The 288358-nt window shown below is 41.1% G+C and overlaps 2 protein-coding genes across 11 annotated transcripts; one reads left to right on the top strand and one right to left on the bottom strand.

Moving 5' to 3' along the window:
• The first annotated feature begins 38559 nt into the window (after positions 1-38559).
• Positions 38560-78440, top strand: PJA2 (praja ring finger ubiquitin ligase 2). Of its 8 annotated transcripts, none has more exons than XM_083576810.1 (10): positions 38561-38715; positions 51804-51920; positions 54216-54416; positions 56181-57210; positions 61353-61538; positions 66053-66238; positions 68035-68146; positions 76056-76170; positions 76402-76523; positions 77756-78440. In XM_083576810.1, the coding sequence occupies exons 2-10, from the start codon at positions 51875-51877 to the stop codon at positions 77882-77884; spliced, it is 2127 nt and encodes a 708-aa protein (XP_083432936.1). In that variant the 5' UTR covers positions 38561-38715; positions 51804-51874; the 3' UTR covers positions 77885-78440. The 8 variants fall into 8 exon arrangements, with proteins under 8 accessions (XP_083432942.1, XP_083432936.1, XP_083432938.1 ...); XM_083576812.1 differs by having other exon boundaries at positions 38570-38607; XM_083576811.1 differs by lacking the exon at positions 38561-38715 and adding an exon at positions 43151-43262.
• A 55600-nt stretch (positions 78441-134040) lies between these two features.
• FER (FER tyrosine kinase) lies at positions 134041-288128 on the bottom strand. Of its 3 annotated transcripts, none has more exons than XM_083576786.1 (20): positions 287449-288128; positions 277902-277997; positions 276588-276854; positions 274369-274542; positions 273832-273931; positions 265511-265694; positions 262651-262788; positions 259352-259471; positions 258027-258149; positions 256862-257051; positions 229185-229289; positions 222673-222876; positions 217795-217917; positions 201328-201384; positions 195145-195260; positions 192615-192709; positions 172679-172802; positions 153012-153166; positions 145206-145328; positions 134041-141683 (listed from the first exon to the last, which is right to left on the bottom strand). In XM_083576786.1, exons 3-20 carry the CDS (start codon positions 276792-276794, stop codon positions 141538-141540), a joined length of 2484 nt encoding a protein of 827 aa, XP_083432912.1. In that variant the 5' UTR covers positions 276795-276854; positions 277902-277997; positions 287449-288128; the 3' UTR covers positions 134041-141537. The 3 variants fall into 3 exon arrangements, with proteins under 3 accessions (XP_083432912.1, XP_083432913.1, XP_083432914.1); XM_083576787.1 differs by having other exon boundaries at positions 229197-229289; positions 287449-287623; XM_083576788.1 differs by lacking the exons at positions 134041-141683; positions 145206-145328; positions 153012-153166; positions 172679-172802 and adding an exon at positions 180735-180812 and having other exon boundaries at positions 287449-287592.
• Positions 288129-288358: the final 230 nt, after the last annotated feature.

Raw genomic sequence — 288358 nt, 5'->3', positions numbered from 1 at the left:
TGCACCTACTACTGACTAATGAATGATAGGCTAAGAATTCCCTGTTAAACCCTTTTAAAAAAGAGGTCTTTCCAAGCAGGTGAATGCATCTCCTTTTTCTTCTCCCAGGCCACATTTTATCAATATTCTTGGTCATATTGTACCAGTATGAAATATTAAACTCTCTGAAGTAAGGCGAGCTAATGGGATATTGTCCAAGACAGTCATGCCTGCATCTAAATAAATTAGTTGTATATGTTTTTTTCAGTTTTCTCTCAGACCAAGCAAGCTGATAAAATAGTATTATGATTATTACTATCCTTTCTTCATCTCTGTAACTCAGTCAATAAGAGCATGAGACTCTTAATCTCCGGGTCATGGGTTTGAGCTTCACATGTCAGGGATGGGCTGGATGGGAAGTCGGGGGGGGCACCAACTGGAAAACCCCCGAGGGAAGCATCAGAGGAGGAAGGATCAGAGTCAGGGCAGGGGGACACGGAAGGCAGGTCAGAGGATGAAGTGGGGAAAGAGTGATTGGATCCTGAACAAGCAACAGGCTTGAGTGAGAGAGAGGAACCAGAGGCAGAAAGCACTGCAGACACGGGGCAGACAGCTGACATGGAATAAACCAGGCATGTCCAAAGTCTGTTTCAGGGGCCTAATCCGGCCCGCCGGTCGATATAATCCGGCTCCTGTGGCAGTATATGTCCTGGGATAAAATCCTTAAAAAAGCTCAATAACTTTGGTCAGCCCTCATGCATGTTCACTTCATCAAATCTGGCCCTCTTTGAAAAAAGTTTGGGCACCCCTGGAATAAACCATCCAAGTTCCATGAAAATAGATTTTAAAAAATTCTATGTTTGCCTGGCAGTTGCAGATGTTTGGGAAGACAATGGCATTCTAACAGCACAACCTAAATCTACTAACAGCACAGCCCACAACATGGGTTTACTCAGAAAGTGAATCCCATTGAGTTCAATGGAGCTTACTCCTGAGTAAGTGGGCATAGGGCATGCCAAGGGCATGTTTTGGATATGGCATAATGTGCAGGTTGGCAGTGTGCTGGTAAGATTGATTTTTAGATCCAGCCCTGCAGTACAGCAGCTTGTGTAGAAATAGTATGTATACACGTTCTGATTAGTTGAAAGTCACACTGGTCAGACTTCAAGCCACCTGCTGTTGCAAGAGAATTAACGGTTCTTGACATGAACATATCAAGTGTCAATCTCCATTAGTATGTAATGGACTCCTTCACTGGAAAGAGCTAAGGAAATAATTTGTGTTGAATAAGATGAAGCAGCAGCAGCAGTAGCATTAATAGTACAAACAGACCAAATCACAAAAGAGCTAAGAATAGCACACACATTAATTAAGAGCACAGCCCTAACCCATGAGAGAAGGAATGGAAACAAATAGAAATGAACATCAATTTACTCTTGAAACATGCATTTTTTTAAAAAAATACTCTGATTGTCATGAGTAACATTTCATGTTTCCTAAGTTTGATAATTGCATAACAGTATTTGAAAGGGAGTTGCTGAATGTTCTGTGATAGAGACAGGTGTACAGTGGTACCTTGGGTTACAAACTTAATTTGTTCTGGAGGTCCGTTCTTAACCTGAAACTGTTCAAAACCTGAGGTACCACTTTAGCTAATGGGGGCTCCCGCTGCTGCTGCGTGATTTCTTTTCTCATCCTGAGGTAAAGTTCTCAACCCGAGGTACTATTTCCAGGTTAGCGGAGTCTGTAACCCAAAATGTTTGTAACCTGAGGTGTTTGTAACCCGAGGTATCACTGTAGTTCAAAAGACAGCGAACTGTTGGAGAAATCAAACAAAAAAAGCCACATACATGTTTACATTATTATGTTCCCGTTGTGCGAAGGGGAGGAAACATGAAACACCCCATATTCCCAATCTACCATTGTTTCATTTGCCTCAGAGTACTAGTTAGTCTGTCCGTAAGTAGCACAGAAAAAAAAGGAATGGATGGATTGCATCAAAGGCTCATGCACATAATGATACATAAAATAAATTGTCGTGACTCAACCTACTGATTAAATGCAGTTAACAAGCAAAAAAGTGAATCACATTTTTAATTCTTCTGATCGCATCTAGGAAACGAGGCAGAGCCAGGGATTAACAGGCTAACAAAAAAGAACCTGCCCATATTATGCAAATGTCATCCTAAACAGATGATACTGTTACAAACAATGCAAAACGGATCTGTAACTTGTTTAAATTAGATTATATTTCACACCAAAAAACGAGGCAATAAAAATGAGCACTTGTGTTTTCCCAGCTGCTGCTGCTGCTACCAGCAATGCTGTCAAGGAGGGAAGGGAAGGAAATCAGATGGATTTAATTAGCTATTAATTGAGATTGCTACACTTAATATAAGACATTAAAACAAAGAGTTTGCAGCATGGGCTTAGAACCTTAGAAGAATGGGGGAGGGACTGTGCTTGTGCCATCTGGATTTCCCATTCCCTCCTTCTCCCACCTAAAAAAAAGCTGCACCTAAGGGTCAGGAGTATAGGGGTGCGGGTGGTGCTGTGGTCTAAACCACAGAGCCTAGGACTTGCCGATCAGAAGGTCGGCGGTTCAAATCCCCGCGACAGGGTGAGCTCCCATTGCTCGGTCCCTGCTCCTGCCAACCTAGCAGTTCGAAAGCACATCAAAAGTGCAAGTAGATAAATAGGTACCGCTCCAGCGGGAAGGTAAACGGCGTTTCCGTGCGCTGCTCTGGTTTGCCAGAAGCGGCTTAGTCATGCTGGCCACATGACCTGGAAGCTGTACGCCGGCTCCCTCGGCCAATAAAGCGAGATGAGCACCGTAATCCCAGAGTCGTCCGCGAATGTTGTGCACGGGGAAAACTCTTTCTGCTAGAGCAAGACAGCTTTGGATCCCTGCCATTGTTGCGGCAAACTTCACATTGGAGTAGAAAACGAACAACCAACTGTATTAGGGTCACAGGCAGAATCAAAGATGTTAAAAGATGTTAAAAGAATACATATAAATGTACTGAGGAACCATCTGCTTTCTACTCTGTTTTGAATGTGGAAGGAATATAGCTACCTTACCAGTAAAATAAATAGTCCTCAATTCGTCAGAAAGGGACCAACATTTCTTCTAGGCAGAGTTCTTTCAGGAACAGAGGGTGAAATGGATGGCATTGCAATTAAATGTTCAACAGCATTGCACAAAGTATGTTGAGAAGCCACTTGATCACTTTTTGTGTGTGTGTGTGTGTAATTGTATTCTACCAACTTATATGTTTAAAAATCCCCCTTTAATTAAAAAAAATCAAAAAGTAAAATCCTTGTTTGAAATTGAAATACATATACATTTTGAAATATACATGCATGTGCTTGAAACACATATGAATTTCCTTTTACTTGCCATTAGCAGATAGCTGTCAACGTTTCCCTTTTTTTAAGGGAAATTCCCTTATTCCGAATAGGATTCCTCGCAAGAAAAGGGAAAAGTTGTCAGCTATGCATTAGTAGCAGTTGTCTGTACCCCCCCTCCAGTATTAGAGTTGCCATATGTCCGGAATTTCCCGGCCATCAGAAAGTGTCCGGGTGGAAATAGCTTAAATGTCTGGGAAAATCTGGACATATGGCAGTCCGTGTTGGAACAGTAGATTTTGGCAAATTTCCTTTAAAACAGCTCAAAAAAATAGTTGTTGGGTGCGTCAACAACTTTGCAAAAAACAACAAGAACCCTCTAGATTTTCACTTTTTGAAATATGGCAACACTATGCAGTATGCCCCGTGTTCCTAGCTCTGCTGTTTCCCTGGAGCAGTGCAGAAACATATGAACAGATCACCCTGCAAATGGCAACTTGCCATGTGGCTAGAGCCTCCATGCAGCAAGCTTTTAAACATCCATCACAGATGTAGAAATTGAGACTTCATCAAATGCAGAAGGGAAGAGAAGCCTCTTATTAAAAAGTGCAATACAAAGATTGTGTGAACGTATGGATCCACCAATTTAAAGCTCGCCAGTTCAAACCGTCTCTCGCCTGGTCAGTGGATTTTTCTATTTAGAACATCATATTGATATTTAGCTGTCAATAACATAAATGTTGATAAGCACAAGAATGTGCTGGCTGTATCAGAGTTTCAATTCCAAGAAAGAACGAAACGTTTTAATGACAGTGACAGTAAATCAGTGACAAGCAAAGGAAACACAGGCTGCTATACAACACTAACTTAAGTGTAAGCTGCAGCTTTTTATGTTTGTTTTGCTTTTTTAATGAAAGATTTATTTTGTGTTGAACTCTACTGGAATCTTGTACATATGCCAATAAAGGTTTGAGAATGAGAAAATCAGAAAGCAGAGGCTGTGTACAAACCATACATGGTTTCCCCAAAGGAATCCTGGGATCAGAAATTTACCCCTCACAAAGCTATGATTCCTGGCACTCTTAAGAAGACACCAAAGATGTTGAGCTTTTTTTAGACAAACCCCAAAGTTGCTAACCTTTCCTCCCCGCAAAAAACGCCAAAGTCGATTGACTTGCCTAAGGTCCAGGACAAAGCACTGCCATTTGAAAATACCCTGCGGACGTCAATTCACAGACATATGGCAGCCTTATCTTAAGAAACTGGAGTTTCCAGCAGAGTAGGGTGAGGCTGCCAAAATCTTATGAGATTTTGAGTGCACAAGAGATCTTTCAGTGCCCCTGCTTTGTGGGCACAACTCAGGTAATGAAGTTTAGGGTGGTATGTCAAAACAGGGCGCAACGCGCCTAGTTCCCAGAGTTCTTTCCGGGAAGTAATGTGCTTTAAATGTATGGCGTGTACACAGCCCAAATGGCAAAAGTCATAACGTCATTCTCTCAAAAGGAGAAAGCAGGTGGTGAGGTTTTTTTTCTTCCCCTGTTTATTTTTTCCATCTTAAGCTGATTCTTCAAAAGAAAAAAAAGCACCATAGAACAAAGGCAGAACAGCATGCGCTTTGAGAACAAAGTGTTTCAGGACCCCCTCCCCAAAATATGGTGAAAACAGGAGAAAAATCGACATTTTTAGTGGATATTCAGGTGGTTGCCTAAAATTAACTTCTCTTTTTAAAAATGTAAACACAAATCAGTCTTTAACAGCCAGATGGTTAATGAAGGCAAGCTAGGCAACTTCTATAATTCACAATAATGCTTATGGTAATGAGCCTGCATTATAAACTAAACTGCCAAGTGATACATAGCACCTACTTCATATAACAAAGCCCTTGGAGTGGTTGATACTAAAAAGAGAAATGTTTCATCTCTGTGAAGAAATATTGGAAGTATAATTAACAACCCTCGTTAAGCACTCACTTGAATAGAACACTCAATGTTTGTTCTAAACAAACGCTTTCAGCTGAAAATCTTTGTAACGCACTGTGGAAGAGCCAGGCTAGAAGCAAGAGAAAAGTAAAAAGTAGCCACTAGAGGAAATGAGTTAGTTTATCCTGGTTTTCAATCAGGACACCATTTCCTTTTTCCATTTATTTTGCTGTTAGCAGAGAAACTGGGGTACCATGGGGGAAGCTGCAGACAATGTTAAACTTCTGACTTTTCCTCACATGCCACTTAGAGTTGTTGTTCGATTCAATGTTTTGAAGAGTGAATCTGTAGCTGACTGTCTACACCTTTGGTCCCATGTCACTGTTTTTGGAGAGTCGGTATGTAGCCTAATATTAGTCCAGATATAAGTTGGAAAATGTCCATTTCTCTTTTTTAATCAATCATACAGAAAGCAATGGTCACATCCAGACATCACAAAGGACAATATTTTGCGGTAACAATAATGTACTGTGACATACAAGCATGTACAGTCAAACATCTGAACTCAAACGGCTCTGTTGCTGAACGTTTCAGTTCCTGAACGCCGAAAACCCAGAAGTAAGCGTTCCAGTTTTCAAACATTCCTTGGAATTCGAACGTCTGAGGCGGCTTCCGCTTGAGTGTCAGAAGTTCTTGCAACCAATAGCAAGCTGTGCCTTGGTTGTCGAACATTTTGGAAGTCAAATGGTCGTCCGAAATGGATTACATTTGAGTTCTGAGGTGTGACTCTACTTTCCCCTATTCTCCATCCCTCCTTCATATAAAGAAAGTTTTAGTTAACAGGCTTACTGGTGTTACAAGCTGCCTGCTTTAGATGTCATGTATATTTCTTCAGTTCAGAAGCGGGCAATAATCTCTTTCTCTTGCTCACTCCTCCACTCATTCATACGAGACAACTCCTAGGAACCATGGAGGCTTCAGCCTCCCCATAAAATATTTGAGGGGGGCTGCCCCCCAAAAATCAGTGGGCATTGCTATTCAAATAGTGTGCATGCAGCATGCCATGTGATCAATTATGCAGGGCAGGGCTTACCTGCCCCCCCTAATTTATTCAAGATGGTGCCCCTGCACCCATTCCATGCTTTACAACTGCTAATACGTTCTTGATAGGTTACAGAACAAGGAAAACAGTTTGAAACACTGATAAAAACTTTATATGTTCTGAACACGTGCAGTTTTAAACTTGCTTAAATCACAGCTCCATCACATAAACTGGAGTTTTCCTCTGCTGCAGTTGTGCTAAATAAATTTGCTTGGGTAGAAGCACCATTTTGTCATTGATTTAGAGTGTTTCCCTGCTTGCTATATGCTCCTTTGCCTCATATTTCAGGAGAGACTTGGGGTGGGGTTGGGGGTACTGGTTGCTGCAGGGGAAGAAGAGGAACCGGAAACTGTCGTTCATCAAAATTACTTATGTTATGAGCCAAGCCATGGTTTGCTGCACTATCTGAACATGACAATAATCGTTGTCAAAAGCTCTGCACCACAAGTGTGCTCATTATGCTGCTGTAGGAGGCTTGCAACATATTCCAAACATAATAATAGAGACTCCCCCGTTATGGCTGTTTCCTGAAGGTGTAAATAACTAACATGATGCTTTCTTTCTCGGTCGCAGTCCAGCTACCTTAAGTAAAACCCATTACCACAACATCTATAAGTGCAATGGTTTCCCATGGTTTAAGGCTACGTCTCTTAATTCTCTTCTGCTTTGCACATTATCTTTATTAAGCAGCCGAAGAACCTGCTGTTATAAATGTCTTTCAAAAGCCTTACTTTTGTTTCAGTCTCTGGCTCAGATTCTCCGCACTCCCGGTCATACTGGACTTGGCTCATTGTTTGGTGCCGTGTGGCTTCCATTACCCAGTTTGCCGTTCTTTTGTTTCAAGTCTATGGTTTCTCCCGCTCTTCCAATCATGCTGTTAAATGGCTTTGTTGTCTTGCAGCATTTCTGTCTGGCTTGTTTCATTCTGGAGTTGGTTTGGATACTCTGTGTATGAGGCTATTAAAATAGACACAAAAATATTTGGAACTATCTTTTGAAATGGGAACAATTTAAATTGGCTGAATCTAACTGAATGAAAAGGGATGCGGGTGGCGCTGTGGTCTAAACCACTGAGCCTAGGGCTTGCCAACTGGAAGGTCAGCGGTTCGAATCCCCATGATGGGGTGAGCTCTCGTTGCTCAGTCCCAGCTCCTGCCAACCTAGCAGTTCGAAAGCATGTCAAAGTGCAAGTAGATAAATAGGTACCGCTACAGCGGGCAGGTAAACGGCGTTTCCGTGTGCAGCTCTGGTTTCGCCAGAAGCGGCTTAGTTATGCTGGCCACATGACCTGGAAAAACTGTCTGCAGACAAACGTCGGCTCCCTCAGCCAGTAAAGTGAGATGAGCGCCGCAACCCCAGAGTCCTTTGTGACTGGACTTAACTGTCAGGGGTCCTTTACCTTTACCTAACTGAATGAAAACAGGTTTCAGTTGTGGGGGGGGTATGCTTTCCCATTAAACACCCCAGATGAAGATTTTCTTGTACAATAAAAGCACAATTGGTAATTTGTTCTGTTGAGTAATCCAAACACATTTCTCTCTCTTTATATCACAAATTATTAAGCCACCTTCAATTCTTGAATTTGTGTTAAAATATGTGCTATTTTATTGGTGAATGTGGTGTGTATATACCTCCCCAACAATCCTTAATAAGAATAATGTTTTAAAGATGATGGATCAAACTGTATCCCCACTGAGTCACAGAAAGCTTAAGAATTAAATCAGCATTTCAACACAGATTATAATCAACTAAAATCCTTTCCAACTGTGATATGGTAAATATTTATCAATCATAATTTGCTGAAAATTATGAAAGTTAAGAAAGTATCCCTATTTAGTTTCAAACATATTTGTTCTAGAATAACTATTCTGACTTCCTAAAGTGGGTTAATCTGGTAAACTTGGCTAAATCCCATCTCTTCCATAAAGGTTCTATGGGCATATTTGGCAACTTTCTGCAGTGAGCTCTTACTCTTAGCCATTGTACACATGCTCAAAACAAACTCCAAATCAACCAACACCTTATCATTAAGTAACCCAGTAGTAATATCAAAGAACCAAAAGGCAAATCATATCCAATAAAATTTCTCATAATGCTGACTCCTATTTTGCACACTGCAACAGTGGTAATGGTTTGCATTAATAAGTCCACACTTTCAACAGTATATATTATTGATATGTAGCAGCAGTCCGTGAGCCAACCAAGAGGAGAATGGCTGGTTGACCTAATGCTAAATTGTTTGGCTTACAGGTAGTCAATGTGGTGCCATCCAGATCTTGTGGACTACAACTCCCATCTTCCTTGTCCATTGGTCATGATGGCTGGGGCTGATGGGAAATGTAGTCCACAATTACCTGGAGGGAACCATATTGATACACACGCACACCATCAGGAACGTCTGTCTAAAACTTGTTAAAGTGAAGGAGAGTTACTCTATATTCTTTCACAATTCCAATGAAACGGGGCAAGAAAAAATCCTCAGGGAGTTAAGCCTAATATTCCAGTGACAGTGAAGCATATTGCCCCCCCCCCCAAAGAAGGGCTTATATCCCACAATGAGCTATTAAAACAAAGAACTTTTAAAAATAGCATGCATGGGAATTATGACTAGATTAACACTATTTGAGGTGGTTATTAGTATGAATATTCTGACCCTTTGAGTAAAGGTAAAGGGACCCCTGACCATGAGGTCCAGTTGTGACCGACTCTGGGGTTGCGGCACTCATCTCGCTTTATTGGCCGAGGGAGCTGGCGTACAGCTTCCGGGTCATGGGGCCAGCATGACTAAGCCGCTTCTGGCGAACCAGAGCAGCGCACGGAAACGCCGCTTACCTTCCCGCCAGAGCGGTACCTATTTATCTAGTTGCACTTTGACGTGCTTTCGAACTGCTAGGTTGGCAGGAGCAGGGACCGAGCAATGGGAGCTCACCCTGTCACAGGGATTTGAACCACCAACCTTCTGATCAGCAAGCCCTAGGCTCTGTGGTTTAACCCACAGCGCCACCCGCGTCCCTGACCCTTTGAATATTTCTTAATAATGTTCAACATATGACAGCAACTAAGCAGGATGAAGTCCTCATCGAATAAAACTCCTATTTCCTCAAAGGGTGTTCAGGTATTTGTTCAGCTGAGCAATCATTTATTTCCTCAACTATTTGCCAAAGACAGTAGCCAGGGGAATCTATTTGGCGCAAAGCAAATAGCATGAATATTCAAGAGTGTGTTGCAGTATTACAAGAAACTCCTCAAAGTGTACTGTCAAAGTATTTCTGCTGAACACACACATGTCCCCAAACGTCTTAGCGCAAGCTTTGACAGGTAAAATCCAATCACTTACTATACCGCTGTCTGGCAGGAGAAATTCTGCACTACACAGTGACCTGTCAAACGTGATTTTACATCCATGCAAATTTGGAGTGTTTCTTAAGGGTCACTGCACTGAAATCAATGGCATAAAGAACAGAGACTCAACACTTGCAAACATCAGCTTACAGCCAGTTTGAAATGCAATCCAGTGGAAGGTCAGGTGCATGTCAAACAGTTTCCCCGTTGCAAGATTCAGACTCAGAGATTTTTGCCACTTCCCTGAGCAACCTGCTTCTCTGCAACCCAAACATGGTCCCCAGCCATGTGGAGAGAGACTATGCATGTGTAACTTATTCATTCATTCATTCATTCATTCATACAGACATACAGACATACATACAAACACTTCGTTCATTATAGGACACTAAACACATGGAGGTAGGGATAGCTGGTGCAATACTGCTTCTCTTTCACATAAAGTCTGCTTCTGCTTCTATGCACTATATTTCTTGCAATGTGTGAATTGCCTGCTTATGTTCCATCCCCCGCCTCTCTTTGCCGTCTTTGTAAAACCTGAACAAGTGCGAATGAATCTGTGTGAGTTTTCCTAGAGCTGTCATCAACGAAGCAGCAATCCCACTTGTAATTCCTCTATCTCCACAGCTGCATCATACTATATCTGCATAATATTTTTTTTTACCCTTTTCATTTCAGCCCAGTGCAGTGCTTGCTTCCACTGGGAATTTGTAACCGAATATGTAATTTAAGCACATCTATATACAACATTTTTATTCAACTTATTGTTTGGATTCATTGTAACATCTACGTTCAATAATGTTCTTTACTCGCTCCATTGTGGAATGCAGCACTGAGTTTATGAGCTTTCATTTATTGCTTATATCAAAGAGAGATTAAAGAAGAAGAAAAAACCCCTAAAGCCTCAAATCTCCCTCCGACTGTTTTAATATTGCAATCAACCTGTCTCTTCATCCATTCTGACTCTTTATACACACTTACCCCGAAGTAAATCGCACTGAAATCAGTGGGGCTTACTCCCAAGTAAGGAGGACTAAACATGTCAGGATCGCATCGCCTTTCTTTTTAATGTATCCCATCCAAACAAGACTACAGCTGAAAAGGGAACTAAAACAATGGGAGGAAGGGATTTTAATCATTTTTACTCCGTAATAAATCACCATGTATAAATATAAAATGTTTTAAGCTCTTTGCGGCTGAGCACTTTGCTAGATAATTAAACACTTTCTCTTTGAAAACATGCAATTTTTCTGTCTGTCACAATAACAGTTACTGCGATGTGCTAAGGAGGACTGTTTACCAGTCAGGTTGGCTTGCAGAAAGGGATAACCACAGTCACTTCAGAAAAGATTGGCTTCCACCAGGAAATAGGCACTCCTCACAAATCAATACCTCATTGCCTACTACCTGCGTTGTGTATTCCTAATCTGACGGATCTTGTTTAGAGGAAGATGGAGAATGACAGACCAATCCTAACACCTAGATCCGCTGGCTACAGTGGGCTGAGACTTCAGGGAAATGCTTCGCTATCGGCAAACAAGAGCTGCACTGGCAAAGGGTCTTCTGCACCCACCTGCAGAAAGGTCCCTGGCACACCCTCCAAGTAACAACATTCTCACCTGCTTCTGATTAGCATTCCTTTTCTTTATTTTTACACTTCTGTGTAAAGCGCAGAATAGACTGAGATTGGCCTACTGTATCCTAGTTTGGATGGGACGTGGGTGGTGCTGTGGTCTAAACTACTGAGCAGGGCCATCTTTTAAGCATATCCGGCGCCATGGTTCACAGATCCCTCTGGCAGCGCCCCCCCCCTTTCCCAGAGTTGTCGACCTTTCCCCAAGCCTCTGCGGGGATTGCTCTCCTCCTACGGAGGCTTGGGAGGCAAGCTGCATGCCCGCCAGCCATACGGTTGATGGGGCGCTGCTGGCGGGCGTGCAGGGAAAGGGGAGGCCGCCAGCAAAGCCGCGCAGCTCCCCCACTCACTGGGGCGCCCCTGAGAGGCCAGCGCCCTGGCGCAACACGCCATTAAGCCCAATAGGAAAGACTGCTCTGCCACTGAGTGTAGGGCTTTCCAATCGGAAGGTCGTCAGTTCAAATCCCCGTGGCGGGGTGAGCTCCTGTTGTTTGGTCCCTGCTCCTGCCAACCTAGCAATCTGAAAGCACACAGTGCAAGTAGATAAATAGGTACTGCTCTGGCGGGAAGGTAAACGGCGTTTCCATGCACTGGTCCGGTTTCGCCAGAAGCGGCTTAGTCCTGCTGGCCACGTGACCCGGAAAAACTGTCTGCCGACAAACGTCGGCTCCCTCGGCCAGTAAAGCGAGATGAGCGCCGCAACCCCAGAATTGTTTGCAAGTGTACTTAACTGTCAGGGGTCCTTTACCTTCTTTTATCCTAGTTTGGAATGATACCGTCTGAATTGATTGTTTCTCTGACATGACTTAGCAGCATGGTCAACCATTTGGCTTGGACACTGAACAAGGAAAAAAGGAGATCAAGAGTATTTTATAGATCTAATAAGTCAGACCAGTCAGAACACAAAGCTACAACAATAACTTTTCCCGGGGGCAGCAATATACACCAGAAACTCTTTGGAGAATTAAAGTGAACGGGGGGTGGGGGGAGGATAAATTCAAAGTAAACAAATGAAAGTATATATCATAGCTTCCACCTACTAGACATTCTATTTGGAAAAAGAGCTGGCTTCATTTCTACCAAAAAAATATCGTTTCTTGTGCATTCTTAACTGATTATATTTCCAGTAATCTTAATTACTGGCCTAGCTGGGATAAAATGGGTTTTAAACACAGTACAGAAGGAGTGGCAGCTGACATGCATTGCAGTTATGGATCTCGAACAGATGACTGCAATTCAATCCAAACTTGCTGGGGAGAAAACCTATAACAACTGAGGAAAGTCGGACGGCTCAGGAATGAAGTTGTCAATTGCTTCTGGGGTCTCTTGTTGAATACTGTCAAGCTATGTGACACATTAAATATTACTACAATTATATATATTTTGCTGTGTGTTCAAGTCTACCCTGAAATACGCAATTCATTTATTTCCATTTATGGAATTTTGGAATTGTACTGCATGCTTTATACTCTTTATAATAAGATGAATAGTGCTGATTTTTGTAACACATTCAATCCACTCAGAAACAAACTAGAAGCAGGCAATAGTGCTCCTCACATCTACTCAGTCACATAGCTCTGCAATAATCCTTCATTAAACAGTCACATTTTTACACTAATGATGCTGCAATTTAATAAAGGCTGGCTCCTAACAAATCCTGCCAAATTTTCTAGAGGATCTGAGGTGTGAGGGGCTCAACTACGACGTTGCTGACATGCTACAAAGCTTCAAAATAAGCTTGCAATTTCCAAATCCAATTTGCTCTAGTTACGCTGTTGCTGGTTTTGGAAGAGATCACCATAGTAAAAATCTGGTCACATCTCTGTGGAAGGCCTTTTTATCATTTTACCCAATCCATCTTTCCTCAACAAGTCTTTTCTGAACATATGTATGACTTTGAATCCATAGGCATTTATTCAGAAAAGAATAACAAAGATATTCTTTTAAGTTGCAGGAGGTAGGTAGGTTGTATACTAAGACCCTTCTAAGCCCTGGATCCAGCAATTGTTAAGATATAAGCCAGGCGAGGTGATAGCCTAGGTAACGGGCCATTCAGGAGGAAAAGGAAGTGTCTTGGCCCCAGAGGGCAAATGAGTGAGCCTCCTTCCCTCACCTGGCCAGTACCGTATTTTTCCGTGTATAAGACAATACTTTTTTTCTTAGAAATAATAGGCAAAAATAGAGGGCGTCTTATACATGAATAGCAGAGGGGGGACAGGCGATTGGTGGCGGCAGCCAGCTGGAGATAGGCAGTGGCAACTGGGTGTGTGATTGGTTGCTGCGGCAAGGCCTGCTGATGATCGGCTGTGGCTGTGGCAATTGGACATTGATTTACGACAGTGTGTAATTTGGTGTAGAGCGATTGGCGGCGGTGACTCCCCCCCAAAAAAGCGCAATAACTCTGGGCAATCTCCCCCCCCAAAAAAAGCTCAATAACTTTAGGTAATATCCCCCCCCACCAAATCTTTTTGTTGCGTTCCCAAAAAAATAGGGGTTGTCTTATACATGGGGGTGTATTATACACGAAAAAAATACGGTAATTAGGAAGAAAAAGACCCAAGTGGAGAGTTGGGCGATATGAGCTAGAAGTGAGAAGTGGAAAGCAGCAAGCTGGGAAGCCAGCAGGGGTGCCGACTTGCTCCCCACCTTGAGGGGGCCCGGTGTCACGTTACCTGTCCCATCCCTGCCCGGTGTGTCAGCGATTTTGCGTCAGCGGGGACTGGGGAGCCTGGAGGGTGCTCTCCACATTCTGCACCTCCTGTTCCTTCCCAGCATGCCCGCACTCGCCCTGCTGGGTGGGGGATGGTAGCCTCCTCTCTACTGGGGGGGCTCTGTCCCCTGCCCAAAAATATTGAGGGGGCTGAAGCCCCTTCCGCTCCTGTAGTTGGTGCCCCTAGAATCCAGAGAAAGAGAGAGGTTTGGTTTCTGTTTAAATCCAAGACTACAGCATTGGGGAAGCAAGGGACTGTGGGGTGTTAATTATTATTATTATTATTATTATTATTATTTATTATTATTTATACCCCGCCCATCTGGCTGGGCTTCCCCAGCCACTCTGGGCAGCTTCCAACAAAACACTAAAATACAATAACCTATTAAACATTAAAAGCTTCCCTAAACAGGGCTGCCTTCAGATGTCTTCTAAAAGTCTGGTAGTTATTTTTCTCTTTGACATCTGGTGGAAGGGCGTTCCACAGGGCGGGTGCCACTACCGAGAAGGCCCTCTGCCTGGTTCCCTGTAATTTGGCTTCTCGTAGCGAGGGAACTGCCAGAAGGCCCTCGGCGCTGGACCTCAGTGTCCGGGCAGAACGATGGAGGTGGAGACGCTCCTTCAGGTATACTGGACCGAGGCCGTTTAGGACTTTAAAGGTCAGCACCAACACTTCGAATTGTGCTTGGAAATGCTGTGAACCCCTCCATTGCAGGCTCAGGTTGTATGTAAGTGTAAATCAGAGGTTCCCAAAATTAGTTGGCATAATTTGACTAAAACTGGAGGGGGGGAAGTCTGCAAAAGAGGCCTATGGGTGTCCTTAAGAGCCCCCCACTTTTGTTGTCATTATACAGGGAGTGTTCATCTTGTCACAGTTCAGTGCTATTTCTTCTGCATTTATGACCCTTGGCTGGCCCAGAGCGAACTAACTGTGCTTAGAGCTTTTTGGTAATTCAGGGAGTTGTATCAGTTGCAGCAGAACACTGAACGTCTAATCTCTTTATCTCCAGCCACTCAAAGTATTGCCATATTGCAGTCATTTTTATGGTCTTTACCATTGTCACTGACTCGCTGTAATACCTAATCACTTCCCATATTCATTTGGGCTTAAATGATAGCCCTTTTTTTTCCAGTGTAGCTTTTTGACATGATTAGTCATAATTGGTATCATTTTTGTCAAGCATCTCTACAGTAGATGGGATAAACTGTCACGTTGGCTGCAATGATTGCTAGATAAAGGAAGAAAAACATTTTAAACCCCTCTCTCCCATGCTTTAACTATTCTTATGGGGGACATTTCAGCTATTATTATATGAAGTGGAGGTTTCTGTTATTATGTGACAACATTTCTCCAAACTGAAAATATAACTCTGCATTTCATACTACAAAACAGGTTGATTGGGGGAAATTATATGTATTTTCCTAAGAACTTATTGCTGCAGAAGGAACCCAAAACCATTTAGGCAAATACTTTTAATCACAGGTTCTTGAAAAACTAGATTTTAACATGGGAATTACCGTAGTTACTGTGGGAAGCACTTGGCATTTCTCATGTGGAAACTGAACTAAATTTTCAAAGTGAAAATCAGTCTTCTTTTTAAAGTGAGGAGGGTACGCAGATATAGTTAGAGTTGCCAAGTGATTAGGGTTTCACTAGCCCATATAGAATCTCATCTTCCATGCCAGTTGACAGAACGGGATTAGTGAAAACTGTAAAGTTGTGGGTGAACATATCAGACGACACAGCAATTCTTCAAACAGCTCTTGTTTATTCAGAGGCCAGAACTGAACTGAACTGAAGGGCTCAGTCAGCCTGCTTATATAGAGCTCCAGTACAACGTTACTGTAGCAACTTCCTAAAACTATCCAATCACTGAACGTCACTTTCGATCCTTCATTTGCATACAAACTATCCAATCACTGAATGTCACTTTCGATCCTTCATTTGCATAACTATCTACAGTATCCCCCTGCTGGCCCAGGGTGAGAACTTCAGTACATAACAAAAACCAGGGTAAAATAATGGGTAAAAATGTACCCCATTTGCACATGAGCAAATAGCTTTGCTGTGGCAAAGGGTTTTGCACGAGCCCATCATGGCATTGCACTGCCATAGGCCTTGAAAATCAGACCCTGCAAATTAGGGGCTAGAACATGGAAGTTCAGGAAGGTGCTCTGGAGTCTGGACTACAAGCTGACTGAACCTGATTGGTTGGATGCTGGTCCCAGGGGCCACCTGGCTAGCAAAGTGATGGCGCCTCGTGGCATTTTGGTGGGTCAGGGAACTGAGCCTGCTGAAGCATTTAGGTTCAATGTCTAGGGCAGGGATGTGGAACCTGTGGCCTTCCAGATGTTCTCAGACTACTTCTCCCTCATCCCTGAACATCAGTTGGGTCTATTGACTGAATTTCCACATCTTTGCATTTGGGCAAAATAAACCCAGTCATTCTGAACACTTAAAGGAACGAGGCACCTAAATGCAAAATTATTATTATGGTTGTGTCTGTTTTACAGCTGGTTGGATGAGGCACACAAATCCCAACCACAAGAAAAGAGGGCATTTCAGAAGTTTGAGTGCTATAGATGTACACTAGCTGGAACTCATCAAGTCTGCCGTCCATAAGCCCTAAGCTAGAAAGCTGACAGGAAGATGTTTTCAATGGTTTGGAAAGGAAATACGTTGGTATTTGGTTTCTAGGCAACGGACTTGTAGGCCTCTGTCTCCCTACTTAAAGGACCGCAGTGTCACTTCGTTTTTATACCACTTCTGTCAAAGTACTTCCTGCTTGCATACATAATAACTACACACAGAAATGCCTATAATTCAAAACAACGCCAAATAAAACAAAAATCTTTGCATGGCACTTTTAAGAAACCCATTAAAACTTTGCCTCTTTTCTGAGAAAGTTGTTTACACTCCCCCTCCTGTCAGCTGTCTGGCTTATAGCCTTCTCATCATGTTAGCTTCTTGACCTTTCCGCCATATGTCTGCTGACCTTCTGGACTGTTCCCTTTATGGGATTCAGCCATATGCCCAGATCCCATGCTCAGAGCACCACTTCCAATAATGGATTAGAGCAGAGGCCTCAGAGATAAGAGCTGACATTGCTTTCCATTGTTGCTGTAACCTTTGCTAACTCAGCAGCGCAGACACTCTCTCCTGGTCCCCCAGTTGCTGTTTCCTGCTGTTCAACGCCTCTTTCAGGAATGACCTACTTGATAGACATAGCACTCTCCAAACATCCGCAAAAGCCATTTTAAATCTAATGTTCGCTGCTAACATTAGATGTAAAGGGTGATGTACTACTGGCCATTAATCTGTATGTGTAATCTGCTTTTCATAGTGACATAATGTAAGGTTTGTTTCATATCCTATTTGCCTTCCTGGCGAGACAGAAGCACCCCCATAGGAATGCTGGGGACAAATTCTTGCGTGTCAGACACAAGCTCTTGTTTTCACATACAGAATGGCTCTACCAGGGAGTTTGGTGTGCAAATAAAATGAATTGTGTTCCCTGCCCTTCTCCTTGAATTTCACACTGTTTAGTCTTAAACCTGACTGTATATTTAACAGACGGGATTTGGGCTTTCTGAATCTTCATTCAAATAAACACGATACGTGGACAGCGATATCACAAAACCAAACAAAACCCTAACCAATAGCTCTTCATGTTCTGTAGCTGCCGCCTGTTTCTTCTGAATGGTACACTTTTCTTTTCTTTTCTTTTCTTTTCTTTTCTTTTCTTTTCTTTTCTTTGGAAACATGCTGTAAAAAGTGATTTTATGAAACGGTGGTTTCATCGCTAATGTTGGCATTGTACCAGAATCAAGTGGTCCCTTGATGCGGTTGCAAATCAACAAAGGACCACATGTAAGGGACGGCACCATTAATCCATCATTTTTCCTTTGGCGAAGAACCTGGAATTTCCTATAATGTGCAAAATTATGCATATAGAATTTCTGGAATATAAAGGTATACAAATGTTTAGGCCTCCTGCACCATTCCTTATCTGCTTCCTAAGCAAGCTGGTTTGCCTTCAAAGAGGTATTTAATCATGGTTATTGCTTCCGTTGATTCTTTGTTCATCCGTTATTCATAAGGGTAGAACTGCAAGTATTTTTCCTTTCTTCGGGGAAGGGGGAGATTTTAAAAAATCCCAGCAACTTGAACCGTGCCTTAAGTTTCAAGCACAATTTTTCCTGGCAATTCCCAGAGCGAAAGGACTTCTGAAATTGTGAGCCTCCTCCCTTCCCCACCCACACAACAGATGGCTTATTACACCCTGCTCTGTGAGCTTACAATGTCTCCACAATGTCTCAACTGTCAGTTCTTCTTGTAGCGCTACTGGCAGAATGTGTTCTACGTGATGGCTGCTCCTTCTGTAATTTTTTGATATTAGGTGTTGTCTTGTTGTTTTTAAATACAACAACAACAACAACCCACCACCGAGCCCAAGTGTCACGGTTTTGTATATTTGCCCACATTTTCAATCAAAGTTAAAATTGTGCACTGTGGGAATCTTGCATCGATCTCACTTCCACGTTCTTTTCCCTAAAGGACATTCTATTGATTTCTCATTTTCTGTTCTTCCATCAAGGGCATAAACATAGCCAGAGCCATATCCACATGGAAGTTTCTTCTGCTTCATTGCTTCTTTAGCAGATTGTGACTCTCTTTCTCACTATGTCCCTAAATGGGACAATATAGAGGTGCAGGTAGGTACTTTTAGATTTTGGACCTTGTGGTTGCATAGGTCCCCTTCAGAACATGGAGACCCATCGTATTTTGCTGTGTGGGCCCTGGACTTGTGCCTCAAAGTCTTGCCCTGACAGCCCCACTCACACTCCAGATCAGATTTACATGCTCACTCAGTATGTAGTTAGAGTGCAAATTTTGTTTCTAGAATGGTGAGGCTCACGGAAAGACAAAGTAGGTCTATGTTAAACAGCATTGTTGAAATGTCAATGTGGTGAGTGAGGCTTCTGAAGGTTGATACATCATTGAAAGCTATTAAATTCATCAATGTAATGAATGTGCACTTATTTTAAGAAGTGCAAGAACACAGAAGGAGCAATCACAGCTAGCTAACTGGCCATAGATTTGTGACTGATCGGCAATAACGTTCAGAGTAGCAAAAACACTTGCAGTAAGTGTACATCCTGCCATTGTTCTGATCGCTCCCCAGTTAAAGAAAGAAAGCTCTTTACCGTAAGCAGGGCAGGATACTCCTGGCTCTCGCTTGTGAAAGATTACCAACAAAAGGAAGGAAGATTAAACACAACCTTTATTCCTAAAGGGCAGTTGCAAAATTCACACACACAGACACACACAAAACTTTGACTCTCTGCTTCCTCCATGTTCATTGAACAAGTGATGGAGAAACAAGATGAATGATGCTTTTCCCCCACCTCCACCCCCCGCTGGCAGTTGCATATTCAGCGTTAGTGAGAAAGGGCCCAAGTGCACAGACAGCTTTACACAAATAGGACTCCTCTCTGCTTTTGGAAACCCCAGTTGAACAGGATTCCCAAAAGTATAGAGGAGCTGTATGTGCATTTAGCTGGCATGACCAGAGCCCCTTTCTCATCAATACAAAAAAATGAAGTCACTGGGATAATAGCCAATGGACATGTTGGCATGGGGGGGGCGGGGTATTGCCAGTAACTCTATCTTGCTCCAATCACTGCTTAATTGGTTTGTGTACTTTTTGATGTTTCATTTATTCTTCACGATTACTTTTGTAATGTTTGTAATTGTGTATTTTTTTCATGTTGCAAACCACCTTGAACATGGTTTTATCAGTGGAAAGGCAGCAAACAAATAAAATTATGTATGTATTTATGCAAGGGTGCCAACCTGAATAAAATATAGGGGGGGCCAGGTAAGCCCTACCCCGCATAATCAATCACAAGATGTGGCACACACGCACCATTTGAATGGCAATGCGCATCAACTTTTTTTTGGGGGGGCGACCCCTCAAATATTTTAGGGTGGCTGAAGGGGGTCCCTGGCCCCTAGGCAGGGATGGAGGAAGGGGGTGCGGTGGGGGCAGGCCACCCCAGGTGTCACCACTCAGGAGGGTGACAAAATGCCAGGCGGCACTTACCGCAGGGCCTGCAGCACACCTGAGCCACACGTCTTTCCTGGGAGTGATGCAGTGGCTTGGGTGCCTGCAAGCTCCACACTGCCCCAAATGGTCCACCCGCCGCCTCCCCTCAGCTATAGGGTGGCTGAGTGGGAGGAGACAGGCAGACTCCTCGGAGGCCCCACAGTGTCTTGTCCTGGCTTGCCTGTCCCGCAGGCGGCTGGCCCTGCCCCTGGGCGCAGGGTGTGCACGCCGCTCCAAGCGCCCAATTGGTTTGCTCCGTCACTGCCCCTAGGAGTCGACTCTTATGTATTTAGGTATGTTCAGTGAATGTGTGAGCAAGTTTGTATGAACACTACCACACACAAATGCATATGCTTCAGGAACAGCACTAAATTCCTAATGGACCTTAATTGATGGTTGCAAGTGTGGCTGGCTTATTGCTATGGTGTGGCCTAAAGGGTCACCTGAGAGGTGATCTGGGACTTAGCAAAAGAGATTAGTGTTATCTGATGGCTGCAAATCCCTTCCAAAGTCTTTGGGGAGACTACCCTTCTGCTAGTGGGAGAGCCAATGAAACAATTTGTAGGAGTTGGACATGTAAATACAGAGAGCAGGGATGTTTAGTAGCATAACAGACTGGAACATAATAGACTGCAGGTATTCTTTTGCAACCTGATCCAGGACTAGTCGTTGTGTTGCCTGCTTTAGGAATCTCTTTGCTTTTCAGTGGATTCTCTTTGTATATTTGTAAATAAACAACAACTACGACGTGACCATAGGCTTCCACAGTCTCTCTCATTCACGCCCCCTCAAAATCCTGTACTTCTACGCACTTGGAAGAGTGGAAATATCATGGGGAGATCGTTACATTTCAGTGTAAATATCTGGTGAAGCTAGACACATTTAGCTTTGAAGTGTAAGCTCCATAGCTGCATAATTTCTACTCTAAAATAATTATTTACATGTTTATTCCTGTGGCGGCTTCAGTGGCAAATCTTTCATTCACTGCCTCTTTTTCATCTCATTTCTTTTTGCCTGCGACGATAAATAGACAGATATCGAAACTGATTCTCTTTGTACATTGCCATAGAAAGATGGCAATGTGTGCATTTGCATCATATTATTTCTGATGAGGGTTTTCTTTTCTTTTTTTTGACAAATTTACTGCCGAGCCAAATTTTAAAAGCGTTTGATTTTTGATGTGAAAGTTGCTGTTTCAGGGTGGGACTGTAAATTATTGCTGAAAAACAAGCCCATTCCTTGCAAAAAAAAAAGAAAACCACAACAGCAGATCCTAGTTAGGATGCTGAGCCTTGTCTTGTTTGACACTATGGTTGCCAGAACATACCACCATAGGAGCTGCCAGCACTGTAGGGAAAAACCTGCTGTGTAGACAGGTTCCTTTGTCTCCATTGCTGCTGCTGCTACCAGAGAAGCTGCTTTTATTCTGTGGCTTCCAGCATGGCTTCTGGTAATGATGTACATTATAATGATGTAATGATACATTGTGCACTGTTAATGGAAGACATGGAGCACTTGTGCCCAGTTCTGACACCCCTGTCCCAAGGGAAGCTTACAAAAATGGGGTGCCTCTTTTGGACTGGACAAGAGGGGTTTGAGATGTGCTTCCACACTTTTTGTGTCGAGCGCTACTTGAAGTGTAGGTGGGTTCCCACGAGGCAAGATACAGTGATAACAGCAAGAACCTTTATTGAGCTAACAGAACTGAACAACAGGGGCAAAGCAACTGCTTATATACATTTCTGAAGGCCTGGGCCACTCCCACTTCCAACGTGATTGGCTGTCTAAACTTCCAAGCTGCGAATCATGACTCAGAGTTTAAGGGCCAATGACAGAGGCCCAAATCCTGAAATGTTCTGTGATTGGATATTGTGTATCAAATCAGAACAAAGGGGCTCAGAATCCTTACGCCAGACTCAAGCGTAGGCAAACACAGACCACTGAATACTGGTGGACAAACTAAGGGATTCTGATGAAATCTGATAAGATCAATATGCGAGCAGTCTTGAGGTGTCTAGATCTCATCACTTTGGGGAGCTTTTATTTTCTTGCATGCTTATCTTTAAATGATGGAATTTCCAGAGCAGAGATGAGTTGACAGGGCAAACACTCCTTCATAATTTTAGTGGGGCACAGAGTGAATTGAAGCCCATTGGAAATTAGCTGATTCATAATTGCTAGCTCAAGGAGTAATTGCCATCTCAAAATAACTACCATGAAATGGCAGATCACTATATTCAGCATTCTTCTAATACACTGTAACCCTCCTGATTTCCTTCTTGGCCTCTTGTCTAAATGACGAGATGGTTCTCAGTACAGTAGTTGCTTCTTGTTCTGTTTGGGAGAAGATAGTCACATTGGGTATGGTCGTAACAACAGCAGTTATTGTGGTTTTAAGTTATTGGGTCTTCAGCAGTGCTGTGAAACAAAGCACTCTATTTCCAGACTTTTAACGGCTCAGTCAATTGAGTTCTGGCACTGGATATGCTTGCAAAATAGTCAAAGTCCTACTTGCCTTGCTCTTTTTAGCTCTGCAGGGTGCCTCCAGATAGAGCAATAGCTATCAGTTGTTTATGAAAAGTACATGAGCAAATTTCTGCTTCGGATTTATGTCAAGCTGGGTGGTGCTTACCGTAACTTCTCTTTGAGCCACTCTGAACTGACCTTCTAGTGCACTAGCTTTGATCTTTCTCCCCGTGGACAAGACATTTTGCTGCCTGAGGCAAAGGGCAAGTTGGTGCCTTCTCTCCCACATGCTGAGTGGATTGGCAGTTGGCTCTTTCTTCAATATGGACAGCAGAATAGCACCTGAGGGCAGCAGATTGGTTCAGAGGCTGCTGGCCAAGTCTAGCACACATAGCTCTGATCTCCAACAGAGAAAAATGGTTTGGGAGCTCATGGGGAGCAGCTACAGGGGCTGCTGCTCCCCAGCCTTGGCCACCTGAGGCAATTGCCTCAGCTAAAACTCCCAGAGTTCCCTGGGAAGAGGGACTGTGACTGACTGACTGACTGACTGACTGACCGACCGATAAACCACCCTGGGAACTGTAGTTCTGTGAGTGGAATAGGGGTCTTCTAACAATTCTCAGCACCCTTAACGAACTACAATTCCCAAGATTCCTTGGATGACTGTTAAAGTGGTACAAGAGTGTTTTAAATGTGTGGTACAGGTGTGTCCTGAGTGTTTTGTACTTATTTTGTTATTATTATTATTTACACATGCAAACACACACATATAAAATGCTTGCTTAACTTTATATCATTCACTGCCTTGAGAGAAGCTGAGATATAAATTTATTAGTCAGAGATAGATATGTACATATATAGCTAGATATAGTGTTTATAAGCCACGATTCTCCTACAGACCGGAAGATTCAAAATGCACAGCCCTCATTTTTAGCTTCCTTTTTGAATGATTGTTTCATGGCTGTATTCCCTATTTAAGCTATGTTTATTCAAAACTCTTTGGTTCCCGTGTCTGCTGGGTAATTTGGCTTGTAGCAGGGCTAGCTTATAATTACTAGCTTGCGATTTGGCTGGTAATGATATTAGCATTCTGGTTTACTCTGCTTAACGATGACAAGGACCCAACTTTGCGATGATTGTCTGCAGGAATCTGCCAGAAGTCCACATTTGTTCAAATTTCCCACTGCTTTTGCATTTAGTAGATAGGGTGGATTTCAACAGTCGGCTGCTGATGGGCAATTTTGATGCCACATTTTGCTCATATCCAGCATTCGTGAACATGTTGCTGCTATGGAAACATCTCCGTGCTGTTAAATGTTCAAGTTATTAAAACTTATTTTGGAGAAAATTACTCATTCCTAAGGTTGCTATGCCACACACACAAAAAATATTTGCAGGAGGTTTACAGCAAAATGATTTCCCATTCTGCGTAGAAAGGTAGCATACAAGTTAGAAAGTTATATATATAACTATATATATAACCAGCAAGTTTGGAAAACTCAGCAGTGGCCAGAGGATTGGAGAAGATCAGTCTACATCCCAATAACCAGCAAGTTTGGAAAACTCAGCAGTGGCCAGAGGATTGGAGAAGATCAGTCTACATCCCAATCCCAAAGAAGGGCAGTGCCAAATAATGCTCCAACTACCGCACAATTGCACTCATTTCACATGCTAGCAAGGTTATGCTTGGCCACTGGTCCCATCACCTCCTGGCAAATAGAAGGGGAAGAAATGGAGGCAGTGAGAGATTTTACTTTCTTGGGCTCCATGATCACTGCAGATGGTGACAGCAGTCACGAAATTAAAAGACGCCTGCTCCTTGGGAGAAAGGCGATGACAAACCTAGACAGCATCCTAAAAAGCAGAGACATCACCTTGCCAACAAAAGTCCGTATAGTTAAAGCCATGGTTTTCCCAGTAGTGATGTATGGAAGTGAGAGCTGGACCATAAAGAAGGCTGATCGCCAAAGAATTGATGCTTTTGAATTATGGTGCTGGAGGAGACTCTTGAGAGTCCCATGGACTGCAAGAAGATCAAACGTATCCATTCTTAAGGAAATCAGCCCTGAGTGCTCACTGGAAGGACAGATCGTGAAGCTGAGGCTCCAATACTTTGGCCACGTCATGAGAAGAGAAGACTCCCTGGAAAAGACCCTGACGTTGGGAAAGATGGAGGCCACAAGGAGAAGGGGACGACAGAGGACGAGATGGTTGGACAGTGTTCTCGAAGCTACAAACATGAGTCTGACCAAACTGCGGGAGGCAGTGGAAGACAGGAGTGCCTGGCATGCTTTGGTTCATGGGGTCACGAAGAGTTGGACACAACTAAATGACTAAACAACATATATATATATATATATATATATATATATATATATATATGCAAACATTTACTTTAGAAAACATCCAAATGCATGATCATTAGCTCTTTTCAGCATTTATTTTTAGAGGAATAAAATGTTAGGCAAATCCAAAGTGCCTTGATATAATGCGCCTCATATACCTCTAGATTCTAGAGTCTAGAACCATGGTTCCCAACGTGGGGCACACGCCCCACAGGGGGGCAATTTGATTTGTAAGGGGGGCAGTTTGAGAATGAGTTATTAACAGTGGGGTTTTTTTTGCATTTATTGTGGTTCTAGGGGGCTCATATACAGTACACAAATATATATTGTGGCATACACATTTTAAAAATTAAAATCAGAATGTACACGGCGGCCAGCTGGTGACAGTGAAGAGGTTATCTAAACAGAAATTACACTGGGCATATTCAGGGGGGAGTAGCGTTCAGTCAACAGTTGTGGAATTTCCCCCTGAATGCGACAGCTCCGTAGCTGCTCAGTTGGAGCGGTTGCCATTTTTCGGTTCTCTGTTATATGTTTTGAAACTTTATTTGCTATTTTTTCACATCACTTCATCATCATCATCATCATCATCATCATATTATTATTATTTACAATTTCTTAGTGATTTCTTCCTCAGTACTTCAACTCTCCTTTCATTCTTTTATTTTTCTCTTTCATGGGTGCCATGTTCTTTGGAAGCTTGCTTAGACCAAGTTAATGGCCTTTTAGGCTTCCTCCAAGTGAATAGGAGTTCACTTTTTTGAAAAAATAAGAATAATATGTCACGGGGGCAGGGATCAGGATTTTAGAGATGCTTAGGTGGGGCATGGCCAAAAAAAAAGGTTGGGAACCACTCCTCTAGAGTAATAATCATTCCAGCCATGGAATTGGTAGCAAAGTTGCCAATTAATACCTGGTGCCATGATGTGATTTAGGTTGAATGCAATGATCAGCCCTTTTCTTACGCTTTCTCTCTGCCTATTCAATGAGGATTGAGATTCTGCCCCCAGCATCTACATGTGCACTCTCTCTGAGCCTGATTTCCATATATGGGGTGGAACGTAAGAGAGGGTCCGCCTTGTCACAACTATGGACCCCCATAGTTCGCAGGGCCCATTTTAACATTCCTCCCAATCTGCAGAAAGCAGAAAGGTCGTCAAGTGATGCACGGTTCAAGGATGGGCTGGGACAGAATGAGATGAGTGCTAATAGCCCTGATCCTGAAATAGGCATGTTACACTAAGGTGCTATTTAGAAGGCAGGAGAGTTGGTACCTTTGCACAATCCTATCTACACTGCAAAGCAGATGAGAGACTCATCTGGATCCAAACGTGCACATCAGATCCACATTCAATCAACGTGCAAAATAAGCAAGGATCAGGGCAAGTGTATTTAATACACTTTAAGGCACAATTTAATACAATTTATTTAATAAATACCATTCTGGAGGCCCAGTTTGATCCTGAACCACGATATTCTAGAGGCTGTTCAAAATTTAAGAAGCCATTATATCTCTAATGGTCAAGAAAGCCAGGATGACTGTAATTATTCCAAAATGAATGTTCAGTTTCAGGGTTTTAATTTTGCAGCACATACTCACCCTGAATAGATGGATTTATTTTCCCTGCCAAAGCGAAGCAAGAATGCCAAATAATCTGTTGCTTAATCAATACAAGCTATGTGGCCTGTTGCAGGACTATTATGCATTCCGATATATGAATATGTTGACATCTAATTCAGCACAGAACTTTGCACTTCCTTAATGATAATGATAGGTTCTTTTTGCTGCTGACAGCATGCAAGATGCTGTCTAACACAAACTCAGCTGCAGCGATTTTAACATTTCCCCTTCAGAAAAGCTTGCTGCTGATTTATTCCAAGGACTATGGTTGAACCACAGCACTGTACTGCTGTATGAAGTACACTGGAGGGCCATATCTGAATCAAACATTGTAAGCATAGTCAAGAGTCATAGCCACTCCCACAGAAACTGTAGTTTGTTTAGAATGCTACGATTTGTTAGGAGACCCCTAGTCCCCTCACAGAGCTGCAATTCACATAGTAGTTTAACAATTGAGGATCTTCCAGACCTCTCTGCCTAACCCTTGAGATTCTTCCAAAGCCACACCCCTTCCTGTTCCTTCTTTGCACCTCCCTCAAGTGTTTTGCCTGGCTGCACTGTCCCATTGTTCTAGGCGCATTTTGCGACAGGGAATTTCATTAGCGCAAGCAGCTTCTGAGCTCTAGGTGCAGTACCGAGCCTAAGATTTCAGATTAAAAGTGCAGAGTAGAAGGAAAGGAGGACCTTTTTTGCCTCCCCACTTCCAGCTACTCTCTGAAGACTGGAGAAGAGACCCTCTTAAGAGTATTAGCGGGGTGGGCAGGGGAAGGAACTAGACCATGTGAAAAATGAACATAATATTTTAGCTGCAGTTCATTCATTTTCAGCCCTGTATTCTTGTTATTAAAAAAAGTGTGCCTAAACATTTCGTCGTTGCGCCCATAACCTAGGTTGAAGGTGCCATTTAGCTCCTAGCTAAATATCTCAGTTTCTAACACTGCCTGGCTGTAATACATCCTTGAACTCTAATCATGGGTCTTCCTTGCTTGGATGGACAGAGAGGGTTTTGTAGGGTGTGCAGGAACCTACTACAGTGGTACCTCGGGTTACAGACACTTCAGGTTACAGACTCCGCTAACCCAGAAATAGCACCTCGGGTTAAGAACTTTGCTTCAGGATGAGAACAGAAATCACGCGGTGGCAGCGCAGTGGCAGTGGGAGGCCTCATTAGCTAAAGCGGTACCTCAGGTTAAGAACAGTTTCAGGTTAAGAACGGACCTACAGAACGAATTAAGTTCTTAACCTGAGGTACCACTGTACTTTGCAAAGGTAAAATTCATATTAATTGTCCTGCCCACCTTTGCCTCTAACCACTTAGTAGGATAGCAGGTGTGGCAGGCAACTGGGATGGGTACCTGAGGCGTGCCCCGGGGTGGTGTGGGGATGCAGGGGTGCCCCAAGGGTGCACATGCCCCAGGGGGACAGGGCATGGAGGGTGAACGGAGCCCTTGCCGAGCCCATTCTGCCGCCACCCAGCATACACTGATTTCATCAATAAAGCTTTTGGGATCCCCCAAACCAAGAGTCCAAGTCTTTTGTTTGAGAGTGGGAGCCAGAACATTAATTTATATGTATTTTCTAGATTATAAAGGTTCTACATAATTAAGGCTCTGATTTCCCACAATGCTCTGGAGCAGTGGTTTGCAATTAGCTAAGTACTGCGGACCACCAATTTTTCAAAAGCCAATCCATGGACCCCCTAGTTTTGAAACTTTTGATCTCTCTATGGTACCTTTTGTCATGTGAATGGTGCCAAGGACTTCCTGGTTGGATTACGTGGGTCCCCTGACCACTAATTGGGAACCACTGCTCTAGAGTAACACTAGATGCATTGTGGGAAAATAAACGGGCACCTTCCCAGGTCCAGCCAACTAGAGCTCAGTGAAACCTGGTGGGTCTTGCTGATGTCTGCCTCTGCCAGATAAGCCTTCTGGGGCAGGAGGGGGGGTAAAGAGGGATCCACCAGATGTTTTTTCCCCTGAGGATCCCCTTAATCCTGGAGCCACCCCTGAGTGTACAGTAAATACTGTTGTCCTACTGCTGTGAACACAGGGCCCTTTCAAAGGCAGCACACTCCCATACATAATGCAAAGGAAAATGAGATGTCTTATTACTTTCTTCTCAGCTTTGGGACAAAATAAATAGGAACAGCAGTCCCTTAATAATCTCCACTCAGGTAGCTCTGCAAGCCTTACAGCAGTACTTTAATGAACCCATTTGCACCTGTCCTTTCAAACAACAGAGCGTTATTATTTCAGCAATAAGGAAGGACCGAGGATGCTGACTTTGAAAAGGGCAGTCTCACCAGCTACTGCTGACCAGGGTGACAGATTTAGTCGCATACTCTGCATGAAGAATATTCTGCATTTTACCCTTCAAGCATCTGAGAGGAAAATGCTACCAGAACTTACAGCAATTTGACACCAAGTGGAAAGGTGACAGAGGCACAACCAGTAGAAGTTTTAGCAGTAGGACTGCCAATGGGATCACATCCAAAATCAAAGTCAAACTGGGCAAGAACCTTTAAAATTTTAATCAGGGAAGGGCTGCAGCACAGGTGGATCACACGATGGAGTTCCCAGGATCAATCCCTAGATCAGGGTTTCTGAAACTTGGGTCTCCCGCTGTTTTTGGACTACAATTCCCATCATCCCTGACCACTGGCCCTGCTAGTTAGGGATGGTGGGAGTTGTAGTCCAAAAAAACAGCGGGAGACCCAAGTTTTGGAAACTCTGTCCTAGATCCCTGAGCTGGGGCTCAAATAGCCTCCTGCCTGGATCCTTGAAGAGCTGCTACCAGTCACGGTAGTCCAGAAGTGGGGAAACTGGGCTCTCCAACTCCCATCATCCCTGACCATGGGCCAAGTCCAAACACATCTGGAGGGCCATAAGTTCCCTGCCCAGCTGTAGATAACGCCAAGGTAAATGAACCAGCGTTTCAACTCTGTACAGTGGTACCTCGGATTAAGTACTTAATTTGTTCTGGATGTCTGTTCTTAACCTGAAACTGTTCTTAACCTGAAGCACCACTTTAGCTAATGGGGCCTCCTGCTGCCGCCGCGCCACCAGAGCATGATTTCTGTTCTCATCCTGAAGCAAAGTTCTTAACCTGAAGCACTATTTCTGGGTTAGCAGAGTCTGTAACCTGAAGCATATGTAACCTGAAGCGTATGTAACCCGAGGTTCCACTGTATAAGGCTGTTTCCGATGATCTGAAGAATTGCCAGATGTCTGTGAAAGTTAATTAGACTTTGTTGCAACAAGATTCATTTTCCTCCTTTGCTTCAAAAATAGAAGTGTCGAAACTTGGAAAAACAAAGGTCATTTGCTTTCTGCTTTTCAAGCTCCCTATAGCAGGCGAGCTGAAGCATATTCCATAAGTAACACTTGCTACACTAGTGTGAAACACACCTCCCCCCCCCCAGCATTTATCAGTCTGCAATCCCGTTCATTTACTTGTGTGTGTAATATGTCTGCCGGACTGTATTGCTATTGCAAAAAGAAGAAATAAAGTACATTATTAACTCTCCCATTAAAATTGATAGGTCTCACATGTTAAAAATTCTGGCAGGATTGTTTAGGATAGAGCTAGCCAACAGGGGTACCAACCTGAATATAGTATTGGGGGGACAGGTAAGGGCAGCCCCACATAACTGATCACAAGACAGTGCACACACAACTTTTGAATGGCAATGTGCATTAACTGGGGGGAGGGGGGACTACAACTCCCATCAACTAGCCAGTTTGACTGGGGATGATGGGAGGTGTGGTTCAAAATATCAGGAAGTAACTACATTGGCAACCCCTTGTTTAGGATACAGTGGTGCCCCGCAAGACGAATGCCCTGCAAGACGGAAAACCCGCTAGACGAACGGGTTTTCCGTTTTGGAGGTGCTTCGCAAAACGAATTTCCTATGGGCTTGCTTCGCAAGACGGAAATGTCTTGCGAGTTCCTGCGGGGTTTTTTTCCTCCCCCCCCCTTTTTCCCAAGCCGCTAAGCCGCTTAACAGCTGATCCGCTAAGCCGCTAAGCCGCTTAACAGCCTATCCGCTAAGCCGCTAAGCCGCTTATCAGCTGATCCGCTAAGCCGCTAATAGCGCTAAGCCGCTAAGCCGCTAATGGGCTTGCTTCGCAAGACGAAAAAACCACAAGACGAAGAGACTCGGGGAACGGATTAATTTCGTCTTGCGAGGCACCACTGTATTGGCAAGCATTGTTACCAACAGTACCATTGTGCTGTCATCATAAATCAGTCCACGATAGTTAATTAGTGAGGCAGCCATAGCTGTCAACTTTTCCCTTTTCTTGCGAGGAATCCTATTCGGAATAAGGGAATTTCCCTTAAAAAAAGGAAAACATTGACAGCTATGCAGCATAGAGCGTTGCTGCTATGCTGGTAATGGACTGGACGAGAGCCAATAAACTGAAGCTCAAGCCAGCGAAGACTGAAGCACTGTTAGTAGGTGGTTCCCTAGACCAAATGGCTGGGAAGTTGCCTAGGGTTGCCATATTTCAAAAAGTGAAAATCCGGATGCAAAAGTTAGAGCATATTACACTGATCCTGGCCCAACTGCAGTATATGCCAATTAGTTTCCGAGCCCAATTCCAAGTGCTGATTTTGACCTATAAAGTCTTAAACAACTCAGGACCGTGATACATCAAGGACCACCTTTCCCCATATGAACTGACCAGGGCCCTGTGATCATAAGCTGAAGCCCTTCTTTGTGTGCCCCCTCTATGAGAGGGTCAAAGAAGCAACACAAGAAGGGCCTTTTCTGCAGTGGCTCCCCAGTTGTGGAATGCTCTCCCCACGGTAGCTCGACTAGCATTTTCATTACATATCTTTAGGCGGAAGGCAAAAACTTTCCTCTTCAACCAGGCCTTTGGCCAATTAAACAACCACATTTAATGTGGTGAAGGCATGGCATGAGCAGAACATGAAACATCTTACCTATGTGGTACCCTTAAGGCATGATAACCGATGCAACTTGTGACACCTAATGTTTGGTAGCAACTTCTTATAATGGAATGCCAGTTTGTGCCATCAAATGTGTCTCACACAGCCATATGTAGGATGGGATTGTATCTGTATCAGCAATATAATTCACTACCCTTCACCCTATCAGAGGTACGCAGATCTAGAGGAACACGGTGATCAATGCCAGCATAAGATAGGTGAAATCTTCGTTCTTCTTTTGAAATGAGCTTTTCAAATTTCATTTATTTTAGTTACCAGAACTTCCATGTAGCACAACAGTGATACAGCTTTCAACCACAGCATTTTCCTCAAATAGCTGTTTTTCAAGGAAAACAAAATGGCAGCCACCAGGTATGGCCACTGATGTCTCTTCTAAGTCATGAAATGAGGAGGAGAGGAAAGTACTTGCAGACATGATTCCATTTAGAAATGTCCTGTGGTGAAGTGAGAAAGACCGCAAAAGCCTTTTGTGCCTTAATGAAAACACCTCTGCTTGAAAATATAATACACTCTTAAGAATTTTATTTCAAGATCTAGTTTAGTAGAGTATAGGAACTCACAAATTATTGAAGGTGATTCAGAGGGGGTTTTTTGTTTTGTTTGGTGTTTTATTATTATTATTATTTGCTTATCATGAAGGCAGGCTGCAATTTATTTTCTGCTTGTAAAAGCATTTGAAATTCAGCCCTACTGCTTGCAAAGAATCTAGGGCACCCGAAAAGCCAGAGGGATTAGGACGTTACAAATAAACGGGAAAAATAAAACCCGGAAGCTGAAGATGAGAAATGATATATTCAATCCATTTAAACTTATGTAAGAATTAAGAAACATTTTTTATATTTTAAAAAACTGGAATTAATAAAGAACTGGAGTTCCCTATGCATGTGAAACAATGTCAATCAATATTAACAGCTGTCAGGTTCTGCTCCTTCAACCTTAGGCTACATCATGCACAACAGAAACTTGTTTTTCAGTCGTATGGACCCTGCCCCTTACATTGTCTCTGTCAAAAGCATATCTACTGATATGTGTTGGCATTGTGGTGAGGCAGGAACAGCACCGTAACTCATGACCTGGTCTCACCCTGCGGTGGCTGTGGCCCCGTTTGGGGCAGAAGTCCTTACCTGTATTAACTTGGTCCTAGAAGTATCTCCAAAATTTTCACATGTCCCTGCTGTACTTCATTATATCCTGGAATTTATTGGAGAAACGCCAGATCTGGACCTAGAGTGGCCAAGTAGCTGATCGTGCAGCACTGGAAGGAAAGAACAGTTCCACCAGATGACCATTGACTGAAACATCTCTTTTTTCTTGTTGCATATGAAAGAGCTGCTTGTTCAGCGGCGCACACACAAAAATAAATACTGTTGAGATCTAGGACACCCATCTGGAACTGTTTGTGTGATGTATCCACTATGTGGAGTCTGCCATAGCCTGTTTCCTCCCTCCTCTTCCCTTTCCTAAGTCTTCCTCCTTCTAATTTCTCCTCCTCCTCCTCCTCTTCTTTTCTTACGCCTGGCTTTGATTACATATGCCCAGTGCTTTTTTCCTTTAAAAATGTTTAGGGGTACTCTCATTTTCCTACTCATATTGAAATGAGTTCAATGCCCTTCAATGTTCATTGCCCTTCAATGAGGCCAAACTGAGATTCACAGAATGTTTAGGGGTATGCGTACCCCTGCGTTCCGACAGGGAAAAAAAGCACTGCATATACCTGAGTTTCTTAATAGCATTATGAATTGCTGTTTTTTAAACCTGTATTGTTCATGTTTATCACTTTTATTGTTACAAAAAATTATCCCCCCCCCCAGCAATAAACCATGCATTACAAAACATACACACTGGAATTAGCACACCAGAGTCTGATGCATATCTTGTTGTTTAGTCGTTTCTGACTCTTCGTGACCCCATGGACCAGAGCACGCCAGGCACTCCTGTCTTCCACTGCCTCCTGCACTTTGATCAAACTCATGTTGGTAGCTTCAAGAACACTGTCCAACCATCTCGTCCTCTGTCGTCCCCTTCTCCTTGTGCCCTCAATCTTTCCCAGCATCAGGGTCTTTTCCAGGGAGTCTTCTCTTCTCATGAGGTAGCCAAAGTATTGGAGCCTCAGCTTCACGATCTGTCCTTCCAGTGAGCACTCAGTGCTGATTTCCTTCAGAATGGAGAGGTTTGATCTTCTTGCAGTCCATGGGACTCTCAAGGTCTCCTCCAGCACCATAATTCAAAAGCACCAATTCTTCGGCGATCAGCCTTCTTTATGGTCCAGCTCTCAAACTATATGGACCTTACATGTGTGCATTTTCCTTACTTTTCTGTAGAATGCTGTGTGCATCTAGCCTTTGGGGCTCCATAATGGTAAATATAGGGGCACATCAAGAGTGTATGTGTGCTTGATCCATGTTTACATGCAGGTCTGCTACTCTGCGCCAGTATATTGCCATGTGAGCATTGCTGAATATCTTCAATCTGTTTTACTCAGTTTGGTTTTGCTACTTATGTCATCTGCCCCTGCTTCGTGCAATATTTTATATGGCAAGCAATTTTTCTTCCTTCTCTCCATATGCTAAGTTGTGTCTGGGTTGCAGTGTGGATCAAGTATGATCTGACCTGGGACTTAGTTTTTTTGAAAGCATCCTTAGCCCTTCAGAGTAAGGAGTCAGATATTGGCTTGATATTAAACAAACAAACCCAGGAACATCATTAGGCTATGGGACCAATAAGGCATTTTCCACCACTGTGTCTCATTTTCACAATTACTTGGAGAGAAACTGGGAAAATTCTATCCTAACACTAAGTTTTCCTGACCTTATTATTTCATGCTCCATAAAACAAGATGGTCAATAAGACCACTGGCATTGCAGATAACTTCACAGTGAGCTGGCGCCTTGCAAACTCTTCTTAGTAAATTGATATTTGGGGGAGAACAGCAATTAATTTGAAAGAAAAGGCAGAAGCATTTGACAGTGAATGTTTTTCTCTATCTGTTCTCAACAGTACATATTTTGGGAGTAGGTTCTTTCAATAGAACAACATGCACCCGGATGTGTTTCTGTATATCTTGACATGTTCTTAATGCAAATCTGTCTTCATTTCTGTCATGCTGCTGGTCTCTTTTTATTTTGTAGAGTCTTCATTTGACAGCATATCTGTGGAAAAGCCTTGAGAAATCAATATAAGCTACTTGCCTGAGAATGAAATCTATTATATTCACTGCTTTGCCACTGTGGCTCTAATAATAACACTAACAATACGTTTTTACTCAAACATCAGAATAAGCAAAAGCTTTCTCTTGGTGACCAGGCAAGTCAATTTCACTCAATATATTGCCAGGAGCTATAAGTGCATGCATAATCGTCTTGTAAAAAAATTCAACACTCTCAATTTGTCAGGGGGGAGGTGCATTCTGACTAGGCCAGATTTAGTCCGCTGCCCCTTTTGGCATAGTTTTTCCCCATATGCTGTTGAGGAGGTTCCAAAAAAGATAAGAAAAATTGGGTCCTCCCTTAAAGAGGGCACATATTGCGGTGAGACCTGGAAACCAACACCCTGTGTTGTGGGTGGGTTTGATTGATCAGCCACAACACCCGATTGGAGGTCCCTCAATGCTGGATTTAATCGGGCCAATGGGGCAGAGTCCAAAGGGATCAAGGGACCTATTTATACCCATGCATGTAACCCAGAGCTTCCTCTTTCGGCGCGTGCATTTGGAACACCCGCCCACCTCTCCCTATTTTTAGGGCTTGTGCACTTGACCTTGCTATGCCGCCGTGTGTCGTCTGTCGTTGGTACAGGGGCACGGCAGGAATTTTCTCACTTGGCGGATTGGCTGTTGCCATTTGGGTTTCGCCTGGCACGTAGCAAATCGTCACAACTTGTAAGGTTGCGGATAGGCTCTGGTTCATGTGATAGGGATGGGAGAACGCTCTTGCCATCCCTATGTGAAGGGTATTTCGTTAAAGGAATCCAGGGACTCAATGGTTTGGTCAACCCCTGAGAGGGGTTTGTGCCCGTGCTTTGGTTTTTGAATGGTTCTGGGAGTCAAACCAACTCCCAGAATGCATTCTGTTTGAAAACCAAGGTACCACTGTATACAATACACCTGTATAGGGGACTTCTGAAAAGTCTTTATCTCCCTAGCTGGCATACCAGAGGCATAGAATCATGTCCTAAACCTAAAGCATCTTAAACGCTACGAGAGGGGGAAGAAATAATGTACTGCCATGAGAAATGGATGCTGTGTTACAAGGAAACATTCCAGCGAGGAAAATACAAAGAGGCACTCTATAGGGTTGTATCGCATTTTCTTTTATTTGTGTATTATATAAGCAATATTAGCTTGAAAGCTGTTTACGTGAATTCTGACAGAAAGGATGAAACTATATATGATATTTTCGGCAAATTTGCCATCTCTTCTGTGACTACCTTTTAAAAAGTATTGCTTACAATACTTTATTGTGCTAATATATTGTTCCTTGGGGAAAAAAGGCAGGTGAAAAAGGGCCCCGTGAAAGCCATAGCTAATGCAGCACTGTCTGCAAGGGCCTAGTTCTTGTTTGAAATGGCAAACCTGTGTCAAAATTGTACACTTCAAACCACAGGTGGGAACTCCCATGGCTGAACCAAACACTTCCCATCAAAAAGAAGATATAGAGGCAAGCATATTACAGGTAAAACTAGGCTGGAATATTTCCCTGAAATCCACTTCTCTTTTTTAAAAAAAAAAAAAAATATTTATTACTTTTAAACCTTACAAAAAAGAGAAAAGAAAAGAAAAAAAGAAAAAGTAAAAGAAAGAAAAAACAATACAGTACAATATATAAACAATACACAACACAACATTAACACATTAAACAAAACGAGAGCAAAAACAATTCAAAAAACACACATCATACCATCTCAATACCCTCTCTTTCATTCCCTTGTTTCATCGACCTCCTCTCACCTCCCTTTTTGTATTCCATTTCTATTAATTATTTCAGCAAATCCTTTCCATCTTTCTCTATTTTCTGTCATATGGTTATCTTAACATATTTTAACCTTATTTTCCATTAATACTATAGTACTTATTTATGCTTAATTCATTATAACATTTCTACTAAAGCCATATAATTCCATTCCATCATTTTTCTAACACTCATTAATTTTACATTATTTCTATATATAGACTTTAAACTTTTCCCAATATTCTTCCACCGTCTCTTCTCCCTGGTCTCGGATTCTGCCAGTCTTTTCCGTCAATTCCATATAGTCCATCAACCTGATGATCTTCTGTCCGAGGCTCTTAACTCTTTTCCAAGTCCCTTCTGCAAGTCTTCTTCATATTTATACATGCACTTTACTTTGTCTTCTCCTGATCTTGTTCTTATTTTCCTTCCTTTGATGCTGAAGAGTAGATCTCGGGGAAATTCCCACCTAGCAATGTTTTATTCTTCTCAGTGCGGAGGGATTTTTATTTTATTTTTTGGTATGAAACGGCATATATCTATTTTCACACCAAAAATTCTCTAGGTGGTTTACAAGCTAAAATAGAATGACAGTGGTTTTTTGTTTTGTTTTTTAAAAAGAGCGAATGCAGATGCTATTTTTGTCAGTTAAAAGATTTTTAGCTTATTGTGTTGCTGTCTGTTTGCATTGTTAGCCACCTTGATTATTTTTTAACAGAAAGATGGGTTATAAATACCTTAAATAAATGAACAGGCTATGATTCAATGAATCTCAGCTATTCCCAATATGATTATTTCCCAGTCTTCTTGGCACAGAATCCCTGGGTCACTGATATTCCTTTTACCTGTAGGCCTGGTCTCTTTATGCCAATTCCTATTCCTTCCCAAGTGCTTTCCCCATCCATGTTCAGTTCATTCCATTTCCTCTTGCTGCTTCCCTGCAAGTGAGCTCCCACTGGCCTATCCTTTCCCCATCTATCTCCCCACAATTGTCCAGCCTGATAAAGCCTTTGGAGTTTCATAGAATCATAGAACTGTAGAGCTGGAAGGGAATCCTAAGGGTTGTGTAGTCCCACCCCCTGAAATGCGGGAATCCTGTCCACAGCCATCAAAAGTTCTTACTCTAATGCAGTGATGGCCAAACTTGGCCCTCCAGCTGTTTTGGGACTACAATTCCCATCATCCCTGACCACTGGTCCTGTTAAGAAAGGATGATGGGAGTTGTAGTCCCATCGCTGCTAATGTGTCAAGAGTAGGGGGACCATGTGCCCTACTTTACAGAGGACGGTCCTCTGCTTTAATGTGCCCTTTTATTTTTTTGGCAATGCATAAGTGGCCACCCTAGTCACAAGTTCATACCCCCGACTCTATTCCTACATACCCTCCAACATTTCTCTGATGAAAATAGGGACGTCCTAAATAATAATAATAATAATAATAATAATAATAATAATAATAATAATAATTTATTATTTATAACCCACCTATCTGACTGGGTTGTCACTCTGGGTGACTTCCAACATATATAAAAACATTAAACATTTTAAAAAAACTTCCCTATACAGGCCTGCCTTCAGATGTCTCAGGGGTCAGATAACTCCATACCCTCCAACATTTCTCTGATAAAATAGGGACGTCCTACCATAACGTCCAACATTTCTCTGATGAAAATAAGGATGTCCTAAGGAAAAGTGGGACATTCTAGGATTAAATTAGAAACCAGGATGGTTTCTGTAAATAGGAGGAAATAGGGGCACTTGGAGGATCTGGTCCTATATTAGTTTTGGAAGTAAGTTGCTAAGCACACTGAGTCTGTCGCTCAGTTCTATGGTCTAGGTAAGATGGCTATTGCTGAGCTTTTACTTAGCTGGAATCTTGTGCTCAGGAAGAGCCACACACTGAAAACATCACAAGCACAACCAGCACAGTAACAACCATTCTCACAAAGCCCATAGTAACTGCACAGTTAGTCTACCAATCACACTATTGCTCACAGACAGGTCCCTTAGCAATGATACAATAACAACACTAGGCAATAGCCAGCGATGTCACAATTGCTGAAGAGGATGGGTGACTTGTACGTGCTTAAGAGAGCATGTTTATTCAGAAGTAAGTGTGCTTTGGATTGCAGCCTTAAACCACACCTCCTTTCTCTCTCACACAATGATCAGGCAGAGGCTCAGGTATGCCAAGCCCAGCCTCCATATGGCTTTACAGGTAAGCGGCAATTTGACTTGGGACCTTAAGCTGATAAGCAGCCAGTACAACTGCAGCAGATGAATGGAAGTGAGATATTCCCTAATTCTGGTTTCCAGACAACAGCCAGACCGGGGTATTCTACAGTATCTGAATACTGTCCTGTGTAAATATTTTTTTATTCTGCCAGTTACGCAAGTGTTAAAAGTCACTAGAGCTATGCATGCAAAGGTGGCAGGAAGATGGTATGGCATGCGAAATATCTGAGATACAATTCCGGGCATATGTAGGGGGGAAAGGCAAATACAGTGGTACCTCAGGTTAAGTACTTAATTCGTTCTGGAGGTCCGTTCTTAACCTGAAACTGTTCTTAACCTGAAGCACCCCTTTAGCTAATGGGGTCACCCACTGCTGCCGTGCCGCCGGAGCACAATTTCTGTTCTCATCCTGAAGCAAAGTTCTTAACCCAAGGTACTATTTCTGGGTTAGCGGAGTCTGTAACCTGAAGCATATGTAACCTGAAGCGTATGTAACCCGAGGTACCATTGTAGTGATATGAAAGACCTCTGTCAGAAAGCTGCTGCTACTTAAGAGTAGAGAAAGCGCATCATTGGAAGATTTCCATGCAGTTCTTATTGCAGGGATTGTGGTCCAAAGTCTGGTCTCTTGCCCTAGCTGCAAAACTTACACAAAGACATAAAATAAAATCAATCAATCAATCCACCGTATAAAATTAACTGCAGCATAGTATTTTATTTACCTGCAAGGGAAGAGACAAAAATTAGTTTAGGAACATAAATATACAATAACACACAGGTGAGACATTGAGAGCCCTGATATTAAGATCACACATTATTTAAATAGATGGGGGGGGCAGGTAGAGAGAAATCTACCTGGAGCCAAAATGGCCATGAAGAAAATGCGACAAATGAAAATGTATATTGGGAAGAAATTAACTTCTTGGGTAACCTAGTCCAAAGATATAAAAAGGTATTGTTGTTGTTGTTTAGTCGTTTAGTCGTGTCTGACTCTTCTTGACCCCATGGACCAGAGCATGCCAGGCACTTCTGTCCTCCACTGCCTCCCGCAGTTTGGTCAGACTCATGTTTGTAGCTTCAAAGACACTATCCAACCATCTCATCCTTTGTCGTCCCCTTCTCCTTATACCCTCCATCTTTCCCAACATCAGGGTCTTTTCCAGGGAGTCTTCTCTTCTCATGAGGTGGCCAAAGTATTGGAGCCTCAGCTTCATGATCTGTCCTTCCAGTGAGCACTCAGGGCTGATTTCCTTAAGAATGGATAGGTTTGATCTTCTTGCAGTCCATGGGACTCTCAAGAGTCTCCTCCAGCACCATAATTCAAAAGCATCAATTCTTCGGCGATCAGCCTTCTTTATGGTCCAGCTCTCACTTCCATACATCACTACTGGGAAAACCATAGCTTTTACTATACGGACCTTTGTTGGCAAGGTGATGTCTCTCCTTTTTAAGATGCTGTCTAGGTTTGTCATTGCTTTCCTCCCAAGAAGCAGACGTCTCTTAATTTCGTGGCTGCTGTCACCATCTGCAGTGATCATGGAGCCCAAGAAAGTAAAATCTCTCACTGCCTCCATTTCTTCCCCTTCTATTTGCCAGGAGGTGATGGGACCAGTGGCCATGATCTTCGTTTTTTTGATGTTGAGCTTCAGACCATATTTTGCGCTCTCCTCTTTCACCCTCAATAAAAGGTTCTTTAATTCCCCCTCACTTTCTGCCATCAAGGTTGTGTCATCTGCATATCTGAGGTTGTTGATATTTCTTCCAGCAATCTTAATTCCGGCTAGGGATTCATCCAGCCCAGCCTTTCGCATGATGAATTCTGCATATAAGTTAAATAAACAGGGAGACAAAATACAGCCTTATCGTACTGCTTTCCCAATTTTGAACCAATCCGTTGTTCCATATCCAGTTCTAACTGTAGCTTCTTGTCCCACATAGAGATTTCTCAGGAGACAGATGAGGTGATCAGGCACTCCCATTTCTTTAAGAACTTGCCATAGTTTGCTGTGGTCGACACAGTCAAAGGCTTTTGCATAGTCAATGAAGCAGAAGTAGATGTCTTTCTGGAACTCTCTAGCTTTCTCCATAATCCAGCGCATGTTTGCAATTTGGTCTCTGGTTCCTCTGCCTCTTCGAAATCCCTAAAATATTAAGTCCAGTCACAGACGACTCTGGAGTTGCAGCGCTCATCAGGCTCTGTAGGCTGAGGGAGCCAGAGGTTGTCTGCAGACAATTTTTCTGGGTCATGTGGCCAGCATGACTAAGCTGCTTCTGGCGCAACAGAACACTGACACCAGAGCAGCCCACGGAAATGCTGTTTACCCTCCCACCGGAGTGGTACCTGTTTATCTACTTGCACTTTTTGGCGTGCTTTCGAACTGCTAGGTTGGCAGGAGCTGGGACCGAGCAACGGGAACTCCCCCCGTCGCAGGAATTTGAACCACCGACCTTCTGATCGGCAAGCCCAAGAGGCTCAGTGGTTTAGACCACAGCGCCACCCGCATCCAATAGTCCAAAGATACTAAGGGCCTTTAGCAATTAAAACCAGCACTTTGAACTTGCCTTGGAAATGGATCCTGGGCACTAACATTATATTGTTGCACACCACCCTAATCACCACAGCAGTGAGGGTCTCAGGTGCTCTAAACCCAGGGTTTGTGTTTCCTTTTGGACCAATGAGGCACAGTGGAGTCTGTGGTATCTTTATGATATATGGTTTATTTACACATGTATACAAACTGTGCTTGCTGTGGAGGGAGTTCCAAACATCACATCCCAAACGGCACCAGCTTCTTCCAAAGGCAGCAGCATCCCTCCCTTGGCAGCCTTCCTCCAAGGATCACATTTCTTACCTGTTCTAACCTTGCTAATCTAAGCCCTGGCCTTCTGTAACACAAAGGGAGGCCCCACTCACCTGCTTCCTCACACCTGGTGATTGATGCCTAGTTGTGCTAATACCCCCAGGCTCTCACCTTGAAGGAAATTAGGTTGACTCCATTACCTTTGAACCCATGTTAATTTCACAGGATTAAGGATGACTGGCACACTGTCCAGCACACAGGGTCTGACTTAATTAGCCTTCACCTGTGCTAATTAAAGGATTAACTGGGGTTATCACACAGTGTAAATACACCTGAGTCTGGCTATTAACTCCAGGTAAATTAGCTTTGACACCCCTAAACCTTAAGTTAAATTCTAGCACCGATAAATCAATAACAATAAGATGAAAGCATCCGGTCCCAATTTAAGATTTTGAAGACCTCTTTTTAGATCAACTGCCACTTCTAGATACGTTTCGAAGGCAGCCTCATGCACGATGCCTTGCAATAGTCTTACATATGGGGACACCAGAGCATGGATACCTTTGTCCAGACTATCGCATCAAAGAATGGTCCTGGCTGGATAATTACCTGGCTGAATGGTACCAACTGGATAATTTCTCGTAATTTTATGCTGTGAGATCTTTGGGTGGTATGCAAATTAATTAATTAATAATAGATTAAATAATAGATTAAATTAATTGATAGGTTAAATATAATAATAATATATTTCAAGGCACATTCTAAGCATGTATCGACAATGCTGGGGGTATAAGTATCCCATCCAGCCCATTACTCTGCCCAGTAATGTTGGTATATATGTTGGAAGCTGTCCAGAGTGCCTGTTGCAACCCAGTCAGATGGGCGGGGTACAAATAATAAAATCATTATTATCATTATTGCTGTTACTAGGGAGTCCGGTAGTGCCTCTATCCTTTCGATAGCCTTGTTGCACGGGCCAATCTAGCACTTTGTGCATCGCTAGGCTTGTCTGGTGTATCGGATTGCTGGACAGTGGATAAGTTCAGGCTGTTACTTCTAATCTGAAGAGAGAGAGAAAATGCCCATTTTATGTTAGCAGGGCCACTCTTCTTCTGTGACTTGCATTTCTTTCACCTAGGGCTCAGGATGGACAGCTGATAACTTTATGTGTATGTGAATTATTATCCCTCGAACATCTGCAATAAAATCAGACCACATACATTAGCAAGGTACTTTCCTGACCAAATCAGTGGCTGATTTCCAGTTTCCCAGCAATTGTGGGAACTCAAGGGTAGGGATATGCATTGCGTGTTACTTGTGCGCTGCTTAAGAAAAGCCCCGCTGCCAGGAGCTTATATACCCTCATAGCTCCGCAAGGACAACTTTACTGCGGGCTCCAGGCGGGATTATTACTACAGCTCCGTAGCGGAGCCCCTGCCTGGGAACCTCCTCGGCCGAAACGCGCGCGAGGGAGCTCCTGACAGACGCCCGCAAAACTCCGGCCCTCAGAGGGAACGAGGGAGAGCGGTGGGCGGGCCCTTCCCAAACCTCCTCCTTCATTTCCCCTCACCGATTGGCTTCCTCCCGAGAGGTGGGAGGCGGGATTGGCCGGCGCGGGCGAGGCTTGCCGGGCGGGATTGGCCGGGCCGGCTTTCCGTCCCGAGGTGGTGCGTCTCGACTGCCGCCGCCGCCGCCGCCGCCCTGTCGCCCTTTGGCTTAAGGGGAGGCGGTGAGTTCTCGCGTCCGGATTCTAGAGGGCCGGCGGCCGGGTGGGCTCCGGGGCGCGCCACTGCGGGCCTTGGCGGGAGGAAGAGGCAGGCGGGCGGGCGGAAGCCTGGCTGGTTCCCCGCCCCCTCGCGGTTCTCCTCAGAGCGGAGGCCTGGGGTGGGGGAGGGGAAGGGAAGGAGGCCGAGCCGGCCGCCCCTCCCCCCTCCCTCTCCGCCCGGGGTTTGGTTCTCCCCGTGACCCGGCTGAGGAGACGGTGCTCTCCAGGGGGAACCGCCGTAGCTGGGTACTCCGTGGGGTGGGCGTGGGCCTGACAGGGCTCCGACGGGGCTTCGGAGGTTGCGCGGTGCCCAGTTCTTGGGGGGGGGGGAAGCTTTGTGATGCGCAGAGTTACGTGTTTGTGTGTATATACATAGCGAATGGGTACGTATACAGTGAAATGTGAGCATGCTTCTTAGCGCGGGGGGGGGGCGTGATGGGCGCACGCGCGTAGGTCGCGCGAGAGTGGTGCAGCGAGGGGGCTGAGGGTTGGCTCTCTTTTTGACAGGCCTGCATTTGTTTCGGCCCGTGAGAGGTTTGCCACGGGCGTGTGATGCAAAGCTTCTTTCCTCCACCCACGTTCCTCCTCCCCACGTGGGTTTGATTTGATATAATGGGGCAGAGAGAGAGACGACTCGCACCGAGATTTGAGCTGGGAACCAGATGAATTCTTCGGCTCTCCATCGGAGGCCCGGAGATATAAAATGCGGGTTTTTAATTTGCCATCTTCTGCACGTGTTTTCGTATTGTATGCACACCTGGGGCTTGTTGCTGTTTAGTTGTGTCCGACTCTTCGTGACCCCATGGACCAGATCACGCCAGGCACTCCTGTCTTCCACTGCTTCCCGCAGTTTGGTCAAACTCATGCTGGTAGCTTCAAGAACACTGTCCAACCATCTCGTCCTCCGTCGCCCCCTTCTCCTTGTGCCCTCCATCTTTCCCAACATCAGGGTCTTTTCCAGGGAGTCTTCTCTTCTCATGAGGTGGCCAAAGTGTTGCAGCCTCAGTTTCAGGATCTGTCCTTCCAGTGAGCACTCCATTCCTTAAGAATGGAGAGGTTTGATCTTCTTGCAGTCCATGGGACTCTCAAGAGTCTCCTCCAGCACCACAATTCAAAAGCATCAATTCTTCGGAGATCAGCCTTCTTTATGGTCCAGCTCTCACTTCCACACCTGGGGCTTATGTAAAAACAAAAGAGAGAGAGAGTCCCCCCCCCCCCCCGCCAAGAGTTGTCTCCAGAAGTATTACCTAAGAGGGCCAGTGCATTTTGACATAGGATTCTGATTTGGAGGCAACGAAGAAGCAAACAAGATGGAATGGTCTTTATGCCTCTGCCCTATATAAATCGTGTGAGAGAGGGGGAGTTTGCAAGCATATACTGATTATATAAAAAGGAGTAGGGGAGCAACCTCATCTGCCCCTAAAGCACTTTGCTGCTTTAAGCAGTTTTCCAACACCAGAAGTGAGCTGGCCAGAAACAAGCAAACAAAAACTATTAAAAGCAACAGAATGCTGGGGGGGGGGTCAGTAAAATAGCATGCTTGAGCAGATAGCATGTACTGTAATATTGTTTTAGCTGATGGTTGATACAACTGGTTCAATTGCTCCTAAAGAAGTTGTATAGACATTTGTCTTGCATTTTGTTTGGTCTTCTGGGTCCCCTAGAAGAGTCCTACAACTCAAAATAGTGAGCGTCTAGTACACCTTTGAGATTTCATTCTTTCATTCCCATGTTGTTTCCTCCTTCAGTCTGTCTGCCTGTACTTACCATACTGAGTTTGCATGCTAAATATTATTTATCTGTTTTATATTCTTTCCTACTTCCAAGGAACTTGGACAGTTGGGTGCACATAGAATTACTCCAGTTTTAAATTCTCTTTATTAAAACATACAGGGTTTAAGCAAATAAACCCACCTTTTTATTTTGTTTTTGCAGTATTGATCAAGCTGGAAATAAAGGCATCACATTTGAAAAAGTAGTCTTAACATAAATGCTGTTGTGGTATATTGGGCCTCAGTATGTTTCCTGAAGAAAGGGTTAAAACGTATGACTGGTTGCTCACAGAATCCAAGTTTGGAAAGGCTCAAAAGCCTGTTCAGTTTAGCCCCTGCTCCAAGGGCAGACACTTTCTCCTCTTTGTTCTCATCAGGCTACATAATCCAGTATGTTCCAAAGAGAAAAGTTTTTCTCATGTAAAATGTCACATCTGCTTGGCAAAAAGATATGTGTCATTGAAAGAGAGACACTGAGGCTATTTAGATCTTTATATTTCTATCTCAGATAATTAGTTTTATGCCCCTTTCCTCTGTTAAATAAAAAGAGGGGGGGAATGCAAGCTTAAACCTACTTTTCAATATGTTACACATTGATTTAATACAAAAAAGGAGCAGGAAAACTTCTAAATGCAGTGCTTTCAACTCTTAAGAAATTAAATGTACACTGGATAATTTAACGGTTTGATTTGGTTTGCAATTTGGTAATGCACTGGTGGAGAAACTTTAATCTTAAGGTCTACATTTCCATTTTTTTTTTAAATTGACTCCTTTTCATCATCAGTGTGGTCCCAAAGCATTGCCTGATGGGCAGCCTTCAAGGGGTCACTTGACAAATGCATAGAGCAGGGTTGGTTAGAGACATGGGTGGGGGAGGAGGAAGAATCCTGAAGGTTGGATAGAGAGGTTTTTCAGGTCACATTTGGGCTATGGAGTGCATGTTCCCTATTCCTGATTTAGCAGATGCTGCTCAGCTTAGAATACTCCAATGGTAAAAGATTGCAGTCCAGTTGATTGGTAGTAAGATTAGTTGATTTCAGAAAATAAAAGTTCAAAAAATGTGCTTGATAAGACTTTCCAATTAAGAAATTTTGATCTGGTTCCTCATGTGAAAATTGTGAACATACTACTTTGTGTCACACTTAATGCAGTTATAATAAACAATGAATCCTATTCTTTTCTGACTTGGGTATTTTTGGAAGATGATATCCATATCTGAGATAACATGCATGACAAGCTACTTTAATCTATTGGAGATGGGCACAAAGCATGACCTGGAAATCTTTAATCCTAGCTTCAAATTTATCTCTTTTTGCATTGTATGAACTGCTGAAAAACAGATGTGTAAGTGACTTGTGCCTCCATTGTAACAGTTAAAGGAGAATTCAAGTGGAGGCCATGTGTGAACTCAAGGTTCTTACAGAGTTAGTGCATTTGGCTTTCATGAGTATTCTTTGAAAGCTATGGTGAAAGTATGACTCACTTGTGCTGGCCTTGATAATTTGTTTATAACCAAGGCCTGATGCAGATGTAAAACCAGGATCACAGTTTAGAGCAGGGATAGCTAACGTGCGTGGTTAAGGGATAGCATGGTTAAGGATGTATGGGAGCAACATCTGGAGGGTCACAGGTTAGCCACCACGTTTAGAAACCCCTGGTTTAATTTCCTCCTCCCCTTTTTGGAGATAACTATTATATCTGCACCCATGTTAACACATTGTGTGGTTAGTGTCAAATCAAAGTTTGCCTCCAGGTATGCATGTTTTCATACCCTGATTAAATTTAACTGAGGCATTAACAAAAGTGGAAATGGAATAATTTCCATAGGAGAGGAGACAAGGGAAAGCAGCCTGGCTTAGATATGTGGAACATGTTGCTTGTTCCAGGCTTTACAAGACAACCTAAATCAATAAAACATGTTGTATTGTAAGGATAAGAAAACTAACCATGCAAGACCTTTGAACATACTTTAGGTGCTTCTGTTCCTATCATTTTTGTTGTAATCCTAAACTGTGATACATCAAGTATACACTTTAGAGATAATTACTTAAGTTATATCACTGCGCACAACACCACTATTTTTTATTTAGCTGCAAAGTGCCGCTGGCATGAATTTAAAATGTTTATTGTCTGTTTGAAGATGATTCCTTTAATATTACATAAAAAATTGAAGTGTTGTAGTTCTAAATCCCAAACTCCTGGAATCTGAATATCTCAGTAGTGCCACTAGTCCAAAAATTGTTGGAGTATTTTGTAAAGTGTATGCTTTCTGCAGCATTTCACTTTTCACCTGGCAACTGTGAATTATGAAATGGCTCCATATTTATTCTGCATGTTTAGTTAGTTTAAAATGAAGTAAAATAGGAACTGAATCACAAGTTTGTTGTGAGACTTTCTAAGCCAGTCATAATCATAAATTTTGGACTGCTGTGCATGGATAGCTTATTCTGTTATTTCTGCAAATAAGTTATAGAGATAGTTGTGGAGAAGCTGAGGTAGATGATTTCAGAAGAATAAGGGGAAACTGACTTTGGGGGTGAAATTGCTCTAATAAAAAACATGTTCATGTGCTATTCTGTGTTTTATTATTTTTTTAAAACTTGCAGTTCATGGTGACTTGTTCAATAATAGTCTCCACATCTTCTGCTACACCTTCCCAAATGCCATTAACCTACAGGCTAACTCAGGAAGGTCTTGCCATATTTTTGAAAGATGCTTGGAATTTGGCAAATTCTAGGAAAAGATTTCCATAGTTACCACTGAGAATACTTCTATATTATTGATGCCTGAACATAGCATGCACATTATATTGTTGAGGTCATTCTTTGTCAGACTAAGATCACTCAGTATAAGGTTCTGTGGATAAATATTAGCACCTTCCATTGTGCTCGGGGTCAGTAGTGCCATCTGTGTAGTACTTGTGTAATACAGTATGCGGGGGGGCCAGTAGGAACATAAGACCGTCTAACATTTGCACTAGCTGAAGCTTTGATCAGTGCCCTAGGATATGTAGTGCAGTAGTGTACGCTAAGGCATGAATGAAGACTGCCAGATCTGTGTATGACCCCCCAAAAAGTCAGTAGCCACTGATAGGAAAAAATGGTTTTGGCCGCTGCCAGCGCTTTGAGAGTGATAGAGCCATTGAGTCTGCCATTTCCAACATCCTGCAGTTTTCCTAGGGGACTAGAAAGAAAGGTGTGCCAGAGGAAGGGAAGGAAGGAGGAAGATGGCTGCCACAAGCAGAAACTGTCTCAGCAGCAGTGCAAAACTAGAGGAAGTCAAGGATATGGTTAATTGAGGATTGAAGCAGTAGATGAAGAAGGACCTACCTGCCTATTTTTTTAAAAAGAGAAGGTGACAAGCTCGGAGGAAAAAATGGAAAAAGGAATTACTACTAAATTGTTAAAGCAAAAATGGGCTATTCCAGTCTTCTGAGATCTACTTTTACAAAAACTACAATCCTTTTCCTAATAGGAACATAGTTTGCTTCTAGGAAGGCAGACCTTTGGTCCATCTAGCTCAATGCTATCTATGCTATTTGGCAGCAACTCTCCAGATTCAAAGAGGAGTCCTTTCCAAACTTTCTGATAAGTTTTCTGATTCAAAATTTTCCAGAAAACCCACATTACTGATCATGAGACTCCAAATGTTCATTAAATATTGGTCTGTGTTCCAGTATCCAGTGGACCACAGACAACCTGTCTTTGTAATAGATGAAGAACAAGTTATACCGGCTCAACTGCATTCCTGCTCAATAGGCTCTGAGAAACAGAGAACCTTGTAGAAAGACTTTTGTTAAGGGTTGGAAGGGACGTTGGACTTGAGATTTGTGGGAAATATTTTCATCACAGTGTTTTCCACTTGGCATTAGAGAAGGATTGTATGACAGATACCTCAGAGAAAGCACTTTCATTGCAGGGATAACCTCCCAAAGCATTATAGGGCAGCTGATATTTTGTGTTGTCAGAATCTCTACTGCAGACTCCCATTGGAATAGGAAACTGCAGGAACAGATAATCTCTTTCAGTCTGATGTATTTTCTTTGATAGTTGAATACAGATTCTACAGTTAGTTTACATGCACCACCAAAGGGGTTCAGCAGTAATGAATATCTGAGCACCCAAAGGTTTAAATGTTCGTGGCCAAAAGCATGTTAATGATATTCTGTCTGCCTTAGATCACAAGTCCTGGTGGCCTGTTATTTCAGTTTTGTTTGAATTTGGCTTCACTAAAGGTCCAAAAATCTATTGCTAGTGGCATTCATATATATATAGATTTCCAGAGACTGTTGATGAAAGCCCGTAGTATATCCTCCATAGGGATAATGGGCTTTGAAAAGGCTGCTGGCACAGAAGGCAAAGTAACTCTTGACATGGTGCTCTGCCGTGCACTGTGTTGGGATTCAGTGTCATTGATTGAAGGTTGGGGGTTGCTACAGATACTCATCTCCAAAACCCCTCACATCTCAACTGGCTGTTAAAATGGTTGACTAAGAAGTTGACCAGAATTCTTTGTGTCATTCTTTAGTGGCTCTGCTGCATTCAGTCTCTTATTATGAACAGAGGTACCACATGAATACCAGTACTAAAGACCTTAGCCATAAGGAAAGTATGAGCACAGTGTACCATCAGCATAGGATGGCATCAAGCCCCGTGCCTTCCTATGATCTCTGTCAGTAGCCTCTTAGATGTATTGGAAAGCTGATTAGCTACCCTTTCTCCTGTTCCAGAACCTCCTTGCCCAGAATGCATCTGAAGCAATGTCACCAACATGTCATGATCAGCAATATTGAAAGCCATTGAAAGATCCAAGAGGATCACTTGGGTGTGATTTTCTTTCCCCATTTCAAGGCAGATAAAGCAACCAAGATCGCAAGTGCTATCTCTTTGTGATATCTGCTATGAATGCCAAATAGATAGTGGTTAAAAATGCTTGCATCTAGATGTGCCCAAAATGGAAGGACGGTTATTACAGTATTTTTTTTACAGAAGAAGAAGATGGAAATCAACAACAGCTAGTTTAGAGCCTTGGTACTCAAAACTGGTGGTCCACTGGTGCTGGTCCACAAGTCATTGGCTGCTGGTCCGCAGCAATTCTACCACAGCCTAGGTTGGGTGGGATGCTTTCGGGACCATATATGCTTTGGGCGCTGGCCCAGTTGGGTGGGGGGAGAATTGCTGGTCCACCACATCAGTTTGAGAAACACTGGTCTAGTGGATCTAGAGTACTGCAGATAGGAGGGCAACTTGTACACTGCATTCCATGAATGAAGCAATAACAAAGTGCAGAGTCTGCTGACTGCTGAGCATTCACTAGAAATTCTGCATCTAGTGTGTCAGTGATTGCTTCCAATCATAGAATTGTAGAGTTGGAAGGGACCCCAAGGGTCATCTAGTTCAACCCCCTGCAGTGCAGGAATCTCAACATGCAGTCCTCTATCCAGTTGAAGCCGTAACAGGCCCTATCTGGAATGCTGACTCCATTAACACTAGCAACTTCCAAGGGAACTGAATCCTAAGCAATTTTGTATGCAAAGCAGCTGGTGTATCATTGGCAAGAAAATGAGCAGTTCCTCAATTTTCAGGCAAAGAGAGCCTGAATTTGTCAGAACAATTTCCATGTAGAATAGACAGATTGTCCACACAGAAGACCATTTCCTTAGCAAACTATGCTATAGCAGTGACAAAGATCATTTAAAAGGCAGTGGCCAAACTGTAATAACAGCAATCTCATTTCCATTCCCTGGAGGATGTATTTCTGAGCCAGGAAAATATATTAAATGTAGTATATGACCTACTATTTATCAGCTAAGCATTTTGGATAGATCCCAGATTGTTAAAGATAGGAAATCCTGAACCTGTTATCCTGGTCTTTGATGCACATATGCCAAATTATTCAGAGTAAGAACTCTACAACCATTTTGACCAGGAAATAATGTATGTAGGATGGTTAGATGACAGCAGAATCTCCATTCTAACTCAGACCATCAAAATAAGGAATTCGTTCTGCTTTGGCTAGATTGCATGATTTTATTGTGTTATAGGCAAATACATCTTTATAGATCACAGCTGCTTCAATCTGTATGTCCTGAAAAGTTATCTCTAGGAAAGCAAAGTGTCTGCCGTGTTTTTGTCCTCGTAAATACTTGCTGCCCAGCAAGCAGTAGTTTTTCATGACCTAAACTAGGGCTTTACTGTTTTGTTTTTAATTCTATTTTATTGCTCAATATTGCTTGAATAATAATGTGAGTACCTGAATTGTTTGAGTCATTCCTTGATGATGAACTGCATATAATCCAAAGCAGAATAGGAAGATGCATTAGAGGAAGCATTTTGAAACAGGCTTGTTTCATTGGCACCATAAAGTTTCTCTCTAGCATTTATAAGTTATACTCTGCCTTGTAAAAGGACCTTGCACACTAAAATTGTTTTTGCAACAGAAGTTACTGCATTCTTTAAAAGTGATGTAGTTAATGAGAATTAATACTTTTATAAATATAAAAGATTGCTTGTAGGGACATCAAAACAGACTTTGAAAAAGTGTTTTTGTAAGATAATGTTCTTGAATTACCTTCTTTAGATCTCTTGGGAAATCTATAGCTGTAAATGAAATAAATGTGCATACCTAATGATAGAATACATACAGCTTTTTTGTACTGAACATAACTATTATAGACAAACTTGGCCTTTGTTTAAAAGATACCAATTAAAATCATGTGATTGGTATCACACAGGTTTCATGGACAAATAAAATGATAGATCTGATGGACTGAGGAGATGGCGGGAAGAAAACTACTGGGAGAATATGGATCATATTGAAGTCTTTTCTAACAAGACCCTGCTGAATTGCAGTAGGTATTACAATTGTTGGAAGTAGATATCTACTAGAATAGGTCTGGATGAGCAGAGAAAATGAAGTTTTAATTTGTTAGACATTTTTAAAAATGAGTTTCCATAAACAAAGACGAGTTTCAGTGTCAAAAACAGTTACTTTGTGGGCTTGCACACTCCTCCGCATCGTGTTTTGTAGGTAACTACAGCTTGCCACACGAGATCTGAATCAGGAAAGCCATTATTATTGCCAACGAAAGTTTGCCTACAAACCAGAATTCACAAACCCACTTCAGACTGTTGTTTCTTATACTAGTTTGAAGGCAAACTTCCATTGCTCATCTGAATAAACGATTAGAACTCATTTCTCCAACTCTAATTAAAGATTTATATTAATAGAATTACTTCCAATCAGGGTGCATGACTTGGAAGTAGTTCATGTAGTATCTCTGTTTCCTTCCTTGCCTGCTTGATGTTGGTTATTCTTGTTTGCTTTTAAAGCAACTATTCTAAAATTATTACTGTTATTTTTACTTTATCTTAGAAGGCGACAGATGGATACAGATTGCAAGGAATAACTTTACTGCAGCATAGTCTAGTGAATGCAGATAAAAAAGGAAAAGAACTATTATTTTATACAGACATACTGAGAGAAGTAGCAGAAGATCCATAAGCATTAAGGCAGGACCTTATTTAAGCTTTTTATAAACAAAACTATACAGCACTTAATTGCATTTTTGGAGCTTAACAAATTATAAATATTAAGATACAAGGCAAATGTACCATAGGCACAGTGAATAGACTTTTCATTTTCTTCAGTACATCTTTATCTTGTGATGTTCATTGGTATAAAGTATATAGAGGGCCACTAGCTTAAATGAGTTAAAGATTCAAATTCATGAGGCACAGGTATGTCAGCAGCTATTAGCTTATTGAAATCTCTGTGCCCGGGGCAGTGTACCTCTGAGTATTAGTTACTGAAAGAGAAATAGAATGGCTATCACCATCAGTTTCCAGAAACAGTTCAGCCTCTGTTGGATGCACAATGTTGGGCTCTTTGGTCTTTGATCTGATTGCGCAAGGCAGTTTGCGTGTCCATTCTTCGTGTGATCCACGCTTTAAAATCTGCTTGACTGCCATTGCCTCCTATCTGAACTTCAATAAAGAACAGACAGAACATCAGAATCTGCCAGCACTGCAACAGACGTTAATTTGTTTCTATTATAACGTGAGTTTCCCAATTATAATGTGAGTTCATGTAATCCATCTTGTAATTTTGCACTCTCCTGCCATCAGGTTGAACAAGCAGTGTTTGTGCATGCTGCTTGCCCTAGTTCCATTATTTCTTCTTGTGGAACCCTCACCTGCCTCACTCATCCTCTTTTGCTTCTCTTGTATAAAAATCAGAGATTGCAGTGCTTTGTAGTTTCAGTGCCTATAAGGTAGTAATAAACCAGAAGTGGAGCAGACTAGATCATAGTTGTGACTGTAAGGAGAAGGGATAGAGTCAATTATTTGGAATCACCTTTTGAGCCCTAATTTTGTCCTCTACAACAGAAAAATGCAAGCACATTGTATTCAGCAACTGAATGCCCCCATATTTAATGATAATATGAAGGATTATATATTTAAATAGAATTTAAGCATAAAATACAACAAGGGATGTAGTGAGCAACCTGTGTATTAAAGGTGGCCATTCAGAAGTAGCTGTATGTGGTTAGCCCAGTTAAAGTAAAGAAAGGCTCTGGAAATTTGAATAGTCCCTTACATGTTGGCACCTATTTGTAGGTTTCTTCCAACAACTTGAGAAACTCTGAGGTACTGTTTGAATCCCAGTGAGAGAAGCAGCGGCATAAAACAGGCTGTGAAACTGAAGACAAAACTAAAAGGGAGATATAAGGAACAGTTGTGGAATGGGTTGAATTGTTTGTGTGATATTTCCTAATGTTAAAAAATGCTAGAGAAATGTGATTTATTAGGGGATGCTGCTAAAAGTTTAAGAGAGTCAAGTGCATCGATTCAGCTGGGCTAACATGCCAGCTATTTTCTAAATTGGAAGCTATTAGACAAAAAAGCATGCTAGTTTGTTTTTTGTGCTTATGCCGCTGTCCTATTTTTAGGTTTTATGCAATATTTTGAAGAGTAACATGATAATTGACATACAGGACATACCTGTATTGCTAGCAGCATGAGACCTAAACTCTAGTTTTGCATGTAGCATTTGTTTATACCATGATTAAAAAATGAGTTTTTTATTAAAAAATATTTTCTAATGTGTTTAGAATTGCTTCCCTCCTCCCCTCTTTCTCTTGCAGAAATGGGTCAGGAAGCTGGAAAGCCCACATGGCCAAAACCAGCAGGAGGGTATCAGACTATTACAGGCAGAAGATACGGAAGAAGGCATGCCTATGTCAATTTTAGACCATCTCTGACGAACCAAGAGAGAAATTCGAGCCAACACGATGGAGAATGTGAAGGATTAGAACTAGATGATGTTCAAAAAGAAAATTATTTGTGTGCGTGTCAAATAATTACAACCTGAAAATATTTTTCTTCTTTAGTGAAAGCCTTTGAATAATAACAAGCTGTTGGTACAAGTCAGCTGAACAGAAGGCTAGGCAATAGTGAAATTGGCAATAAATATTGATACAACTTTTTTCTTACATCTACAAGTGTATTTGAAGCTCATCAGAACAATAGGAAATTATTAAACTGCGGCCAAAACCTTAGCCATGGCCCCAAATTTGCATAATTCTCTATTGAAGGAAATACTAAAAGTGGTTTGTATGACAGTGGTTCATAGATAAATCATTATTGGAATTTTAGTTTTATTATGTATGCAAACAATAGAATGCACAGAAATGGGCATGTTTCAGGTGTTCATTGTCCATGGATATAGGCAATTATATACCATACTTTGTAGTGTAGTGTTGGGTAGTATGTAAGTGGCCTTCTGTTCATTTCTCTCTCCAGCTTTGCTTTATTTGTTGCATCCAGTTAGTTTCTGCACAATCATCTTCTAGCTTCATTACCTTAATGTTGTTGGTTGTTGCTGTTTTGAAGAATCCCCCCCCCCCCAATCTTAGCAGTATTTTAACTATTCTAAAAATGTAAGAACAACTCAAATCCAATTTTCTCAAAGTAAGAGCCATAGGAACAGGGGAAGCTGGCTAGTACTGAATGAGACTATTGATCCATCTAGCTAGTATTCTCAGTGATGACTGGCAGCGACTCTTCACAATTGCAGCCAGGGAGTCTTTACCAGCCCTACCTGGAGATGCCGGGGATTGAACCTGGAACAATCTGCATGCAAGGCAGATGCTCATCAACTACCCTACTATATTGAAACCCATCAATTACAGTACTGTATTTTTTGCCAGTGTCGTAGGAGATGCCAAATCATCAGTTAACACATTTACATCTAACCTCTTAGCCAAATGTTCATGCTGCTGCTTACAACATATTAAATATAAATCACAATAAAACCATTTAAATGAAAATAAAATAATAACTTTGGCAACATAAAGTGAAACAGCATCCTATTAAAGCTAGCAGAATATGTGCCCTTCCATGTTTTCAGATTCTTTCATCAAAATCACAGAAATACTGATGGAGAGACAGAGGAAGGACATTCCAGAACCTAATTAAATTGTTCCATGAAGCACTTGGCTTTGACTTGGGGGATTGTATCATCAGGAATGGCATTGACAGACACAATAAATATACGCTTGTTTAATCTTTGTAATAGCTATTGATAGAAAATACTGCATTCCTCTTCTTAAGATGTTGTAGAACAAGAATTTCCTTTAACTGGCCATGTTAGGAGGTTTGATACAGTTTCTAGTGCAGGGATATTCTTTAAAATTTCTGTAATTTAATACTGTGTGTTGACTCGGAAGTAATACATAGTAATTCTGCAGCCTGGTCAAGTATTTTGTGTTGTCCCCTAAGTTCTTAATATGTGGCATATCAGCAGCTATAAAAAATGTCAGGGTATGGTTAACAGAACTGCAAGATGCTGGCTTTCTTATTCTGATACGCGATACAGCATGATTTTTGAGCATTACCTTAAATATATTTTAATTCTAGCAATGAACATCCATGAAATCATCATAATATGTCTCTCATACATATTACGACTTGCTTTTTTAACATTCTAATGAAGAACAGCCACAGTTGAGCATCATCAACAAATGCCATTTTTATTATGTATGTTGATAAAAAAACTTTGATTGGTCTTATCATTCCAACATATGCTTTCTTTACATTTTTATATAAAGGTTCCAGTCCACTTGCCCAAGTATGTTCTCCTTTGGCAGATGTACCATTGTTAGCGAAGGTTGCTTCAGAAAATGCTGTTGGTCAAGCTGAACTGAACCAAGCAGTCAACACAGATGCTTCTTCATTTTCTCCAGCATGTTACAATTGGGGAGACGGACAAACTGGGAGTAACAATATGAATTCTGATCCTTGTGGAGAGCACAATAACCTTAATGGTCAGAATGGAATTGCTTTTGTAAACATTGACTCTTATGAGCCAGATAGCAGTGATGGAGAGGAAGAGAATGACCAAAATGATCTTTCATTAGCTAAAGAAGAAGCGGGAATATTTCAAGAGACACTGGATAGTATGCTTTCTGAATTGGAGAAAGGAGTGGACTCCTTTAGTGATCTGCAGTCACATCTGTCTAATTTCAATCATAATGCTTCAAGCAAAAGTTTTGAAGACATAAGACCAGTGCCTTTCAAGAGACATTCTAGCCTAGAATTGGATACTGCTCACCAAAATAAGACACTTGTAAAAACATCTAGGGAAGACGAGCGTCTAGTAAAAAATAACCTTAGTGTTACTTCTGATATGGAGCAGCAAAAAAATACGGCTGATCCTACAATTAGGACACAAATAGGAATTTGTAACGAACTGAGTACTGTGAAGACAGACCAAGAGAATTCATCAGAACTGGTCGTAAGACCCAAAGTTAGAAAACAAAATCCTGTAAGCCAGTTGGATAGGAAGCAGTCTTTTTCAAATGAAGAGGAAGAAAAGACCAGCAGTAGAAGGTGGAGTGAGAATGTGGATGTCCAGCACTGTAACACAGAATGTGTCCTGAAACACAGCAAAGAGAAAAGCAATTCTAGTATGTTTTTTGATCCAAGAGACTATGGAGGAGCTCAAAAGAAAATAAAAAGTGAACTAAGGAAGCAAAATATAACACTTCAAGAAAAAAGCAAAGTGGACGATAGTGCTTTCTGGGATGAATTTGAAGACTCTGGTAGAAATCTATCAAGCTCCAACAAAGATGAAGACAGGTAAGAGTTTCTGCAAAGTTTAATTCAATTTTTCTACATGTCTGAATACCTGTACAATGAAAATCACTATGGTTAGGACAATATTAAATGGTCTCGTAGGACCGACCCCATGTAAGGTGCAGTAAGGTGATATCTGCCAAATGGTACCAGCTCCCCATATTCCTTACGATGTAATTAATGGTCTCAATTTCCCCCATTCTGATCTTTGCCAAAGAGAGTGGGCCCCAAGACAGAAAATTCCAGACTATACCATCTGATGTTTATACTTTTCACTATGTACTTTATGACATAATTATTGGTGCCAAAAAGTGGTGAGTTTTTTCTTTTGTTTGTTTTTTGGTGGAGCTGCCAGCCCTAAGAGCCTTAGCAGTTACTCATAAGACCAGCAGTTTTGGAAATAACTTAATTTTTGTAAGATTTCTTGATAGCCAGACTTTTTTATATCTTATGACATAAGTATTTTGACCTAGACTTTTGGACTATTAGCATCATCTGCTAAAAGCAAAGCTGCATTTTTCTTTTTCTTTAGTGGTATATTCACTGCCGTTAATGCTGTCTTAATATTTCAGAAGCACTTTACAACTTTTTAAGTCATTACCTCCACATGACAGAAAGAGAATGAAGTCATAAAAGAAGCCACACAAACAAATTTAGGAATGAAGGTGAAGTGGAAGTAAAATCTTTATCGCTAGCAGCCTCTTCAAATGCACCACAAACTTTGAACACATCTATATCTTGTCCCGAGTTTGCCCAGCAGTGTGCAGATATAGTGTTAATGCACCTACTGGAATTGAGCAGATTCATTATTCTATATATGCTTCATGGGTATAAAAATTGGGGTTAGGCCACAGGAATATGCCGCTTCAAGCATCTTTAATGCTTTTGGAAATTGTTCTATCAAGTAGAGTAGGGCAAGATGTTTTCAGCATGGGTGGGGTGAGATGTCGGACTCTACACCTTCTCATTGTACTCATCCTTGTGTGCACAAACTCCCACCTCTTATTAATAAAAGTATATACTGCCAATTCAAACAATACAACATGGCACTGTACAGCAGCACATACAACAAAACACCATAAAAACAGTTGAGAATGATTAAAATGACTGGCTCTTCCATAAATTTAAGCAGGTGCATAGGTTTGTCTACATAAAAAGGTCTTTAAGAGATGCCTGGAAATAAAAGCGAGGGTGTCTGCTGAATCGAGGTTGTTTGCTCAATCTGCTGGAAGAGTGTTCCACATCACAGGATTGGTGGCATTAATGCCCACTTTCTAGTGGAGGCCATGCCTCCCCCTAAAAAGATGCAGCCCCAAAGATACACACCCCAAATCTAGCTTTGGAAGGTGAGGGGGCTAATTAATTTCAGGTCTTCTTGCCACTGAAACTAGCTTCAAAAGGAAAGTTCAGAGAGCCATTGCATCAATGCATTTCTCCAGGCCTTCTCCCCAACCTCCTCAGCTGCCTGGCTACCTTCATTTGGTTGTTGTACACGGTATAGTAATTTTAGATAGTTAAGTAGATTTTTAATTTCCCATAGTTGAAACTAATAAGCTCTCTGCACCTTCAAATAAAGAAAACAACTGTTTCAGAGCTGTATCTGTAGGATATCCTTTGCATTATCCTTTCTTTGAATGTTTTAATGAATGGAAGTACTTTAAATTTTTTAGCATATTTAAGGCATTTTCCATGGAACTTGGACCTGAATGAAAAGTAGCTATGAAATTTCCATGTGCTGAGATCTCCTCTATATAAACGCACCTCTTCATTAAAAGTGCAAATGTGTTTCTGCCATGTTAAATCTACTTTGTGATACAAAGTTAATTTGTTCAAACGCCCAAGTAAAAGAAGAAATAATAGATGTATCCATAATGATTCTCTAATTTGGCTGCATTCCAGCTTCACTTTTAATCATTCCCTCAGTGCTAACTGGGTATTGTTGCGCAGTGTAATTAGGAAGACTTGGATTTTAAATGTAATTAAAATGTGCTGGAATTTTACAATGGTGGCCTGTTTCTAAATTGCTCAACAACTGGGAAAAGAAAAGGAATAATTGGAAGGGTGATACAGAAGGGTGCGTTTTGAAAAACTGTTAAAGCAATAAACTATTTAGGGGCTACTATGCACACTTTTGGGTCTGTATCCTAAAATAAGAGGTGCCCAAACCATTTCGGTATTTTTGAGAATGAAAATTATGTTCAGCATCTACTAGTTCATTCCATCAAGGCACCAACTCCCTAGTTGTTCATTCTTCTGGGTATTTTGTTTTAATTGAACTAATCTCATGTCATGAGCATGTGCTCCTTTGCAAGTAGGAATAAAGAACAGATGGAAGTATTTCATCATATTTAACTTCTGCGCTGTTGGAGCAACTGAATGCCATACAATCTTGGAAAGCCTATTGAAATGCAGCATATTACTTCTTAGTTTAAATTATTTTCAACAAAGCCATGAACATATGGCAGAGGAAAAATCACATTTGCACATTGTCCCATAACTTGGTCAGAAAAATACAGCGTAATTGTCTTAAGATACCTTTTCGTTCTGGGTCTTAAATATGTCTACAGCCAATTAGGTTAGAACTGCTTAATTTCTTAGAATTTTTAAATGTGGAAATCAGGTCTGGTTAAGAAAAATGCAAAGTAGTATATGAAGTGTTTTGTGGGAAATGCTAGAAACATTTTACAGCTATTAAAATACATTTCTATGCTGGGAATAAGTAATGGGAAGCTCAGTAGCCCCTACTTCGATTGTTGCAACATTCTAACCAGCTATTTTGGTTAATTGCTTTTAGATAGAAGCTTCATCTAAACTTATTTATTTATTTTATTTAACTGAGAAGCAGACCAAGCTGACAGCTTCGGGTAGTATTTGTAGTCTAAAATATTACACATGGAGCTTTATTGCCACAATACTTGTACAATACTTGTACAAATGTGTCATGGCTTTGGATGAAACTGTATATAGTACTGTTCATTGAATCCACCCTTTCTGACATAGATTTTGTTCGTTTGATTTCATTTTGTTTGAAAATCATGGATCAGACTTGTTATTTGGCAAATGTTTCCCACTCCCAGTTATTGAAAATTGACCAGGAGCTAAAATATTAAACATCTCAAGTGTATATTTCTCAAAGGTAATTTATTGTTATTTACTTATAATAGGTTAAAAAACTGTAATAAAATACAGCACAAACAAGCAATTAACCAAAACCAACAATATCAAAGCAGTTAAATCATGCAACAGCAAGATTTACAATTACACACTGAAAGCATGCCAGGGCAGAAATGCCTTCAGTTTCTTGTTCTATTTTTTTGAAATATGCATTTTATTGGCTTTAATAACAACAACAAACAATTATGAAGTACAATGATGCAATTATACAGGCAAGTTACAGTTTAGATTGCTCTTGAACTACTTTGCTACTACTTTGCTATGGTATGTAAAGTGTTCTGAAAGAGCTATTTCCCATTTTCTGTTTAAACCAGCTCCAAATAGCGAGACTAACCCCCAGTTTCCAATTAGCAGAGATCTCTTTAGATGTCCATGATTTAGAGGCTTGAAAACACTTGGATTTGGAAAGGAAAATTTTGTTGACCAGGCTCAGTAAAAGAATTGGCAGCTCTTAGTTTGTCCTCCAAAAGGAAGATAAGCATTTTTATTTTTATTTTGTTTTTGGCAATGTATTGTGTACTGACATAATGCATAGAGAAACAGTACTGTGGTACCTCGGGTTAAGAACTTAATTCGTTCCGGACATCCGTTCTTAACCTGAAACTGTTCTTAACCTGAGGTACCACTTTAGCTAATGGGCCCTCCCACTGCCGCTGTGCGATTTCTGTTCTCATCCTGAAGCAAAGTTCTTAACCTGAGGTACTGTTTCTGGGTTAGCAAAGTCTGTAACCTGAAGCGTCTGTAACCCGAGGTACCACTGTAAATACAATGGGCACACAATCCATCCAAACTTTAAGCACGATCAAATCTCACTGATTTCAATGGGAGAGTTAAGCTTGTGCTTAAATTTCTCTCGTTATAGTTTTTGCGACAGAAATATACTTAGCTTGGCTAGATCACAGTCAGCATGTTAACTTCTACATAAAAATCGACCAGCATTGTAAATGCAAATGGAATGTCTTATATTTCAGCTCTGAATGCAGTGATGGTGAATGGTCTGCATCTCTGCCCTCCTATTTTGCTGTGACAGTGAAAGATCAGTCCTCCAGCGATGAGAGCTGGGAGACTCTCCCAGGAAAAGAGGAGCAGGAACCTGAATTGCAGAGTGACAGCAGTGGTGTGGAAGAGGAACATAATGAGTTTGGTTTCCAAGCAGGGTATGTTGTCTTATAGAATGAAGTGTACTACTCAGTAAGAATTATTGATGTATTATGTACACTTTACTGTGATAGTTGCTGTTAAAAGAAAACTAATGAATATGTACTGTTCCATATGTGATCATTGGCTGAAATAATTCCAGCAGGAAGTATATAATTAGCTTTTGGGAGCCCCATTTTGGATAGGTTTCTGTATGTAACATCAGGTAAGGTTTTCCAAGTAGATGTTGACTTCAATCTCCTCTTCCCTGATTCTGCCCCCCCCCCCCGCAAAAAAAGTTGTGGAGTCTTCATTAGCTCTGCTATACTCTGCATTTTCAACAGCTTTAGGGGTCACTGATATCCTATTTTGTGATCGGTAAGGTTTAGCTGAGATAGAGAAGCAGAACCAATAAGCCTACAGCCTTTCAGGATATTGAATAAGTGATATACAGTGTGCAGGCAACAACCAATTTATGTGCATTTGATGTGTGTTCGTACACAGCACTGAATCCGGAAGTGACCTGAAAATATCACCAAAATGTCTCTAAAAGGGCAGAACGGGGTCGGGGCGGAACGCTTTACGCAGGCCCCGCCGATGTGCCTGGGCATCTAGAGCATAACTCCCGTGCAAAGCAAGGATTGCCTATATCTATAGCTTCAATACGCTATGACTCTCCCTTACCATGAAAAGAAGCATCTGCTTACTCCGGCGTAGTTTATTTTTGTAGACATGCCAAGTGTGCCCAGTCCAATCTTCCATGATTTTGTCAAGCTGAAGTGTTACGGGTAATGCAGACTCCAGATAGTGACATCTCCTGGGGGTTGGTGGGGTGTGATTGTAAAGCAGCAAATTCAGCTTTGGTTTAGTTCTATTCAAGTGCATGGATGGTGACTTGAACGCTGCAGTTTGTTACTAATGTAATCATTATATGGAATGTGCCGAGTTTACTGGACACCAGTTGAAGGGTATGTGATGGTGCACAATGATGTCACTGTTACAGAGTGTTCTCTTTGTGTGCTAAATCCTTTTTATGCATTTACAGATACTGTTCTTGCTCTGTGCCTCAGTAACTTACAAGTACAGGGCCTACTCCAGGATGCAGTCAGCTTTATATATCACTGTTGAAGTGGCTGTTCTCTCCGTTTTACTTGCTTTATAATTTATGAACTGTCAAAAATGTCAAGGTAACAACAAGTAACTCGGAATTTTTGTAAGCAAGAGAGCACTTAGAAAATGATCACATAAGAGAGAAACCAGCTGTTTCTGTTTTGGTGCAGAGAGGACCATTCCAACATACATTTCCTCTATCTGCATTCTGAAGTGTTACAGTCTCAATAAAGCTGTACCACATAGCTTTTTGTCTCGCATATTTATTTATTTTTATCACCTAGCTGCAAGGTGAGCTGGTAAGATTAGAGCAATAAGGGCTGCAGGCAATAAGAGTAGTTATAGTGCTAATAAATAACATTGGTATATCCACCGATACATCCACAGCTAAAACATTAATGTGGCCTCATTCTGCTCTTAATTTAGTATGGTATCACTAAAATCTCTGTGTTATCTTACCTTATTAAACTTGTTTATTCTCAAGAAAGCCAGTAATGATGGATGTAAGATAAATTTATCTAATTCAGTAGTTTCATTGTGAAAGCACAGTTTAAAGGGCCGTTCAGGAATTTAAATCTTTTTAGGACAACCATGAATCATACTAAAACTAGCTTTTGCCCTACGTTTCTGCATTTTTCACTGAGGAAATTAAAAGGGAGTCTCAAACAAAAAGTCTGATATCAAATTGTAAGAAAAATTATATATGGTGAAATGGGTTTTTTCCATTGTTGTTACTTTGCTGGGTTACAGTTTGGCCATAGCAGAAAGGTTATGTTAAGAGAAGCGTCATTGATTATGTAATTTTTGCAGGTGCAGGTGCTGCATTACATATTCAATACCAACATTGGGAGAAAGGTGTAAATTTGTTATATAAAATACTTGAAAACCTCAAAGTGGGCTTTTGTTGCTGCAATAAAACTGCTTAGACCAACTCCCTCCAGTTCTTCAGTTCTGCTAGACAGAACATATATTAAATACTTTGGTTGATAATTTCCTTTCTGGTTAGATTCAAGAGCATGTAGAATTCTTGCTCTGATAAAATTGTCACGTTTTCTTAGAGCTGTGCCAGTTTGTCATGCTTGTGTACAACCAGTTGCACAGAGCTTGAGAATTCATTAGCAGGGATTCTAATGACCTTTCCGCTTAAGTCAGTCACTTTTGGGGAACTGGACTAGAGCAGTAGGAATGTCTTGTTGCAAATAAGTAGTGAAGAATCGTGTGATTCATTCTAAAACATTGGGTTGAGGTTTTTTGGTTTTTTTGTAAATGGAAAGAAAAATATAGTTAAGACCATAATTTTGTCCACCTACACAATAAAGCAAGTGAAAAGGAAATTGTTTTACTTGCATGCTAATGACCTTTTTCATGTCACATGACTACAATATAACAAATCGTGACTCTTACAGAGTGATTTAGATAAGAGGTATGTGTGTTCTTGAATACATAGTGCTGACAGTTTTTAAATAGCAGCTAACTTTAAATTATTCCCTCTCCCTATTTTCACACACAGAAATATGAAGGTCTTGTAAATCATTTGATATTGTTGACCTTTATATAAAGACAGCAGACTGTGATCAGTAAGCAAGATAAATTTCAGTTGCAGCTAATTTAGCCAGAATTAGTCTCATGTAGGTTTATAAACTCTGCTTTATTTAGCCTTTTTTATCGTCAAGAAGAGAATTGCTCAAGCTTCACATTTCAAGCTAAGAGAAACACACACACAGCTTGGGTTGTTTTGTTTTGTGTTAAGTCAGATGGGGAAGCAAAGGGTTATATCTAATTGTATTTCTTTGCTGACAGAAGACTTTTTGATTCAGTGGAGACTTCTGTGTGTTAAAAGGTGAGAGGAAAGTGATTTTCACAAACTCCTGCTTTCTCCTACAGTCCCTTGAGTGTGTGCACGTTGCTGCAGAGGGAAGGAAGAATATGTGAAAATGCTCTCCCCTCTCTTTTCGCTAATGGAAGCCTGTGCTGAATCAAAGAGTTTTTCATCAGTGAAGGGACACTATTAGATGCAGGGTTGTATAAGCCCACAATGTGTCATTGTCTTTTCACACAGAAGGATCAAGAGCAGGAACTCTACAAAGAGCAGGTAATAGTTCTACTAAGGCCCTCCACAGTCACTCAGTACAAGTAGTAGAGTTGTGTAGCCACTTGTGTAGTGCTGATTGAGTCTGCCTCCTCATTCTAACACACGGTGCCAGATTCTCAGGAGTTTGAGGCTCATTCCTTGTGCAGTGGGTCAGTAGAAAAGGTGAAAAAAGATGTACCCGTTTAGTGTCCCTAATCATAAGTGCATTACTTTGTGCAGGTTTGCTCCTTTTGTACTATATAATTTGCTTTTTACTATAATAATGTTCTTAGTGGATGTTTCAACTTCCACAATTCATAGAAGCATAGATTTGTAGAAGGGACCCTGAGGATCATCTAGTCCATCCCCCTGCAATGCAGGGCTATGCGCTGTCCCATACGGGAATTGAACCTGAAACCCTGGCATTATCAGCACCATGCTCTAACCAGCTGAACTATCCAGCCTCAATTCCAAAAGGGATATTTTCTGACTACTATCAATATTTATGAAAAATAAATTTAATATAGCTAGAAATTACAGCTCTGATTAAGAAATTCCTCTGCTCTTGTTATTAGCCAGCTGCTTTAACTTTTCCTACTCACTTCTCTGACTATCTGCCTTCCAAATGATCCAATTGCAGCCTACCTTCATGATTTGCATTTTGTGAAGATGGCAAGATCGCTAATTTTCAGTTACAATAAAACCTTTGTCTTGTATTCTGTTTATAAAATGGGGGAAACAGTATCAGTCAATAATTATGCAAGGATGAACGTTCAATAAACACAGTGAAGGTTTTTTTTAAAAAATATTCATTTAGTAAATTTATATTCTGCCCTTCCTCCCATGGGAGCCCTGGACAGCAACCACCAAAGTAATAAAACAATTAAAAATGAAGTAAAAACATTTAAAAGTATTTTTTTAATAAAAAAAACTTCTAAAAACATGTTAAATTGTCATCGTTGTGCTATAGCAGTAGGAGAATACAAAATTCAACTATAGATTCATGAATGGACTTGACAAAGAGAGTAGTAGGGTGATATCTTCCCTGCACAATGTGCTAGGACTTTGGCTCACATCACCAGAGCAGTTTATGCAGACATTAGATCTTTATTATTCATATGTATATACTTACTCCCTCTCAATTTTTAGAATAGAAATAATGGTATTTTAGCTATTGCTGTTGAATCATTACTTAATAGGATGTGCTGCTTTCTATGGAAAACGGCTGCCAGGTTTTGTTTGCTAGCAGCTGGACATAATATGAGCATTCACCAATGAAGAGCACCCTATGTACACTTGCTTACATGTAGTTTTACTTTCATTTTGTATAGCTTTTCTCATTTTTGTATAAAGGGAACAGACTACCCTAGAGGACGGCGAAATTCCTTGGTTGCAGTATCATGAAGAAATTGAAAGCAGCAGCGATGAGGAAAATGACCAAGTGAGCCATTTTGTGCATCCTGGCTTTTTCATGTTGGATGGAAACAACAATCTGGAAGATGATTCCAGTATGAGTGAAGATCTAGACGTGGAATGGAGGTATTTTACTATGTGCTGATGCTTATTTGAGACATTCGCCACTCACATGTTGCCTGCATTAAAATCAACTGAGAAATGGCATAGTAAGCGTTCCGTGCTGCTGTAACAGGTTAACTTAACTACTGAAATGTATTATGAACATTGGGTCTCAGCATCTGGTGGGTCTCTGAATCAAATTCAACATAGAGAGAGGTTCTGCTAGCTCCCCAATTGCTATCTAGCACTGCGATTTCCCTCCTTCCTCTGTGCAAATTAAAATGTGTGGGGTTGAGGGAGGGAGTTTGGAGAGTTGCATGATGAAGGGAGGGGAGGGTCAGTGGCGTAGCGTGGGTTGTCAGCACCCGGGGCAAGGCAAGTAATTTGCGCCCCCTAACCCGTGGATTTGCGCCCCCTAACCCGTGGATTTGCGCCCCCTAACCCATGGATTTGCCCTAACCCCAGATGTTGCGCCCGGTGCGGCCCGCCCCCCCTGCACCCCCCACGCTACGCCACTGGGGAGGGTTAATCCAAACTTAATTCTACTGTGTTTTATGCTCATTTAGTATGGGATGTAAAACTGGTCTGAGACCGTAATAAAATTTAGATATACAGTGGTGCCTCGCAAGATGAAATTAATCCGTTCCGCGAGTCTCTTCGTCTTGCGGTTTTTTCGTCTTGCAAAGCACGGCTATTAGCGGCTTAGCGGCTATTAACGGCTTAGCGGCTATTAATGGCTTAGCGGCTTAGCAGCTTTAAGAAAAAGGAAACAAACTCGCAAGAACTCGCAAGACGTTTCGTCTTGCGAAGCAAGCCCATAGGGAAAATCGTCTAGCGAAGCGACGCAAAAACCGAAAAACCCTTTCGTCTTGCGCGTTTTTCGTTTTGCGAGGCATTCGTCTTGCGGGGCACCACTGTATATAATGAGGCAAGTCATGCTTATACACTGTATGTCCATGTCAAAAAGGAAGGCCTGTTAGCATGTTGGGCAATTGCTAAGGATTGACCTCGCATGCCACCTGTTTCCTTGGCATACATGGGGGACTTACTGGCAAGGCCAATTGTGAAAAGGGGGAATATTTGGTCTGCCACTCACTAACGGATTACCATAGTAAAAATCCTGTAGCTGCAGATATTTTTGTTTCAGGTAGGTAGTCATGTTGGTCTGATGCAGTCGGGGGGGGGGGATTAAAAGTTGTCCAGTAGCACCTTAGAGACCAACTCTGAAGTGTGCATGCTTATGCACACAAAAGCTTATACCCAGAACAAACTTAGTTGGTCTCTAAGGTGCTACTGGACAATTTTTAATTTTTTTAAAAAAGATATTTTTGTATTTACTTTCTGCATGACTGCTCAGCTCTAGTTCCCACCTAAGTGTTCATTAGCACAACTTAAAAGAAAAATCCAAGAAAAACCTCTTAAAGCTCAGCCCTGGAGACTGCATTTTCACTTATTCCTCCCAGAGGAACTATAGTCACCCTAAAAGAGCCAACACTTTTGGACTCAAAGAAAAGAAATTTCGGCTATTAAGGTACCGTATTGAAAGTACTGCTAATCAGGTTGATTTTGTGTTGCATGCATCTTCTGAGATCACCAGGCCAAGCCTGTTGAATGGTTGTATATCTTGGCGGTGGCAGCAGCAGCAGCAGGTTTCTTTGTGTGGCTCGTTTTTTAGACTGAGAACTTACTATCTGAAGTTCTGGAACATGAGAAGCACATGTATGCAGCCCCTTGTAACAGCCTAATTTTTTGAGGGGCGGGGGGGGGGGGAATATGGTATCTAATTGCAATTGAGAACATAAATCCTGCTTTTCCCCTAGGCTGCTTGATGAATTTGGTGATGGCTTGGGTGTTGCTCAAGCCATTTCGTATGTGGATCCCCAGTTCCTTACATATATGGCCCTGGAAGAACGACTGGCACAGGCCATGGAGGTAATTCAATACTTTTCTAAGTTTTCATTTTAGCTCAGCTACATTTGTATTAGCGCGAACATCCACTGTGGATTAGGCTTTTTCATATTTATCGCATCTGTGAGGAAGCCCACAAGAAGCACCTGAGTGCAGTAGCACTGTCCCCACAGTGACTCCAAGCAATTGGTATTCCTAGGCACAGTGGCGGCCGAACATAGTTTTTTGAACATTGGAGGGGCCCAGCCCCTACCCCCCAAAAATGGGGGGGGGGCAAAAAGGCTCAGCCCTCAGGAGGTGGGCTGCAAATGGTGTAAGGAATTGAGGAAAGGGAGTATAAAGATAACTGCATAAGCTTTATTCTGCCCTTCGATTTTGCTCTGATTAAAACAGGATTTTGCTGTTCAACGTGTGCTATATGAGCATTGAGCGTACTGCATTGTCTTAAATGCAATGTTAAAACATTGGCAATATTTCTATTTATAATGTATATGTTGCTGGATGGATGTCTCAGTTATTTCACTTTTGTTCATTCATCCTTGTAGCATGGGAATGTGTTTATATACTCCCCCTGGTTTAAGTCAAGGGACTCAGCTAGGTTGGTAAAGAAAAAGCGTTTTATATGTGTTGTATATGCGATATAACACTTTGGCACCAGATGGTGCCGTGGAGTCCTGTCTTTCCCTACTGGATTTCCCTGTATGAGTTTACGATGTGTTTAACTGAATCACTTCTTTGACGTGTCTAGATCCAGCCAAGGTTTTTTTTTTTAAAAAAAAAATATATATTGTATAGCATCTTACACATGGCTGCCATTAGTCTCCCATTTAAGGGACTGGCCACCTCCCCCAGGTTCAGCAGTACTGTGACATCTGATCCAAACCACTCATTGGTTTCTGCTTTAAGTCAAGTTTTTGTTTGTTTGTATGTTTTTAAAGCCAAGCTGGTCCAAGCTGTTTGTTATTGCTACTTTGGAAAGAGGTGTAGTTCTTCTATAGAGCATAGAGAAGGGCAAGGGCTCTCCCTGATTTAGGAGCTGGAAAGGAAGGTGAAAGATTTCCATGCAGTTGCATTGTGCTTTGCAAGCATTCGGGACACCTCTGGAGGTCAGCATCATGTCACAAGGTCCCTGCCTCACCTGTTGTAGGGGAAGGGGAAGGGTTGGTGGCCTTGGGGTGGAGTGTAGATAAAGTAGTGTGGCTCATCCTTTAATATTACCAAAGTATTATCAGAGTATACAGAGATAGCCCTTGGTATCAAATTTTTGGCACCTGCTCTTCAGTATAACAGTTTCTCTAGTTTGTTCTGTATTTAAGTTCAGTATTATGTAGGAGATCAGTTTCAGGCTTTCGGATGTGGGTAAATTCAGCTATTTCCTAAGTTAGTTTTTGAAATAACTACATATTATTGGGATAAGTACCGAAACAGGCCATATGATCACAAGTAATTTAGATCCAAGTTTAGAGATCATGGAGGTCATTGAACACTTGGAATCTTAACGTAATGAGAAATATGATAAACCTCTGCTTTTTAGTGAACAAGGAAGGTTGAAAAGTCCTCCTCCCAAAACTAAACCCAGTTCTATTTATTTGGGCTAACAATATTTCAGCCACCTGTTGTAACAATTGTGAACCTGATAGTTTCTTGGATCTTTTCCATTATAGCCAGGGAAAGTATTTTGGATATGTTTGAACTAGAGAATTCTGTCACAACCCCTTGAACAGCATAGGGAGCATATAATACATACAATTGTAATGCATATAATACTAATCTGTAATATAGTCACATGTTTCCTGGATTTCCTGCAATTAGGTCTGCATGCTCTGCTATTAATGCCACTTTATTGACATTTTTGTCAGTTGCCTTTTGGATTCTCTCAGTAAAATTAAATTAGGAATTGCCTGAGTTGTATGTTGTTGCGTTATTAAAATAGCAGTGTTTAGTGGTCTAAATGAATAATGCAGATTGAGGTTTTCAAAAATGTAGATTCAGAATTTGGACATGTGGTCAACTACTGGAGAAATGAAATGGTAGAGGGCAGAGCAAAGAGCATCAAGGTTGCATATGGACCAGTCCTGAGCTTTTTGGCTCAGGTCTGCTGAATATTCAAATAAATAAATCATTGTGCCTGTCACTGCTGAAATTATCCTGTACATCCTTCCCCCCCCTGCTTTTTCCCCCTTTTCTTCTCCTGCCCCAAGATGCTAGATAGTTCTGTGCTTTCCCTGTTGAGTTCATGAATAAACGGAAAACACATTTTTCTGGCTAATGTCTGAAGTGGGGGGGAAAGCACTTTGACATCTGAATGCATAATTGGAAAAGCTGTCGAGATGTAGGTTTTCCATTTAGTAAAATGGGATGAACTTCAGTCAGTTATATATAATACTGGCTAGGAGAAAACTAATTTCTTGGAGTTAAGACCTTCAGTTTCTACCAACTTTTTGAAGCATAACTTACGTTGAGGGATGAGAGACAGCCACACCCGTAGATTACAGAAAATATTTATTTATGGATTTGAACTTTGTCTCTAATACTAACCACTGTACCACACCAGCTTTCCTAAACATCAGGGCACCAGTAAGCTCAGGGAAGCATGACAAGTCCCTTGTTGGTGTTGCTACCAGCATGCTACCTGGGACAGGCTTATTGGTAGCATTGGTAGCAAGAACTTGGCAGCAGTTGTGGTGGACCCTGGCAGTTGCCCTAAGGTATCACATGCTGGTACTCATTTCCTTAGACATTTTTGATACTTTCTTTCGTAGAATAATGGCAAACTTTTTTTTGTTTACACATACAATCTTTATTACATGTTGAGGGACCGCAGAAATCAACAATAGTTTTAAATAAATATACTTAATATTCTTTAAAAAGACGATAGTGATATTTTAATATGTAATTGTTATTACAGTATCATAAATGAAAGTTGCGTTCCCAACTTCAGTTGAATAAATTATACATTTCAAAGTACATGTCAGCAACTTTTTACACAGAAAAAAAGAGAGTTTGCGTGCCTATGTATGTGTGTGAGTAGTATATGCATGTGTTCTGTCTTGCTTTGGTCTCACAGGATTTCATTGTGTATAAAAATAAGTTGTGTCATTCCTTATTAATAAATGAGTTCTCCATTTTATTTGATTTAAAAACAAGCCATTTGTCCTTTTACCAAAGACTTCTGTGTATTTCTTTCAATGTCTTATTTCATATCCTATAAAAAGAGAAAAGTTTGTGATTCTAACAACTCTTTTTAGAAGATAGTTCAGTTTCTTGAACTTTGTTCTAAGAGGGAAATTCAGAACTGACTTTGAGCATTGTGTTATCAACATTTAGGTGGATTCCTTTAAAACTCTGTACTCTTGAGTAGCTTGGAGAAGTTGTTTTCCAGTGGCAAAAATATACTAGTCAACACTACTCTGTTTCAGTTGAATGTTTTATTCCTTTGTCAATATATTTATTTCAACACCTTTAAACAAAGATTCCTTTTCTATGTGCTGCATTTAAATAACATGCTTAGTATTTCTTTATCAGAGAAGAGCTGTGTAAGAATTTAACATTATAGCTAAAATAACTGCACCAGAAACAGCCATTAGTTTACATAGGAACTGAAATTTTTTGCAATTTCACTCCTTAGCTACTTTAGTTTGGGGTACACGTTTTTTAAAAATGCTTTACTCCTCTTCATCACTAAACTACCGTATTTTTCGCTCCATAAGGCGCATCTAGTTTTTAGAGGGGGGATTCAAGAAAAAAAATATTATTTAAAGGGAGTGCTGAGCAGAGCTTGTATGCATCCCAGGCTCTGCTCAGCGCTCCCTTTCACAAGCTGTGTGGAGTGTGTGTGTGGCTCTTGGGGGCTTTTTCCCGAGGAGGGAGAAGGGCAGCCCATCACTGACGGGGAAAAGCCAGGGATAGCCGCGTGAAGCCTCCGCAGGGCAGCGGGATGAAGGCTCCCTGCTGCCCTGCGGAGGCTTTGCGCCCCTAAGGCAGAAGCTAAAACAGCTAGAGGGAGCGCTGCGCAGCACTCTCTCTAGCTGTTCTGGCTTCTGGGGTAGCCCGCGAAGCCTCCGCAGGGCAGCGGGGAGCCTTCATCCCGCTGCCCTGCGGAGGCTTCGCGCGGCTACCCCAGAGCTGCTCAGGAGCTTGTCGGGGCTGGCGGAGGAAGCCCGAGTTTCCCCCTCCAGCCCCAAAGAGAAGCGGACAGGCTGCACACAGCCTGTCCGCTTCTCCCAGAGCTTGCTGGAGGGGAAAGCCCGGGCTTCCCCCGTCAGCCCCGACAAGCTCTGGGAGTATTCCCCACCTCCCGCCAAAGCCCACAGATGCCGCGCACCCTTTAAGGAGCGCGCAGCTCCTGCAGGGTTTTCTACAAGGAGGGAGAAGGGACTGACGCTGCCAGTCAGTCCCTTCTCCCTCCTCGGGGAAAAGCCCCCAAGAGCGGCACGCTCTTTAAAGGATGCGCGGCTCCTGCGGGCTTTTTATCCAAGGTGCGGGGTGGGGGAATGTGAATCTATTCAAATAACAAGCATGTTCATATAAATGACTTACCAGTGTCCACAGGTACTTGTAATTTCTGATTGCCTCCATTCCATCTATGTAGATGATGTACTTAATATGGCAGAGCGCCAGCATTTTTATTTTCTATTTTCTTCTGATTCAGTGAGTCATTGCCTTCCTGTAAGATTCAGTGACCTTTCCAAGAACATTACAGTGCACAAGAGCCTTTGCATGTAAGATTTGGAGTCGCAGGTAGTCTAATTTCCTGGAAAAGGCACAATGTAAAATGTTGATGCCATACCATAATTGGTACTTGTCATTTTGTGGCAGTTTTGGCTGTGGATTTATTTATTTACTTATATTTATTTAGCTTCTTTGAATACTTTTGAATACTTCTGGTATTGGGTGTATTCTACCCTCATCAACAGAACTTTTATCTAAGTTAAATATAGTTCTGGTGCCCTGCTGATGTGTTTTATGTTGAAAGTGTGTGATGCATGTCCTATACCAGGAGATCACAAACTTCATTCAGATAGTCTGTGGCAAATATATGAATTTGTGGTTGAAGATGGGAGACGTCACATCCATCACACTGAATATTTGTATTGATTTGAATTGTGCATTTATTCATTCATTTCATTTCATTTCATTTTATTGCATTATGATTTGAATTCTGTGGAATTACGGTTGCTACAATGGACAGGAAAATGATTTAAGTGGTCTGTCAAGAACTTCAGCAATTTTCAAGTGGTCCATAGGGGAAAAAGTAGGGAACCACTGACTTAAACTAAATACTGAAATTGTGTTGCAAAGCAGTTATAAAGAGAAAAGTAAGCAAATGTTTATTATAACTTAACATTGAATTGTTTTATTCCTTCTTTAAGATGGCAGCCTTACTGCAAAGATTATTTCCTTCATTCTTTAACTCTTTTAGATGTTTAGAAGATTAATCTTCCAAATCATTGAAGTAACTTTGTCATCATGCTTATGTAGTTAAACTTAATCTTTTAGATTTGTTTGTGTGTTATGTTTCCCATCATTCTAGGTTTGTTAATAAGTGTGGCATCTCCAAGCAGCTGGATCTGCATTTTTTACTGTTTGCAATACATTATTCTCATTATGAATAATCTTTCTGTGTTGGCTTGCTAGTGGAAAGGCTGGGGGAGAACATCCCCTGTAGGTCAAGGTGGAAGGTCACAACATCTCATTACATGTTTTGCGCCTTCTTTGAAAACAGTGGAATTTTGTGCAGGGAAGTTGGAGTTAGGAAAGATAAACATGAAATCAGAGGAAATATAACAGACAGGCTCTTCTCTAAGGTTAAATTAGAATAGTTCATAATTTTCTCATATTTTGACAACCTTTTCAATTTTGAAAATTCAGAACTCTGCTACAAGCAGAGGCAGCTGCTAATAATAATAATTAATAGTAAGAAAAGTAGGTAGAGAATGATGTTACTGAGAAATATTTGTATTGCCTGGTGGATTAATGGTATGAAGTTCTATCAGATATTTGCACAACTACAAGCAGAATAGTAGTTTTGCTACAACAGCAGAATTTGTCTCAATTACTTGTTATCTTCTAGGACACAATTGTCAGCTGCCCTAGGTTTCAGAAACACTTGTGATTCACGACACTTGTGCACCAAACTCGGTGATACCCATTCAATAATGCAAAAGGGGGGGGGGAGAGATCAATAACAGCCATAGAAACACCCAAAAGCAAAAAGGCAGATGCACAAATGAATGTGGTTGCAAATGTGTTTTGCGGAAAATTTTCATCAAGAGAAGTGTTTAAAGCTTCTTAAAACCTGTATCAAGCAGTTTTTAGTACAGCTTACCTTAAGTGGCCAACAGGTTTATGAAAGCACAACATAGGTCCATTGCTGCAGTTGTTACTCTTCCTGAGAACAAATGACCAAACCATGTTTGGCACAAATCTGAATATTAGAGTTGTATGCTTAACATAATACTAGTGGTGTTGGCTCCAAAAGCTTGTTTGGTTAGCCTTTAACTCACTAAGAAGCTGTGGGCAACTCACTATCCTCTCAGCCCCATATCTACAATATAAAGAGCTTGGCCTACCCTACATAGCTGTTGTGGGGCGTGCAGAAGACATGTATGTGGAACATTTTGAGCACTCAAAATGCACAATATAAATTCAAAGTACTATTTGTTTTGATTTCCTGAGTAAGTGAACATATTTTCTCTCAGACTTTCTAACAGTTTCCCTTTTAAAATATATTAAGTTAAAACAACAGCAAGTAGTCTAATGGAATAAATATTAATGTATTAAAAGAATACATAGATTTAGATATTCCTATGATGTATTTTTTATTGAAGAACTGCAAAGTTCTTTGTAAATGATGAATAATAATGCCATTCTGGTATTTTTCTGGGGAAGTAATGTAAATTTATGGACCTTTTCACTAAGCGCTGTGATGCAGTGTTGAAGGTGAAATTTGGCATCTGTTCACCAAAACTTCCATGCATAATCAATCAGAACTTAATTGGAAATATGGATGTAGTCTAAGCAGTTAGACCCCAGAGCAAAAATGTACTGCATTCTTGTGGTTACGGAAAGGGGTTTTGGTTATCTTGGCCACATACCCAATGAAGTTTACATACGAAATCTTGTTTTAATAATAATAGCCCTTGTGTGGGTGAGTTTCTCAATTTTTAGACAATATCTTGATGTAATATTGAACAAAGGCATCTTCAAAGTATATGGCGCCACAGGCAAGTTCCTAATTCTGCAGCCCAATCGAACCACCTGATCACCTATCTGCAGCTCATTCTGTATGTACAAACCAGCACATGGCATCTGGTTTCCATTTTCCTAAGAGATTATACTGCATGTAACCGCTGCTTCCCCCCTGAGCACCATGGACAGTCAGTTTTGGGGAGAAGGACAGCATAGCAAAGTTGTGGCAAAGGAAGCTGTAGCTGCCTAGGGCAAGGCACAAAGAGGGAAGTGTATGTTTTATAAGCATGACTTAATAACCTGCTCCATAGCAGCATTAAACTATGCAAACCACTGTTGTAACTGAAAATTGAACTGGTAACAACTGTGATTGGTTGAAATGAGAGACTAATCCATGATAGCGCCATGCTGTTACTAAGGCAATCAAACTTGGACCGCTCTCCCCTGCTGAAGTAAAAGATGACAGATGGTTCATCCACTTTAGTAATATAGATTCATGTTCATTAAGGAGTAAATTTTATTCTTTAATTAATTCTCAGAGATTAATATTTACAACCAGATCTCTCATACGTATTATATCAATTTAGCATTTCTGAGGGGAAATGTAGAAGCATGCCAATTTGTACCCATCCTTTTCTACAGTTGTTGAGCTTCATGCAGCCCTTTTAAATGGATTTTTTTAAAGGAATAAATTATATCTGTCTTATGCATAACAGAAATGGCTTCTTATGCATCTTTTTAGACCGCTCTGGCACATTTAGAGTCCCTCGCAATTGATGTTGAGCAGGCCCATCCACCAGCTAGTAAGGAGAGCATAGACTGTCTGCCACAGATTATTATAACAGAAGATCACAATGGTAAGCATAAATGAGACAACTCCAGTCAAATTGTGATTAAAATAATGGCGGCCTGTGGGTTTTTTCTTTTGCAAGCTTTAGCATGGCAGTATCTGACCCGCAATTAGAACTAGAGGCCAGTTTCAAAAGCTTTATGCTTAGAAGGCTTATATTTCTAATTGTGCCACCTTAATCTTTGAGATCTCCTAGGTTTTGAAAGTGCAGGGCTGATATGTACTTTGTTTCCCTAAGCTGTAGGTCAGGAGCAGTGCTGTGCTATCTGCTGCAGCGAGTATATCAAAGAAGAAATTGTAACAGAACTTCCATGTCATCACTTCTTTCATAAGCCCTGCATAACACTTTGGTTGCAAAAGGTGTGTATTTGCTTTGAAATGTAACAAATTCCTTTAAAATTCGCAATTTCTGTGAAACATTGACTACACTCGGTGGACATGGCTTTTTTCCTACTTGCTTTCAGTTGTACTTTGTGAAGATGCCAAACAAACATACAGTCATAATAATGCTCTTTTTTGAAATTAGATTTAAATGTATAACTACAAGTGCATTGTTTTATCCAGTCTATTTACATGAATATGTTCAGTGCCATGTTAATTATTTTTTAAATGCTTCATTGACTAGAGATCCAATTGTTCTTGTGTTTAAAGGCAGAAAAGCTCTGCTGGTGGTGATTGTCATACTTCAACTTAGTATTGAAAGAATATAAAGATTAGTTCAATTCGATACTAGGCATTTGTTTTCAGTAGCTGAACTGAACCTAAGTAACAGTCCTTCCACACGCAAGTTCACTCCTGGTTAGCTTTCTTTCAGCAGCCTAATTAAGGTGGGAAAGTAGGGTGCGGGTGTGGGTGTGTTTGCTATTGTTAAACAGTTGGGAATCAGCAGTCCTTGCTGGTCTACAGCAAGTTACTCAGAGACCTACGAGTAGATCCCAGACTATCACCCCCAAAGTTTTTGGAATATTTGCAAATTTCACAGCTTTACTACAAAGTTTGATTACAGTGAAACACAAGTTAGCAATATTGTTTTAGTAATGTTTTAGGCCTTTTATATTGGAAAATTTGACTACATTCTATTTGTGGTTTGACCCTAACAAATTCCTGAGATTTCAACATTTGCTGGGGCAACAAGTGTTAACTTAACCTGCCCTCATCAAGACACTAGTCCAGGGGGAGGGGAGGGTAGTGAGTGCAAAATTAGGCAAAATTCATTTCAGAAAGCTAAATTCAATTTCACATAGTAGTGAACTTTAAACAAAAAAATCTAATCTAGTGATAAGAACCTTCTTAAAATATTGAACACAAGTAATACCACATTTCATCATTTTGTGTTCGATGTTTCACTACCTCTACTAAAGGCAGTCTCCCAATTTGCTTATTCCAGAGAAATCTCTCTGAAATTGGCATGACACCTAAGAAGCAGGTACGCAAAGACTGTGGTCTTAGGTTAGTAAACAGGCTGCTTCACTCACTCATGGTTCACACCCGCAAATCTACGTTTATTTGAGGTGTTGCATTTTGGCATTCTTGCGTACCTGGAATTCTTGTAGCTGCCTTGCAACTGATCGATGGCCTTTTGTTTCATCTAGTCCGGAACGTGTCCTGTATGCCGCCATGTGCTTGCGCCTGTGCTTCCAGAGACATCTATTCCCACAGTTACCTTCCTGCCTGATCATGATTCTACTCCTTCAGTCCACAGTACATCAGGAACACAATAAAACGAACATCTGAAAAGAGAGTTTGAACCATCAAATTTTACTGTAAATTCCTCCTGTTTAATTACAATGTGAAATTGGTTTATATGTAAGTATATATATATAAATATAAATATATATTAAAAACACTTTAAAGTATACTAGTTTAGAAAGAGAATGTATGACCTTTCTAAATGGTTTAGAAACCATTTAGAGCTAGAATTATCAGACTAAAAGGAGTAAAAGCTTGCACTAGTTTTCCTCAGTAAAACATGTCGCTGTTAACTAATGTCTAATGCTTATATTAAATTTGTCTTAAGGAATGATCATTATTAATGTGGCACTTGTGTTCAAGGTAATGCAACTGCAGTGCAGTTGGAGCTTACAGATGTTATGCATATAACCTGTTTTACATTATATTATAATTGAGGCTTGGGTTGTTTCTTTTTGTTGAAAAATAGTGCCACTTGATTACTTTGTACATAGCTCTTTCATATTTGCATCAAATGTGAAGACGTTCTGTGATCACAGCAGTAGTATACTTTGGTTTCACTGGAAATAAAAAAGGATAATAACTCAACTTCCCTGTGATTTCATAATAGCTTGTGAGCGTTTCTCTAACCAGTACCCAGAACTGATAGTTGGGCAGCTTTATGGAGTTCATAATCCGACACAATTTGACATGCCTGTGGTAGAAACTGAGGGCACATCATCCAGACTATAGAAAACCTGTGGGAGGTGGGTGCAATCAGCTGTTGGAATTTAGACAGGCAAATTTTAATGGGCAGGTTGCGAGGTTATAAAGGGGTCATACTGCCTGCAAAGCTACTGAAATACAATGGAAAGAACTCGGATCCTTGTCAGTAGGACACCTAAGGTTACCTTACAGTACAATGCATTGGTCTTCAAAAAATTCTGCTGACTTCATTATTAATATTTTTATTATTTTAAAATTGTGTATGCACTAGGGTGAGCTGCTGGGTTACACACTATCCACTCACTAACTGTTCTCTTTATACATTGTACAATACATCCAAAACCCATGATATTGATGGCTGGGGAAATTATGCAAGTCTCCAACACTGAAGTGTTTGCAGATGTATTATTTTACTGTAAAAGACTGTGAAACAGATGCATCCCGCGGTTCTTCTACCCAGCTCTTATTTAATTTACCATGATATGAAAAAAAATTTGCGCTTATACATGAATGATCTGTTAACAGCTACATTTTTTTTTAACAGTTGTCAGAGTATATTCTTCACTTGTCCTGTAAGAATAGATTCTGCAGCAGTGCTTTAGCACTGTAAGAAATAGCAGTGATGGGGGGAGGGAATAATTCCACACTTCACCCACAAAGAATGTCAGCTCACAGTTTCTAGAACAGAAGGGAAATAACAGCTGGACTCTGTTTGGAAAGGGTGTAGGACTAATTATTTAAGCTCCCATAGTATCCTTGCACTGTTGCTCTCTTCCTCTCCCCCACACCACACCGCTGAAGCTGTATGCAACCTAGACAGTTTGTCAGGTTTAAAGAACAGGAAATTATGTTCTCAAGTCACCTAGCAATAGACATGCTTTCATTCCTCCCTTCTACAAAACTAGGTAAAAATGCCTGGGCTGAGACTTTGGCAAGAAGAAACATCATTATCACTCTGGTACATGAGGGAAATGCCCATTTTCCCCAGGGTGGATTGTCCCCCACCCCAATGATCTAAATCAATCTGCCTTGGCAAACAGAGCATTCCTCTCCGTTACCATCATTATAAAGAATGCTTTTGCTGCCCAAAAGTCCAATTTAAATAACATCTTAAATCAAATTTTTCATGCTGAAATACATGTTTCCTGAAAAAGATGCATACTTTAAGAAACCAGAGGCCTTCTTCCTTGGAATATTAGGTTTTGAACTGCCCAAGAAAGATGTAAAGGTATTTTTGTATGCAACAACTGCTGCTCGAATTTTAATAGCCAAAAAGTGGAAAACACAAGAATTACCAACTGTGGAAGAATGGCAGCTAGCTGATCTCACTGGGAGAATCCGTGACCAGAAAGAAGAGGAATACCAAGAAGATTGGAAGAAATTTAAAGACTATTTGAATAAATATTGTAATATTAAAGATTAGAAGTTACTTGAAAGTACTAAATAGGCCTAGGTTTAAGTTAGGATTTAAATAAATAAATGAGATATAGAATGTTAAGAAATTCGATTATAATCGGAAGATTGTTTTCTGAATAATGATATTGGAAAACTGCTACATTTAGTTACAAGGAAATGCAGATGGAAGAGATTAGAGGAAGTCAAGCAATATGTTTATGAGGTTGGAAGTTTAATTAATTAATTAATTTTAATTGTCTATGTGTTTGTGGTTATATATTTTGTTACTATTCGTTATATTTGTTTTATTTCTTTTTTCTCTTTTATTTTTGTTTTATAGTATGTGTTGTATTTGTATGAAACATAATAAATATTATTTGGGGGGGGGAGAGATGCATACTTTAATTGAAACTCTTTTGTACAACCTTGGAGCATGATCCAGAACTTTTGGCCATGCATCTCACAAAGGCTTCTGCACTGCAAAACTATATAGAGACGTGAGACTTTTTTCTGTGTAGCACTCTCAACCCGTGCAAGGATACACAAGAATGGGCCTTCTCTGTTAGTGGCTCTCCCCAGAGAGGTTTGACTGGCACCTTCATCATACATTTTTAGGCACCAGGCGAAAACGTTCCTCTTCAGCCAGGTCTTTGGCTAATTAATACTCTATAGCCTTTTAAATGTGTCTGTGGGGAGTTGGGTTTATTGTTTTGCTGTTTTGTTTTAATTATTTACTTGTTTTTATCCTATACTTTATTCTGTGAACCGCCCTGAGATCTTATGATGAAGGGTGGTATATAAATCTAATTATTATTATTATTATTATTATTATTATTATTAATAATAATAATAATAATACAGCAGAATATCACTGCAATCCTGGGCACATCTATTTGAAAGCAAGCCTCGTTGGAAAGCAAGGCAGCTAGTAAATGTCTACCTTGTTAAGTATATGAACCGCCCTGAGAGCTCTGGGTATAGGGCGGTATATAAATTCAATAAATAATAATAATAAATAATAAGTCATAACTATTGTTAAATGCAAAGCTAACAATAGAGAGCATAAAATAGGGGCGCAAGCTAAGATACTTTTTCTTTCATCCTGGTGAGATAAAGATGGCATTTCCTGGATTCTGTTCCCCAAGATGAATTTCTAGTCATACCATGCAATAGGTTCTAGGCCTGATTCCCAGCTACAAGCTAAATCAGAGCAAGTTTTTTGCCCAATCTAGGCCCATAGAGTGAACTTAAAACGCTTATTTCAAATATAACCCTTGCATGCCTCTTTACATTTCGGAAGGCAAGGAGATTTGAGTTAGACTTGAGGCCTGTTTCAGTGCAACTGTTTTCATTGCATCTTGTTAGCCACCTCTTCAAGATTAGTCCTGTGGGCAGGAATCCAAGATCCAGGGGTTCTTGTCAAACAATCTGTATGAATGACATATCCCATTACAATGATGTCGTGTATATATTTCAGTGAAATCTCCCAAGTGTTATGTCTCGGAGGCAAAATGTGGTCAGAAATGATCCAGTTAATCCATAAAGTGCTTTTAAATATCCATTTAGTTTTGGGCATGTGAAGAAATGAGTAAAAAAGCTAAACGAACAATGAGGTGTCTTGTTAATGGGACAAGTTTGCAAGAGCCTCTTCAGATCTTATGTACGGGGACAATTTGGTGGTGGTTTCTATGTCACTAGATACACAGCTGGCATATAAAAAGAACCATGCTGGTCCAAAAGCCACAGTAGGGCAATACCTTTATTAGGATGAACTGCAAGGCCACAAAGTAAAGGTAAAGGGACCCCTGACCATTAGGTCCAGTCGTGACCGACTTTGGGGTTGCAGCGCTCATCTCGCTTTATTGGCCGAGGGAGCTTCCGGGTCATGTGGCCAGCATGACTTAAGCCGCTTCTGGCGAACCAGAGCAGCGCACGGAAATGCCGTTTACCTTCCTGCCAGAGCAGTACCTGTTTATCTACTTGCACTGTGATGTGCTTTCAAACTGCTAGGTTGGCAGGAGCAGGGACCGAGCAAGGGGAGCTCACCCCGTCGCAGGGGATTTGAACCGCCGACCTTCTGATCGGCAAGTCCTAGGCTCTGTGGTTTAACCCACAGCGCCACCCACGTCCCGAATGCCACAAAGTACAAGTTGTAAATTAACTGTCAAAGGTCTTGTAGCAACCTATATTTGCTGAATGCTTTTGCAGGATACAATCTCAGATCTTTTAAGCTTTTTAATATATATATATATATATATATATATATATATATATATATATATATATATGATCTTATTCATCTTACTGCAAATATTCAATATTCAGTTATAACAACTGAATAGAACTTTAAAAGCAGCATTGCACTCAATGGTAAGCAAAAGTGAAAATACATAATCCTCTCCACATAAACCGAGGGCCTAATATTGTCCTCTGAATACCTGTAGGGGGCTTCCAATAACTAGACTTTTCTGCACATTGGAATTGGATTTCATGCAGACAGAACTTTAAGCAGGCAATCTGTTTCTCTCTCGCTAGCTGACCACAGTGTTACAAGAGAACCTTATCCCCCCCACCCACAGAGCAGTTTTCAAGTTGCTCTGCCAAGTTTTCCGTATGTTGTCTTCAATCCTATAACCTGGGGAGTAAACTTCACTGGGCTCAATGGGGCTTCTGAATAGATCGCACTGTTAGAAACTTTCCACCAGTTGTTTGTATAAACTGGAAATAAAAAAGAACAGAGCTGGAGATGGTTATTTCCCCACCATCTGTTACTGGCCTCATCTCTTGGCTCCCCACCCCCCTCTCAGCAGCTGGCACAAAGGAAAAACTGTCGAAAGGCAATGACTTCTTAACCCAAATTTGTAGTCTTTGTTGGCACGGTTTTCAAACTCATGTATCCTAATTAAAAGGTAGGCTGGTGAGCTTCAATTCTCAAATTCTTTTGGGTTATGAATCCTGCTGTTGAGGCCTCGTATTTGTTTTTTCCTCATCAGCACATCCAGTGGGCATGATGGCTGCTACATTTAAACATTCAAAGCACTGTCCCAACATAGGAAGAGCAGAGTGTGAATGTCACACTTCATCTGACCTCTTGTACGTGAACCTTCAAGAAAATGCAACAATCTCATATTGGCACCCCCACATACAGGACATAATGCTTAAAACACTCTCTTACCCTAAACCAGCATTGCCACACTACTTTTACGCATGCCAGGCAGCAGCTGTGCTGGCGTAAAAGCATTGCATGTGTATGGACTTGCAGTGCTTCTTTCAAAAGGGGGTGAAGTTACAGCAGCCCTTCTTAAATTTCCCTATAGTAAAGGGGGAGGGGATGAAGCAGACCCAAGCTGAATCGAACATCCTACAAAGTGCCTTGGGTCAAAATGGTCTGTTTTCCAAAACACCAGATTGGGGTCCCAATCAAATCTTGTGCTACGTGATCCTACTGAGGACTCATCATCATCCACACGGGGCTCATAAAAACTTTAAAATAGGCTCTCAGTTTAGGACTGTGGAAAAAACAAGATAACAGTTCAAAAATTGCCACAGTGCCAGTCTTTCATAGCAGAGCAGATGTCAAGAAATTTTATACGTACCTTTAAAATAGAGTAACAGGCTGTAGACCACCCGCTTTGCATGCAGAAGGTCATCTTCTACGGACATCTTCAGGTAGTGCTGGAAAAGTCCCCTCTCTGAAAACATGGAGAGACATGGACAGTCAGTGCAGGCCAAACTGAGCTAGGTGGGCCAACAGCCAGACTCAGAATAACACAGCCTCCTATGTTCCTGTCGCCTACCATTTTCTTTCTTAGGGGTACCATTTCAGGGGAGGAGGAGGAGCAAAATCAATGGGCTTGCTAAAAATCATTCTCTTCGATATATTTTTTTTTAAAATGCCCCTTTTTGGGGTGTGTATGTGCTTTTTCATACCTCATAATAACCAAATTGCCCTCCTCATTCTCCACCTCCCTTCACCCATGACATTTCTAGCTGGCAGTTCCATAACGTAATTCCCATATCTTTTCCATTATAACGTCAATAGGTAGATAAACATGTTGTATCAGTCTCCATCAATTTGCCCCTTTTACTTCAAACTGGCGGCTGACTCCATCAGAGTGAAGATTTTTCTGAGGCCATCGTGTTCCTGTGAGGGGAGAGACTCCATTAGGCAAGGCCTCCTTCCACTAGCCTTGCCCCACCCTCTAGTCTCTGCTTCTCAATTTGTATTGTATTATTTTATATACTGTGGTTTGCCGTTGTTTTATTGATTATTGTTTAGAAATTATTTATTGTAACTGTTGGGTGCATTTCTGTTTAACTTTTATGTTATCATTTAATACTATTCTAATGATTGTTGAATGTTACTTTTTGATGTAGGTTGCCTATTTTAAAGTTATGTTTTCTTATCACATTTTTGTATTGCATTAGATTGTTATAAGATGTACATTTTTTGTTTCTTCAGCTTGTAAACTGCCTCGAGTACTGTAAGATGGAAAGACGGTATACAAATTAAAAATGATGATGATGATGCAGGTGCTCAGTGTGCAACCCTTGGCCAAGGTGTTTTTTGGGGGGGGAGAGGAGCAGGGAGGAGCTGACTCACCTCCTCAAAAATGCCCCCCAAAAACCCTGCAGCGGGCAGCCTAAGCAGTAAACCCTACAGCAATCCAGAGTGGAGTTCTTAACGCGGTTAGATAGCACCTACAGCTCCTGCAGCCCAGCTGGTGCCAACTGGATTGCTCTGTTTCCCTTTGGACCACATCAGAGAAGCCAAGAGAGTCTTGTCTGGTCAGTCCAAGACCTCCAGACACGCTGCCCTGGCTTGCACTCCAGAGAGGTGCTGCTAACACAAGCAGTTTGACTGCACCTGCAGAAGCGCACTCCATTGTCTCTTGAGACAGATGTATGCCAGCAGCCAGCCATTGATTTACACATATCACAATAGTTATTTGAAATCTTTCCCCTTTTTTGCACTAAGAGGAAGATTTCACTTTCAATTTTCGGAGGCCTCCACTTGCAGAATTCTTCAGGGAGAAAACTGGATTGCCCCATAAAACATGCCCACCCACTCCTGCCTACTCTCCTCCGACTCTTGAAATTAGTTGAGATGAAAAGCTCACTGGTGGGCATTGGGGCATGGCTCCCAGGGCTGCCTCTCCATCCCTTCCCCTCTTCCTTTTTTTTTTTAATGATATTTATTGAGAATTTAGAGATTACAGAAAAAGAAGAACAAAAAACAAACAGCAAAAAAGTTACATTACAATATCTTAAAAAAGAAAAAATAGATAGAAAAAAGAAAAAAAGAAAAAAGAAAAATACAGCAATAAAAAATAAAACACACATCCAATATTCCATCCCTTTGTCTTTCATTTACTTGTTTCATCGACCTCCTCACACCTCCCTTTTTGTATTCTAATTTAATTATTTGTTTCAGCAAATTCTTTCCATCTTTCTCAATTTTTATTGGATAGTTTATCTTAACAGTCTAACCTATCAATTAACTCAGCAAATCCTTTTCATCTTTCAGAATATTCTGTCATTCAATTTACCTTAATTTATTTTAACCTTATCTTTCGATAAAATACCTTAAATCCTAGAACTTAATACTTATTTATACATATCTCCTAATATCATTTCTACTAAAGCCAAATAATTTCATTCCACCATTTTTCCTAATTCCCAAAATAGATTTTACCCTAATTCCCAAAATAAATTTTTAAAACTTTCTTCCAATCTTCATCCAACGTCCCTTCTTCCTGGTCTCGGGTTATGTCAGGCCTTACTGTCCTTTCCATCTAGTCCATCAACCTGGTAGTCTTGTGTCCGAGGCTCTTAAGTCTTTTCCATGTCCCTTCTGCAGTTCTTCTTCTTGTTTATACCAGCACTTTGCCTTGTCTTTTGTTGGTCTCTTTCTTAATTTCTTTCCTTTCTCATTGAGGAGTAGGTCTCGGGGGAACTCCAACCCCAAAATATCTCCCTCTCCCCTCATCAGATCAGCCCATTCCCCACAGTCCCATTCCCCACAGTCAACCAGGTAGTCCAAAATATATTTAAATGCATGTTTCAAAGTCCCTCCAAAATTAAGGACCCCCACAACTCCAGGACCCCCCCCCCTGCCCACTCCAGGTTCAATCCTCAAAAACAGCGGCTTGTGCTCCTGCAGGGCCTCGGTTCTATCCATTTGTGTTGCTTGAGGTTCAACAGCAACCTCCTCCATTGTCTTCTGCATTTGCACTTGCTCTGTCAAAACAGGTTCCTGGGTTGGGTCCTGAGTGGTTTCTATATAAGTATTCACTGTTTGTCCAAAATTTTGAACTGCAACAGTCATCAGATTCACCTTCTCATGCATCTGCTCCAGCAAGGCGTTTGTCTTGCAAAAAGCAAGCACCAAAACTTCTTCTATATCCATTTTTGTTCAAGGTCAGAGTCTGGTCTCACGATCCTAAACTCCACAGCTGTGAAATCCCCAGACCGACTCCAGCAACAATTTAACAAGCTCCCTCTAGAGGGAACAATTTCCATTTGTATCCATCTTTTGAAGGCAAGTCCAGCAAAAGAAAGTTACTTTCATTTTTCAAATTTTGTTTCTTTTAAGTGCAAAAGGTAACTCTGGAATCAATTTGTTTCTCTTCTTTAACTATCTGTCAAAAAACATTCCATTCACAGTTGATGGGTTTCCCCAAGGGTTTCTGTCTCTGACACCCCGTTCCCAGGTTTGAGACGGTGGAAATTTATCTTTCTTTACCCTCTCTCCGCAGGCTTAAACAATCAAAATTCCCCCTCTTTTCCCCTGCTTCCAAGAGGGGTTTTGATGGTTAAAAATGAGGGAAATTTAGGTCTTTATATACAACTCTCCAGACTTTGGCTTGCACAATTTTTTGCTTCAGTCTATATACAAAAAGCGGAAGGCGGACTTCCTGTTTAGACCTTCCCGCTTCAATGCCAAATTAAAGTGTTTCTTAATCCAATTTTCCGTTCTACTCATGGGTACTTGTTTAGAGTCCAATTGTCCACAGGAAAAAGTCGGCGCTCTCCGGCAACGGCTCTGCGGCTTCACTCCGTAAGAATAGCGATCGATTCAAGACACCGCGGTGCTCACCCCACGTCGCTTCGGATCCCTGAAAAAGGGGTTTCCCTGTGAGTAGGGGAGGCGCTCCTGGTGTCAGCCGAATCCCACGTTCCCAGGCTTCCTCCGCCTGGGATTTTTAAGGGGTCTCCGCCTTCGCCGCGGCGGCTAGACCCGATTTTCACGGAGGGGGTTCCTCTGAGTCAGAGGAATTCCGCCATTGCCGATGACGCTGACCCGGAAGTCTCCATCCCTTCCCCTCTTCCAGTGAGCCAAAGTGACACAGCTGCCAGGAAGCTAGCCAGAGCACTTGGGTGAGCAGCTTCTGGGTTCACACCTCCAATTCAAGGACATGTGTCAGTCCAAGCAGAAGCGTTTCAGGAGAGGGCAGGAAGGGTGAGTGTCCCTGGGGAGGGCAAGACCTAGGAACAATCCTGAGGGACAGAGATAATTGCATTTGGGCTTCCAATTCTGCACCTCGGCTGTAGAACTTTGTACTGCAAAATGATACAGTGATGTAAGAGGAAATTGGCTGCGCAGATGCAAAGAAGAAGAGGAGGAGTTTGGACTTGATATCCCACCTTTCACTCCCCTTAAGGAGTCTCAAAGTGGCTAACAATCTCCTTTCCCTTCCTCCCCCACAACAAACACTGTGAGGTGAGTGAGGCTGAGAGACTTCAGAGAAGTGTGACTGGCCCAAGGTCACCCAGCAGCTGCATGTGGAGGAGCGGGGAAGCGAACCCGGTTCCCCAGATTACAAGACTACTGCTCTTAACCACTACACCACGCTCGCTCAAGTGTCCGTTTGGGAAGGCTTTTCGCTCTGATTCCTGAATACAGTATAGCTCTTGGGACCTCTGAATATTATTTGAATCCCTAGCTGAAAATTATGCTTTAACTTGATTTTGTTCTTTCCATTTGCTTAAGGTTACATGTTTAGCACCAAGTGCTTTATTAAAAGAAAATAGATGGAGTTCATAGTGTCTTATACAGTGACAACCATGATTAATAATGCCTGAAAGTTGGTAACTGCTTGATGGTTCTGAAATTGGAAAACCTGCTGAGGTTTTTTGTGTTTTTTAAATACCCCAGTGCTCGAGCATTTTGTCTTGTAAATTGAAGAACAGTAGTCAACTGTGACCTGTTAATGTAGAGATGATCTCTGTAAAAGTGAAGATAAGCTTCACTGCACAGGAGTAGAATGTTTCTACTAATATATTCAAAATTCAGGATGTGCCGTTACCGTTCTCAAGACCTGCATGACTGGATGGAGCAAAACTTGAAAATTAAAGTGCAATGTATGTTGCAAGCAGTTCCTTCAATGCACAAAGCCATACCCCAGGTCTTCCCATTTGGGCCCCAACATAACCCCTGATCTCAAGGAGTTCCAGCCCCTCCATTCTACATGCGCCACCATGTCCCTCAACCGTTTTCTCCAAAATGGAGACATAAGCAAAAAGCTCTTGAGCCTCTTCTTCTCCAGTGCAAACATTAAGCGATTCTTTAGGAGAGCTGCACCAGAGAGCTACAACCTCTTCTTATGGGCTAGATCACAGATGGAGAGAACTGTTGACAGGATGTGGTATTAGGATGTGAAATATGTAGAACCAGGCAGTCAATTCATGTGTTAGCCATATCCATCCTCCTTTCCAGAGGGGTAGGTAACAGTGGACAGTGACTGGCCAGGAGATCTGACAGGCAGCACAAGGGCTTGAGAAATTATCCCACCACTGCTACCCCAAAGTTGATGGCCTTCCAGCCACCTTCATTCTGCCAGGATCTTTAAACTTGATGGCTTGGGGAAAGGCAGACAAAATTATATCCATTAAACTTCAGGGGGACAGCCTCTTTGTCCGCTCATTGGCCGCTCTGAGTGCTTGCTTCTGGAGCATCTCCTCCCAACAGATTGAGGAAGAGGACATGTGGAATGGATGTCCCTCTCAGAAAAAGAACAGGACCTCTGAGGTGTACATGCAGAACCTTTATTCTTTTCTCTTTTCTTTTTCCTGTTGAGGACCAAATTCCCTTGGAGGTTATCTGTCTGTGGTCACACGCTGGCAGTGAGCCAGCCAAAGCCAGCAGTGGACTGTCTAACCGTTTTTCTCATCTTGACACCACCTTCTCTCCTGTCCATCACCCTGGTTGGGGAAGGGGCAGATTTCTCAGGGAGGGTTTTCATCCAACTTCCTCCTTCCATTGCCCAATTGGTTTCAGCTCCTTCCCCTACCCAGTTTTTTACCCTTCTCCCCACCCCCCTGCACCCCAGGGGTCAGCCAAGGATGCAGCCCTTAGACCACAGCACCCCCTCACCCCCACCCCGGAGTAAAAAAAATTTTTTCTAGAATTTCAATGTCAAGCTGACTTTGTTTTTCCAGCTTCCTTTGCCTCTTCTACCATGTGTCTGTTAATCAGTTAAAAGCAAGACAATTAATTAATTGGACAGCTTTACTTGATTAGCACCCTTATTTAAAACATCCATTCATTTTTAAAAAATGGTAGTTTCAGTACCTGGAATTAAATAGTCCTTGCAGCCAGGACCATTCAGCACTAGTTAGATGTAATTTGTAGTACCATGCACAGCGCAAATCAAAAGGAATGTTGTCAAGGGGGAAATGTTTGAGCGATAAGAGACTAGGAGCACAAGTCAACACTGTGATGCTGTAGCACAAAAAAATCCAATGCCATTTTAGGATGCTTTTAATGGCAGGAAGTCCATTACGAGCAGTATCGAGGCTAAAATTAAGGCAGTCTAAATGGCAGTAATCAAGAAAATGCAAAATTAGTCAATTCTTGCCCTTAGTTGCCAGTTTGTTAACCAGTGCTTGATTTATGGAGGAAGGGGGAGACAGCTTTTAAATACCCAACCCCTGACTCTCCCATCAATAAACTACTACTATTTATTATTATTATTATTATTATTATTATTATTATTATTATTATTATTCAGACCACCCTTTATCTGAAGATTGCAGGATGGTACACAGTAATATAATATAAAATCATGCAATAGATCCACAGTGTCATAAAAAACCCTAATGTTGAAATAAACTAACTGTGAGCATCTCAAAGACTCAAAATATGTTCAGCCCTTGTGCCTCAGTTTCCCTAACTATAACAACAACAAGAACAACCACCACCTTAAACAGCATGCCAGTACCAAGGGGGGCAATTGTATCTCCAGCAGGAGAGAATTCCACAATTATAAACCAAATCATGTCCCCAAGTAGCCTTCATAAAGCAGTCATCAAAGATGTAAAACACTAGGCCAAGTCTGTAATTTTAATTACGGTGTTAACCACAGCACTGTGTCATGCGAATTGTTTCTATGAAGTTGAAAGTCTCTGCACCCCTGAGAGACCTGCTGGTGGATGCGGATAGTCTGAGTCTTTGTAGACACCATACATTCAAAGCACACACATACCACCAGGTAAGTTATATATGTGGGCACTGTGTTACTGCTAGTGTTATCCTTAAGTGTGAGACCACTTGACTGGTACCTTTTCTGATATGTACTTGGTACAAGGTGTCTATTGGTTGATGCTTGTTGGAGGGATAGTTGTGGTCTATATGTAAATTGAGATTTTTTTTCCCCTAGGAAGTGATTACCCCACTTAAATAACACATTCTGTGAAGTTAGGGAGCAAAGACCTGAAGGTTTTACAGCCTTCCAAAGAGGTAAAAGACAGTTCTATGACACACTAGCTAAGTTGCTATGTGCAGCTCAGCCCTTAGTATTTCCTTATATAGGATAAGATTTGCATACAGAGTAACTGGAAAGCTTTTGCTATTATTATTTTTTAACATCTCCCTTAAGCGCATGAGTCTTTTGATCTATGCGAGCCTGAGTAGTTCTTTCATAGTCCAGAGTAGTTATGCCACTAATAAAGAAAGGACATAAGAAATGTGTGAAATGTACATATGCTGATGTGCATGTATGGATGCATGTTTAGAACTCAATACTATAATATAAACAAAAATACAATGCAACTCACAATACTGTAGAAAACTGTGACGAAGTGAGCTGTGCACCTGCTCAGTCAACTGCCCAGATGCTAACTACTGATGCTCCAATTCAGGGTACCTGTTCTCTCTTCCTACAGCTCTTTTACCTGTAAACCACACTTGCACCAGACAGCCTTTTGAACAGAGCAGTGGTGGCCAAACTTGGCCCTCCAGCTATTTTTGGACTACAACTCCCATCATCCCTAGCTAACAGGACCAGTGGCCAGGGGTGATGGGAATTGTAGTCCCAAAACAGCTGGAGGGCCAAGTTTGGCCACCACTGGAATAGAGGATTCCTCCAAACAAAGGACTGCCCAGTGACATCCTTTCAAGCAGAGGACTGACATCTGTAAATAGGACAAATGGCCACCCTAGCCGTTAAAAAATGGTTGAAACAACTGAAATTATTATTCATGGTACACACTGGTGGTTAGTTTCGCTATTCCTGTCTTTAAGAATATCACTCTTTCAAACTGTGTGTTAAATTATTTGCAGTTTGAACATTTTAGTGTTGTTTGCTTTAAAATACTGGATTATGAACTGACTTCAGTGGTGTCCTGCTGTTCATTGAAGGCTCTCTGATCCAGTGGAGGCTTCTGTGACTGTAAGAGCATAATAAGAGCCCTGCTGTTAAAATTCAGAGCTCTCCACAGCTGTATTTAATGTCAAAATAAAAAGACTGGGAGATCCCAGATCTTCTGAATAACTGCCCACCAGTCTTGGACAGAGAACGAGGCATGTCCATGTTTAGTGTCCTCCCCAAATGCAGTGTTGACATTCAGGAGATTAAAAAATATGTATCTGAAGAATACCAAAAGCTCTTGGCACAAAGCAAAGCAAAAACTAAAAATAAAAATCTTTTGAATGGCTGAAAATCAATGCAAAATAGTATCCATTTATGACAAGGATATCCTGCACACATTTCTGTCAAACTATCATTCTGCCTCAAGATCGTTACTTCATTTATGCCATCTATATTCAAGAGTGGTGACAACTCTCATTAAGGAAAAAGTACCTCCTGACCTTAATTCCGAAAGAAAGCTTGCAAATGTTCCAGCTTGACAGCTGACAAATGTTCATTATCAGAAAACTTAATTAATAACCATAACTTCGAAACAATAATTTACCTTATTCTGTTCCGTGGCGGAATTAGGTGACGTTTACACTAAGACTGAGCCGAGAAGGGGAGATGGTATGAAGTTCTATATGAATGTTGTTATTTTAAATTGGCTTTTCAGCTCAAAGATCAGTCTGCTCCCAATCTGCTGCCATTCAGATGCTGCCAGAGTACAACCAGCAATATCTCTGAACAGGAATTGGGGGGAATTCAAGAACATCTGGAGGGCCCCGGGTTCTAGAAGTCTGCCATGTATTATATTAGGTAAAAAGGTAAAGGACCCCTGGACGGTTAAGTCCAGTCAAAGGCGACTATGGGATGTGGCGCTCATCTCGCTTCAGGCCAAGGGAGCCGGCATTTGTCCACAGACAGCTTTCTGGGTCATGTGGCCAGGATGACTAAACCGCTTCTGGTGCAACAGAACACCGTGACAGAAACCAGAGTGCATGGAAATGCCGTTTACCTTCCCGCCGGAGCGGTACCTATTTATCTACTCGCACTGGCGTGCTTTTGAACTGCTAGGTTGGCAGGAGCAGGGACCGAGCTACGGGAGCGCACCCCGTCACGGGGATTCGAACCACCAAGCTTCTGATCGGCAAGCCCAAGAGGCTCGGTGGTTTAGACCACAGTGCCACCTGCGTCCCCCCCTCCCCAATTATATTATTGTAAGACAGGAAGTTTGAACAGGCAGTACTATTGGAAACTGCCTTAATAGCCTTGTCAAAATAGGCAAGTGTCTCATTTACTAGGGAAACTACAGATTTGCAGCCTGAACTGACTGGAGACTCCTCTAGAAGGTAGAAGCCATTTTGGCAGAAGGACATTCCTTCCACCATCACTGCCACCACTCCAACAGGAAAGAGAGAGAGAATAATAAAGGTACCGCATGTACACCTCAGAGGTCCTGCTCTTTTTCTGAGAGGGAAACCTTTCCCACATGCCCTTCTGTGAGGAGATCCAGACCCCTGCAAATACATACTGTATGCACTACACCAGGCATAGGCAAACTCTGGCCCTCCAGATGCTTGGGACTACAATTCCCATCATCCCTAGCAAACAGGACCAGTGGACCAGTGGTCAGGGATGATGGGAATTGTAGTCCCAAACATCTGGAGGGCCAGAGTTTGCCTATGCCTGCACTACACAATAGGCTTAACAGATTAAGGGCCCTAAAAACTATCAAAAGAGCCCTAAAAGGCTGATATCGAACAATAACTTTTGCTGGTCATGGTAGACCAACACCAGCTGAGAGCCCATCTCTTCTTCAGGCATTTGGTGGTAAACAAGGTTCAGATACTGATTAAAAAAAACACAAATCAAACATTCATTCATTCATTCATTCATTTTCTGCCACAGCATTTATATGCTATTTGATTGTAATAAAATATCTAAGTGATTTACATAAGAAATAAAAATAAAAACATAGGAGTTTTCCTATTTTCATAGGGAGAAAATCAATTTGAAATGGCTTTGCATTCCTTGATTCATATTTTATTTGAATGTGATCTGCCCTGAGATCATTTGTGAGGAAGGACATTGCATAAATCTTACACAGTGGTACCTCAGGTTAAGTACTTAATTCATTCTGGAGGTCTGTTCTTAACCTGAAGCACCACTTTAGCTAATGGGGCCTCCTGCTGCTGTTGCGCCGCCGCTGCACAATTTCTGTTCTTATCCTGAAGCAAAGTTCTTAACCCAAGGTAATATTTCTGGGTTAGTGGAGTCTGTAACCTGAAGTGTATGTAACCCAAGGTACCACTGTAATTTTTTTTTTAAACAATATTCTGAAGGCATTAATGTTAAAGATTTTACTTCATAAATCTGGCAGTTTCGGCCATTCCTTACTCAGCAAATGGGGTTGTGTGATTGTGTGAACGAATATGAATATATTATATTCCATGCAAGCATATTCTGAGTTTAGCATTTTCCAAAAGTAGTGGCTGATGTATACACTGGCACATTATGCCAAACATATTTATCTCCATGCACTGTTACCACTACGGAGTTTAAATATAGTACAAAAGGCTGGCAAGCTCACTAAAAAATGGTGCAGTGGCAACTAGCCAATGTTTGAAAAACTAAATAGAATGAGTTGGTGTTCATTCAAGCAAAACATCCATTGATTGCAATGAAGTGAAGATTATAAGAAATATTTTTCTAAAAGGGTATTGTTCCATGCTCCTCATATTAGCATAATTTAATTTTAAAAACTCAGCCATTTAATAACTGCTTTACAATTGTATTTAGCATTACCCCATTTACTCTCTTCCTTCTAGTGGCAATCATTTATACTCAAAATGTACTGTTGTCAAGAGCTTGATCAATAAACTAACTTCTTGTTGATTCACCAGCCATTTCTCACCCCGTTTTCTAATTCTAATTCAATTTTTCTAATTCAATTCTAATGATCCCTTAGAATAGACAGCGGTTAGCTGCTGCTCAGCTTTAGACACACCTGAATATATTTCTGAGCCCCTGTGTGCAGCCATGGAAAACAAGCTACTCTAGAAAATCAACAGGGGAGATCTGAGTCTGTGTGTTTTATTGGATCTTTGAACGGCCTTTGATACTGTTAAGAACCTAAGAAGAGACCTGCTAAATGAGACCAAAGGCCCATCTCATCTGGCTTTCTGTTCTCTGATATAGAAAAAAATGGGGGTGGTTCGCTTTTGCTGCCCAACTCCCCAAGGGACTGAGGCCCCCAAGTCCATGATCGGTCATGGATGGATGGATGGAGGGCAGGATGAAGTGAAAGCAAAGCAGATCTTTATTTTTCTGTTGCAACAGAGTTTCCTCCCCTCCTAGCAAAAAGGCAAGAGAGATCCAAAACCAAGAAGAAACATCTCTTTTAAGGGTTTGCATTTTGGCGTGGAGAAGGAGGACATCCCCTCTGCAACCAGTCGGAAATTACATCGCACATAAGGTGGGGTTACTGTGGCTCAGGCAGGCCAAAGTGTGATGTTCCCGAGGATTCAGTAAGTTTTACATAGTTCCAGACACAGTTTACAGAAAACATTAGCATCTGATAAGACAATTAGGATGCTAGCAGACATCCTTCAATGCAGAGCATCTGGGCAAACAATGACAATACAAAGGAGGTTCATAGACATAGGAAAGGAATCGCTTCAGGAACTTCTCCTGATGTTCTGAGGCAAGGGGATTATGGAAGCAGAGGAAATATTTAGAGTCTTTTGGAGAGCCAAGATGGCTTTTGGATTGCTCTCCTGTACTATTTTAGACATGTGGTTTATATACTGATGTGTATGTGTTTACCTTGTGCAATTATCAACATTTATTCTATACTGGAGACCTTAGAACTCCTATAACATAGTGAAAATACAAATAGGACATGAGCAGGACAGCACTCTCTCTGCTTGCACATCCCAGAAACTGGTATTCAGAGCCAAACCACTCCCATACTGGGGATAGGACACAGTCATCATGACTAGCAGCTATTGCTAGATTTATCCTCCATGAATTTGCCTCACTCCCTTTTAAAGACAAGTGCTCAATCATCACCTCCTGTGAGATCCAGATCATCGTGCTCCTGCTGCTGCCCGGGGAGTTGGCCAAACATGCCATCTCCAAGGGCACTAAAGCCATCATCAAGTACACCAGCTCCAAGAGAGTTGGGCACCATTCTTCGGATGCCTGGGAAAGTTCTTGTGGCCCCTTCCGACTCCACGGTTCTATGAAGTTAGTGACCATCAATACACCTTGTTGTTCCCTGTTTATGTGTTACCATCCACCAGGCAGGTGGCGCTGTGCTCTAAACCACTGAGCCTCTTGGGCTTGCCAATCAGAAGGTTGGCGGTTTGAATCCCCATGACGGAGTGAGCTTCCATTTTTCTGACCCAGTTCCTGCTAACCTAGGAGTTTGAAAGCACACCAGTGCAAGTAGATAAATAGGTACTGCTGTGGCAGGAAGGTAAACGGTGTTTCCATGTGCTCTGTGTCCCATTGCACCAGAAGCGGTTTAGTCATGCTGGCCACATGACCCGGAAAGCTGTCTGTGGAGAAACACTGGCTGCCTTGGCTTGAAAGCAAGATGAGCGCCACAACCACATAGTCGCCTTTGACTGGACTTAACCATCCAGGAGTCCGTTACCCTTGCCTTTACCTTACCACCCATCACCACACTCTGAAACTTTCTTGCAAGGTACAAGAGTGCTTGCCAAATCCTGCCATCAGTCGTCACCAATAAACTCCTCAGTATCTTTCCTTTAGCATGCCAGAGGGCTCAATGCCGCTCCTCTCTTTTAAATGTTGACGAGACCAGTTTAAAAACCTTGGGGATTTGGAGATGAATGCCATCCGTAGGCTGGGTGCATCCAATTGTTCACACACCAGACCCTTGTCTGGTGGATCTATTATCGCACCTCCACCAGTGTCTGCTTGAGAATTGCATGGGGGCGGGTGGGCAAGGCAATGTCAGGTAAAGACAGAGCAGACTGCATAATTATAGCAGAAATAATAACAGGCAGCAGGGCTGCCTGAAGCAGCAACGAGATGCCACAGAATTACAGAATGATATGAAAGAGAAGGAAGAAGTGGGTAGGGTCTGAAGAGTGTGCGTTCGTCTACTTGATAAGAAAGGCTTCTTACCAGATTTCTCACAGCAGGGCCCAACTGCGAGATCTTGGCTCCACGGCTGCCAAATCCATCGACCCATTCGCCATCTTTCCATACCTGCTGGGTGAGAAGTCACCAAAAGTAGAAATCACTATGAGAAAACCTGGCTAGGAATGTGGAGTTGTGTCTCCACCTATGTTCAATCCGTATGTTTGTAAAAAAAAAACCCACAACTATTACAAGCTCCTGAAGATGGTCTGATCCTCAGGCTAACACCTCAAAAGGAAATTGCCTGAGTTAATTAGCTTTTACACTTGGCTCAATTAAAGGATTAGAAAGGTCTAGCACACAGCTTAAATACACACGGTGTTTGGCCTAATATACATGAGTCTAACACATATCTTATAACAAACAGGTCTGACATCCTGTTTTAACATATAAGTTCTAATTAAATCCAAGTGAACCCAGGCATTTAGCAACGACAGAACTGTAAGATTATGTATCCAGTTAATACTATCTCCCTCCTTTTTATAGGCCCATGAGCTCCAACAGTACCGCTTTGTAATTTTGCGATCGTAGTATTGAAAACATTCGTTGTCACAATTGATTTTGGAACAGCTATTGTTGTTACATAGCCAGCAGAGCTGTTTTCATCTTCACTTTATATTATGATCTTTGCCAAAGTATCTCCTAACTTTTAGCCACCCTCATGCCAGGTGACATGAGAGTTAAGTCAAAACATGACTTCATCTATCTGAATAATTCTATAATGATAGTTCAAAGAACATCAGAATCTCAGAACAACGGGCTCGGATCTGCTGCATTTTGATACGTGCCATCGACATTACGGCATCTGCTCACATTGCTGCCTGTTAATGTACAATGTGCAGCCATGCATGTAGGTAACGTATAAGAGAACAGAGAAATGACAACATTAAGACGGCAAGGCAGGAGAAACAGATGGTGCATTCACTTAAACATGTTCCCTTGTCAAGCTTGCTAGAACAAATGCTGTTGATATGCTTTAATTTGTTAAAACTAGTTTGATGCAACTGTACGGAAAGCATCCAAAAATGGAGGAGGAGGAATATAGAAGTGACAGCAGGGCTGGTTCAGCATCACCCAGGAAACTCACCAAGGAAGATCCTCTCACCAATCTACTATAATATACAGGGCAGATTCATATGAACTGGATCTTCACAGATCAGCATTTCTGAGTCCCTTCCAATAATATATTATGGAGTGAACCAAAAGGTTGTGACACGTCAAAACAACTGCACAATAGGAATGCTACAAGATAGGTGTGACGGAGCAGACTGTGGTCTGACATTTTCGGTGCTCATGAAAAGTTGTTGACCATAGAACTAAAACATAACAGGAGCATTTCAATAAATGAAGTTAAGAACACTTTGTACTCATGAGTATGTCCGGCTGGAAGGTGGATTTACAGTTGCATTTAAACATAAAAACTGGTATTATCTTCAACGTGCCCAAGTAATTTAAAAATGAGTATCTGGACTCTTCTGTTGGGCTGCAGGATACAGCCTATTATAAATGTTGAAGCTATAATAAGCAAGACAACACAAATGTTCAAAACACAGGGGTTGCATGAAAAGGCAGCACTAATTTCTGTACTAATTAGCTAAAGTCGTCAGGTCCAAAGACCTTCCTTAGCAAATTTGAGCTTGACCCAGCTTGCACTCATGTTAATTGCTTTCTCAGGTGTTCTGTAGATGATCTATATTGTTGTGCACACCATAATTTCCAAGCAGCAAGAGACTCCAGGGATTCCAGCACTTATCCAGGGTTTGGGCTCCTTGGAATAAAGGTCAATGGAGACTGTGGTGTCATTAATTATTATTATTACTATTACTATTATTATATCCCACTCATCTGGCTGGGTTCCCCAGCCATTAGGATATATATATATATATACAATCTGAGGAACGATGGAAAGGCTCACAGAATTAACACTCCAACAGAATTTGCCTCTCCCTTAGTTTTTTTTTGGGGGGGCATCCTCAAAGCTACAGCCTTGTATTCAAGAGCAAGACAGGTCTGTCTGTGTCTTTTCAGCTCCCAGCATAAGCTAAACTAATGCAGAGACCAGTTCTGGCTCATGTTCTCCTAAATTCACACCTGGCAATGGCCCTCCATGCCAGTAATGTGATGAACCACCACCATTCTGCAATCTGGGACCAGGGTCCTGATTCAGATCAACTCCAATGTGAGAAGAATGGAACAACATGATGACTACTCCCCCAAACCTCCCACAGCATCTTTCTATTTCTGTTTTTGCCCTCCTGAGCTGGAGATGCCCTGGACACAGTGGAACTGCTGCTACGACCAGAGTCAAATCTCAGAGCTGGAGGATTCCCATCCGCAAGGTATTTTTGGCCTTCCTGTAATTCTGTTTGAAATGGCTGCCATGTCATCTCACCAGCCTAAACTTCTGCACGAACAACTTGATGAAGCCTTGGAGACTCTGGGGGCATCTCTCTGGGCTATGGGCCTTTCCCCACAGGCCATACCCACCTGTCAATCATCTGGAGACACTAAGCAATGTCAGTTGATGGACAGGATTTCAACCCTTCACCAAGGCCATTCCTTCTGGGGAATATGCTGGCAAAGCAAATCTCCGAAAAGAGCATGATTGAACCCTTCGTTCAACAGCAGCTGAACTGAGACTTCAGTCTTGTTTGGTGCTGATTCACGAGTATGTTTGCACATTCCCTGGCCCACGGGATGGGGGAAGATATAGCTCTAACCCGCTGGTCCAAAAATGTTCTCCACCACTGTGTTATTGGCTCTGGAGGAAAAATGATTATCTGGTGCAACACATTTAGTTAAAGGCATGATCTATGGACTAGAAGGTCCTGGTGCTGTTCTCAGTTCAGTTGTAAAAATTGTTGGGTGGTCTTAAGCAGCCTCTCAGCCCTTAGGCTCCATGCGTAATGAGATGGGCACACACGCATCTTCATGACAGGCCTGGCATCTGCTTACCTGGTTGCTTCTTCCCCCGCTCTCCTCTAAATCATCCCAGTAAGTGGGATCAGTATCTTCTGTTCAACGCGAAACCAGCCCCAGATAGAGCTTCCAAGGGAAGCTGGAATTAGTCACCATTTGGCAAGCAGCAGCACGCTTGCCTCCGATGACATGTCTGACAACTCTGTGAAACTGAACCTTGAATAAATTCCCTGGCCTGCCTCAGCTTCGAGCCAGTCCACACTTCTCTTTGTAATGGATGTGTCAGGAGGCAGCGCAAAACACAACTGTATGTTTGGGCAAAGTAACGAAAACACCCAGAGCGTGCCAAGCATCAGGCATATGCAACATAATGGCACTACAGCACTTGCCCGATGAGACTCTTTCCCACAATCTGCTGTGAGCTGGTGCTGCAGAGCAAGGGCAAAGCCAAGCTCTCTGAGAAACCAGCAAAAGCCGCCAGCCAAACTGGGCAAAGCAGCAGGCAGGCATCCGGCACTGAGGTTCAGAAGACAGTCGAGGGGAGAGTGCAGTGGCTACAGGCCACCGCAGCACAGTAATCCGTGAATGTTAGTTCAAACCCAAATGATCAGAGAAATATGGGAGGCTGCCTTTTGCATGAAATAAAGCTTCAGATGGGAACATTGGCTCACCTGGCCTACCCCAAAGGGCCTTTCAACTTCAACCACCTAACAGCTGCTTCCTAAAATTGGGGGAGCATGAAAAGCAAATTGAGATGAGATGAGGATTGGCGAGGCCAAAGTCTTTCTGGGTAGACACAAGGCCCATCTGTCACCTAAACACTCACCGGGTGACACGGAGTGAGGCAGTTGTAGCACTGCTTGTTTAAAACCCACAATAGCATTCATTATTCTGCCAGTCTTCACAACCACATCAACTCTTTGCATTAACCAACGGGGAATTCTGTCCGTCCTCCCATAGAATTTGGCACAAGAATAATTTGCTCACTTGCCATGCAGTTTGAAATGCGAGCATCCTTTCTATCATGTGGATAGTCTCCCCCTCCCCTGTGATGACTGTAGGATTGTAAGAATTGGATTGTGGCAAGAAAGTTAGGATTTCAACGGTGAAATGTCACAACCTGATCTGAAGCATGCCAACTCAGAAATAAGTATCACTTGTTCCATGGAGCTTACTCCCTAGGAAACAGGCATGGCACTGGAGTTGTGCGGTGTAACCCTTTCTATGGTTGCATACCACCCCAATCTCCAAGTGATGTGAAGTTCCAGAGGTTCCAGGCACTGAGACGCAGTAGAGACTGTGGTGTCTTTTGGATATATGGTTTATTTACACGTGTATACAACCTGAGACTGTGATGGAGACTATGATGGAGAGGTTCACAGCATCAACACCCCAAAATGGTCTTGTTTCTCCCTTAGCCACAACCTTGGATTCAAACAGAAATCAAACATCGCTCTCAAACGTTGCACTGACTCTCTATCTGGCTTGCTACTTTGCTTCTAGGTCACACCACAGAACCTCAGCTCTAAACTCTGTCTTCATCCTTCTAACTAACTGCAAGCTGGGGTAAACTGCATTTGCCCCATTTGCCATCTCAGGGAACCAGGCAGAGGGCCTTCTCGGTAGTGGCGCCCTCCCTGTGGAACGCCCTCCCACCAGATGTCAAAGAGAACAACAACTACCAGACTTTTAGAAGACATCTGAAGGCAGCCCTGTTTAGGGAAGCTTTTAATGTTTGATGTATTACGGTATCTTAATATTTTTTTGGAAGCCGCCCAGAGTGGCTGGGGAAGCCCAGCCAGATGGGTGGGGTATAAATAAATTGTTGTTGTTGTTGTTGTTGTTGTTGTTGTTGTTGTTGTTGTTGTTGTTGTTATTTATACTTCCTTTGTTTCCCATAATGGTTCATCACCCAGGCAATCTTGCCTGGTTTCTATTGCCTGGTTTCTATTTTAACACTTGCTGGATCCAGGAGTTAGAAACATCTCGCATATAGCCTACTTCCTCCCTCCCAACTCATGGTAGTATATTTGTTTGGCGGGGGGGAATCCCATGATGTTCAATAGCACTTATTCCATGGTCAGTGTGCATGGGATTGGAGCCAGTCCTATTACACTTTCCTGGGAGTAAGCACCACTAAACACATTATTGTGCTTATTATTGAGCATACATGTGGAACTTCCTTATGAGTAAGCATGCACAGGATTGGGCTGTGAGGCAGTCTACCTGTTTCAGATTAAGTCTCACTGGGTTTACTGAGGCTCATTTCTGACTTACATCTTGCCTCAGGTTATTAAGCCTTTCTAAAGTAGGGCACTAATGAAACAAAATGGCCAATGTTCTGTCTGATAATATTGTCAGGAAAGGAACTCCCTGCAGCAGATGGCATTAAGAAAATATTCATCCTTATATACACATTATGCAAGGGAATACATTCAGAAGTTTCCAAACTTTGGAACAGAAGGAGAAATGAGGAAATATTTTATAGAGAACATTTGCTTTAATGGCATCTAAATTCTGTGGGACATCATGACAAACCACTCTTAACTTGGAACTGGCTTAGAGGCGCTGTTAACATTGTTCCAATTGATTTCCATTATGTCTGCAACTCTTTCTCTGATTGCAGAGCAGCTGCAATAGGTCTTGCCTTTGCCTTAAAAAAGCAAGCATTACCCTTCAAAATGGACATCTCCACTGGCATATAAATTTTGGCAGATGCGGCTGTGCAGCAGCCCCTATCTTTTCCTGTTGTAGAAGGGCATCGGCATTTCGAAAATATAAACTTTTGTTGCTCTGCCTATAATTTTTACTTATCGTACTTTTGGGGCTAGTTCCAAGTTGTTTGCAATGAATCTTACAATAGAAAGATGGAGTTATTGGGCAAGCTGACTGCACCCTCCCCCCCCCTTTCTTGGTTAATTAGAAATGATAAGCACGGCTGCAGCCATTTTTCCAAGTGGGGACAAACAAACACACACCCCTAGCATCAGAGAACAGGCCTACCACTTCTGGTAGATTTGTAGATTGAGCAACAGTGATTTGTGGGTAGACCTAGACCCTGAGAAATTAGTATTCCAGGTCTACCTCTCCATTGCAGGTTCACCTGCTTTTTCTTTATTGTATGGATAGGGAACCTGATGCCTTTCAGATGTTGCTGTAGTACAACTCCCATCTTCTATGGCCATTGGCCATGCTTGGTGAGGCTAATAGGAGTTGAAGTTCAACAGTATTTGGAGAGCCACAGATTCCCCGTCCCTGATCTACAGATAGACCTGGCATCCAGATGATATATTTACACTGAGTCCCTCAATTGCTTAATTCATTGTGCTACTTCTACAATCAGCTTCACGGCAAGCCCCCCCCCCACCTCCTTCACTGCATTTCCCTTTAAAAACACACACACATCCAGCATAAATAACACCGCAACCCCAGAGTTGGTCACGACTGGACCTAATGGTCAGGGGTCTCTTTCCCTTTACACTTCTGTGTTGGTCCACACTGCTATCACTTCCTTCTCTCCCCAGCAAAATGGATATAAGAACAATGGATTACTTTGCAGGGCTGCAAAACCCTGCACATTCTGCCTACAAGGGCTTCTTTTATTTCTGTTTTCCATGAAACTTGGAATCCTGGCAATATGTCTCATGGTGAGGTGATAATGCCCCTCTTCCCTCTTTGCATATGCTAATGAAACAGAACTACAATAAATTCATAATGTAATGACCTATTCCGCCTTACAAGTTCTCCAAGGTTGATGGGACTAACACAGATGAACAGTGGGAATGGAACCAAGGAAGAAATCAGGGCCATCAACAAAAGCTAGATAACAACAGGTTGTCATGTGCCTTCATAAGGCATATCTCTTAATGGTGAAACATTGAAATGCAAGGTTCCCTCTTGGACATGCCATAGATTTACACACCAAGCCACAATGTACTCTCCATGTTTTGGAGTAGCTGCTGGCAAATATACAACAAACATTGTCCCATTTGTTTGGGCCCAAAGTCCACCCTGATGAGGAGGAGTATCCCATTCTCGACTTCATATCTATATCATACATAAGATACTTTCACACATTAAGGTAACAATCCATCTGAGGAAATTTCCCATTCCTCGCCTCTAATCAAATGAGCAGTAGCTGAGCAAGAGCACATTAAGACTTGTGTGCAAATCCTATCTTCAGCATTATTAGTGGACTGTGTGACTTCATGTGACATCCCATATCTAAATAGCACATTTGAAAAAAGGAATATAATATTGTTGCATGCCATCCCAACCTCTGAGCAGTATGAGATTCCAGTACAGCAGAGACTGTGGTGTCTTTATGATGTATGGCTTATTTATGCATATATACAACCTGAGGCTACAATGGAAGGGATCACAGCATTAACACCCCAAGAGGGTCTTTCTTCACCCATAGCCACAACCTTGGATGCAAGCAGAAATCAGGCATGTCTCTCCCCCACAAGTTCAAGCCTGATTCTTCCTCTCGCTTCTACCTTTACGCATATACAACTCAACTCTGGCCTTTGTCTTTTCTAACTAGCTACCAGTGAGTTGAGAAAGGAGATGCCACCCATTTCCTGTCTGGCACAGAGCCACTTCCTTTGTTACCTCCCCGACCCATTATTTAGAAGGGTTATGATCAGGAAGCTTGTCTGGCTAGTCCAACAGTTTGAATCCTTCCTTAGATTTTAACACTTGATGGAATTAGAAAGGGTTTCGGCATACAGCCTACTTGCCCCAACTCATAACAGTCATTAACCAGCAAGAAAGGTTTTCTTCTGATTTCAGTTCGGTCTAGAGGCAGCCTCATTCTCCAAGGCACTCCAAATCAAGGCGTTCTGGTAGGAAAGAGTCTGTTCTGAATGGTGGCATATATACAGATGGGCATTTGCCTCCCTGGTGGTGATTGGTAGGTAAAGCTTAAGAGAGTGTTCAAACAGGAGGTTAATTATCTGGCTAGGATTGATGCACTTATCACCTGCCCATCCCACTGTCTGAACATTAGAAAGGAGTAAAAGAGTGTGAAAATATTTGATAGCAGGGAAATGTCAAAAGGGGAATATATATATATATATATATGTAATCTCCCCCATCATATAAGCGACAATACAATTTCTTCCTGATCTGAGGCAATTTGGGAGCACTTGTGTGCCATTTTAGAAAAGATGATTGGATACGACTACAGCCCACTCATTCTCACACTGTGTGAGAGAGATATAGGCATAAATAATGTACCCATCCTTCTCAAAGTATGAAATCTAATTGTCTCTCTCTCAGCAAGCACACACTTGCACTTTTATTTTCATTATCTCTTATATTGAGTATCGCATCACCTGCCTATACCCAGAACGTTACATTTATCCTGGTAAGGTTTTTGTATCGTATGTCATAAAACTAAATAACGTTGCCAAAAGAACTTGTTCAGGTTTTTTTTTAATAAAAAAAGAAATAAATAAATACAAAAAAACAAACATTGCTTTTCACTGCTTGAGTGCACTGTAATTCCTGTTGGGTGTCTGATGTTTTTCCACTGCTTATTATTAAACATGCAGTCAGACTAATACATTGCTTTTACATTTTTAATAAGCATTCATATGGGCTGTTGGATTAAATTCACCAAGTTGAAACAGTGATTATTCAAACCTGCAAAGAGAGGAGCATATGGCATACTCTCGTGGGGCTCAGCCACTTCAGGCTGCAGGTAGAGCACAGTACTCAAGAGGTACTTCTTCTCCATTTTCGAACCAGCTTTCCAATTTAGGAGATTGTCACACAGGAAGAACTTGGCTTCTGGCCTAATTTTGCCCTGCATTCGGACTTACTTGGCAGATTTGTCTCTTTCAGGTCAAGAGAGAGAGAGAGAGAAAATGCACACTGTCCTTATCTCTACACATTTGGCAGACAACTCCATCAGCAAAGGAGGGAAACCATTAAGGTGAATCTTGTTTCATTAAGGCTAGAAATGATGGGGGGAGACGACGACAAAACCCACTGGTATTTTGCTGGGGTTTTCCAGACATACTGTTGTGTTAAGGTGGAGAAGCTTCCAGATTTCCACTGAGTTACGTTTGTGCGTTTTGGATATGAAAGGACAGAGCAACAAGCATGTGTCCAGCAAACACAGGTGTCTGCTTTTAGGAGAGGAGAATTAAGCATTGTAAAATGAAGCTGGAAAGTACAAATGAGAGGGTCTGGGTAATGTATAAATGATGGCAGTGGTATTTTGCTTTCTGCTTCCTCTCACTTCGAAACTGAACAACAAAAGCAGCAGCAGTTAATACAGGTCTATTTGGATCTAATGCATGAGCCTGGGCATAGATTGGCAGGACCAGAAACTATTTAAATGCACACACAGTTCTGGCACCAGATATCAGATGAGCTATATTGAAAACAACAGAAAAACCGTAAGGATGTTTTTAAGAAACCAGATTAATTTGGGTTGCACTGTTTATCTCAAGGGCTGGGGAAGCTGTGGCTTGCCAGATGTTTCTAGAATATAACTCCCATCAACCATGACCACTACCCACCATGAGACACAGTTTTTATTGTTTTCCCAAACCCTGTTCTATCCAAACAGCACGTTTGAATAGCTTGATGCCTTTCTTCTGTGGAGCATGGAATACATTCCTTCTATTGGAAGCAATGACTGAAATCTACAATCTCATCCCATGTATGTGGATGTGCAGATTTTTCAACTTTGTGTAGAAGTCAACAGAGGAAGCCAAACTCCAGCTAGCCAGTGGTGGGGCATGATGGAGTGGCAGGCCCACCAACACATCTGGACCCCAAGAGACAGGAGTGGGGCTGGCTTGGTTTCCAGGAGATTCGGGGCCAGCTCAGACCCACCCCCAGAACATCCCAACTGAGAAGTTCTGGGTGGAGAAAGATTCTCCCACCGCAGGACAGGCAGCTGGGTGTTGGGACTGTGCCATTAGTTGCAAGATTCTCCCCCACCAGTCCACTCCAGACACACAACCACACAATTATTTCAAACACAACAAATCTGTCAACCAGAAGAATGTGCATAGTACGTCGTGTATATCGTGATCCGTTTCCGGATTGGATGTTTTTCTTCTTAACACCATGCAATTATTCCAAGCGCAGGCAAGTTATTTGCTTGTTATTTGCAGCTGAAGCTGTTCTCTCCCTCCCCCACCTCAGTTCTCTGAATAAAAGTGGCAATAGCTACTCTCGAGAGCAATCCGATTAAATGTTCACTTAATGTAGTTGGTTCTTGGTAAAGCACCTCTTGGAAAACAGCCTGCATTTTGTGCTGTAGTACAATGTACATCGTTTAGACAGTTTGCCACTCGGTGTGTACAATACAGACATGTGCCTTGCTGAGTTCTGAAAGATTAAGGTTAGCAACTGCAGGGAAATAGCTTCGCAGGGCAGGAGCAATTTGATACTGAATGCTAGTGCGGAAGGATGGCTATAGTGGAAGAATGCATGGAGTTTAGCAATTTATTGGTGAGAGATATGACTTACTTCCACCTGGGTATTAAGGCAACGGTGATAGTATAACTGCCATCATCACCACCCCAAAAACCTCTGGTAAAACATTACAAGAGTGGGCTAGCATCAGGATGGAACAGCAGATGGGACCTCAGTCCCTTATTTACATCCCCCCCTTCAGTTTTCACAACTTAGGATCATAGAATCTCAGAGTTGGAAGGGAAGTTGGAAGTCCAATTTCTTGCAATGCAGGAATCTCAGCTAAAGCATCCATGACAGATGGTTCTCCAATCTCTACTTAGAAACCTCCCATGACGCAGAGCCCACAACCTCCTAAGGGCGTATGTTTCACTGATGAACTGCTCTTACTTGGAAATCCCACACAGGTCTGATAGTTTTGCATTCTTATCAGAGCCATATCACAAACTTTTTTTGTTTGTCTTAAATGGCACCCTCGGTTTCACCAAGGTAATTTGCTAAAGAGAGGGAAACAAGGCTGCTAGAGAGTTATGCACCTCAAATTCCTTGGGCAAAAATGCATTGAAGGTGTATCCACAACAGACTTATCACCTCACTGCTGGCCATAGTATTGTTGATATAACAACAGTCAGGACTGTATACACATCCAAACAACACCCCTATCTTCATACAGTTTGTATTGGTGATATTTGTTCATATATCTCAGAACTTTTATTTATAGGTCTGGCTTAGCCGTCGTTGAATACCCTTGAGCAAGGTACTATCAGCAAAAAATTGAATCAACAAGAGACACCTCAGAGTTGATGGGAGGTTGAATGAGGGAAAGAGAATTAACTCAGGCTGCAGAAATTTGAAATAACAATAATCCTACCTTTTTATGGGCATTTCCCCGTAATCGCTGATAACACAGTATTTTAAATTTGTCATTTCACTTGCCAAGGAAGAAGATTACAGAAATGAAATGCGCCATTCCTCCCCACCCCCATTGATTATGGGTTCAGGCAGTGGCATTGCTAAGTAATTAGCGGACACAAGCCATGGGCCCACAATACAAATTTGCATAACATTTCCATATGCAAATATTGATTTATAGATACAAATTTAGGCTTCTGAACAAATGTGGGTGGCTCCATGCCCAGCAGTTCGGCGGAGGCAGTAAGCAAAGTTTGCCTTTAAAAAAAAAGAAAAGAAAAGGGAAGGGGCAAGTGATTTAGGTACTAGACTCAGAGATGTAACATTGAAGGCTGGTCTGTTAGGGCAACTGGACCATTAACCTCAGTCTACCTTCCTACTTGCAAACAGTTTAGGGGGTGGCACTGCCCGTTGCCTTCCTCATCTATAAACCCACTACTGCCCTCAGCAGGAAGGAGGAAGGGGACACAGCAAGAATTTTTTGGCTCTGCCTGTCAGTGGCTCTGGCTTCACCCCCTACTGGACCCCTGTCTCCTGCCCTCCCAGTCCCAATGGGTACCTGTCACCACTAGGTCAGACCCCCTGGGCCACTCCTTAACAACTAACTTTAGTAGTTCAGGTTCAAAGCGATCTTTTATCCTCTTTTTCTCCCCAGGTTGCCATTAAACAAAAAATAAAATAAAAAAACCCCTATCCTCCTTTCCTCATCTTTCTGTTCATTTTACTAACAGCACGCGTGAAGTATGGAATATCTGCAGCTTTGGTTCCTCATAAATGAAGCATTACCATTCCCCCCCCCCTTCCACCCAAAGGCTAAATTCCCTTTAACCTCACTGTGCCATTTCGTGTTATTTTCACAAGCACTGAAAAAGGCAAAACTGATTCCAACGTTCCGTTCAGTTGTCAGATCTTACATTCTAAGGCTATATTTCACTTTATGCAGGAGGAGGGGGAAGGTTACCACAAAAAAGGGTTATAACGAACATTGATACGTTTTGTGTTTCATCTATAAATCACTACCCTGTCCTCTTTAACTTACCTTGCTCTTCTCAGTTTCTCTTTGCCTGAAATTGGCTTCCGATTCTAAATGTATTAATACTGGCAGAGGTTTAAGCAAATTATTTTTGGTATCACCATGTATTTCTGAACCAATGTGACTTAAAAAAAAATGTTTGCAGCTCCTCTATGACTTCTCAGACCCAACAAACTTTGCAATCTGTACTCAACTCCACAGTGACACATCTTGCTATAATTTGTTCCTATAGGCACCTAGGAGGAAACAATAAAACTACCTCTGGCAAGCCATTTTGATCAAGTGCAGTGAAATATGATCTAAAACTATTGTAGGCTTAAAAAAACACCATTGTGGTTGATGCAGAATTTGATCAAAGATATGTGTCAACACATTGCAAGGAACCAAGTTTGTGATTAAAGGGCAGCTAATTGGCTCCATATTTGTTAAAGATAGCAAGCCAGCCACTGACTGACTTGACAAAAACAGAGAGTCAATGCTTTGATTAGCCAAGACCTCTCTGCATCAATATTCTAATTGCCGCTTTCAAATACTAATTTTCACCTTGGGTGTTTTATAAGGTTTCACATCATGCTTTAGAAAATGATAGGAGGAGGAAATAAATGGATAGCAACTTCCCCCCTTTGTCAGTGAAATCGAAGAGGTGTGGCGTTTTCCTGACGGAGGTCTTGTGTGTCACATAAGGATTATGAATAACAAAAATATTTGGAACATGTTTTAAATGCCAGCCTGCAACAATGCCGAAAGATTAGGCTGGTATTTGGGTTGAGGGGAGAAATAACTTTTTCAGCAAAGGATATGTGAAAAACTAATAAATAATTGGGGGAGGGAGGAGAGGAGTTGTCTTGACTTATAGGACCCGACATTTTAAGCGCCATTAAGAAGTATTTCACTTGCGCATTCCAATATGGGCAAAAACCTGTTTGTCTGGATCATGGGTAGGCAAACTAAGGCCCGGGGATGTTGGAAATGTAAAGAAACTGAAGGTACATTTTTTCATCTTTGGTGGACCTGCCCGAAGATTAAGGCATTCTGGGAAATGATCTATAATGAACTTAAAAAGGTATTTAAATATACTTTCCCCAAGAAACCAGAGGCCTTTCTCTTGGGTATTGTCGGCCAAGGGGTGTTAAAGACGGATATAACTTTCTTTATGTATGCTACAACAGCAGCTAGAATACTCATTGCGAAGTACTGGAAGACGCAAGAACTACCCACACTGGAAGAATGGCAGATGAAGGTGATAGACTATATGGGCTTGGCAGAAATGACGAGCAGAATCCGAAACCAGGGAAGAGAAGCAGCGCAAGAAGAATGGAAAAAATTCAAGGACTATTTAAAGAAATATCACAAAGTTAATGAAAGTTAGAATGATGTTGGACTGGAAAGTAAATGGTTACTATTAGCAATGGTTAAGACAAGGAAAATAAGGAAGAATAGTCTAAATTTAAATTAAAATAAGGGAAGATTTGCTGAACAATCGATAAGAATTTGGAATACAGAAAGGGGAAGCATGAGGAAGTCGGGGAAGATAGGATATGAAATTAGGATATGAAATGATACATGTTTTTTGTTTTGTTTTTGTTTTTGTATGTTTATGTTTGTTGTATTGTGTTTATATGGAAAAATAAAAATATTTAAAAAAAAAAAAAAAAAAACTAAGGCCCGGGGGCCAGATCTAAGGCCCGGGTCCTATAAATCCTGTACGCAGACGGCCCAGGAATCAGCTTGTTTTTACATGAGTAGAATGTGTCCTTTTATTTAAAATGCATCTCTGGGTTATTTGTGGGGCATAGGAATTCATCCATATATATTTTTCAAAATACAGTCTGGCCCTCCACAAGGTCTGAGAGACAGTGGACCGGCCCCCTGCTGAAAAAGTTTGTTGACCCCTGGTCTGGATGCTAGTTGGTCCCATCCTGAATTGTAAGCAGCTTGATTCTGCAATGTGTTCAATGGAGGGTGGCAAAGACATTGAGGGAACTAAAGTTCAAGCACTATGAGGAAAGGTTGAAGAAGTCAGGTATTTGGTCTGAAATTAGTGGGTTATCATAAATTATTACAGTTCAGGTATCTTTAGCCTGGGGTTATAGGATCACCCTCTTCAGCTATGTGAAGGGCTGTCACATAGATGATGGGCCATCAGCAGTTCTGGAGTGGAGGTTCCAAAAATCCCAAATGTCCACTTAAATGTCCCTATGAACCTGGAGAGGTAGAACCAATTGCCCTTTTTCTCATGATAGACATAAGACTTTCACTAAATGCTTTCTGTGGAAATTCCAAGGATGAACAAATTTGTTTGATGACTAATCCATATTCGTATTTTATCTTTTGTATGTTTAAAGGCATTTAATGTTGTTGTTTTTTTACCCCTTTCATATCAGAACATATTAATCTCTTCCAGGGTGGCTAAATATTGTGCTGCTGCGTGTAAAACTCACCAGGAATTAATTTTAGCAAATTTATTATTTCATGTTGTATGTCTGGCATTTTAGAGTATGGTAGAGTTCTAAGTATTTCTGTTGCTATTGTTTTATGCTGTTTTGGAATTATGTTATATATATTTGTGCAACATTTTTTTTCCAGAATATTGGCCATTGGCCATAATGAAGAGACTGATAGATTATAGATGATGGAGCAAATTAGTTTTGGGTTGCTCCAGAGAGCAGGACCCGAACCTATGGATTCAAATGAAAAACAAAGAATTTAGAGCAAATGCTAGGAAGACCTAACAAGCTGTTTGACTGTGGAACAGAGGTGGACTCTCCTTTGTTTGACATTTTAAGCAGAGGCTGAACCTATCAGGAATGCTGTAATAATTGGTTTCCTGCATCAGCGGTAGATGACCTTTGATGCTCTTTCCAACTCTGTGATTTGATAGCATCTTTTTCTGTGAGAAGACATACCTGGGATGATGAAACTGGTGCCAAGGGGGAGCTTGATCACTACCGTATTTTTCGCTCTATAAGACGCACCAGACCATAAGATGCACCTAGTTTCTGGAGGAGGAAAACAAGAAAAAAAATTATTCTGAATCCCAGAAGCCAGAACAGCAAGAGGGATCGCTGCGCAGCGAAAGCAATGATCCCTCTTGCTGTTCTGGCTTCTGGGATAGCTGTGCAGCATGCATTTGCTCCATAAGACGCACACACATTTTCCTTTACTTTTTAGGAGGGAAAAAGTGTGTCTTATAGAGCGAAAAATACGGTACTTGGTGACTCCAAGCAGACTGGGACCCCTCTACATTTTATCACCTTTTCCAAAAGCGAATGTGAGAGATCCCAGTGCAGCTGAGCTGGGCACTGCCCAGCTGTTCCTGAAATCTTAGCCTAACGCTCAAGCAGGAGGCGATTTGCTTCTCCAGTGTCCCAATCAGCATCACATCTGCGATCAGTTCATTGATTGAAGATAAAGTGCACCAGAAACCGAGATGCTGTTAGTCATTTCAGATTGCCTTGGGATGATTGAGGGCGTCTTTGCTGCCGAATATCTCCTGTTTTGCAGGCCAGCAGGATGATTCTTCATTTCAGCAGATCATTGCTTCTGATTAATGGCAAAATTGTCCACATTCTTAGGGTAAAGCTGACAAAGGCAATTTGGAAAAGGCAGCAAGGAAACAAGCAATTGAGCCATTCGATGCGGCAAGTTCCCGAACTGCCGTCACAAAGCAGCTGGGCTAAAAGAAGGAGCCCAAGTTCAATTTAACATTTGAGACATATGTCAGCGTGTGTGATGTAAATGCAGGAAGAAAGGCTCTCTTACCATTCTGCAACAGTCAAGGATCAATGTCAAACAGGAGCTGAGAACATTCATCAGGAGTCCAAGAAACCAGCAGCTCTTCATTAGGAAGAATAGAGTACAGCAGTAACTCCTATAAATGGTTGCAACTGTAACACTTGCTAATGGGAAGTGGAGGAAAGGGGGAACACTGAATGCAACCCTGTCCCATTGTGAAAAACACAGAAACGCATTTAGAGGGGACCCACTGGCCATTTACAGCACTGCATGCAAGATTTCAAATTTCTTGAGGATTCCATGGAAAGAAAGAGGAAATTAAAATAGGTTTTATTAAACCGAGACTGGTGGTGGCCTGGCTGAATCTCAGGCAGACTCAGAGGCCAAACAAGCTTTGCTCAGCTCAGCTGCTTTACACAACAAGAAACTGACCAGATACTGGGGGCAGCAGCAGAAACCTACCTCTCCATTTAGCCTAGTGGCATAGTTACCCATTAAAATACAACCTGGCAATATTATGTGGAGATCCAAAATATTGGGCTTTGTGTTCAGAGCCAATGGTTCTGACATGATAATATCACTGACTACCAATATTTAAGACCCAAAAAAACCCACCCCAGGCATTTTTCTCCATTGCACCCCACTTGTGAACTTCCCAAGGCAGCCAGGGAGTGAATGTTGCATGGAAACAATGGGCAAGATCACGTTTGGTTCAATCAAGTGAAGCCTTATCTGAAAGCTACTGAGCCATTTTTTGAAAAATCTCTGGGTCCGAAATACCTGAAGCTGCTCTGTGTTTGTTTTTCACAAGCTGTAAAGATCATCTCCTAAGACTATGTCAACCTTACCAATAAGGCCCATAATTTCCCCACAAACAAGCTTGATGCGATGGTACCATTTTTGTAGCACCCTATGTACAACAGGCTACAAAGCATGTTTGAACGAAACCTAATGGGGAAATGCATAGATTTTTTCCATCCTCACCTGTATTTCTTGACCTGGCTCAAAGAGGCTCCTATATGACCTGACCTCCTCATCATTTGGTAAACCACTTCATGTCTGAAATGTCTACACTGAGAAGTATTATGTCTGAGCTGACATAAGATAATAGGAACACCTTGAGTGCAGAGATCAATTTGTGATGACTCAGTTACAGATTTGAAAAGCAATGAACCTACATGTGTGAACAGGTCCATCAATGGATGGCGTTCTCTTTCACTTAGTAGCAAAGGGAGGGCCACAGCTCAGTGGTAGAGCACAAACATGGCATTAAAAAGGTTCCAGGTTCAATTTCTGGCATTTCCAGGTTAAAGGATGAGGTATCAGGTGATGGGAAAGAACTACAGCTAAGAGTTTCAGTCCAACAACATCTGGATGCCATCGCATTAGCCACTCTTGATATAGCGTATGAATATATGTGTCACCTGTGAGATACACACACACACACACACACACACACACACACACACACGAGACAAACATAGCACAAGGATGGCTAGCAGTAAAACTGAGAGGTTTGAGTACAAGAATTCAGAAAAAGCATGATACTCTTAGTGATGAAATAGAAAGAGATTGAAAATGACTGATTAAAAATTGAATAGAAATTTCCAGCACAACTCATTTTGCAGTTTAAGCAACATATGCAAATTTTAATGCCTGAAGCAATTAATTATTAAAAAACACACCCAGACAATTAAATCTGACTTGCTTCTTCATTAAGATTTGAAAAGATGTGAAAGATGGACAGGAATTTTTTAATTTCTTGATGAGTTACAGGAATTTACACAGAAAATTTTTTACTGTCAGTTTGTTCCCCATTTCCTAATCGGTCCACTCCAAATATCACTAGAGGTGTCTATCAGATCAGTGTGAAGTCATGGTTTGCTCTCTAGCAAACTGAACTGTACTTGTAATCCCTACCAAGATTGATTACAAGTTAATTTGTCATTTCTGTGCATGTTCAGCATCACTAAACATAAATTTTGCTGCCATCTCTGTGCCAATCAAATGCTGATTGTTATAACCCTTCACTCCTTAAAGGAACTGTGAAGAACTGGCATTTGTTTTGAATTGTTTTTAATGTTCTATTCCATATTGCTGTTACCTGCCCTGAGATTTCCTAGTGAAGGTTGGGTGATAAATATAATGGGTGGTATTCAACGAATAACGTTGGTGATAACGTGCTTCACTTTTTGTATGCAATTTCTCCTAACATACATATTTATGCAATGCAATGTCCCCAAACAGAATGCATTTTGTATGCTATTTTTAGGAATATGTGTATTTTGTGGCACACTTTACCTGAGCATATGCATTACCTTAGCATTTTTGTGCATGTTACTTGGGTGGAAAACTGCACTGTAAAATGGGAGAAGTGCAGATTTCAAAAAGTGACTGTGTCTTCAGTCCCATCTTGTTTCAGAAAGTGTGAATTAAGTAAATTTGCCTGTAAAATGTGAACTGAATAAAATCCCCCACATCCCTACCTTTGGAAGCCTATTTTGCAGACCTCCACACTCCGTATGTGGATGTTGAGAGTAGGCCAAGGAAGCTGTGTGGCATCAGGGGTGGAGCGGCTGGAACAGCGACCCCCAATTCATTGTGAGTACAAGGGGACCTTGTACTTTATATGGCAGGGACATGTAATGGGTAGCTGTTTGTGTAGAAGCAATTCCAGCGCTACCTTTGCTTCCAAACTACTGCTGAGGATTTCCCACCCCAACTTTTAGGGTTTCTGTTGGTCCTTCCCATCCCTTTACTTCCTTAGTCAACAGGTCACACAGCAAGGTCTGTAGGGAAATGTAGTTTACAGACTCTTCAGTCTCATTACAACAGTCAAAACATAAATTTTTAGAGAGAGCAAAAATAATAAAAGATGAGTGATGAAAGCTTAAAGAAACAACAGTAGCAGCCCTTCAGCATTCACAGTATGGAGGTGTCTGTTGGTCACTTACTATTTGGATGTAAATGGACACCAACTGTTTGAAAACACGCTTCAACTCTCCAGCCCCTAAAAACACCCCTGGCACATACAATTTGTCAAGGATCTCTCTCTTAATTATAGCCCTGCGAAAGTCTGGGCTGGCTTATTAATAAGAAAAATTACATTACCTTACTCTTGCCCTTTGACTGAATACTGAGTGCAAGGATTGTGTTGCATTGTGAAATAATCTTCACTAATGCATAATTAATACACAATGATTTAATTTGACAGCTTTGACTCCACTCCCTCTCCACCGATGAGCCAAAATTTACATTTTTATTAGAAAAGCACGGATTCCATTCTGGAAAAGGCAGTTGGAAATTTTCCATTGATATTTGTTTGCTTGTTTGAGAGCCCATTCCACCAGAGAGGCTAGCTTCCAATTCTTTCTGAAAGGAAGAGGGACTGCTTGTCTGGAGGGTGAGAATGTGAAGGACTTTTGCAGTCTTTCAGAACTTTTCTGATTCATGAGGGTATTACATGAAGAAAGGGAATCAAGAGTACAGTTGACTAATACCATCCATAGCTTTCTACAAGCAACCAAGATTACTTGTGACAGTCAAAGTAGCAACAAGTCAGGGATTTCCTGCATGTGTTCCCCCCACCCACCCAAATAGCGTAGAACACCCTTTTTCACAAAAGAAGATAACCCAATTGACACAGAAAAAGTGGTTGCTTTGCTTGTACTATAACAGTATGACTGACAAGCAGAAATTACGGTCATATTTGCAGAATTGAAAGAATTCCAAAATTTATTTTAAGAAAACTCAGGTGTCTGAACCTCATCATTATAGTATAAATACTAAGAGTTTAATGAAAGCTTAGATATCAGATGAAGATTTTACAGAGCTTTGAGAGGTCAAGGAAGAAAGACTCTTCATTCCACTTGCTCCAATTTTCTATATATTTTTTCCTTTCAGCCAACAATATCACCCTAATAATAATTCCAAAGCTCATATTTTACAAATTAAAACATTGGTTTTTAATTTTATTTGAAACAGAGTGTTCTGAAGCTTTCAATGCAGACACAGTGTCCAGATTCACACGGAACACTAACCCAAAACATGACTTGGTGCACTCATGCAAGCAACTAAGGGGGTTCCCAGACCAAGGTTGCAGTCACTGCATGCCTTCCCTGGTTCTACTGCTGCCATGCTACCTGGGGCTAAGGCATAAATCTTTGTATGGGGAACCTGCACACGTGCTCCTTTGCACTTTCCCCCTGGCGGGCCCAGGATCACTCAGAGAGCTTTAGACACTGATGCAGCTCCATATAAAACATCTAAACTTGAGATGTGACTCCATTTGCTATAATATGCTTCCATACTGGTGTTTTACCGGTTTTAGGTTACTACTACTACTACAACAACAACTTTTTTATTATTAATACCCCACCATCTGACTGGGTTTCCCTAGCCACTCAGGGCAGCTCCTAACAGAATATTAACAACATGATAAAACATCAAACATTAAAAACATTCCTAAACAGGGCTGCCTTCAGATGTCTTCTAAAAGTCAGATAGTTGTTTATTTCCTTGACATCTGGTTGGAGGGCGTTCCACAGGGTGGGCACCACTACTGAGAAGGCTCACTGCCTGGTTCCCTGTAACCTCACTTCTCACAGTGAGGGAACCCGCAGAAGGCCCTCGGTGCTGGACCTCAGTGTCTGGGAAGAACAATGGGGGTGGAGGCACTCCTTCAGGTATACTGGGCCGAGGCCGTTGAGGGCTTTAAAGGTCAGCACCAACACTTTGATTTGTGTTGCATTTTTTTTTGTTTTAATTCTACTGTTTTCTATATTGTACACTCCTTAGCTGCTTTTAAAAATATTGTGCGGTTTGTAAAGGCTTTAAAAGAAATAAACTGGTTTGCCAAAGAATTAATGAGGAGCACTGATCGGCTTCATCAGGACAAGGGGATAAGAACCACTGGTTCACAAGCATTCCTCTTCTCTACTCTGAAAAGCAGCCATTGTCCCTGAAATAAGCTAAAATGGGGCTGGCTTCTACTTCTAGCAGCTTTTAGTCTGTGGAATAATCCACATCCTTTCTACAAATAATTTAGCTTTCCCCAAGGAAAGCCTGATAGTTTCTGATCCCTCTCCCCCATAGCAATGCTTCACACACACACAAATAACAAATTTATATCCACAACAAAACCATTGCTTCTCGATTTAATTTTAAGAGCAGGTCACAGCAACTCCTGGTTATTTTTCTATTTCCCCTTTTTGCAGTGCATCATCAGTTTTCAAGCACAGCAAAGGAATACGACTTGCAAATGTGCTACTATAAAACACAAATTGGCCTTCCCTGGAAAATAATCTCACAGCCATAAAGGAAAGCTACAATAATTGTCTGATCACCGCGTACCGAATGTCACAGCTATATAAACAACACGATGCTCTTTTCAAACCTAGATTATGTAGCATTCCTTCAGAGGAAAACATGGCAAGATCTGTCTTGTGGCCAGTGAGACTGCAATCATACATCTTGGGTGGCAGCGGGGAGGGGGGATATTAGGGGGCTTAAAGGGGAGAAAAAGAATACAGAATCCTGGCAAAACAAAAAAGAAGAACAAAGCTGTTGCAACGGAGCCAATGTAATCTATTTTAAGAACAAACCCTGCCTGTCTAAATCAAACTTGTCTGGGAAAATCCAAAGGCACCTTGGGGTTTTCTGATACATTCTAATGGGAAAGCTAGATGTTAATAAATTGTTAAGTATTTACAAAACAGAATATAACAGCTGGTGGGAATTGTAGTCTAAGGAGGGCACCAGGTTGGCAAAGGCTGGTGGTCAAGCAAATGAAAATCCAGTCAGACCAGATTGTACTTTTCTTCTTCAAACACTTTCCCCAAAAAGATAAACTTTCCCACAAAAAAAATCTGGGTTAAAGCTTCCCTCCTCATTACCTACTGAAATTAGAGCTGCACCAAACAGTTGCCTCTTCACTTCTGAGGTAAAATGCGCACTACGGGGGAACAGAAATGTGTCCCCTAAACCCCTCTGTTGTATGAATACCTACTTCCTGCCCACTGCCACGATTTCAGTATTTATTTCAGCAAATTGCAGTATTTCCACTGCACGTATATCTTACCTGAGTCTTCTGCTGAGAGGGTCGGGGGCAGGGGGAACTGAAGTGAGCGTCAAAGACAGAAATCCCTTCTTTAGCTTGGTCTTACTTCATGCACTGAATTTATTTATATATTCAATTTTATTTTTAAAGGTATTTAAAGTGCAGCCACGGGCTTCTCCAAGCAGCTGGGCTTTTGCTTTGGCCTCACAGAAGGCCTGATAGAGCAATTTAAGGAGCCACACCTGTGGCCTGTAATACTAATGACCTGGTAGGGCTACTGCAATCTTCTTTCTCTCAGCACAGCCTTGGTACCTACAACAAAACAGCAAACTACACAGCTGGGTAATGTTATATATCTCTGAGCCCCACCAACATGTGTGTGGGGGAAACAGTGGATAACAACAAAGGGGTTTTTTCAAACTACTGATTCTAAGCCCTAACCTTCAACAGAGACCTAATACCTCCAGACAACACTGTGGGGTTGTTGTTGTAAATCACTGGCATTCAGGTCAACACTTCCATGAGCTAAACCAAGATGTCAGCTCTGAGACCTCCATCAACTTGCCTCACAGTCCACAGGTACTGCCACCGCCACCGTTGCTGCTCCCCCCAGAGGAAGTCCAGTCAGGCTCTCTGGCCCCCGCTTCCCTCTGCCCAGTCTCCCTCTGAGGAAGGGCCAAAGGGGGTCTGTCCACACAGCGAGGCATCTCAGCCAAGAGGGTGCCTGCACCACCACCCCTTTCCTGCAGCTGCTAAAAATTGTGCTCAAACCAGCTTTTACAAAAGCCATACAGTGGTAACTTGGGTTACAGACGCTTCAGGTTACAGACTCCACTAACCCAGAAATATTACCTCAGGTTAAGAACTTTGCTTCAGGATGAGAACAGAAATCGTGCTCCAGCGGCACAGCGGCAGCAGGAGGCCCCATTAGCTAAAGTGGTGCTTCAGGTTAAGAACAGTTTCAGGTTAAGAATGGACCTCCGGAACGAATTAAGTACTTAACCCGAGGTATCACTGTATTTTGGTTGACTGTGATGCGCGAACCAGACTAGTCGCTGGGTTGTGTTGTGTGCGACAAGGCCAAGCAGCGATCTCCCACATAGGAGCCAACTCTTAGAGGCTGAGGGTTTTTGACTCCCCTAAAATATTTGAGGGGGCACAGATATCAATCATTCAAACGGTGTGCATGCACAGCATCATGTGATCGATTATGTGGGTTGGGATTTACCTGTCCACCCCCCTCAATATTTTATTAAAGTTGGCACCCCTGATCTCCCAGGTCTTATTCTGACCCTCTTAATTACTCCCCCACTCTGGTTCCAGGGCCAATTCTCTTGTTACGTCTTCAGACACAAGAGACTAAAGCGTTTTAGCAGACGTGAAAAATATTTTTGAAGGTAAATGTTGGTTTTGTTAATTGGCCAAGGACATCTTCCTGCAGGAGTCAAACAATATTGGATGATGGTAATTAACACTCTCGATGTCGTCCAATTACTGTTGACACTTCCTCTGTTATTAGGCTTGTTAGAGACATTGAAAAGCATAGTCAACCTGGAAGACTTCACACACAGATGCTCTTTTGCTGTTTCCAGGACCGCTGTTTTTGCTGAACACAGTGCCTAAGGTTAATAAAAATTAGTGCCTAAATAAGATGTGGATTCTTATATAGTGCCTGAGTAAAATATGGAATTAATTACATTAATTACTTATCAGTGTACCACTAAGCCATCTGCAACATATGGATGCCGCTTATTTGCTGTACGATGCACTGTCCTTATGCGCCAATATATGCTCCTGCTGACATTTCCATAAATTACTATTTTGATATCATATGGCTCCTAGTTTGATGATGACAATGGTTCAGTGAGCCTGGCTGTTAACCAGAAGGTTGGTGGTTCAAGCCCACCCAGGGATGGCTGTGAGCAGGATTCCTGCACTGCAGAGGGTTGGACTAGATGACCCTTAGGCACCTTTCCAACTCTGCAATTCTAACAATGTTCAAATGACTTTTATGGAATTGTGCTACTGTCTGGAATTCTCCATTTTTGCAAGCAATTTTCTCTGACAGAATGCATTTTGTATGTTATTTTCATATATATCTGTGCACACACACACACAGAGAGACACAGATTTGGAGAAGTGCGAATTTTGAAGGATGGCTGTATAGTCTTGGAAAGCGCAGATTAGGTAATTGTTATGTACTGGGCTTGGATCATAGAACAACAGGCAGGTAGGATCCTGGAAGGCAGCAACCTGATTGCTCTGCAGGAGCTGCCCAATCCTGCTCCAGGAGGAAGTGAATCAGCAACCTGATTGGCCTGCAAGAGCAGCCCAATCAGGCTCCAGGAGGGGAGTTGAATCAGCCAATCACATGGGACCCATTGTGTAAATAATGTACATATACCCAGAGGTTTTTTGGGGGAAAGACACTCACTCACTGTTTGCCATGAGCTGAAATAAAGAGCATGAAATCAGCACTCAACTCTGAGTATATTTCAGTAATAATAATAATAATAATAATAATAATAATATAACAATAATAATAATAATACAGTGGTACCTCGGGTTATAGACGCTTCAGGTTACAGACTCCGCTAACCCAGAAATAGTACCTCGGGTTAAGAACTTTGCTTTAGGATGAGAACAGAAACTGTGTGGCGGTGGCGTGGCGGCAGCGGGAGGCCCCATTAACTAAAGTGGTGCTTCAGGTTAAGAACAGTTTCAGGTTAAGAACGGATCTCCAGAACGAATTAAGTTCTTAACCCGAGGTACCACTGTATTTGTATCCCACCTATCTGACTAGGTTGCCCCAGCCACTCTGGGGTGGAAAAGAGGTTTACACATGCAAATAAATTAAATGCCAATAATGAGCCCAGGGCACACTCTCCCCTGCAAAAACGAACAAATAGTCCACTTGGTACTGCTAAAATCACTAAATAGCTTTTTTTTTGGGGGGGGGGAGACACGTGAAATGGACCGGCAGCTGAAGTAGCTTCAAAAGACAAGTCAGCCTGGTATTTGTTTCTCTCAATGTCAGCATCACCTACCTCTCCAGGCAGGGCGTCAAAAAATGCAAAAGCTCTGGATTCTTGCAGCCCATCTTTGCCTCAGTAGCTTAAAGAAGAGAAATACAGGGCACTGCGTCTGGAGCCGTAGTATGCTCCTCAGCCTGCAAGACCAACCCCTTCCTTTATTTGCCTGAGGACAGCAGAGCAGTTTCGGTGCGCAGCTTGGAAACACAAATACCTTCTGCTGTTTAGGAGCTATATATGGGGAGGCCTATGCTAACGTCAGTTTCAAGTCCCTTGGCCACGGGAAATCTATTGTGAAGCCATTATATTTTGTGCTGCAAGACTCTGAGTGTTGAATTGTTGCTGTCAGCCCTGTAGTTTGCAAGGATCTGTTGCCTTGAGGCAAATGCTGTCACTGTGCACCCCAACCCCCCAGCATGCCTACTCATCGACTAGCTCCAGCTACTTCCCGCTGGGGAGCGCGACCCTTTCAGAAGCATCTCTGCTGCTGTTGTTACGACTCTCATGTGCAAAGCAGCCACACAGAGATGCCTTTGGTTGTGTCTGTCATTTTAAGAGATGGGGCCGATTTCCTGCACAGCTTTAAACGGCTCATGTCTTGCTCCTATTACCTTCTTGGGGTATGCAAGGCACAAGAGGTTCCCGAGAAGCAAGCAAGCAAGCAGCTGATATTCAAATACCTGGAGGGGATGAGATGATGGCAACAGGAGGTTGAATGCTGGTGTACCAGGGCGGTCGCAGTTTTGGAATCTGAATGAGTAGTTAACCCAAACCTGTTTTGTTTCTGTTTTTAAAGCCTTACATAAATGGTTTTGTGGGACTTTTCTCCCTCCACCGCTGGCTAAAGTTCACAGAGCAATAAAATGCCAAGGGTTTGGAATCCAGTGAAGACTGCACCGCCCTACCAATATATATACAGTGGTACCTCGGGTTACATACGCTTCAGGTTACATACGCTTCAGTTACAGACTCCGCTAACCCAGAAATAGTGCTTCAGGTTAAGAACTTTGCTTCAGGATGAGAACAGAAATCGTGCTCCGGCGGCGTGGCAGCAGCAGGAGGCCCCATTAGCTGAAGTGGTGCTTCAGGTTAAGAACAGTTTCAGGTTAAGAACGGACCTCCAGAACAAATTAAGTACTTAACCTGAGGTACCACTCTGTATGTGTGTGTGTGTGTGTGTGTGTGTGTGTGTGTGTGTGTATATATATATATATATATATATATATATATATGGGGGGGGGAAATACCACAGGACACTGGTCTTTAACTGATAGGTTGGGACCCCCTGGTGAGTCAGGGCCTGATTCAAGGTGGGTCACAACAGAAGCACCAAACACCATGCAAATAAATGGCAAGATATTAGGAAATGGGTCCCCAAATGCATGTTTGGGTTAATAGCAGGTCCTGAGTCTGAAAAGGTTGAAGCCTACTGCGACAGGACATGTGTTATCCCCATCTGTTAACACTTGGATGGTCAAAAAGCACCCCAATGGCAGAAATCAATAGATTTCTGGGGATATATTCCCACCCCAGGCCCCTTTTGATTTTGGGCACCTAAATCTGCACTGCTAGATAAGTGCAGGCAGATAGCGATCCAATTTTAACATTTAAAAACTCCAGATATACGAAGAACATGATACATTGACGGAGTCCAAATTTTACCAGCCCTTACAGTGTGTTGAGTCCCACTGCCCGGAAGTTAACTCCCCCAGGAGAATGCCAAGGATCGCAGGCTTAGCAAAGAAACAGAGGCTGGATCTACACTGACCTGTTTCACGTTATTAGATATATTGTTCTAATATGTCACAGGGCATGCTGGTGAATTAAAAGCGTTTCATACCTTGTTTTCTTCGTAAAAAGCTGTTTCCTTACTGGTTGCTCTGCAGCTCCCTCTGGTGTCACATATTAATAATGCATTATTAATGCTAAAAGCAGAACATAATGTGTCCATCCTTAAACCTTCCTTAATGTTATAAACCATGAGTGTAGATCCGCCCAGAGACAAGACTAAAACATTTGTATTACTTATCAGCTGGATACCTAGTAGGCATTACCCTGAAATGCATGTAGAGTTAGGAGGAGCTAGACTGCACACTGGACCTAAGATCAGTGTGCTATGGGGATGCTATTGTGTTCTGCCTCTTGAAGAGATGACACAACACACTTTGTTTAGCTTCACCATTTGCCTAACGGCTTGTGGTTACTAGGAGCGGAAAACACATTCTGTTTGGGTGTGGGCGGAAGTAAATGGATTGGCAGTTTGAATGTAGCCAGTAGAATAGAAAAGTCTGGTGCCTGTGGACTGTTGTTGTTTCAGGCTAATTGGTAATAATAATAATAATAATAATAATAATAATAATAATAATAATAATACTGTAATGGTAAATAATTTATTATTTGTACCTTGCCCATCTGACTAGGTTGCTCCAGCCACTCTGGGCAGCTTCCAACGTATACAAAACATAATAAAACATTACACATTAAAAGGCTTTCCTACATAGGCCTGCCTTCAGATGTCTTCTAAAGGCATGTAGTTACTAATCTCCTCGACATCTGATGGAAGGGTGTTCCACAGGGCGGGCGCGACAACTGAGAAGGCCCTCTGCCTGGTTCTCTGTAACTTTGCTTCTCGTAGTCAGAGAACCACCAGAAGGCCCTCTGAGCTGGATCTCTGTCTCCAGGCTGAACGATGGTGGTGGAAACGCTTCTTCAGGTATACTGGGCTGAGGCCATTTAGGTCTTTAAAGGTAGGTGCCTGCCAACACTTTGAATTGTGCTCGGAAACATTGGGAGTCAATGTAGATCTTGCAGGTCCGGTGTTATATGGTACCATTGGCCGCTTCCAGGAAGCAACGAAGTTCAGCTTTCAAAGGGATGCCCTAGCTCTGAAATGGGGAACCTCAGACCTGAGAGTTGGATGTGGGTCTCCAGGCCTAGCTGTAGCTCCTCTCCTGAAGCCACACTTCTCACCGCCCCTGCTTTGTGTCCTCTTTAAGTGTTTAGGTCTGGCTGGAACATGTCCTTGAAGTTGGATAATGTCTCTTGCTTGCATGGATGGATGGAGGACGAAGAGGGTTGCCTTAGTCTATGTACAAACTAGCCTATGGCACAACAACAGAACCCATTGTTGTTGCTTCTTCTTGGTTCTGCCTGTTACTGGGATGTCCCCTCGGGCTGAAATGCCACCCCCCCCCAATCTAAGCTGTAGCTTTGGGAAAACATCTGCTACCCTTAACGCTAGCACAGTTGTCCAGAACATTTTTCACATCCTCTTTGCTCAGCTTGCATCCAGATTATCACAGTTGCCCTGTAAGTTTCCAGCACATTCCTTTTATGTGAAAAGCAGCCCTGTTGTTGGGGGCGGGTGGGGAGGGGAGAGAAGGATGCTCTGGAACGTCCTACTGCTCAAGAAGCGGGGGAGTGTGAAAGGCTGTCAAAAAAGAGGATAAAATTGGTTGGTCTTGGCAACCCATAGCGGACGAACCAAGCCATTTTGCTCGTCTGGAGCTCTGCGCCTTGCATTCATTTGGAAGCTAAACAAAATTCGGCTGTGCTAGACAAGGCATGGCTTGGTTTGTCACCGAGCCTCAGCTTTGCTTGGCTCTGTTAATGCAAAGACATTGCTTTTAATACAGGGAAGGCTGTAGATTTCCCCCTTACAGGCTTCGTACAAGCAGTGGGGTGCGAGGATTAACTGATCTCACAATTAGAGCAGCACCAACGGCAGCCCTTGTAATCTCCGCTTGACTGAATGTCACACATAAATAATGTATGCGCATTTCCCTGCTCGTGTGTCATTTGCAGCCCAAGAGTAAGGAAAAAAAGGCATTCAGGACATTTCTTTCAACGGTTTTCTTTTTTATCCTTTCAATCAGGACAATGCGGCAGCATTCCAGCAGGCTTAACAATAACCAGGGGCATCTATATTTGGACCTTTGGCTTAATTCAGGCAGGGAGCGAGAGGGTGAGAACAAATTAGCACTTCAGAGTCTCCGCCAGCTTGGGTTTTATGAGATCGACTTACCTTCAGGGATTTCACGTAATATCCTTATGACTGTCGGAATAATAAGCTGACGGACGTGGCTGACTTCTCTGTATCATTCTGCACAGCGATGCCAGTTCAGGAGACCCAATAATTGGCTCCCTTCTTATATGGGACGCTTGTCAGAATGCATTTGTTGTTCCAGGAATCTAATCTAAATAGCTTTATGAAGAGTGAATTCGCCTGGATCCGAGGGACAGGAGCATAGACACAAGTTCAATGGAACTTATTTTCTCTCCTGGAAAGGCTGCCAAATCTATTTCTTCTAAACCAAAAGTGGAAATGAAACACCTTGACTAGTACAAATTACAATTCAAACTGATTGTTCAAGACTATCAAAAGGAATCTTCTATCTCGAATTCCAGCTTTCGCAGCCCCATGAGAAAATGAAACTATGAGTGACAGCCACTTTAGAGAGGGCCAAGTACTTCTAATGGCATTACTTTCCCATAGAATTTTATGTTCTCAGGCATGATCACTGATAAAAAAACAACCAACCCTACTTCCAGGAACTGTGTACATAGACTTGCCTTAAGCAGAATAAAGTCAGTATAATTCTTCTGCACCCCCCCTTTTTTTAAAGCAGAAAGGCATCATAAGTGACCCAAAGAATGTAAGAAGAGCCCCTCTGGATCAGATCAAAGGCCAACATGCTGTTCCCCACAGTGGCCAATCGGACATCATAGGAAGTCCACAAGCAGGACATGAAGGCAACAGCCCTCTCCTGCTCATGACCCCCAGCAGCTGATATTTGCATGCATGCTGTCTTGGATCCTGGATGGAGTACACGGCCAACATCACACTTCAGGTCAAAGGAGACCTTGGACAAAGTTACCTGCCCTAAATAGAGGTTGCTTGGGGACTTCCTAATATTGATGTTGCCTTCTGCCTTCTAGTTCATAAACTGGCTGTATAAGATAAGCATTTTTTACTTGAGAGCAAAGTTGGTTGCTCATCACTTGAACGATTCTATCATGAAAACCTAAAGATCAGAACTCACAACAGACAAGAGTGCTGGATATCCTTTTCAAATATACCCCAAAACATTTATTTCCCTTGGAAGGTATGTGATGGCTTTGCTTAAGCTTGCAATTATTTGAAATATGAATTAATCATTGGCATGTCTTATTAACCTCAGTTAACACCAGCTTCTCCATCAACCTACGCTTGCTCAGGTGACCTTTATTTAAAAACCAGCTTATTATTCCAGAACTCTCTCATTTCTAGAACATGATGGACGTGCCTTCCTATCAACATTGCCATATTGGTGAATCTTTTTCTTGTTGATATTTTGATCTGGCACATCTGATCGAGCCTGGCAAAGTTATATCCAAAATGGAATAGCCTTGGCACATATGATGGAATTAGACTAGCTGACAAGGAAGAAACCTACAAAATAAGTGGAGAAAAACCCTTTGTCGGAAGCCCAATGAGATGGACAACCACTTTGGGCAATCACATAATTCCCACCCACTCCTCTAACATCTCCCACCTTAAAAAGGAATGCTTAGAGCAGTGAAGGATAAAAAAATTAGGGGTGTCTAATTTCTCTGAAGGGGTGGTCTTAATTTACTTACCTGGCTGCAAGTCAGTAGTCTTTCTTTACTGTGTAGAAATAAGTTTGTGGGGGGTAGGCAAACTATGCAGATAAGACCAGATCAGAGTATCTCTATGGCTTAATGCAGTGGACAAGGCTTCTTAAGTCCTTACAGTATTAAGGCAAAAAGCCTGCACAACACATGTCCCATCTTTCTAGCCCTGTAACGTCTCACAACTTTTATTGCTTTTGCCATGTCCTTTGGTGACGAAGTTGTGCCACACTAGGAAGCATTAAGTGAGCTCCTCCAAAGTTTGCTTGAGGTTATCTCTTGGAGAGAGATTATGGACCCTGCTGATTCTATATGGGATCCTTTCCACAATCTTGGCAGAAATACCATTTTCCTAACTTGACTTTCCAAAGAGCTGTGCCCTAAAGGTAATAAGACAGAACATCGTGTTATGCTCTTTCACTTTAATACACTGCAGGGGAAACATAATTTCAGTTCTGTGGTGCCTGTCATATTTCTGTAGATTTAGTAAATGGCATTGCTCTGATAACTCTACAGACACTCAAGAATATAAACCATACATCTGGTAATCTGTAAAGTCAAGGTTTCTGATCTACTTTTTCCTTGTCAGTTTATCACAAGGATGGGGGAGGTTGTTTAATTTTTTAAAGCTTTCTTGAGCTGATGTAGTAATTTGTCACACACGAAGTGTCGCGATTAACATCAAGGTGACAGACCATTTATTTTAAATACTCTTTGAACCCCAAATTCAATAGAAGGAAAAACAACATTGTTTTTCTCTTCAAAACACAACAAGCCTGACCTTTACTGTGTTTTGACATGCACTTTAATTCCTGACAGTTAAATTTAAGGAGAAGGAAACTACTGCTTTCACACAAGTGACTGATCAGTAATTCATAAAATTTCGCAAAGGAAGCACACAAAAGGGTTAAATAGCTGTGTTGACTTTTTTTCATCCTTGTAAACACCAAGAATGGTGCAAGTTTGAAGAAGAAAAGGTCACTTTTGTCATTTTACCGCCACCCCTCTCTGTGTGAAGGGAAACCAGGTTTTGCTTTCATGTGACTCAGAGAAACAGCTCAAATTGTGTTGCCAATGAACACCCAACATAAGCTCCATCCTAAGAAGACAAAGTTGGCCAGATGTCTCCTAGGGCCTAAACTTGCTGTTAAAAAAAAAAAAAAGACTTTGTGTGTTTGTCTGAAAAGCAAATAGAAGCTTCTGGGGTATTTGAGAGATCATGGCCACACCATAACTTTTAAAGGACATGACTCCCTCTGAATAATCCTGGGACCTGTAGTTTACTCCTCACAGAGCTACAATTGCCAGCACCATTAACAAACAGATTCCCAGGATTTATTGGGGAGACTCGTGCGCTTTAAATACTTGGATTACAGGAGGTGGGGAGGCGCACTTCCTCTCTTGTTGCAGTCTGGAGAGTCAAACCTTCCCTATACCTGTGTTAGTTACATCTGGTATGGTCCTTTCCCCTGGTAAAAAGGTAAAGGACCCCTGACAGTTAAGTCCAGTCGCAGACGACTCTGGGGTTGCGGTGCTCATCTTACTTTACTGGCCGAGGGAGCCGATGTTTGTCCGCAGACAGTTTTTCCAGTCATGTGGCCAGCATGACTAAGCCGCTTCTGGCGAAACCAGAGCAGTGCATGGAAACGCTGTTTACCTTCCTGCTGGAGTGGTACCTATTTATCTACTAGCACTTTGACGTGCTTTCAAACTGCTAGGTTGGCAGGAGGTGGGACCGAATAACGGGAGCTCACCCCGTCGTGGGGATTCAAACCGCCAATCTTCCAATCGGGAAGCCCGTCTCAGTGGTTTACACCACAGTGCCACCCGTGTCCGAAGGGTGAACTGCTACAATGCCAGTATGATTTCTTACAGAGAGCATGTTTTGCTTATATTTTTGTTTTAGATTTAACTTCTCAATAATAAGTGCAGGCACAATTTACTCATTTCTCCTGCACCACCTTACTCCATTTTATGGGGAAATCCCTATAAAGGTTAATAAATTCAGATTCTCATTCAGATTCAGAACTCATTCAGATTCTGGAAGGGGGACAAGAAGTGTATGACCATAATTGTAGGATCTATAGAAACAGCTTGGCCTCCGTTGATACAGACTGAGGGGGTTTAAAACACCCCATACCAATTACTTACCCAACCTGGCTTTAATAATGGATTTCTTCAAATAACTCCTAAGCTTCACACAGATTGCTTTTCTAACCAAGGGTCTTTGCAATGACCGGGTTCATAGATAACGTTTTCAGTTAATTAGCCAGAAGACACAAGGCTGTTTCCTATTGGGGTAATTTATCACTATCACTCGACATTTCCTAGGAGGCCAATTCACAAACACTGATGTAGTCCTCTTGGCTTAATAGGACGACCTTACAACAGGGCAGGTGATTTATAACTGGTCTTCCTTGGCTCTTTAAACACAGCCTGTGGATGAAATATCAACGCAAGGGCTTCCTCTCCAATTTCCATGCAAATATCTGATTTCGTTGCTAGCTGCATGGAGGTTCCATTTTGGCTGCATCGTGGATGTCTCTTCCAATTGTTACTTGTCCATGAAGAACGGTATGGAAGGGTGAGCAGCAGGCATGTCCATCAAGCATGGAGGCTGCAAAGGGCAGGAAGTAACTCTTCAATTAAATGCTTTTGGGCATGCTTTATAAGTTGATCCACCTGAGGTATCCCTGTATTTTATTTTATTTTATTTTCTCGTTCTTACCACTGGAGGAGCAATAGGCTTCTTTGACGAGATCGGGTGAAGAAGAAGAAGAAGAAGAGTTTGGATTTGATATCCCGCTTTATCACTACCCGAAGGAGTCTCAAAGCGGCTAACATTCTCCTTTCCCTTCCTCCCCCACAACAAACACTCTGTGAGGTGAGTGAGGCTGAGAGACTTCAGAGAAGTGTGACTGGCCCAAGGTCACCCAGCAGCTGCATGTGGAGGAGCAGGGAAGCGAACACGGTTCACCAGATTACGAGTCCACCGCTCTTAACCACTACACCAACTCCCACATTCTCCCTACCAGCATTGATTTTACAGGGCTTGTGAACGGCATGCTTAGATGACTTGATCTGGAGTCTAATTGGTTGCAACAGGGTGTCAGTGATGACACAAGCTAAATCTGTGTAGCAGATCGCTGCCTCATCCACGTTTCCCTTTGATAAATCTTTAGCATGGAATGACAGCTCTATGACTCTCCAAATTTCTGTGTTATCTGAACCGCACTTCTATCTGATTCAGTCCACATGTCGGACACAGTGTTTATTACAATAAGGTTACCAGGTTTTTTTCAATGAATCCGGGGACACTTTTCAACTTCAATGGATTTTGTTTGGGGGCTGATTTGTAAATCCGGGGACTGTCCCCGGGAAATGGGGACACCTGGTAACCTTATATTACAAGCTCTCCATATCTTCAAGGTTTGGGTGTCTGCTTAGGACACCAGAGGGAAGTTTTAAAATGCAGCCACTGCACCAAATAATCATAACACATTCCGCATGGGGATTTTAAATTTCCCCAAGTTATGAACTACTGTCATTTTCACTACTTCCATCTTCTTTTCCTTCTGCTGCCACCACAGCTAATTAGCAGGGACTTCTTGGCAGGCTCTACTTCTCCTGACCTTTAGAGGTTGCAGGGTTTGAAAGAGAGAAGTTGTCCCCAGTTTTTCACAATTTTGCCCATTATTATCCAACAGCAAAGTCAAAACAGTCTGCTTAAAAGCCTTGTTTCAAAAAATTCTTCCTATTAGAGATTTTCTCAGCTGGCTGAACCGCTAGACTGCTCTAGCTCCAACTCAACATCCGTTCAAGACTCAACTCCGTCAACTTAAGGGTCAGGGAAGTGGACCAGAAAAGGACAGGGGTGACCCAGGGCCTGGGATGGCTCATAGGCAGCACTTTGGAGAGAGCCAGCAACTATGAATGAAGGGCATCTAGGAGATAAAGTCAGAAGTGAGGGAAAGGGTCAGCAATGCAAGACAGACTGGAGCTCAGATAAACCTTAGACACTGAAGCTTTGTTAAAACATGGTATTAAAAACAGAGTAAAATGACATACACTTTCAAAAATAAGGTGGGTCCCAAAAATATACATCTCAAGTGTGAAAAGCCAGGGTGAAGAGCTGCACCTTCAGCATTTTCCAAAAGATGTATAATGAAGGTGCCAGATCTAATTCTGTAGGAAGGGAATTCCACAGATAAATCCCTCTCCTGGGCCGTTACAAGCTTCTGAGGGTGGAAGAACAACCAAGAGGGCTCCTTCTGCTGATCTTAGCACATGAGAGGGTCTAAAAGAAGAAGGTGGTCTTTCAGGTGTTTTGTGTTTTGGGGTATGCTCAGTGGTGCTCACTTCTCACTTCACTTGAGATCCTCATTTAAATTAAGCAAAAGGAATTATAAGCACTTTCCTCATTTTATGAGCTTCCCATATTCGGTATGAAATAAAAGAACAGCATTTAGATTGAACTTCAGAGTGCCCAAAGTGCTTCTCTCACCTTTATACCAACCTTGGCAGCCAAGTAAATTACTCTAAATGAAACAGAAGGATAAAGGATGAAGCTAAGAGATAAAAAGTTGGCCACACCTTAGGGGGTTCATTGCTGAGGTTAAAATCTGAATTGGAGCCATCCTTGAAGTCTTTTTCATCTTTAATATAGGGAAAGTCCTTTATTCGTCTTTTCTGATCTCAGCCATATTTGAAAAGTAGCAAAAATCCATTAACATCCCTCCCAGGCATAGCCTCTTACTAAGAATTTCCTTTCCATCTTCCAACCAAAACTTCAAAACTTCATGGCTTACATCTCAAACTCTTTAGCCATTTCACTCCACCAACACCATGCAACCAAATCATTAAGGTTTATTTACACAATGTAAGGGCCGATCAGCAAGAAGCAGGTGAGGGAAGCAAAACATGCAGGGGTTAAAAGCTACAGTCCCCAGCTCAAAAATTTCACATCTACCACTAGCCTAGACACATAATAAAATCCACCTTAATTATTGCTTCAAACACCTATGTTGGATGAAGATCAAAGGATTTTAAAAGCCTCATTAGCCTAATAGAAACATTATGTACTTCACGTTTCAGAGATTGTGATGTGCAACCAAGTACCTGGGAACCAAAAAAGGGATTTCCACCCATCATCCATCACCCACAGAAGAAGCTGGAGTTGAAAAGTTGTCTCCTAATATTGTTCTTCATTGTTTCATCCATCTCTAGCGTTTTACCCTCGAAACTATATATATTTTTTAAATCAACAAACTTCCAGCCCTGAAAATCCCTTGGGATTTTATATAATTGGCTAAACTGACAGCAAGCATTAGAGTCAGAATAAGACTTCAAGCAGAAAGAAAGCAATGTGGGCCAAGACAGTCTCAAATATTTAAAAGACGCTGGGGAGCTATGGAATGTCGAATTTCGGAGACCTCTGTCACAAGAAAACAAAAACCCTTCTTCCGAGCAGGGCTTTTAACCAGGATTCAAGTTTACAAAACAAGAGCTGAGCCAAACCTGAGACCTTATAGAATATAAAACATTTCCCAGTGTTGAATAAGTAAATATTTTAGCATAGAAAATGCAAGACTGACCTTCCTTCGTGGACGAACATTTGCAAAGGTACTGCAGCATAGTGTCCTCAATCTGTTTTTGATGAAACACGTGGAAACACTTTTTAAAATAAAAAAGTAAGAGTTTTCTCCGTAACGTTGCTTCTCTTTTTATCCTTACCATGGCATGTTATAACTAAAGTCAGTGTGTGGTTTAAAAATGAAGAGATGAGCTGTCGCTGGATATGATGGTATTGTTGTGGCTGGAATTTAATCCCGACTGGCATAGCATCTACCTGCTATGTTGCTATACAGGTCAGTGTGCTGAGGTTCTGTCTGACTCCTTCCCTGACCCTTTTGCCATTGAGATTCCAGAAAGGCGTGACTACGGTACTGACCTATAAGAAAACCCTATAGTCTCTCAGGTGAGCCCAAGAATTTTAGGGGGAAAGAACAAGGTCTGCAATCTGCTGGCTACTCATCCCCAGGTTTATTGTACTGGAGGTTTCAAATTTGATCACACAATTGATTTATAAAAGCAATATAATACCATTCATTTTATTCTCAGCCTCTTTCCTAATACAGTCGTACCTTGGAAGTCGAACGGAATCCGTTCCGGAAGTCCATTCAACTTCCAAAACATTTGGAAATCAAGGCGTGGCTTCCAATTGGCCACAACCCGCGGAACCCACGTCAGATGTTCGGGTTCCAAAAGAACGTTTGCAAACGGGAACACTTGGTTCGGGAGCCAAAATGTTCAACTCGCAAGGCGTTCAACTTCCGAGGTGCGACTGTACTCTCCAACGTAAGATTTGTTCTCTCATAATTCCTCCCCCCTCCCCAACAGCAAATTCTGAAAACTGGGTGACTAGCATTTATTAGTGTTTGTATAATGTATAATTTATCTAAATGAGGAAGAAAAAGAGTAAAATTAACCCCTGAGCATCAAACAAAATTTGAGACACATCCAATACAAATATTGTACATTTATTGAAAGAATACAGTAAAAAAAAAAGGTCTTGCTGACCTGTTAGTGGTAATTGGTCCAAAGAGAAAGAGGCCATTCAAAACTATTTGCAGATTTTCTAAGAACACAGAAGATCCCTTTTTTTATATAAACAAAACAGGCTGGGAAAGTGAAATAAGGTTAACTTCAGTTCAAGTAGGAATATAAAAAAGGCAAATAAATAAAAGATAAAATGTAGATCTGTTAAAATTACAAAGAACAGGTAACTAATAAGTATACATAAGCTATCATTTTGACTCTTGTTAAAAGCCAGGAAAGCTTCCCTTTCCTCCCTTTTTTTAAAGCACCTGTACTTTTTGGGAAGATGCAACCCTTTCCAGTGTTATGTATTATCAATGTGTTTCACAAATATATTATTTTTAGACAACAAAAGAGCATAAAAGGTGCTTTACCTGATATTAAACCTGCTGGTGCATATATTGGCACTAACTAAAAAAAAAAAAAAAAAGGCGAGAAAAAGACTCAAAGCCACACCAAAATACATATATGTAAAAAGCTGTAAACAATTGCAGCGTCTACTCAATATATCTAAAATTCTTCTACTCTGGTTTGACAATGAGCCCCTATGACCTTACTCAACTTCATGGGAACAGCTAAAAAATTAGTAAACCTAGTTCTGTGGCTGTCAAATCAACCATGGGGGTGGGGTGGGGTGGAATTCTCCTTGCCTAGTCATGTGACCTTGCAATTGCTTTAGCATCAAAGAGAGAAAGGACTCCGTTCTAATAAGCACAGGCATGAGTCACCAATCTTTGTGAAAGAAAGTTATGGTGAAAGAAGGTCTGCTGCAGATGGCACGGAGTTAAACCAGTAAAATGTTCCTGGTATTCCCCTAAGACCAGCCGTGGGATAACATACAGCAGGATTTGACTGTACATAAAAAATTTTATTATCCTGCTTGTCTATACAGCTAGAAGCCTGTTTTTTCCTTTCTTTTCTGCCTTGTACTTCTATGAATACTCCCCTCCCCCCAAAAAGAATAATTTCATGTGCTATTCCTTGACACATTTGAGATCACCTACTCTGATATGTTTCTTCTGGCTCTTACATTTCTCACTTTGAAGATGTACCTTCCTTCTGTAAACTAATCACAGCATTGGCCTCCTTTTCTTGCTTTAGAAAGTTGTTTTTCTTACACACAGCTCCCCTTGGTTTGGATTGTTAATGGCATTGCTAGAGGGCTTCTCCGTCTTCCCTTGATGTACTCGGTGCCCTATTTCTGCAGAACGAGGAAGTCTGTATTTTGCAATCAGAGCTAAAATAACACCAAAAGATACAAACCTGCCAGTAATTACAGGAGTTCGGCCGGTCCCCACTTCCTAGTGAATAAACTTATCACATGGTTTAGCTGTCTTGCACATTTTATCCACCCTTTTTGTCAAATTGTATTTTATGCAGGTTCTGCAGAACACACATAGTTGATTGTATGATGCAAGGCCCCAAAGTTCTATTTAAAGAAACAGTTACCTTAGCTGGACAATTCCTGTGCATAAGGGAATCTTTTGTAAACCTAAGATTAACTGTTGAGGGCATAGAAGGGTAGCTAAACATCATATTTTCATCAAGTTATGCAGTTTGCTTCCAATATTATTTTGTGTGCAGATTCTATATTTATTTATGCATTTCCCATAAACAATCCAGAATATTTAGGTTAAGGGTCTTTAATATATGTATCCAGATTATGTATTTGGAAATACAGGCCAGGATTAAAAAACAAACAGACCTACAAGACCAGTTCCATTCGCTTAATGGATCTTGTGCTTATGAAACTGCAGCCTCCCCTGCTGTACAAACAAACTACTTGTCAAAATGAAAGTTTTGACAGCAAATTGCAATACAACCTGGGGCTCTAACTGAACAACGAAGTAGCCTGGCTCAGTGTCCACAAGCCCCTTGGGCTGTGCCTCCAAGCTGATCTTCAAATCCTGAGATTTAGGTAGCTAGTGTCAAACCAAAACATTACATTTCCTAGAGACCATATATAAAAGGCTTGAAAAAACTTTGCTCACTCCTTTGGCGTAACCTTTTCTACTTTCACATCATGTGGCCTGACCTACCTCAAGTGACTATCTGCAGAAATCAACCCCAAAATTCCTACAGGAATAAGCTATATTTTGAATGAAGATGCAAGGGGTGATGGGAGAGGATTCCATAGCATTCTGGACCCTGCACCAAGGTTAATGGTTTGGAGTTAATAATGATCACTATTGAAGGAGGTTTCGCACATAAGATTTTAATGAAAAAGTTTAGGGCCTCTTTACACATTTTAAAGATGGAATGGGTAGCATCCAAAGGCTCCCTTCTTTTAGAGAAAAACGCCTTCCATTGGAAGAAGGGAAACTTTGGGTGCAATCCAGCGTGTGTATGATGGCAGTAGGCTTACAAACCCATGAAAGCTTAAGCTGGGACTGGCTGTACCTTTCTTCCAAGCGCACATATGCAACATAAGAAGAGGCCTGTTATTGTCACAAAAAAATGGGGGAAGAAGGAATGGCTTCAGAAAGACTGCTGCCTGAAGCAAGTACATCTTGCATGCCAGCAAGACCCTAATTTTCTGCATCTAACACAGCAAATACTTTTGATCCAAGATGAACATTTTGGAACAAGCACCCTAAAAAGTGAACATGTTGTTTATTCTTATCGTATCAATTGCTGCATGATGAGTTTAAAAAATGTAAGGTCTTTTAAAGCCATCTAGATCTCCTTTGCTTTTGCTTTCTTTCTTGTTGATAACTTTCTTCTGAACACAAGAAAAGTTCTTTTGCTTACAAATTCTGCCTAACATGTTGCCGGCTGTAAAGGGAAGGAGGGATGTAACTTTTAGCTATGTACACTCTGACCTTCTGCACATTTTTCAGTGTTTCAAGATCTAACGTTTTAACATCTGAGGAGAGAAAAGAGCCACGTCTGGGCAAGAGTTCAACCAGTTTCTGCCTTAGGTTTCAAGAAAACAGGCGCTGGTGGACGTGCATGCAGATAGCTGAGCTCAGAAGAAAAGTAACACAAGGCCACAAAGAAAAACCCAAACTTATCAGAACAAATATTTTCTAAAACTAAGAAGTGGCAAACTTTAAAAGTATGGTTTTGTGCTTCAGGGTTTATTGGCCTTCTTGTGCTCAAAAAGGATCTCTTGTCCATTTAATTATTCAGAGTGAAGTCGGATTTAGGTATCTCTCTTTGTTCATTTGACTGACAAAAGGAATATAATTATTGTGGTTAGTAGAGAATCTGATTTTGTTATTCAAGGGCCAGATTGCTGTATGACAAAACCCCAAAGTCCTGTTTTCTCATTCAAGTTAAGAAAACAAACTAGTAAGAACTAAAGCTATATGCTACATTAATAGTATGCTTAGAATAGGGTGTTTAGGGACTGGCCATAGTTCTCTAAAATAATAACATAATTTAAAAAACCTCCCTCGATTTGGATCGGGACCATGGCACAGGGGAAAGGAAGAGTTAATCCTGCTGTTGCTCACACTATTTTCCTTTTGAAAGTACATCCTACCCCACTCAGTTTCTGTAGGGGTGAGAGAAGAATGAACTCCTCTCCCAGAGTCCTAATCCAGATCAGGGTCCCCAATAAGTGCTTTTTGTAAAGAAAGGGGCATGGGAAGTCAAAACACCTTACATTGCACCTATTCAGATGATTAAAAAAACACCTATTGGCCATGAGGAAGAGCCATCACAAGCGATATGAAAGAAAGCTATGTCTCTGATGAAAGCCCTTGCATACCTCCATGTTTTCATCCAGCTAAAAGGGGTGGGGTTAAAAGTTCTTCTTGGTAATTTTTTGAAAGCAAAATGAACTACAAAAAAATGTTAGCCAGCAGCTTAAATATATAAAAACAGCAATGATAACAGTCTCTGCTTTTTATTACTTTCTTTCTGTAACTTACTGCCAACATAATGCCAACCGAGGTCACCAGCCAATATGGTCAGTTGATAACCCAGAAGATAAAAACAGAAACACAATAAAACAACTGAAGTGTTTTTTCTTCTTCCTTACAGCTGTTTTCTAACCAAACAAGCCAGTGGCTTATTGCATAAACAGTGCTGTTTGGCAACATTGTTCTAGTATGTGCTTCAATATTTATAAAAGCAAAGAGTTGGCATTTGCTGCATCTATAAATAACTTCATACATCAAATGAAAGGCTTCAAATATTTGGGGACTATGGTACATTGGAAAATTACTGTAAGAGTGAGGACAGTTAAAGGTTCCCTCACATTGTGTTTTTGAATAGAGATCTTTGTCATATTGCACATTTCAGTAAATGTAAGAAGCCTTTGATTCTCCTAATAGCAATTTATTTGTTTGTTCAAGATTCTAGTTCCATTCAGAATTTGCACTATAAACTCCTTTTTAAAAATCATATTTATTGAAAATGAAAAGTGACTGTAGCAAAGAGGCTCAAATTGCCAAGTTCCAAATTGCACTTTGTGCTGTATCTTTTTAAAGGTTTATTTGTTTATTTGTGAAATGCTAACGTGGAAGCAAACTTGCTTCCTAGATAAACACAATTACAGCACTTACAAAGGCCATTAATGTACACTGCTACGGAACGATATAAATGACAATTTTTATTTCATATTGCATATTCCCAAGAAAGAGGGTTGGGGTGTGTGTGTGTGTGTGTGTGTGTGTGTGTGTGTGTGATTCTAATCTTGTTATAAGAGACTAGTTATATAAATCCTGTAACAAACAACAATTTTATAATAATGCAAAGTTTTTACTTCATTAAGAAAGCAGCTTCAAATGCAGTTTCCCCAGCTTTAATAAACTTCACTGAGCAGGGGTGCATTAGACAGCCTCGTTCTTTTGACCAAATCCTTGCAACTAATAGTTTATGTCTGCATGCATCTGGAATGAATTTAACTTCCTAACATACATAATTCCAACAGGCATTGGCAGGTGACTTTTTCTAAGAGAGTGATTCACAAGATGGTGTGAAGAAAACTGCCAGTACACTACACTTAATTTTTTTTTTATCAGTCAACCAACAATATCCCATAAGTTAGTGATCTTCAGTTGACCCCTGATTTTAGGACAGCCAGAACAAATTCTAAATGCTACTGGTATCCCATGTTTGGAAAATGGTTTTCAATTTGAGCAGCAGTCTGACATGAATTGCAAATCTGCTTACATAAATGAAATATAAATAGTGTTTATCCTTTACATCTGTACAAGAACAGGACAGAAAGTCCTGCTAATTGAATTAAGACAAAGAGCTGTCCTTTTCATTGCTGAAAGACAAGAGTACATTCAGAAGACTTTAAAGAAATGGTATAGTCTCTCGTATATAAAAATATTAACACTTAAGACAAAAATTAAGAACACAGTGAATAAAAGAAGGTACATTCTTGCCCTTACGTGAATGCATAGATGAAGACCTAAAGCTAGGCGATTGGTGGTATTTTCTCCCATGTGGTGATAGCATTCAGACCTTGTGCATTTTAGATAACAATGCCAATGAATTAAGGCACACTGTTGTGGATCCCTTTAGGGTCACCATAATTAACTAATACAGTATTTCCTATTTGTGTTGAACAAAGATCAGCACATGCCCACTGCTAAATAAAGAAACTGCCAGACTAAGCTATGCAACACTATATTTTCTTCCCACCCCCTCTCCTTGTCCATTAGATTCTGAACTCATTGACCAGTCCTGGTGTAGTAAGGTGTAATAAGGCAAGAATCACCTGGAAACCCCTGTGCTAGACTGCTAACAAGTCCATCTACAATGGACTCCACTGTTTAATCCAACAATTAATGTTATCATCATGTTAATGACATCAACTTTTCTAGACTACAAATATACTTTACCTTGCCCAACATCACCACTCTGTACTATCACAAAAAAAAACCACACACAGAAGAGCAAATGTGTTCTGGCCAGCAGGGTCAGCCAAACAGGTAACATATAAAGCAGTCAAAGACTTCACCTACATCTTGGTCCTACTGTACAAAAGAATGCCGTTTTGAGGCTCAAAACGCTTTTTAATTTCCTCATCTCCATTCCCCTGGGCTGGAAACAATCAATGTGCCAACACACTGTGGCCATCATTTTGCTGCCTCTTCAGCACAAGTTGAAACTCCTGCAACAAGACTCATCAACTGAAGATCCAAGAGGTCAGGATCATACCATCAACTTACACAATAGCCCGGAAAGGGTCTAATTGTAGGAGACCTTGGAAATAATATGTTGATGCTCACTTGTCATTTTGGAGTTTGCAATTTGTCAACTGAATAAACCCAGCAGAATCTGAGCATAATTAGGGAAATGCCGTTCCACAACTTAATGTTTCAACTTTGTAGTTTGTTCAGTGTGCCAGATACTATATACAGAAGATAACATTTCCTTGTTAGTTTCCCCACCATTAGGATCCCACCCCCTGCTCCCTGCTACTGAAAAATACATTCCCCCTTTGGAAAGTGTACATGAAATACATTTCTTCCTTTTTTCTTTGCTTCAGCTGCATATTGAACAGGAACATCAATTCACAAATCTCCCAAAGATCAATTGAGTAAGTCACTTCCCCATCCAATTTCAGTGTTACTGGTTACCTTCATTATATGCCACTCTCCTTCTCAAACATGTTTCTTGCAGACAGCACTTCTGAATGCACACATTCAAGAACAACTATGCACTGCTGCAGCTCATCCTTCTTAAAAACAGATCATCTACAGTGTTTTCCTGATAGATGCATCATACATAAAGCTCACATCTGGATTTATTCTGTGCTCCAACCCCCCCCCCCATAACAGCCAGACCATATAGATTTGCGCTTTGTGAATTGTGCCTACTTTTTCTTGGTTTAAAAAATTGGAGGGGTATAGGGAATATTTACTGTCATGAAATATCTGCTCGAAATATATGCATGCAGTTCCATTCTGTAATCAAACTGTTCTTTTAGAGTAAGAATACACATAAATCCAAGGCTGTGTTAGCTGGTATTTTTGTTTGTTTTCAGAGCATTATATTGTATATTCTTTTAAACGGAGGTAACAAAAATGTGCCTGCCTTTGTGCATAAACCACCGGGCATGCACTGTGTGGACTTGGAATCAAAGCAGAGGTAAAGCCAGAAAAAAAGATTAGGGAGTTATCTCGCTAATAGAAAGCAGCCAGAGTTCTTTTAAAAAAACACAAAACCTATACACATACTATATGTTGTCTATTTACATATAACCTAAATGACAGCATCACTGTGATCAGATATAAAGCATTTGGCAGAGCGCTCTCTCTCTCTCTCTCTTTAACATAGATATCTTTGACATTTTCAGCCTGGCACACTTGAATACAAACCGTTTTTTTTTGTTTTTAAAAAAGAATTCTAGAAGAATATTGAAAGAAATGTATAAAAGTGTAGTGTTCATGACATAAAATATTACTTTTCTGGGAAAAGAGAAAAGAGTCCTCTAGTTTTGAGTCCTGTTAACTTCTCATGAGGCCACTTTCTTTTTCAAAGCAGAGAGCTCTTTGTGAATTTCGCTGAATTTCGGTCTCATTTCAGGATTGTAATCCCAACACCGTTGCATTATTTTATAGATTTCCTCCGGGCACTTCTGAGGTGCTGACATTCGATAGCCTACCATATTAAGAAAGACATGGGAAAAAGATGACTATTGAGAAGCGAAAGAGGGGGAAAACCCCCCACAATTAAAAATTCAGTGACCAACCAAACCTCCTCAGAGTTGATTCACGAAGAATATTTGGGTGCTGGATTTGAATACATTTAAAGACTTTTCACACCACGCCAGTCTGCAAGACTGGAATATGAATGGCACAAAAACCTGATTGAGAAAAATGTTCCATTGTCTGGGCATGTAGATCATTTTGTTGCACCAAATATTGGCTCCATGTTCTTAAATCCATCTGGCAAGACCCACAAAATGGAGGATTAATACAATCAATAGATGGTTTTGTGGCACCTTAAAGACGAAGGGTTGTATTTAATGTTCTGGTTAGCAGTGCTTTGTGCAAGCAAAGTGACTTTCACTTCGGCAGCAGGATTCCCCTTGCCCCCTATTCATCCCTCAGTCTATTCTAGGTTTCTCTCCAACTTTCTGAAGCATTTTGGAGAGGGTGAAAGTCCTGTTTTGCAAGCGGAAGTCATTCTTCTCACACATTTATTTAGTTGAATACTGCCCTAATGGTGTGCACTGTCATTTCTGAAAACTGGCTCATAAAATTGCCAGGGGTGATGTGGACCCCTCAGACTTTGCTTCTGCTCGGGGGCAGTTTGCAATTTATATAACCAAACAATCTTATAGTTGGCACATTCCCATTAAATATGAGTTTATTTGGCAACATTCATGATTATTTGATATGTTTGGTACAAATATGAACCTTGCATTCCACTATGAAATATATTTTATGCCACTATGCATTCCACTATGAAATATATTTTTAAGCTTTCTATTACAGTGGTACCTTGGTTCTCAAACTTAATCCATTCCGGAAGTCTGTTCCAAAACCAAAGCATTCCAAAACCAAGGCACGCTTTCCCACAGATAGTAATGCAAAATGGATTAATCTGTTCCAGACTTTTAAAAACAACCCCTAAAACAGCAATTTAGCATGAATTTTACTATCTAACGCAACCATCGATCCATAAAATGAAAGCAATAAACAGTATACTGCAGTCACACAATCAATCAATCAATCAATCAATCAGTAGTTGAACTAGGTTCCACACAGTCACAAATACGAAACAAAAAGAGCCGCAAAAACAAAAAGGCAAAATAAATAGCAAAATCAGACAGACCTCAGCGCCACACTCAAAATGGAAATGTGGCACTCAAAACGGAAGCGTAACACTCAAAACAGAGCATTTTCAGCTTCCAAAAAAGGTTCAAAACACTTAACTTCCAGGTTTGCAGTGTTTGGGTTCCAAGTTGTTTGAGTACAAAGGCATTTGAGAACCAAGGTATCACTGTATTAATATGATTCTTATTTTATTATCTTGTAAGTTTATTCTTCCTTCTCTCATGGCTACCATTATTATTAGCTTGATGTCTTGTTTGTTTTTGTTTACTGTAAAATGAGTTTTCTTTAGAAATTCCACCCTAACAAATTTATTATGGCATAAGCTTTTGTGGACTACAGTACACTTCATCAGTGGTATAAAATATTATCCTCAGTTACAGGTATGCATACACAGGACTTTTTTTGGCGGGGAGGTGGTTAGCGTTAGTGGGGGTAGAGGGTAGAGGGAATGAAATGCAGAAAAGTACAATGATAATTACGCAATTAACTGTGGACATTTTTTACTTTTAATTTAGTGGTTTCATGTTAAGCCTCCCTTTGAAGTTCCTTTGAACTGGTATGGCCACTTTAAGGTCACCTACAGAGTGTTCTGGGAGGCTAAAATGTTCACCCCCCTGGTTGTTGTGTTTTAATATTGCCATTTCTGACATCCATTTTGTCTTTTGTGTATTGACTGCTCTGCTTATTAGTCTTTAAGGTGCCACAAAAATGTTTTCTGCTTTTCCTGTAACAGACTAACCTGGCTACCCCTCTGGATTAAAATTAATGTTTACCTTAGCGTTAATTGCTATTCTGAGTCCTTTTGATACAGGTTTTAGCTTCTGATATCATTATCTTTACATTGTGACTGTCTGCCTTTCCTTTGGGGATTTATTCTGAAGTTTTACTGATTTCATCTGAACAACTCCCAGGAAAGTATGCATAGGACTGCAGCCTTAATCATACCTTCACCTTTCCTGATGTTTCCTTATGCTTCCTGCTCTTTCTTTCTTCTAGCTTCAACCATTTCTAATCAGGTTTCTCTCTCCTACCCAATCTCATTCTGAATTTGACTCTTCTTGCACACAGCAAATTGTTTTCTTTCCTCAATCAGCTTACAGCACCTTTCCCCTGCTGCTCAAACATGAAAAATCTTCCTAGGAGGCAGAGTCTCTGGTCACTCTAAACTAACTATGACTGGCAAGCCTGGAAGGAACAGGCTGCATGTTCTATTATCTCAAAGATAGGAAACTTGCTTCAAAAATCTATGGCTATATTGTTGATTTTTGCAATGTGGATCTTAAGGAAAGGATTAGTAACGTGTTGGTGAGTTCCACCACAAAAGGACAGTTCTTTTAATGAGGCCCAAGAAGTAGCAACTTGATGGAGGTAAGGAAGGTGGAACTAGAATTCCCAATGCCTGAGGAACAAGACTCATGCTGGCAAGTGTCCCTCTGCCAAACTAAGCTAGATCCATTTATCCCTTTCATATCAGGTCCTATAGACCTTTAATGCTAAAGGAGATTTAAATCAGTTATAACTAACTTTATTACACAGAGCATTCTGTTCAGGTAGTCTGTGTGTCTTGGGCCAAATCCATACATGCTATTACCATCACGGAAGCCACTTCTATCATGATGAAATCCTAGGTCACAGGAGAATGGAACTGAATTCTGGACCCAAATGAACAGAGCCAACTAAATGGGTCCTTCCCACCTTTTCAGGTGAACAATTCACATTCAGCTAAATGTATGTGTGAATAAGATGTTAAGTTAAGCCACATATCATTCTACGCTATTCCCACTTTGTATTTTAACTACTTTGCCCTTATTTTTCTGACCTGACCTACACAATATTTGAATGACATTGGCCCAGTTGGAGGCTGCACTTGATCAACATCACTAAGGGTCCTTTGCCTTCAATTTTATTTAAAGGTATTAAGGAAAAGGACCATAGTCTTGTGGCAACTGAAAATCCAATAAATTTATTGCAACATAGCTTTCTTGAGCCAGAGGCTAGCTCCTCATACGTTTCCCATATTGAAACCAGGTCCTGGATAGTTCTCATGGCATAAAGTTTTTAATAATCAGACTTTTAATTATTAGTCACTGGCCACCCATTTCTACAAAACAGAAATTAAAGACCAAAATAATCAGCTAACACAAAACCTTCTGTAATGTTTCAATAATGTTATTTCTCATGATGATCTATCCCTATTTGGAAACTTCGTAGTTAGATTGGAATTTCTTCACACCAGAGACCTTTGCCCTGAGTCTGATACATCCAAGGCGCACAAAGCATTAGAAAGAATTCTTAGTCTTCAACGGAATTAATCATAAATGGTGTGACATGCAGCAGTTACCTTTCTCCACTTGTTCCCGTGCTTGCTGATTAGTCATTCCTGGGTATGGACAGACACCTAAACTGAAGGTCTCCCAGAGGAAAATTCCATAACTCCACACATCACTTTCAGAAGTGTATCGCCCTACCAGAAAAATAAAAATAAAAATAGAGAGAGGATAGGCAATAAGCAGATGGTACAGTAATTCTGCCAATACATGAAATGCTTATGTTTGAAGCTGTGGTAAATTTACAGTGGTCCACAGTTGTGCCAAAATAAAAGACAAGGAAATAGATGACACTAGGGAGCCTGGTCAGTTCCTTTGCATCTATTTTGCAATCTCATGACTGGGCACATCCTTGCAAATTATGCTATGTGTATGTGTGTTCTCTACTTGGGGAATCAGATCTTACATTAAAACATCTCTTTGTTGCCAGGCATAGGCAAACTCCTGAGGTTTTGGGACTACAACTCCCATCGTCCCTAGCTAACAGGACCAGTGGTCAGGGATGATGGGAGTTGTAGTCCCAAAACATCTGGAGGGCCGAGTTTGCCTATGCCTGCTTTGTTGGTTTTCGTTGATGTATACAATTTTTTTTTTTAAAAAAACCCTCTCCTGAAACCAGCGATTGTATTTTATCAAAGTAGGGATGGAATACTGCCCTGCAACATTCTCATGATGAATTATCCAACACTTGGATAGTCTTATTTAGATTTTCCTTTCAGAGTAAGTGTATTTGTGTATCTGAGACATGGTCTTTCCTTGAGCGTCAGGCTCAAGGTTTCAGAAATACCACGAAAGCTAGCAGGTGCACATGGCCCTGGCATGTTCCTTTCATGGAGAAAAAACCTTGGGCTTGTCCACCCCTTACACAGAATATTTAGTGTGACACAAGTTCTCTGTATACAACTGTGAATGCACAGAACCTACTTGTGACAGTAGGTACCCAGTGCTGCTATCAAGGACCTTTTCTGGGGTCAGTTTCACCTTACGCAATAAGTTGATGAGCACAAGATGCTGCCAGCAATGCATTTGACCATTTGTCCCCTTAACTCCTGTCCCTCTTGGCTTATCAAATCTAGCAAAAGTGGGGGGGGGTCACTGTTTGGGTCCAGAGTGTGGTTAACACTTTGCTGCAAGAGGGGATGGGTGGGCCCTGCTGCATTGAAAGAGGCAGTGGTACAACTAGCTCCTAAAGAAACTGTTCTCTGGACCCACCTGGATTGCAACAGCTATCAGCCTGTCGCCAATACCCACTTTTTGCGGAAGGTGGTGTCCACAAAATTTAGAAGCTAGAGGACTTAATGTATTGCCATTAATAGCAACTGATCATGCATACACAAGACTATGAAGCACAGCATATTTTTCTCTCTTATTCCATTTTTTTTTTTTAAAAAGAGTTATGTAAAATATATTTCCAGAACTAGTTTTGTTGGCATTTTGAATAATCTCCGGAGAGGTATATATCCTCAGCACTGCAGAGCAAAGCAGCCAATGTGGTACACACCAGATATTAATTAATTAATTAATTAATTAACTCCTTAATGCCAATATAGGCTTCCAAGGAATTTACAAGTTTAAAAACTAATTACACAGGCATTAAAATATAAGCACCCATAATTAAAACACACAGTTAAAGTACACACTAAAGCAATCCCATTAAAACATTAAAGTTTAAACCGTAAGTAAAATATGCAGTAAAATGATTCCATTAAAACAACACGATAATTAAGAAAGGGGATCTAGGTTCAGAGATCAGTGAACTGCCAGTTTAAACAGATGTATCGTCAAAAGCCAGCACAAAGGTCTTTTCATACTTCAGCAAGGGGTACCTTCTGTAGTGAAAAAGCAAACATCATTCCTCAAGCTTTTAATTATTAGGCTACGCCAAGACTAACCAGGTTTCATTTGTTGAGCTTGATGCCCTTACTCCAAGCATCCCTGATCATTGACTGTGCTGACTGGGGCTTATGGAAAATTGTAGCTATGTTACCCCTGGCACCAGAGAATAACGTTATGTATTATTTTTTTACATTTCTATGCCGCCCTTCACCCGAACATCCCAGGGCAGTTTACAATATGAAAACACAGGAATACATACCACAGTAACAAACAAAAACAACGGCCCCCTCCACCAGCAGTTTAAAAGGCCATAGCTTGCTTAATTAGCCATAGGCTTGGGAGAAGAGGAATATTTTTGCATAGCTCCTAAAGATATTTAACAAAGGCGCCAGGCGAGCCTTTCTGGGGAGAGCATTCTGCAAGTGTGGAGCCACCACAGAAAAAGGACCATTTTTGTGTTGCCGCTGTCTCATGGAGGAGGCACATGAAGAAGGGGAAGGGGAGGTTATTGGTTTGGTTTGTTCTTGTTATGTATTTTGTGTTTTTATCTTGTATTTTTATGCTGTGAACCGCCCTAAGATCTTCAGATGAAGGGAGGTATAAAAATTTAATAAATAAAAAAAAGACAAAAAGATGATTGCAGGTCCAGGTAAGTTTATGTGGGAAGAGGCGGTCCCTGAGGAATTGTGATCCTGAGCTGTTTAAGGCAACAGAGCCTCTTGTGGCTCAAGGTCAGGTGGGAAGACCTGCCCCTAAGGCAATGACAAGTGAAGGGATCATCATCCATGTGCTCCACATTGAAATCAGTTGATTGATTGAACTCAATCAGTTTGTACATCACTATACCAAAATCAAATCAGATACAAGGTGCTACCCATAGTTATCTCCATAAATCCTGTACTGCGGTTAAATGATACGCAGTAAATTATTTAGGGCCAGCATTCTGAGATGATTTTGGGGTTTTCACCATCTCTATAGTGCACCAAAGAGCCCCTTATACTTCCATAGCAGACATTATGGCGTCACCTGTATCTTTGAGTCATCTGCCTACATATGCTATGGGTGCTTCAGAGGAATTTATTTGATTGCCACCATCATATCTCTGCAGAACAGGATGGGACTGTATTGATTAGAGCCCTGGTTTTAAGTTCAAAGTCTAGAGATGAAGCATCTGGCTTCTTTGGAAAACACTATAAGATACCAGCTGTGAAAAGGTCAAAATTCCTGTACACCTATTTTGATTCCCTACAGAACCCTCCATGAGGGAGTTTGCCCATAGCTGTCAACTTTCAGATTTGAAAATAAGGGATCAGCAGCCTCGAAAATAAGGGATCAGCAGCCTCACCTGTCCCAGGGACAGTCTACAGGATATCTAACAATCCAGGATAGCAGCGGGAAGCAGCGGGAAATGGCGCTGGAATAAGGGAATTTCCCGCAAAAAAAGGGAAAGTTGACAGCTATGAGTTTGCCTTCTAAGTCAGCCAGCTTGTCCTCTTCTTCCACAGCAGAGGTACTTTTGAAACCAGTCACATAAGCAGTGGAAGAGTGGCAGGTGCAGGGAACAACCAAGAGGCTACTTATGTGACTACCAATGTAACCAGTGCCAGATTTACGTATGAGCTAAACAAGCTATAGTTTAGGGCCCCACGCTCTTGCCCCCCCCATTTCACTATTAATATACTTCTTCTTAATTGTATTTCAGTTCAACAATTACTTTGATAAAGTACATGTTTTGTTATGTGCAAATGGCTTTAGATACCTATTAGGTCCATAAATTACCATATAGCATATTTTGAACAAAAAAACCAAAAAAAAGCGACAATTTGTTGTTGACAACAGACAGATGGACATATAAAGGGCCCCATTACCTTCAGTAGCTTAGTGCCTCATCAAACCTAAATCCGGCCCTGTATGTAACATGAGTAGTAGATGTAAGATTTTTCCACCAGGAGCACTTCAATCTTACCCATGGCTGCTCCAAGGGCAATGTACTTGTGCTGTTCATGGAACCAACTACACTTTGTTGTGTGATGTTTGGTTTGGCCCTTGGGGGGGGGGCGTGTCTGAAAAAGCAAGTTCACATGTCCTTAAAGATTCTTGATGCTGGGAACCTCATCTTCTCTTTCACAAATTGCAGGTACCTCACAGGTTGAATTATGGTCGCAACTAGGAATGTTCATCAGGTTTTGTACTCTTTCCAAATGAGGAATGAGGAGGGGGAGTGGTTTTTCAGAATTTACAAGGCATAACTGGACCCGATTTCCTGCTGAAAAATGTTGGAGGGTATGCAATCTTTTCTGCTTTAGAGTTTTAAAATCTCCCTCGTCACCCCTGCCTCTAAGTACTGAAGTTTTTTCCACTGGCGCACTATTTCCAGCTGCTAAATATTTAATATTTTAAAGACGAGGTATGTTGCTCATTACCAGCCTAAATGAAATACATATAAATGTTACTGACAGCTGGGGTTATGCTAACTGTTCTGACCTCAGAAAGTTCTGTTTGCATTTAAAACTAAATATCATTTCACGCTGTTTTAAATTAGGCTACCAGGTTGATAAAGAGCAATTATGGACATTCGCTGTGCTGCTGGTAGTGTGATTGTTCTTGTAAGTCTGCATATATTCTCCTTTTAGAGCTTGCCATCTACTAATTTAACACCTTCCATTAAAAACATTTGGGGACACTAGTTATAAGTAATACATTTCTTAGGTAAGTGTTAGTTATCTGGACTCAATTACCTTTCTCAGCAAGGCCCCCAAAGCATGGCAATAATATACTTGTGTGCTATGCATTAGTGACATAGAAAATTGATAAAGCTATGCTAGAACCATGAGAATATACAGTGGTACCTCGGGTTAAGTACTTAATTCGTTCTGGAGGTCTGTTCTTAACCTGAAACTGTTCTTAACCTAAAACACCACTTTAGCTAATGGGGCCTCCTGCTGCTGCCACGGCGCCGGAGCACGATTTCTGTTCTCATCCTGAAGCAAAGTTCTTAACCCGAGGTACTATTTCTGGGTTAGCGGAGTCTGTAACCTGAAGTGTACATAACCTGAAGCGTCTGTAACCCGAGGTACCACTGTAATGAACAAAGTTATACAAATGTTCCGAGAAAACTAAGAATCACAAAAGCACTGTAGTTTGGACCAGGGATATAATATTGTTTAGAACATCTCAAAAACAGCTCTAAGTATTTGGGTCCATGGCTTCAGCTTTGAAATCCCTCAAAATGCAACATCATGTAAATGCTGATCCCTACATTTAATACTTTGAACTGCTTCCCATAGTACAGTTTTACTCCAAGTATTGCTCCTGCATGTCAGTCATGTGAGTAAAAACGTAACACTGGAAATGTGTTACACATAGTTATAACTTGCAAAGAAATATGTATTTAAATCATTCCCTAATTAGATTTCATGAAAGCACACTTGAAAGCGCACACTTGTAAAAACTGTAAAGGTATTTAATGTAGAAAAATGGATCTGAGTTCCCTGAACTCTTAACCATAGTTAAGAAATTAGGATTGTCTCATTGACTTATACACACTTTGAACACTTATGAATTCTCTTCCTTCCTTCCCCATTCAGAATTAACCAGCTTCAAATCCTCGTTTCAAAGTCTGGTTTAAGGTTCGCCATGGTTTAACACTAACTTCAGTGCAAATACAACTAGGGATAGCATACAAAACTGAATAGGAGAACTCCTAATATTGCCCCCTGCCCTGACTCATCATGAAACTACACACTTCCAAAGCACAATCTATTTCAGATCGAAGTAAGGGATGTGCGTGTATCCCTAGACATAACTCAATACCATGGTTAACACTGAAATGCAAATTTCTAACAGTACAGAATATTTTGTCTGTGTGTGGATACACACACAGTAAAATTCAAATGTCTCTTTTGGTTTATGAGCGTGGATAAGAAAATGCATATTTCTTGTTGATAGAGACTCTTTGCCCTTGACAACTGTCTGACAGGTTCAATGGGCACAGCTTTCTATGGTACAGAGAGACACCAACATTTAACTTTGTTGTTTCTTAAAATCTAAACTCTCTCTCCAAAAAGAAATTTGAGTTCTCCTACAAGTTTAATGGAAAGCAACTAAATGGTACAAACTTGTTCCTATGCAGAGGAACACCCTAAAATAAACCATTATTTGCTAACTATTAATCAGTTCTTTATTACCCCATTCACAATACTAAAACACACATGCTGTTTCTTCTTTTCCTACTTATTAAGAGTGCCCTATTCCTCCATTCTCACTAAGAGCACGTTGGCTTATTCTATTTTTGTGACCAACTGATCTCGTTATAGGCAATTTTCCTCTTTATAAATAGTGCCTTTATTTATTTTGAAAAAAAAACCAACAGCAGGAAGGTCCATAAGAGTGCTGCGTAAGTAACTCTAAAAGGTTTTTGTGGGGGGCTTCAGTTCCTTTCAGTTTCTTTCTTCCCCTATGACAATTCATGAGCTGCTAACACAAGTAGTAAGGTAAAGGTAAAGGGACCCCTGACCATTAGGTCCAGTCGTGACCGACTCTGGGGTTGCGGCGCTCGTCTCGCTTTATTAGCCGACGGAGCCGGCGTACAGCTTCCAGGTCATGTGTCCAGCATGACTAAGCCGCTTCTGGTGAACCAGAAATGCCGTTTACCTTCCCGCCGGAGCGTTACCTATTTATCTACTTGCACTTTTGATGTGCTTTCGAACTGCTAGGTTGGCAGGAGCAGGGACCGAGCAACAGGAGCTCACCCCGTCACAGGGATTCGAACCGCCGACCTTCTGATCGGCAAGCCCAAGGCTCTGTGGTTTAACCCACAGCGCCACCTGTGTAGTAGGTTCAAGAATAAAAGTCTGAAAAATCCATTGCTAATTTCCTACTCATTTCTATTTACTTTTATTCTATGTATGCTCTCATTTAGTTAAAGTTTATCTAATCAGGATAAATTACAAGGAAATCTACTACAAAGCTCTAGCCACAAAGCCATAGTGTTATGGCTATACTTGCATTTAATCAGTTTATTTAAAAGATAAATGTACCCTATTTTTCAGGTGATAATCTCCTAGAGCTGCTAATGTTAAAATGTTGATTTATTTATTTTTTAAATCCAATAGTATCACATAAAAACAGAACAGGAACAATCAAAGATAAAAACTATACATGGTATCTACATCAAAGATTTGGGCACACCTACCAAACATCTAGGGTCCAAACAAATATAAAGCACATCAGAGCCAGTGTCTGCTGAGACAGCCTGGGGATAGCATTTTATAGTCCGGGTATAACAACTGAAAAGGCCCTATTGTGCTCCTAAACTGCCTCACCTCCAAAGATAAACTACAGAAGGCCCTCGGAGGCAGATTATAGTAGCCAAGGAGGCTTGTGTGGAAGCAGCTCGTATGGAAGTTTAAAATATGGTAATTATTAGAGATGTTTAATTATTTTGATGAAGCGTTCCCTTAAGGGAAAGAGGTGATATCTAATTGCAGTGGAGTAGCGGTGTGTGTGCATGCGCGCTAGGGGGCATAGTCCGGGGGCAATTTTTTGAGGGGGTGCAACCAGGCAACCCCACGATAGGCTCCCTCCTTGAGGGAAGCAGTGCCCGGGCCCAGCCTTTGGGAATGGGGTAGCAGGGGCTCCTTCTCCTTAGGACCGCCCTTGGGTTGGCCAAGAGGGAGGGGAGGGTACAGTCGCCAGCTGGCTGCAGCTCCACTCGTAAACCAGGTCTGACCCAGACACTTCACCGCCCCTCTCCTCTGCTGGGCTCTGGTGCTTGAGTGCACCCCCAGGTGTGCCCTGCCCCCCAGTGTGGTCCCCGCCCTAGGCAGCGACAAGAGACGCGGTTTAATTGCGGTGTCCTAGTTTTTGAGAGAAAGGGAAATCTTAAAATATCTTCTTGCAAATATTTGTACATCTCCTTTATATTTTCAGACATCACACAGCATATTTTTGGACCAAAACTGTTAGCAACAGTATTTGCTTACCATAGTTTAAAGCCTCTGGAGCAGTCCATTTGATGGGAATCTGTTTTAATCCTGAAGATGAATATACTCCATCATCTTCTTGACGAGACATTCCAAAGTCGCTAATTTTCAGGACATTGTTTTCGCCTACAAGGCAGTTCCTTGCAGCAAGGTCCCTGTGTGGAAAAAGAAGCAGCTTTCATAAATACAATACAAAACAATAATGTACTTTTATATTCAAAACCCAAATCTGCTGGAGCAAGAATGTTTCCTCCCATCCATTCTGTTCTGGGGGGAAACTTCATCCACCACTGGGAATGTAAGATCACAAAGCATAATGGCTCCTGGAAAATAAAATATTTTTACTGAAATAGTAAAATAAGTGCATGCAAGGCAACAGAGCACTGTGACCATGCTGCCCTGGAGGGTTATTATTTCCAGCAGAGTGCAGACCAGTAAATGAGATTTGATGTGGGGAGATAGCATAGCTTGAAGTCACAGTCTTGTTCTCAGAACTGCGAAGGGTAGAGAAGAGGCAGGGGAATCATATATGATTTAGGCTCACACATGCTCCCCATCATACCAACTGATTGCCAATGAGAAACAAACTCCAAAGCCCAACCCATCCCCCCTGCAATAGTCCCAATGTGATTTAAAGATGGTGTCCTTAGCCTCTCCTTAAGACTTTATGAGTTTTGGTAAAGCATAGCCTTACCCGCCCCCCGCCCAAAAGGCTAGAGCCATGGAAAGAACAAAAATTAACCATTTATTAGCAAATAGCTCACAAAGTATTTTAAATGAATTTGTTTCAACAAATAATACTTGTCAGTTCAAGTCCATTCAATACCAAGTTGAGTCTATATAAATTGATGGATTTCCTTCTCAGTCACTTTACCCCCACAACAATTCTTAGGTGGTACCTTAGGCTGAGAGATAGTGACTGGGTTCAAGGTAATCCAATGAGCTTCACAGCTGCGTGGAGAATTGAACCCAGACTTGCTGGTTTAACAGCAGGATGGAAACACAGGGAGACTATAACCCATATCTCCAAGTAAAACAAACAGACATGAAAAGTCGCCTTGGCTCAATTCAATGGGCTTGCCTACTTGCAAGAGCAAGAAATCAATCGTTTCAATAACAAGCACAATACTGACACCAATTCTGCACCTTGCTAGTCACACATGAATTGCATTTCACCTTCTTCCAGGAGCTGAAAGGACTTGCTTCTTCTTCCATTATAATAACAAACAGTGCTATTTTTCGAGAAAAAGAGGTGCTGGAACTCACCATGAATGCCTCTCTTGTTCTCTTATAGTGGTAATGGCATCTACCTGAGAGGTGCCGGAACTGAGTTCCAGTGAGTTCTGGCTGGAAAAAAGCCCTGATCACAACCCTGCTCTTTAGTGATAGAACATTGGCACAAAGTTACGCAGCGAGCTTCATGGCTGACTAGGGGTATAAAAATTTAAAAAAAATTACTTTGATATCTGTTTTCCTAGCTTATAAGATCTCTCTATGAGCCAATTAGAGTGACAGATAAGAGGAAACTCTATATTCTGATGTATATTATAGTTGTATTTTTAGTGGCAGCATATAATATATACGTGCGTGAAATTTCTCTGTAAATTTATTACTATAGTCTGCCATCACCCTTAGGTCATCTCTATAAGCAGCATAGACATTTACCAAGGTCTGTTTTATTTTACTTTTTCCTTGTGTGAGCATACTTAACTCTTCACATGTTCATGCAAATAACTGATAGCTGAATGTGTGACAGAGAAGAAAGAGAAAACAAACAGAATGTTGTGGCACTTAGCAGCACCATTATTTAGTTAATTATTTCTAAAACGTGTATTCTGTCTTTTGGTGGCCAACTGGCATTCCCAGGGAGCCTTACAAAAGAGTAAGAAGAAACATATTGCAAAATAAATAATACCTCACAGGATAAAAACCCAATCTAGTGAAAACTCGCAACAGCTTAAAAGAATTAAAAACTTGCTCCTTGGATTTGTGGCCAGGTCTGCAGTCGAAGTATTTTCACATCAGAGCCTCACAAGCTCAAATCCTTTATCATTTCAAGGCTGCTCTCACAGTTTCAAATGCCTTTGAGTACTGTGCTAGTGAAAAGTGAACTAAAATTTAAAAATGAAGGCAAAAAGGCTCAGTATAAAGCCATCCTGCAATAGCGAGACTCTTTTCGGCCCACTCTTAAAGGTATTATAAAAGAGCTTATATTTCCATTTGTTTATGAGCACAGCTGTCCAAAGGAAAAATAACATTAAACTATTTTGAACACAGGCATTTAATGTAGAGAATTACAGTTGTAGCATTAGTAGTCATTCCTGAGAAAAGGATTTATGAAGAGTTTGTCATTTGCTTTTAGCACAGACAGATAATTTGCTAGCAGGCAGGTTGCTATGCATAAGTAATGAATTGTGTCTTTGAGGATTATTAAGATTTCTTTAAGGATTATTAAGATTATAAATTATACAGGCTTTTAAATGGAATGTTATTTATATGCAAGCTGGGTACAAGCCACAGACCTATTTCTGTTGTGCTTTCTTGGGTGTAAAACTGATGTTGTTCTACTGAAAGGCAATAAGAGTCATACTGGTTTAAGTATTGGCACGAAATTACCATCAGGGCAACAGATATGCACATTTTGAATAAATGAATTATTGAATATTAGAATGAAATATCGTGGTTACTACGGATTTGCAAATCACTCACTCAAAGGAAGACTTCTTGACAAACCCAACAACCAGAAAAAGCAGACACAAGAATGTGAAAATTGCAGTCTCTGTGCAAAATCACCATGCATGCATGACAATATCCATACTGAGTGACTGCCCCTCTCAAATGACTGTATAACGTGTATACAAGTTCCACTTCAAGGAGGGATGATGGGCAGTAGAGAATCTATACCATCCAAGGCAAGTTCTCAAAGCACTGTCAGTGGCATTAACCTATTTGGGCAAAAGTAGGACATGCCGGATAGGGATGCGGGTGGCACTGTGGGTTAAACCACAGAGCCTAGGACTTGCCGATCAGAAGGTCGGTGGTTCGAATCCCCGCGACGGGGTGAGCTCCCATTGCTCAGTCCCTGCTCCTGCCAACCTAGCAGTTCAAAAGCATGTCAAAGTGCAAGTAGAAAAATAGGTACCGCTCCGGCGGGAAGGTAAACAGCGTTTCCATGCGCTGCTCTGGTTCGCCAGAAGCGGCTCAGTCATGCTGGCCACATGACCCGGAAGCTGTACGCCAGCTACCTTGGCCAATAAAGCGAGATGAGCTCCGCAACCCCAGAGTCGGCCACGACTGGACTTAATGGTCAGGGGTACCTATACCTTTACCTTACTCCTTGTGTTAGCAGCTAATGAATTGTCATAGGAGAAGTTAGAAACTGAAATTGCCCCCCACAAAAACCTTTTAGAGTTACTTACGCAGCACTCTTATGGACCTTCCTACTGTTGTTTTTTTCAATATAAATAAGGGCACTATTTATAAAGAGGAAAATTGCATATAACGAGATCAGTTGGTCACAAAAATAGAATAAGCCAAAGTGCTCTAAGTGCTCTAAGCCTAGTGGTCAGGGGTCCCTTTACCTTTTAGGACATGCCGGCAATAATAGCAACAGGTTGCATCATGGGCTGTGAATCTGCATGGATGCTCACATTGCCTAGACTGGGACATATTGAGGCAGGAAGTATATTTTTCCATGGTCAATTTCCACAGTTCCCAGGAAAGAGGGATTGGGGGGTGACACACTCCGAGAACTGTAGCTCTGTGGAGGGGATTGGGCTCTCTCAACAGCTCTCAACACCTTTAACAAGTTACAATTCCCAAAATTTGTGGGGAGGTGCTATGGAGTGTTTAAGTGGCATAAGAGGGCTTAAAATGTCAGGTGTGGATGTGGCCCCAGTCTGGTGTGGTGGTTAGAGTGTTGGACTAAGACTGGGGAGACAAAGGTTCAAATCCCTGCTCAGCTATGCAGCTCTCTCAGTCTCAGCTAACCTCACAGGGTTGTTGTGAGGTTAAAATCATAGAACTGTAGAGTTGGAAGAGTCCTGGGGTGTCATCGAGTCCAACACACTGCAATGTAGGAATCTTTCTGCCCAATACAGGACTCGAACCCACAACCCCGAGATCAAGAGTCTCATGCTCTATGGACTGAGCTATGTGGGGGACAGAGAACTGTGAATGTCACACTGAACTCCTTGGATAAGACAGACTAAAAATGTAGCCAAATAAATCATTTTTTTAATGACTAATAGATAATGCAGTTAGACTAATAATGTCAGTAAAGTATTCAAAAATATATTCTTATACATTGGCAGACCTGATAAGAATGAGGCAGTCGCTTGGGAGAATATATCCTAGCAGTTATTTTCAAGTTGTTTTGATGGATTTTGTATCACTCCCATTTCAATCTATAATGTGATTTTCTTTGTTTTTACACACAAACACACACGGTGTGATATCACTGCTGACTTCACAATAAATTTCTTCTGCCCTTATGATTGTTTCAATGTGCTGGATCGAAACATGAGACTATGTTATGAATAAAGACCTTTTTCCTATAATTCATTTATGTCTTGAAACAAAGGTCTGCAATTCAATTTCTTTTCTGTCTCAACATATTTCTTTTCTGCAGTTTAAAAAACATGCCTTAGCTTTGTCCAATTTCAATAATTCAGCACTGTGTTTGATAAGATTTTATTTTTAGCTGTATTATATGAAGATCCAATCTCAGATATGGCATATTTCCTTCCCTGTGGTGATGCAAGCTGAGGACTTTGTTTACCTGGCAAGTTCATAACCAGACAGTCCTTGATTCTAAAGTCTTGAATACTCATTAGCACTTATTTCATGTTTAGGTTCACGATCCATGTCTGCTATTCATGAAATGTTGCTTCATATGCCAAACCGCTGATGATGCATACTGATCTGAGAAGACCACTTGATTAAGTACTCTTAGCAATAAGTTCATTATATAACTTCCTACTTGCAAAATGGGGGGGGGGTGTTTGTCATCCTTTTTGTGAAAATCTCCGAACGATATTCTGAGCGATCTTTTCTCTGTATAGCATTTCTGGTCAAACCAAGGGGAGCGATTAGAGGGGGTAACAGATGCAGGGTTGGCTATTGTACCACAGAAGTCTATTACTTGGGAGTAAGCTGTTATTACTACCTTAATAGAATGTGAGTTAGTAACGGTTGCTCTCAAATGTAACATTTTGTCAGAGTCCAGGAATTTGGCAATCAGCCCTTCAAATTGCGGGGACCATCTAATCCTTTCCAGAATACTATGAGAAGCCTGATCTGAGTTACCAGGCTTCAAGGTCTTTTTCGCTGGGTTGCATTGTATAGTCAGAAGTAAGGGGGAGTGGTCACTTTCTGTACGGAGTCCAATAGGAAAGAAGTTAACATCAGAGTGTAGATTTAGAGAAAAGGATACAATAATCAACTACACTATGACCCCTTGATGAGATAAAAGTGAACTTACCGTCACCAGGAAAGTTTTCAGTCCGTTTAAGATAACTACTTTATGGGCAATACAAAATTCCATAAGTTTTAACCCCGCTCTGTTAGTTAATCTAGCCTTAGAGGAGCAGGGAACAGACAGTGGGGTAGGTATTGTATCTATTCCTTCAAAGCCCAATTGGGATACAGTATTTTGGTTGTTGGCCCCAATTCATGCATTTAAATCACCCAAAATAATAAATTGGGCAGGTGGAATTTTTTGTATACCGTGATCATAACATCTGACAACATGTCCCAAGTAGCAGTTAGAATTTCGTGGATTAAGTATTCCACTGCTTGAAGCTCCATACAATAAGAAATGAGATATTCAAATTATAAACTACCACTTTTTTTGATAGGCAAAAGTGGTGCCAGTTGGTAATACTCAATTATAATCTATTCTACAGCCTACGTTGTAGTGGTTCCGGTCCTATTTGGATGGACATTTTCAGAGGATGATGCTTGGGGAATGTTCTTTAGCTCCTTGGAGTCTTCAATGTAGGGTTCTTCAAGGTTCTATTTTGCCCCCTATGCTGTTTAACATCTACATGAAACCACTAAGTGGGGTTATCCAGAGGTTTCCAGTACGTTGTCAGCAATATGTTGACGACACACAGCTCTGCTTGTCCTTTACATCTGCAGGTGTGACAGTGGATATGGTGGACCATTGTCTCGCCTCGGTAATGGACTGGATGAGACCTAACAAACTGAAACTTAATCCAGATAAAACTGAGGCACTTTTAGTGGGTGGTTTCCTAGACTGGATGGCTAGGAAGTTGTCTGCTCTTGATGGGGTTACACTTCATCTGAAGGAGCAGGTACACAGTTCAGGGATACTTCCGGATCCTTTGCATAGACAGCAGTAGTTAGGCTATCCCTGTCCTGATACGGGTGGAAGGCAGTCTGCACCACTGAGGTCACCTGAGCCTCAAGCGACAGCAAAGCAGTCGGTAGCAATGGTGTTCACTGGGGCAAGATGGTTTGAGTTTATTATACAGATTTTGGCCGGACTACACTGGCTGCCAATTAGTTTCCAGGTCCAATTCAAAGTGCTATTTTTGACATATACAGCTTGGAACAGCTTAGGACTACAATGCCTCCGTGATCATCCTCTGAGGCCCCTCTTCGTGTGCCTCCTCCCTGAGAGGTCCAGAGGGTGGCAACACAAAAATGGGCCTTTTCTGCAGTGGCTCCCCACTTGTAGAATGCTCTCCCCAGGGAGCCTCGTCCAGCATCTTCCTTACATAACTATAGGCACCAGGCAAAAACATTCTTCTGCTCCCAAGCCTTTGGCTAATTAAGCAAGCTACGGACTTTTAAACTGTGTGGGAGGTTATTGTTTTTGCTTGTTATTATGGTATGGTTTTGTTTTTTTAAAAAAATTGTAAACCACCCTGTGATCTTCAGATGAAGGGCAGTATAGAAATGTAATAAATCGTCATCGCCATCATCTGAGGGCACGACATTGTGTAAAGAGAGAGTAAAAACTCACCCCAAAATGATTCTTTTCTCCCTATTGCTATGTACAAGACAGCCCTTTATGCCAAGGTTCAAAATTTTGTGCTCAGTCTTTTGTTTTGTTCCCAAGTACACTGAAAAATCACTGCCATTCATATAGAAAATCCAAACATTAGCTTAACACTGCTTACTGTTTTGGTAAAAACTGAATGGAAAGTCTGTTCCAGTGACAAAACAAACAATCATTTTGCCAACACGATCCCTTTGTTAGAGAAGGTCAGATATTCAGTTTAATATCAAGAGGGAAAAATGGCTATCAGCACTCACATTCTCAAAAAGTGAGAACAATGTGTTTTCATTCAAAGGTGATTTCCACCTAAGGTGAAGCATTTTTAGAGTCCCACTCTGAGTCTACTATATTGTGATAACATGAAAGTTTTAACATCTGCCAGAATGCAATTTGGAAAAGTATGAAGGTCAAAGGAGCTTGATGAAAGCACCTAAAAAGAGCTCACAGACTCAAAACAATCCTAACATAAGTTGGTCATTGTATCCTTTTTCTATCTCAACGATGTGTGATGGCAGGGATAAAATAGCAAAGTTAGCTGTAATAGTTGGGCTTGCTGCAGTTGCAAAAGATTACTGCACATTGGGAGGCATGAGTAACCGGAGTAAGAGAAGCCCCCTAATGAAAAAAGGCCCTAAATTGCAAGCGTTTCGAATGTCCTTATGATTTTTACCACAATGCTGGCAAAAAATATCTTTGAACACTTTTATTGCATCCTGATTAGGCTTGAGTTGGTGTGATGAGAATCTTCTTTTAGAAGGCTACTACAGATTTTAAAGAACAAATTCTACACCCAAGAGTGATAAAGTATTGTGCAGATGGTGGGAAGGTTAATGGAAGCATTACAAAAATTAATCAATACCATGAAAGACTAAGTTCCAAATCACAATCCAAGTCCAGCCTCAGTTCAGAACATGAAAAGATAGGGATCAGGGTTATATAGAAATAGGTTAATCAAATAGATGCAGTATTGACAACTTGGGTAGAACATCTTATTTCATGGAAACAAATATAATAGCTGGGGTGGTTCTCTACAAGAAAAAAAACAAAAAACTTTGCAAATGCTTTGTAGAACAGCTGCTAGTCACTAGCATACAACATAGCTAATGGTACTACCTATCATTTTATCACTTAAACAGCTGCTTGAAGATGCTCCAAGTTCATTATTTCACATAAACCACTCCTCTTCTAAGAAGCTCAGAGCAGAGGAGATGCAAAAGTAAGCCATTCTGTGTACCTTAGGTTCAGCAGTGAAATTCCAGAATGCTGTTTGAGACCATTTTCCAGGCCAGCCTTCACCACCTCAGTGCTTTACAGCTGATTTGGACTACTACAACCAGCAGCATGGGGCTGTTGGAAGCTGTAGTTGAAAACATGATGAAGGCTGTTCTAGGCTGTAGAAACGAAGGGGAAACTCAAGGAAGGAAGAACAAACTATAGGAAATTCCACATTAATGAAACAATTTGAAGGTATAGCTTTGCTAAGATTAACCGTACATGGAAAACATCTTTGGGTAGGAAACTTATGGAGTGAAAGGGAACTATGTTATATAAGAGTCAAAGAACTGTATAAGTTGGAAGAGGCCCCAAGGGTCATTGCTACAATGCAAGAATCTCAGCTAAAGCACCCCTGGCAGATGACCATCCAACCTTTGCTTAAAAACCTCCCCCTCTCCTTTACCTCTCCCTCTGTCCCTGCCTCCCGCTTCTGATTCCTTCCCTCAATACCCTTGTGGTTGTTTTCATAAGATGTGGGATACCTCCATCTTTCTGGCCCTGGAAGCAGGCCTCTCCTTCCCTGTTGGCTGTCCCTAGGCAGAGCCAGAGCAAGAGGCTGCCTGGGCTTGGCCCATCTCCTTCCGTGCTTGCTGGGGCCACAATTCTGGAGCCCCCTCGGTGAGTCTATGCAGACTCCAAAGGAGGTGGCTCTGCCAGTGAGGGATGGTATTGGTATCCACACCCCCAGTCAGGTGTGTCCCCTCCCAACTCCATCACAGCCAGGGTCCAAAACATTTGCATCCCTGACCCAAATCTCAGTGTTAGTATCTTCCCCATATGCCCTCTCCTTGTGGTGCCCAGGGGCCTGGGCTCTGATCCTGCCCCATGGTGGGTGGTGACCTGGCCTTTAGGGTGGACCCTAGGGTAGACCTCAGCACTGGAAATGTGAGAGTTTTGTTTTCATACTAGAAAGTGGATGATGTTGATTTATAGTGTCGCAAATGGGGAGACTATGTACAATACAATTTCAATTAGAGTATGCCGTACTGCAGCAAAGAAGAACAAAGGAAAATGTATTTTCTTAAAACGTTCTATTTCTAGGTATGCTCATCACGCTGCTAACAAACATTATTCCCATTTCATTTCTATTTTTCGGTTAGGACAAAACATGCCTAATCTGCCATAGTACTTTGAAACATTAATTCCTTTGGTGTCCTGTTGGCCCATTTTTTAAAATGTTAGCTTATTAGGAACATTTGTCTGGAAGAATCATAGTTATGCCAACATTTTGGCTAGAAATCAGAGTATGCTTTATAAAGACTAAGCAGCCTTTGTTATTTGAATGCAGAAAACATTGTTCAAGTCAATATGTTTGGGTAAGAACTCTTCACCCAGTCTGCAACTCTGCAAAGCATTCTTTCAATAGCTTGTCTTGCTGTACTAATATGAACTGGTTAACTTTGATGTTTATACACAAATGTGTTGGTTGCTGTTTTATAAAAGATATCAAAAGGAACGAGCTAATTAATTCTTACAGGTTAGGCTTAACTTGCCAATATATATCCTACCTACAAGATCAATAATGGCTAAATGTGGTCTTCCACATCTGAACCCACAGATTCTTTTGCATATCAAAAATTACGTTGGTCTCCTTAAGACAGAAGTGGTTGGATCCAGACTTTAAATAAGCAGAGTTCCACTAATGGGGCATTCCCACAGGCACTTTGGGGGGGGGGGTGACTGGGTGGGTGGAAGACAAATTTTTCAGATACCTCCTTCTCCTTGTACTCCACCAGCTGCTCCCAGAAAGTTAGGGGACAGTCCAGGGCAGCAAGGGAGACTGCACTACACTGCACTCCCTGCAAATGGAAGGAGCCTTCTGTTTGTGGAAAGGCATGTTTGGTACCTATCAATATTAACCTTTTCCAAAATTAAAATTTGAAGCCTATTATTGCTAAAGAAACTAGGTATCAACTCAGCCAATGAAAGAGTCAGAAGAAGGGAAAACATGCTGATGCTTCGAAAAAATTGAAGAGGATTTTTAAAATATTGCAAGAAAGCAACTATTCATGATAAGATACCCCAAGGCCAGGGTAAAAGACAAATTACCCTGGATATAAATTAAAATTTAAGAAAACTCTAACATATGCAACGCGGTTCATCAATTGGTCAATCTTCTTAGAAATGTAGTTTAATCTCCTTCATGGGAGACTAGCCCACTTCTGATCTCTTTCCATCCAAGTATAAACCTGCAAGCAGTGGCGTAGCGTGGGGGGTGCCAAGGGTGCCGGCCGCACCGGGCGCAACATCTGGGGGGGGCGCGAGTCCAGAGGGCCCAGCCGCGTCGTGCCCTCGGCCCGCCCCTATTGTCAGAGCGGCTGGCCAGCCTCCGCCTGCTCCTACCTTGCCCACCCGAGGACTGCGGCAGCGCCCGCCCCCGTGGCCACCTACCCTCGCCTCGCCCATTGGCTTGCCTCCCTCGGCCCCGCCTCTCTCCGATGGCCGCGGGGGTGTCCTGCTCGGCGCCGGCGCCTTTTTTCAGGAGGTAGGGAGGCTGGACGGGGAGGTGGGGTCGGAAGCGGGCAGAGAAGGAGGGGAGCTCGTAGCCAAAAGGGCTGCGCCGGCCGGCAAAGGGCCGGGGAAAGTTTGGAGAGGAGAAACGCATCGTCATGATTTCCCGGTGGAAGCGGCAGGATTAGGGATGGCGAAGCGTAATTACGCACGAATTTCGCTGGGTGAGAGCTTCGGGGATCGATCGGCGGAAATGGGAATCAATTGGAATATGAGAAAGAGAGAGAGAGAGGGACCATCATTCATAGGCATAGATTTGTAGGGTTAGGGGGCGCAAATTACTTGCCTTGCCCCGGGTTAGGGGGCGCAAATTACTTGCCTTGCCCCAGGTGCTGACAACCCACGCTACGCCGCTGCCTGCAAGGGAAATATGATCCCTAGCCTCACATACTTTCTAACCAGTGCAATTCCCTGAACAGCAACTGTAAATATTTGGGAATGAGTATGTTACTCTAGAGCAAACAAAATAACCATAGTCTAGACTTCATATCCAATATTTGCTATCCCACAACTTGGCTTACAGGAGAAGGATTACAACATTCTCTTCATATCTTTCAATCACATTTCCTTGTTATTTTCGCCCCTCTAGCAAGACAGGCTGCTTTATTTCTCTCTTGATAAGTTCATTCTAAAACCATCAGCTTCTTTGAGGTCAATAATAAGTGTTCTCATCCTAGGAGACTAATTGTTCAACAGGGTGAAATGCACATTTTATGCAGCCAATCAATATTATACCTTTTAACATAAGCATTTCTTTCTAATTCCCAATTTGTTCTCTTTTTGTAGATTATTTCTTCATCAGCACCGCATCATGCTGCGTGACACAAGCACAGTGCAAGCTTTCATTCAAACAAAGGAATTTGGGCTAGAGTGTGTATTTAACACACAAGCACAGCCCTCTATTCTAAATAAATGTTTTGCATAAGTGTTAATCTGTTTATGCAAAGAGTATGCACAAGGAAAAGCACTGCTCCACATGCAGGTGCTTATCTTTGGATCCCAGCCATGGTGTCAGGCTGAGAAGCACTCGGCATGTAATTTGAAAGCCAGGTAATGCACTGAAACTGAACAGACACCTGCAGGAGCAGACAGGGTGGGAAGACATATGGGCAAAGTAGATACAAGGTAAGGAGGCAGGCAGGATCTGCAGTCATAGCTATAGAGTTGAGAATTGCTCAGACCAAACAGTCAGATGAAGATTCTGGGGATTTATTGGCTAAGCTCAAACCGCATTGGCCAATTACATCACCGGGAAAACTGCTGAGTCAGCCTGGGCATGTAAAAATAAAAGGCTGCAATATTCCATTTGATCGCACCTCAAAGCAACAAACAGCAGTTACAGGTATAGAAACTCCCTCACCTGATAAACTGCCACAGTAATGCCAGGAAGGAGTCAGAATATTGTTGCAAGAATTTTGGGCTCCAAATCCCAAAGTTAAGAGTAGATAAAGATAATGTTTTCTTTCAGAGAAATTATTAACTGATACAACATCTCATTGCCACCATGGAATTGAGGCACTTGTAACCTTTTGGACAAAAAACAACAACCCCAAAGCTAATATTTTGATGTCCTCATTTCCTTCAAGCAGGTTAAATAGAAATTCTAGTACAGAATAGTTTTCTGTACAGAAAATTAAGCCACAGGAGGTGGCACCTGAGAGGAAGAGCTGACAATGTCTTCATCACAGTTGTAACGAAAAGGACATTAAGTATGAAAATGCAGAAAATAATTAATTCTCCAAAATGGCTAAATGTCAAACAGAGAAATGTAAAGGTTAATTTTCCTAAGGAAATACACTGGCAGATAACACAAACCTTTTCCAGTTCTAACACATTTATCTTATGAGGGAACAACCAAAAGGAAACAAAACCCACGAATTAATTTAATTGATTGAAATTATCAGATACAAGCCTTTCCCAAGCTTAGTTAATGTATATTCACCCTGTTTTTAGACAATGAAAAATAAAGAAGGAACACTGGAAAGATTTGTTAAAGAGTAGCATTACAGGGATAGGACCATTCATAAACGACTATCAAAGTCTGGGGTCAATAAAGTATTCAATAAGATTTACTTCAATTCTATTTAGCAGATTAGTGAGCTAACACAGAAGTATTCTCAGACAGACCCTCTTGGAAGCTTTTTGAAAGAAGATTATTGAGTGAGGTATGAAAGAGTGTCATCACAAGTGGTATACACAACCAAAATATCAATTCAGAAATTACCTTTGCTGGACTGAATGGCATCAAAATGTCTTTGATTAGAGAGGATGGAATGTGAAGAACTGAAGAACTGAACATGAACTACATCCCCTTTATTTATTAACTAACTAATTCAAGTTGTCTTTTAGGGTAGAAGAAACAAATAGAATTCCTGCTCATTGTTTAAGACAGACTATGATTATTTTATAAAACAGGAAATGTTCAGTTAGTTTGGTTGGTTTCCCAAAATCTACAATTATATTTTCAGTAGAAACCTCAATTACTAACTAACTAACTAATTAACTAACTAATTATATATACCATCTGAAGATCACAGGGCAGTTAACAGTATAAAAACACAAAAGATGGAACATAACAACAACAAATACCCCTGACATATTTAAAACACCAGATTGTTTAATTAGGCAAGAGGAATGTTTTCACCTGGCACCTAGACATACATAATGACAGTGCCAATGAACCTCACTGGGGAAAACATTTCACAAAAGGGGAAGCCACCACAGCGAAGGCCCATTCTCATGTTGCCATCCTCCAGAACTCTTGCGGACAGGACACACAAAAAAGTTCTCAGATGAATGCAGGGTCTGGGTTGGTCCATATGGGAAGAGGTGGTCCTTGAGGTACTGTGGTCCTGAGCTGTTTAAGACTTTATAGGTCAAACTAGCACTTTAAATTGGGGCCAGAAACTAATTGGCAAGGCAGTGCAGTAGGGCCAGAATAAGCATTATATGCTCAAACCAGCTTGTCCTGATGAACAACCTGACCACTGAATTCTGCACCAGCTGAAGTTTCCAAACCATCTTCAGAGGCAGCCCCACTGCCTTAAAGTATCCCTGGGTGTGCAAGAGTAACAGCTGTGTTGAAATACCTGAAAAGCCAAATTCCCTTCTGAAATAGTTTAAGAAGATAGTGCTAAGGTATGCCAGGATAAAGCGGGTAAGCAACCCTTGGGGTAATGGGACCACAACTAAAAGGGAGCATCAGTGTGGGAGAAAGTGATGCAACAAAAACAGAAATGTACCACTTTGTCACAAATCCACTGATGGGGATGGGGGAGAATGCCTCAGCACTATGGTTGGAACGAGGTTTTTTTAAATAAGACCTTACAGTGCTAAGTCAAGCTATTAAAAAAAATCAAATAACAGCTTTGTGAAATCGAAGAGTCTAGACAAAATGTCTCATAATAGATTCTCTTCCATGAGCCGCGACATTTATAATAATGCAAAGGAAGTAAATCTTCTATCACACACCTAGAGACTCTATCCATCTCTTGTTCTCTGACCTTTAAAATGTGATTATATATAGAAATATATCTCATTATTCAGACCCACTTTAGTCATTCTGATAAACATTTTGAACAGGAGTGAAAGAAAATAATACGCATAGGCAAGCATTCACCTTTACTTGAACTGTGCGCTTGTCTTTAGTCTAAGAAACTATCATCCCTAAGGCAAAATGCAGTGTAATTATTTTGTATATAAGTAATCATCCTGCATCAGTAACAATTATCTTGAAATATGGTGTCAACCTGCCATCGAGGCCCCTGCCATGAATACAAACCACACACCGAGTCCATTATTTCTATAAGATACAAATATCAATCTTTTAAAACAAGCTAGTGTGAAAGGAATGTTTATGTCTAATCAATTCCATGTTTGCCCTTACTTCTGGCAGCTTGATCCAATGGGTCTGCTTAAGCTGCCACAACTTAAAAACTGTGGTTTGTGCAATATTAGACGGGCTGGGGCTGGGGGTTTCTCCCTCCCCCTCCCCCAACACAGATTAACTGGTGCTCAAAAAATGACTGCAAGCCCCATGTAATATGTACTTCAAGGTGAAAATCAAGTGCTAAAAGGCGGCTGCTTTGCAGAGTTTGTGCCTTAAGTGGGTGGAGTTGAGAGGGGAATGATTGCAGCCGCAAAGAACTAATGAGAAATTTATTCTATGAATCTTGCCTTAAAAAAAAAAGGATTTCTACATTGGGAAGAAGATTCATGAGACCTCATATTGTATGTAGTCAAAGAGGACCTGGGGACCTTATTGCTCTCCCAAGATACCATGGGAAGAGCATGAGGGTCTAAAGCCGTGGTTCCCAACATGGGGCACATGCCCCACAGGGGGACAATTTGATTTTTAATGAGGACAATTCCAATTCAAGAATGAGTTACTAACAGTGAATGGCCTTTTAGGCTTCCTCCTCATGAATAAGAGTTCACTTTTTGAATAATAAGAATTATATGTAACGGGGGGGGGGGCCAATCAGGATTTTAGATATGCTTAGGTGGGTTGGGAACCACTGGTCTAAAGTATTGTGGGCTCTCACAAGAAGGCGCTGTAGGCAAAGTTGATATAAGACTCCAAAAGAACTGAATGAAATATGCAGATTAATATATTATAGGTAGCCATGCATTTCCCTGGTATAGACATTTTTTGCCAGGAGGTTGATGCAGAGGGGATTCCAGGGATAGAGACCATAAGTACCCTGTCTCTCCCATCATTACATCATGCCTATTGTCCATATGCTCATAGCTGTGCCATGACTTAAGAGCAGGTCACAGTGGACCAACTAAATCAGGCCTGATCCCTGCAGTACAAGTAGTGTTGGGATTGGGTCCACGAGCAACCACAAGTTCGCTTCCTATTAACTAAACTTTCTCTGAATTCAGTTTAATAAATCTGAGTTTGACAATATGGGAATAGTTACTACTGCACTTAGTCTGAAAAATAAAATATGATTTAACAATGCACATTGTTACATAATGCACGATGGCAAGTAATATTTTTTTTAAAGTTATATTTATGTACCCAACATGTTTTCATTCAGCCATGGATCTACATTATGGCTCTTCTGCAGCCAAAGGGGTTTTTAATGACTCAAATTGCAAATATGATAATAGCAAATCTGCCTGTTCATGCAATTTATGTACGAAATGATTCCCTATATTCAAAGGAGAAGGAAGGGGAGGGGAGGGGAAATATTACTCTAGAGAATTAAAATTGCTCATTAATGATCAGATGTTATTCTGCTACCTCAATGTCTTAAATGGTGGGGAACTAAGCACTACTGGAACTGAAAACTCCATCACATAAAATTTACATAAATAAAGGGCGGGGGGAGACAAAGAGAGAGTTGAGGTAGAAGGGAAGGAGAGCAAGAAATTAAGTGGTATGTTTAGTTTATTGAGAGGCAAAACAAATGCTTTTCTTCAAAGTTATGTTAAACTGCATCTTAAAAATGAATCTGCCCTGGCAACTTATTATAACACAACTCTTTCTCCAAGACATAAAAAAGGCCACAATATTGCAATGTCAATGTGATGAATAACTATGGATCCATAACAAATGAAATGAAACAGGATAATGTTCACCTGTCTGTGACCCTTGGTGGATAACACTGCTGTCAAAATAACACTCTATGTAATGTGCTTCAAAGCACAAGAGACAGCTTGAAAACTAATAACTCAAATAAAAAATGCCCAAGAGCACCGTGGAATCTTCCACATACTCTGGTTCAACTCCAGTTATGTCTTGAAGGCCTGTCTGTAGTTTTGAAGGTGTGTGAGTGAGACCCCAGAAGTCTTTGGGGAAATATAAGCAATCTAGACATGATCTCCTGTGCTATGTCTGTACTGGGTAAATGTGAGTAGAGAAGCCAGGTAATCTGCAGTCTGTAAAGATCAGGGATATATTTATTATATTTCACTCTTTAGGTACACAAAGATGCCCAGAATCATCAATGAACTGGTAACTGTACTAAAAAGCTGTAATCGTTTTCAAAACTTGGGAGCAAAATGTGCACTAGGAAGTGACTCTAGATGGAGCTATCTATTGTACCAAAAAACCAACAACATTATCTGAATCCTTTCTAACTTGGAAGACATTCTTCTTGCACTGTGTGCTCAAAACAGAACACACAGTCCTTCAAATAAAACTGACGTATACTGCATCAACTACCCATTCTAGGTACACGTAGATTGCATGTATGTAAATAAGGTGGAACCTCAAGTTGTAGATGTAATCCGTCCTGGAGACACGCCTGCAACTCGAAGTGTTCGCATCCAGAAGTGCCGCGTCTGTGAACACGGCGCGATTTAGCACTTCTGCACATGCTCAAAACGTGATTTAGCGCTTCTGCGCATGTGGCGAAAACCGGAAGTAACTGTCCGGTACTTCCAGGTTGCCGCGGGATGCAAATTGAAAAGACGTAACCTGAAGCGGACGCAACATGAGGTATGACTGTAAAGACTGGGAGCATCTTCACAAATGAGGACAGTTACCTTGCTTATCAGTTATATTAGCAATCTCCCATTAATTATATTAATTCCATTTGGGATTAACTGAAGATATGAGCTCCTCAAATCATTTTCTAAAATATTATTTGCACCTCTGTCTTGATGACTGTATGAATATGCTTCAACTTGCCCAGAAATCATGGTTTCAGCCTAGCAGCCTTTCTCTCCATTTCTATATATACACATAAGTGTGTGTCTGGAGGAAAGGCACTTTGAATAAAGAGGGCATCCTTGAAGGGCTTGCTTTAGTCTGCTGCAGCAAAAAAAAATAAAAATAAAAATAAATGGGGGGGGGGGATCTTTTGGCACCTTCAGACTAAAAGGTGGTATTTGGCATCACCATTTGGTATCCTGCCTCAAAATACTGCCCCACCAACATATCAGAAGTTCTGCAGATAGCATGAAAAGAAGCCCATCTCCCTCACCCTCACCCTCCACTCCCTACCCCTTGCCCTCAAACTCCACCCCACATCTCTATTCCAAACCCACCCGCTATCCTCCAACTATCTCCTGTTCCTAAAAGACCTCAAGTCTCTGTAAAAAAAGAAGAAGAAAGGTGTTGTGCACAATGTAGCAGGCGGTGAAATAAGAAAACGCTCACCAGTCCATGCAGAGAAGTGGATGGCCAGTGCTGTTAGCTAATGTTGCTGCTCCTCTTCTATGTGGCCATGGGTGCACAAGCATGATGTCGCCTTTGTGCCAGCCTGCATGGCATGACTGAGCATGTGCGGCCAATTTCCTGTGTATACCTGTTGGGCTCTCAGTTCCACCTCCCTATGCTGCACACTGTGAGGAAATGCATGGCAGCTGACAGGCAGCACTGCACTCGACCCAGGTGACTCCTTCAGTGGACCAACTCAGAGACAGGAAGTGGGCATGGGCTAACCAGGCAGCAGAAGTGGCAAGCACCAGGGGGAAAGCACACCCACCCACCCATCTTCTGAGGGTGATGCCAGGGTCCACAAGATCTGTGGCTAGAGGTACTACTGCTGTCAATTAAAGCACCAACTATTTTAAATGTGATTTTTGTGGATGAAAGCTACCTACTTCATTTGACTGGCGTTTTCACAAACAAAAAAAGGGACCAGCGTCCTGAACAACAGAACAAGAACAAATCTTCTATTCATTTGAATCTATGGTTGTGGCAGTCTAAGAAATGAATTAGGGTGCTAATGTGAATCTGAAAACTATCATGAATACCTATTATTTGGGGGTGGGTGGGTTAATTTTTATAAACAGTTCCAGAATATTTTGTGGAAGGGCTGTTTATTGTTCATAGTCAGAAGATCAGTAGCTCACAGCATAGAGCACATGCTTTTTTAAAATTTTTATTCCAATCTTTTAATTTTTTAAAATTTATTTTATGTTGTTTCGACTACGGCAGACCAACACGGCTACCTACCTGTAATTAAAATTCCATGTCAAACATCAAATTACAGAAGTCTTTGCAGGGAGGGTCAATTATGAACAAAACAACAAGAACCTTCTAGAATGCAGCAAATAGTATAGGATTCTCTTTTTAGGAAAGAAGGTTTAAGTTGCCCTAGGAACTGCAGAACTGAAGGGAGGCACATTCTGCAATATACTTCCCAGAAAAAAAAAATCATGGAAAGGGTAAGTCGAGACTGACCCCAACTATAGGTTATAAAAGACACAGTTGTGTGTGTGGGGGGGTGTGCTTTCTCCCTCTTTACCAGAAAACGCCACCTCCGCCAGTGGTACCAAACAGAGGCACACTTTGGCCGCATTCACTGGCCAGAGGATTGCTGTGTTGTAGGTTTTGTTGTTGTTTTGCAGTCTTGAAGATCAATCATTTGAAAGGGAGGCTACAAACAAATAAAATCCAATTGTCTGCCATATTCAGGTCTGAGCACTGGTGTTTCTCAAGAGAAACAATGAACAACTTTACTTGAGGCAGGGTTTTAATTTATTAAGTCAATGACCCACAGTCTCTTACCATACGTTAAACTATGTTCTTAAGAAAGCATTTCACGTGAAGCACAGCTTGTCCTCACTGACAAAGAAATATGCAAATTATATATTCAATTCAGATGCCATACTAAACTAAATTTATGAGCCTGAGTTCTGAAGGATGCATAATAAAAGCAGATAATCAACAATAATAAACAATGGGTTGCTTGATGTATGTACCTATGGTTTATGTTCTAAACTATGGTCAGCACAAAGTATGATTTGGTGTGCTGTCACAACTGTGCTATACATATTTATTATTCCACAACTGAACCCAGCCATCCATTTATGTTACTACTTAAATATTCACACACTTGTTTAGATATTCGACTGATCAAACTGTAAGGCAGAACATCTGAATTGATCTTACCTGTGTATACAGTTTTTGGATTCGAGATACGCCATCCCAGCAGCAACATCTAATGAAAATTTCACAAGCTGCTTGGTTTTTAGCTCATCCTTCTTCTTTCTTAAAAAGGAGAGGAAATCACCTCCTAGAGAAAGAGACAGATGGACAATGAGACATGACAGGGATGATATTCCCATTTATCTCTCATTAGCAATGCCTGGCTGAACAGAAGGTATTACACTTCAGCTGTGTTTTTCAACCAATTTGTCTGAGGCTAGGGTAAAAAACAACCTGAAAATGCAAAGAGCATATTATTGCCAATATACAGCTTCCTTAAACTGCCCTAAATATTACTCTGCCAGAAGGCTAAAATGGCACATTGTACAGCAACACTTCAGAAGCGGTATATCTGGGTAGAATGTTTGATCTCAAATCTCCTGTACATAAATACAATGTATAACTTGAAAAGGAGAGTGCTATTTGCTGGGGATGATGAAAAAGAGGTGCGGTCAACACCTGGTCACTTAAACGAAAATATGGCAGGGTGGGTGGGAAAGGTTGGATCCAGAGTTGCATTTAGTAGAGTTCTACTGGTGTTGGGGAAACCGAGTGGGATATTATTTTTGCCAATTCTTCCTTCTTCACTATAGTCCCCCACAATCTTCTCCAGGGTGTTGGGGACAAGGTGTTCTTGAAAAGCATGAGAGCTGGTGCTGGGAGGTTGCGGGAGGAAGGGGACATTGGCAAAATGCTATTTTTTCCCTTCCTCCAAAGAGGAGCCTCTATTGAATCCCTGATCCCTCTTCTCTCAGAGGGGCAAGTCTGGATGCATCCTATGAATGTGACAATAGGCTATTTTGCATAAGGGGTGGTTTCATAATGTGTAATAATTAGGAAGCCTGGGAACACAGGAAGCTGCCTTATACAGAGTCGGCCTTTGGTTCACCTAGGACAGGGCTGTCCAACAGGTCGATCATGATCTACCAGTTCCTCAACAACTTTGGGTCTTTCTCCCCAGAAAAAGCTCAACAACTTTAGTCAATCCAATGGGTAGATCACTTCCAGTTTGTTTGTTTTTTATAGTGGGAGTAGATCACAGTCTCTTGGAAGCTGGACTTCCCTGATCTAGATCAAGGTTTCAAGCAGGAATCTTTCCTAGCAATGTTTGGAGATGGCAGGGATTGACTAGGATCTTTTGCATGCAAACTGTGTGCAGTGTGACATGCACTGGCCCTTTACAGGATAAACCCCACCCACCAAAGCCCCATACAACTTGCTTTGTTTCCTTAAGTGGTCTTTGTTTCTTAAATAGCAGCCTGCCAAGGCTCCTTGCAAACATGTCTGGATATAGAAGGGATTCTCAAAAGCAGTTTGTGATAGGGTATTGAGGCTGTTCAAAGAAAAATGTCAAAAATCCCACTGGGTGTGCTCAAACCCTACAGGGTCTCTGAAGTAGTTCTTTGGATCCTAGCCAGGGTATCCACTTGCATTTTTATACTGCTCCACCCCAAAGGCTCACTTAGAACTGAGCGAGCAAAGCAGAGACAAGGATAACCCCAAAAGACTGAATGAACATTATCTTGAAGAACCAAGTTCATAATGTAACTCATAACTTAACAGGCAGTCGTAAAAATAACGGCACAGACTTTCACATCTTAAAGCACACAGGCTGTTGTTTGTGATACCAGCCCAGCCGTTATTCTATTCGACGCTTGATTAATTTCAGTGAATCTCTGTCGGCTGAGTTTCGTAGTTTTACACAGAAGCATTCCAATTCCAGATCAGATTTCGGGTGTACTTACATTACAAGAAATAAAGTATGAAATTATTAAGAGATGGGTTTATTAACAGCAGACTCAATCTTCTAATGCTATAGCCCTCAGATAAGCTGCCGTATTTGTGAGAGGGATTAGCATCTTAATTGACAATTCCTGAGTTTGTGTTGTGTTTTTTCTTTCTTTTACCATGTCTTCCAAGGTTCTGGGCTTCTTTAGATAGAAGGACTCAAGAGGTGATGGCTTAATTGCATGTTCTTTTATTAAAGCTTTATAGAGAAACAAGCCAGCCTGCTTAACCCTCTGATTGTTCGCTCACCTATATTGTCTTCTGACAACAGCATGTTTTCCATTTTTTCCTCTGGTAATAGTGTTTTCACAACTCTGAATCATACTTTACTCAAATCTTAACACATTATGGCATTTCATAAAAGCCTGAGAGTAGGTGAATAAAATTCAAACTGTCATGGCATGAGTCAAACCTATCCCCCCCAAAAAAAAAGACTCTTATACAGAACCTTCAGTGCATAATTATGATGCACTAAAAAGATATGAAAAGAATTGTTTTATAGCTACACAAGCTACATCTACATAAAACATTACGTGCTTCAGCAGCTGTAAACATTGTGAGAGGCAAACCCCCTAAAAAGGAGGCATTTGTGGGGTTATGAGATTGTAAGACAGCTGACGGCCAAATGGCATTTGTTGTTTTTTGATGGTAGTGTAGAGAAATGGTCTTCTTCAGAAGTATCAACAACACTACCCACAAGAGTTTCCTCACCTAGTGATAATGTGGCACAGGACCATGTAAATAGCTTCTGCTAATAAATACAGTTAACAAATCTCACTTTTGTGCTGTAAGATGTTCAAGGAAGACCGTTACTAGCTTTAGCGTCTGCTGAATGGGCAAGCACAGCAGGTTTAACGCTGCCAGCCTTCATGTCATATTTGCAAACATCTGTGTAATGCAGAGTGGGTCTGCCAACAGGCCTAGTACCTGAAGCCAGCTACCTGTAGGCCCATCCTTTGGGATCCTGCCATCTTCCATTCTGTGGACATGACCAAGCCCGTGTAGACATCATTGAGACAGAAGTGTACGAACATGCTGGGGATGTGGGCTTGGAAGAGCACATCTTTAAGATTCTGCCCTGCCATGTGATGCCCAAAAAATCTTCCTGGTGCAGCGCATACAGAAGGCATTGAAGCATCGATACTGGTGGGTGTAAGTTGCCCACAGCTCACTTCCATTAAGCAATGTGCTCAAAATGCAAGCCTGGTAGGCCTTCAGTTTGATATTGGGTGTTAGCATCACACAGTCCCATACCCTTTTTATTTTTTAGGATTTTTAGTATTCCGAATACAGTGGAGATGTATAATTCAACTTATAACCATGCAAGGAAAAATATTCTGCATGAAAATTGATTTCTTATAAATAGATGGTTTTAATTTGGGGAACATGTAAGACGATACTTTTCTTAGCTTCAACAATTAATGCACATATAATTGTACCTCCCCCCATTCACATTATTCTATGATGCATGGGGGGGACACACACACATTACTTTTTTTTTTTTAAAGCACACATTGGAAATAAAAAAGAAATGATCAAGAATGAAGTATAGGAAAGATAGTGTCTAGCTATAATTGCTAAAGTAAACAGAAAAGGACCCTTTTCAGATTCTATGTTACTGAAGTAAAATTCAGCAAGGTAAGTATGAGAAATATTTGTGGTTGCTGTTTTTTAATTCTAACAGTTTCAGGGTTTTATTTTGAAATAGTTGTCACTTGCCAGGTAGCTGAGACACCCATATCCCCGATAAGCTCTTGCGAGGAGATGGAGTCAGGTCTGTGAAGTTTTAACAGGGCAGGGGATGCGAGGAGGTCTGTTGGTCACAAGCTGTTACTTACCTGCTCAGTGGGACAAAGCATAACCAATTAAAGCTTTCCAGGAGCATCCCTGACACTGAGACCTAGGAGCAGCACCAGGCATGCATGTACACTCATAACACTTTTTTCCTCTTGAGCCCATCCCAGTTATTTTTCTTCCTCTCTGCTCCTTCCAACAACTGAGCCCTGGAGACAGAACTGTGACTGGGAGAGGGGGAGGAGGGCAGAGAATATATGCAATAATATGCAGCCAGCTCCTGCCAGGATGAAGCTTGCAAGCTGCACACATACTCTTCTTAATGAAAACATTTTTTAAAAGGTGTTCTTGCCCACCTGGAGATTCAGGCCCTCCTGCTGTCACCTACTGTAGGCAGGCAAATCTGGAGACTGCAGGTCGGGCCCTGGCAGTCTGGCAACCCTAATCAACAACTTTTCAAAAACAAAGTTCTATGGTACCTTAAAAACCTATAATTTTAATAGTATATAAGATTTGATGTATCCATTTGAAGAAGCAGACTCTGATCTGCAATGTGTTGGGCTGTAACAAATTGTTGTGTCTCTTCTTCTTGCAACAGACTAATATGGCTACCACCCTATAAATCTATTTTTTAGTAACTTCACTAAATCAGGAATGTACACAAGACATGGCTATGAGTAGTGTTTCCGTACTTACAATTATAACACTGATAATTAATAAGGAGGTAACAGACAAAGCCAGATCCTTGGTCTATTAAAAATCACTATTATAATAAGGGAGAGAAGCAGACAATGCTAGATCCATAGCCATTAAAACCAACTGTGCTTCCTCTATTTTCCCATTTATTTTGAAAGGTATCTGTATCCAGTTGTTTATTCCATTTCAAAACACTTTTCAGCAGAGACTACAATTTATTTGTTCAATACCACAGCTAGAATATTTGAGGGAACAAAAATGAAAGAATAAAATGCAAATCTTGTTATGTTCAACTTTTCCCCAATCCCTTTAGGAAACCATAGGTTAAGATTAGTTTCTAACGAACTATGACTTATCAAGAGAGATGTTTTCCCCAAAACACATAGCTTGCTTTAAAACAAGTGTCTTGTTTCAATAAAAAACAGACATTAAAAATAAAATCAGCTGCAAAGTAGAAACACAGAGCCAAATCCCCAGAACAGACAACCGTAGAAAATTACATTTCGAGGGAAAGGTGGGCAAAGCACTAGAGGGGTTGAATATTATGGTTTAAAGTGGAGTCAAGTGTTTTAATTAAAACTGAACACTATTCCTGCAAACAGTGTCAAGCTAAAAGAGGATAAATTTCAACGAAGTGTGAACACAAGTCAGGGACGAGAAGTCTTGTTATGAAAGCTCCTAAGTCATCAGGGATCTCAAAACAACTGGTATGTTCTTGCTTTAAAAGAGATGGAAAGAGATTTTACTTTAATGGTGAGGAAGCAAGGCATTTCATTTATTTAAAATATTTATACTCCACTTCCTTACCAATTAAATGAAGTTAAAACCAAAATCTAGCTAAAATATGTCTGTTTGGAAAAATGTTTATATACCGTAACAAACAGGCAGACCCCACTCCTCCTGAACTCCATATTTCCGTCTGAAAAGCCTTCACAGCCATAATCTCCTAAGCAAGATGACATGTCACCACTGTGTTGTATTTTCTCTTCTGAGCAGATAAAGTGATCTCTCTTTCCATCCAGCAGAGAATCAAGAGAAGGGTGATGTGATTCACACTCCCCCCCCCATCTTAATAGGCCAGCAGTTCCCCTGTGTATGTCTCTCAGATGTCCAGGAGTGTGGGGTGGGAAGCATTCTCGCCTGATTGGCTGGTTCCAACTCCTCTCCCCTTCATACCCTCTTGCTGGCACCCAACAGAGATATATCAGTATTTTGGTAATACCTCGTCTTTGGCTTGATAGCCCAGAGTAATTCTGTCTTCTACTAACTGAACACAGGCTTAGCCTGAAAATGATGTTCTAATATGTGCTGAAGTGGCTACTTTAGGATTTCTGTTTAGTAAGTGCTATAGTCAGTCATTTCATTTTATGGCCCCATATTCAATCCCTGGGAATTTCAGGATGGACTGGGAATGTCATGAATGAATTAACCCTGGAGAAACACTGTTGGCCAGTGTAGACAACATTGAGCTACATGGACCAATTGCCTGGCTCAGTATGGCAGCTTCCTATGTCGCTGCTGTTATATATTTATTTATACCTCACCTGTTTCCCTGATGGGACTCAAGGCAGATTACATATAAAAATGAGAACCGCCAAAAACATAGGAAAAAAGGAGAAAAAAGATGGATGCCCCATCCATCTCTTTCTGTGTGCTTAGTTAACCCTTTAATACATAAGGAACTGCTTGAGATTTCTAAACAATTCCCAGAAGTCAGGGAAACACAAGCACCTCTGAGCATACACCAATTGGGTTTTGTTAAGAGTGGCACGGTGCCTTAAAGACGAGTGATCAATAAGTAAGATGTGCCCCTTTTTAGAATATTGAGTACAATGTTGATTGTTGTGCATGTCTCGTAGATTTCTGTTGCCTGAAAAGACTGCAGCAGGAGTGGAAAGCCTAACAAAAAATTGCTCCCCATGGTTGCAACTTGTCCCGGGGTCACTTGCTCTGTACAATTTCTGCATCCTCAGCCAAGGACAATCATGCAAGTGGCCAGCTAAACTATCTGCATAGGTAAAGGGAAAGGACGCAGGTGGAGCTGTGGTCTAAACCACTGAGCCTCTTGGGCTTGCTGATCGGAAGGTCAGTGGTTCAAATCCCCGCAACGGGGTGAGCTCCCGTTGCTCTGTCCCAGCTCCTGCCAACCTAGCAGTTTGAAAGCACACCAGTGCAAGTAGATAAATAGGTACCGCTGTGATGGGAAGGTAAATGGTGTTTCGGTGTGCTCTGGCACTCGTCACATCCTGTGTGTGCCAGTAGTGGTTTAGTCATGCTGGCCACATGACCCGGAAAACTGTCTGTGGACAAATGCCAGCTGCCTCGGCCTGAAAGCAAGAGGAACACCACAACCCCATAGTCACCTTTGACTGGACTTAACTGTCATGGGGTCCTTTACCTTTACCTGCATAGTCTTCTTTTAAGTTGCACTCAAAACAATATAATTTAACTGAAAAGGGGGGTAGGGAGAATAGCCACTGTAACATTAGCTGAGAATCCTCTTTTTAAACTATTTCACAGGAACACAGGGTTCAACAAGCACATAAAAATCAAGTTTTCTTTTACATTTATGAACACAGCTGAAGACAGCACCAAAACAGCACAGCAAACTGTTTACACACATTTGGCTCTCCCCCCGCCCTACACTGCCAACATTGCAAACTCTGCTACTTGTATGGAAAGCACTATCAGCTGGAGTCTTCTAAAAAAATGCCAGCATAAGGGGGAAATTCTTAATGTGTGAACTTTATAACAGCTGATAAAGAATTTAGCATTACAAAAAATATTTTTGTCAGTAATTCATAATAAAGAAACCACATTTCTGCCACATTTTCTGATACAGGAGGGAAGGAAATACTTTCCTTAATGCAGAGTTAACTGCTCCTAGGAATGTACTGATACCAGACTAGGAGGAAATCCACATGTACAGATGGCCAACACCAGCTGGACATGAATGGCTCTCCATGTCAATGTGCCATAAGATCAATTTACTGTTGTTGTGAGAGAGACAGTGAGCTGTGTGTGCCCATGAAATCAGTACTTCTTCCCTTGGGCTCTTATCGCCCTAAAGCAGTGGGGCTCCCAACTGGTGGTTCATGGACCCCAGGAGATCCACATAACCCACCCAGGGGGCCCATGGCACCATTCACATAACAAAAACTTCCATAGAGATATCAAAAGTAGGGGGTCCATGGCTTGACTTTAGAAAAACAGAGAGTCTGCAGCACTTAGCTAATTGGGAACCACTGGCCTAAAGGAACAGTGCAAAGAATCAGTTACTATGGTCATTTTATTTGCAGGTGAAAGAACAGATCTACAACTTGCCCGAGCTCCTGGATTCAGGCATGGTAGTATCAGCAAAAAAAGCTGCCATCGAATGTATTCTTATTGTGACATGAACAGCAGCTTCCTGACCAATTGCAGCTGTTTCTGGGTCCAGGAGAAGCAACAGTGGAGAATCACTGATGAGAAAGACTGTATAGAAATCTACCATGGTAACATAGCTACCAGCCCAATAATGCTCTTTGTCTGGCTTTATAACCAAAAGGCAGAGGACCTGTATCAGAAGAGGAGCATGGAGGTGCTGGTGGGGCAGAAAAATCAGGAAAGCAGATGAGATAATTTTCTAGGTTGAATTTATTAAATTAATGGAGCAGAATTTTCTCTCTATCATATGTAGCCTTATTGCATCACATTGTAGATGCTTCACTATTTCATTTCAGGCCATCCTTCACTTTGCAGCATAAATGCCTCAAGAAAATACTGTTTTATAGGATGCACAGAAAATGTTTTATTCTTAAGCGTTGATATAGGGGGCAATCTAAAAAAGTAAAGAAATAGTTTATCAGGGTTCCTTCTATGTTTACTTTATTATCTTAAAACATGATTTCATTTATATTAGGATATGCAAAATGTTATTTGTTCTATTCAGTCATGATGTGGCATTATTTATGGATGTAAACAGGTAATTTACATGACTAAAGTGCCAAGTATAAGACATAGTGCCAATTCCTTTTAGACCCTTATAATGTTCATGTCTAGGATGTGAATTAACACCTAATTGCCAACCCTTTAACAAACAAGGGATTATTCCACTGGTAAATTCACACATTTATAGCATTTGTAGAAAAATCCCAGTAATTCATCTTCATAAGGCACAGACCACATAAATACTTCAAAGCTATGCTAAGAGGATTTCACTCCAGCTCTTTCAGTTCATATCTCTAGCTGTGCAAATTTCTTTACCTCCTTTTGAAAAACAAGCCTTCATATTGCCATCATGTTACATTTATTTGGAATACATGTTGTGAAGATACCATTTACAATATAACAGCAAGCAGTAAGGATTTGAAATAGCCCATTTATACAGAATAACAATCTATATTGTTTCTGAAATACGGCTAAGTAACTTGATAACAAGAAACTAATAACATCTATTGCAAACTGGATTCAATGGCTTGCATCCTATCTCCCATGCGCAGAGCTCTATACACGGAAAGGGCTGTGTTGCCTCCCCCTTCCCACAGCAGGCCCCTGAAAAATCTGTTTCCAATGCTTGGCGGTCTGTTGGCAACATAATGTGTTTGCATGTGAGGAGGAATGCAGAAGGAAAGGGATTCAACAAAAAGAAAAGGGGGGGATCCCTGCATGAGAGGTTTTATTTCTGTTTGCACAGGGGATCTCTGGATGCAAGGAAAGTATTCTAGACCTCACTTGCTCCATGGAATCTCATTGGATTTTCAGGCAAAGTCTTGCTCAAAATAAGTGTGATCTTACCCAAAATCAGCACTGCCGCTGGCGGTGCTTCTCCACCACTGGCAGAGGTGAAAGGGAAGGGGCACCTGCAGGAGAACCATTGGGGGGGGCCTCACCCTGACCTACAAGCTGGGCCAGCTCTGCCTTTAACTGTCACCAATGGGTCTTACACATGTAATGATGGTGACTTGTCACAAATCTAAAGCTAGTCCCAAACAGGTGGAGCCTTAGAGGTAGACCGAGAGCAGTAACTTAAACCGGTTCATTCCTCTTCTCAACCTTTGTTGGAGCAAATTGCTCACTTGGAGCTATCTGTGGTCCCACAACTTCTAACCAGCTTTGCCTCTTTCTCTGTGGGATCTTGCATTGGATTGGGATATGACAGTAGATTATATGTGCAAAAGAGTCAAAGGAATTAACCCTGACATTCTTCTCCCCACTACAAAAACCTTTAGTTAGAACTGAGAGTATGTGTATTACATGAACTATGCCTACTGGCACTTCAAGGGATATGCCTGATTCTCTTTAAAGAAGTGAGTAAACATGCTCCATCACTTAGGCAGCAGCCTAAAAAATATAGTGTTAAAACTTCTCATTTTAAAAACTAATTCTGGCCTTTAAGGTCTGCTAACAAATACAAATGCTATCGTTTCTCAAAACTCAACATTTACTGAAGGTATCAGTTAAACTAAAGAAAACAGGCAGGCTATCGTTTGCTTCTAATGTAAGTGTTGAGTAACCTTTACCAAGTGAGAACTCCTAAGTAGAGCAAGATTAAACTGTATTGTTAAACTGTGCCTAATGAATTTATCGATTACAGCGAATACTGCTTTTTCAGCACTATTGAAATTACTAAGAATTCTCTTACTTTATGAGCAGAACCTTCTATTAAGGAGTTTCACTCATTCAAAGTGTTTCTAGTTTTCTGGAGGGAAAGAGCCTACAAGGCAATTTAGAATGCCCTCCGTGTTGATAATCATTTTTACATTTACCTTCAATCAATTTTTAAAGTTACATAACACTGAAAAGCATGTTGTATTGCAATGTTATTTAAGTATAATTTCCCAGCTAATTATAAAAAGCTAAGTATATGCCACATCATACCCAAAACAATCAAGTTTAGATGTGATGAAAAAATTGCTTTCCTCCAAATGGCATGTTTTATTCCTCTAGTATTGATCGAATGTCTGCTCCAAAGTTAGCCTTAATATAAATTTGCCATTTGGCAAAATTCTGTTTGCACAAACATAAGGGAATGCAACAAAAGGTCTTCAAAACTCACAAAATCACTGTTAAAAACACACACACAAGTAGAGCCTTTTGAATTTTACATATTTTTAGGGAACACAGCTGTCTGTCCAGAGGAAGGAAAGTATAAAGTAATTTAAGGCAATGTTAAGTAGAAAATATGAAGGAAATCTGTTTAACAATTTTGCAAAAGAAAACAGGAGTAAAAAAAGTAGGATAATCTTTATATGCCAGTACTTTGAATGCATTTTGGAGTTTTTAAAAAATGACTGGCTTGGTCAAACATGTTGAGTTGCCGGGGGGAAACGACTGGAAATTAGGTTTAAATCTGTTAGGTATGTGTTGTTGTTTGTTCTGTGGACTAATGGTGTTGTCTTGCTGAAAGTCACAAGCATAAGAAAAGCCCTGCTGGATCAGGCCAAAGGCCCATCTAGTCCAGTAACCTGTTCTCACAGTGACCATACAAAAGCCTAGCTTTGCACTAACTGCTAATATTACCTTGCTTTGGAATTTACTGTAAGTTGTTTTGGTCATATAGCCTATATGCTAAAACAAATATACCAAACTTCCCTGTTTATGTGTAAAATCTTTAACTTGTACTGAAAAATGTCAACCAGCTCTGGTTTAACCCCAAGGTACAGGTTAATTAAAACTGAAGGTCCCACTGAGCTATTGCCTAAGAAGCAGTATGGAGGTTGACTCTAGGAAAGAGGACATGTTTTTTCATTGGGAAAAAGGGTTCTACGATGAAATCTCAGTAAAGGTGTGAAAGCTCACAACCAAAGCTCAGGTGTGGGGAAAAGATAAAAAAACACTGATTACTTCCAACTCCACGTATTGACGCTTATCATTGTGATTCTTGTACTGCAACATAGACGAATGACAAAATCAGCATTTTCAAATCATTTTTCTAAGGCTCTTGGAAGCTTTTCAGGGGTCTCTCAATGAAAATATCACTAATGGCAGATGAGTTTTCCCTAAAAGACAGGATGAACACTACTCATCTTCCAATTCAAGGGGGAGTGTTGGATGTGATCTTAGCAATGTTCCTGGCTGATGTGGGTCAACGGAAGACCTAAAAGACCTGGTGTGCATCCTGCATGAACTGGGTGTGCACAAGACCCAGAAAGTGCATGACATTCAGAGGCTTCTTCAGCAGGCAAGTCAATGGAGAAAGTGATTTCAAAAAGCAGAGAATCTGAAAAGCACTAAGGGACACGGGTGGCACTGTGGGTTAAACCACAGAGCCTAGGACTTGCCAATCAGAAGGTCGGCGGTCCAAATCCCCGCGATGGGGTGAGCTCCTGTTCCTCGGTCCCTGGCTCCTGCCAACCTAGCAGCTCGAAAGCATGTCAAAGTGCAAGTAGATAAATAGGTACCGCTCCGGCGGGAAGGTAAACGGCGTTTTCATGCGCTGCTCTGGTTCACCAGAAGCGGCTTAGTCATGCTGGCCACATGACCCGGAAGCTGTACGCCAGGCTCCCTCAGCCAATAAAGCGAGATGAGCGCCACAACCCCAGAGTCGGTCATGACTGGACCTAATGGTCAGGGGTCCCTTTACCTAAGTTATGGAGATAAAACGTAGTTGCCTAAAAATCTGAGTATTTAGAATACAAAATTGTGTGCAGTCTTTGGAGCCTAATCTTAATAAAACACAGTCCCTATTTTGCCATGTAAACTATGATATAGCAGCATAATAAATTGCAACGAGAGTCACATCTCATCTCAGTTAACATCAGCTAACATCTCAGTTATCACACACAGTAACATTGCATTGACCTATCCAAGAGTCAAGTGTGCTGTATTCCCATTCTTTTGAAATCCCAGGTACATGGCAAGCCCACAGCAAGTGACAACATTAAGGAATTAATCAGATATCATATCATGAGAAATACAAGATCTAAGCAGCCAATGGGGCAAAGCTACCATCCATAAGATTATAACTGCCTGTCCTTAAAGACAGGATTGCTTCTGAATAAAACTGTAGAAAATCAAATGAACATTGTTCTAAAAGCTATATCCCATTGATGGGAACAAGCCAGGTTTCTAGAAAACACGTGATAGCTACTTCTAAGTATTCCATAATCAACACTTTCTGAACAGAAGCACATCTTAATATTGTTCCAACTAAGCTTTCCATTTTCCTGAGAACACTTCCCACGTTTCATTCTGCTTGATGGGTTAAGTGTGTCTTTTCAACATTCTGACAAATGGTACAATGATTCATGGAATTTTACTCTGCCTAGCTAGAACAGATAACTGTGTATTTGAAACAAATAATGTGCTAAAAATGCTCCAGAGTCCTCTTCTCATGTACTGCCTGACCAGTAGTTTTCTTTGACAAAGCACAAAGAAAATCTCTCTCAGCAGGATCATACATTTCTTTCCAGACAGGAATATGAAATTCTACTGCTCTCTAGTCTCCAAGTGCTGAAATTGTGACTCGGCTACATACCTGAGGGGGTGGGGAGATTATTTGTGTTGCCATTCGTGTCTTTTGTCTTTGTGTGAGGGTATTTTTGTCCTTCACATAATAAGTATTGCTTAGTTAGCTAAAGCAGGCCTGAGAAATGTGGCATTTTAGTGCCTTATTATTGCAGAGCTACAGAACATTGCAAAAACATTTTCAAATGATATTTTCGGTGCCAACTCATACGGCAACCTCCTTTCTAAGAAAAACGAGTGAGTCGATGCATGCAACAGCCAGTACCATTTGTCTGTCAGAGCAATAACATCTATATTTTAGTGCCCCTGTATTCCCTTAATAGGCTTGTAGGCTCTGGCATCACTTGCAGGGAAATGACACCCAATGGAACATCTCTCTCCATTTTGCTCTGTGAACTATGACTCAAGACAGGAATAGGGAATTGAATCAGCCCCTGGATTACTGTATTTACTCTTAATGAATTATTATTTTTTTAAAAAAAACCAACAACACTGAGATCTTTCTCTTGGGAGAAAGTCATTTTAAACTCTAAATCTCTGTCAGCAACTCCACTTAGCTGCGATATTAACTTAGCTCATGAGGACAACAGTCCAGCAGTTAGCCTGTGATACCCAAGGTGTTTGGTTTTTTCGTTTTTTGTTATTTTTGCACCTCATAACTGAAATGGTAAACAAAGTTATCCTCTTATTGCTTCACAGAAGAGAGCCTGAATTCAGTGTGCATGTGGGTGAGACAGAGAAATATTAGACCATTAGCTTCGATATCTAGAGGGCTGGATAGGCACTAATCAATTTCCACCACAGGTATCCGAGCAAGAATGCACAGAGAATAAAGGCTGCTGGGGAATTTTCTCTCTCCTCACCAAATACTTAATACTCCCTGCTGCTTCTTTCCTCACTTGTCCAAAATATAAAGAATGCCACTAACATGGAATCCAACAGCGGTGTTATAGAAATCTGGTAAAGCAGTAACTTCTTCTACCCTCATCATTTGTGTATTGAAAACCTCAAAGCCATTGCTATTAACATAATGACATTTTCCAAAGCAGCTGGGTCTGGAGGCAATCTGCTGCAGACAGAAGGGAGGAATGATAGGAGAAAAGGCAGTATCCAAGTTCAACAGTATCATGAGCCTGAAGAGGTTCAAAAATGACTTCAGTAGCTCTAAGCAACCCAAGCGTAGTTTGTCTACACAAGGGTATATTTTAACTAATGTGTCTGGATCTTGAGAAGACTGCAGGTACAGACTCTAGCTAAGACTGCTGAAGCAAGTAATTTGCAATGTTTACATGAACCCAGAAAGGGGAAGCGGGTCTTATCACTATATTCTCTTTCACTTTCATGCACCCAAAGAAGTACAACTGCACAATGGGCAGCCTTACTTGGTGAAAACTATTGCAAAGTGCTATCACTACCATGAGTCAAATAGCAACACTGTTGAGAAGCTGAGTCGTCCGAGTCTAATACTCTGAGAATATAGTTACAGGTAGGTAGCCATGTTGGTCTGCCGTAATCGAAACAAAATAAAAAAATTCCTTCCAGTAGCACCTTAGAGACCAACTAAGTTAGTTCTTGGCATGAGCTTTCGTGTGCATGCACACTTCTTCAGATACACTGAAATAGAAGTCACCAGACCCTTATATATAGTGAGAGGGCGGGGAGGGATATTACTCAGAAGGGTGGTGGGAATGGGTGATTGGCTGATAGGTGTGGTAAACCTGTTGACGACTTTTAATGACTGCAATTGGTCTTATAGGAAAAAGCAAGGGGTAAGATGGCTAAAAATAGCTTTATCATGTATAATGAGATAAGAATCCAATGTCTTTATTCAGACCAGGTTTCTCCATGGTTTTAAGTTTGGTAATAAGTTGCAATTCAGCAATTTCTCTTTCCAGTCTATTTCTGAAATTCTTTTGTAATAAGACAGCTACTTTGAGATCTTGTATAGATTGTCCTGGGAGACTCAAGTGTTCTCTTACTGGTTTCTCTGTCTTGTGAGAAGACAGAGGGTGAGCAAGATGATCAAGGATATGGAAACCAAGCCTTATGAGCAATGGTTGAGGGAGTTGGGTATGCTTAACCTGGACTAATAGGCAAAGAATGGTGTACCTGGGTTGGCCCAATATTGGCACCACCAAGACAGGTAGCAATCTCATCACTGAACTGGTGATGCTGATCTATTTCTAATGAGAGAGAGAGAGAGAGAGAAGAGAGAGAGAGAGAGAGAGAGAGAGAGAGAGAGAGAGAGAGAGAGAGAGAAAGGAAGGAAGGAAGGAAGTAAATTTTATGGCAACTCCAGCACGTTTCTGTGTAAAATATTTCCCATCTGTTTCTCTTGGGAAATATTTTACATAAAACCCACAGTGAGAATGCACTCCAGCAGAAACTGTCACTGACCCCTCAATGACTGAAGGCACAAGACAATTACAATCCTCTCTTCTGCAGGATTGCTGGGAAGCCACCTTGTTCTGGGTGTTATGTAACACTAGGCACTTTTTAGGCATAATTGAACAATTCTGTATACCCATTTCATACTACATTAAAGCACTTTTATCAGAACACTTGATAGAACACTTGGCTTCCACATTGCTTGCAAGCTCGAAGTTCATAGGGATCTGGCCAAAATCTAGCACCTCTGCCCAATAATACACCCCAAAAAACTATTTCAGCTCAGTTCAACTACCGAGACTCCAAATAGTGTGGAATATATGAGCACAGATATGAGCACACATAAGCTGAAAGGCTTTAGTTTAAGGCACTTGCCTGTGAGTCTGCAAGTTTCCTTCCAGAGGTTGGCTAAACTGCAGTGATGACATGGAAGATATGAGGAGGGTTGAGGAAGCACAGAGATGTGGAAGTTGGAACTGGGAGAAAAAGGCTGGAGTGAAGGTCCAATGTCATTGATATGAGGACAAAAAGGAGAGAGGTGTGAGAAGCAGGAGGGGGCTAGAAAACAAGTGATGGAAGTATGAGACAGCAGAAGCGGTGATGGAGAACACGGTACTGAGACAAATGGGGACCTCTGCATGCGTATGTAAAAAGGGGAAGATTCCCCAACCACTGTTTCAACTGCTATGATGTCAAAATGTTCTAGGGCTTGTAGCAACTCTTGATAGGAAGGCCAGGAGGGCTGCTTGAACATAATGGTGGCTACCATCATTAGGTGACAAACTGGAAGAGGAGCTCAGCAAACACAGAAAAGCTGCCTTCTACCACCCATTAGTCCATGTGGCTCAGTATTGTCTACACTGATCAACAGAGTCTCTCCAGGGATTCAGACCGGGGGTATTCCTAGACCTACCTGGGGGCATTCACCTCTTCCTAAACCTGTGGCATGGGTGCCAAGACAGAAGAATTACATTTGGAATAAAGTTTTCTCTCCCTTGTTTGCTGCAGAAACTGCTAGTACTATGATTCCATTAGTTCTGGCTTTGTATATTTTTAGAAAGGAAAAGAAACAAGAAGCAGCTCTCAAATTGGAGAAGGTATTTTTTTCTTTTAGTTCAGCCTTTTTTACTGTATAGCCTCACACAAAAAATAAGTAGTGGTATAATATACAATAGCCTAGCCAGAGGAGAACGATAAAAATGTCAACAGTTTCTTATGGAGTATGCTAACAGGCTTTGAACTTATGCAATGTGCAAATTGAAATATCTGGCTCCCATTTCAAACAATTAATGATTATTCACCATGATAATAAGTGGTCAGATTATGCTCTCCCATCCTCATTTGTTTTGGAATATTAGGCACCAAACGAAACATTAGAGCAACCAAACAAAGCATTATGGAACACTATTTTAAAGTATTCATGACTAATGCTGTATCAGCAATATTTTGATGGATGAAATCAAAAGGAATAAGCTTTGAAATATTAAAGCTATAAAAAGCACACTGGCATGAATTTTGCAGTTATATGCTGACACTAAAAAACAAACCAGTGATTCAGTAGGGGCTGCATCTATATTAAACCATATGAAAACCATACACATTTAAAAGCTACAAATTAAAAACAGTATTATGTGATTGGTTCCCAGCTAAAGGGCACAGAAGGCAGAAAAATGGTTTCAAAATACATACCCTAAAATATTTTATTAAGGGTATGCCCACTTCTTCATCCTTTCAAGAATACTTTTTTTCTGCCCAGTCCACCTTAAATTAAGTACTTCTTTGAGCACATTATAATAAAGAAAAAACATTGAAATTGTGTCATGAGTCCCCCAGCTCAGACGGATACCTCAGCTGTATTTATGACCTTATAGGACTACTCTGCTTGTGGCAGTTCCTTGCCACTGCAACTCCTGACAGATCATCTGAATCACTTGCTATGAGTAGAACTTTGCTTGGCATCTTTCAAACCACATTTATGATTGCTGCCATGGGCAAAATGGAAGCTTCTACTTACAGAAAAAAAGGCTGAGAATATCTATTTGTCACCAATAAGAGAAGGGAGTGGGCAAGGAGAAACATGTGCCACAAACAAAGCAGCCATGTGCTCATGATCCTAAACAGAGTTGAGGGCAGAAACAATTGAAGTCACACTGGCTGAGAAGTGTCGTGTTTAGAGAAAAATGGCTGCTGAGTTATCATTTCAGCTACATAGGACTGAAACCTGAGCAACTGCTTCCTGACCCCCACCCCTCGCCGTGCTCGTGGAAGCAATTACAGTCCTGGGAGTTGCTGCTTTCTGGTTAACTCTGCTAGGCATGCCTTGTTCAACTCTTACTCCAGTTCCAGGTTTCTATCTGATTTCTTGGATGCAAGTGCATGTTTTCCTTCTGTGCCCTGTTGTCACCTTGATTCCTGAGACTCTTCCTCAGGCCTCCCTGCTCCTAACCTTGGCTTGTTCTATTTTAACTCTGATCTTGCTGCCTGCCTCTTGGCTTTAACACTTTTTACCAGTCTCCATCCCACCCTTCTGCAATGTTTTTTTTTTTTGGACTACAACTCCCATCACCCCAGAGGATTGCCAAAGCCAGCTGGAACTCTTGGGGATTATAGTCCAAAACATCTTAAGGGCACAAGGTTGGGGAATGCTGGGTTTCAGTACGTGAAATCCAGCCCTGCCTCCTGCTTTTTGGGTCCAGCTGTTGCACCCTTAAGAAAGTCAAGTCACAATGCTGCAGTGACAGCAGAAGCCATGCCTGGCACAATTCCCTTCTCAAGGCTCTAGACCAAGCAACCACTTCCCTTGCCCTCCATGTTTCTTAAGCAAATTACCTAGCACTCACTCTCACATCATTCAGCTCCTCCACACCATGTGGCCCAAAGAGGGTTCCTTTTTCCTAGTCTCATTACTGTAGCTCCCTTTTGCCTAAGTTGCTTTATTCCTCTGCCCTTCCCCTTCCCCTTCTAAGCCCAAATCCAACTATGCATCCTTCCTCTAGCCTCCTTTTCTCTGAGCTTCTCCTTGGCTTCTCTGCACACTGGGACATTTTCCATTCCACAACCAGCCCCTGCCGAAGCATTTAATCCAGCCTAATTGAAAACGTTTCTTAACACAGGAGCTGGACTGCAAGATGAACATTCCAGGTCACCATACCACCTTAGCCAATCAAAGGCAGATGCTTCATTGCCATAGGAATAATATCATATAAACTGGAAGCGACAAGGTGGCTAGCTCTCATGCTGCCCTCCAGGCTTCTGCGAGTTCTTCAGATCTTTTTACTACCAGACTATTTACACTAGTGGGATGAGATAAAAATACAAATGTCATTAAGGTCTAACATCTCGCTGCTCTTGGTGCAGGGCAGCCTTTTCTCTTTTAATGCTGCACTCTTAGAGGAGAAATGAAGGAGCCAGCTGCAAGCCATGCAGCCTGGTGAGAAGCCCAGCCCCAGACATGCCAGACTGTTATATAAACTGGGCTGTTGAGGCAAGACTTGCAACTACTGTAGTAGCAAACACTGGGTTAACTTTTTCTCTTTTTTTCACAAACCATTCATTCTTATTGTGCCTTTGTATTTAAAAGTATCATTCATAATAGTACAGAATCTGAGTACTTGACTTTGTCCTATTTGAATTTGCTTGATATGTTTTGTTATGAACTCCTTGTTTATGATGCTGTATTTTGGTATTGATCATGAGCTGCTTTGGTCATGGTACACCATGGAGAACAAAACATAAAAAACTAGATTAACCCTTTAAAAAAAGTCAACTCAAGATTGATACATCCAAATTGTATAAACCAGGAACCCAGGGCCTCTGGATGATGTTGGACAAAATTTCCCATAATCCCTGACCATTGGCCATGCTGGCTGGGCCTGATAGGAGTTGGGAGTCCAGCAACATCTGAAGGCCCATGAGTTCCTCACCTTTGGTAGAAACACTTACCCCGTGTTATAATTCCACCCTGGTTTTGCACTCAGGAACCATATGGAATATTAATCTTGTGAGTGATATGGCAACAGCATATTCTCCACAGTTCTCTCTCCAAAAATATATTTTTGTTAGCAAAAGGGGCACGAGGTTCAGCAAAGATTATGAGACAGAAAGCAACTGACCTTGCTTCCAGTGACAACACCTCCTCACCTGTAACTCAAAGTGAGGGGGGAAACTTTGAAGAAAAAAATAGACTAGTTAAACTAGTCAACAATATGCGTGCACCAAAAGCATTGAAAATACATGTAAGCCGAGGGATGGGGATGTAGCCCAGGTGCTGCTCAACTACAACTCCAGTATCCTTGACCATTAACCTTCTTGCTTGGGACTGATGGGAGCTGGAGTCCAGGAACAGCTCAGGGAACACAGGTTCAGTATGTAGCCTAACCCTAATGGAGAACTTCCCTGTTCCTTTTAAGTGAAAGTGAGGTACTGAATTACTGATTAATTTAATATTATAGAATAAGACTTTTACTTTTTGCTCTTCACATATGTATTCAGTATGTGGAATGAACATGGAATAGCAGATTGCACATATTCCCATGATTCATACTGATTTACAATGGGATGTGCCTACGAGTTATGACTTTGATACTGTCTCCACCTGCTGGTAAAAACAAAATTATTCTTTGATTCTGAAATAGTGTGCGGATATCAGAGACCTTTCTGTCTCTAAAGAGCAGATTATTTAAACTGAGAAGATGCAGAGGAAGGACAATGAGTATATCCAAACAAATGGGGAAGATTAGAAACCTGGGTACTACAAGAATGCTATAAGAATAAATGAACACATTACCTGGAACAAGCTCCATAACGATATATATAGGTTGCCTTTGAGTGCAAACTCCTATAAGCTTTACCACATTCGGATGGTCATACTGTTTGAGTATTCTGAAAAAGGGGTACAAAGGTTTTATCATGTTATTGTATCAACTTGATTTCAGTTATGTAGAAAAAAGTTACTGAGCACCTACATGACTAAAATAAAGTCAGATGAGTTTCAGTAAACACGAAAAGAATCACATTGTACAACTGAAACCACCTCTCACTAAGAAAGATGATAAAACTAAAGCTCTTATCAGTGACAACACACATGAACGGGGATCATGAGCATGTATTCATTTACTTTATCCAATACGTTTCACATAAAGAATCCCAGGGTAACTTTAAAAAAAATTAAACACAACCATAGCACAATTTAAGCAAACAGGAAAATACACATCTGCCCTGAACATATGGGAAGCTGTAAGGGGCAGTGTGACAAAGGGGTGGGGCTAAAGTTGAGACTCTATAGTCCCCTTTAGACTTAAGTTACCCCACCATGCAAGTGATAGGGCTAGAGTGCCATTTATTTTGATCAACATCTACCAGACGTAAGTATGTACAATTAAAAATAGACAGAAAGCAAATATCCAATACTTCAGAATAGGCAGAAAATCCTGGAAGACATTCGAACATTTCCATGAAGAAATGTTTAATCATTTTAAAGATGTGAACAGAGAAGTTACACTGATTCATTTTCAACTTAAGCTCCAAAGAGATGTTCTCATTAACAAATTAACAAGCCGTGTCATGATCTAGCTCCTCATATAGTTCTGGAAAGCCCAGGTGTACAGTTATGCCTCCCCCCACCCCCAATGCTAGGAGAGCTCATGATTGCAAGAGCCAGGAGAACAGGGCTTCAAGCTGGTATTAGAAAGCAGCAATTTACTACCTGAAGATTGCTCAAAACCTTTTGAGTCAATCGTCATCAGGATATAGCACGGCAGTTTGTACAAGTTACCAAATGGCTACTCTTTTCTTGCACTACCTTAATGCTTGCCTTCTCCCTTGCTCTTTGAAGTTCTGGTATTGTTCCTCCGTCTCTTCCGTCAGACCCAAGGCTACACACACTACTCAAGCACCTCTTGATACTTCCCATACCTCATGGCATGGACAAATAAATCCACTAGTAGTACAGAGGTATATATCCCAATCCATCCCACCCCTCTTCTGCTTGCGAGTGCTGCCACTAGCATAGCACATCCACATACCAACTCTACAATTCTATGATTCTGTCCTCTACAGAGCTCTCCTCCCCTAACAGACCCCCCCACCCAGTCACACACTTGTTCTTACCATGAAGTCTAAGCACATGCAATCCACACAGAAAGAGCTGGGCTGTTGGATTCCTGGGTGGAGGGCAGAGGACTTTTGCCTTGCCAAGGAACAAAAACATTGGGGCTCTATGCATACAGAGCGGCCAAGAGTGGCACTGGGTTAGATGTCCATGGCTGTTCCTCCTTGACCCCCAATGTACTTGAGTGCACATGGAACCTTTATACCAGGGATGGGGAACCTGTGGCTCTCCAAGCATTGTCGAATTCTTGTCCTCCCTATTGATGTGCTGGGTGGAGCTGATGGGAGCTGTAGTCCAACAACATCTGGAGGACTGCAGGTTCACCATCCCGTCCTTTATACCATGCATTCCGCATTTGATTTGGCAGGGCGGGGTAGGGAGGAATGTAAATGAAACCACTAAAGATTTGAAAAAAAAAAATATCAAGACTGTGAGGAATAGGCAGACCTCAACCAACTGCTTCTCCCACAGGCAAGGCTCAGCTCAAATTCACATTTTATCCTGTCAGTAGCCCTGGGAGGTTTGTTCTGCAAAACTGTGCAAGGATATGAAACCCAAGTCTCACAAACAGCTACCTAACTATTATACCGCAACTGTGGAGACTGTGGCTGCGTTTAAACCTAGAGAAACATTAAAGGTTGTATAATATTTCAGCCAAGTACTGTTTTGAGATAGTTTTCTAGGTGGTTTATCCTTAAAGAAGAAGAAAAAAACCACAAAACCACAAAAAAGTGTAAGATGTCAATTGAGCCTCAGTAAATAATTCATAATGAATAACTGCTATAGTTCCAGGTTTCTTAGCAAAAAAAGAAAAGAAAAAGAAAAACCTATTCCATGTAGTCCAAGTTGTTTGTAAGGGTAAAATAGTTTCTTGATGTCACTTACTACAATATTGACCCAGTAAGATAATCTAACTTGGAATGTTTTCCATTGTATGCATATTACACAATATGGAATTTCTATCAACAGTTGATGGTTATTTTCACCTTTGATATTATATCAGATTGCATATGACATTTTACTTCTTCCAGGGAGAATTAATTCAGGGAGGGCCTCCACCACTGCTGCTAATTTGAAATATATTTTGAAGTGGAAAGTATTGATTAGTCTCAGACAATCTAGGAACTGTTCCCTGTTTTAGAACTGCATTAAATTTAGGTATGCAATGGATCCCAAGTGCACATTTATTCACATTTATACCACTCACCTGGCCTCTGATAAAAACTTTATTTTCAGCTCCTGGGGAAGGTCTTCTTTACATGTCTTTACAGCAACTGGAGTTTTATCTTTCAATATTCCCTTATATACTTCACCAAAATTACCCTGAAATTGCAGATATTACAAACTGTCAGTAAACAAACTTAATGGCATTCCTCAGCAAAATAAAGTTCCACTGTGCAGAAAATATCACAGCTGTGTCAGTTAACAATATGCTTATATAAGCTCGCACATGGGTTAAGGAAATAGATACTTCCCTTTTTAACTTATGGGAAGAAATGTTACTTTAACATTTTTGAAAAGGCGATGAAATCAAGCTCAAGGCTTTAGTCAAACACTGCCTTTATATAATGAATGTTTAATGCCTTATAGACTGAACACCCCATTAATTTTGTACTTCGCTCCATCCAGTCATCTACCACGGAAAAAGCAACTTAGCAATGTTTCACAAAAGATTTTGACACAAGAGTGGGAGAAGCACACTTCATTAAGGCAGTCTCTTCCCCCACTGCACCTGCTTATCTGCCTTGCAATGCCCCCTCTTCCCTTCCCATCATCACTTTTCATCCTCTGTAGGAAGCTAAGCATAGCAGCCAGCCCAAAATCCTTTTCATGACTTCAGAGGGGGAAGTATATGACTAGCCCCAGTCATCTAGCTTCTGTTTATTGGAAGAAGAAGAAGAAAAAAACATTTTCTCCTAATGGTGGGAGAAAAGAGAGGAATCCAGCCTCAGTTAGGGGATCCTAGCGCTCCTCTTTGCTCTCCCTCTTCCCATCAGGGTCTCCTCTGTTTAGACTTCAGCTGCTTTCAGATCATCAGTTTTGTAGGTGAGATTCAAGCACATACCGGCATGTTCATGTTGCACACTTGTGCAACAAACCCACTTCCATCTATCCCCCCCCCAAAAAAAACCCCACTCAGAATTTCTCCTAAACATAATGAGAAAAGGCAATGTAATGTGTGAATAACTGCTTGATGCAATATCAAATAACCTCCCTACAAACTTGCTGCAAAGGGTTCAAGATGAATTCTCAATAAGTAGGATGCCTAGAAGGAGGTTTTGAGCAAGGGTTGTGATTTACTGGGACAGAGTATGTTTGGAGCCATCAGGGGTGAGCTTTCCCATCTGCTCTTGTGTACAAACCCTCATAAGGAGCAGCTCCTCATAAGGAGCTGCTGCTTAGAAGGCGGCTGCCTAAAGCGTAGGTAGGGACCCTCTCAAGGAAAGTTGCTTTGCTTTCTTTGACATTTTGGGGAAACTCCATTTTGCTTTTAGGCAGATGAAAGGATGTGTTTGGATTGGCATGTAAATATGCCACTAAGATATTGTCTTAAACTTTTGTAAATTGTGTTTTATTGTGTGGGTTTTGCATTTTGAGAGTCTCCTTGGGGGTCTTTTTCACTGAAAAGTGCCACAGAGAATTAAAACATAACACATAAAGGGTTGTAAGTGGCAATACTGCTACCACTAAAATGAATGGCAAGGCAGGGGCTGAGAAGTCTAAAATGCCCCTCTCTTTGTTGGTGGCAACTGGGATGGGGAATCTGCTATCAAGTAAAAATTAAGGCAGAAGGTGTGCCCTGATTTCTTATAATTTAGCAAAATGCTGAAATTAAGGTTACTTAATAGTTTGTACCAAATGGAACAGAATTATTGTCCATCTGTCATTTCCCTTGGCTGATGCTTCTTGGACAGTTATAACTTTTTGCAGAATAGCCAGGGGGTAGAGGGGATGACATCTTAAGAGCTATCAGCTTAGCTGTCAATTGCTCTTCATCCAATACCTACGCATTTCACTTTATACTTGGGTGTAGCTGATGGTCCTACAGGAAGGAAGAAATAGGACTTACAAAAATAACTGGATTTCTAAGTTGTTCAGGAAGTTTGGTAGACCTGCTTCTATTGACATTTGCCACAGGATATGGAATAATTAGGTAGAGGAGCTGAAATAACACAACTTGAAGTAATTTAATCACACCGTGAAATCACTTTAATCTAAGCCATTCTAGCCTTGAGGTACATGATCCAGTTTCGTCCAAGACTGAGGAGGCGGTATTTTGAGGAAAAGAACATGGTGGTGTGGATTATTTTAAATTTCTTCTTTTTAACAACTTAGGCCCAGTAGTCAAGGGACCTGAGTGGCCTGGGAGCTACAGAAATGTCTCTCCTTCGAGCACTGCAAGAATGTAAGAAGCCCTGGATCCCAGCAGGAGCGTACAGGTCAGGTCCTGCTATGGTGGCCATGTGTCCTACTTCATACAGGACAATCATCTATTTGAATGGATGTCAGGGGACAGTCCTGTTTGGGAAGGAGGACCTTTTTCTGCCTCCCCACTTTCAGCTACTCTCTGAAGACTGGAGAAGAGACCCTCTTAAGAATATTAAGGGGGAGGGGGAGGGGGAGGGGAATGACTAGACCATGTGAAAAACGAACATAATATTTTAGCCGCAGTTCATTCATTTTCAGCTTTGTACTCCTGTTATTTAAAAAGCGTGCCTAGACATTCTGTTGTTGTGCCCACAACTAAGGTGCAATTTAGCTCCTAGCTTTCATATCTCAGTTTCTAAAACTGTTCACAACAAGTGGAGAGGAAATGGCTGTTTCAGCTGACATTTCTAGCAGGCCGATATAATATGAGGTTGTTTCTTGTTTTCTATATTGTGCTGTTTTATTTTAGGGTTGTTGTTTTTTAAAAAAGTTTTAATTCTATTTTAGCTATGGCATTTGGGTGTTCCTTGTAACAGAGATGCTCAACTATAAAAATGGAAAAAAAATGTAAGTCATCCCTTAACTCAGATGAAATAAGCTTCCTAAGGCCACATCCAGAGAGGTATCATGAGCTGGTCTTCGGCTCACATGTTCTGTTGTGTGATCATCCCAAGTGGAGAAAGCAAGAGATCCCATATTTATGTAACTGTAAGGTAAAGGTTTTTCCAGTAGTGATGTATGGAAGTGAGAGCTGGACCATAAAGAAGGATGATCGTCGAAGAGTTGATACTTTTGAATTATGGTGCTGGAGGAGACTCTTGAGAGTCCCATGGACTACAAAAAGATCAAACCGATCCATTCTGAAGGAAATCAGCCCTGAGTGATCACTGGAAGGACAGATCCTGAAGCTGAGGCTCCAATACTTTGGCCACCTCATGAGAAGAGAAGACTCCCTGGAAAAGACCCTGATGTTGGGAAAGATGGAGGGCACAAGGAGAAGGGGACGGCAGAGGATGAGATGGTTGGACAGTGTTCTCGAAGCTACCAGCATGAGTTTGACCAAACTGCAGGAGGCAGTGAAAAACAGGAGTGCCTGGTGTGTTCTGGTCCATGGGGTCACGAAGAGTCGGACACGACTAAATAACAACAAGGTAAAGGAATCCCTAACCATTAGGTTCAGTCGTGGCCGACTCTGGGGTTGCAGCGCTCATCTTGCTTTATTGGCCGAGGGAGCTGGCGTACAGCTTCCGGGCCATTTGGCCAGCATGACTAAGCTGCTTCTGGCGAACCAGAGCAGCGCACGGAAACACTGTTTACCTTCCTGCTGGAGCGGTACCTATTTATCTACTTGCACTTTGACGTGCTTTCGAACTGCTAGGTTGGCAGGAGCAGGGACCGAGCAACGGGAGCTCACCCCGTCACAGGGATTCGAACCGCCGATGTTCTGATTGGCAAGTCCTAGGCTCTGTGGTTTAACCCACTGTGTCACCCGAATCCCTATGTAACTGTGGGATCACACAATTGAATTTCCCCTGCATTATGGGAAGGCTGGCCCTACCATGCAGTAAGGCAAAGTGATTTCAGATGACACTGTGCCAAGGTTGTGGTGGTGGGGAACAGATGAAAGCTGTAAATGGAAGCGAACAAGGTTGGGGGGGGGGGTTGGAGGGAAACACCATTTGGCCTCTACCTTCAATCCACAAAAAGTCTTAGGTTGGCACTGATTGGGAGCAAAGGGAGATATGCAGAAGAGGAGGAATACTCCCACTATTTCTCCAAATACAATCCATTGGCATAAATGAGAGGATCCTTATTTTACCGTCCAGGGGTCCTTTACCTAGTCAACACAGACATTAATAACTTGGATGAGTAAGTAGAAATTATGCTCAACAGATCTCCATATGATGTCCAAACAAACCTGAAAACATCCTACACATGCAGAAGCCTCCCACTGTCTTGTGTGAGAGAAAAGTACAATGGGAAACTGCTGTGCATGCAGTGTGCTCCCACCATTTGGCTCACACACAAAAGAGTGCAGGGAGTTCACAGGCAAGGCTCTGTGTTGCAGCTGTACAGCACAACCCAAAGAAAATTAGGCACCTATAATTACCATTCACATTCATGGGATATAAGCTTACAGTTATGCAGTTAAGTCCCATTTATTTTAATAGGATTTATGTGCATCTAACGTTCTCTGAATTTCACCCACAATGTTTACAGTGTGTTTCAAAACTGAAGACAAAGGAATGAGCTGGTTCATTTCATTACCCACAGTGCTCAGTATGGAGGTTCCACATTCCCCATATCACACACCTGGGTTAAATGCACACGCAAAGCCCTACTCTGTATATGCAATATGCCCAGAGAGGCATTGTCCAAACACTTGGAGCTTACACTAATACAGAGTATACAAGAGATTCTGACAGCTACTGCCCAGGATCCAAACACCACTCTGTGACTGGGGGCCGGAGAGACACATCCTGCTAGGACCATGTCACACAAACTGGCAACTGCAAGAAGGGTTGCAGCTGCTTCCTTTACTTAGAGAAGTCCGCAGGTAATTGAGCAAAGCTAGGTTGGCAAATCTGCACAGTAGTAAAAAATATTTTTAGTAATGTTTTCTTGAAAATTTTTTGGTAACTTTGCTGTGTTAAATGTACATTCTCTAGTTGACTGCATTTGTAATGTTTTATTTTGAAATCTTTAAGATATATTAGTTTCCTGTCAATTATGTTGTTTTTAATGTATTGTTTATATTTGACTTTCCTCCGTAATGTTTTATTCAGGATTGTTTTAGCTGATGTTTTAATGTGTTGTAAACAGCTTGGAGACTTTGTTCTTTAAAATAAAGTGGTATAGAAATGAAATGAATTATTATTATTATTATTATTATTATTATTATTATTATTATTATTATTATTTGCTAGTTACTGGACACTATGTGAGTTCCTCCCCCTAAATTCTCCGTTGTCCTGCAGCTTCTAGCAAGTAAGTTTTGCCCCTTCATTGTTTTGATACTGGCAAGAGCATGCACTGGCTGGTGGGCTTGAAGGTTTATAAGCAGAGGTTAAATGACCATCTGTCATGTATGATTTAGTTGTGATTCCCATATTGCAGGAGGCAACTCTACGATTCTATGATGGTATGAATTTCAGAAAACAAAAACCGCAGATGGGGGTGAGGGGAAAACATGTGCAAAAACCTAAAAAGCAAATAGCAATAGTGGAAAAGGAAATTATGTAAAGATATGAAACTAATAATGCACAGCAGGTTGGGAAGCTGTTTACTTAAAAATGATTCCACCAAAATTAACTGCTCTAGTTTACTGATCTGATTAATATACCGTATTTTTCCATCTATAAGATGCCCCCTATTTTGGGGGGGACTCTAAATTAAGAAAATGGGGAGGATTGCCCGAAGTTGTTGAGCTTTTTTGAGGGTGGAGGGAATTGCCGGAAATCGCTGACAATCACATGCATCGCCGAGGGCACGCAGCCACCAAATCACCAGCAGCCCTTCCAGCAGCCACCAATCGCTCACACTATCACCACTTACAATCGCCCAACACCCTTCTGAACTGCCCATGTATAAGACAAGGGCTAATTTTAAAGCTATTTTTTTATATTAAAAACCCTCATCTTATAGACAGAAAAGTACAGTTATATTTGCATTACAAAACAAAGCTATTTTAAAATTATTGATAACTTAGGACATTTTTTACTCAAGTTAAGCACTTTTCTATCCTGCTCATGCTTAAACCTCTCTCACTGAAGTAGGTCTTAAAATCTGCTTAACTTCGGCTGGGTCTATTATATGACAATTTTTTAAAAAAATTGCAATTCTGCTACAAAGCAATGTTATTATATACTGGGTGGTGGAAGAAGCCCACCATCCTCAATATCACAAGTATACTCCAAGGCTAAGGTGTACTTTTCCTCATTAAGAACAGATGTTTACTTACTTTCCCCAGTAATTCTCCCAGTGTGACATCTTCATGATTGAGAATCCATTTTTTATCCTGCAGCAAGAAATACACACCAGTGTTTAGTCTACAAAATACTGCATTCCTATAAAACCTCTGAGAGCTAGCAGGAATAGACCTAAAGGGATGATTCAGTGAGACTATTCAATCAGCAACATGCTAAGAACATAATCTCGAGAGTAAGCTGCTACTACACAATAGGATGTTAAAAGCATGCTACAGCAAATTTCTATCCAAAAATTAAGGCTTAGGTATGATATCATAACATACAAAATTGCATGCTCTCCTTTATTAAATTCAGGGTAACTACCACTGTTGTTTTAAAAAAGCTTTTTTTTAAAAAAAAAAAAGCAAAAATTATGTAAAGGAACTTTATGGCAAAGAATATATTTTTAAAATTCAAATGCTGGTCAACCTAAAAATGACCTTTCTCTGGCACATTCAGAAAACTAGTTCTTTCTTCTACAGATGAAGAAACTGAATGTTAGCATCTGCTAAACATACATGAAGCAAGCTCCAGTAATATCCATTAAAAAAAAAACAACCATCAATGGCAAGAGTTTACACTAATGATCACATGCAAACATTCTATTATGGAATATGCATTACATGACAGTAGTGGCTGTTAGCCATTCAAGCACATAAATTTCATCTGGCACAAATCTCTTTACTTCCAACATTTTCCTATTGGTCATTATTACCTTTCCATGTAAATATCTATTTAACAGCTGAACACACATGAACAAAAATTCAATATACACTATGACACACTGAAACACATTTTGGAAGCATCTCTTCACTAGGTTCATAGGGGGAAATGAGATTTGGAGAGGGGGGGGAGGGAGAGACGGAAGCCTGAAGAACACTGAACGAGTTTTGCTGGTTATGTTTGAAACCTCATTTATAAAACTAATCATATCAATTAATTTGAGCAATTCTCTATTAAAGAGGATACGGTAATATTTATTTTGACAAATATAATTTCAGATATCTATTGTTGAGACATATATTTGCTATTAATAAATGATATTTGTATTTTGAATCACTAAGCATCTTTTGACAAGTTTGCTTATTCCTTATGAAAATATTCGTTTCTCATTTATTTGAACCTAACAGTTTCATTTCCAAGATGGCTCATTCTTCGGATACCCAGAAGCGGATGTCAGAAGCCAAAGACCTTTATACAATCAAATTAAGTTGGGAAATGGAATTCATACTAATTCACAATTTGCTGTTGATAAGTCAGTAGAAGATATGGGGAGCATTACACTGTTTATTCTGCTGTCTCTCTCAATAGCATTAAGTACTCCTGGGCCACTAGTTCCTGATTAGGGGCACTACTTAAAATTGTTCCAAGCCTATTTAGCAGAAAGGTTTCAGAAGGTGATGCTAGGAGACCATCTAGCCTCATGGGAATTATTCTAGGATGTTACAGGATTATGCCTTGTCCCCCATGATGTTTAGCATGTACATGATGAACCTGGTGGGTAAGACTGTGGGGGAATTTGAGGTGCAGTCAGTGATCACCAGGAATGTGAACAAAGTCCCCTTAAGTCAAGCTGAGAAATGAAATTCATGGACTCTTAAAAGTCCTGCTCCAGCAGAAGGTGAGTGTTTAAAGCCCTGAAGACCTTTGGAGGCTGTAAGTGATTCAAAATGCAATTGTAACAGCAAAGATTCTGGTTCAGCATAGTTTCTGGGTCACATTACTCCTGCTTCAAAACAAGTTCACTGGTTTCCAGTTTGCTTTCAGGCTCAGTTCATAAGAAGGTTATAGGCCCCTTTAATTTAAAGCTTCAGATATAAACCTGAACAAAAAATGTTAGAATGAACTTTAGATGCAATCCCAACTTATCCCATTCAACCTTCAGAAGCATGTCAGTAGACAACTTTCCCCAAGGGAATGATTCTTAAAGAGCTGCCATTCTGCATCAAGTGTCTCAACAGAAATGTTACACAAAGGAGAGGCTAACTGCTTTTAATTAAATACTTCAGAGAGAATGAGTTACCATAAGAATTAGAGCATTCACCCTCCCTACATAGCAATTTTGTTTCAAAGTCACTCAGAACCAGGAAAGAAGAGAAATAAGACAGTTAGCACTGAGCAGGGCAGAAAAGCTAAGAGAGTTGAGAACTCGTAAGTAGAAAGACTGCTGTCGACTTTGGTCAAACTGATTCTGCAGGTTTAAGTAGTATTTCAAGCAGTACCTGCAAAAAAGTAGGATCTAATTTCCAAGAGCATGACCAGCCCTGATACAACAGATACGTGCATAACTGTTGCTGGCATCAACTAACATTAATATTGTTGAGAACTACATTTCCTGACTCCACAAGTTCACAAGATTTAAAAAATAAAATAAAAAATGAATTGTGGGCTTCTTTTTTTTGCATTATTATAAGGCAGCCCCTTTAAAATGAAGAACAGTGCTTCCTAGGTCAAAGGTAAAAAGCCTCTCTCTCACACACAGCAGTTTTTAACGGTATCTTTAGTAGGTATGGGATATGTAAGGTAAAGGTAAAGGGACCCCTGACCGCAAAGTCCAGTTGCAGACAACTCTGGGGTTGCGGCGCTCATCTCGTTTTATTGGCCGAGGGAGCTGGCGTACAGCTTCCGAGTCATGTGGCCAGCATGACTAAGCCGCTTCTGGTGAACCAGAGCAGTGCACGTACAAATGGGATAAAAGAAAAAGTACAATGAAAAAGAAAATACAATGAGATATGTAAAGGTAAAGGGACCCTTGACCATTAGGTCCAGTCGTGACCGACTCTGGGGTTGCGGCGCTCATCTCGCTTTACTGGCCGAGGGAGCCGGCGTCCAGCTTCTGGGTCATGTGGCCAGCATGACTAAACCGCTTCTGGCGAACCAGAGCAGCGCATGGAAACACCTTTTACCTTCCCGCCAGAGCGGTGCCTATTTATCTACTTGCACTTTGACGTGCTTTCGAACTGCTAGGTTGGCAGGAGCAGGGACCGAGCAACGGGAGCTCACCCCGTCGCGGGGATTTGAACCGCCGACCTTCTGATCGGCAAGTCCTAGGCTCTGTGGTTTAACCCAAGTACAATGAAAAAGAAAATACAATGGGATATGTAATTTCCCATTAATTGCTATGTAGCATTTTCAAAAGTGGTGCATGGGAGCCCCCCCCCCCAAATGAATAGCACCTATTTCTGTCGTAATGTACTCCTATTTCAAGGACACCAATAGTAGAGCATCTTCAATGTTCCATGTTCAATCCCTGGTGTCTCCAGGTAGGGACAGGAGAAAGATTCCTTACTAAGCTAGATGGATCAACAGTCTGGCTCAGAATAAGGCAGCTTCCTCTGCTCGCCGGTGCAGTAATGAGGCCAGACCCCATCACATATACTTTTCCTTACAGCAGTCACTCTGTATTCTTTTTTGCTCCATCAAACTGACTAGAATTCTATAAAGTCAAGAAAGAATCAAAGTAACCTCCTTGAAAAAGTAACAGGAACATTTTCTTTGAAGTATTAACCTGATGATCTCTTAGATTGGCAATAAAAATTGCAAAGAAGCGAGGATGTACTGAAATGAAAATAAATGGATTTTCATATATTTCCATGTTTTAAGCCACTGGTGAATGACTTTTTTAAAAATACTGACAACATGGCATTTCAAAGACTTGTTTATGAAGAATGTATCTGATATATAATCCTTCAGAGGAATAATTAAACAAAATGGCACTATAAACTGCAATCAAATCAGCTGTCAGAAAGTGTTACCACTATTTATATTAGCACATTAATCATTACCTGTGTTTTTCTTCCCTTTTGTAAGCCTTTCAGTCAAGACTGCTTTATTATACAAGCTTTGCACATTTGTTTCAGTCAAAATTTTCAACCCCAGCAAATATCTCCATGCTAAAGGATTATTCAGAATTTCATCTGCTTCCACAGTAATGTTCTCATGTGTGCTTAAAAAAACTCACTCTATTGACTTGTATATGCAAATTTTGCTGCCTTGTTAAAGTCGGTTTCACAAGTCCTCAGTAACTGAATGCTATTTAAATGGTCTATAAATTAATTCCATTATCCATGAGTTGTCTTGAATAGGAAGCCCACGTAGGCATTCTATTTTATATGCATGGGTTGATTTTAGGCCCACAAAATTACAGTGTAGACTTGTTTTTTTTCTTTAAAAGTACATCTGTTTTTCTAAGACTGCATAATAATATCCCTTCTTTCACTATAACTACTAGAAATTAATCAGAATAACTACAAAGTCTATATACAAGGCTCTTCTTTCAGTCTGTCTCTCCACTTTGATCCCATAAACCAACTTGGCAAAGTTTGTATTAAGATGTTTAGTGCGGCCACAAGGCATTATTTAAATCCCATAACTGAGTACAAGCTTGAGCATGTATTGATGTCACTGCTCTCATTCAGCAGCTTCAAGCTGACAGAGAAGCACAAATAATTGTCCATCCTTAGTCAGACAACCTCTATTTGGTTGGTGACAACTTCTTATTGTGGGGAAATGTACAGGCAGTTATGAGAAAGTGGTCATTAGGAGGCCAAAAGGAGAATAGCAAATTGACAAGGTGGGCTGGGTTGACAAATAAAAAAAGTTAGTGATGGGACAGAATGATGCCACTGGAGAATTAAAGAAAAGGAGGAAAGGTGAGGGTGGCAGGCTGAGAATGAAATGCTGGAAACAGATATGGGCTTTGAAATGGGCAATTCATCCATTTTTCATTATAGGAGGAACATAGACTATCTTTCCCAGCTGTCTCCACCTGCTCCCTGGCTTTTGGAATACAGGCACTGCCCTTTTTAATATTTCCCTGCTGATTTATCAGGCAGAACCCCACCAACTTTCAGCATAAAGAAAGAGGAGAAGGTGCTGGCATAGGTGTTGCCCGAAAGTGCTTTAGGAGAAAGATTTGTGACCAAAGTTGGAGGAGAGAGGACTGATGTACAGGAAGGAAAAATGAAAGGCAGAAGCGGTGCGACAGCGGTAACTGTCAAGACAGGAAGTGACAAGGAGTTTTTAGTTAAGGTGGTAAGACAGAAATGGGTGGGCTTCTGCAACACTTTTAGGGAAAGGTAACATGAACTGGCAACAGATTTCCAATCCTTTGCTCCCAAAATTTAAAGCCAAAGCCAGGTTTGTGTATTTAGTCAACTGTTTATCTGGTCAACAAGGTGGATATAGAGAGTAATCAAGAATGAAGTAGCTTACATTCATTGATGAAAATTTCAATTGTGGACATTTAGAATTGGCAATGCTGACAAGCAGGTCAACACACACCAGACAATTGGGACAAAGGGTTCAGGAAGAGAGGATCAATAACCTTTTGCTCTGTTCAGCCACATGAGCTCTGCACTACTCTGGAAGATTCTCCCTCCCCATAGTGGTCGCTGCCAAGCCACACAGTTCGGGAAGATCCTCTGGAGCTCACAGGAAAAGCTTCTGTGGGGTGCAGAGGGAAGCAGTGGAGGGGAAGGGATGGGGAAGTCTCCTTCTGCAAGCTTTCTTCCACTGCTTTTAAGATCATGGACTTACATAATTAGCTAAGAATCCCTCTCTCCCACCCAGGCCAGTGACTCTCAATAGGAGTAATACCTGTGGTAACAACTAGCAGAGATCAAACCTCAAAATACAGCTTGTTATTCTGAAAGTTCCCGCCCAGTTCCCTTCTATCATTCAGCCATCTCAGTCATTCTCTCAGCTCTCCCTACAACCTAGACATTTGCAGCTGTTCTTCCCTAGATCAGTCACCAACTTCCTATATTTCTCTAAATATAAGGACTCTAATCAATAAAGAACGTTCAGTCTCATTCATTCATTCAGTCTCATTCAGCGGGAATGTCAACACGAGTACTGTGATCCAATAAGTTGCTAATGGGTCAACTTGACTTTTTGATCTTCAGTTTTGAGATTCTGCTTTAAGAGAGTATTGTGCTTTTTTAAAAAAAACGTTAATTCACTATGGTTTCAAAAACTGATAGGTTTGTTTGTTTGTTTATAGCCAAATTGAGAGGGGAGGGGGAAGAGACCACAGAAGCCTTTCTTCCAATAAATGAACACTTTCCTCTAAATAATGATTTCATACTGCATTACAGAATCTGCACAACTGAAAAGAAAGAGGAAAGATTAAGGATATCAGAAGGCAGCATGTATAGCTTCTTCTTTTTCTAGTTATCTCTTCCCCTTCACAAAAGGTAATTTAAAAATGGCTGCAGAGAAATATATTGAAAATAGGTTTTTGCTTCCACCTTCCACTGAAAATAATTTACTGTAAGGCCAGCAAAAAAATCACATAATGAAAGAAAAAAGAAAAGTCAATCTTCCATTTTCAATATTGGAAACAATTACACCTAATGCTTTTTTATGGACATCAAAACCATCACAGCACATCATTATTCATCGAAAGTAGGTATTCAAATATCATTTGTCAAAAGTTGCTGAAGCAGAGGAAGAAATGAGGGTAAATAACAGATGCGTACCTGTTGATACAATCTGTGACGATGGAAATGAGAAATGATCGTGTTAGGAAAACTATATTTGATGCCACCTACAGTAGTATCTCTAAGAGGGCACATGAATTTCATGAATCAAAAACTGAATGTCTGAGGTTTCTCCGATGAAGTGCAAAAATAAAGGTAGATAGCAGGAAATGTATTTCATAAAAATGTATGTGTTATGAAGAGAGATTCAGAAAAGAAAATCTTTCAAGGACTCTCAACAATTCATGGCACTGAAAAAACTGCTTCAGGGACAGCTCTGCATTATTATCATCATCATCAAGCATCTACTGCCATTATCTTTGTCTACTGCAGAAGGAATATGAAAATTAAGGTGCACACGATACCTTTACAGTGGCATGCATTAATTATTTCCATCTAAGCATTATTTCATTTTTTTAAAAATAATATTTATTACTTTTAAACCTTACAAGAAAGAAAAAAGGAAACAAAATAAAAAAGCAAAAGAAAGAGAAAAACAATACAATAAACAATACCCAACACAGCATTAACACATTAAACTAAACAAGACAGAGCAAAAACAATTTAAAAACACATATCATACCATTTCAATACCCTATCTTTCATTCCCTTGTTTCATCAACCTCCTCTCACCTCCCTTTTTGTATTCCACTTCTATTAATTGTTTCAGCAATTCCTTTCCATCTTTCTCTGTTTTCTGTCATATAATTATCTTAACATATTTTAACCTTATTTTCCATTAATACTATAATACTTATTTATGCTTAATTCCTTATAACATTTCTACTAAAGCCATATAATTTCATTCCAACATTTTTCTAACACTCATTAATTTTACAGTATTTCTATAAATAGTCTTTAAACTTTTTCCAATCTTCTTCCACCGTCTCTTCTCCCTGGTCTCGGATTCTGCCAGTCATTTCCGTCAATTCCATAAAATCCATCAACCTGGTGATCTTCTGTCCGAGGCTCTTAACTCTTTTCCAAGTCCCTTCTGCAAGTCTTCTTCATATTTATACATGCACTTTACTTTGTCTTCTACTGATCTTGTTCTTATTTTCCTTCCTTTGATGCTGAAGAGTAGATCTCGGGGAAACTCCCACCTAGCAATGTTTTTATTCCTTCTCAACAGGTCAGCCAAATCTCCGTAGTTAAAACTAGGATCCAAAAGATATTTCAGGACGTGTTTCAAAATTCCTCCATATCTAAAGGTCCCCACAACTCCAATCTCCTCCTGACCCAAGTTCAGGTCCCAAAGGTCAGTAAATCCCTGCATGAGGGGATCTATCCAACTTTCCTTCTCCAGTCCAAGCAGGGCTCCAATCCTCAAAATCTGACTTTCTCTAAATTCAATCATAGAAGGCATCAACTTATAGTCATCAAATTGCATCTGAAAGGCTGGGGCTCTCTCCCTCTCCACTTGTGTTACTTTAGGTTCAACAACAACTTTCTCCCTCGCCTTCTCCACAATTTGCCATGTCAAAGTGGATTCCTGTATCGATTCCTGAATAGTTTCTGTATTGATGTTCACTTTTTGTCCCAAGTTATCAATTTTGGTAGTCATCACATCCGTCTTCTTATGGAGCTGTTCCAATGAATCATTTATCTTACATAATGCAACCACTAAGGCTTCTTCTGTCGACATTCTTAACCGATCCAAGGTCAGTCTCAGATTCTCACAGTTTTTTATCTTGCAGCTGGAAATTCCCCCAGCTCAGCTCTTGTAACAGTTTCAAAGGCTTCCTCTAGAGGGAAACAGTTTCTATTTGTATCAATCCTTTTAAGCACAGTTCAAGCAATAAACTTAGTTTCAATTTTCAGTTACTTTTACTCCTTTTTAAACGCAGAAGGAGACAACGGAAACAATGTATTTCTCTTGTTTAACTAGCTGTCAACAAACGTTCTATTCACAGTCAATGAACATTTCCAAAACGTCAGTCTTACTAGCAGCCCGTTTCCAGGTTCAGAGCGGTGGTAATTTGACTTTCTTCACTCTCTCCTGCAGGCTTACACGATCCAAATTTTCCCCCCTCTTCTCCTGCTTCCAAGGGGGGTTTAATGATTTTAACCGATGGAAGTTTAATCCTTTACGGAAGGCTTTCCAAGACTTTAGCTTGCAGCCTCTTTGCTTCAGTCTATTTACAAAAGTGGAAGTCGGACTTCCTGTTTGAAACCTCCCCGTTTCGGTGCCAAATTAAGACGTTTAAAAATCCAATTTTCCGTTCTACTCATGGGTAGTTGTTTTAAGATCAAATTGTCCACAGGAAAAAGTCAGCGCTCTCCAGCAACAGCAATGCGGCTTCACTCCATGAAAGAAGCAGTTCATTCGAAGCACCGCGCCACTCACCCCACGTCACTCCGGATCCCCGAAACCGGGTTTCCCCACGAGTAGGGGAGGCGCAAAAGGTGCCAGCCGAATCCCACGTTCACAGGCTCCTCCCACCTGTGATTTTTAGTGGGCCTCCGCCTTCGCCGTGGCGGCCAGACCCTGATTTCCACGAAGCAAATTCCTCCCGATCAGAGGAATTCCGCCACTGCCGGAGGCGCCAACCCGGAAGTCCTAAGCATTATTTCGTAAAGAGCACTGTGATCCCCAACTTCTAATAGATCAAAGTACAAGTCAGGTTCTAGTGTTCTGCCCACAGTGCCCCAACTATACAAGCAACTGGCACCAAAATATGGAGTCGAGGGTGCCTGGCATTGTTGCATCCTCATTTCAGTTGCTGAGGCTGGTGCACAGGTATAGATATGTCCTAGTGGACAGAGGTTTTATGGTGCAATGATATCTTGGCCACATTGTGCCATGTCCAAGTTCAGATATCAAGTAGCTTTTAATCAGGTACAGCATGAAACTGCCCTCTGTCAGCAATGGGGACTCACTAGTTCCCAAGGTCTGAGGAAGAGGGCAGGCAGCCTGTTGTCTCCATTAAGCAAGGTAAGAGCATGCCAGTTTTAATGTTTTCTCCCAGAAAAGAAGAACAGCTGGCTAGGTGTGCGGAGAAAAGTTTGTCAAGCTTTTAGAAAATATAGGCAGCTAAGCAATACATGCCTAAAAACTCTTGAGTAAAAGACCACAAACTAGGTACTTCAAACTGAGCTGGGGAAACCTAAGAGAACCATACAACAGGGAAGCAAACAGAAATACAATAGTCCTTTTCTTAGCCTTGGTGTTTTCAAGCTGAAATCAAGGGCTGGATAAATAATTGCTTAGTAAATACAACATGAAGGTCTCCCACTTCACTTGTTACCTTCTACCAACTGTGAGGGACTACAAGTACCTGATGTCCAACTGCCAAGTTCACTAAGGGTAGAATCCCAGGACCAAAATAGCACCCGAACAAACCCTTTCCTTTTATTTCCTTCCTAATAACACATATACAGTTTCGAAACTGGATAGAGGAACGCAATGCTTTCTATTTCATAGGAAAGACATTTCATTTGATTCTTTTCTCAGACCCTGGAAACTCCTCTTGAAACAAACGTAATCATTTATTTCACTATATTTCATTTTAAGTTTCCAAGTAAAAGTGCCCAACTGTTCGGCTCCATTGTATAATCAATGGGAACATAGCAGCAGGCTAATAACAAAGGCTATTGCAGAGCAGTATCTTTGACAGGTTAAAAAGAAGGCAGTTTTAAGTGAAAAGTTCAAAAGCAAACACTTCACCTTCCTGGCTCTATTGTTTCCATTACATTATGCTACATTCTATATTGAAACGGCACAGGATAGAACACAGTCAAGTTCTTTTTTTTAAAAAAGCACACTTGCCAATCTATTGTCAAGCCCTTATTAGGGGGCTTAAGGCACTGAAGCTAGTTCCTGATGCAGGACTACCAATATCAAACATTCCACATTGTACTAGGTAGGCCTACAAATATTTCATAAGCTGTCTTATTCTTTTTGTTGCATTTGTATATAAAAATAAAAGAGCATTCCCTCTCTCTATCCCCTTCCTCCAATCACCACAATTCACAACCAAAATCATTTCTTTCCTATAACTACAGTTCTTCATCTTCTGCACAGACATTTGGGTGTGCGCAGCACAGACCTGAATGTGGAACAGTTCTGTAGAAAAGCAGACACCATATACCGTATTTTTCACTCTATAACACGCACCCGACCATAACACGGACGTAGTTTTTAGAGGAGGAAAATCCGTAGGCATGCCACCCGTAGGCATTCCCTCCATAACACGCACAGACATTTCCCCTTACTTTTTAGGAGGAAAAAAGTGAGTGTTATGGTGCAAAAAATACGGTACTTGCCCTCTTGGCTGACAGGCTTTCTATAAGCGCAAGCTAGAAAGCACTCTCCCACAAGGAGAATTTTCTAGTCTATCTGTTCACAAAATCTTTCTGGGAATAAGGCGTGACCCCCTCTTACTACTGGCTAATTTTGGGGGGGGGGGAGCATTTCTAAGAAAACTCTGGCACTTGGAAGATTTAGGGAAGAGAACAGGAAAAAAAGATTTTATTTTACAACAAAATTGGCAAAACAAATGGTGTGTTAGAATTCTTTCAGGAAACAGTTAACTATATCTATGCTGAAATTGGTGGATGCCACAGGCTTCTAAACAAGATGGCAAATGTACAGCTTATATTTACTTTGGTTCCTTAAACTAATTGCAGAGATGTTACGGCTTAGGTCTTAATACTTGGATTCTGAAACAAGTTGGTACTTTCTGTCAATTTCCCAACCTCCTATAAATCTCACTCCTGTAGTGTAAACAAGATATTCCACAGACATTTTGATGTCATCAACAAATTTCAAAATAAAAATGTTTGGTACTGCCACCAAAAATAATGTGTATGTTAATCTAATTGAAAAACTATTCCATGAATCTGATTTCTTTTCCCAGATCTTAGTTTTGTGAACATTAAAGATGAAGATATCTAAATTTATTTTGAAATGTATAAAGGTACATTGATATTAACTTTAAAAAGTATCCAGGATAATTTAATATCACCAGCACTTTAAGGTCAAATTAGAAAGCCCAAACACCAGTTGTGCTGAAACAGACTTTTTATTATTTAAAACTATTAGCATATACACTCTGGGGCTAAATGGTTGCACCAGTAACAAATTAAGCAAGTAATGTTGCCTCCGAACACTTGCATCTTGTTAAATGTCCTTGTCCCTGCAGATTTGGACTAGGCAGAGCATATTGTAAGACTGTTATTTGAGGCATAATTATAAAAGTTAGCTGCAAAGGGTAAAAAGTAAGAGAAGGTCAAACTAATTAAGCGATAGGTTTTTTGTTTGCTTGCTAAATAGCATTATTTCTGATGCTCCTGTTTGACTTTCACTTACCAAATGGTTTATTATATGCATAAAAAGAAGAATCATAGAACTGTAGAATTGTAATGTACCCAAGGGTCATCTAGTCCAACCCCCCTGCAATGCAGAAACCACAACTAAAGAATCCCTGACATATGGCAATCCACCCTCTGTTTAAAAACCTCCACTGAGGTTTAAATGCCAGTTACTGCTTTATAGCTCTATAGATAAAAATGAAGAAGGTCGCTGGCAAATTCACATGAATTTCAAACAGTATGTTAACACAGAAATAATCTTTCCTCTTCTATATGTCATATGCAGCAACCTTCTCCCCAAAGCAAATACGTCTGGAAATTCTTTAATGTCCCATAACAGCATGGCCACAATATAGTAGCTTGATTATTCCTGTTGGGAATGTAAGGCAGGATACAATTAAAACAAATAAATATTATAACTGGAAGAAGTTACAGAAGAACAAATTCTCTTGAAACTTGCACATTCAACCATCTCAATCACATTTTATTAGCAATTTATTAGCACTTTGGGGTGTGCTGTAAAGTATATTTTTCCTTAATTATCAGTATATACTGATCATATTGGTCCTATGGCTATTATTACTATATCTTTATCTGACTCACAGGTTACTGTTTTCTCAAAACCAAACAAGGCATTCTGGCTGAGTAACCTTTGTAATGATTAAATACATGAACTTATACTTCTCAAATGGTTGCAAGGATGCACTGCCTTTAGCTAAACAATCTGTGATCTTTCTCCAGCTGTGTCTATGGGGATTTCACTTTACTCAAGGAACAGTGATTTCAAAAAGGCAGGGTGCATAAGAGAGAAAGAAAGAGGTATTGAATACTTGAGAACAGAAAGCAAACAAGTGACATACTGTACAGAGTTATTTTGACACACACACACCTATCTATCAAATGATTTTCAGTTTTATACACTTCAATAATTTCAAAACTTTACTTCCTTCCCCCTCTTTCTATGGTTCCTTAAATTTATTTTTAATATTTTCTGCATTTCCAAATTAAATTAATTTGTTCATTTATTCATCTACTTTAAATATATACTCTTATAAAACTGCAGGTTATTACAATAATCCTGCCAATATTCTTATCTGATTACAGTTTGTTTGTAAATGTTCAATAAACAATTTCCATTCTTTTATAAAAGTTTGTTATCTTGATTTCTTATTTTTCTGGTAAGTTTCACCATTTCTGCATATTCCATAAGTTTTTGTATCCATTCTTCTTTTGCTGGGACTTCTTCTTTCCATTTTTGGGCAAGTAACATTCTTGCCACTGTAGTCACATACCTGAATAAATTTCTATACAGTTTGGGTAGTCCTGTCCCTATAATTCCCAAAATTATAATTATAATACACCAAAATACTTCCTTTTATATGGAAAGCAACAGTTTGGACAAATCTCTTTGCAGGGTGCTAGTGACACATACGTATACACCCAACCTGTAAACTGATGCTTTGGGTCAGTACTTTGATGGTAATAAAAATACTGAAAAGGAAAATGAGGGGAACTGTCAAGAATGGAGAGGCTGGCTCATATGGGAAGAATGCAGTTTTTCAGGAAACCTGATCCCAAGTCCAGAGGGCTTTGTAAATAATAATCAGCGCTTCAATTTGTGCTCAGAAGGCGATCAGCAGCCAGTGAAGCTGTTAAAACATGGCGGTCACTGGCCCCTTGCAACATCCTAAACCAGCTGAAGCAACCCTACAAAAAGTGTGTCTCAAAAGTCCAAATGGAATGTTAACTAATGCATGCGTCACCACAGTCAATCCGACATCTCTAGGACCGAGGACAGTTGGTAGAATAGCCTTAAGTTGTACAAAGGTACTCCAGCGCAGCACCAACACAAGGTTAAGGTCAAATCCTGGACTGCACCGAGACCGCAAACCAAAGCCTTCAAGGAGAATGCAACCCCATTCAAGCCAAGCCATATCCCTTTTTCCTGGACAGACTTTCTCCTGACACCTCTATCTTGTACAGATTCAGCTTCAGTTAGTATGGACATCTAACCAGAGAGAGCAATGGAAAAAATCTGAAGAAAACTTATTAGAGTTGCTTCCCTGCTTCCCCCCAGATATGCACGCAGGTTCATTTCACTTTATCAGCTGTTCTGCAGAGGACCATCGGAGAGTGCAAGCTTCAGTCTGTAGGAATCAGCATAAACAGTGCCTTTACTCCATTCAGCTTTCAGGAATAATGTGATACGTGTGGTATGGAAGCAGACAAGCTAAATTTGATATACTGTACTGGAAAATTAGGTGAGAGAGAGCCAGCAACGAAGGTGCATATGAATGCAGACATGAGTTAAAAGTTTCTCTGTGCAGCATCTGGAGTGGAATCCCATGAAGTTTCATGTGCAAGCTTTGGAATATCTTCTCCTAGAGAGACACCCGTTGCCCCTCTTTATGATTTTCTACCATCTCACTTTTTTATCAGCAGTCTTCTAGCCTACCAAGCTAAACATTATTTTATTGCAATGGTGTTGCAAAATCTGGGAGGCAGCTTTTGAAATTTGGCTTACTTTTTATGCAGGACAAGAGTGAGCATTGTGGAATAGTGGAACCCTTTTATAAATATTTAGATTATTCAATATAATCGCCAACCTTACACTCTATTTTCACTTATATAATTTTAGAGGATATAAATTTTTGCTTATATAATTTCCTGCTATATAAGAAATAAATAAAACAATCCCTCTAAGGACACTAAGTTTCATTATATGTATTATTTTCCTTACACTCTCTTACTGGTATCTTGATAATATATGGTTATTTTTCACATTTTCTATTTTGGGGGTTTAATTATCTGCATCATCATCAAGAACATTGACAATATCTCTATGAATATTTATGTGGTAGCTTTTGTATAAGGATTGAAAATTAGACTGGCTTTGTACATCTTCATATTATACCACATTTTATTTTTCGAACAAATAAACAAAAGTAAATACTTTTATTTATTTGCTGGGTAATACATCTGGTTGACCACTGTGACAATAGGATGCAAGACTATATGGGCCACTGGCCTGATCCAACCAGCTCTTATGTACTTACAACTTTATGCTGGTTTTTAGGGTGCTGTATTTGTGTCTTTTAATTTTTAAATTGTTTTGGAGGTGTTTTTGTTTTTAGAATTGGTTATAATACCCAAGCATCACTGCTGTTTTGAAATGTACATTTGGGTATATATAGAGAGAGAAGTAAAATAAACATGCACTGCAGTGCTGCCAGCAAACTGTGCTGAGCTTGTATATCAGATTAAAAATATGGGTTTCATAAAACAATTCTTCATGAAATAACCCCAGTATTTCCCAAGATTCAAGCCACTTGCTCATAAATTGTTGAAGAGTCCAAAGGTCTGTCAGTCCCTTTAAAGCCTTCTCTACTAAAGTCAATTAAAATAGTTATAATGATGTGAACAGAAGGAATATATGGCTGTTCTAAAATGAAATGAAATAAAATTAGGCACCTATATACATTAGGTATGGCAAAGGGTGGGAACCTACACAGTCTGTATCCAACGTATCAAGCTACAACTGATGTGACAGCTACAACGGTTCTTGTACCAGGAAGGCCTGACCAAAGCAGTTCAGGTACTGATGACTTAAACCTGGATTGTTGCAATGCACTCTGTGTGCAGCTTCTCTTGAGCTTGATCCGAAATCGGTGGATAGCGCAGAATGCTGCAGCACATTTGCCGAAAGGAGTGAGGCTCTGTCTGCATGTAACACCTCTGCTTAGAGCGGCACCAGTTGCCCATTTGCCAGCAGGCCAAACTCAAGGTGTTACAATCAGTATATAAAATCCTTATCAGCTTGGGACCAGTTTACTTGCGGGATCCCCTTACCCACTTGACTGCTTCAATCTGTGCAACTGATACTGATACAGGTGACTTACAATATTCGCTCTGCACCTGTAAGAAACTGCTATTTTAGTGTGGCAACATTGAAACTCCCTACCTCAACTGTACTCTTTTCAGTGGCTGTTTAAAACATCTTTCTTTATGCAAGCTCATCCTGATATGTAGAAGTTTGCTGTGCTTTATTTCATTTTAATGACCATTGGTTTTAATAATCCTTTGGAATATTTTGAATAACTGTTTTACCAATCATTTTAATGTTTTGTTTTTTATTTATGTAAACAGCTTAGAAGTTTTCTTACAATCAAGTGGAATTTAAATTTTGCAAAATGAATAAAAAAATAAGAAACTCAGATTGGAAAGTAGGCATGTGGATTAGATCACACTTCTGTGGACTTTTCCTACCATGGTCCACTCCTACTTATGAGGCCATAATTGTTTTGTTTGTGTACTACATTTTAAAAGTGTGGATTTTTTAAAGGATTTTGCCTAAAAATATGTAGTCACATTTGATGGAGCAAACTTCACCATCTACTCATGTTTTCAGAATGCTGACACTGAAATGCTAATCTAAATTGGAACTGCAATGTGATTTATTCAGATGAACACAAGTTTTAAGATACTGCAGTATTACAGAAAGTAATGAATTAGTTATCTATTAAACCAATTAGGAGTGAAATTCACCTACCATAAAACACTGAGATGTCATATTGAGAATTGCAGGAAACTTGGGAGGAAAGTGCAAAAAACACCATACAAAATTGAATCATATTATTTATTATTAAAATAATTTTATACACATACCTTAACAACAGGATTCAGCAGAACGACACCTGATTTCTTTGTAATCACCTGTTTTGTTGTGTAATGATGTTCTATAAGCTGAGGAATAGTTGAAAACCCCGTCCCTTCAAATCGATACTGATTCTATAACAAAAAGAAATGAAGAGGAAATACAAAATTTTAACAGAACTAACTTTTACAAGGGATAAGGAAACATCTGCCTTTTCCATTGTTGTTAGGTGGATGGTATTTCAAGGTGCTCAGAAACAGAGTAAAGGGTTCAGACCCACGAAGCTGAACATGTGTAAGTTCTGAATTACAAAAGCACAGTGTAACAGGGGTTAAACTAAATTCCAGTTCTACTGGTGTCAAAATAAGAATATGAATAAAGGAGAGTTATTTTCACTAAATAAACTTAGTTATATTTACATACTTCTGCTCCATTTTAAGACAAATACCTACAGAACTGAAAATGGCTGATAACTGAGGCCACATTGTAAATCAATTACAGTTTAAAAGACGAGCCAATATTTACATTTGCCCAGTTTGAATACCCATATCCTAGCTTGCTAAACCATAGTTTAGCAGCTGAGAGTGAGCATCAAGACAATATACCTCTGCGCTCACCCCTTCCCTGTACATTATCGAAAACAAGGAACTATGGTTTAATGCCAATCTTAAAGCACCATATTCATATCAGAAAGCTGATTTCCAACTTACTAAACTATGGTTCAGCAAACCAAGAAATGTTTAAAACTGGGCCCATGTAAAAATATTTTCTGTAACAAAGATTAGTAGAAACTATATACCGGTAACTTATTTAGATCCTTCATATTTGAATAACTTGAAATATAATCCCTTATGAATGGAAAGCAATGTCATTGTTAAATTATGTTCAATAGTCAAAAACTACCAAACGGAGCAAGAAATAATGGTCCCAAATTATTAGTTCTTTAAAACCAACTTTCTCGTTTCCAAATAAAATGCATCTCTTCTAGTATTGTGCTATCCAACAGGATGTCAATGGATAATGTCTACATGTGGAGTTTAGTGAACTGCGTATATAATCAAAGAGGACGTTTTTGGCTTTAATCTTTTTTCATCAACCCGAGCAGCTGGGTAAAAGGACTAGCAAGGTATTTAATAGTTTGCTATCCCTGGAAACACACTGGAGATTTCACAGGGAACTAGAAGATCAAAACACACAGGAAGGCTTCTCTTGTCACCAAAAATGAAAATCAAAATTTGGAGGATATCTCTCACAGTTGTTTTCAGAAGTCTCTGCACACAATATAAATTATGAAAGAAAACTATATAAAAGGCCTCAAACAAGGAAAGTACATCATTATACATAATATGCTTTCAGTAGTGTTTCCCACCAAGAAGTATTGCTTTTAACTGTTGTTGAAACAGTATGGTCTACTAACAGTTTTGAACTGGCTCAGCCAAATTCTTTCATTAATGCAAGTCTTTGAGACTAATGCTGAACACTGTAAAAGCAGCTTCACTCCTTTGCTCTGCACACAGACATCCCTAATACAAACTGATTGCACAAAAAACCATCACGGTGACTCACTCTACTATCACAGTACCTCCCATGAGTTTTTCGAGGCACAGGAAGATGAAAATTAGCCATTTCTGTTAGTGATATATTAACATTTTCTTTTAGTGACATATCCCCAGAACTACACAGTTATAATCCTACTTTGGAAAAGACCAAATTCTTGAGATATCAGAATATTATCTGCCCCCCCCCCCCCGGTTGTGCTGCAGCCTGTGGAAGTCTATCTACCAAAAACTGGGGAGGGCATTTTCTGTTGTAGCATCATCTCACCACTAGAAATAAGGAAAGGACCAATTCTGCTGAATTTCCAGCTCCAGAATTGGTCACCCAAGCTGGTTATTGATACCAATGTCATAGAATACTGTGTGGCTACTATGGATGTTGCTATTTCTATTGTTTTTATTGGATTTTAATGGGCTGCTTTTTAATGTATTGATAATGTATGTGTTGTAATGCCCCTGGGATTTTAATGAAAAGCTGTATCAAAATGTTTTAAATAAATAGAATACTCCATACCATTTTTCAACCATTCATTCAAACAGGGACAGGTTTTGCATATTGCTTTATACAAAGGTACCATGAGTGGCGACAGCAAGAGACTTGTGATGTGGTCTTCCACAACTTTCATGAAAGATAAATCGCATTTGATTCAGATTGGGATTGCCGTGCTGTAGGAGGGAAAGGTTTAATCCAGCTTTCTCCTAGCATGGATAACAGTCAGGGTGATGGGAGTTAGTCTAAATCATCTGGAGGGCACCAGGTTGTACAAAATTAGTTGGGCCCTTCCCCTACTCCATTTTCCCCAATGAAAATTGTGCTCTGAATGGGGCTAAATACCCACAGCATTTCCATGAAGGAGCATCTCCACCCCCATCGTTTTACCCGGACACTGAGGTCCAGCACCGAGGGCCTTCTGGTGGTTCCCTCACTGCGAGAAGCCAAGTTACAGGGAACCAGGCAGAGGGCCTTCTCGGTAGTGGCGCCCTCCCTGTGGAATGTCCTCCCATCAGATGTCAAAGAGATAAACAACTACCAGACTTTTAAAAGACATCTGAAGGCAGCCCTGTTTAGGGAAGCTTTTAATGTTTGATGTATTACAGTATTTTAATATTTTTCTGGAAGCCGCCCAGAGTGGCTGGGGAAGCCCAGCCAGATGGGCGGGGTATAAATAAGTTGTTGTTGTTGTTGCTGTTCCATGTCCCTTCCCTCAAAAGCAAACAAGAACTTGGGAAAGAGATTTTTAACAGGAAAACAGCACAGGGGGTTGGGAGTGGTTTAATCCCTCCCAACCATGCAAGAACCACAGGCTGCTCTGAAAAACCTATTTCACTTTTTCTTAAATAGTGAGATATCCAGTCATAGACCTTCCACCATCTTTGGCTTAGCCCCTTTTTTTGGAGTAAATACCACCCCATGGTTCTGGCTCACAATTAGTGGTGGCGATTAAAATTCCAACTTTGCCCATAACCCAGCATGATAATAATAGCAGAAAGTTGCATCCTTTCATTTTCCATCTTCTGAGGGGAGCATACTATGTGATTTTGAGTGTGTGTCCTTAGACTACGGAGAACAGTTGCCATATCCCACACCGATATTCTCAAAATGAAAACATACTTAGCCCCCTCATGCTTTTTAATATGATACAGATTTTCAAGCCGTTATCAGCTCCTCCAGTTTGACTTGATCAGTTTTAAAATACCTACTGAGCCAAAAAAATTTAAAAAAATTGCATGCAACACTTCTGAAGCCTAACTATGAACCCTTAGAGCGGCACTATTCATTTCCACATCTTGCAGAAAAAGGTTTTGTTTTGTTGTTAATACAACCCAAAAGGGCATTTGCAAGTCTTTCTCCAACTCTAACACACCTGTTTACAATTACAGCCCACGTTAGCTCTAAAAATAATCTCTGTAATCAGCACGACAGTATGCAGCACAGTTATCTGCAGCAACTTAACACACTCTCTTGGCTTCTAGCAGCTCCTGAGGAGTTGAGTCATATAATTACTTTATAGGGCTGAAAACATTCCAGCAATACTTTAAGGAAGTGTGATGAAAATATGGGTCCACGTAAGGGCAACTATGATCTTTATCTGAAGTCCTGTAAGCCTACACATAAATGGAAAAGGGGCGAGTCAAAGGATATGGAACAATCACTGCAATACTCATACTCTTAAGGGCAGCACCTTAATGGCTCACCCTTGCCTCTAAAAATACTTGGATCACCTGCTTGATAACGTAGAATGTGCAGAAAACACCGCATCAATTCTTGGTGTTCTCTTGTTTTCCTCAAGACAAGAAAACAAACTTAATTATATCATTTCCCCTTCCTTTAAGGAGGAGGAGTGGGAATGAAAGCGAACATGTATAATATATCATTGTCACAAAGATGGAGCAAAACTGTTTTCTATTGCTCCAGAGGGCAGGAACTAAACCACAAAAAGACTTTGGGCTAAACATTAGGAAGAGTGTGAGCTATTCAGTGGTAGAACAATGGTGTACTCTTCTTCCCGGACATCCTGTAATAGTGAGCTAGCAGGAAGTTTCACTAAATGACACATGAGGATCCCCTCAGCTCTATGAGACAGTTCTGAACTTCTTTCGGAGTTTCTCTGAAAGTGACAATAATGTGCAAATTGCAGCAAACCATGCCCACGCCCCTTCGTAGCCTCAGGTTCCCTCTTATCTGAATGAGGATTGTCAGATCTAGTAATTACCCACTTATTTTGTTCAGAGACAGCGTACTTCCAAATGTAAGTTGCTGGGGGGGGGGGGGACCAAGAACACAAGGATGTTGCCTGCTCACAAGGTTTCACAAAGGCTGACTACAGTTGGAAACTGAATGTTGGACTAGGCAGAGGTCTTAGGTCTGATCTAACAAGTCAGCTCTAATGGTTTGGGTGGTGGTGTTTTTAAAAAGCAGATTTCAGCCGACACTGCTTTCTTATCCTCAAGGGGCACCGAATAAACATCTCTCCAGGAGCCTTGAAAATAACAGTGCTCTATACAGGACTTTTTAAAAAATCTAAAACAAAATGCACTGTTTCTGATACCTACTAAAAACTTCTTTTGCTTAGAAAAGTCTACTCAGAGACATAATTTTACCACACATTTGTTTTTAAAACAGTTTATTTTTTCTATATGTTGTTTATTTTTTATTATATCTGCTTGTTTTTAAAGTATGTTGATTTTATTGCTATTTTGGATGAATATTTTATGTTATTAAGAAGCATTATCAATCTTCTCAAATATAAATAAATAAATTTCACACCATACAACCATTAAAAAAACACAGGCTGTGCCACTGAAAAGGAAAAAAAATCACCACAAACCTACATCAGCATATTGTATGATGAAGTGTCTCCGTTGCGCATCTGAAAACACAGAAAGGACGTATTCACCAGGCTTGCCATGACTCTCTCGCACCAAGAAGTCTCCTTGCTGCTTTAATAACTCTTGAGCTTCTATTCTTGGGATTGCACCATGATACCAATCTTGGTCTGCCAGAGGTTTCTCGCTGGTTGATATTACATCAAAGAACTTGTGGGAAAATATGAAAAAGAATGAAGGTTAGTGAATATAGGTTGTGTACATTGTGCTTTCATTTAAATTGCAGTAGATAATAAATAATTCAGAACTGCTCTGAAAACTGTACATTTATTAGTGAGTGAACTAAAGTGGGCATAGCTAACCAGCTATAGAACCAAGCAAGTTGTTGTTGTTGTTGTTGCCAAGTACTTACTTTCAACGTAACAAGCAGAGCCATGCATCAGAGAAAGGTTGAGAAAAAGAAATGAAAGAAACATCAAGTGGTGCAAATCATATAAATGTTATTTAAAAATAAAAAAAACAACAGTGTTTTACTGAGGGCTGTTGAAAGGTTCTTACAGTGAAACATTTCCTCCCTTTCTGATGCATTTGATTTCTTTCTTTCTTTCAGGATAGGGTCAATTGTCTAATAATTTGTGTTTCCTGTTTCCTAGCCACAGCAAAACACTTAGCTCTCCACATCCAAAAGCTCCAAGCAAATAAGCCATTGACATTCTAAAAAATTCAAAAGCAATTACCACAAACCCGTCATATTTCCTAATGCCTTAAACAGGTTATCTATCTATTCCCATAAAAACGTGCCCAGTTATTAAAATCTTAAGACATCATCTCTGAGAGAGTCCATCTGAGGGTAAGGGCACCTCATCAGCAGAAATTCTTCCCTATATCCATTTAGCTGGTATCTGCCTTAATGGTTTTAGTAACAGATTAAAACATTTCCATTTACCCAGGCATTGACAGCTTCAAATTTTTATTGTGCTTCCGTGTTTTCCCCCCAGTTTGCTCATATGTATTGTTACTTTAATTATTTTAATTATGTTGCAAGTCATCCTGAGAATCAGTTTGAAAAGAATCAACTACAGCATAAAACACATAGCTACCCCTCTGATAATTTTTAAGTCTGTTTAAACAAAAAACAACAAATATTCTTTTGGCACTCTAACTATAAACATATTTATTATTACATATGCCTTCATGGACTGAACTATAGACCACTTCATCAAATGAAAGCAGCATTAGCATTGTATCTTTGTGTCAAGCCACCAAGATGTGTCTTACTCTTCAAGGCAAGGCAAACATTTATCACCATCACCTCGTGAGAAGACGATTCTTATTTGATTATATCAAACAAAATCTTTCTGGCAATGACAGTCAGCTAAACCCTATTGAGACATTATTCCCTCCTTGAAATTAAGACTACATGGAAAGTGTTGGGGCATATTTGTTGGTCATGCTCTGGCTGTTGTACATGCTACTTGTCCCACTTCCATGCTGTCCATGTGTTGGGGACTCATCTGTAAAGAGGAAGCCTCTTGGCCACATATATGCATCCCCTGTGGTTAGGTACCCTTTTGAGCAGCATCCCTTACTGGGACCCTCTTCTAATGCATGGACAGGAGGGGTGGAGACAGCAGGGCAAGTCTAAAGGTGCAGGGCTAACTCATGTAGCCCTCTTCTTACCCAGTGGTACCTAACTTGCATGGGGAATGATGTCCAAATAGGGCTTGAATCTTAGAAGGAAACCAATCCCTAAAACCCAACATATTTTGAATCATTTCCCCTGAAGTTTAAGTAGGATATATCTGATTCCGATTAGTGAACAGGAAGTACCAGGATCCCAGTGTTCACAAAAACCAGCATCTCTGATGTGAATTGTATGAATGCTTCAGGTTACTTATTCTCCCTTTCCAAGCCCCGCGTGTAAACAGGGACTAAACCTGGGCCCATTTGAGAGCAAAAGCTCTACCATTCAGCAGTCTTTCCCCCTAAAAGGGGTACAGAGCATTGGCATGAAAACTTCCTTGTATCAGGTGAGACTATTTGTCCATCTCGCTCAGTACTGTCTGGCAGTACCTTTGCATGGTCCTAGCTGGAGACCTTTCAGATTAGCGGCTTAGTCATGCTGGCCACATGATCCGGAAGCTGTACGCCAGCTCCCTTGGCCAATAAAGCGAGATGAGCACCGCAACCCCAGAGTCGGACTACGACTAATGGTCAGGGGTCCCTTTACCTTTTAAACTCTTAGCTGGAAATGTCAGAGATTGATGCAAAGCATGCACTCTACCAATGAGCTATGGTCCCTCCTACTAGAAATGTCACAACTGAACATGAAAAATGCTGAGCAGTTTCATAGTGAGATATATAGCCTGTCTATGAGGGGCTAAATCATATTAAGAAAGAGAGAAAAGTATTAAAATGCTTCTTTCCCTCTTCATATAAGATGAGGGGCAAGAATACAAGATCAAGTTCTCTCGAAGGAATTACCACCTTGTAGCCTTGTAACCAGTTGATAAAACGAAGTGAAATGCAGTGAATTGGCTTCCCCCTGCTGCTGATTACTCAGTTGTCTCAACCTATTTGTCTTGCTCATATCCAAAAGCAGTTTTGTTTTGAGCCACTTTTTTGGGGAGGGGGTTCTTTTTCAAATTAGCCATTCTAACACAAAACACTTTACCATTGTCCATTTTTGTACAAAGATACTCAAATGCTTCCTTAGATATCTCAAATGACTTACCGTATTTTTCGCTCCATAGGACGCACTTTTTTCCTCCTATAAAGTAAGGGGAAATGTGAGTGCGTCTTATGGAGTGAATGTTGCTGCGCAGAGAGGAAGAACTGTGCAGCGCCCCTTCAGCGAAGCACCTGCCCTGGCTTCTGCCTTAGCCGCACGCAGCCTCTTCGGGCAGGGGAAGCCTTCATCCTCCTGCCCTGAAGAGGCTTGGCACGGTTATCCCAGAAGCCAGAACAGCCACACAGTATCCCAGAAGCCAGATCCCTCTTGCTGTTCTGATTCTGGGATTCAAAATATTTTTTTTCTTGTTTTCCTCCCCCCCAAACTAGGTGTGTCTTATCATCTGGTGCGTCCTATAGAGCAAAAAATACGGTAAATCCAGGGAAAAAATTATGTCATTTGGTGAACAAGCTACAAAAACCGCAGCATAAAATGACTTGTCTTTTCAGTAACTGGACTGAGCAAGAGGGATCAGCCAGGTAAATTCTGTTGTTATCAGTTATGCATATTCAAGTAGGTGAGTTTTCACCGTTTTGCAAGATGCATATTTTTAAAAGTTCCATCCCAACAGGGATTTTGCCCTATTGCATCAGAAGCTTTCTTCTTATTCCACCTTGGCCTTTTGTTGTACTCCAAACCATATTCCTCTTTCCCAATAAATACAAAAATAAACCTCTGCCTGAGCAACGGGCCACATTTAATGCCTCCTGTACTTTCAAATGCTTGATCCAAATATCAAGGATAAGAGCGAGGACTTCCGGGTTGGTGCCACTGTTTAATGGCGGATTCCCTCCGAGCTCCGGAGGGAATCGGCTCCGTAGCGTCTGGATCTGGCCGCTGCGGCGAAGCGGGGACCCTTAAAATCACAGGCGCGGATGCCTGTGAACACAGAGACTCGGCGGGCACCATTTGCGCCCCCCCAATCCGCGACGGAGCCTTTTTAAAGGCTTCGGAACGGAGGCAGGGTAAGGCGTGGTGCTGAGAGTACTCCCTCGTCTACGGAGTGAAGCCGCAAGCCATTGACAGAGAGCGCCAACTTCTTCTAAGAGTGATTGGATCCTAAAACATCAACCCGTGAGTAATACGGAGATTGGAACTTTAAAAAATTTCTTATCTTGGATTTGGAACGAGCGGGAAGGGGCTAAAAAGGAAGTCCACCCCCCCCCCTTTGTAAACAACTTAAAGCAAAGGACTGGGCAGCTAAGGTCGAGAGAATCTGTTTCTTGCTTTTTTTTTAACTAAAGATCCTGACCTCACGGTTTGGACATTATAAGAGGATATTCTGGAGGATAAAAAGAATTTTGGGAGCTGAAACTACACCCCCCCCAGACCCGGGAACGTCCGATGAGAAAGCCTGTTGCATGGAAGATTTTGACAGCTGTCAAGTGAGCTGCTAGTCAGCTAGTTGTCAGCTGGAAAAAGAGAACATTGTTTCTGCTGTTTTTGCCGGTTTATTCGGGATAACTTGTTGAAAATAAGGTTGATACAAAATAACTGGACTTTTGGTTTTTTGAGCTGAAAGGAAGATCAAGGAATTAAATCCCCCTAGAGGGGTAACAAGGATACTACATTACAAAAATGGCTGGAGTGTCTAAATTCCAAGCAGAATTGGACAGAGCACTGGTTCTCTTGGGAAACTTACAAGATGAGTACGATGCTTTGTCTACAGAGGTAGCGCTATTACACTGGACAGTAAACAACAGCTTGGAGTCTGATAAGGATTTGAAACAGGAAGCCTATTCAACTGAACAAATAAATGAAACCGAAAGCGTAGACACGATGGAGCAATATGTTCTTTTTGAAGAAAACGAAGGAGGAGATGGAGGTTTGCAGGAGTCAAAGGAGAGCTACAATATGAGGCCTGACATGATGACAAAAAAGGACAATAAAAACTGGATGCGGAAAGCCTGGTTTGATTGGGAATTTGGAAAATGGAGAGATCCTCTTTTGAGGAGATCTGAAGACCTGAGGATTATAAATTTGTTGAAGGTGGAAGCTGGAGCTGTGGGGACATTTGGATTTGAAAGAAATTTGAAACAGGAGTTGGAATACCCCATAGGCTTTGCTTTTGCTTTTAAGTATGGAGGACTGGCTAGAAGCAACACCGATTCTGTTGGGCCAGAGCCCCTCCGAGACCTGGGGCTTAACATCAAGGTCTATCAAAGAGACCGGCAGAAAGGAACTGAGAGAGACATAAGGGCCTCGGACCTGAGATCTCCAGGCTAAATAAATAATATAAAGACTGATGGATATTGGTTGGGGACTGGAACCGGGAGAAGGGTGGGTGGAGGTTGGGAATCCAAAGGGTACATAAGGATAATTTGCATTGCTTTGTTTGTTTTATATTTTGTTAGTGGTAAGGAAATTGGGTAAACCGTGGAAGGGAAATTTTGGTCGACCTTAGGAAAAAGGTTCAAGAGTAAATTAATGAGGTATAAGTATTGATGTGTAACTTTAATAAGGTGAAATTGGTTTTTTTCTTCTTTTTTTTTTTAACTAAGTGAGAATAAGGCTGTTAAAAAATAAATGGAGGAAATGGAAAAAAGAAGTAAAGTAAAATAACAGTATGTTAGAATAAATGTTTAAGTTAAGGTGAAGAAATAAGTTAAGGACTTGCTGAATTGACAATTTAAATTGGAATACAAGAAGGGGAGGTGTGAGGAGGTCTGAGAAATAAGGTTGAGGAAAATAAGTATCAGAAACTGTATGTGTTTTTTCTATTTTTTTTTTGTTTAGTTTCGAATATTTTGTTTATTTTTTTTGTTTTTGTTTGTTGTGTGTTTTCTGAAAATACCAATAAATATTTAATTAAAAAAAACAAAAAAAAAAAAACAAATATCAAGGATAAGAGCAGCAAAGAGTACCAACTCAGCAGCGAAATTCCCCATGAAGGTTATTCCAGTACAGTACAAAAGTACTCAACAAATGCACTACCCACATTGCTGCATGACAGGCTCTCTGCTGAATAGCCACCATCACATAAATGTTCTACCTGCCATACCTAATAGCAGAACTGAGAGGTGGTGGCAACCTGTATCTGCAGAATAAGTTCCTCAACTGAAAGCCGCAATAAAGCGACATATCTAATTAATTAGGAGCTGCCAAAGAACTCAAAACAGGAAGATTGCACATAACTTATTTTTAAAATCCAATAACTTTAAAACACTTCCACATTTCTAGAACAGTACATGACAGCCAGTATGCTGCAGTTGGAGTATCAGTCTAAGACCAGGAAGCCCAAGTCCAAATCCTCTCTTTACCTACTTTTTCGACAACCTTGGGCAAGTCACCAACCCTCTTTCAGTCTAACCTGCCTCATAGATTCGTTGAGAGGATAAATGGGATGGAGAAACATGAATACTATTTCTGAGGAAGGATGATGACCACAATAAATCAGAAAATGCCTTGGCTACTTCACCATGCTAACTGTCTCATGTTAGGACAGGGATGGGGAACTTGTGGTCCTCCAGATATTGCAGGACCCCAACTCCCATCATTCCTGACAATTTGCCACACTGGCTGGGACTGGTGGGAACTGCAGCCCAACAACATCTAGAAGGCCACAGGTTTGCAGCTGGTGTGTTACGGAATGGCCAGGCCTTTTCCTAGAGTTGCTGGAATTCACATTGTTTTGGTTTATACAGCTGTACCTTTTTCTTCAATGCTACTACCAGCTAGACAGCCAACCACTTTACATGTTAATATTCTTGCAGCAACTACCAGAATGTTATGCACTTAGTGTAAGTAAGTTATTTTCCTAAGGAAAAAGAATGTGAGAATACAGTACCTGTGGACTTACCGATGAAGAGCCCAACATAGACTTTGGAGATCTTATCATTCCAGCAATGGAGTGCCGAATGGTATCAAACCGGGAAACTTTATCTTTCTTATCCTAAAAAATGAGGAGGAGAAAAGCAGACCATTAGAAATTAAATCAGCTATCCTTTGTAGATTAAGTACTCAGTGCTAGGTGGGGTTCCTGCTTTATCAATAGCGCTGGGTAAAATAAATTATGAAACTTTGGCAACTTCAATAAAAACTCCCTGCCTGTATAAGCCATAAACTTTAATACTTTTTCACAGTTTAAAAAGCAGCATGAATAGTCAATAAGTCTAAAATCTAACACAATTAAATCGTGTTTCCCCTATTTCTATTAAGAGTCGCAAGATGCACTCAGTCCCTTGAGTGTATGGCATTGGATGGAACAGCAAAGAATTTACTGTCATTCCCATAGGAATGTCTGCACCCCATTAAATTTTCACAGAAGGTTTTGCTTTCTTCTTGTCCACCATAAATAGATGAAGAGCAAGGTATCTTCTGTGCCAGCATCACAATTGTGGAACTTCCTCGGAGCAGAGGGAGCTATAATTTAGTGAGCTTGTAGAGCAGTGTGAATCTGGAATTGTTAAATGATGTGCTGTTTTACAATAACTTTACTGTCATTATTGGCTTTGCAGAAGTGTGACTATGCACCTTGGGCCCTTAATTTGGACAAAGGCAGGCTCTACAGTCTTCCGTTTAAACAGCCACTAACATCGGTAGAATTTAAAAGGAGATTAGGCACATTCATGGAGAAAGGGATTACTGAAGACAACTAGTCTTGAGAGCTGGGTACTATCTCCAGTAACAGGGAGCGCTGTTGTGCTTATTCTGCATTATGGCCTTGCAGGGGCATCTGGTCGGTTACTGTGAGAACATAATGCTGGACTGGGTAAATCTGACACAGCAGGGTTTTCTTATGTGATTATCATATTTGCCATCCTGTATTAAGGGCTCCAATTCATCTTGCTTGTTTTCCCACACTCTGTGCATTGGTTTAGAGGCAACTGAAACAATGAGTATTCCCTCCAGCTGCTCCCTTCATGTAGTTTCCAGCCCTTTAGCAGGTTTCTGGAACACCACCTCACTTTCCTATGCATCAGTGAAGCTATTATTCCCCAATACGAGGTGTTCCTCTGTCATCTATAATATTATCTCCTTCCCCCATAGCATTTAGTTTAAAGCTCTCCTGATCAAGTTCATGAGACTCTTAGCAAACGCATTCTTGCTAACTGCTATGAGGTGCAGCCCATCTCTTGCCCGAAGGGCTTCCTCAAGGAAGCAGAGACGGTAGTTCAAAAAGCCAAACCCTTTCTTTCTCTTCCTGGGCTCTGACCTTCAACAGGAAGAAGTGATGAAAAAACCACCTGTACCCCAAGGCCTATCAGCTTCCTGCCCAGAGTATCATAGTCCCTAGTGATGTTAAATTCTCAAGAATAATCTTTTGGAGAATATTCTCGATTAATGAGAATATTAGAGAATTTTCATTTAAAATAAGACAATATTAATTTTAATGCAATGAAAATGATATAATTAGTTAAAATACATCTTTATTCATGGGTAAACTTGTTCAGACGGCAATCAAAAACTGTAGAGAAAACTCTTTCTTATTGGTCAGCAGGTCAGCACTGTTGACATATAAGGAAATTTGTTGTTTAGTAAGGAACCACAGTGAAAATATATAAACACAAGCCTACTTGTCACTTGCAAGTATCAAATTAAAAAATAAAACATGTTTTATAGTTAAAGTTAAACCATTCTAAGGTGATGGCACCAGTAATTGTCATGTTAAGGTTTGGTATAAGGAAACTCAATAGTTAAATCATATTTTATTCTTCCATTAGAAAATCTGCATGTTACAAGACAAGTAAAAAAATACAATCGGCATGTTAAGGTTTGATACAAGTAAATTCAGTAATAGGCTATCTTGTGCTTCTAATAGCTCTAACACTTAATAACTGTTTTGGTGACTAAAACACAGCTTGATAAACAAAACTATATGCATATATATAAAAAAGAAGCCACTAACATTAAATATATTATCATTATATGATAATATATTTCAAGATGTCAGTCTCTGGTAAATGGCACCTTGTACCACTGAATGGCACTGCAAATACCAGTTACTGGCACTAAATATATATATATAGAAACATCAACTGTTTAAATCAAGGCCATCTCATATGCTGTTACACATAATTGTATAGGCCTAGGTACTTTAAGTGTATAAAGCACTAAAGCTACTTTCTGTAAAATAAATAAATAAATAAATAAATAAATAAAGCACACTGTATGGCCAAGGGTATAGAACTGCTAAGAATAAGGTCACACCAAAATAGAAAAAAGGCTATTACATATGGTTGAAGTACATATGAATTCAAATGTTCATCAAATTAAATGAATAGCATTAAAAAAAACAGTTTTCTGTAGCTTACATTTCAGACCTGCCAATGGTGAGTGACACATTACTTACACTGGCAATATCACAGCTTGACTTATTATTTACAGTCATACCTCAGGTTGCAAACGTGATCCGTGCGGGAGGCACATTTACAACCCGCAAAGTTCGCAACCCGCAGCGCCATGTCTGCGCGCGTGCATGACGCAATTCGGCGCTTCTGTGCATGTGTGTGACATCATTTTGTGCTTCTGCACATGCGCGAGCACCAAAACCCAGAAGTAACCTGTTCTGGTACTTCCAGGTTCGGCGTGGTCCACAACCCGAAAACATGCAACCCGAAAACGCGCAACCCGCAGCATTCGTAACCCAAGGTATGACTGTACTAGATTTTTTAAATGTGGGTTGTAAAACTGGTTCTTACATTAGAATTTACAGTTTGTGGAGAATATTCTCTGGAGAATTTTCAAGCAGAGAATATTCTCCAGAGAATATACTCACTTTACATCACTATATATGCCTAAGGCTGTGTCTGGCAGTACCATTTGTACCCACATAAATCAGAAGGAATGGGTTATGGTCAGAATCTTTGCACCTGGAAGACAGCACACTTCCTGGAACATCCTGTTTTGTCCACACACTGCTGCCACACACTACGCAGGGAGTCACCTACCACAACCACAAGTTTCTTCCTCCTCTGTGGAGTGGCAGGAATCATTCTGTACACTGTATCTTGTACAGCCACCTTGGTGTGTTCTGAGGTCTGCAACTGCTTTACTTGCTCCTCTGGCCCAGAATCAGAAAATAGCTTCCAAGCAGGGTAGGCCTTTGGGACCTCTAATCTGGGCCTATTTCTTCTAATCCCTGCATTCAGGCCAATATAATGAATCTTCCCTTATTGTCTGTTGGAGCGTATGTGGATATTATTGGGATAGGTTACAAAGGTAGGAGTCCTATGGCTTGAGAACTTCCTACTCTTTCCTCTCAAGTTGCTTTTTCCAGAATGCAATTCCCTTTCCCTGAGATAATTTCCTTGGAAGGTAGCAAGTGTGTTATCAGCATATTCATCCACTATCAGTAGCCTTGTCTCTGAAGGGGTTAGGTCAAGAATGAAAAATGACTTCTCCAAGTCCATTTCCTGAGCGTTCATACTGGTGTGAAAACAGGTATCTAAACTGAAGCACCAATCTTGATCGATGTCATTTAACTGTTCAGCCACTGAATCTGACAGGGACTTAAGAGAGTTCAGACCTATCCCCATCTTTGCTGTACCACGAAACCATCACCAACTTGAGTTTCCTTGCTGGTAGGCCCCATCAGCAGGGCAGCAGTTAGAATTTCTGTCTCCACTAAACCAACCAATATACCAGTTATGGCATTCAAACCAGAAGCTTCCTTTTCCAATGCTTTCATTCTGCTAAAGATTCCCTCTGATTTTTGTTTTGTCAAGAGACACTGGTCGCGTAAAAGTTCCCACAATGAAGCACAGGATATTATCAGAGATGACAACAGCAGACGCAGAAATTAAATTCTGCATCAAAGTAATCTTGAGGCAGCATCCAACTCATACCTGTTACTTCTGCAACCAAAATTCTCACAAAATAAAATGTCTTCCTCCTTTTAAACAGTATCATGTCTACACAACATGTCATATCAATTTTAAATTACAATCTGTCCGATAATAAAAACAGGCTGCTCTGAGTCCACTGGTGGGTCGATTTTATATCAATGGATTAAATGGCTACTTTAAAAACCGCTCACTGCATTACCATGGATACGGTGCCTAATTTTGCCTCTAGGTCTGCCAGGACTTGGGATGATCAGCTCATTTCACGCACCTCAGGTAATGACAAGATAAAGGGTCTTCTTCAGATAAACGAGTCATGGGGATTAGCAGCAGCTAAATGACTGCTTCTCATATCACTGAGGGGGAAAGGGACAAAAAACGATGTGTGCATGCTGATGAGTTTTCCTACAAATTCATCCCAGTAATGCCTTAATTTTACATTCACTAACACCCCCCCCCCCAGAAATGGGTATCTACAATGATGGTCCTAGCTCTTCTGTTTTGCCTGGAGTCATTAAACACATACATTTATTTCATTTACAGATATTAAATCCACTCACTTCATTATTTTCCACACACGGTAAGCAGAGAAGTTGCCAAGGGAAAAAATGCTACTAGATCTTTGTTCAATACAGGTAGGTCAGTAACAGCTGCTGCCAAGACAGATACAAAACGGTAACTCTGCATGAAACAGATTGCATCATGCGCATCCAAGCTTATCAGCTAGGACAGGTATTCTAATGTGGCTATTTAGCAAATGGGTCAAAATAATGTTAAGAGTTCATGGGGGGGGGGGAAATGCTAGCATTCTTATAGAATCCCCCATGTACTTCACAGCCATTGAGAAGCCTGATATTTGACAGTATGTGGCCAAATTCCATGTGTTAATACAGATGCAAGTGAGTTAAGTGATTGGCCATCCCACAAAGTGAGTCCAGAAGGATGCCATGCTCAACAGTATAAAAGCCACTGATAAATCAAGTGGATGGAGCAAGGTTGCACCCCCCCCCCCGTCCTTCTCTGTATAAAGACCACCCATCAGGGTGATGATATGGATTCGGTCCAAACCCACACTGATGGATCCAAATCATCATCCAGGATTGCCTGCTGTTGTTCCAGCAACAACCTTCTTCAACACCTTCCCCCAAAAGGAAGAATTTGAGACTGGAAAAATGCATTGGGTGCCTGGCTAGCTTTTTTCAGTAGTGGCCACACCACCACCTCCTTTAAAGCAGCAGGCATCACCCCCTTAACACAAATAAGTAGTCACCACTCCCTGGACCCAACCCCAATCACCAGCACCACCAGGAGCAGCAATACAAGACCTGTTGTCTTTCACCATGTCCCTTGGTAACCACAAATTAAATCAAGGAAGAAAATCACAGAAGGAAACGTACAAAACAAAGAGAGAGACATAAAACAGAGCAGCCTTCAATAACCTGCCAAACTTTATTACGCCCTCAAGCTGTCATTTAAGTTCCTGCCAAGTCTCCCTAAACTCGACTCGGCTTCAGCAGTAACTAGTTGCTTGAGAGATGCTGCCATCAAGTCCTGATCCTGCAAAAATGACATGGTATGTCCAGGGAAAAACACAGCCTTGACACTTCCAAAGAGACTGCATGCAATCAGTAAAATATACAGTACTCATGGAAAATATAGCTGGAAGAGCACTAACACAGCTTAAATTAATATCAACATTAAAATACAGCTAGGAACTAATTTTTCTCAGGCTTTGAAGATTAAAATGAGTAATGACTGGTAAACTCCCCCTCCCCACATGTTGTTCAGAGTTGGCTTACTCTTTCCACTTCTTCCAAAAGAAAAAAAGAAAAAGTCTCAAGTGTTAGCTTGGGTGGAGAAACAGAGATTGCTCTTTCAGCATGTAATGTTGGAACATTATGAGCCACAGGGATCTCTCCATCAGCCTTCCCCACAGTCTTCCTGTTCCCTAAGGCTTATCTTTGCCCAAAAAAAGGAGGAGGAAGAGGGGGGAATCACTAACATGCTGGAGCAGAAGCAGAGGTTTCATCTTTGCAAGACAGAGAAACCATTGGCACAGAGAAGAATGGGGAATGTATGTTCCCGTGCCTTCTGGATCAATTATGTGGAATAGTGGAAACTTTTCCTTGCTCATTGGCACTGACACACCATACAAGCATCCAGGTCTTAAGAGCTGAGGCCTCCACCACCAGCCCTCTCTGCAACTTGTCCCCCACCTTAGCAAGAATAACTTTGGTAAGGGTAGAAGAGAGGCAGGAGGACTGGCTGGCAATAGGGAGGAATGGCAATAGAACCCGCAACAAACTGGAAGGAGAATTGGGCTTGGCTCACAATGAGTTCAGAGTTTCACAGCTGCAGGAATTAACTTCCACCCCATCCCAAAGTCACACTATAATTAGGCATTGATTATGGTGCACCCTTCCATACTTTACATTATGCTTCTGGTTGACTACTGTGGGGAAAGAGTTCTAGACCCTTGGTCCAATCCGAAAGAACTATACTTCTGACTTCAATGGCATGTAGCCTAATTTATACCAATATTATGAAAAAGCTGGACAGCCTTTCAAGAAGCTTCCAGATGGCACTCATGCTAACATTCAAAAGGCTGAGTCACCAAACACATTCGGGCTGCTGAGAAGACAGTGTTCCTGAAGGCCAACTGTTGGCTTTTTAAAACCAGCAGCTCTGAAATGAAGGAATATGCTTGCCAATGCATACAACTTCTTTGACTAGAAATAAATACTTGAGATGAAGCCACACCCAATCTGATGATGCAGTGCACTATCAATAAAATACACCTTGTAAAGGACTGATTTCTAATATTTTTATCACCTTTTAACAACAAGAAGAAGTCTCAATGCACTAATGGACCCAGGAAAGGAGAGTGACACACCTGGCACATTCCTTGGTATTATATCAGTAAAGAATGTACACAAGCTCATTACAGAATACAACATCCATGGTCTCCCACATAAGACAGTGTGCACACATCAAATGGTATGATCAATCTCCCACTCTTTTCTTCAAGCTAGAAATTATGTACAACAACAAACTGCGACAACCAGGCCAGAGTAAGCTTGAATATGCAAAATCTGGTTAAAAGTACTGAACTCCAACAACACATGGAGTTAACTGGATGTAAATATGGCACTATCCCTTGGTTGAACTCCATTTACCAAGCAACACAGTACGCAAATCCTATTTATAACACATATCTAAAATTGAAATGTAGATAAGCACTTCAAAGTGACACTAATATCATTTCAATTCATCCACCTAATGTACTTAAATGTTCTTTCCAAAGCAATTAGCAATTAGAGCTCCTTCTAATACTTTCTCAAGGTACAGAACATACAAGAGGAAGTGTGTTATAGCAAACAGTGTTGCATCTGGACTAGGGAGAGCTGAGTTCAGATTGCTGGTCAGCCATGAAACTCGCTTAGGTGACCTTGGCAAGTCAGTGTCTCTCAGTCCAATTTAATTTACAATATTTTTAGGAGAAAAATATTGAAAAAAATATCCCCCTGATAGGGAAGTTGTTCCAGCCCTTTAATTATGGTTACCCTTTCCTCAGTATTGCACACCTGCGATTATCCCAATATTTTTCTCCTAAAAATATTTAATGTTTAATGTTTAGAGCTTTTAGGGGATTTTTTTGGAGGGGGGAGGAGGCAAATAAGAAACCTACTAAGAGGCATATAAAATTATGCATGTGTGGAAAAAGATATTTCCCCCTTCTCCTCTTATAATACTAGAACCCAGAGTCATCAAGTAAAAAACAACAACAGTGACAGATTCAGGACAGAGAGAAATAAGTTGTTCTTCACCCAGTATATAGTTAACAGAATTTGCTACCACAAGATATAGTGACAGGCACAAACTTGGACAGCTTTAAAAGAGAAATAGATATCAAAGGCTATCAAAGGCTACTGATCATGATGGCTGTCTTTTCACCATGGCTGTAGACCTCTGAATATTGGAAAAGAGCCAATGTAACACCAGTTTTTAAGAAGGGATCTGGTAGTGGGGGAATCCTGGAAATGACAGGCTAGTTAGTTTAACATCCATGAAAACTGGTGGAAAGTACTGTTAAAGAAAAGAATTAGCAAGCATATAGAAGAACAATCCTTTTGTGCCACTGTTGTCATGTCCTGAGCAAAGGAACAGTGGGACCGAAGTGTTCATATTCATAATAATGCAGAAAGAGCAACTAAAATGATCAAAAGGATGGAAAAGGTGCAACATTCGGTACTCTTCGGTTTACAGAAAAGGTGGCATGATAGATGCTAACAGAATTATGCATGACATGGAAGAAGTGGATAGAGGAAAAATTCTTCTTTCTTTCTCATAACACCGGAACTATTGGACATCCAGAGAAGCTGAATGTTGGAAGATTCAGGAGAGACAAAAGAAAGTGCTTCTTCGTGCAGCACAGTTAAACTATGGAACTCGCTCCTGCAGGAAGCAGTGATGGCCACAAACATGGATAGCTTTAAAAGAGGATGAAACAAATTCATGGATTAGAAAGCTAATGAACGGCTACTAGCTGTGATGGTCATGTTCTGCCTATACAGTTGCTGAATACCAACTGCTGGGAATCACAAATGGGCAGCGTGCTGTTGAACTCAGGTCCTGTTTGCGGGATTCCCACAGGCATCTAGTTTGTCACTGTGACAATAGACTGCCCAGACCAGATGGTGCGTTGGCCTGATCCAGCAGCTCGTCTTACGATCATAAACATGAGTTGGAGACCAATATTGCACTCCTGTCCAACTTGTGGTCTTCACAAGGATACCCTGGGTTGGCCATTGTTAGAATAGAATGCTGAACTTTATAGGCATTTGGTCTGATCTAGCAGGAAACTTTCTTGCATTCTTATAACAATGTTATCTCCAAGTCAGTTATACGCAAATTATAAAATGCTGAAGTAATATGTAGGAAAACACATAGGGTTTTAGATGCTAAACTTGCCCAGGACAGCCTTTGATATTGTAAAGACAATTGTAGACAGATTAGATATTTGAATAATCACTCAGGGTAGCCATTCATGTGTGCTCTTGCATCTTCCCAGTTGGAAAACTTCTCCAATATAATCAGAACAAAAGAAATACATCTGATGTCATTTCAAGGATTATGATCTCTCCAACTTGGGGGATTGCTTTTTTGTATGTGTAATTCATGTGAAAGAGACTGAAATCAATTCCTCAGTTGTTTGTTTTTTCAATTTATTTGGGTTTTATTTTTTGTCCTCACAACCATTACCTCACCCACAATGAATTTAAATTGTATTATATTTCTTATACATTACTGCCTCTGGAAAAAAATATCCTATGTTGCACAAATGGGGGCAGCCTGTTCAGCTACTGAAGGAAATGAAGTTTCTCTACAATATCAGTTTTGCACAAGCATCATGGGAGAAACAGATAACCTAATCTTAAAAGAAGCCTATCCACTACAAAGGCAGTACCTCATTTCAATTCAGGACAAGTCATGTATGTTGCAGCATTTATTTGCACTAGCTCACATTTGGTACTAAATTCAAGTAACACAATATAGCTGTTAAAATACCAAGAGTATTTATTATGTTTCTTAGCCCGACGGCATATATTTTAGGTGAGATACAATTACACAGTTTAAAAAGAATTGAATGCAGACACCAAAATAATTAAATCAAGAAAACTGAACCAAACAAAGACATTGCCAGACCAAAAATTATAGCTACGGTAATCACAAACTTGGAGGAACTGGTCAAATCCCAACTCCCATTAAAAAAACAGTTAAATGGTATCAGTATCGGAAGTTCATTTAAAAGAGATAAAATAGTGTTAAAAGCATTCAAAAATATTACAATGATTAGGATTTTTTTTTTAATGGTCTTTGCCTGGCACTGAAAAGACATTAATGTTGATGGAGGTGAGCCTCTCTAGGGGGAACATTGCACAAATGGGGGACGGAGAGGATTCCAGTTTTGCACAGAGCTCACATAACACTACCATTTAATTCATATCTTTATATCTTGATGCATGATCAATTTTTTTCTATTGTACATTCTTTACATTTTTACATCTTACTATTTCTGTACCCCTCATTCTTTTAGCTTATTACATCTGATGGCGGGGGGCGGGGGGGAGAGAAAGTGAGCTGTCTTGAGTCCAGGGGCTAGTAAATCTTCTATTTAAAAGAAGGAGTCGTTCCAGCCCTAGAAAGCCCTGTAAAACTTGGGACCTTGCTATCAAGAACCACCTCTTTTCCATATATACCTACCCATCTATGTTTTAACATAATCTACAGCAGGGGTCCTCAAAATTTTTAAACAGGGGGCCAGTTCACTGTCCCTCAGACACTGTTGGGAGCCGGACAATAGTTTGAAAAAAATATGAAAAATATAGTTTGAAAAAAATATGAAAAAATATGAATTCCTATGCACACTGCACATATTTTATTTGTAGTGCACAAAAAGATCCCTGTCTGGAACTGATGCCAGTCAGTGTAAGCAATACTGAGCTAGGTGGAACAATGGTTGGAAACTTGCTTAGGGCAAAAGGGTAGGAGGCTGAGGACATCTGGAGATTTTATGAAAAGCCCTTACAACATAATGCAATTTAGTCCCATATGATTAGGGAATTATAAATAAATGAGTCCTCCCACCCTGAGAAAAATGCACTCAGATAAACTGGTTTGTGCAGATATTTTTGGGTAAGATACTTTGGTCATAATAACAGGCTACATCCAACTGAATCCTACTTAGGGCAGATCCTTTGAAATTATTGTCTGGATTTTTAATTCATTTCAGTAAGTCTACTCTGAGTAGGACTAGCATCCGAGTAGGACTAGCAACCGTGGGGGGGGGGGGGAGATATGTAAATTTACATAGTAGGAGGAGGGCAAATGAAGGCTGAGAGCAAATGTGAAAGGTGATTCTCAACAGGGTCCCTTCCAACTCTACAATACTATAATTCTAGGGCAGTGATCCACCAAGATGGAAGTGATTGCCCAGAGTTGTTGAGCCTTTTGGGAGAGTATTGGCCACAGTTTTTGAACTTTTTTTTTAGGGTGGAGTGCCAACAGTTGTTGAGCTATTTATGGCAGGGATTAGCAGGAGTTTTAAAGCTTCTCTTAGGGGGAAGAGCACAAAGTTGTTGAGCTTTTGGGGGTGGGATTGATTAAAATGCTCAGCCAACAGTACGCAACCCTCCCTCCTTCCCACGTTCAGCTGCAGACGCGGGGAATAGAAGCTTTCACAGTGGCGGAGGTGGCGGAAATGGGACAAAGCACCGAGGGGGGGGGCATGAAGCGATCGCTCAGGAGCGCACAGGGGATCACTTTTTTTAACACTATGCGTTTCAGGGTTTGGGTCCTGAGTTGAGGGAGCTTTTGCTTCTCTCCTTCCCTCCCACCTCTGCTTGTTTGCTTGCCTGCCTGCCTGCCTCCTTCCTGTCCTCTCCCTGCCTGTGGCCAGCGCCCAACACTGCTCTGTGGGGCTTTTGGCACGGTGCCCCTCCTCTGAGGAGACCCACAAGTGGCGGAGGGGGCTGCCAAGGTAGGGGCTTGGATCAGATGAACGCCCACCTTGTTTGTTCATGAGCAAGCCCCTCGGAAATTACCCTGGTTGCAAGCACATTTCAGAGCTTGTAATGGGGAAATGGAGCAGCGGAGATTCTGCGCCTCCTTCCATCGAGAATAAGGTGGAGGCACTGGCTCTTTCCGGGCGGGCCGGGTTCAGAACCCTGGCAGGCCAGATCTGTCCCACAGACCTTAGTTTGAGGACCCCTGATATACAGGGTCCCTTTCTAAAGTGCCTTCTCAGTACAGTAATAAAAGGTAAAGGGACCCCTGACCATTAGGTCCAGTCGTGACTGACTCTGGGGTTGCGACACTCATCTAGCTTTATTAGCCGAGGGAGGTGGCATACAGCTTCCGGGTCATGTGGCCAGCATGACTAAGCCGCTTCTGGAGAACCAGAGCAGCGCACAGAAATGCCGTTTACCTTCCCGCTGGAGTGGTACCTATTTATCTACTTGCACTTTCACGTGCTTTCGAACTGCTAGGTTGGCAGGAGCAGGGACCGAGCAACGGGAGCTCACCCAGTCGTGGGGATTTGAACTGCTGACCTTCTGATCGGCAAGTCCTAGGCTGTGTGGTTTAGCCTACAGCGCCACCCGTGTCCCGGCAGTAGTCATACCTCGGGTTAAATATGCTTCAGGTTGAGTGCTTTCAGGTTGCACTCCGTGGCGACCTGGAAGTAACGGAATACGTTACTTCCAGGTTTCGCCGCTCACGCATGAGCAGATGGTCAAAATGACATCACGTGCATGCGCGGAAGCGGCGAATCGCGACCCGCGCACGTGCGGGTTACATTCACTTCAGGATGCAAACAGGGATCTGGAACGGATCCCATTTGTATCCAGTGGTACCACTGTATGAAATACAGAGGGGAGAAGGCCTTTACAATTTAATGGAGATATGTAGATAGAAATTAACAGATTGAAAAGGCTACTAAAAGGAATTGGGTTCACAAGTCAAGCTGAAGCAATTTTATCTTGCAAATAAAAGTTTCAGTTGTGAAATGTATGGGCCACATTAAGGATTATATAGTCATGAAATGAAATCATTGGTTCATGACATTGACATCTATTGGAAATACAAACATGGCAGCTGAAGAGTAGAGAACTGTTATGAAAACATTAAAACCAGTTGCTTCTTTGCAGAGCTAGCTCCCTGAACCTTCAAAACTTAACACCAGCTTCACTTTTCAGTCCTTAACTAATGTAATGAGCCTGATAAAGACAAAAAAAAATTATCAGACAAGGTGATCTGTAATTAGTTCACCTTTTTATTTAAATAGCATTGTTAATTTGCCATTCCCCCCCCCCAAAGCTTTCTACAGTTGACAGTTTTTAAGTCTGTCACATGCAGAAGTGTCTAAACAAGCTTTAAAACTACAAAGTTGACTCAGTACATCATATACACCAAGAGCAGAAAAGTATGTTGCATTTGCTAATTGGAGACCGTGTTGAAATGAGCTACCTAGAAATCAAACCTGACACAGCACCAAGAGCTCCTAGAGAAAGAGAGGGAGATCAAAGAGGATTTGAACTGAATAAACATTGCATTCCCTGTGCACACCCTTGTATCCTGTGGTGCAATGGGTCACTGTATCTGGCTGCTAAACAAAAGGTTGGTGGTATGAGTCCACCCAGGGATGGCTGTGGAAACGATTCCTCCATTGAGAGGGGTTGGATTAGATGACCCTTGGGGTACCTTCAAACTCTACTATTCTATGATCCCTGGTTGTCCTGTCTGGACTATGTTGACACTGCCTAACAAAGACACCCCAGTCATTTCTCCAATAACTCCAATGTAAAAATATGATGGGCTACTGCAGAAAGGGAGACAAGGCAGAAAGAAAAGGGAAGATGCAGAGGGAGTTCAGAATTTCACCCACATACAGATTCATTTTCTTCCTAGTATTTTTATTTATCCTTCATAGGGTATAGCATAGTCATTCACAATCTTGACTGATTCTCAAAATCTACTTATTGGCCATAACCCAAAAGGCTATTTCAGCATACCTATGGGCTTTAGCCTGCCAAGTCAGGCTACTTCTAACTACTTGTTTAAATACAACATGGATCTCACATCAGGCTGCTTTTAAAATCCTGTCTCTACAAGTCTTCAAAGGAGGTTTGTAATGCGACAAAGAGGAATGCTGGACAGGAAACATGAATACACAGACATGATGTGACATTAAGCTTAGTTGCAGGATTCTCTGGGCTATGGCCATTTCGTTTCATTTTCTCTGTCATCAGAGCATTGCCAAGCTTCAGCCAAAGACATATTAACTATGTCTTGAATGTCTTTTAAATCCAACAGAAACCAGAAATGCCTCCGTAATGTTTTAATGCTAGTGTCAATGAGCATAAACATTCACAACCTTCACATTACAGTATTATTTATGTATGGGTGTGGGTGGCTATATCATACATACACAGTGGTTAACACAAGGAAACAGGTAACTGCCATAGAAATGGGAGCATTTCCATTTACTGAAACATTCTCCTTAGCCCATGGAATAGCCTCCTTCTATAACATTTAAGAATCCATTTTTTAAAAAAAAAAACTTGCTGCATATAAGAAAAGGACTGAAAATAGTGTGGAAAGAAAACCCACTACCTGCTTTATTATAAAGGATAGTATTCAACATAGCACTAATGTGAACATACCATCAGCGTAATAATTTCTCCTTGCACAATGGAACATTCTCCTCTCCCTGGGTGTCCCCAACCCTCCAGAGCAGATCTGAGGATGGCAAAAGGAACACGAATTGCGGGGGCGGAGAGGGGGGAGATTCTATTGCACCAGTGCTAATTTTTGTGTTGAATACCAAATATTTTGTTGAATATCACCTAACGAGACTCTAGGTAATAACAACAAACAGCCAATGTACATAACCGTTATCTTACAGTTTAAAGATATGCATATTTAAGCAAGAGGAATAAAACCTAAAAAGATGCAGTCAGCTTCTTAGCACTACTGAAATATTTAATAAGTATCCAAATACTGCAGAATATCAGTTACAGGCGGGGTAGCAGAGCTTTGTTCCATGAGCTCTTTACTTGCGTTCTAAAACTACATTTTCAATATGAAAAACCTACAGCCAATTAAGGTGCCTTTGCAAACATCATGCCTCCAAGCTACCTGAAATTACCACCTTCCCTGTGAATATTTCCGCACCTCGGTGTTCACAAGGAAGAAGTTTATTAAAAATCTAGTTAGATATGACTATCTTGCAGGTCTACCCTCTGCTTAGAAACTCATGTGGAGAGATACTGAAAATTCTTTATCTCAGTAAAACAGAAGCCTGACGGAATTAACCCTGATCAGCTTTTGGCGAGATAGGGAAGGAAATGCACTCTTAACCAGTTTAGCTTTTTACATTAACTGTATTAAAGGATAAATCTTACCCTTTCATACGCTGAAACAGAAAGAGATATGCAGACTGAACAGATTAAAAACCAAGGTGGCTGTTTTTGTCAGGCAGTCAGCTCAGCAAGACTATGAATACATCCTTCAACAAGAGGTCTATTTGTAATAGCCTAGATGTACAATGTTTTGTTACACTCTGATTTCGTATCACCTGTAACATGCAAGTCCCAAGATTTTGAACTGTGAACTGAGAAGGAGAAACCTGGGTGTGCAGCCCATCTATATTTGTTTACTCCTGAGTACTAAGGACCGATCCTTTAGGATGGCAAGCCCTTCTTTGTGGAATCATCCCTGCCGACTTTCAGGTGTCTCCTGTTATTCAGGCAGTCCTTTGGAACATGAATTTCTTTTCCCCAAACTAGTTATTTATTGATCCAATAGTAATTTTGCATGCTGTATACCCCCTTGCTGTTAATGTTGGAATAAATACATAGTTTGTTGATGTAAGTATAGGAATTTTAATAGTAACTTTTTAAAAAAGTGTGATATTGTTATAATTTCATATCCTCATACAATCCGGTGTTTTAAGTTGTCAGTCACATGACCTCTCAGCCATGGACACCCTTGGATTTTCTGCTTTGACTCTACCTTGCTAGAACATAAAATGCCTTCATTCCTATCCCTACCATCGATTTGTTTCTATGCAGCAGAAACCCATTCTATTCCCAGAAAAGCTATTGCTCTAGGCATCGAGATCACCTAAAATATTCACAGAGGAGGTTATATGTATTCTGTGTGTTTGCATGTTTGTTGCTTACACCCACATTTCCTTAGGGAGAAACAATGGTATTCACAATTTTGCCATCATCACTCCAGAAAGAATAAATAAAAAGCTGAGATATATTTCTTTAAACATATCTGTTGATGGGTTTTGGTGTGATCTTGCTACCTTAGGAACATAAGTTGCTCCCAGCAATCCAACTGTGCTATCATATGCTTACAGCAGAAGCTTACTGCCCTGCAAAAGTAAAAAACTACACACACACACACACACACACACACAGGGAGAGAGAGAGAGTGTGTGTGTGCAGGGGACGGAGGGGGGGGGAGCAAATGAAACAAACCCAGCAAAGAATATGAACCTCTTCAAAAATTCTGCATTATCTCCACATTCTTTTCAACACGGTAACTTCTTCCCCTGCATCATATGAACCAATAAGCTAATGGCCTGAAGCAAAATGGTCAACTGCCCTGGGATCCTTTTTGGGAGAAAGGGCAGGATTGAAATTAATTTAAAAAAACAAGGGCCAGAGCTCAGTCCATCTCTTTCCTTCAGCATTTAAGACTGCAAGCCTAGGCACACGTACTTCAGTGTGAAATCCAATTAACTCTGAGGGTCTTACTTCTGAGTAAGCATGCCTAGGACTGCCATGTATGTGACCCAAAGCTAGGGATGGGGGAGAAATTTTATTTTGTTTGCATTTTAATGAGAAACTACCCAATCTGCACCAATATGCAAACTGAAAATCAGCCACCCTTTGATATTCACACTTCTCCAAATTTTACAATGCAGTTCTCCAACCAAACTAAAGGGGTTGTATTAAATGTTCTCTGTCCATCACCACAAGGGTTCTTGAGTGTATTTTAATATTGTGTAACAGAAGAGTCCAAAACCATAGTTGCGCTAGAAGAAACTCACTATGCAGCTGATGGTGCGCAAAGTTACTAGAAAACTGCTTATACATTCAACAACATTTCACTGGTACAAAATATTTCAGTAGCAGAACAAATGTACTGTTAAGTGACTTTACCTTACCACTACATTGGGTACAATCAGCGACTACAAGAATGCATTATATGAGGAGAAGTTGTGCATTAAAATGCAAGTATTGGTGAAAATAACAAAATGTGTATTATGGAAAATTGTTTTCAGGTCTGTGTACTAGACAAATTGCATACAAAAATGTGTTCATTAAGAGAAATCCACATTAAAATGTTCAAAAAAATTTTTTAAAGCAAATTGCTGCAGAAATGTGGAGAACTAAAGTTAAGATTGAAAAAAATGAGAAATGAGGAAACCAAGTCTATTGTCCTCCATGTTTCTCACATGAGCTTATATCATAGTTCAGAGAGCAAGCAGTTTTATATTGAGCATTAAAATTATATATGAGTTTTCAGGAAACCATTTAACTAATGTACAAACATTAACACCTAAAAGGTTTAGCCTAATTCAAAATATTAATTCATTCATTTGTTTGCCATTTCTCCACAAGATTATATTCTTATAGAAGGCTCTTTTTAATAGAGTTCAAGAAACAGGATAAACAAATCAAAATCATGTTCTTGAGATGAGTAACCTGAATAGCGTTTTATGGGTCTTTACATTTTTTTCCAAGTAAGTTGTGGAGAATCCTCAGCGCTCACTGGTTTCTTTATAACAATGAATACTGCAAGAAGAGCTAGAATGATATCTCCTTATCAGTAAGTATTCTTAGCTGGGAAACTGGAACCCAAAGCTGAATACACGCCCCATGATCAGCTATGAACTATCGCAAACTGTGTTGCTTACCACTTGCCTTTCACGCACAAACACTTTCCCTTCATCTTTCAGGCCCATATTCAGATGGGGAGGTTGAGGTGCCTGGAATGAAAAAATATTTCCCATATTGTCCTGGTCCTGTACTGCTTTCATCAAGCACCTGAGGCTTATTATATGGCTGTAGGAATCCTACTATGAGTTAAGGCATGGGTAGGCAAACTAAGGCCCGGGGCCGGATCCGGCCCAATCGCCTTCTAAATTTGGCCCGCGGACGGTCCGGGAATCGGTGTGTTTTTTAAAATGCATCTCTGGGTTATTTGTGGGGCATAGGAATTCGTTCATTTTTTTTTTCAAAATATAGTCCGGCCCCCCACAAGTCTGAGGGACAGGGGACCGGCCCCCTGCTAAAAAGCTTTGCTGACCCCTGAGTTAAGCCGTGCCTAATGCCTATGTGTGTCTCACGGTTTGTTTCAGTGTGGTGCAGGGTTTCTGTCTGAGGCGGCAGACATTGGGTTTGAGTGCTAGAAAGTGCTAGAAAGGGGTGTTAGTATGGAGCAAAGTGTAAGGGTTCATGTGTCTGTGTCCCTGTGTGAGGTAGTGTCCCTCATGACAGTTCCTCAGGTTTCCAAATGGGCCCGTATGTCCAAAAATGTTGGCAAGCCCACATCTAACCATTGTACAATGAATAGGCATTGCACACAGCTTCCACTAGGTAGCTCCCTCTGCAAACACTGAAGCCCTGGCCAAAAGTTTCCTTTAAAAACCAGTTTTGTGAATGGCCAGCCTTGCTTTGCTAAGAAAAGGTTTAACTTTTGAACCTTTGCTCATAACTTCACCATGTGGCTGTTTTTTAACTGTTTTTACTCCAACGTTTAATGTCAGTTTTCAGCAAAAAGGGTCAGTGTCAATTTCCAGCATTGTATCTGTGGCAAATTTTATTAGATCAGTTTGAGATTCAGCAAATTTGTACACTCCCATCAGGTCAATTATTACCATATTTCAAGTTAATGGGTAGACAGGTGCTGTTTTTGTAAATGTGACACCTTTCTTCTTTTTTGCTACTTCTGTGATTCTACTGGCCTTAACTAATGGGGTACTCCTGTGCTGCTTTAACAGGTTACCCTAAGAATACACCTTCAATAAGAGAAGGTTGGATCCAGACATCAGCTCATGGAACACGCACATGAATAAAATTAGCAAAAAAACCCAACCTCTTTGCACACAAGACGGCCAGGTCAAATCATAGCCATTGAAATTATAAATAATATGAACACAAGGCAAACAAATACAAATCCAGGTTAACATTCCTTCAACAGCTTGACTCAGCACAAATGGGGGTGGGGAGCAAATTTCAACATTGCACCATAAAATTATGGTGCAAATCATTCTCTTGAGATAAACACTTTTAGAATCTTACCGAAACTTTGGTGCTTCCTGTATTTGTAGAAGGTGTGAGGGACTTAGAAGGGACCGCAGGAACCAGAGCTTTAGAGGAAACTGGAGGAACCCCAGACTCAACCGTCTTATGTGTAGTATGGTGTTCATGGTCTGGTTTCTCCTCAAACCCCGGACATTTGCTACATTTTCGGTCCATAGTGGATTCTAGTATGCTAAATATGATTGGCCCCAAACAAAAACAAAAAATCTAGCTGTGTGTCAGCAATCAGGAATCTCAAATAATTCTCTTGCGATTCTGCTAATTCCTAAACTTCAGACATACAATCTTCAACTCAACTGTACCCAACTTCAAATCAAGTCTCCAAATCTTAGCAAAACAGTCAGTTTATATCTCACGCCATATGCTGCCAGACAAGGTTATTCTTCACCCAATAACAAAAATGTTGCAAGCGATCAGTCATTTGCTCCGCTTATTTACAGGCTCGCCATAATACAAGTCAACAGGGTTTTTTTTAACTCCATTCTGATTTATAAAGAAAGCGCTTTCATAGTACTTAAGGCATTACTGAAATGCTTCCATTGGTGAGCAGGTGTTCCAGGCTATACTCTTGAGCTTCCAGTTACTGCGGTGATAGAATGCCCCAGAATCTGACAGAGTTCCTGTGTCACTTTAGATATGAAAATTCTACTCCTGGAAATGCTTAGAACACTTGCATGCATTTGGCTGTGCTGCGGCACACTGTAACCCTATGGTACATGGATATGGATATATAGAGAGAGAGCTTAAGGAAATGTTTAAACAGCAGTCTCCAAGGGCGAGTGTGATTTAATTAAAAACAACAGCAGCAGCAAACTAAAATATAGCACTTAAACAAATGCACTGATTTTATTCGGAGATACCAAAAGAAAGAAAGCCTTGACAGAGCATGGGGATAACACAAAGCAGTGCCAATTCCAGGTTCTGATGAGCTTTTGGGCAAGTTGCTATCAGTGCCCCCCTCTTGTTGCTGCCCATCCACTTGCCTCTTCCACCAGGTCCAACCCAAACCACCTCCCTGAGGGAGAGGACAAATCATGCAAAGGTGACTGGCTCCTTCTCCTCACCCATCCCAGTGGCAGCTCTCTGGGAAAGGGTAAGCGAGAGCAAAAAAACACCAAGGAAGAAGAACAACAGCAGGTGCTTAAAGCATTGACAGTAGGCTCTCTACTGGGATGTGGGCCTCACCATGTGGCTGGCAATCTTGTCACAAGGAGTATTGAGCCTCAAAGAATTATCGCCCAAAACTGAAACCACAACCTTGTGACCAGCTGATCTCTGGAGCAGAGTAGATGTATTGGCTTAATTCAAGGTGATTTAAATCAACAAGGAAACTGGTTGCTTTAACAGCTAAAACATACTTGGCTGCCACTCTTATTTATCTAGTTATTCATTTTATTTATATCCCACATTTCTCCTAGTAAAGCACCAAAGGCAACACATATAACAACAGAAAGCAGATACAACTAAAACATACACAATAAATATAAATATCTAAAAATGCCAAAGTAAATAAGTAGCCCAAGTATAAAAACATCACTGAAAACACTGAAAACTATTTGAAAGCACACACACACAAAAGCACAAGATACACCTTAGAAAACCCTGCCCCAACAGCATTGGAACAAAAACGTATTTGCCTACCAGTGAAAAGAAAGCAGAGAAGGAGCCAGCCTAGCCAAGTTCCACAATCTGGGAGCATCCACTGAGAAGGCCCTCTCTTATGTCCTCAACAAACTAACTGAAGTATTTGCACAACCAAGCGGTGCAATCCAAAACTATGGACCTAAATGCTTTGCTCATGCAGCCTACCTACTTCAGAATTATATCTGCTTTGAGACAAGGGACAGATTTCACTCACTTAGAGTTTGAGGCTGTAATCCTGTATCTGGAAGAAGCTTCTACTGAACAAAGTGAGACGTGCTTCTGAATCAACATGCATAGGTTCAGGTTATAACTTGGGTTTCTAAGAAATAGGGTCTGGGAGCTGGGGGGGGGTTGTGTTTTTAAGTGTAGCAGAAAGTAGATGTCCGTGTTCTTTTTAAGAGTCATAACATATTTAAAAAATTGTAAACTGAATTCATTACAGAGAAGTTGGAGAATAGAATTTTTATTTAAAAAATCAGCCATAAGAGCTTAGTGCATGATCCTAGTGAGATTTAGGACAGCAGATCCTAAGTCTGCGGGCCAAACAATATGGGATGTTGATCTATCTTGAGGGCTTTTAAAAATACAAGTAGTATTGGGTGGGCAGGTGGGGAAGAATGTAATTAAATAATACACACAGTTAAAATGACCCTAAAAACCAAGCACCAACTCTAAAGATGCTGCCTGAGCTAAAAATGTTGCTTAAGCTATCTCCTAACACTGATGTGCTGTAGTCCAAAACATCTGGAAGGCATCAGGTTGGCAAAAGCTGCCCTCCCAACTATGTTCTCTGTATTAACTGAAAAGGATGGTGATGTGACATTAAGCAAATGGTAGAGTCCATGATTTTCTCCCAGCTTGACCTTATCTGACTATGCTCCCTACTGAAGTGCAGCAAAAGTACGCCTCATTAAAATTTGAGCATACATTTGTGATTTAAGGCAGTCTCCCTTAGTACAGAGAAACTTTTGTTTTAATCAATTGCTTCTCTTACCTTATGGGTAATTTTTTGTTCTAAAAAACAAACTTGTGAATTAAATAAAGGTTTTTCTTCAAAATCATACCTTTAAGCTGGCAGTGAGCTCCACCTACTGGCAAACTGACCCAGATATGATGGATTTTTATACCTAACATTCCATCTTTGACTGAACTATTATTTTTTGTCGATGATATGAACAATTTGAGATGGACATTGACAGTGCTTTTTTCTGGGGGGACGCAGGAGTACGCATACCCCTAAACATTTTGTGAATCTAAGTTTGGCCTCATTGAGGGGCAGTATTTCAATATGAGTAGGAAAATGAGATTACCCCTAAACATGTTTTTTAAAGCACTGGACATTGATACAGATTCACAGAGTGTCCAAGTACGGTAGGTTTTTAGTCAGCTATCTTCATAGCAGAGTTTCTGATCCTGACTTACTCCTCTAAACCTGCTTTTCTCAAACCGGTATCCTCCACATGTTTTAGCTACAGCTCCCATCAGTCCCAGCCAGTATGCTATGTTGGACATGACTGATAAGGGATGCAGCCATAAACATCTGGAAGGTACTAGGTTGGGGAAGCTGCCCTAAATCGCAGTTAAGACTTCCCACATAAGGAGCAGCAGTTGGTTGAACAAGGAAGTGAAACTTTCCAATTCCCTCCCCGTAGCTGTAGGAGTCAAAGGCTTGTACATGAAACATTAAATCATAGCTTATTAGCACTACATCAAAACCTGGCCATTATATGATTAAATCCATATCACACTTTTATAATACATGCTTCTCTTGCAAATCTTATAGAATGATGGATCAGAGTCTCTCTTCCACTATGAGACAGAAGAACTGACATTTAGCTCCTTTGGAGCAGGTTTTCAGACCAGTTGTACAGAGAGCAAAGCAGGCTACAGAGAGCAGGCAGAATCTGCAGTGGTTGTCAGAGCTGGCCACCTGAGTTTGCTATTAGTGATAGTGCCTCCCCACTTCATCCCCAATTCTTCAAGCCCTCTGTTCCCTGTTGTAAATCTGTCCATTCTCCACCATCTGTGTTCTTAAGCATTGGGAAAGGAAGAGATCAGACATCGGATATAGTAGTTCTGGGACCCACTTTTGGCAGGCTTTTTACTTCATCATGTAGGAGACCTTTCGTGGTAAAAGCACCAAAATAATTTATACTGCCTAGACCTCTTTGTCAAGGTTTCCTTCCCTGGTCATTTAGGAACAGAAGAGTTATCCTAACTTCCTCCAGAATGCTGTCATGACGTCATGTTAACATTGTTTTCATTCCATACATTTGCATTCCCTCATTTCTACACAGAGTTCTAATGTTATTCTGCTTTTATTCACTTTCTTGAAAAAAGATAAAACATTTGATGTTCCCACAGTTTATTTGCTGCAGTAATGAAATACAGCTTTCAAAAACAAGATGAATACTTTTATTAGACAGTCACTGATTTAATGCCAAGATGAATATTTCTAACTTCAGCTTCAATCACAACCATTCTTAAGATCTCACTTTGGAATTCTTGATATCAAAATGCTGACAAAAATGTTTTTAAGCAACTTTGAGTTTCTCTTTTCTCTTTTCTTTCCCCCCAGTGTTCATTACTACAAATCACCAAACTTGATTTTATTTGTTTCACTGGACATGCAAAATTCCTATTAAGTACATTAGCTGAATACAACACACACAACCTCAAAATAACAGTTTTATGAACTAAGTTTTTCCAAGGAAAAGCTACCAAATACAAATGAAGTTACTATCCCATTTTAAATCAGGAGCAGGGGGTAGACAGGGAACCTGATCCCATTTCACAGGAGGAAACTGTAAGAGGAAACAAAGATTCTAGCAAGAATCTTGAAATTTCACATTGACCATGCAATCATGAGTGAGCAAGATAAAGTTATATCACAATTTCTCTTCCCTGCAGAATCCTGCCCTTAAGCTTAATAAACACTAAAATGCTATGAATACTTTATGAGAGAAAGCTGACAGAAACTACCCACAATATCAAAATGTTGATATCTGCAGCATTTATTTTATCACATTCATGCCCTACCCTCCTCTATTCAGGGAGTTCAGAGATACATGGAATTAATATATTTTATCTTCCCAATAGGACAGTCAAGGTGGTCACTCATCAAGCTACACACTGAAGCAACAGGAGCTTAGCCTTGGTTTGTCCAAATTCCATACTACTACACCTGCAGTTCTCAACTTTCCACACCTAGGAAGCACCTTTCAATGCAAATATGCATTATGGAACCCACTTGTTTATTTATTTTACCATATGCAGAAATAGTGTTACAGGGGCAGCCCACTAAATGCCAAGCTATGACCAACTTGTGGGAACCAGCCTACCAGATGAAGGTCAGTGCTATCAGTGACATAAAGCAAGGTGACAGAGCTCTCTCAATCCATAAGGGTAATCAGTAAGTGGAAGCATGGGAAACAAATTAATGTAAAATACAGTCCAATTAACCCCCTAGGAAGTGATAAGGTTGGGTTCTGAGCATTCTCTCTCTCTCTCTCTTACCCTTTCCTTCACTGTGAGGAGATGAAAATGAAATACAAGGAGATCCTGTGTTTATCTGAAAGAATGACTCACACTCTGATGAGGGGAGTGGGGAAGGAAGCAACACAAAACCAAGCTCTACCCCATTCACTCCTTAGCTTCCATGCTGTATTGGAGGGCAAGTAAAAACTGAGCAATGAACTCTCACTAAAAACATTTAAAATATTTAAATGCATGCCAAACTGAAACCCATGCGATCAGTAACACTCTAATTTATAAAAATGATATATTTTTTTTAAAAAATCTGATCAAGAATCTATTTTACAGATACCTTATACCCTAAACCTTATGCTGCATCTGCGTACAGAAGCTTTGCATAATTTACTTAAGGATAGTTGAGATAGCAAGGTTTTTTTATGCTGCTGAATGTATATTTCTGTGCTCGACAAAACTGTAAATTCATAAAAGAATGCTGCTGATCATAAACCAGAAATGTTTAAGGCATTCATAGTTGTTTAAGTCAAGAAGATCTAAATAACAAAATTGAAAAGGTCAAAAGGATGACCTGCTTTGCAATGGAAACAACAATTTAACTTCTAATTAAATAAATAATTTTCATTCAGGAGGATCATTATATGTGGTAAATTAAAAAATGACTAAGAACCACAGCATGGCGAGATAAGAGAAAAGGTTATATATAATTCACCAACAAAATACTTTTGTTTTATCGAAGACATTCTGATAAATGGATGACCAATCACAATCATTACAGAAAAGATGTGTTTAGCATTCTTCTTTGAATTAAGGGTAGGGGAACCCCATCTTACAAAGCAAAGATAGAGAGCACTAATGTGGGGGGTAGTAGTCATTTGCACACAAGTATCATGGGGTAGGAATGCCCTCCAGTCCCAACACTTCCTGGAAACACCCTCCCTGCCCCCTTTTCCCTCTGAAAGCTAGTCTCCAAGACTAGGGTGTGTAAAGTCCAGGAAATGCAAGGAAATGACTAGAGGTATGCATGTGAAATGCTCCCACATCAAAACAGGCACATATTTAGTGAAGTGTGTTTCCATGAAGATCAAAAGGCTTTCGTTTATCTTTCCTGGAAGGGAGGGAGTATCACCCAGTTTAAAAGCTACTAAGCTGTCTCTTGTGTCGCCTTCAAAAGTCCACACAGTGGTGCTCTGTTTACATAGGTGAGGCTAGCACCCCGGGCATTTTGGCACCCAAAGTAGTTGCAAGCTGCCTCTATGGTTAGTATGGCCATGGCAATATTATCAGAAAACTACCGTATTTTTTGCTCTATAAGACTCACTTTTTCCGTCCTAAAAAGTAAGGGGAAATGTGTGTGCGTCTTATGGAGCGAATGCAGGCTGCGCAGCTATCCCAGAAGCCAGAACAGCAAGAGGGATTGCTGCTTTCACTGTGCTGCGATCCCTCTTGCTGTTCTGGCTTCTGAGATTCAGAATATTTTTTTTCTTGTTTTCCTCCTCCAAAAACTAGGTGCGTCTTGTGGTCTGGTGCGTCTTATAGAGCGAAAAATACGGTAATTTACTTTTCTTAAGTACTGATACAGCAACCCTTTCTTCCTTCTCTCAGTTAATTTTCTTTATACAGTGGTACCTTGGTTTACAAACTTAATCTGTTCCGGAAGTCCATTCTTAAACCGAAACCGTTCTTAAACCGAGGTACACTTTCCCTAATGAGGCCTCCCACCGCCGGTGCTCTTCCACCATTTGGATTCCGTTTTTAGACTGTGATAAAGTTCTCAAACCAGGACACTATTTCCAGTTTTGTGGAGTTCGTAAACCAAATTGTTCTTAAACAGGACTGTTCTTAAACCAAGGTACCACTGTATATATTTTTTCCTGCTATGCTATACCTAATTTATATTGCAAACTTTCTAGCAGAGGCTCTTATCAAATTAGTTTGTCCAGAGCAGCATGTACATCTCATGTTTTGCATACCAATAATAGTGACAGGGGAATGAATGCAACTTTGGCATTTGAAAAACAACTAGATGGGAAAAGAGATGGAGGGTGAAACAATAGCCAGTATTGAGACAGTATATCTGGACATGTTTATGGGAAAACAAGCATGCCCTAATGGAGACAGAAATAAATTATATCAAATGCACATTTTCATATGCATGAGATATAGATGTCATGAAGTCCTCTCTCCGGCAAACCAAGATATCATGTTGATGTGATGCAGACAGGCAGAACAAAAAAATGAGAGAAAATTTTCTTCACCAAACACAAGCTCCAAACCTCTGCATGTTGAGAAAAGCCACTCAGAAATTTCTAGTGAATCGCTCCCACACATCGATGCATGGTTACTAACTATAATAAAATGAATTATATCTTTTTTTGTTTTATCTGCCTGCCATGAAAGAGAAGCAATGCCAAGCCACAAAAATTCATAGATATTCTGAATTAGAATTCCTGTGGGGATCCAGAGATTTATATCCTACTCCAAAAGGTAAGAACATAACTGAGTCCCCAAAATCCATATAGTCCATTCTACCAGGATAGTCAGAAACTAATAAACCAGCTGATTGGGAACTGCCCTCTTCCAAAATAATTTCTTTTCCTACCTCGTCTTCAGAGCAGGGCTACAGCTTCCAACCCAGTGAGCCTATGATGTCAGCAGGAAATCCAGGACCCATACCGTGCAGAAATAATGCCTCCTCCACACAACAGCTGAAGGCATCTATCCTTCAGGGTGCTGCTTTGCAAGTGACTTCTCTGTAGGGAAGCCACTTGCAAGGATCACCCTGCACCACACAGGATCAATGCCTCTGCTCAACAGCTGTTATGCAGAGGCACTGATCAAGTGGGTTATCAGGCAGGAAGGAGAGTCACAGGGCATTAGGCTCCTACCTTCTCTCAAAATAGGCAGCTGTCAGTCACAAGGAACTCAATGCACGCCTCTTCTTCCTGCCTGATGCCTTATCCTTGACAGCCCCAGATCCCTCTGGGTCATTCAACACAACCCACAGGGATCTGTGGCTATCTCAGTTTGACTTGTGCAAGGCCTGAATCCTTCCAAATAGGCACAACGTGGCTCAGGATTCAGGACTTAGTCAAGTCTGGTGCATAGCCCTAGTAATTGGAAATGTAATGTTCTGGACAAAGAGGATATAGTCATGGCTATCGTAGTCCATGAAGCCTTGAAGCTGCCCTTCTGCAATTAGAACTTAGGCAGTAGATTCACCAGACACACAAGTCTTCTGGCCCCAGACTTATGTTAATAAGTGCTGCCCTTTCATTTAAATTACAGCAATCGTTTCTGAATTTCAATCTACACATATCAATTCGCTTATGCAAGTTTTATGCAAACCTGTCTTCTCTTCGGTCTTGATGCGCTACTAGCCACCTTAATTTTAATCCAGCTTTAAAGCAATCTATTGAGTAAGATCCTCATTCTTAAGTTCTCTTTGTATTTACAGTTGCACCAAAATTCAATTTTAAAAAATAAGATCCTAATTCATCAACGTATCATTAAAGTAACTCTAAAGTGAAACAGGATGCCTTGTAGTTGTGCTATATCCTCCAGTTAACAGTCACTGCTAGTTGCAGCCCCATACAAGTACACCATTAATGCCACTGTTATACCATAATAATCACAGGAATTACCATTGAAGAAACTGATCTGGCATCCTCCTCATAGTTTACAACAGGTGGCGGTTCTTTCCCATCATTTTCTTGCACTTTTTGTTCTAGAAGTTCCTTCTGGGCAGCAAACTTGACTTCAGTGCATCTCAATTGCTGAACAGTTTGCTTCAATTCTTCCAGTGTCTGTTTCTGGCTTAACAGAAGCACAACACTGAAAATGAATGAGATAAAATTAATTTAGAGGGGGGGGGAACCTGAAGTTAATTTCTCCTCTCAAAAAACATGGATTTCTGGGTGAGGATGGTGACAGGTCCTTTGAGCTACACCGTCTGTTTTAATTTGTCTTAGTTTTAAAGTCAATTGGCTCAGCTGTTCATGTTAATTGCAACATGCAGGCAAGGAGCTTATCTGTTTTACTTTTACGTGGACTTAAAAGTCATATATGTTAATTATAGGAAAGGCGCTGAGAGGGCAACTTTTGATTCGGCTTTCAGCATTCTGCTGATAAGGAATTTTAAAGCTCATCTTGACTGAGGGATATTCTGCAATTTTAATGGTTTTAATATGGTTACCACATAAGCACAGACCCACAGTGCTTAAAATAAATCATCTGGGACTCCATTGTCCAGAAATTTTGTCCAGAAATCCTCAACCGGAGCAGCTAGGGCAAGGGAGATGGAGGTAACTACAAAGCAATTGCAGCACGGTGTAATTTATTTGCCTTATATGGACAGCCCTGGTTCTTTACACGGCAAATGTGCAAGAAATGGGGCTGGGTATGCCTTATCCCAAGTAAGAGGTTTTGCTATATATTCCTCTAATGAAAGCTTACCTAACTGGTCAATAGATCCAGCCTTGTTAGGAGCTAATACAATTAGGAACCTTGCTTTTAAACATCTACATTCCTCCGCTTAATAGTCAGTCTCTGACCACCAGGATATGGTCAGATTTAACTTCCTTACTGGAGCAGGTCAGTGGTAAATTTCCCACAGCATTTATACATATTTATGGGGATTTTAATGCCCAAATTGGAGCAATTGCGGAGGGTCTTCTGCTACCTTGGAATATATGTTCCTAACAAGTTATAAACAAGTCATTTGAATACAGACAGGCTTGCTTAAGTATTTTCAGATATGAGATCCAATCATGGCACACTAAAACTTCATGACTTTTTTTTAATACTCACTCAGATTTCCTCTCACAGATCTTAGAAGATTCTTCTATCTTTTTTTCTAATTCCAATACTAGCTCTTCCTTGTTTAGAAGTGTCTGCTGTGTCTGAATCAGCTCTTCTACTACTGTTTTCAACCTAAGGATTCAATGAAAAAAATTATATATTCATCTCACAAATATATATTGCATACACTTAGCAACTCCCTAGTGTTTTCATCAGAATACAGCTGAAAATGTAAGAGAGAGCAATATACACTTATATGAACACATATCCATCTATTGTTATTATTTGCTTATATCACATCGATTGGGGGGAAATACATTCTATACCAACTATAGCCCTCCAGTTGTTTTGAACTATAAATCCCATCATCCCTGTGCACTGGCCATGTTGGCTCAGGCTGGTGGGATACTTGCAAGTTCAACAGCCCATTCACCAGCATCATCTGCACCTTGGTTTCCAAATGCATAAAGCCTTTCCTGCAAAAGTAATTTGTTGCTTCTTTGCCTTAACAAAAGCAGGAGCCAAGCCACATTGATCTTATCACGAAGAAGAAACTTTGTTTGCTGATCGGAATCAATTCCGATTTATTTTTCTGCCAATAAGATCCACGGGGCTTTAAGGCACAAACAATGTCTCTTGCTAGGCAGAGTAGAGACCTTGATATCATGCTTAGCCTGATATCGTGCTGGGTCTCTATTCTGCCTAGTGAATCTCCCTGCCTCGGCAGGGAAGCTTATTGTTATGCTGGATCTGTCTCTAGCCAGAGGCACGGGGCTTGCGCCTTGCAGACCCTGCAGGAAGAAAGCAGCTTTTACTACAAAGTAAAGCCCTTTACTCTGCAACACCAGCTGAGAGGCAGCAGGGGCTTATGCTTTAAAGATCTGAAGGCAGGAAATGGTCATCTACTCTGCAGTAAAGGTTTGCTTTGCAGTAAAGTGCTGCTTCCTGCCTGCTGGGTCTGCAAGGCCAGCTGGGTAGTGCATTCTCGATATATTACAGGGTGGGGAAAAATATGAAACCTTTATCGCGGTCTGGAGTTCATACCGGTAAGAGACAAAATATTGATATATCACTAACCCCCAGTAACAATTCCCCACTCTCCTAAGCTTACTGGTCATTATACTGCAATCACTTTGCTCATCACCCTGGTCAACAAATAGGAACATAGGAAGCTGTATTGCAATGAAGCAAACTCTTGTCTATCTAGCTCAGTATTATCTACACTGACTGGCACAGCTCTCCAGCTTTCATATAGGGGGTCTACCTGGAGATGCCAGTAACTGAACCATATATGGCAAGATGAAAAAAATGAGAAAGGAGACTAAGTTACTTACATCGTTTGCAAACTTTCAGCTGTTAAATTATTCCACATAATCTCATTAGCTTGAAGATTTTCATTTTCTTCCAATAAAGATGTATCAAACTCTATTTCTTGTTGCGCAACATCTGGTGTCCTTCACAGATGCAAAACATTGATTGATTTGATATAATACTCAAAGACACTTCACACACAAGTACAATATGCTATTCGTAGTCTACCAAAATACAACTGCATTTAATTAAAGGAATCAGGATATTAACATATCACGGTTGTCCATAGGCGCTGTTGTGACTCTATATGAATACAGGTCCCACAAATGGGATTTCATCTGAGCTACTAGGACTGCTTGTTCTAGGAACTGCCAAAGGTGGGACACAGACTAACACCAAGCATCTGAAGTGGGAATGACACTGTATTCTACTTCCATACCAGGCTGGCCAGCTACAGGCTGTTAGTTCTGACAATTATACTAAGATCCTGGGACTAACATCTAACAGTGTTATCGATTACCTCCTGATCTCCGCAAATCTGGCCGTTAATGTACTTTCCTTCCAAGTTGAAAACCAACAGATTCCACTAAGATTTAGTGGAAGGACCATGGGAGATAATATATTTTATATTTAAAACAAGCGTAGAGAAAGTAAGCACTTTTACGAACTATGTATCCATAGCTGACAATGACCTTTGCCAAAGTAGTCGTATGTGGATTTCCTTTGCCCATGCCCCATCCCACTAACCTCTTGCCTGAGGAACAGTTCTTTTGCCCATAAGAATTTCTAGTCATATGCTTGAAAGCTCCTTCTCTGCAGATGAAATGGCTGCAATCTACACCAATCACACGATCAAAGGAGGACCAGTTCATACAACTGACAGCTCACACATGTGACTCACATAGTGCTGGTGCAACTATTCACCTGTATGAAGCAGTCCCTCAAAAAGGTTGGGTGACTTAAACCACACTATCTCAGATGCTGCTGTACTAGCAGCATGCATGTGCAGTCACCACCCAATTATCTGCTGTTCCACAGTGTTAAAGACAGTTTTCCCATTCCCAGCTCTAGGTTAGTGGGATGGGTTAATGGCTCTGCCCACTTAACAAAGGCAGGCAGCGACCTTTTGGGAGGTGGGGCATCCATCATGCAGTTCTGCTCCTGCTTTCGATCAAAGTGCAGCCAGTTGCCATTAGCTCCCACTGATTTCTCAGGTTCTTTCATTTTTATTCACTTTCTCTTGTCTTTCCAAATAGCTTACTGAATACTTTTACTCAGTACTTCTCGGATTTAACTTTAAGTCCTCAGATTTAACTTTAGCTTCTTTGTGTCTTCAGTTTTCACAGACCTCCCCCACCCCACCACTGCCCCAGAATAGATGGAATTTAACAAAAGCTTCTATATATCCCCCCATACATTAAGCTAAGAGAGAAAAGGAAATCCTTTCCACTACAGCAACAGCCGTTTAATATGCAAGACAAAGGGAAAGGGATCTGAGAAACCTAGAGAAAGTGCAAGCCCATCTTGCTTGCGTTTGACAAGAAAGCCATTTTCCCTCTTCCAGCAAGCAGGAAAAATCTCTTTAGCGAGGATTCCTTTCCAAAAGAGAGTCTCAATTCATTTACAAAAAACTGAAAGGAGAAGGAAGTAGAACCACCCCTTTCATATAGTGATCAGCCAGCCATCCCTACCAATTCACATCAATGGCTCAAACCTCTCCTGCAGCGCCCACCCCACCAGAGATACAGTTTCTCCTGTTCCAGGGAAGCTAGTGGGGTTAGATACTTGGGGAGGGGAAATGCGTCCCTCCCTCCTCTGAGGCTGATACCAATTGAGAAAAGGAAAAGATGCAAGCAAGGGCTTTAAAAACTGCTTCCTTGCAATGCTCTGCATCCCATTAGTCCTTCTCAATCATCAGATGAAGAGGAATTAATGGGGCTCCAACTCTCCTTCCCTCCAATACTACCATTGACCAGGGTTTTTCAGGGGTCCATTCCCCCCTCAGAGCCAGCTCCTGCTCATACCCTACAGCTGTCTGAGGACACGCTCAATCAAATCAAGCAGGGTCTCCTGCAACAACTCTCAGCTCTTGCGTGCTTTACAAGCCTCTTCACCTGCTCAAGCCACACCTGCTGGCAAGGGATTTATGACCTCAAAGACAGTGCCCAAAAGGTTCTCTCTCAGCTCAAGGCAGCCTAATGTACCTACCACTGAGCTTGCTTCCACCAGACCTCAGTCTCTCCATTCCTTTGGTCTGGTAATCCATGTTTTACTAACATGGATTAATATGAGGATGTATGGAGTGACACATCACACACACAAACACCAACAATTATCACATTGGCTATTTCAGGAATCTCATTACATTCCTTTATTATGCAAAACTTTAGCTACCTTGGAGTTTAACTCCCCCACCCCCACCCCCCCAGCAGAGTCATCTCCTGCTTCACTAAAACAGTGGCAGTACTAAAGGAACCACAACCTCCTATGTCTGGAGTTGTGGTTCCAGCTCCCTTCTTGAAGGTTACAAAGGCTGAATTGGATTCAACCCTCCAGCATCAGAAAGTGGTAGTGCTCGCTAAAAACTTATACTAGTTAGATTCTGATTTCATGGACTCCTTAAAACTGCCCAGCGTAGCTCTACCTAAATCCATTTCAGTTTCTAAAGCTCTGCTTCTGCAGGAAGGGGACTCTCAGCTGAAGAATGCCACCTAGACTGCGCCATCCACAGGGCCTTAGCCAGAAAAGTAGTTTGCACAGACTTGGTGTCTGCACATGCATCCTTAATGCAGGTAGATGATCTTCTAGACAACCCTGCTCAAGATATGAGTCGTACCTGCCAAACCTTACTCAAGCTACACTGTTCAGCTGCATTCATTGCAGATGCTACAATGGATACTATGTCCTTGTGGCTGGTGTGGTGGCCAGATGCACTCTGTGGCATCTACACACTGGGAGGCAGATATTCGGTCCTGCGTTAAGCTCTCCACCACCTGCTATGTGGGTGGCAAACTTCTTGGAAAAGAAACCCTCAATGACTCTCTAGTTGAATCCAGAGACAAACACAAGATGCTGCTCACTAGCAAGACAGACAAGAAAGCAAACAGGAGATATTCTCCAGATTCCTACAACCAGTTCTTTTGGAACATCAGGGAACCAAGTGGAAAAAGAGACGCTATCTTGCATGCTGCTACATGAGGAGCATGCATGTGATGCCACCACATATTATCTGATGTTCTACAGTGTTGAGGATAAATTTATTTAGAACAGATTATAGTTTGCAATGGTGAAACAACAACAGCAGTTATAAATATACATTTACCTGTGAGCCTCTATGAAACTACTGTACTCAGAACCAGGGTCTAACTGTTCAACAGATGTTTGGATCTCTTTATGAACATTCACTATTTCTTCTGTTACAAGACTGGTGATCTGACTGTATTCTTCAAGGATACCTTTTCTGAAGAAAAGAAAAATACTGCGTAAGTATGGCTAGAAAACCTTTTAGTAATTTATAAACTAAAAACATGAAGGAATGGATGAATTCTTGTTTTTTAACTCTTCATTAACTCCTTGGATAATTAAGTCTTATTTATATATGACATATGCTGCTTCATAATTTTATGTCTTGGTATTGCAACCTTCCCAAGGCCTCCAAATGCTTTTTATGAGTAGGCTGTGAAGAGCAAAAGTTCTTAGGGTACAGACATATGAACAAGAGGTGCAATCTGCTTCCCTGCCCTTCTGTGAAGATCAGTCTGTGGATCAGATTCCAACACACACTCTCTCCCTCCCTCAGTGCTTCAGATGGGCTGTCTGCTTCCTGGCATGCTTATCCTATCAAACACTTGTTCAGCTCTTAAAATGTTTTATTTTTTTACAGTGTTTTTAAAAGTTTTAGAACCAGTTCTGAAAGGGGAGGAAGTTATTTTACAGTGACACAACAGCCAGACAATTAGGGCTTTGCACAGTTTTCTTCTGAAAAGGGACAGGGGGAATTCCATTATTGACACAGGAGCCATCCATTTAGCAATGTGACAAATGTAGTTTCTGCCAAGAACCAGATGAACAAGTTCCCTCAGAGCCCAGTCTGGGAAAGACAATCATGTGTCTACACTGTGCAACAGTGATCACGCTTCAACCACAAACTCATCATTCAAGATACGTACATTGGTATGCAGCCTATCCTCACCTGCGTGATACTTCAAAAGCTGGAAAGGGAGGTGAGAGCAACCCTGAAGCATAAGCAATTTCCCTTCTGCTCCTCCCTTTCCTTCTTTAGAACTACACATGGGGAACAAGCAGATTGCAAGAAACATGCCACAGCAGCTGCTCCATGTTCCTCTTTTCATTTTCAAACCACCACCGAAGGGAAAGAAAGAAGTGAAGGAAACCACTATACCGCCCTTCTTATCTCTTCTCCTCTGTATGCTATTTCTGTTGAACTGAAGAAGGAAATGAAGATTCCCTTGAACCACACATCCTGATGGTAGCCATTTATCTAGCATAATCTACCCTGCTCACCAGAATATGAGAAACTTGCTGTAGGTTCAGCTGAGCAGGATGACTTAATAAAAATAAACACTGAATAACTGAATTGCACTCCGCATGCTACAATATATTCACTGCTGCATGATGCTTTTTCAAAGGTTTTGTTTAGAGTGAGATCAATCAATCAAAACATAAAAACTTTTTCTACTGGGTTGTCAAATATTCAGTACCATACCCATAAAATTGAGCAGGCTAAGGACAGGTCCCAATCAAGAGTGATCTGGAAGTCCCAGCAACTGCAAGAAGGTTTCTGAAGAGCCAAATGAATATCAGACTGATTTGAGGTTTCAGAACTAAACTATAAGAAAGTTATGTCCTTTTAAATAAAGGACATCTGCACAAGTCAAATAAGCAAAGATTTGCATCAGTAGGTAAATCCCATAGTATGCATCCACAAATAGAATAGACTTCCTCTCACACAACAGGACTTTCCCTTCCTTTCTTCTCACCCAGCAGCCTCCTGTGCTCCCTGCAAACTTCTGCTGAAGAATCCCCAGAAGAGGAAGCCCTATCGTGAGAGAGGAAATGTAGTCTACCTATGGGATAGACACCATTGGATTTAATCCACTGGTACAAATTGTTCCCCATGAAATCCTAAGCACTGAACAGGTAAGAGCACGAAGACACAATTTCTATGCTTAGAGAAACAATGCTACTCACGACTGCCAAAACAAGAAAAAGAGCAAAAGTCACAAAATGAAGAACAGGGTCAGTTGCTTTGGGAATGGCAAATATGGGCTCCAATTCAACAATTTACTTCAAAGTAAATTAAAAAATGCAACCCTGTTTGTTTCAAAAGGCCCATTAATATTTTAGCAACTGTTTGAAGAGGGAGTAACCTGGTTTTAGAATATCTACAGAAGCTGCTAAGCTAAGGGGGGGGGGGGAGCTACCCATAAACAAAATGCAACTCCATTTACCTTAGGAGTCTTTTTGTAAGATTATGCTGTCAAAAAAGGAAGACTGAGAGCAATTACGGCTATCCAACCCAATTAATAAAAACTGAACTGCCAACAATGACATGGAATGGAAAACATTGTTTACATACTATTATAAAGCCACTTTTCAGATCAAGCTTCCAATGTAGCACTGTTTAAAGTCCCAACAACCAGCTTTCAGATTGCACTAGCTATTTTATTTCTACTACTTCTTGCGGGCATTTGCTGGTTGCACCTCATCAGCAATTCAGACAAGTAACAGCAGAAAACACAATCATCCATTAAAAGCCCATGAGAATAAAATTATCTTCTTCACTTGATACACACACACACAAAAAGTTGGTGCTGACTACTGTCCCTGGAGAGAATGTTCCACAATGAGGACTCCACCATTATAAAAGGCCATTTCTGCATTGACTACTCAACACTGAGGGCAGTGACACCGAGTGCAGGGTCTTTGATACAGGCCCAGGTTGGCAGAAAGTGTTCCCTCGGATACTCCCAACCATACAATGCTTTATAAAACCAGCACCTTAAATTCATGTTTCTATCCTCAGCTGCCACTGTAGAATTTTGGGAGTAGCTAACAGCAATGGATGCTATTTTAGGCTACCGCTACTTACAAATAACAATGCAATGTGCCCAGGCAGCTGAAATATGCATGGTTTTACAGTAAAAGAAAATGTGTCTTACAGTGCTTTAACCATTTCTTCTTGCATCTTCTGCAAGGAGTCAAGGAACAGAGGAAGTGTAGCGTCATAATACTGGTGCTGGTGTAACTGTGCTCCTTTCAGCGCCAACACATACTGATTGTGCAACATGTGAAGTTTCATAGTAGCTTTATCGTAACGTTCTTTGGCTTTTTCGGTCTCCTTTCCTGAAGGAAGAGCAATAGGAAGGAAAATCCATAATTATATAGGGATGCAATAAAAAAAACTTAAGCAAGAGCCAAAGTTAACCACTTTTAACTACCATTGATTTCAATGGTGCAGGTACGCATATGACATAACCCTGTTCCACTGAATTCAACAGGGCTTTAACATGATTAATTGTGAAGGGCTGCACCCTAAACTTTGCTCATGATTTAATTTGTAGCTAAATACACACATGGGCAGGGATCCAAAGAGATACTTAAGTACACCCTAGGTCACCACCCTTTAAAAGCAGTTTGCCATGCAATACACAGTGCCTGCAATTGAGAAACACAAGCCTAGATAGATAGTTGCTTGGGTTTTTTTTGGATCCAAGCCACCACTTCTGTTTTCATATCTGCTATCTAATGCAAGCTATTAACCTAATGAGACCCTTAAGTTCTTCTGTCAATTTCTAAAGGCTTTAAATTCAATTTCTTTACTTCAGCTCTCTGCCTTACCAGGGTGCAATGAGTTCCAATTAGTGCTAGAAACAGATTCAAATAACTGCTAGCCTTTCAATTTTCAAAATGAAAGCAGGCTCTGCCTCTTTGCTTCAGAATGCCAAAGTACAATATATAATTTGTTGAACTGGGTGCGAGCTACCCTAATTAGAGCTTTCTGAATCACCATTTTTAAAGGTATAATATACTGCAAAAAAGTTTACACTATACACTCTTTATCTTTCTTTTCTTCCCTTTTTTGACACCGAGTTTGAGGAACAACTGTATTGGATATTATGTTCCTATTTTGATTTTTTTTCTCTCATACAGCAGCAGAACTGCCTGCATATTTTGTTCTCAGCTCTATAGTATGAATTACACATTCATGAAGGGTAAGGTATTATTCCATTTAGTTTGCAGTGGGCTAGAAAAATCTCATAATGCAGTCACCTGAACATTTATTCTCATAATATATATTCATATCGCAAAGTGCTTTTATTCTGAGGCATCATTCAATTAATTGTTTTTGTCAAATGTTAACCATGACATAAATCATGATTCTCTACCCTATACAAAACAGCAATTGCAAGTAGTTAAATAATGCAACCCTTTACAGGTTTACTCATAGGTATAACACACTGAAATAAATGTTAGTGTACGAAGGATTACAGCATAAACAATTGTAATTGCTTTATACAATAATATATTCTAAATACTTCTTAACTAAGTACGGTAAGTCGTTTTATTACAGTCAGTGACTGGTATCAGGATAAAATCACCAATTACCAAGTTTAAAATCTCAGAACAAACTAAAATAAATAAAATTACAGCAATTAAAGTGCAACATACTCAGGACAGATGGTCATCCTTAGATCAGAAGGGTTCGCTTCTGACAGATAAATGACCAACTAGGACTGCTTTTTGATGTATATTTCTTAAATATGGATTACTGGGACACAGCAGGGATTCTCTATTATAGGATATAATGTAGAGTCAAACTGGAGGAATCCCATCACAGAGCATTTTACGACAGGAATTCTACAGCCATGTTTCTCACATGCTTCACCATGTGATCCCAACAATATAAAATTCCACTCCCCAAGGGCCTATTCAAAATGTGTTTCATGACCCGTTGTCAAAACATATCCAGTGAGAAGACCAGATACATCTCAGAGGGGAGAGCATTCCACAATCTGCCACCAACACAACAGAAGTCTTCTTGTGCCCTTATGCCCCACAAACCTCACACCGCACAAAACTGAGAGCAGGGCCTCCTCCCCTGTAGATCATGGCACCAAGCAGGTCTATATGGAATGAATAGCTCCTTCAGAAGAGCTTTGAACTCCAGACCCCTGTTCAAAAATTACTGGAAACCCCAAACTGCTGGCAGCCATATCTAGGGGCAGGTGAGTGTGCAGAATCTGTGCAAAATCCTCACATGCAGCTGCATTTACACAGCACACTATTTTGTGGTCAAGTCTCTCCACACTGGGCTACTAATCTAATACTAGTGTTAAAAGAGAACAATAGGCATCTCGGAACACTTCCTAAAACCAGAGAACTGAAAAGGTGGCAGGAGCTGAGAGAAGCTGCTGTGGTTAGAAACTCCCATGTGCTTCCTGCCTCTGCGGCTTCTACAATGACCACAGCAATTTTGATACTGAAGAAAGTACATCTGAGTATAATGGTACATGATCCATTCCCTACTTGGATTTTGCAACCATGTACCCATAAGTGTTGTCTTTTGTCCTGTCCCCTGGACACACACAGCGCTTACCCCATAGTTTGAAAACTACAGCCTGGAAGATACACCGTAACATTTGAACATGCCTTCTCACAATGCTCAGCAATGATATGGCTCCACTAACTGTATTGTCATTTGTGAGGCAACTGTTATGACACCATCGCAAATAATGTTATTTGTACAATCTCAGAAGTATTAAAAAAAAACCCAGAAAGGTTTACATTCGTCTCTATTTTGCCCTCAAAGTAGTTTTGCCTTCTGCTTTTTAAATGGCTTAAAAGGCATTTAAATGCCATATACATGAGGATCCTCCAAAATATATTTTCAGAACTGCATGTACATAGACTATTATCAGCATAAACCCACGTTTCTAGCAGAGTTTATTTAATTATGCTGCGAACAAGTTTTCAACAATACAAGATAATCAATCATCTGACCATATTGTTGAACCTGGAGAGATAACATCTCATTTGTGGATGCAGGGAAAGGTCTAAACCTAATTATATACCCAAGTACACCTACACTACATAATTAGATCAAAACGTGGTTTGATAGTCCTGGCTTTCTGAGAGTGTAGGGGTCAAGGAGCACCAGCCTCTACAGTAATTACAGTAATTTCCTGAGTCCTTCAGATAGAAGTCATTACTTAAGAACAAGATAGAAACTGGTTTAGATTTGTAGCACAGATATGCTCAGGTATGCGTAATTCAAACAGCTGGCACATTTGGAAAAGAGGCAATACTCCCACAAAAATGCAGGAGCAATACTAAGAAAGTAATGAAAGTGATGAGGGGCAAATGCCACAAAATAAACCAAGACTAGCTACAGGGGCAACTAAGTATGAAGACTAGTCACAAGCAAAAGTGATTTTACAAAGGGGATAGTTTTGTAAAGTTCAGAAATAATGGACTAAATTATGGCACTGCAACTCACTTCTGGGAACTGCATATGCTGATTTTTCCACTATGCAAACAGAAGCAGCCATGTCCATATAAGTTGCAGCACTGGTATAAATCCTCCAACATAAAAGGAACAAGAATACGTGCGCACACACACAAATTTATCTATGCAGCATAAATATTTATCTAAATTGGACAAAATTATTTCCACTTCATAAAATAGAAAGGGGGGTAATCAGATATATATATCTCAGAAGAAATACTTTTCTTTAAAGTACCCTTATTGAACTAAGCAAGCAATTTTATATGAATATCCTAGAAGATACTACTTAGTATTCCTTTGAATGTCTTGTACAGTTGCACTTCCAATGCCCACATTTATTTTTAAGTAACATTTCAACTGGATCAAAGACAGGAACAAATTCTGCTTGCAAAATATTTTTGGTCAGCTTGTAAATTAGTCTTGACTGTGCCATATTAAAAAGAATCTCATTAATTGGACATTAAAATTAATCTTTATCTTACATGAGAACATCTCTGTCACTTTTCTCGACACCTAAACTTCAGCATTTTAAAAAATTACAAGAATGCCTTGGCCTCAATTAAAACCAGGGAGGAAATAACTAAAATCTTCCTTAAGTCAATAAATTGGATTAAATTTCCAGTCCGTTACGGTTTAAGTTCAGACATATCCACTTTATATGCATATTGATAATTTAAAACTAAAACCAGCAGTTATTCTGCTCTCCTTCCTGCAGTTATTTCAATGATCTTCTTGAACCACCTTCCGAATTCCAGACTGTGTATATACCATTTCTATTACTGCTTTCCTGGATGAATGGTGAAAAGAGGACTAATGTAGGGTGGAGGGGAGGACACAAACCATATGAGGACTGGATCAAGCCCAAATAACTTAATTCCTTCCCTCCTTGTGCCACTCAGATCTCACTCACACTCCGGATGCTAAGGTAAGTGAAAGCAAACAATCCAGTGCTTAATGTCACATCTAAATTTGGACAGGATATTAGCAGCACTGTAGGCAGGCCAAACAAGAAATAGATAATGCTCAAGACTGAGTGTCAGACAGCCAGGCTGACATAAACCTCAAGAATCATAAAGCAACCTTCCTAGCTCCACCTTAACCTGAGAAGCCTGGCAAAGGCTCAAGCCACACTCAATGCCATCAGTGTGCTCTGCCAATACCATGCACTCTGCTTTCTTTTCCAAAATTCCATGCACTCTGTGCTGTGCCAGGTCCACATGGTGGCATGCAACGATATCACACATTGTGGACAAAACCTGGCAGAAAAACTAAGACCATTATTTGTCCAACCTGCTGCACTTTTTATTGAAAACCAGCTGAAGTGCCAAAATACGCAGGATATAAAATGTTTTAAAACAGGGATGGCTTTGTATTCCCTTTGTATGTCAGACTTAGAATTGGACTGAAGTACAATGAGTACAACGAAGAGCATGTTTATTGTCAGCTTCAGTGTTCTAAGTGCTGCAGTTTTATTTCATTTTTATTTTTTTGTAACAAAGCTAAAGACAGGTGCACACATGTTCTATTTTTTACTAAAAGATGAAGAAAGTAAGAGATTCCTCTTTTGCTGTAAAATGGTTTCACAAAATGTTCCAATTATAACTATTGCCATCACCTGTTGCTGATGTTTAATATAGTACAAGGTTGTGTGCAATATGTCAGGCCACAAAGACCATTATAGAATTCCATTACACAAGTTTAATTTGTACAAGAAAGAATGCTTGTAAAACTGTTCTAGCTATCAAGCTTGTGAGCAAACACACAAAGAGTGTGCAATGCACCTACTGAAAGCCAATTTCATTTCCCATCTGAGGGGCTTGCGTTTGTGTATTTCCCCCCACTGCCAAAAGAGAGACCAAGTCTCAGGATGCTGATAGCTATTTACGGATAACCCATCACAGTTCAGCCGAAAGGGTCTTTTTCAGGGGCTTTATATACCTGCAGAGATATCTGGAGATTATCATTTTAGATACTGCTTTGAGTTATTGAAAGTATTTTCAATAGTACATAACGCTCTTAGTCAAGGCCTTTTGAATGATTTGTGCTGGGTTACCAATAAATATTTATCAGCATCCTGAGACGTGGTCTCTTTTTTGGCAGTTTGTTTTGATGGATAATTTCTGATTTCGCCCATTAAAACACTAACCCATGTGTGCAAGTTGCAGACTCATACCACAATAGTATGAGGGCAAGTTAATTTGTTGAAGAAGCCTGCACATTAAACCAATACCAAGTAAAGCCCGTCATAGACAGAAAAACAGAAAGAACACGATGTTAAACTTTCCAAGTTACAAACACAATGGGTGTGTTCACAAGCCACAGTAAACCAGATGACTCCTGTTTTGCTCCTCCTCACTTGTGAACTGGAGCACTGGAGCAGCAAACCACAATCCTCGGCTTAGCATTGCACCCAAACTGGATTATCGTGGTTCGTTTCACTCAAGCAAACTAGGATTGGCAAGCCAAGAACAAACTTTCTGATCATGGTTTGTTTGGAGTAAAACAAACCACAATCCCGGTTCAGATGCAACTATAAGCCAAGAGTTGAGGTTTGGAGTGAAGTGGGAGCAATCTGCACATTCATGCTAAACCATTCATTGTGGCTTGCTGTGACATTAGAATGTAATCAGTGGAACTGCAAGTCTGGAGTACTTTTATTCTAGTTCCTATTTCTGCCTCTCTAACAAGGGCAATCCTATACATGTCTACTCAGCAATACACCCTACTGAATTCAATGGGATTTGTTCCCAGATAAGTGGGTGTAGGGTTGCAGCCTAATTCTCCTAAATTTTGCACTTGTTCCCAAAAGATGTTAGGTTCTAATGGAAACCAGATACAGACAGAATCTATTTTTACTGTTGGTAAATGTTCAAATGCCATTTAGCTAGCATTCAACATCCAAGCCTATTTATTTGTATCCTGATTTTCTAGGTCAAAACCTGAACTCAAGGGGGCAACATTAAACTTGAAGTATATTTAAAAAAAACACACACACACACACAGGCCCCTCATCCCTACACAAAAGGAAAGCAGCCTGCAAAATAAATCCATATCTATGGGGAGGGAAACATGTCAAAACAAAAATATTTTCATGTAATGGCAGAATGCCGTCAGATAAGAACAAGGTCCAAGAGGATCTCCCAAGGTAAAGAGCTCTATGATTCCTGCTATCCATGCCTAAGATGGGGCAGAACACAGAAGAGAGTACATATTTATTACAAAAACTATTTCTCAAATAACTAGATAGCAGTTCATTCAACTTCTGGTTAAAGGGTTAATTCAGTTTGCTGCCCATTACAAGAATCCAATCTGTTATATTTTGACCCCAACTTTGATCCTGAAGACATAAGAATTGATGGGGTCATAGGAGCTGAAGGTTCATGCTGGCAGCGCCCCAGGTGTGCACACACCTGCAGGACCACTGTCCCTGAGCAACTCCACCCTCACCGGCACCTCCTCACCTCATCCCTGTTGTGACAAGGATCCCAGGAGCATGCCAATGCCTCTGCCACCCCACCCCTCACAAGCTACTACCATAATGGGGAAACTCTTGAAACTTGCTGTCAGATCATGTTAAACCACTCCTACTGCCAGAGGTTGCTGCATCACATGAAATTAGCAAAGTCTGCTGCTGAAAGTGAGCAGATCAACATATTAGCTTTGGCTCAATGCAGACAACAACAGACAACAACTGAAGAATATTTGGCCAAACAGGCTGCAACTTCAAAAATGTGTCCACAAAAATGTTACTTACAACTTAGTAGCTTTCTGTAACTCCTTTGAAGAGTATGTTTATGAATTTCTGAATAATCAAGACATTTCCCTTTCAAAAATATCCTGTTAGAAGTGATTGGTCTAGAGACGTTTAAAGTATTGCTGTCATAACTGCTACATTATTCCAAACTAATCATTTAAATACTTCACTTGTTTGTACTTCTGAGGCCTTTATTAAAAATGCCGGTTATAGCACCACACTGGGAAGTTAATACAATTACTTGAGACCATTACTTCAAAACCCTTTTTTCAAAGTCACTCCTTCAGTACAACATCCCTAGTAAGATAAGCACATTAGTTGAACATTAAAATGCACTGATTTGTGTCCTTATCAAAAGATTCAGATAACTCTGCAAAAGACACTCATACTTGTGATTATTTGTTGACATGCTGTATTTCTGTTTTTGAATAAAGTAGCAATGGGTAATTCCTAGGTGACCAATGTAACATTTGCCAGCTTCCTTAAATAATATTAGCTAAAACACAAAATATTATGTTTGTTACTTGGATGAGTGTATTCTCTAAAAGCATAAATTAAATAAAATCCATCTGAAGCAATATATACAAAGTATCATGAGAAAGTGTCAAACATGGTGATTTTTATTGGAAACTGTGGGAATGGGGTTTTCTGGCAAATGACCTGTGATCAATGTAGCATTTCATTGATAGGCACCCACAAATATATGACTCCAGAGTAAGACTTTCTATGTTACTATGCATTCACAAGTTGGAGGTCAGCATCACGTCAATGTGCGAAGTTGAAATACCCACAGGATTTGTTTATGTCTTCTTTTTAATTTTCCAATTTTTTTCCAACATAAAAACATAGAAAGTTACCAGAAAGATACTTATACAATAAGTGCAATTCTACATAGATATATTAAGCTAAACACATAATTTAGAAGGACCGTATTTCTTTATTAGGTGCAGCTAAGGAGTTGTGCAGATCAACATTTGAAATATAAGAGACTGTAGAAAAAGCTCAAACAGTTGCTACGGACAAGAGAGGCTGTCTAGGATTGCCTGTGGGATGGGATACAGCTGTATTCCACGATGATTCCAACTACGTATCTAGCCAATTACTTAGCCACTAATTTTTCCTGTTTCTATTAAGGTCTTATTACACATGTTGTTTTGAATGTTTCATGAAAGGGTCACAGCAGATACAAAAGGTAGTACTATTTATCATTAAGAACCTACCTTTAGACAGAGCTTCCTTATACTTCTCTTTTGCAGAATTTACTTCCTTAATTAATTGTCTATAAGTAGATTTTAATTTTTCCAATTCTGTTTTTGTAACCTAGCAAGAAAAAACAAACAAACAAACAAACAAACAAACAAAGAGGAGATGTGTGAGGACACTCTTTGGAGACAAAAAAGGTGTTTCAGCCATGTGCTGAAAGGATGCACAGCCTGTCCTACACAATCAGACACAGCAATTCACACTCAAACATTACTATTCCTTAAGTGGAGCACTACCAAGCAGAAGTATTTGGGCTGCTTCAACAGACTAGCACTTGAGCTGACCCTTGGATTATATTTTTGAGAGAATAAGGCACAAGGATACTATTTAAATATTGTTTAATTCAAATTATTATTCTATTCCAGTAAAAGTGCTCAATATAAGGTGACATTCTCTCAGAAATCCACCAATGCCTTTGATCACAAAGCAGCGATGGGTGATTTCGGTTGCTAAATTTGTCCTAAAAAAATCAGAATAATGATTGAATGAGATACCTTGAACATCTCTGCCTCAATTTGCTGGTAAACACCTATGTAACTCTTCTTGATTTGTTGCTTATCTTTGATCATCATGGTAAGTCTATGTAATGGCCCAGCATTCAAGTCTTCTGCATGCGTTTTCATGATCTTGCTAAGCTGTTCTGTTTGCTGCACAATGAGCAGCCAGGACTTGAGAAAACAAGAGATGAAAGCTTATTTGTTATTGTCTTAAAAACAAAATTAATTGTCTGAGATTAGAATTATTTATTTTTTGCAGTAGTATGTAGTACTAGATACATAGCAATAAAGATCACTGTACAGCAGGAATAAAAACATCTGAACACATTTGTGGATTCTACACACAGAACTGTCACCTGACAATACAATTATACACAAAATTGGTGTCATATTGCAAACACTTACCAGTTTCAGGAAATAAACACATTGAAAGGAAAACATTCTGCTACTGAATTCCTGCAGACCGTGGGGCCAGACACTGTCTCTTAGCCTAACCTACCTCACAGGGTTGTTGTGAGGATAAAGTGGGGGGGGGGGAATGTAAACCATATAAGCTATCTTTAGCTTCCTAGAGACAAGAGGGCCAGAAATGTAGCAATAAATGAATAACTGGAAAGTTTGAAGTGCAAATTATTACAGTTTAGATTTAGAAAAAGACAGCGGGCACAATAGGCTACATTCACAGCATAATTCTATGCATGTTTACTTGGATGTATATCCTACTGAGTCCAACAGGACTTACTCTAAGGTAAATGGGTACAGGACTGCAGCCTCAAACTACAGAATAAAACTATTATGAAATAGAATTGAGAGCCTGAATTGAAATTGGCCTGATACATGTTTTGAATAGAAAATAAGAACTTTTTTCCCTCCCAAGAATCTTTGGGTCATAAAATGATTTATCTATTAATTTAATAAAACTGTAATTGAAGAACAGAGATTGCAAAAGTGATAATAAATAAAATCTGCAGCAAGTGCCATTAATGTTCCAAATAGACCCCCAAAGGTAGCTGAACAGAAAAGGCAAAGGAGATATTATAATGAAACTATCATTCTTACAGGGAAAAGAAGCCACACTACTAATGCTCAACTTTGAGTGTAACTAAAAGTACTTCTATTTATCCACTAAACTGATTTATATTGCTAATAAACCCAACTAAAGCAATGTGCAGTTCTTATTCCAATGCATATTATTAACATGTTATTTCATTTTACGTTTTTGTGAGCTGCATTTCATTAATGCCTTGAGAAGATGAATCTGAATTAGAAAAAGACCACATGGTTCACAAGCAAATGTCAAGATAAACCAGCCTACTCTGTTAGTAGCTCAAGTACACAGGTATCAAAACCAACATAATTCAATCAATGCCACAATAGGTACAGCATACCTGCAAACCGTGTTATATCTACTGTTTTTAGAACATTTATCCTGTAGCGTAAAAGGTAAAGGTGAATTTATCCTGTAAGTCAGGATGGGGGGTATTAATCTCCACTCTTGCAAATGGCAAATGTAATACAGGATGGGGAAAGCTACAGGACACAGCAAATGGAAGAGACCAAAGAGGTCCGACTACGCCATAAAAACATAAAGTAAGAACAGTCTGCTTTATCAGGCTAATGGCCTATCCTATCTAATTCATCATCCTGTTCTCACAATGGCCAACTAGCTGATGGTGGAAGTCCCATAAGCAGGACATGAATGCAGCAACACACTGCCCACCTGTGATTTCTAGCAACTGATATTCAGAGATATACGGCCTCTCACAGTGGAGGCAGAGCATAGCCCTCCTGGCTAGTAGTCACTGTAATGATTTTCCAAAGATATGGAAAGCAGAGACTGAGAGACAACTGACAGCAAGAGAATGCAAACCCATTGCTCTGGGCTACAGTGAGGATGTCTGTTAGGAGAGGCAGTATGAACGTCTTTCAATCCATAGAGTCTGAAATATATATATGACTTCAGCTCAGAGATTGCCAACCTGATTAGTCTCAACCCAAAAACACCCCCCCCAAAAAAAACCCTTTAGTTTAACACCATCCAAACATACATTGAAATCCTAAGGGTGGTTATATAAGTCCAGCCAGTCAATAGTACTTATCTAAGTATGATTAGGACTGCAGCCTTAAACATTATTACACCTCTTGGCTATAAAATTTACTATTTGCAAATCTAATACACAAAAGTGTGACCAATTCAAATTCCTCATTTTTCTTACCTTAGATACATTACTAACATAATCCAGTTGTGAAGTACTCTCTTTATCAACCTGATTGCAAAGATTCTGTAAAGTGGATGCATATTCCTTGTCACTTTTTATTCTCATGGCCATAAATTTCTTCACCGTTTCTAGCAGCCGTAATTCCCAATCTTGCAGTTTTACCAATGCTTCATGAGAATACTTCAGGTCACTTCCAAACCCCATCTTTTATAAGGCACTAGATTTTCAAGGGCCACTAGTGAGAGATTCTTCTGGTCAACACATCTGTAGACAGAACAAGACTAATGAGAAAGATGTCAAAAAGCAGAACCTATTAATGCTATATTTCCATGGCAATGATTCTGTGTCTCACTAAGACACTTAAAACAAGAAGTAAGCTCAACTACACTCTAGAGGAGAGGCAGTTTGTGGCTTTGAAAATGTTTAAAGTATCAAATTAGGTCTTCTCCAGTCCACAACCATCACCCACCCCTGCCAGCTCCTTCTACAAACATACATGGACTGACTGGAAAATGTCACCAAATGCCCCAAAACTGCTTTGTGTAAGCAGCTTGTCATCAGCAATATACTTTGAGTCCAGTTGGCTTTGAGGACAACACAAGTACACTATTCCAGAGCCATTTAGAAGTCTTTGGGCTGTTAAGACAGCCAGAACCAATAATGTTCTTAGACTACAGACTTTAAAGTATGGACCATTCACAAAGAATGGGGAAGCCAAACAGTTTGTAGCATTCAAAAATGCCAGCTGGTCAAGCTTTCTCACAACTTAGCAAAAATCAAATGTTGAAAGATGTTTCTTTAAAACATATCACAACAGACAACAAAATTTTGCAACTTCTATTGCTGGAATAATTTCAATCTTAATGAGAAACTGCTTCTCAAGTTAGAGTATTTAATAAATAACATTTTTTCAGAATAATTTCATAGTTGCATAGTAATATATTTCTCACAATGTGCTACCTGCCAATATTTAGGATTTGCATGCTGTTGTTTTTAAAACAACAAACTTGTGCACAATTACATCAGCCCCAATTTATTACATATAGTTTATAAGAAGTTTAAAGCTCACTGAAAGGAGGAAGCATACATTTAAAAGGAAGCACAAATATCTCTATCAGCAGCATGAGTGAAAAAGCTGAAGTGAAATGAGACAGGAGTTCTACTTAGGACATAACCGCTAGGACATAACCGCAATGCATTTGCTGGGAAATTCTAATTTTTAACAACTGCTGGTAAGTGCCCTAGATAGGACATACCAGAAAAGAATGAAAATGACACAGACAGAAAGAGAACAAAATTTAAGATACGTACCTTTAAAAAAAGTTTTCTTCCCACAAATTTATTCTTCAACACTTGTGCCGTGGTCCTTCGTCCAGCACTTCCAATTCCCTGTTCCAGTTATCCCGTCTATACAAAACAAAAATATTGTATGATCCAGTTTGCCTACAACACTAAAGGAAACTTCATGAATCCTGAAGAAGCAGACACTGCACTATCAGGCTTCATGTCAGCAGAAAGAAATACAAGTAGTTATGCCTGATCATTCACACCAACTCCAATAAGGTTCTTCGCCAACTTTCGTCAGATTGGGAATCCTGTTGCTGAGGCCACCAAACCCTCCCTCTGTTCTACCAGACTTGCAGCTGCTCACTGACATACCTCTGGCTCCTCCAGGAAACCTTGCTTTTTGCTCAACACACCTGCGTATTCTTTGGCCTGATCACTTGCAGGGACCAAAATGTAAAATAGTAACACTCCCACCGGCTTGCAAAACCTCATAATCACAAAGATCTGCACACTGTTAACAAAGGCCCATGAAATTCACTTGCTTCCGTTTCTGTCAATATAACTATATAAGTACATAAAAACCACAGTTGCTCTGTCTCCCTGACCATAATAGTTCATATCCTTTACAAAGTGACTGTCAAATATTGAAGTCAATAGCATTGAGCACTGTGCCAGAATTCTATACGTAGTAGACAAAAAGAACAAACAATATAAATCCAAAATGTACATTCCTGAAACTTGCAGGAAAAAAACCCACATTTCTCAGCAGACTCAGTGTTGAGCAGGGATGAAACACAAACAGTATAAAGCAGGTTCTTCAGTGTTTGGAAGTGCCCCATCTGTATAACCCATGACAAAAGTACCTTTGCTAAAGACTCCTACGTAAATTTAGCAGGCATGGAGTAAGAGAAGAGATCTTCTTATGAATCAGTAACTGGTTTAGAAACAGAACAGAGAGAGTAGGAATAAACGACTGGTTCTTTCAATGCAGGGACATAGAAAGCACAATCCTGCAAGGATCAGTATTGTGATCTGTGCCTTTTTGGCTTTTCCCCTGAATGATTTAGAGCTTGGGTTGAGGAGTGAGATAGCCAAGTTTGCTAATGATGCCCAATTGTCCAATATGATTAAAACAAAAAGTTGCAGTTGGCCAAGGGCACTTCTAGCCACTGAGGCTACCTGAGCCTCCAGTGGCAGATCTGGACTTCATTGGCTATCACCCCATTTATCTGTACTGACAATAGTACAATAGACGTGTTTTAACGTCTCATGATATTGCATTGTTTTTATGGTTACCAGTATTTGAACTTCTTTGTGATCACCAGATTCCTCTTATGGTTAGTATACTTTGTATGACACAGTATTGTGATTATTAACCCAGAACAAATAAAACATTTCATTCTTCCTGATGTCAACAAAGATGGATTTAGTTGCCACTTGCAACTGCACAAAACAGAAATGGCAGCAACAAATGAAAAGGTTTGCTTCAATAAATAATAAAACAAAATAGTGTCTGAACAATTAGACTTCAAGTATTATTGGAGAAATTAACCCCTATTACATATGATCAAAACAGTGGATTACTACAATTCTACAAAATTATGAATTAATTTTTTTAAGTACTATAGTGACAGATAAGGGCAAAGGCCCATTTTTTGCCAATACTCAAGAACACACTCTTGTATTCTCAGTTTTATGCAACCTGGCTTCTAATAATTCAGATTTGACTATGCATATAAACTGCCCTATATTTAAAGTTCTAACGTAAAGTTTCTTGTCATAATCTCTTCTAGTCACTCATATTTTTCCTAGATGAAGTGGCATGAATAAACTGCTAACTAATAAAGCATCATCTTATACATTAAAAATGCTATAGGTGTAACTGTTCTCTTGTTCACAATTTGGGTGTAGCAGTCAGTCAACATAAGCACCCATAAATATACATAATGTACTCTAGAATACCGTTATTACATCCTCAACAACTAAGTCAGAAGTTTGAAATGTCAAACTATGATAGTCTATAAAAACTGCCTGCTATTGCTTTTATAGACTACTTGGCATGGATCCTGACTTTGCTCCTTTCAGTAGGAGCATTCCCTGAGTAGAAGACCCCATTTCAATTCAAGCCTCTATGCTGCTGTTGTGGAGTCACTGTGCCTTTTATGATCCAGATGCATAATGGAGCACTATCCCAGCACTGTACAGTTCAACAATGTACTGGATATAGATGTTGTAAGGTTGTGTGATCAAATAAAAGTCCCATTATCAGAGTTATTTGAAAGTGTCAACAAGTACGGTATATGGATAGGGATGGATACTTGAGACTTGCAACAAGTTTTTGACAAGGTACCTAATTAGATTCCTGTCTAAACCTAAGCCATGAAATAAGAGGCAATGTGGAATAATACATTTGTTTGATTTATTCTCGTTTTATGGCATCAATTTAGCTGTTGATTCCAAAGTGTTATTCTTTAAATGCTATCTCTACTTTGAGGAGTGGGGTTGGGTTGGTAATGATGTTATTGTTTATTTAGTTCTGCTATATTTGAAAATCAATAAAATATGGTTTAAAATAGAGAAGAGGTCCTCTGTGGATCAAGAATTGGTTAAGCAGCAGGAAACAGAATAGGAATAAATAGGCAGATCTCCAAATGGAAGGATGTAGAATGTGGAGTCCCACAAGCATCAGTATTGGGACCTGTGCTTTTTAACTTGCTCATAAACAATAGGACAAGTTAGGTGTCCTAGTCTGCTGATGATACTAATCAGCACCCTTAACAAACTACAGTTCCCTGGAGTCTTTGGCAGACACCACGACTGTTTGAAATGGTATGATACTGCTTTAAACGTATAGTGCAGATACAGCCTTAGCTTAGAAGCAGAGATATGAAATAGCCTTTTGTCTGTCCATGCAGTTCCTTTGCTCCTCCCTTCTCACAAGCCACAATTAAACCAGAAAGTCTCTAATTAAACCAAAACTTCCCCATTTCATTCAAACCAGGAAACTATAGTTACCTGCTTCAGCAAAAGCTGGGAACATACACCAGCTTCAAACAATGATGTGAGAAGCAAAGGGCACCTTGAACTGTCCTAACAAGCTCATAGGCTTAACATTACATATTCTGTAGGAAATAATGTAACTGATGTTGAGGAATGGTGGATAAAGCTACCATGCATGGTATCTACACAAAAGTACAAGAGAAATTTCATTCAGTAAGCTTTGTCATCTTCTGATCTATCATGTGCCTGATATCTTTACAGACACAGAGACTAAAGAGACATTAAACCAGGGGTGAAACTAGGCTTTATTTCACCTGGGTCAAAGACCCAGTTTGGCATCCTGTATGCACATTTATGTACACACACACAGGCTGGGAGCCTTCATCCGGAGGCTTCACCCAGGGCAAAAAAACTCCAGCTAATTGAAGTCAACTGAAGGCCCTCATTATTGCCATAGTTTGCAGGGTCAGTGTTCCCCACACAAGCACAGAGATATGATACAAGCCACTGGTGAGCTATAATGTGAATGGCCTTGATCTACTGGAGACAGAGTGCCACTGCTTAATCCAGACAAAGGGAAGAGGAGTTGCAGACTGCAGTTTGCAACAATTTTAATAATACGAAATTACAATTCCTTTGGTTGTAGACTCAAACCCCAGTTCTCAAACGGCTCCATTTTCAAACGTTTTGGCCCCTGAACGCCAAAAACCCGGAAGTAAATGCTCCGTTTTTCAGAATATCCGACACGGCTTCTGCTTGAGTGCAAGAAGCTCTTGCAACCAATCAGAAGCCGCGCCTCGGTTGTCGAACGTTTCAGAAGTCAAACGGCCTTCCAGAACTGATTACATTCGACAAATGAGGTTTAACTGTAACCAGCGCTATATTTCTAGAAAAAGAGGTGCCAGAGCTCACCATGAACACCTCCCTTGTTCTCTTATACAGTCATACCTTGGGATAAATATGCTTCAGGTTGAGAGTGTTTGGGTTGCGCTCTGCGGCGACCCGGAAGTAACGGAGCATGTTACTTCCAGGTTTCGCCACTCGTGCATGCACAGACGGTCAAAATGATGTCACACGCATGCGCGGAAGCAGCGAAACGCAACCCGTGCAGATGCGCTGTCACGGCTTACATTACATTCAGGATGCGAACGGGGCTCCGGAACGGATCCCGTTCGCATTCCTGTAATAGCAATGCCGCCCGCCTGTGAAGTGCCAGAACTCAGTTCCTGTGAGTTTTGGCTGAAAAGAAACCCTGGTTGTCACCTAATCAAAGGAGATATAAATAGAGTCGGGGCAATAACACAACCCTATTTAACACCTGATCCCACTGTAAATGGTTCACTTTGAGATCCATTGTAATCTGTGATTGTTGCTGCCATATTATCATGGAGAAGCCAAAGGATGTTTACAAATTTATCTGGGCAGCCAATTTTCAGAAGGATAGTCCACAGGGCATTTTGTTTTACAGTGTCAAAGACCTTAGTCAGGTCAATTAATGCTATATACAGGGGTTGGTTTTGCTCTCTGCATTTTTCTTCAAGCTGTCAAGCAGTATAAATCATGTCCACTGTCCCCCCCTAGAACATAAAAAACCATTGAGGAAGGGTAGCCTCAGATATTGTTAGGAGACAGTTTGCTAAGATCCTTGCAAGAATATTGTAGGTCTCAGCTAATAAAGAATTGCCTCAATAGTTTTCGCACTCCATTCTATCACCTTTTTAAGAGAGATTGATAATTTTGGTCTCCCTAAAGTCCGCTGGGATCGCCCCTCTCTCCCAGATTTTTTTCAATGAGTTTGTGAAGCTGTTGGTTTAGTTCAATTCCACCCACTTTGAAGACTTCGGCAGGTATCCCATCAGGTCTGCTGGCTCTGTTGTTTTTCATTTGGTTAATAGCTGTACACAACTCTCCCAGATTTGGAGATACTGCAAGCTCATCTCTAATTTGTTTTTGCAGAATTTGTGAGGACCTCAGGAGCTACAGGGGAGTTGCAGTTAAGGAAATGCTGGTAATGTTCTTTCCAGTGCAATGCAATAGCTTCTTTATCTTTCAGAAGTGTGGTACTATCTGTTGAACGTAAGGGGGGGGGCATATGCCATGGTTTATTGGCCCAGAGATGGTCTTTGTGGCTTTAAAGAAACTCTGTGCACACTGAATGTCAGCTAAGTGCTGGATCTCTTGAGGGTTTTTTTATCCAGCAGGTGTCCTTTAACTCTCTGGTTCTTCTTTAAACCTTACCCTTAGTGTTGGCATAGGTTTTTTTAATTAGTGGCGCAGTTTCTATCTCTTTGCCAGATCTGAAAGGCCTTCCTTGTCTTGTCAATAATCTGTTCAATCTCACTGTCATTCTGATCTAAAAAGTCCTGGTGTTTCTTGGTTTGGTATCCAATAGTGCCCCCATCCTGGGAATCAGTAGAATGAATACCCCCACAGCCTAACATCTAACACACCTCATGGCAAATGGGGATAGGAAATTATCTTAAGGACCAGGTTAATGCTTTGGACTCAGTAATCAGAGACTCTGATTTTTACCCCATCTTAACATTATTGTTCTGGTTTTAAATTAATTATAAAGACTTTTGGAATAGACTATGGTGGCAAATATATTACAGAATATTGACATCAACTGGTGATATTGGCTTCTGCATCTCAACACCATCTGTCAGGTTGATTTAGAGCAGGGGAAAGACCCTGTGGCCCTCCAGGTAATGCAGGATTCAAACTCCCATCAGGCCCAGCAAGCATGGCCAATGGTCTGGAATGACAGCAGTGGTAGTCAAACATCTGAAAGACCACAAATTTTCCACCACTGTTTTAAAAGGTATTTTCACTTCAATTTTCAAAGGCCCATGTTTGCATTTCTAGGGAGTCATCCAAGTATTCAGAAATGACTACTTTGTTTTTTGGGTGGCTCCATTTCTTTTACAAACTGATAAGCAGTCAACCAACCAAAATTGCTGTTACAAGCAATGACAGACCAACCCAAGTTTGTCAGCAGAAGCTAAGCTTTCTGTGGTTTACTTTTATGTATCAAGGCATTTTCTTTTACATATCCAGGTGCAGAAAGGATTCCATGTGGGGGGAGTATTGGTAACATAGGAAGCTTTATGAGTCGGACCATCAGTCCCTATACGTTAGTTTTGTTTGACTGGTAGCAGCTCTTAGGGGTTTCAGACAGCAGTGACCCAACATTGATTTTAACCCACTCTGCATAAAAACACATTTAACAAGTTAAAACATTTTATTGCTTTGACAGCAACGTGTTCTTCGCAGAAGTTAACCACTTGATATTTTAAGTAATCATTTATGATTCAAATTGTTTCTATACGACACTCTGAAGACAGCAACAAAAAGGCACTGAAGCACAAATAGAATTGCAACTAGATAAAAAACCTACTCTACCTGTTTAACTAGTTTTCTTTGTGCCACTAGTCTTCTGTGACACTACCAAAAAGAAAACTACATTATAAACCAATAGAGCCAACTGGTAAGTCCTACCAGAGATGGGTCCCATTCCTCCAAATTATAAAACTCAAGCACAAAACAAGGAACTTGTTTCTGCCAGGACCACTGATAAAATTGAATAAGTAATAAAAATAAAAAATATATAAACTGTTCTACTACCTCCTTGTGTAATAGTACATTACCTTCAACAGCCTCTTTCTATAGCTCTAAGAAGCCTGAGTAAGAGTTCCACTCTTCCACTACTGTGTACAAGCAAAAGTTGGCCCAGGACTGCAATACCTCACAGACCACCTCTCCCTATATGAAACCGAACCGAACCCTGAGATCATCTTCTGAGGCCCTTCTTCATGTGCTCCTCCACAAGAGGCCCAGAGGGTGGTAACACAAGAATGGGACTTCTCTTCAGTGATTCCCATTTGTGGAAAGCTCTCCACAGAGAGGTTCGGCTGATGCCTTCATTATATGCCTTTAGAGTTCAGATGAAAACGTTTCCCTTCAAGCAAGCCTTTGGCTGATTAACACCCAACACCCTTTAAAACATGTTGTGGAAGGGAGGAATTATTGGTTTGTTTTTGTTCTTTTTTATTATGGATTTTGTGTTTTTTATATTGTATTTTTATGTTGTGAACCACCCTGAGATCTATGGATGAAGGGTGGTATACAAAGTTAATAAATAAGTAAAATAAAAGTAATTATATTCACAGTATTGAATCTCAGAACCAGGAAAATGTTTCTTCATCTCTCCCCGCCCGCCTCCCTGAGTTCCTCTGATCAGCACACCAAATTTTGACTAGTGAAGTGAAGCCTTATCTTTCACATTGATGCAACCCTGTCACCATCTCTGGAAGGAGGTAAGCACACTTAGGAATCCCATAGTCCATATGATAAACAGGGGTAAGTGTTCATTGCTGGGTGTAAGGCCAAGTAACCCCAAAAGTGCCTTAGAGTCCTACCTGCCAGTCCCAACTTAGGGAATTACTCTTAACCCCTTCTCAGGTTTCATCCCAAGTTCTGGACAGCCCTTAAGCAACACACATTTTGGAGACCCCCCTCCCACCTGCTCACCCACTAGCCAGCACAATCCTCAAAGCTATGCCATCAAGAGAGAGAAAGCAAACTAGTAGGCACAGGTTACATGGCATGGCCAAACTTGGCCCTCCAGCTGTTTTGGGACTACAACTCCCATCATCCCTAGCTAACAGGACCAGTGGTCAGGGATGGTGGGAACTGTAGTCCCAAAACAGCTGTTGGACCAAGTTTGGCCATGCCTGCTCTAAGGGAAACATTTTGGGGGGTGGGGGAACAGGGCCTATACAGAACTGCTCAGAGATAGTAGGGCCACCACAACCCATTGCATTTGTGTTAATCTATACCATCCCAGCCCCTAGCAGAAAAGCACAAGTAGGCAGAGACTACACAAGAATCAACTGCCTCACCATTTTAGTCACCTGTGTCCTCATTCTTGGTGGTTCAACAGCAGAGATTGTGCAGAGGGCCTAGAGTAATGCTAAAAGGCAACTGAGGAGGGACAGCAGCAGGTTCTGCTCACTCAGATGTCTCTCAGACAGGCTGAATGATCCCTAGGGAAAAAGCAGGTAGAAACACGTAGCAGTTGCTCCTCTCACATTTCTGTGCATTCCCTTCAGGTAGTGCAGAAAGGACTAAGCGCAGGGGAAACACAGCAAGCAAGCAAAAGAAGGGAAGAAATTACTACCCCTGCCCAATTTATTCCATCCCCAACTAGTAGCACAGCAGGTAAGATGGACTGCTGCTCCAGATCACTCACTGGTTCTTACTGTTTGGGTGACAGAGCAGTGGCAAATGGGCACAGGAAGGGCTACCTAGAGCTAGTACAGTGGTACCTCGGGTTAAGAACTTAATTCGTTCTGGAGGTCTGTTCTTAACCTGAAACTGTTCTTAACCTGAGGTACCACTTTAGCTAATGGGGCCTCCTGTGGCCACCGCACGATTTCTGTTCTCATTCTGAAGCAAAGTTCTTAACCCGAGATACTATTCCTGTGTTAGCAGAGTCTGTAACCTGAAGCGTCTGTAACCTGAAGCATCTGTAACTCAAGGCAGCATTGTAAATGGAAATGACCACCACCTCTACTCAGATGCCTACCAGCACCACCTTTAATGGGCTAAACACCACTCACTTTCACATCTCCGCTTTCCTCTCTAAGGCTATCAGAGAAAGCAAGAGGGGAAAGGAATCTTTCAGGCCTCCACATTACAGAGCATAAGCAAATGAACAGAAGAAGCTGCTGCTCTTGCAAGGCCCAGCTCTACCTTCTTGCAATTCAAGCCCACCACTTCTTCCCACTATGCCTTCACTTGTTCACTCTGGCAAGAGAGAGAAAAGACCCACTCAAATGCCAAGCGGGCACTTCCCGGTGCTCTTTCCTGCTGCCGCCACAGGAGGAGAGGGTGCTGCCCTTTGCATGACCCATAGCAGAGAGCACTGGTCAGGCCCGGCGGATGGCGGGGAGTGGGGCGCGCCTCCTCCACCCCCGAGTCTGAGGTGCCAGTCTGCCCCACAGGGCTGCTGCCCCCCCCTGCCGCCGGCTCCGCCCCTCCTCCTGCGGCCGCTGACAGCCTGGAAACCCAACCCCGGAGCTTCATTGTTCCCGGCACTTCCTTCGCCCAGGGGTCAGGCGCCCCACCAGAAGGCGAGTCAAAGGAAGGACGAAACCCACCCGCGGAGGAACGTGGGGTGCCTGAGAGAAACACGCCCCGCGCGCCCCCGGAACTGTCTGCAGCTGCGCGGAGGCGGGTGAGGCACCTACGAGGGACCCGCCCCCCAACCTCCCAAAACAAACGAGCCCAAGGAAAAGGAGGAGCAACACCACCCCGTCCTCCTTGCTTCCTCTCTGTCGCCCTTTTGAAAGCGCCCCCCCCCCCACCTCAGGCCTAGGCACCCCCTCACGACCCCGGCTCCAGTCCCCTCGCCTCAGGCCCCTGCCACCCGCTGGCCGGAGCACCAGCCCCACCCGAAGAACAGGCGGCCCCGGCCCCGCGCGCGCACCCGCCGCCGCCGCCACTGCTGCTATTCTTATTCCCCTTATTCTTATTCTCCTTCTCCTCATCCCCATCATCTTCCACCTACCTGACAAGCGGAGCCCCTCCACCACAATACGCCCGTCGCCGGCCCCGCCTGGCTCACGTGACGGCGCGCCCGGGCCAATCCCGCGCCCGCTTTGCCCACCCCGCGGGCAGCCAATCGGAGACCGGTGACCCAGCTGCCGCCGGCCAGCCAACCCCGACGCTCTCGCGCGCGATCCGAAATGGGCCTAGAGCCGCGCCAGCCAATCGGAGAGAGGCGAGGAAAGAGCTGCTGCCCAAACCCCGCCCTCGCGCCGTGACGGCTGAAAACGTGAGGCGTCGGGTTTGGGAAAGCGTCGACTTCCTCTCAGGGAGGGAGCAGAGCTGGGATCGAGTCCCCTGCCGGGAAAAGGCCGGCGGCGAGTGCGGGGATGCCCGTCGCTTTCTTGCGGCTGAGCCCGGTCTCGAGGCGCGCCGCCGGCAGCTGAGTCCGCCCTTAGTTTCGCTTGGGCGGCTTACTTGCTTGGGAAGAATCCCCGCTAGAGACTGATACTATTACTATTACTATTACTATTACTATTACTATTATTACTCACTCTGGGCGGCTTCCAACATGTATAAAAACATGGTCAAACATAAAAAGCCGAAGTGCAGAGTAAGCCCGCTCGGGTCTCGTGTGCACGATCGCAGGCACGATCGCGTTGCTCCTCTCGTGTTCACGTGCAGCCCGTTCCGACGAGCGTGTTTGCGCTCAGTTCAGTGCGCGCACAGCCTCCTGGGGTTGCCCCTGAGGAAGAGTTGTGTCACCTAACCGGTATCAATCAAGCACTGGAGTCTCTGTTGTTTGAACAAAGATCAGCAATAAAAACAACACCTTTTAAGTTGTAGGTTTGTGTTGTGTCAGGTGTTTTCTGTGGACTAGAAATCCTTGCGCTTCCTTCAAAAGGTGCTCACTCAACCTGCTTAAGGGTATA

Source organism: Podarcis filfolensis (genome assembly GCF_964270895.1).
Source record: "Podarcis filfolensis genome assembly, chromosome: 11".
Taxonomy (NCBI): domain Eukaryota; kingdom Metazoa; phylum Chordata; class Lepidosauria; order Squamata; family Lacertidae; genus Podarcis; species Podarcis filfolensis.
Note: the sequence above shows the minus strand (reverse complement) of the source record. Positions and strands in the feature narration are given on the sequence as shown.

Bases quoted from the DNA above. Each gene is read 5' to 3' on its own strand.
- FER (XM_083576786.1), bottom strand. From the start codon at position 276,794: ATGGGGTTTGGAAGTGACCTGAAGTATTCTCATGAAGCATTGGTAAAA. The intron at 273,932-274,368 runs GTATCTCATTCA...TTTTCTTGCTAG, and splicing joins TTGAGGCAGAGATGTTCAAG to GTTACAAAAACAGAATTGGA. The intron at 222,877-229,184 runs GTACTGTATTCT...TTTTCCCACAAG, and splicing joins CTTCATCGGTAAGTCCACAG to TTCTTTGATGTAATATCAAC.
- PJA2 (XM_083576810.1), top strand. From the start codon at position 51,875: ATGGATCATATTGAAGTCTTTTCTAACAAGACCCTGCTGAATTGCA. The intron at 57,211-61,352 runs GTAAGAGTTTCT...CTTATATTTCAG, and splicing joins TCCAACAAAGATGAAGACAG to CTCTGAATGCAGTGATGGTG. The intron at 66,239-68,034 runs GTATTTTACTAT...CTTTTCCCCTAG, and splicing joins GATCTAGACGTGGAATGGAG to GCTGCTTGATGAATTTGGTG.